General features: G+C 40.1%; 13 protein-coding genes across 21 annotated transcripts; 8 read left to right on the forward strand and 5 right to left on the reverse strand.

Annotated features, from left to right (window-relative positions):
- Positions 1-14,569: 14,569 nt before the first annotated feature.
- On the reverse strand, positions 14,570-33,033 carry cxxc5a (CXXC finger protein 5a). 3 transcript variants are annotated; one of them, XM_080508294.1, is made up of 4 exons: positions 32,734-33,033; positions 24,696-24,798; positions 23,789-24,601; positions 14,570-14,768 (listed from the first exon to the last, which is right to left on the reverse strand). In XM_080508294.1, the coding sequence occupies exons 3-4, from the start codon at positions 24,581-24,583 to the stop codon at positions 14,724-14,726; spliced, it is 840 nt and encodes a 279-aa protein (XP_080364420.1). In that variant the 5' UTR covers positions 24,584-24,601; positions 24,696-24,798; positions 32,734-33,033; the 3' UTR covers positions 14,570-14,723. The 3 variants fall into 3 exon arrangements, with proteins under 3 accessions (XP_080364420.1, XP_080364422.1, XP_080364421.1); XM_080508296.1 differs by having other exon boundaries at positions 14,570-14,765; positions 23,789-24,798; XM_080508295.1 differs by lacking the exon at positions 32,734-33,033 and adding an exon at positions 32,122-32,242 and having other exon boundaries at positions 23,789-24,798.
- Positions 33,034-42,789: 9,756 nt separating this feature from the next.
- Positions 42,790-69,449, forward strand: ppp3ca (protein phosphatase 3, catalytic subunit, alpha isozyme). Of its 2 annotated transcripts, XM_080509373.1 has the most exons (14): positions 42,790-42,927; positions 48,639-48,839; positions 53,971-54,095; positions 54,189-54,300; positions 54,696-54,841; positions 54,923-55,062; positions 62,476-62,553; positions 62,677-62,771; positions 64,335-64,460; positions 64,551-64,628; positions 65,749-65,833; positions 65,982-66,079; positions 66,740-66,790; positions 67,933-69,449. In XM_080509373.1, the coding sequence occupies exons 1-14, from the start codon at positions 42,873-42,875 to the stop codon at positions 68,109-68,111; spliced, it is 1,569 nt and encodes a 522-aa protein (XP_080365499.1). In that variant the 5' UTR covers positions 42,790-42,872; the 3' UTR covers positions 68,112-69,449. The 2 variants fall into 2 exon arrangements, with proteins under 2 accessions (XP_080365499.1, XP_080365498.1); XM_080509372.1 differs by having other exon boundaries at positions 53,971-54,300.
- Positions 69,450-72,006: 2,557 nt separating this feature from the next.
- Positions 72,007-80,914, forward strand: dnajc18 (DnaJ (Hsp40) homolog, subfamily C, member 18). The gene is made up of 8 exons (XM_080509231.1): positions 72,007-72,450; positions 73,705-73,873; positions 74,268-74,413; positions 76,329-76,538; positions 76,652-76,764; positions 77,073-77,182; positions 77,315-77,487; positions 78,445-80,914. Exons 1-8 carry the CDS (start codon positions 72,324-72,326, stop codon positions 78,567-78,569), a joined length of 1,173 nt encoding a protein of 390 aa, XP_080365357.1. The 5' UTR covers positions 72,007-72,323; the 3' UTR covers positions 78,570-80,914.
- A 1,259-nt stretch (positions 80,915-82,173) lies between these two features.
- brd8a (bromodomain containing 8a) lies at positions 82,174-92,544 on the reverse strand. 2 transcript variants are annotated; one of them, XM_080508246.1, is made up of 20 exons: positions 92,219-92,544; positions 91,709-91,805; positions 90,063-90,132; positions 89,894-89,943; positions 89,645-89,767; positions 89,434-89,514; positions 89,275-89,339; positions 88,537-88,679; positions 88,059-88,250; positions 87,846-87,927; positions 87,605-87,754; positions 87,189-87,349; positions 86,526-86,967; positions 86,359-86,402; positions 85,963-86,219; positions 85,713-85,805; positions 84,438-84,506; positions 84,042-84,324; positions 83,089-83,133; positions 82,174-82,844 (listed from the first exon to the last, which is right to left on the reverse strand). In XM_080508246.1, the coding sequence occupies exons 1-20, from the start codon at positions 92,235-92,237 to the stop codon at positions 82,785-82,787; spliced, it is 2,526 nt and encodes an 841-aa protein (XP_080364372.1). In that variant the 5' UTR covers positions 92,238-92,544; the 3' UTR covers positions 82,174-82,784. The 2 variants fall into 2 exon arrangements, with proteins under 2 accessions (XP_080364372.1, XP_080364373.1); XM_080508247.1 differs by lacking the exon at positions 83,089-83,133.
- A 3,803-nt stretch (positions 92,545-96,347) lies between these two features.
- gng8 (guanine nucleotide binding protein (G protein), gamma 8) lies at positions 96,348-96,923 on the forward strand (the record flags this gene model as incomplete). Its single annotated transcript, XM_080508946.1, has 2 exons — positions 96,348-96,431; positions 96,795-96,923. 2 exons carry the CDS (start codon positions 96,348-96,350, stop codon positions 96,921-96,923), a joined length of 213 nt encoding a protein of 70 aa, XP_080365072.1.
- Positions 96,924-97,492: 569 nt separating this feature from the next.
- Positions 97,493-100,972, forward strand: tmem45b (transmembrane protein 45B). Its single transcript, XM_080509460.1, has 6 exons — positions 97,493-97,598; positions 98,418-98,622; positions 98,704-98,910; positions 99,119-99,303; positions 99,739-99,881; positions 100,838-100,972. The coding sequence occupies exons 2-6, from the start codon at positions 98,433-98,435 to the stop codon at positions 100,947-100,949; spliced, it is 837 nt and encodes a 278-aa protein (XP_080365586.1). The 5' UTR covers positions 97,493-97,598; positions 98,418-98,432; the 3' UTR covers positions 100,950-100,972.
- Positions 100,973-101,379: 407 nt separating this feature from the next.
- Positions 101,380-108,727, reverse strand: nfrkb (nuclear factor related to kappaB binding protein; the record flags this gene model as incomplete). The annotated part of the gene is made up of 25 exons (XM_080509459.1): positions 108,291-108,727; positions 108,003-108,204; positions 107,797-107,924; positions 107,533-107,704; positions 107,247-107,351; positions 107,097-107,170; positions 106,931-107,012; positions 106,650-106,845; positions 106,432-106,543; positions 106,213-106,339; positions 106,054-106,131; positions 105,896-105,972; positions 105,766-105,812; positions 105,563-105,623; positions 105,289-105,463; positions 105,073-105,179; positions 104,835-104,958; positions 104,566-104,645; positions 104,267-104,460; positions 103,898-104,168; positions 103,623-103,802; positions 102,272-103,003; positions 101,841-101,947; positions 101,601-101,736; positions 101,380-101,520 (listed from the first exon to the last, which is right to left on the reverse strand). Exons 1-25 carry the CDS (start codon positions 108,414-108,416, stop codon positions 101,380-101,382), a joined length of 3,834 nt encoding a protein of 1,277 aa, XP_080365585.1. The 5' UTR covers positions 108,417-108,727.
- Positions 108,728-109,749: 1,022 nt separating this feature from the next.
- LOC308139434 (ryanodine receptor 1-like) lies at positions 109,750-154,316 on the forward strand (the record flags this gene model as incomplete). 5 transcript variants are annotated; one of them, XM_080508886.1, is made up of 107 exons in its annotated part: positions 109,750-109,947; positions 113,746-113,865; positions 113,952-114,050; positions 114,166-114,186; positions 114,282-114,356; positions 114,445-114,523; positions 114,595-114,707; positions 114,792-114,891; positions 114,973-115,069; positions 115,209-115,283; positions 115,361-115,517; positions 115,600-115,764; positions 115,909-116,030; positions 116,150-116,336; positions 116,451-116,586; positions 116,738-116,833; positions 117,020-117,138; positions 117,244-117,377; positions 117,461-117,702; positions 117,885-118,077; positions 118,151-118,367; positions 118,435-118,539; positions 118,636-118,739; positions 118,817-118,900; positions 118,996-119,155; positions 119,268-119,415; positions 119,573-119,778; positions 119,863-120,037; positions 120,136-120,344; positions 120,449-120,807; positions 120,907-121,036; positions 121,207-121,367; positions 121,473-121,635; positions 121,720-121,806; positions 121,925-122,151; positions 122,246-122,684; positions 122,868-123,452; positions 123,541-123,741; positions 123,883-123,994; positions 124,107-124,250; positions 124,445-124,718; positions 124,818-124,932; positions 125,091-125,223; positions 125,314-125,408; positions 125,492-125,627; positions 125,722-125,908; positions 125,989-126,100; positions 126,188-126,308; positions 126,478-126,647; positions 126,729-126,949; positions 127,033-127,123; positions 127,225-127,365; positions 127,452-127,615; positions 127,724-127,802; positions 127,885-127,974; positions 128,060-128,200; positions 128,283-128,360; positions 128,446-128,521; positions 128,610-128,733; positions 129,290-129,405; positions 129,515-129,582; positions 129,671-129,792; positions 129,929-129,978; positions 130,146-130,206; positions 130,290-130,416; positions 130,509-130,620; positions 130,717-130,798; positions 130,899-131,029; positions 131,116-131,436; positions 131,528-131,768; positions 131,840-131,927; positions 132,016-132,108; positions 132,656-132,670; positions 135,061-135,231; positions 135,334-135,393; positions 135,484-135,618; positions 136,347-136,459; positions 136,546-136,642; positions 136,725-136,837; positions 136,932-136,983; positions 137,089-137,163; positions 139,420-139,519; positions 139,613-139,692; positions 139,778-139,854; positions 139,931-140,004; positions 142,290-142,370; positions 142,471-142,559; positions 143,210-143,338; positions 143,419-143,523; positions 145,478-145,483; positions 148,295-148,376; positions 148,460-149,781; positions 149,943-150,025; positions 150,449-150,608; positions 150,717-150,803; positions 150,888-151,160; positions 151,270-151,400; positions 151,511-151,553; positions 151,629-151,762; positions 151,847-151,907; positions 151,994-152,140; positions 152,221-152,355; positions 152,449-152,605; positions 153,061-153,125; positions 153,232-153,332; positions 153,404-153,455; positions 153,545-154,316. In XM_080508886.1, exons 1-107 carry the CDS (start codon positions 109,900-109,902, stop codon positions 153,638-153,640), a joined length of 15,255 nt encoding a protein of 5,084 aa, XP_080365012.1. In that variant the 5' UTR covers positions 109,750-109,899. The 5 variants fall into 5 exon arrangements, with proteins under 5 accessions (XP_080365012.1, XP_080365009.1, XP_080365010.1 ...); XM_080508883.1 differs by lacking the exon at positions 132,656-132,670 and adding an exon at positions 140,679-140,696 and having other exon boundaries at positions 137,089-137,181; XM_080508884.1 differs by lacking the exon at positions 145,478-145,483 and having other exon boundaries at positions 137,089-137,181.
- A 520-nt stretch (positions 154,317-154,836) lies between these two features.
- LOC308139530 (uncharacterized protein) lies at positions 154,837-156,269 on the forward strand (the record flags this gene model as incomplete). Its single annotated transcript, XM_080508990.1, has 4 exons — positions 154,837-154,890; positions 155,497-155,755; positions 155,855-155,888; positions 156,261-156,269. Exons 1-4 carry the CDS (start codon positions 154,848-154,850, stop codon positions 156,267-156,269), a joined length of 345 nt encoding a protein of 114 aa, XP_080365116.1. The 5' UTR covers positions 154,837-154,847.
- Positions 156,270-156,711: 442 nt separating this feature from the next.
- On the forward strand, positions 156,712-170,070 carry gdpd4b (glycerophosphodiester phosphodiesterase domain containing 4b; the record flags this gene model as incomplete). Its single annotated transcript, XM_080508991.1, has 16 exons — positions 156,712-156,817; positions 160,417-160,628; positions 161,483-161,586; positions 162,670-162,763; positions 163,214-163,273; positions 163,620-163,718; positions 163,823-163,916; positions 164,123-164,268; positions 165,666-165,748; positions 166,194-166,344; positions 166,769-166,993; positions 167,698-167,855; positions 167,949-168,096; positions 168,391-168,473; positions 168,964-169,043; positions 169,933-170,070. 16 exons carry the CDS (start codon positions 156,712-156,714, stop codon positions 170,013-170,015), a joined length of 1,926 nt encoding a protein of 641 aa, XP_080365117.1. The 3' UTR covers positions 170,016-170,070.
- Positions 170,071-170,624: 554 nt separating this feature from the next.
- Positions 170,625-204,670, reverse strand: myo7ab (myosin VIIAb). Its single transcript, XM_080508780.1, has 49 exons — positions 204,603-204,670; positions 203,269-203,302; positions 202,218-202,286; positions 198,596-198,709; positions 197,749-197,901; positions 195,241-195,425; positions 194,983-195,104; positions 194,669-194,811; positions 194,347-194,460; positions 193,614-193,767; positions 193,459-193,535; positions 193,168-193,287; positions 192,525-192,667; positions 192,183-192,393; positions 191,374-191,509; positions 190,474-190,580; positions 189,010-189,147; positions 188,746-188,904; positions 188,107-188,199; positions 187,541-187,635; positions 187,356-187,440; positions 186,958-187,176; positions 184,837-185,154; positions 184,374-184,583; positions 183,627-183,803; positions 183,450-183,539; positions 183,090-183,217; positions 182,343-182,469; positions 181,587-181,706; positions 180,605-180,778; positions 180,212-180,439; positions 179,394-179,564; positions 179,189-179,306; positions 178,847-178,973; positions 177,707-177,876; positions 177,430-177,620; positions 176,837-176,961; positions 176,540-176,714; positions 175,756-175,898; positions 175,063-175,218; positions 174,877-174,982; positions 174,440-174,553; positions 173,971-174,058; positions 173,790-173,896; positions 173,432-173,617; positions 172,828-172,944; positions 172,137-172,220; positions 171,936-172,055; positions 170,625-171,413 (listed from the first exon to the last, which is right to left on the reverse strand). The coding sequence occupies exons 3-49, from the start codon at positions 202,233-202,235 to the stop codon at positions 171,321-171,323; spliced, it is 6,549 nt and encodes a 2,182-aa protein (XP_080364906.1). The 5' UTR covers positions 202,236-202,286; positions 203,269-203,302; positions 204,603-204,670; the 3' UTR covers positions 170,625-171,320.
- Positions 204,671-215,184: 10,514 nt separating this feature from the next.
- On the reverse strand, positions 215,185-250,355 carry capn5b (calpain 5b; the record flags this gene model as incomplete). The annotated part of the gene is made up of 13 exons (XM_080509561.1): positions 215,185-215,367; positions 219,729-219,865; positions 220,415-220,465; positions 220,561-220,682; positions 221,165-221,361; positions 221,455-221,577; positions 221,661-221,856; positions 222,112-222,189; positions 224,287-224,480; positions 229,840-230,032; positions 231,475-231,683; positions 239,426-239,557; positions 250,191-250,355. 13 exons carry the CDS (start codon positions 250,353-250,355, stop codon positions 215,185-215,187), a joined length of 1,980 nt encoding a protein of 659 aa, XP_080365687.1.
- On the forward strand, positions 234,288-234,770 carry ompb (olfactory marker protein b; the record flags this gene model as incomplete). The annotated part of the gene is made up of 1 exon (XM_080508915.1): positions 234,288-234,770. One exon carries the CDS (start codon positions 234,288-234,290, stop codon positions 234,768-234,770), a length of 483 nt encoding a protein of 160 aa, XP_080365041.1.
- Positions 250,356-262,785: the final 12,430 nt, after the last annotated feature.

Genomic DNA, 262,785 nt, shown 5'->3' on the forward strand with positions numbered 1-262,785 from the left:
ACACACACAGAGACACAGACACAGACACAGACACAGACACAGACACGCCATGTATTCATTACGTTCTGGAGACACAGCATTGGGTTACAATCAGTTTTTGCAGACTTACTCCAACCTTAACCATACCGACGATGTACAGGCCAGACCCTGGCAGAACCTCTACTCCGCACGTCTTCATCCAAGAAAGAATCATTCTACCTTGTGGAGACTTGATTTTTGCCTTCACAACATCCTCATAATCTAATTTACACAAATAGTATCAACTTAAGATTGAATGACTTCGATTTTTGTCCCATTATAGTTATGTGTTAACATTTTCAGGTACCCACAATGTTGGCAAAACACTCATACACATTGTGTTTTAATACCTGCATTGACTTACATTAGTTTCCTACACACCGACGCGCAGCTTGGAAGAAAGTAATACCTGATTAGCTCTAACCTGAACCCTCAATTTAATGTAATCATCAAATTCAGTGGTTTTTCAATTCAGGAATTGATCAATACACAATAAAGGTAAGCTCAGACACACACACACACACACACTATACGAAAGAAACAAATGAAAATGCACCCACAACATCAACTTCATCTGTCATCATTACACCAAACATTTTTGTCTTTCAATGGTTTGACTGTTTAATTTTCCATCAGACACCCAAATGACTTCCTTAGTTTTAGTCTTTGACGCTAAACTGACAGACGTTTAAACTTTGTGGGGTTTGGTATGTGTTGATGAGTCTTTAAGGTAAGATGAACATGAGATTGAGTGCTAAACAAATACAGACATTTTTATTCAGAAGCACATATGTAACATAATGGTCAGAAGATTATAATTCTAGTCCTCAAACTGTTAGAAATGCAACGTGATATGTACAATTTGAAGCTCTTTTATAAAGCTAGGGACTGAGCAGCTGCCGCTCTGACACCTGTATTCCAACACTATGGTGAGTTTACTCGGTGCATCAGAGACAAAGGTGAGGTCAGGAGAGGAGGAGAAGGCGGTGAGGTGCAGATAAGTAGGGGCAGTCTGATGTGATAATGACTGATTTCCTTTAATGGGTCACTATCTGCAGGCTATTCAGAATACAGAAAAGTGGAGGGCGGAAGATATGACCGACCGTAAAGCCTATTTATTTCTGTGCTGCTGGCTACGCTGCCTAAAGAACCTGAACTGTGACTATTCAAAAGAAATTGTGAGGATTTCTGATGTATGCTCGTGATTTTTCTAAAGCAAACCGGTCTTACTTTTCATGATGCTACTGGCTTTGTTTGTGTCAATACAAACTTCAGTGAGTGTTTTGTTTCATTTTTCGAGGGGAGCCAGTCAGAAAGCAGAAAGCAGAAAGGTTGAGAACTTTGCTCTGATCTTCACACCAGCCACCACGTCACATCATATTTGACTGCGAGTTATCAGCCTTCCAGCTTTCATACCTTATATAATAAAATATCACACTTTACTAAGAAGCCTGCAAACTTCATGTTTCGTTGGAACATTAACAAGTTCTCCACTGGGGGCCGTACATTGATGTCATGGTGAGCACCCTCACCACAGCAAGCAGATAAATGGCGTAAGTCCGAGTTTGAGGTCTTCCTGTGTGGAGTTTGCATATTATCCCTGTGTGTGTCTGTTTTCTCAGCGTTCTCCAGCGACCTCCCACTGTCCACAAATGTGTTAAGAGCTGATTAGTGACTTTAAATTTGCCTACAACTGTGAATGTACGTGACTGTCTGTCTCTTTGTATTTGGACATGGAAGATAGAATATGGATGGACTTCTGAATTAATAACATTGCATGGATGTAGATCTATTCTGTGTAGACCATCGCTTGATTATGATGTGCATTATTTGTCTTGTGTATGTAGCTTCAGCCTCGGTTGTTTCAAGGCAGTCAGAACTGCATGATGCTTGCCGAGTCCGAGCGTGAGCTATATGGATTTTTCCAACCATAAATATATCCATAGATCTAAAGGACACCATAGTGCCGGCGGCACACATACTAGACCTTTCTTGTCACAGTCTCAAGCACAAACATGCTAGTTGTGTTGATAATTGTTTGCACTTGGGTTAAATTTACCCAAAGACAATAAGCAACTGGACTTTGAGCCATCTTTATTTTTATATAGCGACGGTTATTTCGAGATGCAGTTAGCAATTGAAGTTTCAATAATCATGAGAAGATGCTTTTATATTTTCATCTTTCCATTTGAGAGACATCTGAGCTGCAACAAATCCACCCTCAGTGCCACGTTAATGGCCCGGCGTTCACATTTCATATAAAAACATAAAGATGGGCTGTTGCTGACAACAGCACATCAGTTTTTCCTGAACTGTGCAGATTGTATGACTGATATTGCAGACCATTAATGTTTTTACAGCAGCGTTTAGATATCTGCATGTGCCTGGAAGACAGGAAGGTGATTGGCATCAGATGCATTCAAGATTATGGAGTATAACTACATTTTCACACTCACCTGACAAAGCTCCCAGATTATTCCACACTGTTGTGTCGGGTCTCATGCTGTTTTTTAGTTATTTATTTATTGTTGTTGTTAATTACTCATCGGGCCTTCATGCCTAAAGCTGATCAATGTGTTTATGCATTTCGGAGCTTCAGATAGTTACTTTCAGGGGAGTTTATCATTGAAGGGTCAACATGTGGTCAAAATACAGTTTTTAATACAGTTTGTTTGTTTATTCCCACTTGGTATTTTGTTGGAGAATATTGGGTATCCGATAGAACATTGCCAAATGGCTCTGTGGGTGTTTTTAATAGCCTACTGAGTTTGGCTGTGGTGTTGCTGTTCAGTGTTGAAAAATCAATGTTTCCTCTTCGCTTTTTGTTAAATGAACTCCACTGCCCGTCTTTGTCATTCGGTTTGTTTTAATTAGGAATGTTAATTTTTTAAGAATAAAAAAAAACTAACTAAAACAATTTATTTACATCACTGCATTTGAAATGTGATGCTATTATTTGAGTTTTTATTCATTTTCATTTGAACCAAAGAGGTTGAGGTGGTCCGATCAGCCTGTCGTGTCTCACCAAAATTTTTCATTTCCGTCCTCTGGTGGTAAAAAGAGTTGTTATTTGGGGAGGAAAGAATGGTTGCCCATTTAATGGAATAACAACAGATGTCACACAATGATTTTAGTGAAGCCATTTTAATATAATAGCAGCTGCACCACTGGCGGTAACGTTTTTTTTTTTTTGAGAAATCCCTCAGACAAATTTCTTTAAATAACTTGCTAAAAGTATTATGACTGCAGCAAAGATGTCATAATAGCAGGACTGTTAAGTAAACACTTTGTATTTGTAAGTACTTCTGCTCACTCTTAGGAGAAATTAATCCTCTCTCAGATGCTGATAGACAACAATATTTAATAGTTATTGCAGTTACAGTTTTTCTACTGATGCAATAACTCACATTGTACATTTTTGTGGTTATTATGGCAGAGTAATTTACAACACCATGACTTTTTTTTTTTTTTTGTTAATTAAAAAATCTAATCTGGTTGTTTGCAAAAGCATCTTATACGTCTAACAGAGGACTCTGAAAGGTTAAAAAGTTTATCTAATGTTTGGAATAAATAGCACTCCTAATGAATAAAGAAAAAAGATATATAAAAGAAACAATTTTTAAAAAAAGGAAACTTTTTTAGCTTTCTAGGTTAAACACTTAAAATGTCTCAATAGACTTTATCACTATCATTTCATTCAATCTGTGTCTATAGATCTCTTTATTAGTCAATATCAATATTGCAAACTGTTCTAGTCTTATTCCATCTAATCAGGTAATTTTTGAGCAATCCCTTTAGAAACGGGAAGTTTAAACTAAGTATGGGGTGTTAATGAAAGGTCAGAAAGGTCACTGGATAACACAACTTGTTTGAATGCATGAAACTTGGGCAAGGGGAGGAATGGTTTACAACAAAAAACAACAATCATCATCAGCAGCAGAGTTAAGCTGAAGGACTGAGTGTGAGCCACTTGGGCTTAAACAGACCAACTTATTGTCAGTCTGATTGTAACTTGCCTTCTCATGGGTCAGCTGATACCATGCATGACTGCCTGTCTTGTATGAACTGCTGCAAGCTCCTTTTTGAAGATTTTCAGAGATTTGGACTCATGGAAATGTATTCTCGCCCCAACTACAGGTGATTCACACCGGTCCAAAATAGTTAATAATCACTCAGACATTTAGCACAATTAGTCTTTTAAACTGGCACGTATCACGTCTTTTTCAGTATTTTTCCTTCTGCTGATAGCAGACGTGTGTGCAGACAATACGCCACTACTGTCATGTGCATACCTAATGAAGGACTATGGTTTATGCCATTTGGCAGAAAAACCTGCTCGGTGCCCCTCAGATTTACCGCAGTGTCTCTCCAGTTTCAGGAGGTTCATGTATTTAAGTGAGAACTCGGGTCATAAAAAAACAGGGAGCGAGAAAGAAAAAGTAAAAGAAAAAAAAAAGAAAAGGGAAAAAAAGGCCTGGGTAGGTGGTAGCTAAATCAGTGAGAGCACAAAGAGGCAGGCGTCTGAGAGGTATTGACCCTCCATTGATCGTCAGAAGCTGCGTGGTGGTATTGACCAGATAGAGGAGAGACCCGGGGAGGCAGCACACAGCTCCACCGCTGAGAGAGAGGGAAAAAAAAAAAAAAAAACGGAGAAAAACAACCATATACACTGCCTACTCTGACCTTGTGGGCCGTCGCCGTCCTACAGCCCACACCACTCTACCCCCACCTCACTCTCGGAGATATATGTATGTGTTTGCGTGTGTGCGCGCAAGGCAGAGACCCCTGCAGAGAACCATGCAGAAAGCTCAGCTTTATCTTATTGAGGCCATTTCCTATCGTGTCTCTTACGCAGCTCCACTGTGGTAAACACTGCAGCAGTTAACCGTCCAGAGGGCCTCAATCTGCCTCTGCTATACTCGCACAGCCTCTAACTGCAGAGCTCAACCTCAAAAATCGTTACAATATGTTAATATATTTGTTATAATCTTGATGTGATGATTCATAAGTGAGTAGATGAGGGGAGGAAAAAAAAAAGAAAGAAACAGAATTTTCTAAGCTTTGATACTTCTGGTGCGTTACAGTCTAATGGAAGGGCTAATTTGAACATCCCTTGGCTTGACAACAGGTGTAGCAGCCATTTTCCCAGAAAAAAGGTGGTACTCACAGTAATTGGCAAGCAAACACAGGTAGCAGAAAGTTGACGCCAGCAGTGGTCGATTGTGGCGGCGGAGGAGGGTGTTGTTGTCTGGTGACAAAGAGGAAGCAACGAAATGAGACAAAAAGGTACATACTGTGTTTTGTCACCAACAGCCTTGATGTCAGTCAACAACTGCATTACTAATTTGAGGATATGCATGTAATAAGATGAGTCTCACTGTGCAGCCATATAGGACATGAAGCTTGCAGCTCCAAACCTAGGAAAGTCATGGGGTGAAAAACAAGAAGGGGGGGGGGGGGTCATTAAAGTGAAAACCAGGAGCCACATGGGAGGCAGAATTTTAAATGACTCCCCTTGTAGCAAGACCAGCCCAACAGAAGGACTAAACCTCTCTCCCTCGCTCTATCCATCTCACTCTCTCCCTCGCAGAGATGCAATTAATTCGGATAGAGCGTGCCAAGTGTGCAGAGATAGAGCGAGCAGGATGCGCCCTCGCACATGCCGGAGGGAGGACAGTTTCACATTCCCCAGAACAAATACAGATTTGGGGCTTTCGGTCCAGCACGTCGTGACCAAACTTCATCTCATCATTTCCACCTTGTCTCTCGGAGTTTTTCAGCGAGCACTCAATCCTTCAGCAGTCCTCACGGAGGAAAGGCAAGGGAAAAATAAATAAATAAATAAAAAAATAAATAAAAAAAATCTCCCTTCCTCTTTCCTGCTGCAGTAACACCACCCAAACTTTTTACACCTATCACACTCACAAGCCAGTCAGTTAAAAATACTGCATTAACCCAGATTTTAAAGCAACACCAAGAACACAGAGTGGAAACATTTGTGAATTTCAAACGCCTGTTTATATGCCTCCTCCGGAACACGGTTACCCAGCTGTTGATATTCCTCAAGGCCAGGATCGGAGGACTGCAGGTGGTGGAGCCGGGGGTTGGTGGAGGGAGATATGGTGGAGCGTGAGTCACGTCATGGTACACAAAGCACGTACCATGCAAAGTGCAGGAGGGAGTGTAGCTCAGGGCCAGGGAGGCCATCGATACCAGGGAAATTGATCGTAATCAACCAAGTTACAGAGACTGAGCACGGATTGGCCGACGACCATCTTTCTCTTCTTCTCCTCCTGGTCCCTCCTCCTCCTCCTCCTGCCTCTTCTTCCTCCATCTTACAACGGGTTTCCTAAATCTGCTTGTAACCAAACCGAATACGAAATGTTACTTTGCAGATTAAAACTGATCTTTGAGAATATAAATGTACTGATACGTCACTACCTTCTGTTTATCCAGCAAAACAATATATTTCAGAAATTGCTATTTCTTAGCTGTGTTACTGCAGTATTTTAACTTGTTTGGAGAAACGTGTATTTATCTGGACTACTCTCTGTGTTTAATCATACGAATTAAAAACCAAAAAGGACGAGCAAAAAAAAAAAAAAAAAGTACTTGTTGAAAATCAGTTACATCGTCTCCGCTGTGGCTCCACTATAATTTCTCGTTTGAAGACAGTGGCATACCTGGCAGTGCAGCTGCACTGTTAAAAACGCTGCCCCAATTATAGCATAACACCTAGCCTTATGGTTTCCATGGCTGCACGATGCATTTTCCCGCAGGACGCACCGTGGAGAAACGAGTGTCTTATCAACCATCACCCTGGTAATAACACTCCCCCGAGCCTTTGCCGCATGTGTCAGACCTTAACGAGAACCCTGGGTGAAATCTCTCTCCCAGTCCAGCCACAGCCATTGATTTGGACTTAATCTGTTCCTACGTGTCCTCGTGTGTGTGTGTGTGTGTGTGTGTGTGTGTGTGTGTGTGTGTGTTAGGAAGCAGTGGGCTTGCATGTGGGGTTGGGTGGGGGGGTGGGCAAGAGAAAGGAATAAAGAGTGTGTAAGTGTACATGTTTGTGTGTATATGTTAAGCTTCTATGTGATATAGATGGTTATTCTTTGAACTCATTTCTTTCTAACCCACAACCCATTCCACACATATATTAAAAAAATTAAAGATTAAAAACCTGGCCAAACTCCATCATGAAAACAAATGTATGAAACCAGTATATTGATTCTTTTATATTTTCCTGTCTCTTCATCTCTTACATCAGGTGTAAAACCTGAGTTCACCCCATTATCTCACTATGATGCTGGATTATTGCCATGTTGGGAGAATAAATGTGATTTGAACATACAAGTTGGAGTTTAACCCTAAAAATGCCAAGATACATCCTGTTTCTCATATTCCTGCTTCTTTAATGTGGCTCTTACACATCGTGGTATTTTTCAGTGATATCAGTGACATGTAACGAGTAAAGGGAAAATAGAGATTACCGTAATATAAAGAGGAAGCAAATTTATCAATGAACCGAACCAGTACAGTTTTGGGTTTTTTTTTCTTCCAGTGTGTGTGCACCACTCATCGGTGCGGTGGTAGCCTTTATTCTGAGTAATAATACCTGTCCTCCATCATTATGACATGTTGATATTATTTAAGAATGAATGGACTGGAGACCTGAGCAGTGTGTGAGGTGGATGGATGGATGGATGGATGGATGGATGGATGGATGGATTTACTAGAATATTCTACCACTGGATCCAGTTCTAAAGATTTATTTGTTAAAAAAAAAAAAAAAAAAAAAGGCCATTAATCTTTTTAATTGCACAAGCTGGTTATTTTTGTGGTCATTTTCAATGTTGATTACATTTTAAGAGTAAGTAATTTGTACAATCAGAACTTTAAATATAGTCTAAACGACCCTATTTTTTCTTAGATATATGACAAGTTTTAAAAACTTTAATTGGTTTTAGATTTTTCCTTGAAGCAAGGTCAGCTGTAAATTATGCTGCTCTTCTATAATTTTCTTTATGATGAACATGCCCTTAGACATCCCTGTGGTCATTAATAATGTATTTGGATACTCGAATCTGATGGGGAAAGTTTAATTTCATCCATGGACATTTGTCATGTCGGAAGCAACTCGTTCTGAATCATTTGGCTTCGCAACCGAACTTGTTAAGCTGTGTAATGCGGTTGTTTGTCCACAGACAAAGAGTCTGTGGATGAAGGGTGATTACAAATTATATCTAGGAATCAAGGATGAACGCAACCAGCTTTTATTGCCAGAATATCAATAGCACAGCCGGCATTCAGAGTTCAACACTTTGTTTTTTTTTTATATTTAATAGTCACCACTCAGAAATGGAAGTTAAAAATACTGAAAGTGAACAGCTCTCCACTAAATGCAGACCATCAGCAGCTCAAATCTGAACTGTATTTGAGCAAAAGAAAAAAAGAAAAAACACCCACAAACAGATTTTCCGTGATTCCATCTGTTTAGTGTTGCAGGTTAAAAGGATACAACAGATCTTCAAACAAGAGCTCAATCTGACTCCGACAACCGAGACACTTGAACCTCTGCCGTGGTTTTGAGTAGAATTTGTATTGTGAAAGCATTGTTCAGACACAATCGTTGGCTTTGGGATTATTTATTTACACTGTCGTAGAAAACACATTAATAATCTCCTGGAGCTTGGATTTCAATAAGAAGTGTCCATTTGGGTTATTGAGTAGATCTGAAATTACTTAAAAAGCGGGATAGTTTCAGAAACTATGAAACAATTTAGAGCTTGACAGAAACATTTGGTGACAATGCTACGTTTCCCTCCTGTATGACTGACTTGAGAACGCTGGTCGTGACGCACCAGAGGAACTTCGTCATAACCAAACATGCGCGGGGAGGTGTGTGGGTGGACCGTGGCAGCGGTTTAGAGAGTAAACAAACATTTCATTCAAATCATGCAAAAAGTGATCGTTTTTTTCCTTTGCTATTCGGCACGTTAACCTGGAAATGAGGACAGGCGTCAGTCTTTGTTGAAGTTGTTAAAACAAATTAAGTGTAAGTTATCCCACAACCGGGGCTCTGAGCTGAAACATCACAACGAACCATCGAATTGAACTTTCTATGAAGTCTCTTTAAGGTGAATTTTAAAGTGGTATACCGTTCATTTCATTGATCAGCGAGTTGATCATACTTATAATTTATCACTCAAAGATTAAATGTTAAGGTACCCCTGTAATTTGAGTCCCGCATTATGGATTAGTCTAACATGGGGGTTAAATCAGTGAAACTAAAGCTTGTAGTACTTTGGCTATCATAATGTTTTGTGACTCTAAATCCATTTATTATTAGACCCGATTAGTGAAAAGTACTTTAATCTCATGGATATAAAAATAGATTCATTTAATTATTGAGGCTTTTTCTTCCCATATGAGTGACAAGTCAAAAGATTTTCAAATACTTGATGGGTCTTACCGTTATTGACACGTTTAATCAGCTTGTTGTTGGCAGTATTGTACTGATCACCTATGACCATTATGAAACTACAAACATGGTGACGCTACTCTATTTTTGGTAAATGTGTTACTTGTGTTGTAAATTAAATAAAGCAGTGGAGCACTCGCACAATGCTGAAAGCTCAACATATCACTGCAGAATAACTATGACACAGATGTTTAAAAAAAAAACAATTAAAAGTCACACAAAAGTTGCTTTTCCAAGCCGCTTGTTACTTATATTTCCAATGACCATTAAAGTAACTCAACTACTTTTGAGAGTGGTAACTCTGATTAAGTATTCATTTTCAGTAACTTGTACAACACTCACCATACCAAATACCTTATCATTGTCAAACACGGAAGAAAAAAAAAAAACCTGTATTAGTTGAATACGTCTCTCAACAAACCGGGTGTCTCAAACTCCAACAGTGGGAGCTTTAGTAGATGTTTGGTGAGGATCAGCTCCGATCAGTGCAAGGCTGCAAAAATGAGCAAGTTGGTGGGGGGTGCAACAAAACCAAAAGATATAATATAAGTTTGGCTATCAGTAGCTACAGTTCCCTTTATTTCACTGGTGTCCAGCTGCTGTTTGACACACAAGAGGGATGTGACATAAACAACTCTTCAAACATCAGTCCGACATCAATCGTTATACTTACATGAGTGTGTTGACTGGATCACTTAAGCACAAACATTTAAGGTTTCCCAAGCTGAACTCTAAACCATGTTTTCATATCATGTTATCAAACAATGTGAATAAACATGTGCAAGGCAGCAGCAGTTTTAATACGGGCCTGCACACTGAAATATGACTGAAGTGAGGTTGTTTTAAAGACTTTTTGTTATTTCTGCGATTATGGAATCTTCCAAAACATCATTTGTAAACAGAAACGACCTTGTTTTCTCAACATTTTCACCTAAAAACACAACACACTCACCAGCGAGCAGAGTCACGTCCAAAGTCAAGCCAGCGAGCTGACGTTACTGTTTCCGGTATTTGCCATAATAAAAGATTGCACTACAAATTAAAAATCAATCTTATTTAAAATTCTCCTTTCTTTTCACATTTCAAAGTGGTGTGGGTCAGTATAGCTCGTCAAATCAATAAGGTGAAAAGTTTAACAAAGTACTTAAGAGACCATATGGCCGCCAGGTTTTGCTGTGTTCAGTTGTGCAGTTGAAAAAAAAATGAAACTACAATACATAGTAGTCTCAAAGTAATACAAAACTACACATGTATCTTTAGAGCTATACATTTTGTGATAAAAGTTAATTTTAGAAGTGATCATAGTCATCCATCAATCTTGTTCCTGTTCAGGGTTGCGGGTTGCTGAAGCCAATCCCTGCTGACTATGGACGAAGGCAGACTACACCCTGGACAGGTTGCCAGTCCATCGCAGAGCAAACAAACACAGAGACAGAGGGCAAACACAGAGACACACACAACCACACACACTCCTTACACACATGAATGTTTTTGGACTGTGGAAGGAAACTGGAGTGCACACGTGGGGAGAATATGCAAACTCCACACAGAAAGGCCCACTCAGTATTTAAACGTATGACCTTCTCAGTATTAGGTGACTGCACGGTACAAACCCTGAGGCATGGCCCCTGGCCATAATCATTAAACAAAAGGAAAGTGCGATACCTTTTTAAATTGCACCATACAGAATAGGCTTTTCACAACTATAGTTAATTATGAGGTGACTCATAATGCAGAAAAGGGAGAACAATATGTATTAATTGACAAGTCCATAATGAACCAAGAACTCACACAAAAACGTTTTTTTTACAACCTTTCTGTCGTATTCATCAGTATAGCAACAATTACACACTATCTTTTCCTTATAGCATCAAACAGTTGGTGTAAGCAAATGAAAATTCTCTTTGAAATTGTGAGTGATAATGAAAGCATAAATGGTCAAGTGGAAATAGATATTGCATATCTATTGATTCAGTTGCATAAAATCCAAACAGGGTTTTGATATGATGCAATCTAGAATTGAATTGGAAATCCATAATAGTTTAACATCGAGTAATATAAAGACTAATCCATACAGTCTATCCGATCTTTGGTCAAGCGGTTTGGATAAGGCAGACAAATAAGTGAGCCTAAATTTTTGTTGGATCCATCTGCAACTTCTACGATTAGATTGTGATGGAGTATTTCACCCAAAACAACTTTTTTTTTTTTTTTGGTCAATATGTGTCACTTTGTCGTTCACACATGATACACAATGTACTGGACTTGGCTCACATTACCCAGTGGATTCAGGGTTACTACTGATTCCTCAGGTCTCTGCGACGTTCTCAGTTTCAGAGCTTGTTTTTCTTCCTGTGAGTCGCATTTTACAAGCAACATTCCTCCCTCTCCTCAACAATTGGACTGCATCAGTTCCTGCTATCTCCCCGTTCGAAGAAGGTGGCGGCTGAGCTGAGAAGGGGCCAGCCTGTGCAGGGGCATTTGGATGGGGGGAAGGGCATGTCTGCTGGCAACAAGGGTGAGTAGATCAGTGCAGCTCAGTGTCTGTGAGGCGGTGATAAGATTCCAGGATTTTCCCAGTGTGACAGGCCTGCTCACCAGCCGTATACTCCTGTGCATGGAGACAACCACCACCACCACCACCACCACCACCACCACCACATGACCCTCCCTCCCCAACCCCCTGGGCTGCTACGCCTCAGCAGGCAGGAGCCACAGTCACCTGCAACCACACCCAACAGAAGAAAAAAAAACCCACACTCCAACCGGAGATCTTAATCTGAGAAATTCCACATGCAGGGGAGAAGTGCGTTAATGAATTTCCACATTAAAGTCACATGCTTTGACGCGACGCACGAGTCGTGCTGTCTCTTTCTTTTTCTCTGGCTCACTTCTCTTTCTTTATCTTTGCCTCCTCAGTCCCCCCCCCCCTCCCCACTCCCTCTCCCTTGGATGGCAGGTCAGGCAGTGAGCTGTGCGGGCTCAGAGGAGGTAAGGACGCCGCGGTGCACATTAATAATGAAAGGCCTCAGCCACCACCCCCAGACACACACATACACACACACTCCCCCCATCGCCATGGCGATGGCACTAGCCCAGCACTGTCTCCGAGGGGGGGTGCCGGGAATATAGCTCCGCTCTCCAACTCTCCGCTCACCAAGCTGATCACAAGCTCGTACACAAGCCCACCATACTGGGCCTTCCGCTGTGGATATTCGCTAATTAAAAACACCCCACACTTTGGCTGTGGCAGAAATCTACATCTCCTTCCCCACCTGGATATGAAAAAAGTGACTATGGAGCTGTGAAAAAAGAAAATCACCAAGAATCATCACTTAGCAGGAAATGGAAATTCACTCTAGTGTCACAGACCTGAGGCATTAGAATCGGTAATTACACTAAGACCCATGTGAAATTGACCACAGTTTGGAGAAGGTTTTTAAATATGCACCGCTACCACTTATCCATGTCTTTATCCAAACTTTTCTTCCTCCTATTCAGTATTACACATTCAGCCCTAAACACTTTATCCAGGCTTCCTCGGGATAGCTTTTATTGCTCTGGAGACAGATCTTTCCATCAGTAATCCATGACTATTGGTGATTTTGTGCCTGTCTGCTTGGGTTTTTAGACTATAAATGTCGGCAAATGGGGCAACTGTCACAAAGATCTCAGAGAGCAAAAAGTTTTTGACAATAAATGACTTTTAGGAGGGTTTTTTTTGTTGTTCCACGGGGTGTCATGCACTTTGAAGAAACACTGCAATTACAATTGTTCTTATTCAAACATTTTTAAATCATTTTGGTTACATTTTAGCATAACAAAGCTCCATCATTCCACTGTAGGGAGATATAACATAAACAGTGAGGGAGAGATCTCAGACAAACCAAAAGACATCATGGTGATCCATATCGCCACCTGGTTTACTTTTAATGAGCTCTGTGAGAGTCAGAATTTTCTCATACCATCCAATTGTAAAACAAAGAGGAACAATTTTCATAATATCTTGGGTAAACCCATACTTAATATTTGTGTTTGTCAGTCAAACCAGCTGTTTTGGAGAAAAAAACCAAAATACACATGCAAATAGACAAGTAGACAAACATCGGGATCGTAAAGTTTGACACAAATACATGCATTCCTTTTTATTCACAAAACCAGTCCAATTTTCTAAACAAATACAAAGATTGGTTATTTTTAAAAGCGGTAGCTACCCAGCAACATAACAAAAACATGAAAATATAACAAATAAACAAACAATTTCTTAAAAAAAAAAAAAATGCAATCTTGTCTCAGTGCGTTCAGTAGGGTAGACTCAGAGCAAGTGCTGTCTCTTAGTGCTATTGCCCTGAGCAGTATTGGCACATGCTCAGTAGGGCCACAGTAACATAAGGCTGCCAGTTTCGCTAAAAGAAAAGTTTGCAAATGCAGAGGAGGGCTGATTGAGGAAATTACAGTAGTGACGGCTCTGGCGAACAGCATCCGCAACCCTGTGAAGAGTCACTGGAGATCTGCCCGATAGCGAGACTTTTTCAGTTTCAATTCAATCCAAAATTGACAGCAACACAATTTGGAACATTTTTCTTGTCTTTCAAAAGACAACCGCCGATCTGCCTGGAAACTCTAGTCTTCCGCGAAATGAATCAGAAAATAGACAAGGGTTTAAGTAACATAATGGTGAAGAATTACAATAATGTTTGCCATTAGCCACTAGTTTTAAAATATAGCTGTAAATTTACATTCTCTACACGAGTACTGTATCTTTCCACACATGAACAACATTAACACCAAACACAGAAATTAGTTGATTGTCCACACTCAGTCCGTCATTTCTGTTTCTGGCAATGAACAGTTCCATGTTTAAGCGACAGAAAAAACCTGCTGGGAAAAAGGACAAAAGGTACCAAAATGGAAACATAGAAAAGGGAATGAAAGTTGCCATAGATGCTTTTCTTTACGCTTCATTTTTGGTTCAAGGAATAAGTAGGTGCATCCATTATCCGATTGATTTTCTCTCCCCCCCCCCCCCCCCCCTTTTTTTTTTTGTCATTTAGTTTTTTTTTCTGTTATTTGTTTTTTTTTTCTTTTTTCTATAATTTTATTTGTTGCGAGTTTGTTTATAAGCCAGTGTCTGTTCCGGAGACAATCCAGGAGTTGGCATTGCACTTGATGGCAGAGCTTTGGGTAGGGATGTGGAGGAGGAGGTGGAGGAGGAGGAGTCCTACTGGAACCACCGGAACGCTGCTCCTGTAGGAAGCATCACCTTCTTGGAGAAACAGAAGACAGGAAGGGAGGAGAAGGGAGGGCAGGGGAGAGGAGACGAGAAGGAGGGGGGGGGGGGGGGGGGGGTGGAGTTGTTAATGAAATGCAGCACATTTTTAGTGAAGCTACAAATTGTTCACAAGTTGACATGGGGGCATGCATAATGTTCAACCTGTCCTATTTTCTGCTGTTCATTTTGAAGGTACAACAAATAATTACTGACACGCAGTAATGACGTGAAGTGATTGCTTCATGTATTAAATGAGTTTGGGTTTTTTTTTTTTAAAGAAAAAGAAAACTATAAGAGCTCAAAGTTAAAAGTAAATTTGACCAAGATCCTATAGTGAAGTGTTTTTATCGATAAATGGTTTCAACAGCTGATCAGTCCAACGCTACTTCTGCTCCGCTCTGTCCCCAGGTGAGTAGCACGTGTGAAATCTGTACAAAGCACCACCACAGGATCAGGCTTCAGTCACACCAAACCCAATATGCCACATGTATTATTTAGCCACCACACGCGTTGCTCTCCCACACCATCATCAATGACGATGATGGTGTGGGAGAGCAACGCGTGTGACCCCCCCCACACCCCACACCACCCACCCCCCTCCCATACGCACACATACACACACCCCACCCCCACTGTGGTTATCTGTGTGTCTGATTGCACTGGGCAGGAGCGCCATACATGCATGCAGCTGCAGGGCTCAGCAGCAGCCTGCCAGTCAGGAGATAGAGAGCGGCTCGGGGTCCCTGGAGCCGCAGCACGGTTTGGCGTCCTGCAAAGTGCAACTCGATTCTGCAGCAACAGATTCTTCCGTCAGCCAGCTCTGCCTGGAGCGAGGCAGGAGGAGCTCGGCAAACATTTATGCACCCACACACACTCTCGCACCGAACCAATATGTATTCAAGTACAGTCACACACCTCCACACACAGTGGCACGTTAACCGACACTCGCAGTACACCCCCGAAATCGCACCAAACAGTGAGACAGTTAAACTAAAAAATCTCATGCAAGCCGGATTCAGATTCACTTTTCCCTCAGTGCTCAACGACTGAGAATTTAAAAAGGAACCAGACACACAAACCTGAAAACACACACCAATACAATGACACCGAAACAGAGACAGATTCACGTATTTGTCTGCTCCAGAAAACACAAAACATTTTAATTCTATTTTTACTAAAATTTAATTCTGATAACTTTTGTGCACCCTGGACATGATCCAATTTTTTGGAGGTATATTGTTGAACAGCTCCTTTGCACAGCTGCAGTGGAATTATGAGTTTTTCAACAAAGGCAGCTCGGAGGTAAATGGCCCATTAGTTCAGAGAAGTTTGTTCAAAACCAAAAACAATACAAGTCCTAATTGCTTTTTAGGGCCCACTTAAGCCATTCCTCTACATTTCAATCAGCGGCGCAGTGTTCTTTTGACTGCTATTGTTCAAATCGGGACATGAAACTGAGTGACAGCAGGGTTCGTGCTCCACAGGTTTCATTTACTTTCATTCTGAAAGTTAACTCCCGCTGACAAAAATAAAACATTTTTGCTTCTGTAAAAAGACTTCAAACAAGGTAATTATTCCCTGATCTCAACTAAATATAGCCCACACTGTGCTGTATTTGTGAATTTGACTTAATCAGGAATAATCTGACAGCTGAGGCACTGAATACCCACATACATATTGTAGTGTATGTTCACATCAACTGTTAAATGTATGATAATTCCCCCAAAGTTGTTTGATGGATGCAGGGTCAGCCTGAAATGTTAATTAATGCTAATTTATCTAATTCACCTAAATCTGGATTATACATGTATACACTGTTGTATAGCATTTGCCCTAATGCATATATTCAGAAAACTGCTGTAGGCAAAAGTAAATGTTGATAAACTCCACAAACCCAGAGGCTACAGCCAACATATTGCCAAGACGATTTGATGGTTCGTGTGTTAAGTATCAGTAGCCTCTCATCCATCTCCGGGATGACCTTTCTACAGCCGTGCTCAGCTACTAAGAAGACGGTCAGAGGACAGCAACATCTGGCGCTGCCACAGATGTCAAAAACCCGGTAAGAGCTGTGCTGACCATGACGTAATGTGTACGGGGAAGAAAAACAACACATCCCTCCACGGATCTGTAAATGCTACTTTTCCTCATTATCAAACATGTGCAATCAATGGAAGAAAAAAAAATGGCAGCATTTCAGGAATAGAAAAACCCTTTTTCCTTCACAACACTGATTGCAAAGGGTTCAAACAGATGGGATCTGTGGGTGTGAAGTGGCCAATCACTAAAATCGATGGATGTGAGTTTTTTTGTTTTTTTTCCCTCTCTTTTTTTAAAGGGGTGCGCATTTGTGTAAGCATAGCACAAACAATTTCCCCGGAATAGACCACGTAAGTCAAACAATTATTTTTATTTTTATTTTTTTTAAAGGCTTACTGCTTCTTAAATGGGCTCAATCCACCACAACTTAATATAATGGCCTTTCAGAGCACAGTGCATGTTGTTTGGTGTTGCTGATGCAAATTCCTGTAAGCCAGTTTAAGCCATCATGAATTCAGTTGTTGCCCCAGGGCACCACTGAGCGTTCTGCCTATTGTTGTCATTGCTTTGTCATCAACAATTGTCAGTATTCTCTTATGGAATCCCACAATAATAAAGAAAGAAAAATAAAACACACATAAACTGACACAATGAACTCAAAGCATCTCCACATACAGTAGTGTATGTGGGATGCAACACCGTCTGCTTTTCACAAGGAGGAGAGCAGAAAAGAAACCTTAAAAACAAGTGAATGAAAACACCGGTGACCTCCAGCTGGCATGAACACTCACGGTTTGTCTGGCTGAGGGGGTGACGCATTTTGCTTCACTTGCTCTCCTTTCCAACAGTCAATTGTCGTGGATATGTAAATACGCCGATGGGATTTATCTTACTTGACCAGTAAACACATCTTGAAGCCAGGGCAGGAGCAGCAACACTCAACACCTGAGTCATTAGTTTAACACAAACTTTCTGCAGTCAGTTAAACGAACACGTTCGGCTCAGAACAATCACTACCCATGCAACTACTTTTGGTTTCTCATTTTGATTACTTTGCTGATTGCACATTTAATCTGGAAAGTTTTAAAATGGTTGATTTCTTAAAGGGCATTATGGACAATGTCCTCAATCTCAAAAACAGGCGGAAGCAACATATTTCAAATACTCAAATTATTTCAGTTAAGTTGTTTGGGGTACTTGAGTACTTTTAAAAGTACATACATTTACACATACAGATACATACATATAAATACTACAATATCCATGTGATCCACTTTGTCTGCACAATTCAAAATAACATTCAAACTGTCTGATATGTATCTGGATTTCTGATCATTGTTTAAATTTGTTTAACTAAATAAACTGCCATTTTTAGATATCCTATTGTTTAACTTGGAAATGTGCTTTTTACATATTGGTATTTCACACAGGTAAAATACATCAAATGGCTGTTATTGACCAAAACTAGTTTTTGAGGAAATTCACTCCCAGTAAGCACAGGAAAAGAATGTGGACATAATTCAAAATAAAATCATTAAAGTTTTGTTGGACAAGCTGTTAAACGGAGAAGTGAAGGCCTTAAAAATCACATCTCAATATATCTAATTCACCTTTGAGCAGCAACTCCAAAAACGTGCCTTTTCTTTTCTGCCTTTGTGAATAATACCCCCGTCTCTCTAAGAGTTATGGACTGTTAGCTTAATACAGATGTCAGGCTACAGTATGACACCTCAACTGCCTCAGTTCTCTCTCTCTCTCTCTCTCTCTCTCTCTCTCTCTCTCTCTCTCTCTCTCGCTCTCTCTCTCTCTCTCTGCCTTCTCTGTCCACTCCAACTTGTCCCTCTGTCTGCCCAGCAACTTGCCCACACATCCATGTGTCTCGGTGTCAGTCTGCATGCCTGTCAGTTTGTATGAGTTTCCTCTGTCCTGACAGTCTGGCGTACGGCGTCTGGAAGGCAGAAAAGGCCGTGAGGGAATACGCTGCTCCCGTATCAACGTCTGATACCAACAAAGTCGAACCTGCTGGGAAGGGCTAGTATGTTCAGGTTTTAGCTGTGTTTGATAACTACAAAGCACTTTATCCGCACACAAATTCCTTTTCTCACGGAATACTGCGAGTTGGCAAAGACCAAAACACGCTTTTTGTCTCGTTTTATGAATTTTTCGAATGTTGCCCACCCACCGGCGCAGTACATCCTGAACGTATAGTGACATTCACGCAAAACAAGGTACACTACAACTTCCTAACCCTGACTTTCCTTCGTCTTCAGTGGCGAACAGCATCGCTGAGACCGACACCACTGGAGGGTATTCAGACATACAGCAGAAAGAAACTGCCTTCCCACTTATTTCTCTCAAATGTAGCATTCCCAGAATAAATCCAGACATCTTCAGCCAGTGAGCTATGAGGTGGCAAAGGCCTCAGCATGCTAACTCCCCCTCACTTGCCAATTTTACGCTCCTCTTTGAGCTGCCATGAGATTTCAATGGAAACCGTCAACACCCTTAAAATAAGCACACTGCTGCTGGACTGCACTTGTGTACACGCTCACAGGCTCGTACAAACACACGAGGAAAACCTCTCAATGCAAATGCAGTAAAAACAAAGGCCAGCTATTGCTCTCAGTCTTTATTCACTTGTGGTGCAGGAAGATGCAACGGGTCCGAAGTATCTGCCAAACTGACCACGAGACAAATGTAAAAAGAGACATTGTGCCCCCACGGAAACCGCACGCCGGGCATAATCGCCACGGCAGACGGGGATGTGCCACACTATCTTTGATTGGAGGGGAATGTGACACTCAAGGGTTGTCTGAGCTACAGCTGAGGCTCACTGCTGATCACTGAGGGAGGACTCTGAAAGCCAGGAGGATCTTCTGTTCTGGCACAGGTGCTGCTCAAGTCGCCCTGAATATGCATTAAGGTCATTGACAGATAGCAGAGATTTCCCTTCAGTGAAGTCTTGTGTAACGACATTAGAAAATACACATGGTAAAACTGACAATCTTGCAAGCATCTAGTCAGTATCGACAGTTCCAATATATACTGCTGACTCAATGCGCTCTGGTTTCTCTTCTGACACAGCGCGTTTTCCATGAATCTCCCCCTCTGACATTTAGCTTGTACTGATGACATCACGCACACTGACAGTGCGGCCCAGGCTGTATCCTCTGATCTAATCACCTGCTGAACAAGAGCTGTTGACTTAATAACAAAGCCTTTTGAGACAGCTACTAGACTGCTAATGGATAATGTATGAGTGCATGAGGACAATGGAATAAAAAACAGCCAAAATTGAAAATGTTGGTCTTCTGTCAAAGCACTTTGAGAGAATAAATAGTTGATGCAGCCGCCTCGTATTGAATATTTGAGGTGAAAAAAAAAGTAACAGGTTGCAGACCTCTTTAATGGAGTTCTGCCTGAAGGTGAACACTTGTCTCAGTTTGCGTTACTATACATGGGAGATTTTATATTCTCTGATTCATGTCACACTTGATTCACGAAGAGGTGCTTCACGTCCTTAAAATACCCACTTTGTAATGTTGAGATTGGGAGTATCAGATGACAAAAGATACCAAAAATACACGACAGGGAACATGAATAAGACTATTAAGTTATAAAGCAACATCAGAGGAAAAGTACAGGGACTCCCCGACCAGGAAGATTTCATTTTTAGCTGTGGGCTGTCAGGTGACTGAGGACGAGTGTGGTTCATGTTGCCGGTGTGGTAAGATGTGCAGAAGTTGTACACTTCGGTACGAATATACTTCTCACCTTTCCTGTGGTGAGCTCGTGGCAAAATCCTTCAGCGTATCTATATTGCACCGCAGAAGCATTCACACCCCGTACAATTCATCAGTTGCAAAACAGAGCACATATAGACACCTGGGACACATTAAACGCAGCACTAATCCAATATTTAACACTGAAATATGTTTGTTTACTCCACAGCTTTTTGTGCAGAACATATCATGGGAAGTAGTATTAGTACTGAAAAATACTGGTCCCCTTAAGCAGAAACCCACTACTCTAATATTTATATAGTTTACTTCTCATGTAAAATTAGCGTTCCGGTGGCTGTTCTGAAAAAGAGGAAATTACTTGACAGATCCATTAAATAAATTAGCAAGGAGTCCATATTCTTAGATGGCAAGACAAAAAGCTATGTCAGGTAACTCAATTCAATAATCACACCGCTATTATACTTGGACAACTGTCAAGTTTCTCCATTAGTTTCTGGCTACTTGTAACGGCGGCACTGCAAGCAGCCTGATGACCTGCATCAACATAGACTGCCATGAATATTTAAGACCCCATGGGTCTCTGCGACCGACTGGTATTAAGCTAACTGCCATGACAACATCAATTGCAAATCATAAATTAAAATTAAATCCCTTTCTGTTGCAGACGTTGAGTCGTACCACCTACATAGCAAGCTGACACATTTCACCATTTTGGTGATTCATCAACAGAGACAAATGAATCGTCTCATCAATTTGCAACTGAACAATGCAACACTGAAAAACAAAAACGCTAACATTCGTGCGAATTTGTCTGATGCTCCGCGTGTGAGAAATTTCAGCTTTTTCAGTCAAATTGCCCAAAGATGACCTCTTTATTGAATCCTCCGGTTTCACACATTTATTTTTCAACCTTTGACACCTTGAAATCCTGATTCATCTCACAGTGAAGTCTGTGTAAATCAAACACACCTCTGCTTTACAGATTTCCCCACTCGCTTTACATTTGGTGTGAATCCTGTTGCTGTCAAATTTGAAATGCTCGTTGTTTAATAATGAATTCAAAGTATTCACATCAGGAATCTTTACACTCACACTACAATAGGCAGAACTAAAGAGAAATAAATAAAACATATATCTGACAACAATCCAACAGCTCAAAATGTTTACTTAAAATGACTGAACCATTCAAACTGAACAAAACGTAATTATCATTGTCTGTGAAAACAACACAATGAAGCAACATCTATTGCCTGGAAACTATTAATACAATATATCATGACAACACAGCCTCAGGTTTGGAAAGTGAGCAGTTTTATGAAGGTATCACAGTCTGGCTTTCAAAATGGTTCAAAAAGGCCCAGACAGCTTCTTCATCACAGTTATACTTAAAAAAAAAAAAAAAAAACTGAAGTGAAAAAGTGTCTTTCCCTGGCTTTAGACTTACACGAGTTGATATTCTCACCACTGGTGTACTTTGTCACGTTCTTTTACAGCAACTGCTGAAGTGAACTCAAATGTCATTTATATCGACACTGCTGCCTCAACAAGTAAATTCCTCGCACAAAGAAACAAAATAGAATTCAAATCTAAGAGGTTTAGAAAAAAAAAAAAACAGCTTAGAAATTAGAAACCAACCACTTTATGAATAAGAAATTGGCTAAAAGGTTATTGACATACCCTAGTTGAGTAAAAAAAAAAAAAAAAAATGCTAGTATGAATAAACAGTTATGTGCGTTATATTCTGTGTTATGATGTTTTATCAGGTTGGTTATTTAACCAACTGCAAAATGAAATGCTCACCCTGCTTAACCGAAGGAAAACGCTTCATCCTATTAAAACTATGCTGCATTTCATGTCTTTAAAGCGTACAGAAAGGCTTGAAAATGAAAGCAATGGTCAAAATTATTCAGTCTATGCAGCTGATGAGTTCCTCGCTGAGGATGGCCAAAGTCAGCACATGGGGGTTGAACAACCAACCTTTCAGCCTGCAAACAAGAGGCCAAGCTGTCACCCACAATCAGTATCAGAGAGAGAAAGAAGTAAAGCCATTAGCAGTTTGAAGCGCAGATCCAGTTTGTGTCAATTAGACCAGCAGCCTCTGCACTGGTTCACGTTCACACTGCACTGCATATCTATCTGTTTATTACGTAATGGCACAGTGACACTATTATCCATTGATCGCAAAAGATTATTTCCTTTGAGATGGAACATCTGCCGAGATTGATTTCATGATTGGTCGTTCTGTCGCCACAGCCGGGTTAGTTAGGCCAGCGAGTGTGACTGAGGTAACAGACAGGAAGTTTGGAGGGCTATTTAGATGAGCTGGGGTGTCACGGGAGAGAAGGACAGCGGCAGCAAAAAAAAAAAAAAAAAAAAAGGGGGGGGGGGGGGGGGGGGCGCATGTGCCACACTGACACCTGGTGCTCCAGATGACAGCTCCGGAGCCAGATGGACCTTGTTACATGCACACACATACAGACATACCCACACATGTGTAACTTGCACACAAACACATACTGTACACATATTCACAATTACTGCCACTCTGCCCACACACACACACACACACACACACACACACACACACACACACACACACACACACACACACACACACACACACACACACACACACACACACACACACACACACACACACACCTACATGTGATTCCTTTACAAAAGCAAATTGTAAAAATTCTTCAAATTAGCTTGAATGGAAACAGAGCAGTGTACTGTGTCGCAGCTCATTTTGAGAAAAAAAAAAAAAAAAAAGCAATCTCGTGGGGTTTTTTTGTTTGTTTGTTTTTTTTCCCAAAGAATTTACCCTCAGGTTGAAAGATGTGGGTGTGGTACTGATGCGGTTATGGTGGAGAGATTAAAGAGACCCCATGGCGCAAGCTTACTCGTCACATAGCTGCCACACTTTTCACCACCTGTCACCCCCCCCCACCCCCCACCCCCCATTCCAATTAAAGGGGAAGAACATTCAGGTATTGACCAAAAGACAATCTGATCTTTCAGTAGTCTCCAATTCTAAAAGCGTCTTTCCCGTCCTTTCGTGTGGATCGCCTCCAAATATCAGATTCCATGACTGCAACTGCATGGCTCCCTTGACTGGTTTCTCACTCTGTGGTATTGGCGAATGCATGCAAAACCAAAGCTCACTCTCAATAAACTTCAATGAATTACCCATGAAACAGTGACACATCGTACCCCGCACCCTCTTACCTCCAAAGCAGCAGAGGGCTTCTTCTTCAGTTCCTCACATTTGCGAAACTTGCAGATCTGGTGGCCCGTTTTCCGATTTCGGCAGCTGCTGCACTGCTCGCAGTTAATCCGCCGTCGGCAAGGTGGGCACATGCCGCAACGTTTTCGCTTCTTTTTACCGGAGTTGATAGCGGAGGCCAGCTCGCTCTGCGCCGGGTACTCGGCCAGGCCGGCCATGTGTAGTGCGCTGTCCGCCAGAAACACTCCAGCCGGCGTCATGATGAAAAGCCCCGGGTTGAAGGGGAAGCCACCCCCTACTCCATATGGGAAGTCAACAGGACCACCTACGGCGTCCGTGACAGACGTACCCTCCAAGTCGCTAGCCCCCGAGCCCGCGTCGCCTCCGCCAACTCCAACTCCCATGCCCCCGGGCAGGAGCATGTGCTCCATACCGGCTCGCTTTAACAGTGCCGCTGCCTGGGCAAAGTGCAGCAGGCCATTCTGTCCCTCCAGAACCTGTTCTAGGGTCCGGTCCAACTTGGCGGCAGTCAGTGCAGAGACGGTGGGCTGGGGCTGCGGGGGCGGCTGAGGCTTGGCCGTGTGGCTCTTCGCCTCATTTTTGTCCGTGTGTCCATTGGTGGTGGCAGATGAGACGGCTGTATATTGAGAGAGGGTGCGGGAGTTCTTAAGGCTCTTACTGAGGGGCTCACTGATGATGCCACTGCGGTTCCTGCGCTCTATAACAGGAGAGTCCTGCTTGCAGCTACTCCGCTCCAGGTCCTCTGTCCGGCTCCCCCCCGACAGCCCGCTAGACATGGTCCAGAGCGTTCGTGCCTGGGTTGGGGGTGAGGGTGGAAAGGGGGCAGGGGTGAGCAAGGTGGGACCTTCTCTCGGTCCGTTCTGTGCCCCAGTGAGAGTGGCACCTCACCTCGATGAACCGATCAGACAGCCGACGACAGGCAGGCCCCAGAGCCTTCTGCCCCCACTACAGGTCAGCCCTCATCGACGTTCTTCCACGGGCCATCTGGAAACTTCACACAGGGAGAGACAGAAAGAGAAGTGTTTACATTATTTACCAATACATATACAGACTATAATAATCATTTCCCCCAACAAATACATTGTCTACGTTGTTGCATTTTGTATTTGGTTGACCAAATAAGCTATTACTACTGCATCTTATAATTTTCTGGTCTCTTTTTAACACAAATAATGTCATAGCATCATATTTTAAAGTTAATACGGTAAACTTGTTGATCGGCCACAGCACAAAGTGTGAATTTCATGATGTTTCTAGCTGCCTGCTGACCATTAGCAACTTTCATTTTAGCGTTTTTTTCATTGTTTCTATTATTTGTTCAACTTCAGCAGATGAATACCTCTTTGTCCACCAGGCAGTGAATTGATGGACTACAAAAAAAAACAAAAAAACTGTAAAATCCATTCATGATTCTCAAATCTTTTAAACCTCTTTACATTGTTACAATGTAGTTGTTTTATGTGATGTCCGAACTGAAAGAATAACAATAGAAAAATGTTTTCTTTAGATCAGCAAGTATTTAAAGTTACCTTCCTAACATTTTGATACAATCAGGGTTACTGACGCTCTCTAAATAAAAAATACTAATCATTAATAATACAAATAATGCTTGTATGAATGACTTTAAAGACTTAAACATAAGGTTCATCACACATCAAACACTTGGCAAGATAAGCAGTACTCATTGACGTCAGGCTTCAGAAGTGCTGCTTTAATTCTGCGTCTAATTCTTTAACACATCATTTTTGAAAGTGGAAAATCTGAAAAGGAAAAACAATCACAAGGTCCATAAGCCAAGTCTTTCACCTTAGAACTGACACAAACAAATTAATTAGAGTTGTAGTGAAAAAAAGAAACTCCTTTGGTCAACAAAATAGTTTACAAAATATACAGTGCTCGAACTTGAAAGTGGTTGCTTGATATTCTCTTTAGAAGTATTATTATGACTTTTGGCAGAGTGCAGCTACAGAGGTTTATTTTCCCACTTCAGGATAACCCACTCGCAATATTCAAATTTAAAGAAGAAAAGAAAAAAAAATTCAATTTTTCTGTTACCGCACGAGTGTAAAGATAAAAGTTGATTCAACACTAAAAGCAGACCTGGATATTAAACAGCTGTTCCTGACTGGCCTGTGAGAGGTGAGTAAGAAATTATGAATCAAATGAAATGTTGTATCCATGAAGCAAGTAATATCACACCGCCTTGCTTTTATTCTGAATGAGGCAGCTTTATTTTCCCTCAGTGTTTGCTGCTGTGGTCTTTGTTGTCACCTGTTGTCTTTACTGTGTAAGCTTGCACAGCTCACAAAGGGTAACCCACAGAAACGTAGGCTTACAGAAAAAGTTTAAAGATTTATGTGACGTTTGTAAAAAAGATAGCGACGTCTATAAACGTAGGGAAGTCAGGGACAGTTTTGTGTGTAGTTTGTGGAGAACTAACAGCTGTATTCATGGAGCTGAATGGCCCTAAATTGCCCCTTACTGACTTTATTAAACAAAATGTATCACATTTTCAGATCATAATAATAACCACTGTTAAATCTTACAACTATGTGATGGTCCATTGTTAGAGTTGCCCATGAAGCAATCTGTGAAGTAAATGGCAATCTCAACTAAAGATTGGACTTCAGATTTAATTTAATTCTTCACATTTGGCTACATCAATCAGTTGTTATCTGTCTTTATTCAGGTTTCAAAGAAAAAGACCTGTAATGTGAATTTGGCAGGGGCTCTGAGAAAGGGTCTCACTGGGCTAATAGTGGGACACTCCTGAGAGAACATGCATTTTCATGTTTTTAGCGTACAATTTGTGTGACTGCTGACTAAACAAAACAAACAAACAAAAAAAACTATGCTTCTATTCTCCTGACCTGTCCACGCTCACAAACAAGGACACTACCTTCCCCAGAAATGCCGAGGAAATGGCCGGGCAAGTCCTTATAAGGGAAACAAAGGGAAAGGGAGGGGAAGAGGATGGAAGAGGGGGGGTGGTGGGGGTGTCTGTGCAGTGTGTGGAAATTGGAAGGCCAGAATTAGTGGGAGGTAAAGCTTCAAAGGCAAGAGCACAGCCCCCACATTCTCACCAGCTCAGGGGGATGTGGCGCCAGCGAACCAGAGCCAGCTCCGCAGCCCCTGAGCCCCATAGTTTCAGTTTCTCCCACTACAGCACTGACCAGGGTCCGGTTTCCCAAAAGCATCTCGACTCTTAACGGCGTCTCGGCTCAGTTGTGGCTGAAAGGCACTGAAAATCATCAGAGTGATACATGGGGGAGGTTTGCGGGTTTTTATAGAGTATTGAACCCCAAAAAATTGGCTGTTTAGTGACACATTACGAAAACGGATTTTTCTGTGAAAATTTTATGTTTTGACATGATCTCACATGAACTCTCGGGCGCGCACAAAACGAAATCCGAGTGGCTGCTTGTGCAACTAAATAATTTCTCGGTTAATCACGGCCAGTGAGAATATCCAGCTGATCCAACTGTTCCTCAATGCTCTGAATGCAGTAAATACGCTGAAAGAGTCGAGTATCCCACACAATTAATGAACTGGCTCATTTTCAATAGTTTGAATAAATGAGGTCTCGAGTCAGCTACAAAGTGACAAAGTTGGCAATCACAGCCCATGAAAACTGTTTCAAAAATATGACTGATCAGCTGCGACATGACAATTCAGCCAGAACACCACCCGCCTCCAACAGCTGATGATGACACCAGTGGTTTCTAAAAAAAGGAAATATGTTTCGGATAAAAATGACGTGTGCTTCAAGGATGATCTTCATGACAGATGTTGGACTTTTCATGAATACCTCCGTCCCACAAAACCTCCAGAAACAGTAATACAATAACACTCTGCTTCCTCAGCAAAATACTGATGACTTGACAAGTGATTGGAACTCTTGAATCTGCATTATATGTGATAAACATCTTGTGTGCGGAACTTTCTTACTTTTAAAGTACACTTTGCAGTCTTATAAAAAGGATAAACCGGGATAATGGAAAAGCTAATGGCACAGTTGACATCAGCTATTGTTAATATAATAATAACTAATTTCATTGATTAATGCTGAGCAGAGTACCCTGAGTGATGTTCAACAAAAAATGTTCTTCCCCGAAATAAAACTAACGACGACGACAGGATGAGAAAATGACAAAGACTCACATTACCCTGATTCAGTAGTATTTTAGACAATGGAAAGTGTTTTTTTGTGACTGATTTCCCCAATACTTACGTACAAGTTACCCCATGTAATTCACTATTTTTAAAAACATGTTTTTATTGAATATGTCAAAAAATTTGAATTATTCTTTAAACCTTTTATTTTGCATTTTTGTAGCCAATAAGTTGTTTTTGGGTTTTTTACAGAGAAAGGTTATGATTTGCATTTACTTACTTACTTACAGTTATGATTGTATACTTTCTATAAATGTTACGGTTTTTCTGGGAAATGTGCTTTCAACTAGATAGTGCTCAATACAATAATTCATAGGTAAATTTAATCAGATGGCTGTAATTGACTATCAATAATTAACTGTTCAAGAAAGATATGATTAACTCTATTTAAAGCAACATTTCTTTTTGGAGTCGAGTGCAATGTACTCCATATCACAGTAGTTGCATTTGAGTACAAAATCTGAGAAATGTGTTACATGTGAACAGGTTGTGTTTAAACTGTGCACTACACCAGGTCTGTTGTGTTGTTCTGCACCACATTGTGCTAGAAACGGAAGCATGGCCCCCCGTATTGCAGCCTCCCGCTCATCCCTCCTGCTCTTTGCGTACATCTGCCTTCAATCTCGCCGCTCTGTCAGTCACACGCTTTCCATCATCATAAACCCTGAGTATGGCATATAGTCTCAGGCTAATCACCCTCCTCCACTTTCAGCGTAAGGGCTCCTCAGATCCCTTCACCACATCATTTACAGAAAACGTTTATGGCCTCATGTGAACTGTCTCCTAAACCACAACTGCCACTGAAACCAGTTAATTGGCATTGTTTTGTCCTTTAAGCATGCTCATTCAATTTCCTGGGATGTTATAGGCCTAATGCTGTGCTTCATATTAAAGCTACTCGCCATAGGCTTCTGTGAATTCAGCTGACAGAAATGCTGCAATTAGTGGACTCACATTAAAGCCGACAATAAGCGACATTTCTTGCACCTCAATCTGTTTTAGCATGAGCATAGGTGTAAATATCAGCTGTCCATTATGTTTTCTAGAGTTTTTCTGGGTCTCTGTGCACACAAAAGGATTGGTGATTAAAGATAAAGATCTGGAACTAAATGGTCAACATGAACCAACAACTATATGTGTGAGGTTTATTCCTGATTAACAAAAAAGCTTCACTGGAGATTGCAAAGCACCTTTTAACTTTGGCCGGAAAACTATTTAACTATGTATCTTGGAATCCTGTCATTAATCATTTTTAGGCGTTTTAGATAAAGTGAATCTGAGTGAAGGGCTGTGACTTTCAATGTTATAGTCATTAATAACGTTCAATTAATGATTTGGTGCCGCCAACAAAGAAGTACACACAAATGGTGAAACAAGTCATTTCTGCCAGCAAGTTAAATAGCACGTTTAAGTTTTGTGTGACCTCGAATAACCACAGCAAATTATGTCAGGCGTAATAATGTATTTTAACTATGTTAGGGAACATCACGTAGCAGTCATTTCAGCACAAACTACAACATTTTCTTTTGGTCAAGTAGTTTTGTGAGTAAAACTGTTTCACATAATGAGCTTATTAATATAAGGATTAAAAATCTGATACTTCTACAGGTACTTTTCAGGGCTCATTATGTTATTTTGGAGTATGACAAAAATATATTGACAACTCTTCCATGGTAATTATAAATGCTTCTGTTCATTCTGGAAAGACACCTGGAGAAATTCACGACATTAATTGGATGGGTGGAGTGATGTCAGCTCAGAAACCTTGCCACTTTGACAACAGCAGCAGCTGATCTGAAATCTGATCTGGAGGATTTCATATTGTGAAAAAGATGACATGATGTCACATAAGTGGATGATATGTGGGAATAATCTATGTGGGAAGCTTAATTTTTGATTAATTAATGGCTGTGTTTACAAGCGCTGGAGCTACTTTCAGTGAGGATGTATCCACATTTATTTGCTCACAGCCTCAGGAAAAGAGAATAGTGTCAAATAAGCATGAAATGTGTTGTTTTCTTCCAAATATTCCTGCTCCATAGAGTCCTGAAGGTGAATTATGATTTTGCCGTTTTTGCGATTTGCAACATTTTTCAGACAGTGCTGATGTAGATTTGTTTTTATCTGATAATTTACATAAACATGTCAAAATAAGTGAACTAGGAGAGAAAAAGTCAATCCTAAATGAGAAAAGTACATTTTCTGTTTGGCTTAAGGTTAAATTAGAATATGGATACCTTTGTTTTGTCTGCACAAGAGGAGACGGTGAGCAGTAAGTGTAGGAAAACTGCTGGCTGGTCTCTGCGTACAAAATAACATAATTTACCTACTGGCATTTGAAAATGACTAATTAAGAGAATACAGTCATCAGTTAATTTGGAGAAAAAAAATAAACATTACATCAAATATGATAAGTGCAAAACAACAAGCTGTGGGAAAATATGAAACAACTCCTTTTTGGTAATGACCAGTTGCCAGGCAGCAACATGAGAAACTTATGGGCGACTTAACTTTTTATCCAGACACTCATGCTAGCTTCATATACAGTTCATGGTCCTGTGAGTCATATTAATCTCCTGGGAAGAAAAAATGAGGACATTTCAAGAAATGGCTTTTTTTTTTTTTTTTTTTTTTAATCGGCTTGAGATATGTTCAGTATATTAGAGGTTTTCTGGAACCTGAGGCAAAGCATTGAAAAATCCTCAATAAAAAGGTGAATTATAGTCCAATGTGTGGCTAGGTGTTCTTATGGCCACAAACCACAAGTCCTCAGATTGATTGAAACATAAATCAACGTATTTTATCAAGTGTTATTAGTCAAAAGTGAACAATCAAATCACAAAAAATTTGAAAATTTCCTCACAGATACTACTACTGTTGAATAAATGCTTCATTAAATATTAAAATCCCTCCCTTGGGGTATCAAATCTTGAACCCTGATTGACTTGACAAATTTAATATAAACGTTGACGTGTGCTTTTTTTTCTGGTTGTGTGATTAAAAGGATATAAAGAAGTCAGTGTGTACAAATGAAGAGGACTCCACCATGTAGTGACAGCTGACTGATGGATGAATGTCTGCTTAGTCCAGCCATTGACTAGTGATGTGGGGAATGAGGAAGACATTTAGGAAATGTGTGTCCATCAACGTTTCTGTTTTCAAGACTATATTTCAAAGTTACAATCAACCAAACACATGAATGATTGACAAAAAAAAGTGAATCCTTTTATGTGGACTTTGGTCCCACATGGTGACTTTAAGTGACAGGGAATTCTTTTTGTTCCACAAGGAGCTGGGTGTAAAAGTGTCATAATCATCAGAGACTTCTTTTTCTTCTTCTTCAATGGGCCTGCACACAACTGTCACGTGCTTCTGTCCATGAGTGAATCACAAGAGCGCACTCAAGTAACTCCTGAATAAGTTTCACCGACTGACGTCACTGCATGCGCAGGTGCCAGGTAATCTCATGCAGTGCTATAACTGAGGAGGTGGTAGGGGGGGGGGGGGGGTTGTCTGATTTCCTGCATGGTTATGAATCACTTGGTCCAGAGCAGCTGACTACACCTCTGGAGACGCGAGAATACTTAATGCATTAGTTCAGGCGATGCACCATGCAAATGCAGCCCCCCCCTCCTTCCTCTTCTTCCTCCTCCTCCTCTTCCTCCTCCTTCAGACGCGCTGTCTGCGGACTGTGTGCTTGTCTACGGTGAGCTACACATTCCCTATTCCTCCCACCTCCTATCGACTGAAGCGCGCACACCGACGGACACGCACAAAACGCAGAGGAAGTTAAGAGAGCCTGGTGACAATAATTAGACTCAAGGCTTCATCCATTGTCCAGAACCTGCTGCGTCTTATTCTCCCTAATTAGGCTATGCACACAAGAAGTTCAGGGGGAGAAAAACAACCACACAGCGCACACCGTGACTTCAAATTATCCGCGAACATATGGAGGGAGCGCTTGGAGCGGTGTTACCGGTGGCGGATTGCACAGGGAGGGGGGGGGGGGGGGGGGTGACTGTAAATCTGCGGGTAGCGCAGACGAAACCTACCCAGGAACTTTCTAATGATGCTCAAAGAAAAAGCAAAGACAAATTGCAATGATAACCCATGTTGTAATGATAGAGAATGGAATCCTTACCTTTTCGCGCGCGTTAATGCTCGAGGATGACAGGTAGATAAAAGTTTCAACAATAAAGGGAGAAGAAAGAGGCTGTTGTCAGAAGAAAGCATGTCCCAACACCGACACGCGTCGATTACTGCCCTCATTAGTTTAGCGCGCATTATTAAGAGCTGATTCATAATAACCAGCGGACGTTCTGGTCCGCCGGCGTGCTGATCCGTATCTGAGCAGGCGACGACTTATTAAATCAAGACAAATGACGCTTCTTTAAAATAGTGGCAAAAGACCTTTTTCACCCCGCGACGCTGAATCGTCAACACCTGTCGGGTCAATAGCAAAATATAAATTTGTAGAATCAAAATAGCCGTCTTTTGTCTGGACTATCTAAGCGCACAGGAGCCTATCTGCGGTACCAGCGTCTCGTCTGCAGTCGCACATTTCAGAGGCACCTCGCTTCACCCGGCTATAACTTGATCCTATATGAAGATGACATCCCAACTTTCAGCAGACTTCAACAAAGTATGATCCCCCCTACACACACACATACACACATCCAACCCCTCCTCCCTCCTCGTCCATGTATCTGCATATTTGCAAACACGGACCCATTTTTTTTTTATTCGCACCTACCAAAGCAGATCGGAGTGGAGGGGAGGGCTCCCACAGTCCGAGCGGTCCGTCTCTCAGCCTGCCGTGCAGAATGGTGACAAAAAAGAAAAGGGCAAGGGGAGGGGGGGGGGGTAAAAAAAGCTTCTTTCCCGGGAACACAATCCCACAGAGTGCCCGTCTGTTAATGACAAATGTGAAAAGAAAAAAAAAAAAAATTCGCCGTCAGTTGTTTTGGAAAAGCGTACTTTCTCAGAGGCTTGAACGCGTGGGTTCCCCGAGCTTTCTCGGTCCTTGCAATCCCACCTCTACATCCCCGCTTGCAGAGAGGAACATGCAAACACATTTCATAGATTTTTGGAGCTTCGCGGAAAAACCGAAGTGGACTTCTTGTGCGGCGGGGTGCGCTCCAGCCGAGGCGACAACAAGCCGTCCAGCCAGCCAGCAGGGATCAGTCTGCTTTCAGGACAGCTGCTGCTTCAACATAAACATGTGGTCACAAAAAAGGAATAAATAATGTATCTACTTTTTGTTACATTGACTCTTGCGTTTGCTTTTTTTTTTTTTTTTTTTTACTATTTCAATGTACCTCAATAGGTTGTGTAATTTCAGTTTTGAAACTGGAGGTTTTATACTAGAATGAAAAAAAATATGTTGTTGCGCAATATGGGGTTTGTTGTTTTAGGTGGGAAGTGAACACGGGTGAACTCAGCTCACCCATCAGAGTATGAGTAGGGCACAAGTTGTATACCATGCTGACAAGAAATCAGCCTCATCCGTGGTCGCTCCTCCTCTCGCTCAGCACTGGAGTCCACTCCACCTCTTTCGACTGCCCTGTCTGCTGGCAGGCGGCCAACCCAAGTGTGTGGAAATGACACCGCCAGGGCGGCAGAGATTTTCCTTCATTTCTCTCCTTCCCGATCGCAGACTGGCTGACATTGGCTAGAAAGTGGAGCAGCTCGTCAGGGACAATCAATGCGAATCGATCGAGCTGTGCGGTTGAGGCTCCAGTGCTGGAAAATATCGCGGCAGCCGAAGAGAGAGAGAGAGAGAGAGAGAGAAGCAGGGGGAGAGAGAGGAATAGAGAGAGGAGGGGGTGTTCGACTAACTCTGCCCGTAGCCAACCAACCTCCCTGCAAACAAATACGCTCTGGCTCTCATAAACATGACACTCACTTCGTAAATGCTGAAATCAAAAAGCCACCCAATGCGTAATTACGCACGGGATATGTTTTCCAAATGCTCTGTCAAAAAGGTGTCCAGCCAGACAAGTTAGACCATATTTTATGTGAGCAAAAGCTTTCAAAAATAACAACTTAAATTGTAATTAAAGGTTGATACAACCTGTTTAACGTTTCCACGTTTGCGTGTTTGTTATAATGACACAGTTAAAAAAGAAAAGTATGTTTACAAATAGAAATATTATCAAGATCAAATAATGTTTCATGTTATTTCTGTTTTGGCCTAAAATGTATTTGTTTGTTGTTTTTGCTTGTTTTTTAACTGAAGGTATTAAACACTGTTTTAAAATGTGTGAAAATACAGTTCAGTTCTCACAGTGCACCAAAACACAATCAATTCAGTCATATAATGTTACAAAAATGTGTTCTGGTGATTTTAATTCTAAATTTCAACCAGTGCAAACTTTCAAAACCAATTGTCACTATAGCCACTTCAAACCTGGATGCCATTTAGCTTCGAAACTCCATTGTTTTGTTGTTATTCTTTAAGATTGTAATTAAAGCCTCACCATGATGTGTTAAGTGAAACACGCGTGGCTGTGGGGTACTTTGACATGAAAGGGTCCTCCACTTGAGCAAAGACAACCATTATATTCGCCAAGGGTTTAATCCTCCTCCATTAGCCTTTTCTGCTCTAGCTGTAAAACACATGTTGTGGTGCCTGAAATCACCACCCAACTATGGTGACATCATCACATGCAGGAAGTGACTGGCACAAGTTACCAGCAACAAGAATCTGGGCGGAATGGTTGCAGTGCTGAAAAATGTTTTAAAGAGGAAGAGAATATTTGAAAAATAAAAAGCATAGATGTCAGTGAAGGTCAAATTCTACTGACTTAAAGCTCAGAGCCAAAATATCATACTGTATTACATACTAAATTGTCAGTAGACACACTTGAATGAAAAAAATATTGTTTTTTACAGCATTGGTCACAAAAAAAAAAAAACCTTAATATAAAAACATCCATCCACCTTCTGCACTGTTTCATCCAATTCAATGTCGTGGGGTACTGCAGAGAATCACATGTACACCTGGACATATCACCTGGTTAGGATGTGATGGTCACCAGTTTCTCATAAGAAATAGGCTTTTCAGTAATGAGGACGTTTCAAGGTGATCAGATGGACTCTGACCTTGTAAACAAAAGCAGTAGATATTATGCAGCAACACCTTGAGCAGAGAAAAGACAACAACAAGGCAACAACATCACAACATCCTATAAAAAGGTGTATTTCTTCCAATTCATCAAAGCCATTACAAAAAAAACCTAGAGCTAATTCTAAGTTCAATTATCACGATGAAGATTCTAGATTAAGAATCAACTCCTCTTATACAAGCTAATGTTCTACTGACATGATACAATTGTACATCTGATAAAAATTACACTTATTTTTCACAAACATATATTTAATGTATAATATTTAAAAGAGGTTGACAAAATAACCCCAAAAAGTCTTGAATTTCTGTGTGTTCAGATGTCTTTGATTCATAATTATTCTCATTTGTAAACTTGAGTAATCTGACTTTATTTTTGGCATTTTGCACATGTTTCATGTCAATGTTTAGATATGGCTGTAATTATAATTCCATATGGTGCAAATTAAACTGACCACGCTCACAGCTCTCAGTAACAAGTAATGTATGTGTCCCCCCCCGCCTCCCCTTTAACCTTCTAAAGTCCTCTATCGCTTTCTGCTAAAGCGGGAATATTACATGGCAATCTGCAATCATACGTGCCTTTCATCGGTTGAAAAGAAGGTCAAAGAGGGAAAGCATGAGAGAGAAGGAGATTCATGCATGGATAGATGGGTAGGAGGGAGCAGCAAGCTGTGACTCTTGGACACGTTCTAGTGGGTGCACTGAACCCCGGAGGCTGCAGCCACACTCAGCTCTTTGTTGTTTTCGTTCTGCACAGGGAGGCAGGGTACTTTCCTGAGCTGGGGAGGAGGATTAGCGTTGCATGGCCTCCATCCCCAGCTGCACACATGACCAGTATCGAAGGAAAGCCCCTGAAGATGGCCCAAAAAAGAGGTACGTAAGGGATGAAATGTCCAGGGAGAGGCGTGAACATCAGTTCGCTTCTCTAACGAAGGGATGTTTCAAAAAGCCTTCAAATTCTCCAAATAATCCCTGCAACACATTTCCAGTGCTTGTTTCTTGGAGGCTGGCTTTCTTTCAAGAGTGTCTCTCAGGTTTTTCTTTACCATTTTTCTTTCTTTCTCATTGCTCAACAACAACAGCAACAACCCAGATGCTCATATTCTAAACTGAATCTCATACACATCCACAAAACTCAATGAGATGGTCAATCAGACCATCTCAACGGTTCGTGCAATCATACTTTTTTCTATGGACTTCATGGTATGTGTCAAACACATAGGAAAAATGATACCTCACGTTTGTTGCCCGGTGAGGTTTCTCTCTGTGAATTACTAAAGATCATCTGTCACCAGAACTAACAAGCTGCTGGAGTGTTTCAGCAACAATTTCTCCACGCAGCTTTTCCGGGAACTGCAAATGTTCCCTTCAAATGAGCAAGCCTTCATAAAACAAAGCCACTGAGTGAATATCTTGGATAAGAACGCTTATGCATACATCTCCTATTATGTAGGATCAATAATGTTTAACTGTTTCCCAAACTCTAATCAACTGGCTGACGGTGGTCGGCCTGAGCGGAAGGGAAGCCACTACAAGCCAGCGAGGATAAGCTAAACCGTTAAATAAAAACACAGTGTTTTCACCTTTCACTTTTGTGTTAGCAGTTTTAATTAGAGAGTCGTATTTGGTATGACTGGGCTTATTTTTGAGCTTCGGAGTAAGTCATGCTGGTGGTTTCCCTGTTTCGTATTTTTCGTTGGATCACCATTCCATGTCTATTGTCTCCGGGCTCTGGATCCATTTTTTTTTTTTTTTAATTCTTGTTCTTAAAGAAAGCTGTAAGTAACAAACACAAAGTGAGTAAGTATGTTCTCACAAATGGATTGTGTTTGCTTTCTAAAATCTTTACATTTAATTTAATTAATAACATTCAAATGAAGTCTTAAGAGATATGTTTTTATTATATGAATTATATTTCTTCATTGATATATATAAAGATAATAAGAAACCCCTCATTAGATAGAAAACATGGCAAATCATCACCTTTCAGTCAGTTTACCAAATATTATTTTAGTACGTAGCATTTTGTCGCAAAATTAGTCCCAAAACTCGTAAAGACTCATGATATATACCAGGAAGTGTTGTGGGTGGGAGGATGTGATGAGTCTCAGTGCAGATGTTACTGCCTGATCTTCTGCAACACATCAGCTGAGTTGTCTGACTTCAGCTAGTTCATCAAGGTCTTTGATTCAACCAGTGCCCCCAGTTTCACCATTAGCTGTTAGCCAGACAGCCAGACAGGCTCACTCTGATAAATAAATCAGATTTTATGGTGAATCCATTTTAATGTAAATTTCACTGTTAAAGTTCATGAAGACATACACATAGTGTGAAATTTCTTTTGAAGGATATGCAGTGTGAGCTTCTTCAATCAACGAACAGTGTGTGAATGTGGGAATTATTGTGTCTGCAAATGGGTGAATCATGCGACGGATCACTTAAAGCACATGGAAACTACCGAAGCAGCATTAGATAATAACATTTTATTCTTTAATAATGTTTCTTTTGTAACAACATTTTGAGGACTGTGTACTTGTGAGACAATACATATTGTTTGTGGTTCAAACTGATCTCATGAAATGTGCCTTTTTGCTTATTTAACTGTCTATTCTTGTGAGGTGCTCAAAGCTATAAAAAAAAAACCCAAAACAAAACAAACAAATCTTTGGGCCGCTAATATGTGGGAACTTATGGCTGGATAAGCTATATAACACTGAAGTCGGTCATTTAGTGGTACCGTTTTCTCCAACGCTTGTGCCAGGACAGCATGCCAGCAAAAACAGCTTTACGGGAGGGGTCAGCACATGTGACTACCAACAGGTCATTGCGCTCTGTTTAAAAAACTAATGTTCTTTCACATTTCTTTTCCACATTTTTTTTAATGAACCTGTGACTTCAAGCACCTCCAAGAACATGTAATTTTAGGGTACTGCTATGTTTTGCATGCACTAAATCACAGCAAGCACTTTTTGTGTTTAATACAGGACAGGATATGGTTTGTAAGCAGTCTTGATTTTGCCCTCCTCACTGAACAAAGGACAAAAGCATGAGTGAAAGCTCCTCCATAGTTTCGCTTGACCTTAAATACAGCTCTCTATCTGTCCAGGCAATATTGGCAGCTCCAAGGACACACGCACGCAGCACCGGTATTGGACTTTCTGTTATCAATTGACTGTGAGAAGTGTTATAGATTTTGCGTGTGTTTGTCTGTCCAGCGGAACAAGCCCAAGTCAGTCACATCTTGCCGCCTGATCACCAACAGTGCTATATTTCAGGAGATTCATCCCTCACACTGCCTTTTAATCACATGCTCAGCCTCAATGTTGGGGTGAAAGTAAAACTGACAGTTTGAAGACAAGAAAATAAATAAATACCCAAAACATTACAAAATCAACAACTCACTAGCTTGTGCTGCTAAATAGGTGGTGTCACTGCTTTCTCAGATCATCATGTCTCATGATGTAGAGGCAAACAGAGCTCCTCATGCAGCAGGCCAGCTGTTGCGGCCGGTGCAGCTAAAATCGAGGTTAGGGCTCCACCTAGTGGCAGAACTCAACAGAGGGCGCCTGGAATGATTTACCCTCCAGGGCAGGGACGGAAAACTTTGATCACTGAGGGCTGCAAAAAAAACAAAAAAACAAATTGTATGTGATTCTGTAGAAATACTACAAGGACTAAAGAGAATTGTCACATTTAATTTAATGCAACTGACTAATTGTATGGCTCAGATATTAACCAGCATGCATGTATTTGGTGTTTTTACTTTGATATAGACTTTGTAATATAGTAGTTTAGAGCAAATTTACACCATAATATTACACATAGATGAATACAAACGACCTTAAAATGAATTATTTCCTGCCTTGGATGCTTATTTACAGATTTTTTTTTAAATGCATGTTTTTGCATAATGCACTTTTTGGACTGTAGGCAGAAACTACACAGAGGAAGAACATGTAAATTCCATCCAACTGTGACTCAACCCAGGACCTTTCTGCTTTGAGACAGTTACTTACTTACTGTAATTGCTTCCCCTGAAAGTAAAGTGATGCAAAGTGAACAACCTCTCAGAGGTATTTCACTGAAATCAGACATACCATCTAAACCCAAATTTACAGTCGGTACTTTTGTTGCTCAAGCAGAACCAATGTATAGCTAAACATCTTCTGGCCATTACTGAGAGTTGAGTAAATATATTAACCACTGATTTGTTTTGAGTCCATGAGATCTACCTATGTTTGATGGGTGCATGTAAATACATGATGAAACACCACAATATGAGGATTTGGCCCAATTTATATTTGATCTCTGACTTGTTTTTCAAAAGGCAAGTATGAATGCCCACTCAGGATGGTTTAAAACCTTTTAACAAGACAATTAAATGATGACAAAAAGTTGCATAAATGTTGGACATTTTGTAAAAAGCCAAAGAGAAGACGTCACATAAGAACAACAAGCAATCAGTGTTACCAACTTTTTTTTCCTTTTTTCAAAGTTTCCAAACAAGAGCAGCAGTGTCACTGAGAGGGTTTTTTTTGTTTTGTTTTTTTTGCTGTTGTTGCCAGGAGCAGCTGAAGAAGAAAAAAGCCACAAAGCATCACAAGCTCTGAAATGAATCATTGTCATGTCATGTTGCTGATAGTAATGACGGGATAGATAAGACTTCTCACAAAGACTCAGTGAACACAATGGAAGAAATACCTTTAATCCACTTGTACAAAGAATATATAGTAAGATACTATTGGACGTTTATATAATGGAATAAAATGATAATCAAAGTGACACAATACCAACATAATTGAGACCACACACTTCCACTAAAGTGAAATTTATTGATTGTTTTCCACTTTCTTTGCGACTATGTTTAGAATAAAGTGGTTCCATAATAATTCTCCTATTACAGGGACTTATATACTTTAATGCTAAAATATCAATCTATGTTTCTTAATACATTTTGTTTCCAGAAATAAAAAAATAAACCTGAGTTATATTTTTCCCCCCAAAAACACATATATGATTATAAACACTGAATTTTTTATGGATGATTATAAATATAAGCAGATGGCTGTGACATGAATGTAATATTGGAAATGTCATGAAAGTACTACCGGTAATTAAATAATAGAATTGTTAAGGTAAAGATTTTTTTTAAATCACTGCAAAATGGTTTCACTTTATTAATCACAGCGATAAAGTGCAGGGTTTGATTCTGGACTTGTGGGCCTTTCTGTTTGGAGTTTTCATGTTCTCATTGTGTATTATGATTGACTGATGACCTCCCCAGCATGTATTCTACTTTAACCCCTACTTTAATCATGACCCAGGGGTGGATGGGATAGGAGGTCAGAGCAGATGAAAGGATGGACGGCTAAATCAGTGAAATTAAAGAAAAATTATTGATTGTGCGTGCGAAAGTAGCTAAAGAAGAGGATACGCAATAAACCTTTCCAGAAACTTCATATTTCAATCAAGATGTGATTTATTGGGATGGATGGATTTGATGAACCACCTTTGATCCATCCTGCAATATTAACAAACTCTTGAACATGTCAATTTTCCATTATCGATAGGTTGAGACATGATGGCCGCACAGGGGAACAATGGTTTGCGCTCTCGCCTCACAATGAGAAGGTTGTGCATTAAAATACTGGAGTTTTGCATGTTCCCCTGCATGTGAGGTGAGTTAAAGTGGTTCAGAAGATATTTGTACATAATTATGTTATAATGACTAATTTTGACAAGGCAACTTTTCATCACAGAACAACAGTTTCACATAGGTGTCAGAGGTCCAACATCACTGACTAAAGATCCCTTGAGTGAGCTATACTGAAAATCGTCTGTTTCTGTGTCTGTACCTTTAAATGCTGATGAGCCGTGTACTCCATGTCTGTTTTCTGGTCGCATTTGCAAAGAGAAAAGAATAACATCTGCTTATAATTCCAGGCCCCATTTCCACACCAACATTCCAAGTGAAAACACATTGTTTGTTAAATAAAGATGTTGTGTTTACGCGACAGCAGCACACCCTGACAACAATGTAGTCATTATACCAGGTCACGAGTGAGCGCTATATACGAATGAATTGGTAATGATAATGAATTGGATGCTATTAGGGGTGAATCTAAACTTTAAAACTACAAATCTGAGCTATAAAACTAGAATTAGAACTATTTACCACTGTGCTGATGTGCATGCTCAGTAAGAGCAGTCGGTAGTCTCTGACTGTCTCTGCTGAGGCAGATTGCAGGTGTGAAAGAAACCTTCCACCTTGGAGCCCGTACCAAAAAGTGATGGTTGCAGAAACTCCCGAGCACCACTATCGTGTAAATGGTTCCCCCCTCCCAAATTCATCAACATTTTGGGAGTAACACTTGTTTTCATATAAACAAGGCCTTAGAGGGGACAGATCATCTACCTGCAGGAGGGTCAAAGTCAACATCCCAGAGGGAGTGGTTATTTCCCCCGTTGATGAAATGTAGGGAAAATCTCTGATGATGCTTTCTTCACTTCTCGGCCTCATACACAGGATATAGGGATACATAAAAAAAACTGTTATAAAGTTAATTTTGCTTATTATAGGACCTATAATCTCTAATTGTGAAGGGAAATGTTGTTCATTTTGTACACACACACACACACACATATATATATAGGTGTGTGCGTGCGGACGCGCGTGTGTATGTATGTACATATGTATGTATGTATGTAAAGAGAGAGAAAGATAGGAACTGTACAAACGTAGTACATTCGAAACTACACTGTATTCCATAAATGATTTATATTTGTTAAACGCCACGATCATTAGGAAGAGAATTTCTTCGAGAATGTTTTATTACTTTTACATTATGCGGTTGAAATCTCTGGTTCCGACTGTATATTGCTTTCGCAAATTTGATTTCGAATAGCTAAATGAAAACGTTGCTTCTTAGAAAATGAAGATAAACTTGTTTCAGCAATTTTGCAGAAAGAAAAAAAAAAGAGAAAAAGAAAGAAAAAGATTTGTCGCCACCAAGTGAAATTTCCCTGCCAACATGGCCATAAGCGGCCCGGCCGCCTTCAGTGTTGGCGCGCACGTAGGCACCGGTGGGAGCTGAAAAGCTTGATCGCAGAGACCTGCAAACATGTCTCAAACAAACCCCACATGTGAGGAATTATACATATGCCGTGGCCACATTTTGTGGGGGAAAAAAAAAAAAAAATGGATCATGGCGCACCGTGCATGCGTCAGGCGGGTGGGGTGGGGGTGCGTGTGGGGGGGACCCCGTCCCAGCCTCCATCTGATAGCAGCATCAGGCAGGCAGTCCCTGCCGTGGAACATTTGCGTGGGAGTTCCCTCCACCGCCATGTCGGCGTAGTGCACCTCTCTCTCTCTCTCTCTCTCTCTCTCTCTCCTCTCTCTCTCTCTCTCTCTCTCTCTCTCTCTCTCTCTCTGTATCTCTCTCTCTCTCTCTCTCTCTGCTCGCATCCTCCCCCACATGAACAGCTTAGCACAGCAGAAGAAGCTCCTCCAGCATCCAGCAGCAGCATCCATCCATCCATCCACCCCTGCCTCTTCCTCTGCCTCTTCCTCTGCCTCTGCCTCTGCCCGCCCGCCTGCCTGGGGAGCAGCAGTCCGACCCGCCCGGCGCTGCAGCGACGCACGGAGGGGGCGCTCCATCTGAGTGATGCCACAGCACCAGACGCGTTCGGAGCAGAAACACTGAGATCAGAGATCCTGAAGGAGGGAGAGAAAACGCTTCAGGCTCGGAGACCGCAAACTGCCCATGAAGATGTCTAACGCTGACAACGTCTTAAACGCCACCGACCGGATGGTGAAATGTAAGTTCGCCTACATTTTTTCCTCCGTTTGGACGTATTACATAACAAAATGTTTTGTTTTGTGTGCTCTTTTTTTTTTGTGGCTCCGTATCGTCGCAGTGGCCTGTTATAATTGTCATTATTATTATTATCCTCATTTTATTTTCATTTGTCGTGCGTTTGTGGTGCATTCGTGGTTGTCAAGTTGCATTCATGGAGGCTTTGATGTTGATAAACAATCCGGTTTTCCTTTGCTGCACAGCCCCCACGATGAAGCAGCTGCAGCTGCAGCAGCACACAGGAGAACACCTAGTATATATTTATATACAGTATATGGGTGCAATTGTACCAATTTATTAATGTTTTGGTGGTTTCCGTCACGACTCTGGTGGGCATGAGAGAGAGAGAGAGAGAGAGAGAGAGAGAGAGAGAGAGAGGAGAGAGAGAGAGAGAGAGAGAGAGAGAGAGAGAGAGAGACATGGGGGAAACCGGGCTTTGTGGTGGGAGCAGGGGCAGTGATGCAGCAGGATTTCATGGGCTCTGACAGGGCCAGCAGAAGAGGAAGAGGGCATGAAATTGACATTTAATGGGGTATATTTTACCAGGAGTGAGTCATGTTTTCATTTGATTAGAAAAGAACTATAAGAAATCCCAAAAAGCTCAATCAATGGATGGATCGAAGTAGGATGATGAAGTGCTCACAGTTGCCATAACTCACTTACAGCCTTGCTTCATTGTGACTGTGGATCAGCTCACAGTCAGTCAGCACTGTGCCCGAAGACACACACACACACACACACACACACACACACACACACACACACACACACACACACACACACACACACACACACACACACACACACACACACACACACACAGACATTCAGTATATTACCATAATGGCCAAGCAGCTCAGTCAGCATGAACAATTCTGTCCTTTAGGCTCTGGAGTTGCAGAAACACAAAGTATTCTGCACTGTGAGATACAGTTATGTGACAATGACTGCATATATATATATATATATATGTGCTGTATTTATATATGTGAGCTGTTACAACTGAATAGGCTTTACCTAATCATTAGATGGACTGGTGAGAATATCATCCATCCATAATTGAACTGCACTGTGCAAATAGTTTGATGAAACATCCCAGGACATGTGAAAAGCTTCCTAATTTGTGCCTTTCAATAAATATTCCAAATTTTACTAAATGTATAAACATTTCATGATCTTGTTTCTACTCTTCAATGTATATGAATGCAATAGATGAATACAATAGTTTGTTTTTGATGCAAATAGTGCATCTAAGTGCAGCATAGTCTGCCATACATTTTCATTAATTTCATTATTTAAATCAATAAGAAAGGCAAAACTATTGTGGTTGTTTGTTGGCAAAGCTTTACACACATCCAGGGATTCAAAAATATGTCAAACAGAAGGTTTATATTAGCAGATGTGATGCAGCCAAGAATTCTGACTCAGTTTTTCTGCTTTTGTAACATGGTCACGTAACACTTTGGATTTAGGAGTTTCAAATGCTTAAACTATCATGTGTTTGTTTCATTTTTGTGCTTCGTTCTGCTAAAGAACTGCCAAATAACAAACCTTTGACTCCAAATAGCGAATAGTTGGACCTTTTAGAGTTATCCTCTGCTACAATTCCAATTTATTGTGTTTGTTAGATGCTCTTGCTTATGTTAAACAGAATATTGTTGCTTGACAGATGTATGAATATTCCTTTTGTTGGTCTCATCTGCTCTACTATTCCTGGATCTGACTTTGAAGAAATAGTAGAAACCAAGTTTTTTGTTTTTACAATCCCTAAAGACTGAAAGAAAGACGCTAAATCACACATCCAGCAGGTGATCAAAGAGAGCCATCAAGATGCCAGGACGGATATTTCCTACAGTTATTGTGTGTGGTGCATGTAGCAAAGTACCCAACAGTGACACTACAATCTACTACAAGTTATTTTTATCCCTGTGCACATAGTGCCAACTCAAACTACAGCAAGTTCCTCGCCGGTCCTCTTTTCTCTTACATGTTTTAACCTGACAGAGCATATCTAAAGAGATACAGTAACTGCTGGCCTGTGCAGTTTGTTTTTCCACTGCCCTGACACTACTACTCCTGTGAGGCAACCAGAGGCAAAATCTGATGAATTGTGTCAGAGTGAAACGCATTAATTCACCTGTAAACTTTCTAAATATGCCCTTAAATGTGATATGTCAGTGTAAAACTCAGCAGGTCTGTCAGTAGTAAACATGAAACTGCCTACAAATAACACTTAGGTCAACATTATTAATTCATTAATACTCGTGATGCAGCAGTAGTTACGTTTTACAGAATATATCTGCTTTAATCATTTATGTTGTCGGAGATGGAACACCCATTTCCACTCCAAATTTCATCCAAAGCAGGTCGGAAATGGAGGAAATCTTACTGTAAAACAAAAAGATTTGCATGGCATTATGTTGAAAGCCGAACACTCAGGTCCGTGTATGTTAATTGGGCCTCTTATAAATGCACACTGTCCAGTTAATCCATTTAGGTGAAGCCATCCAGCACTTTGTGAATGAGCCCATGGTTCCTCATTAGCAATAGAAAGAGAATTTTAATTTTTTTTTGATTCTGCAGGGTGGAAACTTTCCTTCACAAAATGTCTTTTGTAATAATAATAAAAAGCGAAACAGTCTGGAGCTCACACTCATTCTCCTTCTGTGATCTTAAAATTTGTGGTGTTTACCCTCTGAGTGTTTTCCCCCATGGTTCTATGTGAGGCTTCAATGCAAATTGCAGTTTTCCGTGGTGGTACTGGCTGTACTTCAACAGTCAGCTGCTGCTGCTGCGGCTGCTGTTGCCCGGCAACATACAGTATTTCATAGTTCAAGTCAGCTCGGCTGCTGAGCAGAAGTCAGCGTTTCATCTCCCCACCACACATCTTTATCGGCGTGCCTCTGTATCTGTGTCAACATATGTATGTTTCCTCCAAACATGTAGCTGGAGAAAATCTGTTAAGAATCTGTGCTGTTGCAAATGTATCTTTCTTCGTTTTGCAAAAGAAAATTACTGAGATTAATATCCTTTCCTGAGCATCATGCTGCTGAAACAACCACCATACGCATATACAACATAGGGTGGTTGCACCAGCATATGATATGTACTGCTGCTGGGATGCTGGTGTTGATCAGCGCTGAGGCGATGAAGGTTGAGATCAACAACAGAACAGCAGAAACCAATATGGAGCAGAAATATAGTTATGCCTGCCCACATGTGGCTCGTTTTAGTCTATTTACAGTGGAAATCATGCAGGCATTTTGAACCTCATCTGAAGGAGGGATATGAGCTCCTGCGTCGTACTCTATCTTTTAATGTTCTGTATAAAATCAATCTAACCCATGTAATGTTATTGAGGCACATGTGTTAATGCCCTTTTGTGTCGTCACGTTACGTTCGGTAATTGGAAGATCCCGAATACTTATCAGTACCTCATGGGCTCAATCATTTCCTCCTCTTCCTGACTGTGTGGAGTTTGTACTTGCTGCTAAAGTGTCAAAGCACACATCGCCATCACAGATACACACTGCACGCTGTGAAAATTTTTGTCCCAATAAATGCACTTGCCCAGGCTCGCCTCATTATCCCAGGAACACTGACTTTGAGACTTCTCTAGTCGAGCATTCATTATTAAAGTGCATGTTGATCATGTTCATGTTCAAGCTTCAGCGTTGAGACTCTTCCTTTGTCTTCTCTTCACTTGGCTCTGCCGAACGGCCTCTGTTTGCTTTGCACTGCACAAATCTGGCAGGCATACCCTTACTTCTGAATATAGCACTGCTCACGGCTTGTACTATGTGTACATATGCCAGTGTGCATTCGACTTGAGTTTTTATTTCACAAATTCTCTGACTGGACTTCATCAGACTTTTTTTTTTTTTTTTTCCCCCTCCTTCTTTCCATGTAAATTATTTACAGCCAAGACACTTAGAAAGAAGTTTTGATGTTAAGCCAGGTGATCTGTAGATTAACATCAATACACGGGCGCTGAAAGCTCGTCGGGGCAACGCACAGAGATCAGCACCAGATCTAATAAATAACCTTTCTCTGCTGCCGAAGTTATGATCTGCGGTTGGCTTTCACACTCTCACAGGCTGTCTGTCGGTTAGGTGACTGGTGCATTTTAATGGCCAAAGGCTTTAGCCGTCCAGGGAGAGTGCTGGATTGAACAACGTGCTCAGATATTTTATCCAGCTCTTTGATAATAATGCAAGTAACCATATGTCTGTACTGGAAGAAGTGTTGTTAAGTGACTGTGTTTTATAAGTGGCTGTGTGTGTGCCAATTTCTCCCGGCTTTACACATTCTCAAACTATAGAAAAGATCAACCGGGATGGGGACATTTACTTTTTGTATCGCTTTAACCTTTTATCTGGCAAGTAACCACTATTGATTACTTGTGCATGCCTGTAAGGTTTGTTTCTAAGCTAAAAGTGGCAAATTGAAAGAAATATTACAATCTAGAAAATACAAGTTTTGCTCCTTATTGAGACAAGTTCTATTTTTGTAGTATTTATTATATTTGTGTAAACATAATCGTGTTTGGCCCTTTTGCTTTAACAGTGCATCTCATGTTCCCAGTTATTTCACAAGACTGTGCTTGAACAAGACTACTGCGAGTGACAGTATATATTTAAAACAATACCCCAAAAGCCTAGTAAGTTATATTTAATGGACTTTTTTTTTTTACACATTGTAGGACAACACATTACATTGTAGGGTTATAGTATTCAATAATGTATAATTCCACTTATAGCTCTTTTAAAGACAACTACAAATGGAGAAACATGTTTTTCACCACATAGTAAAACATATCAAATAATTCTCAGAATTTTCATACTGACTTTAAAGTATAGGAATGTCCTTCAACAACACCTTAGGGGTGAAATATGACATTTACACACGTTGTGGTGACTGCTTTGAATAAGATGAATAAGTCACGCTATTGTTATATTATATATTATTAAAATAAAAAAAGAAGAACAGGTCTAACCGGCATTGGCAGTGGCATTGTTCCTTTCAGTTGCGTATAAATGAAACTCGGCCACCATTAATGTTCTACATTACATCTATGCTTTGTCTGCTGTGCTTTTTCCAGCATGTGATAATGGTGACATTCTGTTCATGCAAGCAACATCATGTTGCATTTAAATATTTTCCTCCAAACTTATCATTAATGGCATACTGCAGAATAAAAGCAGTGATATGCATACAAATTAAACAACTAAATGTAAATGTAAACTTCTGCATCAAATAATAATGTCCGGCGCATATTTTTGAATATTTTAATGTAATTGTAACTCTCGCTTAAATAAATAGCTCTTTGCGGTTCATTATTTCTGCATGGGAAACAAGACCATGTTTATAAGAATGTGTTGCATGCCAAACATGCACAGAGACTGTCACAACAGATGGATGCAGCGGCTTCATAATACAGCCTTCAGGCAAAACATAGATGGAGTTATCTCAAATCATATTTCTGCATGGCTTCCTTGATGATTTATCATCTGCAACATCTCTGCGTGCTGTCTGCCATAAGCTATCACCACAGAAGCAAAATATTAAAAAAGAAAAACAGTAAAATGATTCTTGTTGCCGTGAACAGTAACCATAGTAACTGTGATATCCCCTGTCTTTAAATGTCAGTAAGTGCCTGTTCTCTGTCCTCAGCTGTCCCCTTCCCCCTGAGCCACCGCCTTACGCTGAAGGAAGTGTTTGACTGTGAAGGGAAACCTCGCGTGGACCTCCTGAAGGCCCACCTCACCAAGGAGGGACGCGTGGAGGAAGCCGTGGCTCTTCGGATCGTCAACGAGGGGGCAGCAATCCTGCGTCAGGAGAAAACCATACTCGACATCGAGGCACCGGTCACAGGTATGAAAACTTTGACCCGCTATCTAACTTTAAACTGTGAACACCACGTACCTGAAATGATTCAGCCGGAACAATACAAGTTGTGTGCATTGGGTGTCCCAGTAAACCAAATGAAACCACTACAGCAGGGGTAGGGAACCCTGGTCCTCGAGGGCCACAGGCCTGCACGTTTTGCGTGTCTCCCTGCTTCGACACAGCTGATTGCAATGGGCAGCTCGTTATCTGGCTTTGTGCTGCAACGTGGTGATGAACCATCAGGACGTTCAGTGGAGGGAGACATGGAAAACGTGCAGGACTACGGCTCTCGGGGACCAGGGTTTCCTACCCCTGCACTACAGCAATTTAAAGATACAAGGGCCAAAGAGCCACATGTCATAACATGTGGCTCGTATTTGTCTAAATCAGGGGAGTCAAACATATGGTTCACAAGCCAAAACTATCCCAACCAGAGTGTTTTTTTTCCAGCTCACTGAGCCATATTGCAAGTACTGAAGATTGTTTGCTTATTTTTAATAAAAGCATGTTCTTTTTCAAAGTTTTCCACAACACAGACACCTGAAATTATGCGACTGATTGCAGCAGTGAAAGCTGATTTCCTAAGTTGCCAACATATCTATGGAGCGAATCAGTGTGGCAAATAAGATTTCAGATCCCTACTTTTTATTTATTTATATATATATATAAAAAGAAATCTCATCTCATTCATGATAACTTTTGTAAAACGTGTGATAAATGTGAATGCTTTCTGAATGTGCTTTCACCTCTTTTCACTTGGGGAGTTTATTGGACTTTATTCATGACTGGCCTAAATTAAAGAGATTTCACCATCAGGACTGTTGAACCTTGACAGTTTGTTTTTGTTTAGCTTTAAGATAATAATAAAAAAAAAAAAGCATTTATTAGAGAGTTCATATATGAGAGAAACAGAAGCTTCATTGGCTGGTTTGGTGTCTTTCAGGAGTTGAAGTAACCACTGATGTTCAACACTTTTGTTCAGATTTTTAGTGGCATGCTTCACTTTTAAGCAAGTTGCCTTTCTACTTTTATATGACTTAACATTTAAAGGTAATATATCATAAAATTATATTAAGTGGCCTTTGAAATTATGATTTCAATTGTGTTGTGGTATAAGAAATGTAACAGTGAGATGAACATTTAAAACACATTGACACATTGGCAGCCTGTAAGCAGTGTAAGCAACCACTCCAATGCAGAGGCAGCCTTCATCATATTGGAACAAATGTAGAAGCTATTGGTAGCTGTACTAAAAACATGGTCTAATCATGTGTGTTGTTGGCACAGTGGTGTTTTGTTTGGCACTGCTTTCTCACAGTCCAATGTCAGGAGTCTTACTTATGTTTTGCTTTGGCTCTCTCCGACAGTTCAAAGACATGAATATTTAGGAGTTATGTAAATGTATATGGTTTTTGTATGTACTGTATGTCATTTTTTTTTAGCTGCAATGTGATGGATTGGTACCTTTCTTGGATGGATAGATGGAGAATATATTGTACTGTCAACACAGTATCCGACTCTTAAAAGAACACTTCCCTCTCTGGCTGCGGATGTATTTAAATCTAAAATCCTGGTTTGAGCCTATCGAGCGCAACCAAAAGGAGAATTTACATTATTAAAACCTGAAACTTCTCCACTGTATTTCCATTAATACGCTCAAATTTGATTGCTCATCTTACTGCATAACTTATAAAATGGATGCAGCGTGGTGATCAGCCTGAGGTGTCGGTTGATTTCACAGACCTTCAGCTCATCTGTATTGTGCATCAGGTATTTCTCCTCTATCAGCAATACATTTCGCATCAATTCCCCACAGCTCCATCTCTGAAGGCATCCATTCAGGCCATTTGACATGACCCTTCGTCCTTACTCTAGGACGATATACAAGATTGTGATCTCGGTAGAGAAATACGAATGAGGCACTGAGTACCAATTTGTTTTTTCTCTTACGAAATCTCCCTGTGAACCTACTCGATGTTCTTCAATCAGCTTGTGGTTATTGCTTGTGCACCATTTCCTTCTGACACTGTGGCCCTCAAGTGAACCTTTCATCAGCCTTTCCAGAGAAAATATTCTGTGTGTCAACGACTGCCGCTGGACCACTGGCAAGTCAGCAGTCTTCCCCTGACTGCAGTTATTTGCACTGACCTGGATTTGGAATTTCATAGTGTTCATGATATGACATGAATATTCAGAGATGTTTGTCATTATAAAATATATCTTCACACACTTTACATGTAATTAGTCCAGAATAAACACGTTATTCACCTTCTGGACTGTCACAATTTAGAGAGATTGTCCATATCTAGATGTTTGGATATTTGGACAGATTTACTACCTCAGTTTTAATCTCATAGTACACTCATCTTCTGCATTTAATCAGTCATAAGTTAAAGGACTCGACAACAAAAATTGGATTTTATTAAAAAAACCAGCTCGGGTTTGTATTACGACCGTTTGAACGTGTACAACTTTCTACTGCTGACCAGGTTTGAGTCATGTGAACGGAACTAAATCGTTGTCTTGGTTGAAATCATGCAAACTTCCCATTTTGTTCAAAAGTCGTCACATCCTGGTAAACTCCTCCACCAACCACAACTAATGAATAAGTTTTGGTGTTGCTGTAATAAACCAGTCAGTGTAAATAAATGAAGTAACCTTAAAGTTTATATTGAATCAGATGGTCATCAGTGTCATAAACTATTAAGTGCTGTTAGCTGTTTCAAGTAAAATACTGTAATTACTTATTAGCAGTGCTTTTATGGAGATGGGAACTTGAAACATTACCAGTGAAGACATCACCGCTTATGATTTGGGAGCATTCGCATCGCAACAAAAAATAGCCAAGAATAGAGCCATGAACATCTGTAGATGAGTGACAAACGACATTTTCATCATCCACAAAAACCAACAAATAAAAGAAATTAAGCTTGTATAGTCAATGTTATCAATAGGCTTCACCTTGGCACTGACAGAAATACAGTTGTCACAAACAAAGTGGAATGAAAGCAGCCTTTTTCCCCCTACTCAAAATAATTGGTGTATCTGAGCGTGCATCATGAAGAAATACTACTTCTCATGTAGAAATGCCATAATGTGAAGTCACATCAAATTTGCTTCCAACTGAAATTCTCCACTTTGTCAGCATTCTGATTTTTACCACCCTGAAACTGGAATCGTCCTACTTCTCAGTTACTTTTAAACTCAGCATGAAATCAAACGACTTTCAATAATACTTCAAATGGACTTTTCCTCATTTTGTCAAAATAATGGAGGCACTACTCTGTGGCATCTGTGTGTTAAACATACTTAATATGAATTCTTACTCTGCTTTAAAGGTTTGTGTTAACCTCGCACGTTTTTTAATTTAGAAATTTGTTTGATTATTTTGGCAGTACAATTAAAAGGACTTAAGGCATATATTTTTTGATATATTTTTAATACATATTAAATACAGATGCAAGTAGGACCCCATCAGATGAACTGTCATAATCGAATGCAAGTATAGTGTGTTGAGCCAAAACAGAGATGACAAATGGATGAAATGCACGTTTGGCTTGAAGAGAAGTCCTCGGCTTCTCATCTTAACTGACATCATGGAAATGGAGGCTTTATGTATTGCCTATGAAATATTTATGATGAAGTGAGAATTGTGCACGGGTGTTGCTACATTTGTTTTAAGTGGCTGTGAGGTCCAGCTGTGTTCGGATGTACCCGCAGCTGTGTGTGTGTGCGTGTGTGTCTGTGTTACTTACATGCGTGTGCTTCATGGACTTGCACGCTTGTGCGCATGTGTGCGTTTGATTGCTTTAGTCACACAAGCAGTCTCCCACTCGCGTTGCTCTAAGCTTTGAGTGGGCGAAGGCCACTGTGGAGATGATAGGGGAGACGGAAAAGCGAGAGGAGATGGAGGATGAGCAGAAGAGAAGGAGACAGAGAAAGATGATAATGAAAAATTGAAGGCAGAGAGGAAATGAGATGTAGGGTTGCACTCCAGAGCTGTGGCGTTCACTATGAAGAAGTATATACCTCCCCGAGGCCTTCAGATTTTTCTGCATCTTTGCTTCTGTGGGCCCTTTCAACCAAAAAAAAGAAAAGAAATAACTTAATGCAATGACCCATCGTCCCAATTTAATTAATGTGTTCTGACTGTGTGAATGTAATTACAATCTCTGAAAAGAACATGTATGTGCAGGAGTATTAAAAACATCACTGTTCTGTTGACAGTTTTATATCAAGTTGTCACATATTAGACATTATTCAAATGTAAATGTTGATATGATAAAAACCAAGTGGCTCGTTTGTGGTTTTTGTTGAAGCGTAAGAGGAGAAAACTCTCATAAATACATTGTTATGACAGGAAAATATTTCAAAGCAAATAACTGAAGTCTGCTCAGCATTTTTGTGTTACTGCTACTTATACCATTGCTTATTGTTACATAACATCTACATTCCTTCGTACTCGATACGCCATTATTTATGACATCCCGTTTACTGCTTCTTCATCCTAATTGCACCAACAGATATTATCACAACAAACATCCTCATCAAATACTAATCATGAGGTGTGTCAAGCTAACACAAACTCAAGCATCTCTATGCAGTTGTGCTGCCTGTCTTGTCTGTTTACGATGCAAGCAACAAAAAAAACAAAAAAAAACAACAACTGGAAAAATGGCACAGAAAACAAAGACACACACCTCTGGTACAAAGTGTACTACTTGGTGCTGCCATGAGATCCTGTCAGCATATTCTCTGCACTTTCTCCTCTTTTGTCTTCAAGCGCTCAGAGCCAATAAAAAGCTGAAGTGAATTTCTTGCTCCTCTCTCAAATGCTCCGAATTTACATAAACTAACACATCATCATAGGCGTGTGAAAAAGGCAATACCTACAGATGGGTTAAAAAAAAAAAAAAGACACACACACACACACACACACACACCCACACACACACAATATTTTTTGCTTTTTTTCAGGCTGCAAAAGGACTGAGGTTTTATGTAAGAAAGTGACCGTGGCGTGCCAACACACACACAAAGTACAAAGATGCACATAAATATATTCAATGAGACTTTCTGATTCTGTAACATCTGCTGTCCTTTGGTTGTTTTGCAGTCTGTGGAGACATCCATGGGCAATTCTTTGATCTCATGAAGCTGTTTGAAGTGGGAGGATCACCAGCCACAACGCGGTACCTGTTCCTCGGGGACTACGTTGACCGTGGCTACTTCAGTATTGAGGTGAAAACCACCAGAATTGTATTAAGTTTGTCATGTGGAAAGCGCAACAGTACAAACAACATTCAAACTAACACTTTGTGTTTGTTCTCACAGTGTGTTTTATATCTTTGGTCGCTGAAAATCCTCTATCCAAAGACGCTATTTTTACTTCGTGGAAATCATGAATGTAGACATTTGACAGAATATTTCACCTTCAAACAAGAATGTGAGTACCTCGCTGTGTTTCGCACTGAAAATGCAGAGTTGATGGCAAAAGACATGCATACAGTACCTGCACACTAATGCATTAACATGCACATTGTGCCCAAACTCTGGGTAAATTCTTTGTAACCCTTCCCCCCAGAAAAATAGATATAACCACAGACATAAAACTGTGCTGACGAAATTAATAATTTAAGCATAATAACACTCATACAAACCTGTATTTATGTAAGCTTTCTGAATAATTAAATTTCCATTCCCTTTTTATGCATGCTTATTACAGCTTGCATAAGTCCTCTGAAAGAAAAAAAAAATCAGATGCTCACATGTAAATGTTGCTTTTCCAGTGAAATGAATTCTTAGCCTGACTCAGCTTCTCTCACATCTCTCTTGTGCTAGGTAAAATCAAGTACTCAGAACAGGTGTATGACTCATGTATGGATGCATTCGACTGCCTTCCCCTGGCTGCACTCATGAATCAACAGTTTCTGTGTGTTCACGGCGGACTCTCACCTGAAATACACACTTTAGATGACATTAAAAAGGTAAGAACCGCCTGCTTCACACACAACTCCAATCTGCCTTGTTTGTATGTTTACCTGACATAGACTTCTTGCATGTTGAAGTTGGATCGGTTCAAAGAACCACCAGCATTCGGGCCCATGTGTGATCTGCTGTGGGCTGATCCTCTGGAAGACTTTGGCAATGAAAAAACCCAGGAATATTTCAGCCACAACTCGGTGCGAGGCTGCTCCTACTTCTACAGGTGAGTTGCTTCTTTTCCTCTGTGGACCAGTCCATTACAGCTATCTATTCTAAGATTCTCATGTTATGGCACAGATTTTCTAAAGGATGTTATTATATAGCATTGGTATCCTGCAATTTTGTGCTTGTGGGCTTTGAAATGGGTGTTCAACAACATACATATCACATAAATGGTCATTAAAGCATCACTAATGTAACTTTCACTCTTAATACTTCATTTAGGCTGTAAATCATCCTCATCGAGGTTGAAAAAAAGAGTAGAAAGAACAGGAGTTAATGTAAAAATCCTTCAGAATTTCTCATGAAATGTACAGAAACCTGAAAAGTACAGGGACTTTGCTACTGTGCTAATTGCACTTCAGTTTGAAGAGAATGGAGGACATCAGTTCAAACTGTGAATGTCTCTACAATAAATCCTGTGTAGTAAAAATAGAGTAAACTAAAAGGGGAGACACAAGTTGGTTGACTTTGAACTGAATACTTTGTTCTCTGCATCACACATTTTCAAATTTGTGAAATAAAGAGCGCGAAGAAAAAAATATGTATGGCCGACTGACACAAAATCAAGACCGTCAATAATCAGTGGTGATGAGATTTCATGTCATCTTTCAAGAAATTTTCTTGAATATACCGGTAAGCTGAAAATGTATGTTGAACCGAAGATATGTAGATGAATCTAAAATAGATATTATGGAATAACACAGATAATAACTGATCAAATCTGAGAAGAGACAGGCCATCCAAAGAGGGGTGTCATCATCAAGAGACCTTCATTAAATGATCGGCACGGTTTTGAAGCTGAAATACAGTGTTTGCGACTATTTAGGTCGTATCACCTGGTGGGTAACATGATTGATAAGCGGTTGTCTTTTTGATTTGCAGAACAGATTGTTACGGAGAAGGAGGTGGCTGGATGATTGTGGAGTCAAACAAAAGCAGAGGCAGCGAGAGGATGGAGTCACATTTAAATCATAATAGTAAAGCAAATGGGGAATGAGCTTGTTTCACAATTATTCAACCACTGCGACAAAAGCATGCAAAGAAGCAGAGGGAGTGAACGCCGTACTAATGTCGCTGTGGGACGGGAGGGAGCTGTCGAGAAATAGGTGGCGGTGAGGAGAAGAGATTAGTTGGTAGTTATATGGTGAGAGTTTTTCTTAATGAATGATCAACACAGTTACAGGCCTGCGTGGGAGCAGTCGTCCGGTTCGAATCCCAGGGAGGCTTATCCCTGGACCGAGGAGTCGATGACATCCTGAACGCAGCATGCAGGATACCCCACTTCCAGAGTCCAATAATGTCCGCACTGCAAATCTCAGTAGCTCGTATGTGGGAGCACGTGTGCTATTTTGAAGGTGTGTCTGTTTCACGTGATCAATTTCAGGTGATATCAGTTGAAATAGTTCCACTGAAGCGTTGTGTGCAGGTGAGGCCCCACTGAAGCTTTCCTGAGAGATTGTCCACTCTGCATCTAGTATTGTGTTCATGCTGCTGACATTTGGTTTTAATTTTGTTTTGTATCTTAAGGTATCAATCAATTTTCATGATTCAGCTCAGTTTAAATTTTTTCTTTGTTATTAAAACAACCAAACACTGTAGGGCTCATTGGAAAACTCCTTTTTAAAGGCCATTTACACATTTATTTCAGACATCTTTGTTGCAATAAATGCAGCATAGATGTTTATGTTTTTACCAAATGGACGTGCCACATTATTTCCCAAACTAACAAACATAATTATGTGCATCACACATCAGGCATTTTTAGATCTGGGGGGGATTACACACATGCCCATTTTCCTTGCTACAGCATTTTTTAACCTACTTTAAGGAATTGGAAAATATTATATTTGACCACAAAGAATTTGATTGCATGCGCATTGCACATAAACACAGTACAAGATGTACAGTGTTTGTTTTGTATTGTGTGAATGGGTGTCTAGATGATACTTTTGTGGAAATTATAGTGTAATAAAAGGCTGCAGTAATGGTTTGCAATCTTGCCTCCGAGTGAGAAGGGCCTGGTTTGATTGTGGGTTGGTCTTGGCGGCTCCTGGGTGTTGAGTTTGCATGCTCTCTCTGTGCATTCATGGGTTTCCTCCTCGAGCCAAGTCCAAAAACATTTGAGATTAAGTTGTGACTCTTAAGTACGTATGAGTGTGAATGTGTGGTTGTTTGTCTTCTCTCTCGTGCCACTCAACCCTGAACATGTCTTAAATATGTCAAACCCCAGGATTGAGAGTTTCCATTTCCAAGTATGTCAATAACTCCCCGGTGGATTAGAACTAAGATCTATGGTATACCGTATGTACATGTGGTGCCTCGCATGCTTCGGGGTAATAACTTCCCTGTTCACTGCTGTAAAATGGTCTCCGTTATCTGTTTACGGTGAGGTAGGAGCTCTGTGAGGATTATTCTGTAGATGTGTGGAGGATGATGCTAAAATAGTCATCTATCTCTCCACGGCTTTGTTCTTCCTTCACTCTCAAACTTACCTCTCCATCATTATGACTCTTGCCAACCATACGGGATGTACAGTATGGAGCACCACATTCTCCTGGGAATCCTCTTGAAATGCAAGAAAATCCACATCTGAAATAGAAGTGGACACAGCCGGGCAGAGAAAGCCGTCGTTTTTATTAACAGTTCAATCAAACATATTGTAGTTATTTGACATTGAGCAACATGCTGACAATAATTCATGAACTGTTCATGCAAAAGCAGCACAATGTGTTATTTAGCTCCCCATGTGTGTTTCTTAAAATCAATACTGAGCATTTTTTAAAAGTGGCTGTAAAATTGCTTGTTTCTCAGAAGTGTGGAGCTCATTTAAAAGAAAAAAAGAAAAAGGTTTGAGTGGAAACAGGCAGTAAATGCAATGTGTTTATGTTCTCAGCTCTCCTGTGATTGGAGACAGTTTTTATGGAATAATGACCAAATTGATGCTTTGTAGTACAGCAAATTGTTTGTATGAAAAATATAACATTTCTCTGCACTTCCTTTGGTTGAATGATGTAATTACTACCCTTAAAAAATTCAAAGCAAATTCTCTGGGAAAGAAGTTTTTGCACATGGCTTTTATGCATTACATGTATTATTTATGTGGCAGCCCAGCGTAACTCCAGGGTTATCCTTTTCAATAATGTAATGTAATAATGTTGTACTACTTTTACCACACACGGGTCTCTTACCTACAAAGGTACAGGTTACTGTAATGATATTACTTCAAACAAAACAGATTAATATTATAGAGTAAATAATACATTGTGTGTTAGATTTATGCTGTGAGCTTCAGCTTTAGCCGAAGTTAACCTGTCTACACACAGCTGGAGATGTATTTGCTGCTCTTAAATAAACTTATGAAAGGTTTCTTTTGCTGTTCACACGTTTGTTGTTGTCGTCATTCATTCATTCATTCATTCATTCATCCATTCATCCGTAACATTAAGAACCGGTTTTATACTAATTTCTGCATGACTGCTGAAAATTTGATCCCTCTCGCAGAGGTGAATGCATGTTAAATATTGGCCTTTATTTCTGAATGATCCATTGAAACATCATTAGTCCAGTGAACCGATGCAACGACAGAAAAAGTTAATCAGTAATTCGACTGACTCACACAGCTTTCTGTTACTTGCACATTATTAAGACATCACAAAAAATAAAGAGTAATACAAGAAATACTACATATAACCAGCTAAATGCTATCTGTATTCAAGTACTCATTTTTGTAGCGTCTCCGTCGCTATTTAACTGAATTGCCACATAAAATTGAATGCACCTGTTCTTACTTACTTTTACCTCTTACATGACAAATTGAATTACTTATATAACACATTTTCAGTCTCAAAGCGCTTTATACTGTTCATGCACACACTCACACACCGATGGCCATGCAAAGTGCTTCTATACAATTGTGAGTAACCATGGAGTTCCATGTCCTGCCCAAGGATGTTTCTACACACGAATAAAGATCGAACCATGTAGCTCTTCCAAAACCTTCACGTATCATTGTCATATCTGCATCAAAGCACGGCTCAGTTATGTATCTGTTATGTGGTTGTATAGAATCCTATGGGGGAAATCAATGTGATGACCACCAGATGGATTTTTTTTTTCAGTAGAAAGAGGGAAAAAAACCTCACTTTCACACACTCGCAACACAGCACTTCCATCTCTGTGTCTCTTTCACTCATACTCACTTGTCAGATTCCTCGCTCACTCTCACTCACAGGCTCATCGACACATTGTTTGTGTGTGTGTGTGTGTGTGTGTGCGTGCGTGCGTGCGTGTGTGTGGTGTGAGCCACAGGCAGCATTGTGTATGTACCGTGCTCTCTTGTGATAATCAATAGGTACCATGTGAGTGGACTTAAAGACTTAAACCAGTGCATGATTGTAGATTGGAATGTTATTACTACGTTATTGACATAGATGAAATAACTACTCTCTGCAGCCGTCAAACATAATGGTATGTAAGAGTTGTGCAGAAATTGCCCTTATTCCTGTGGTAGAACTGCACGGTCGGTGTGTTTTTAATAGAAGCTGTTATATAACTTTTTGCAGTTCTATTAGGGTGCACTGTCAGCCATAGTGGTTAGTGTTTACAGCATATTCAGGCTAGTGTGTAATACACCTTATCCTGCAATTTATATATTGGTCAACCAGGGAATGTTAGCCATATGACCTACATAAGCTGGGAGGATGGCACATTTTTGCCAGGTGCTCGCGGCACAGCAGTTCTCCTTGTTTTTCTCCAGGCACAAACCTTTGAGCACACTTGAATATTTTACCAACTTTTAAATGTTTGATGGGCTCAAGGATAGCTGTGAATGTGAGGAAGTGCAGGAGGAGGGGATTGATGCTGGGGAGGATGTACAGTATATTGTTGTGCGAGTCTGGACAGAAATCGGAGTGATGAAGCAATTACATTTAACTGGTCAATAATTGCAGTCATTAATAGAGAAGAACATGGATTTGTGTACTTGAATCTCCATTTAAACTGTCAGTCAGACCAAACAAGCATGTTAAAGCCACACCTTAACCAATGTTCACTGTATTTTTTTGTGTAGTTTCTTCAAACTGTTAGTGTATATCTGTAAAATATCAAATGCCAAGAATGAATCGATTAAATAAAACCAGACAAACAAAAAAATGTCTTTGTAATTGAACATGAATACAGTGAACTATGACCGGCAGTGCCAATCATCATTAAAAATAAGTGTTTCAACAGATTGAAACTCAAAACAACTTTTCTACCATTAAACTTTCTGCTCAGAAACCCAAGCAAGGATAATTGTATCACCGAGTCCTGTGTAGTGGGATGAATTCCAAATGTTGGGGAATGTTTAAATTGTTACATACAAGTCTCATGAACCCATATTATGTGAAAAGGAAAGTTAGAACGTCAGTAATTGAACGCAAGATATTTAAAATATAATAAAAAATATTTGTTATTCATTGTTTATTTGATAGTGCCAACTTATCTGTTTTCAGTGAAGGTTAATTATGAATATTATGGGTTAGATTCAGAGGGATAATTATCCCCAAGGAACTTATTGAAGCTTCTAAAATTGAAACATCTCAATTGAGGACTCCGGCAAAAATATGCCACACTAATAAAAACAGCTCTTGAAAACAGCTCGAGAACACGTGGTCACCCCTCACATGTCCCCCCCATTTCTTCCCCTGGCTGTCATTGTTTTATTCACATATCAGTTAAAAATGTAATTGCAAAGATAAAGTTAAGATTTAAGTTGAATTTCACATTTTTAAATATAAATAACTAACCACTGACCTTAAAATTCCACTTAAATCAACATTCATACCTACACCAACCCAACCACCTTGTTTTTATTAGTTCTGCTTTTTCATATGTACGTACTTCTTGTACCTTGTCATTTCGTGGTTTGCGGTCTGGCCTCGAAATGTCACCTGATCGAGACTGCTTTTGCTGAGGGGCTCTTCTGTATGAAGCACCTTCTGTATACAGGTGTGGTTTCCGTTATGCACTGTGGTTTCGTTCCACAATCTAAAAACATACATTTGAAGCTGATTTGTGAGTCTAGTTTGCACGCATGTGTGAATGTAATTGTGTGAGACAATTTCTCTGTGTTTGAGCTATGATGGACTGGTGACCTGTCCAGGATTTACTCAGCCTTTCACCCCTTTCTCACTCCTCTTTTATAGATGGAAAAAAAAGGCTGTTTTGATTCTTGTTAATGATATCTGGTGTTTGTGAGAATTGTGCAGGATTTTTTTCTTTTTTAAAAAAAAATTTGAATCACAAAATATTAAATCTGCTCAATTTGTTGTTTACAACCACGCATCTCATGAGATGAATTGAACCATTTCATCATATATAAATGGCTTTTTATCATTATTGTCAATGGGACAACTCAGCAGCCATCTGGTGAGAGAAGCCTTGAGGACCATTGTGGCATGCAGCCAGTGCAGGAATGACAACAACACATTATAACCACCTTTGGGGAAATGTTTCAGTTAGGAGCAGCACAGGAGATGTTGTATTAAAGTTTTCCCTAAATGGATACAGTGACCGGTCAGCACACGACTTTATATTTTTGTGTCTGTATTTGTGGCTCTATTTGTTGCGATAAACATGCTGTAGCTGTTCACGGGTTCATGGATGTGGACATCAGTCAGCAGAAGCAGCTACTTATCTTGTTTAAGTGAATCACAGGTTGCCAGATCCACAATGTGTAGTGAATCCTTCCTGAGGAGAAGCCGTGTTTCGTACACTGTCAGCAGAAGAAGTGCACGTCCACAATGAGTCATTGAAGTTTATCAGCGGGGGAAAAAAAAGATCAAAATGATGCTCACAAATTTGTGCTGTAAAAAGCTAATCTTGCAGCAGCACAACTCGCAGCTTGCCCGTATTTACCAGGACTATAAAAAAAAGACCAGTGTATTAGTTTTACATGTGCAGCAGCTTTTTTTTAATGCCACATGGGACCTTGGCAGTGAGGTTGGTTGTATGCCTGAGCTCGTTTGCCAACTTCTTGCCTTTTCAGGCACATTTCCCATCAGGTTACAGCTGCGGGGCAGGAAGCTCTGGCTACCACTCGCTGGTTTAGCTTGTTTCTTACTGCAACAGGTAGCAGCTGGATTGGATTTTCACTCACTTGCATCACCCTCAGAAAGACTTTCATAAATAAATCCACGAGTGATTAATTTTTACTTTTAATTTCCTTGCGAGTGAAGCTGTGGATTAAATTAGTGACGAGCAGCTTAAGTAAAGTTATGTTTTGCAGTTATACAACAGTTTGAATATCTTGTTTGAATCATGCTGATTTGATAATGAACTGAATTTATGATGACTGTTGCATGTCTCCCACCAGCAGATTATTAAAACATTTACAAATCTTTTGTGAAATTACTTTCTATTCACTCTTTTTCAGCTACCCAGCTGTGTGTGAATTCCTACAGAGCAATAACCTATTATCAATTATCCGAGCGCACGAAGCACAGGATGCAGGGTACGTATCCCAAAACACCGACCCACTCTGACAAAAAACAGGCACACAATTACAGATGTAAAAATATTTTCTTCTTTTCTTTTACTGTTTTTCTCCTTTCACCCCTGCCTGATCACCTGGAAGCTATCGGATGTACCGTAAAAGTCAAACCACTGGATTCCCATCCCTCATTACCATCTTCTCAGCGCCAAACTACCTGGATGTTTACAACAACAAAGGTTGGAAAATCTTCACATTTCACCACTTTAAATACATCTTTCTTTCAATGTGTAGCTTTAGCTTTGTGGAAAAGTTTTTAGCTACTGTATATTTTGCTGCAATAAGAGGATAAAAAAACCTTTAAAAAGTGTCTCAAGCCCTAAAAATGCTTGCCATTACCTACCTTGACTCAGTTAAAGGGATCTTAACAGCACAAACAGAGTGTATGGGTTCATATAACAGTATTTAGTGGCAAACAGCTGTAAGAATGCATCAGGGAGCCCCCATTTGTTTGTGCTCCTGGATCTGTGTCTCGGTTGCTATAGGCTATGGGAGATGGGGAGCGTGGGAGGGACTGTCGGCATAGCTGACTGTCTCCATGCGGCTTTATCCCTCTTGATGTAACAGTGTCAGCAATATCTGGCCTCAGTCGGGCCATCTAGTGGCTTAATAGATAATAGTCTTTTTTTTTCTTTTGTAAACACAACACTGTAACTTTGCTGGATATGAGTAGCTTTATTAAGAGTTTCGATGAAACAGTACACATCGTGAAATTATGCATAGTGCCTGCTGATAGGTCAGTAAGTTTTAGTAGCAGAAGCGTTTATTTCATAACAAATACCAAGTTTTTATATAAACAATGAACAATTATTTAGGTACATAATATGTAAAATGCCGTTTGGAAGCTCATAAGGTCTGTTAACTGTGTTTTGAGCACAAGTCTATGCACCTATACTAATCGTCACTGATTACTTACAATGTATTTGGAAAGTATTTATAATATGTAAGAAATCACATGTACATTAATATTCACAGTCATTGCTCAATACTTTGTTGATGCACTTTTGGCAGCGATTACAGTATAATTTAATACGGTGCCACAAGCTTGGCACGCCTGTCTTTGGTCAATTTGGACCATTTCACTTTGCAGCACCTCCGAAGCTTCATCAGGTTGAGTCAGGTTTCTCTGTACATTGCTGCATCAATCTTTCTCTCTGTCCTAACTAGTCTCCCAGCTCCTGCCGCTAAAACATCACCACAGCATGATGCTGCCACCACCACGTTTCATTGTAGGGATGGTATTGGCCTGGCGATCAGTTACTTATAAACATTGAAAGACAACGTTTTCCACATTGTCATTATGAGTTACTGTGTGTAAAATTATGTGGTATAAGGCTGTAACAAGACAAAATGTGGAAAAAGGGAAGCACTGTGAATACTTTCAAGCTGCATTGTATCACTTTATAACTTGACGATAGATGAATTAGCATTTCCCGGTTCTAGTTTACCGACTCTACTGACGCATGTAAGCATGACAGATAATTACTCTTGGCAGTTGCAATCTCTTTATCGCGCCGATTTTTCATGCATCTCAGGATTATCTTTCGTTCTACAATGAGAGACTCATGTACTCATTTCAGCAGCTTCAGAGTACTTCTCTGAATTTTGAAATCTAATGTTACAACTATACTCAACATATTATAATAGCATTCAATGAGCTCTTTGTTAAGGTATTGGTCACTGTGAGAGTCAAATCAATGGGAATTATTTGCTAATGTTTTTCTTTACTGCTTCATCAACAGCTGCAGTACTGAAATATGAAAATAATGTCATGAACATCCGACAGTTCAACTGCTCACCTCATCCCTACTGGCTTCCCAACTTCATGGACGTCTTCACCTGGTCTCTGCCATTTGTTGGAGAAAAAGGTAACACGTGTTTTTTTTCCCCCTCCATAACAAAATAGTTTGTCAGTTGCTTCTAATACAACTTTTTCCTAAACATTGTTTTCTCTGCAGTCACAGAGATGCTGGTGAATGTGTTGAGCATCTGCTCTGATGATGAACTCATGAATGATGAAGATGAGATATTTGATGGTAAAAATTATTTTTGTTCGTATCATTGGCCCATTGTGGGTCCGCATCTCGCTTCATACACTTAACTCAACCAGTCAATGGAATCTGTCAGGCCATCTGCCCACATATTACGTGTTCTGGAAACAAATACTCAGCAACACTATTTGACAACATGAAAGCTTTTATTTAATCGGTAGTTTTTGACAAAGGGCTTTCAGAGGGATTATTTTTTATTATGTTGAGCTGTCTTTACGTACTTTATCGGGCAGTTCGCTGCTTGGCTGAAATCTCACCTGTTACTTATTCAAACGCAGCACTTGCGGTTTCCTTTTCCTCTGGCTCATTACTTGTTAAAAGTTTTAAAAAATGCACTCACTGACAGGATTTGTTAGAAATACACTGCCTCTGATGATTCTCATTTCCATGTCCTTTCATTGTTTCAACGCTGGCTTCAAGTGAACCATAACCGTATAGTAGTATAGTAAGTAGGACAGCAACTGAGTCCAACATTTCTATTAATATTTCATTTTCAAAGTATAAAGCACAGTAAGACAGCATGTATTACATGCTAGAGTTCTATATAAAAAAAAGAACTCTAACATGGTGTATTTTAAACAGTTTTAAATACACCAGAGATAAAGCTATCTACAGCATGGTTGTCAAACACATTTCAGTTCAGGATCTACATGAAGAGTCCAATTAGACTTTGAGTAAGTTGGACCAGTGAAATGGTAGGATAATAAACTTTGACTATACATTTTTGAACAACTACAAATTTTACTGCATTTGTACAATTGGAAAAGGTTTGTCAATAACAATCAAATAATTTGATGAAAAACTGCACAACCTTCTCCAGCTGTGCTACCTGGTGCAAAATCCAGTAAAATAGCTGAAAAACAAAAATTTCTGATCTATAGTATACACTTGCATTGTATACTATTGATAGTATTTTATTATTTGTATACCAATCTATCATAAAACAATACATTACTTGTGCATTACTATTATACACATACTCTATAAATACAGGTATAGTTGCTATGTTTTTTTGTATAAATATACAGACGGTGACTCAGTTGGTTATGACTGCACCTGTTACATGTGACAAGATGACAATGACACAGCTCGTATTTGTTCGCAGCAAATGCAGCTGCAGCACGTAAGGAGGTGATCAAAAACAAGATCCGAGCCATTGGGAAAATGGCCAAAATGTTCTCCGTTCTCAGGTTAGAGTTGCTGTGTGCGTGCGTGTGTGTTCATATATGCATGCACTTGCTGCACGCCAGCTGTTCTCAGAGATTATACGTTAAGTTTCATCAAGGTTCAGCAAAAAATGTCCTGGCCTGTTTGGATGTCTTCGTTTTCTTCCTACAGAGAGGAGAGTGAAAATGTGTTGACGCTTAAAGGCCTGACGCCCACTGGTATGCTGCCAAGCGGGGTTCTCTCCGGAGGCAGGCAGACTCTGCAGAGTGGTGAGTATACGAGGCTCAGCCTGAGCCTCTCCTTCATACATTACCTTTTGCATTTCCTCTCCCCATCATCATTCCCAGTCCCAACATTGCTCTCCCATCTCTCTCTCTCTCTCTCTCTCTAGATGAGCCACTAAACATTGTTTTAGCTTTCTGGTAATGTGCTCATCATATCTACGTAGGAGAACCTGATGTCGCACACCAAAATCCTTTTCAGGGTTTCTGTTTACAGCAGCAGGTTTCAGCAGTCACATGATGTTTACGCATCACAGTAGCTATTAAGACTCGGGATCAGATAATGCTAGAAAATAGGTTGCTTTGCACTTATTTATTGAAGGCAGAAAAAGAAATTGGAAAAAGTCACCACCTCTGTCTTCTTACCTGAAATCTGTTTCTCATGTCAGCATACAACTCAATCCACTTCGGTATCTCTGTGACTCAAGGATTTTTTTGTTTGTTTGTTTTTCATCTGAATTTTCTCTCTCCAATTTGACACTAACTCTCTCATTATTACCGCATGGCACTCCTCTGAGTTCAGCTGCATTGCCACTGGACATGTAAATCTTGTTTGGCCTAACACGGGCCACCTTCTCGCTGGGGCTGCATTTTTACATTTGCATGGCTTTATCAGGAGTAACCTGCTCCCCTCCTCCCCCCCTTCAGCCACCATCGAAGCCATTGAAGCCATCGAGACGCATGATGAGGACGGAGAAGGTAATGCGGTGCTCCCCCATCCCACCTCCTCTCAGTACATTAGCAGGTTCGCCTGCGTCGCAGATCACCTACCTCCGACATGCTCATGCTCACAAAGGATCCTACACCGCACTCACAACTCTTGGCTGGGTGTATAAGTGGCACTTCACTTTGGTGGAGATCAGGATCTTAAAACTTTAACTATGAATTTATTTAAAATTTTATACAGATGACATTTCATGTCTTTATTTGTAATGTAGGTCACCTCATGCACGGTGACATTTTCAGTTGGGTTTTTTGTTTGTTTGTTTTTTGTTTGTTTTCTTCTTCTTGCAAGCGTCTGAGTAGCGAACAGTAAAATACATATCACAACTGGCAGTACTCGCAGGGTGGGGAGCTGGTGAGTGACTGTGCTCATGTGGTGACACATGCACTGAAGGTAGTGGAACCTAAGAAAACACCATGTACACTGAAAGAAGAAACTCACAATCCACCAAAATACTGATTTTTCCACACGTACATGGACTGTTGTATGCATTTGTACTGAGGGAAACTGAGAAAGGGGGAAAAGGTTAGAGGAAATATAAGTAGCTTTTTAAAGTATCAAGTGTAGCTCATAAGAAATTAAAACACCGCAAAGACGTGCTGCGAAGAGATGCATGGCTGAAGCTCATTGTTTTTAGTTTGGCTTGTAAAAAGCCTCCATCTGGTTTCTAAAAGTGTTGCATGCACATGAACAAGGAACAGCCTGGGACATTGACATGAAATATGCATCATTTAGCCAGGGATCCAGAGGTAATTTTTACTTTTACTTACTCACTAACAATGAAGCTGCAGTTTGAAACAACAGAAAACACAGTTCCCACTGATTCATACATCTCATTCAAAAAAGGAAGCAAGGTAACGACATGTTAAGTAGATTGTTAAGAAATGGGTTCGCATTTCTTTTTCACGTAGAGGGTATGTTCAGGTTGGTAATATTTTCCTTCTATTTTTTTTAAACTTTCCTCCTTATTTACAGTGTCTCTTTATTTGAATGATTATATGGCCTGTGGCATTTGATATCTTGAGGCTAAACACAGCACAAGATGATATTAGGGAATGCTCTGTGACCATGGCATCACATTATGATGCTGATCTCTTCGTGTGTTTTCTCTTTCCAGCTATCCGCGGTTTCTCCCCGCAGCACAAGATCAGCAGCTTTGCGGAGGCCAAGGGCCTGGATCGCATCAATGAGCGCATGCCCCCTCGTAAGGACGGAGTGAACCATGTGGGTCACTCCATGGGGAAGATGAATATGTCGGAAGCGAACGGCACAGAAGACAGCAGCAACATCCAGTGATGTGTTGTCTGAGCCTCAGAAATCATGCCGCTATTGCGCTGTGCAGCAAGACTTTGCTAAATCGGAATTCAGGCCTCTGAACATAGAAATAAAACTGGCCCACAGATAGAACATGAAATCTGCCGCAAATCTTAAACGGGCGAAAAAGGTCATTTAATTCATGACAGTATGTCATCGCACAGTTGGGGGAGGGGGGAGCAGGGGTTTTCAGAAAAAAAAAAAAGGCAGGGATGAGGAAAGGCCAGCAGGCTGCTGCTTGACTGGAAAAAGTGTTGTTGAGGGTTGTGTCTGCCTGTTGTTTCCCTCTCTCAATTCAATTATCAATTGAGTTGTTGGGAGTTGTGTTGTTTTTGGGGGCCGACACAAGTTTGCCCCTTTATTACAGGGCCTGACAGAAGACATAACTGCAGTATCCATGCCACAAAAATAATTTTACTGTTTTATAAAGTGTTTATGATGAATCACTCACCAGTTCACTTCACAAGGACAATACTCTTGTTTACCTACATGTTTTGCTAGTATTAGGTCACTCCACTTTGTGGGACTGAAATGCAAAAAGGAAGAAAGCAAAAAAAAAAAAAGACAAATGCATACCTCTTTAAACTTGCAGTGCAATCTTACCAGTGGACTTAAATTTATTGATTTACCTTGTAGTAAGATGCTGTCATCCTGCAAGGGAGAGAGGACAGGGTGCTCATGTGTGCTCACAACCCTGGTCTGACATCAAACTCCACCTCACAAGTTCCCACCACTGCTTCTTTTCTAATCTTCCTCATTATCAGTCATCCCCGAGCATGACTTAAAAGGAGGACGGGATGAGAGAAGAAAGAGAGGGGGATGAAAAGAACGCGTGGAAGATCTGGTTCCACTGCTTACTGTAGATACCTCAGCAACACATTTTAATTACCCAGATTTAACAATGACAAATGCCACTCCAGCCCATACAAAGATGCAAGTAAATCTCAACGGGTTTGCATTTGTAACCGGATCATCTTTAAAGAAATGTGCTTTCTCTTCATGACGCATTTCACAATAAAAAAAAAAAAGAAAATGCGTGTTTGATCATGTTTTACCTCACACGTGCAAACATGGCCTTTTCCTGAAGGTATACACACCTGAGCAGATTCGGCTGAGTGAGGCTCGGCGTCTGGCTTTTCTCAACTTGTCTGCATCTTTCTGCCTGGCAACAGAGTGGCATTAACAACCATTTCTGGATCCCAAAGGAAAAAAAAGGAGGAAGTGAGTTTATATTCTTGGAATAGCTTATGACTACCAGTCATGATGTGTCAATTAACACCCTTTGAGTTCTTATAATATGTGCTGCTCAGAAAATGAAAGGTTAAATGCCAAATGAACACTAAATCACATCCAAAGGATAGTTAGATTTTAAATATTTCTGAATTAATATATTTGACAGAGAATTTAACTCATATTCATCTTGGAATTTTATTTGAAATTACTTATAACTTGTAATCATGCTACCTTTCAGAATACATATGTTTAATTTAAAAATTTTTTTTTTATCTGTCTCAGATGTACCTTAGATATTTCAAAAATGCAGTGTGAATCAATCATCCCTTCTTATAAAAAAGCATAAGTTAAATTTTCCAGAAGAACAGAATCCAGAGACGAGCTGAGAAAAACCTTCGCTGCAGGTGCACCCACACTGTGAACTAAACGAAATCAAATCCTTTGTCCTAATTTTGTGTTAAACTGTCACAACACCCACTTCACCAGGATAGTATACTGTCATTTTGCATTTCAGGACTCTTTTTAAAATCGAAACAAATGAAGAAAAAAAAAATCATATTCGTTATTTTATTTCAAAAACATATAATTTGGGATGGTGGATATCAGTGAAGCCCAACCACAAGTGACACATACTATAAATTTCTAGAATTTTCTTTCATACATGGATATTTTTTCTACTTTATAATCCATCTTTCTAATAAATGATAAAGGTATCTGAATTAAGAATGGACAAAAAGTGATTTTTAACACAGCATCTATGGTATGGAACGCATCAATGCATGCAGTCAAGTTCCTAATTGTTATGTGAGATTATAATTGTGATAGTTGTGTTTCAAATAGTAAACTTAAATTAATTTATTTTTTAATTCAATTTGTAGTTTGATTTGTCTTGTTTTTTAAATTTTTATAAATAGGCTTCCTTTGACTGTTTCAGTCCTTTTTTTTCATTCTGTTATTTATTACCACTGCTTTTAATTTTATATTTATTTATTGTATGCAGAGATTCCCATTGAGGTGTGAAGCCTTGTGTTAACTTTTTTTCTGTTGTACTGATGTACAGAAAAATGTTCAATAGTGTGAATGAATATAATCTCAGTGAAAAGCAACTTTCAGGCTGCCAAAGCATGATAGCATGGTTTTCAGATGTAAATGAAATTGGACACAAAGAAAATCATGTGTCACACATTTAACAGGAAACATTGTACTCTGGTTATATTTACTGCTGATATTATTATTGTTACAGTTTAGCTTATGGTTATTTTCCTTCCTTTGTTTCTGGTTCTTGTATGGTCTACATGCATATTTCAACAACTATAATGGATTCTATCTTGCAACAATTTTTTTTTATTATCGATGGAAATATGTTTTTGGCATTTGACTTCCTGAATAATACACACATTGTAAGCATGCCCTATGGGACAAATCACATTTTTTTACTCTTGAATAAAATATGCATGAACAAATGTGTGAGGCACAGTTCCTATCTGAGTGGTTATTAACAAATAAATATCCAGCATATACACTGTGAACTTTGGTTGATTTAAAAAACAAAACTCATTGCTTGGCTGGATCCGACTGAAAATCTTGAGGCTGAAGCAAAGAAAAGTAAACAGCTTAAAAAATATGTGAGTTTCTTAGCATCAGGATGGGGAGAAATGTGTGGATGATGAACTCAGCTTGAACTTCAATTAACTTTATATTTGGGCTGCAAACAAGAATTCCTTTTGAAGTTGTAAAAGGAAGACTTTGCAGCAATATAATATTAATTTCTGCAATTCGGATAAGGAAAAAATTATTATTTGGAAACTGTAAGCCATTAACGTCCCAGAATCTAATCATTTGGTCCTCAGATGATCAAAAATCATCTGTGAAAATTTCATGCAATTTGGGAGAGTAGTTCTTGCGAAAATGGAAAAACACATACACACAAATCAAGAAATAAATAAATACACGCAGAGGAATGGCTCAGCTACCAGGTTATGGAGAGGTTGCAAGGCTTTCTGGGAGATGTATTAGTGCTATTATTACTAGAAAATTTCAGAGGAAGTTTAGTTTGATTAGATAAAAAGAGATGAATGGGCATTTTTGTTCTCAGTTTATTGGGGGATTTATTCAGAAAGGGCTAGCTGTTAACGGTCCATCAATTGGTCCTTGGATGATGACAAATCATCTCTGAAAATTTCATGCAAATCGGGTGAATAGTTTTTGGGGGAAAAGTTGGTAAAACACATACATACGTACACGTACATACATACATACATACATGCATACATACATACATACAAACCAATAAATAAATACACGCAGATGAAAACATAACCTTCTCGGCCAACTTCGTTGTTCACTGTCACTCAATTTCGTTGGTCACGCAATTTTTGGTGACGAAAAGTACGAAAGTAACCATAAACCAGTCTATGTACTTTATTTTTTCCCCAAACAGGCTGTAACTGCATCGCAATCAGATGCACCTGTTGAAAGGGTAAATACCTAAATTGACAAATATTCAGCCAAATAAACTGATGGTTTTTTTATAGTCCAGGTTTTTTTTTTTTTTTAGTTGCCTGACGAGATTTAATCGCTGATAAAACCGGATGTGACGTCAGTGGACTCGTCTCAAGCTCCTGTCCATTACAGGAATGAAAGAAATACCACTTTAACTCAACACGGTTGCCCTTTAAACTTTGAATCAAATGATCTGCTTCACGTTAAATAATGTTCCGGGCCTGCCTGCAGCTTGACAGCCGCCGCCGCCGCCATCGCCCGCTGACCGGACAGCGCCGCGGACTCTGAGTGAACTGCGGGCTTGCGCCCAGCTAACGTTACGCACACAGCTGTCGGTAACCGAAGCTAATCTCGGTGGCTACCTGACGTTAGGTCGCTCTTTTTTTTTTTTGGACACATGATATTGAATCACGGTGCACAGGGACAGACCTCCAGAGACCCCGACACCACATCGCCGAAATGGACAAAGACGAGGCAGACCGGCTGATAGAGAAGGCCAAGCTGTGTTTACGGTCAGGACGGAAAGATCGGGCGCTGCAGCTGCTGTATGAGGCGCAGAATATTTACCCCAGCACCCGGGCCAGAGGTAAAATTAGCTGACGCACATTCTGCAGTGACAGTACGACGAGCTAACTCAGGTCGACTGGCTAACTTGTGCCAACTTATTGAAACGTGTTTTCAGCCCGCTGGACTGATGCAGGGAATCGCTCTGATATACGGATACTGAATTAGCCATTTAGCTGTTTTACTCTTATATCTGGTCTGACCGTTACAATTTGGGGCTCCATTTCCCCTTGCAGTTCACTGTCGGAACCACAGACTGCCAGGCAGCGCTGTGCTAAAATCTGGCTGTTTCTCTTGCATTCTTTCCTCCCTTTGTACGTTGTGTGTTTATTTTCCGACAGAGTAATTAAGCTGTCAGCTGTTTCCCACCTCGTTTATGACATGCATGAAGCACCTGAACGCACCATGGACCATCTTAATGCATATTATTCTGTATTATGTTCTGCACATTAGCAACGATGAGTAAATGCAGTACTGTGTAAAAGTTTCAGGCAGGTTTAATACAATGCTTCTTATCAATCATGTATTAACAGGCAGGCAGGTAACTGATTGAGTCCATATTTATTTTTCAGCAGAACAAAACACAAACATACAGCCAGAAAAATGTCCCTTTACAGAACACAGAGCATGGCTCATCTATGACTCAGACAATGATTGTCCAAGTTACTTATCTACAAACCTGCCACAAACTAATCATAAACCTATATAAACAGTCCTCACAGTTGTTCTGTCCATCTATCTATCATTTCTACACCACTTTATCTATTTTATCTTGCAATGGGCATAATAATCCTGGAAATATCACCAGTCCAAAACAAGATAAACACAGATGAAAGACGACTACACACATTCACACATGTAGGCAGTTTTAGCATCATTTTTGACTGCAAATGCATGTTTTTGTACTATGGGAGGAAAATCACACACACACAAATATCTAAAATACAGGGAAACATCCATTTACATACAGATAGTGTTCAAGAACTGCATCCAGCTTGAAGATAATGTTCCCACAGAGTCCCGATCTCAACATAAACATGTTTGTTGTGAGTTTGCAGAATGAGACGGGAGGATTTAAACCAGACTTTAGCCCCTGAAGTCACTGCTCATACATACTGTATAGATAATATAAAACAATCATCGTTTTAGCATAAGCTGCTTAATGAAAAGCATTCAAAAGACAAACTATCCATATTTTTGTCACATTTTATTCTATGAAATTGTTTTTTTTGGAGGGTTCTGCTATTGTCAGCTGAGTGGACGCTGTTGTTTATAGTTCTGATAGATGCTATCCTACGAAATGGAGGGAATGCTGCTCCGGAAACGAACCACGTCCAACCACCAGCAGGATGGAGGGATGAGGACATTAGACACCAAGAAACAAGCAATGCAAGTGGCGATGAGAAGAAGAGCTACACTGAGGACCAGCGGCAGGGTGTCCTCAGGTGCACAGCAACTCTGTCGTCCCAAACCACATTTTGAAAATGCGTTGTAGTAAAACATCCACTCTTGTTTTTCTTTATCATGCAATTGCAGCAGTTTCACCTGTTTTAGAGTGGAAAGTTAATTTGTTATTGATACACTATCAAATCTGAGATGCATTACAGTTCTATATTCTATTTCATATTTTAAACAGTCAAAACAAGAACAAGTTTAACCAATCTGCATTTTAAGTTGTAGATGTACTTAAAGAGGCCTTAAAGGTTACTCGATATACAATTGAATGGCTGAAGAAACTAAAGTTTTGTTCAGTACATAGTTTTGCTTTGAAAGAAACAGGAACGGGAAAGAACCTCTCTGAAATGTATGCTTGTAGGTAAACATTCTTTGTTCTTGCAGGATAAAGAATTGCAAGGACTTCTATGAAATTCTTGGTGTTCAGAAAAATGCCACCGATGAAGATTTGAAGAAGGCATATAGGAAGTTGGCCCTGAAGTTTCACCCTGATAAAAACTTTGCTCCAGGAGCCACAGATGCTTTCAAAGGTAGGATATTTGTAGAGAAGGGGTGGGTGTTACACTTGATGTAACAATAACGTCTTGTATATTTGACATCTACTATTGCATTATGACAAGCAAGCAAAGTTTTGCTCAAGGCAAAGTCAGAGGTCAAAGTCACTTCAAGAACAGCAACCTCCTACTGGTTTTATCTCGTGTAAACAATCTTCTGCAGCTTTGAGCTTGGTCAGCTCGTTGATGCAGTTTTAAACAAGTTTGGAAAGTCTGTTGGGCTATTTGTATTAATTTATGGCAGGATTTTGCAGACTGAGCTCCCTCAGGAGGGGAGCAGTAAGTGACAAAAGTACCCTGTGAAGTGAAAAGGAGAGGTGCGTGAAAACACTGGAAAGTCAGCCGACGTAACCCGGCTCATTTACCAACACAGTCAGCAGATACATGCAGCTGCAGTAACCCAGAGAAGGCCGACTAAATACACTCAGCACCTGCTTATAGTATGGACACGCATAAAATATATTGCTGATTTTCATGCCGCTCATTTTACAAGGGAATCATCCCAGTTTCAAATGTTTATCTGCCGATCAAAGAAGTCAAAGATCCACTGTAGATAACAGATGCGAGTGGCATGTCAGGGCGAAATCAGAGCCTGTGTTTACAGACCTTAATGCATTGTGATCAGCAATAGAAATACTTTATTAATTCCAGAGGGAAATTCCTTGAAGCAATGTTCTACATAGAATAAATAGAAATAAAATAAGACAATTCTTACAGTTTTGTTCTTAGATAATCCGTAATTTGAATGTTGGAGACTCAAGTGCCGTCTTCTTTTGGTTTCTAACTAAGCCGTAGTGAACAGATTACAGAAATCAGTCTCCATTAAACAAATAAATCAACTATGATGCCACATGTTTGGATGGGAAACTCATCACAAGATTAAATTTATTACAGTTGATGAAAGGCGAGATCACAAGAGACAGTACTGTTCAGTTCTAAACTGAGAGGAACAGGACACATAGCTCTTCGTGCTGTGGTGTATATAGGTTCAAATGAGAGGGTAAAAAAACCCAACACAGTATGCAAGTTAAAATTTCCAATATTATAAACTAGTGTTTAAACCACCTCTTCTCATGTTTTAACACTGTTTAACGTGTTCATTCTCTTTGTGTGCTGCATATTTGAATTAATATTGTTGTTATTTATTTTGTATATGGCACTTTGGCCCCTTGGGTATATTAAAGCAACCATATAAAGCAATGTTCTCATTGTCAACTCTAATATTCCCAGTGTTATTCTTCTTTTTCCTTATAATCTTAGTTTGTAAGCCATGGAAATAAGAAAGATCAGATCGATTTATTAACTGGTATCCATATCTATCAGCATCAATGTTTAATAAGTACCTAAAAGCTTTGTGGATTATAAGTTGTGTATGAGTGTAGACATTAATACAAAAAACAACCCATTCTCTTTCAATGTTTTTGTAATACTTTTTATACACATATTGGTATCCCACAGCTGACAGGTCACCACTGTGGGACCCTTGACCAGTGAACCGAGTCAGTCGACTCCTCCCAGTGTGTGACGTTAAAGTTCACCGTGGATATGATGGAATGAACGCAGAGAAAGAAATCCTCAAGAGGGCCAATATAGGAAACCTCAAAGTAGAACTGATCCTCTTTAATATCGGTATTTTCAAAGACATGTCCATGCATATTCTCTTTCTTGTAAACTAAATGGTAGGGAGCTCAGATCGGACAAAAGAAAAAGAAGGGAAGCACCTGAGCCAGCCTGGTGTATTGAGCAGCATGAACTGATGAAGCCAATTGGATAACAGATGAGACCTCTTCCGACGCATACGATGTGGCCCAGTTGGCCTGATTCAATCGCCGTGCGATATTTGCAAAAGAAATATTCCAGACGCTAAATTCCTTTCCCTCTCTGCCAACAGCAATAGGCAATGCATACGCGGTGCTGAGCAACCCAGAGAAGAGACAGCAGTACGACCAATATGGAGATCAGTCTGCAACTCTTAATGCACCGCAGCACTCCGCCCACAGTCGCCACCATGGACACTATCGAAGTTTCCATAGAGACTTTGAGGCTGACATTTCCCCCGAGGAACTCTTTAACATTTTCTTCGGAGGAAGGTTTCCCACAGGTAGGATGACGCGTCGCTGCACGTTTACCATTTAATGTTAGATTGACGAGCGGTGGTGTTAGATTTAGGGCCTGCTCTTCATTTGGACTGATTTGATTTGTGATTCTCTACAGGAAATATTCACGTGTACACCAACCAAGGAGCCTCCTACTCTCAGTTCTATCAGCCTCGCCGCCGACGTGCATATGAAAGGCGTGAAGAGGTGGTGGAGGAAAACCAGAGTCAGGTCAGTGACTCACTGGAGGAAAAAGCCCTGTTAACAATCCCAGAAATAGGTGTTCCTCTTCTTGTAGAGCTGAAGCTTCACTTGCATCATTAACATGAAGCGAAGAGCCACACTGAAGAGCAGACATGCGGTTTTAATACAGACGCAGCAGCTCTCAGCTAGATGCTTCTGCTCATACACTGCATATCCCTTCCTTTTGAAGATGGTGGTTAACATCAAAGACTCTACAGTGCGATGCTGTGTGATGACTGCAGCCTGCATACAGTGCTGCGCGCTTTGTAATCTGTGCCGATTTCATCTTCCCACAGAACACCTTCACAGCGCTTCTGCAGCTTCTCCCAGTGCTGGTGCTAATCCTCATATCAGTGTTTACTCAGATGATGGCCACTAACCCGCCCTACAGTCTCTTCTATAAGCCGTGAGTCCTCAAAACCATCAACTTCACCACCGTGACATTTGAACAGATCCCAGAGCCCCCATCGTGTTACACACACACACACATACACACCCCGCTTCTGAATGCATTGGGTGTTTTCTCTATCGGTTTCAGGGCCATGGGGCTGGTGGTGTCCAGGGAAACGCAACACATGGGCGTCCCGTACTATGTCGACAAAAGTTTTGAGAAAGAGTACCACGGAGCTGCTCTGGACGAGCTGGAGAAAACCATCGAAAGTGACTACATCGAACACCTGCAGGGCAGCTGCTGGAAGGAGAAGCAGCAAAGTAAGAGGACGACTTGTTTCAAATGGATGACGAGTGTTTCAGTATAGCGAATTTAATTGAAATTAGATTTATGTGAAAGCTTTCACATTGTATTCACTTGATCACTTGGAGAATTGGAAACATTTCCAGGAAATAACTTAATTCACCCTCCAGCAGAGTGATTCCCAGCAAGTTATCCCGACCTTCAAGATGTTTTGTAAACCACTTTACATTGAGACTTTTTTCTTTTGTCTGTATTGTTAAAACTTTATTGAATAACGTTCTTTTATGTTTTTTGTTTCCCTCTTACCACTCTGTTCCAACACTTACTGATGCAATGTTTTAGAGTCACTCGTCTGACTCACAATCCATCTTAATGTTTACACTTACAAGCAACATTATTTGGCTATCAGTTTGCCTTTATTATTTGTTGCAGAGGTTTACTAAACATTTCTGAGAGAATTAGTTGAAATTGTCTGGCACATTTATCTGCTGTACCGTCATGATGCTAAACTTTTTTTCCACGTTAGCCCAGAGCTGCTCTATTGGTTCAGGATGTGGTGATTGAATACACACAATATCATTTTAATGTTTCACCTCATTTATCTTCATGAAGGTATTTTTAAAAATTGTCTCTCAGTTTCAATACTTATATTAGGACACCTGTTGTGCGTTTTTGTTACTATTGTAGTTATTGTTTGCTTATGATTCCTTGTTTTGTCTAATTATTACAGTCAATCCTCTGGTAAGTATTTCATATTTTATCAACCTATGAGAAGGGCTGCATGGATGAATTGGAATTCATGAAAGAGCCAGTGTGTGTGTTATCAATGTGAGGACAAGACTAATCATCTCAGCTGGAAACAAGTGGCTAAAAGTCTTTCCTCAATGTCCAGCTTTTTCTCCACAAGGCGAAGCCTTTCAAAAACACTTAACATGTGACATATATCCTTTTTTCTGTCCTTTCGTCATTTGCAGAGTCGGATTTGGCGAACCTTGGCCAACTGTACCGAGACGAGCGGCTGAAGCAGAAGGCCGAGTCGATGAGGCTGGACAACTGCGAGAAACTGCACCGATTGGTCGGGCGCCAGAGAGTCAAGTGAGGACAGACGTGGAAGAGGAGGAAGAGGGGTTTCTTTACAGACTTTTCCAGTGACGCATTATAGTGAAGTGTGTAATTTATCCAATCCGGCCACTTTGTTAAAGAAATGTGTTTGGGTACAGTGCAGTCTGTGGGAGCTCGTTCCACTGGAAACAATGTGCCTTCTCTCCTCTTTGATGGTAGACGCGGGAGTTGCACGTTAGCTGCCGACGCTGGCTGAGGTGGCAGCAACTTTAAGTGCAAACTCACTGTGGCAGTGCATATGATGTCTCCGAGCCTTTAAACTTTCTTATAGAAATGGCGCGACATATAGGGTCTCCCTTTGGGGTTAACAAGGCTGTTGTATGTTCACACATACATGTTTTATCTGTTGAAGATTTGTAGTTCATCTGGTTTTTTTTTTTTGTTCAGACTCCCTGCTGACATTTCAAGTGTATTTATTAAGTAATCGATAATCATTCATTTTCTTTAGAAAGTAATGAGGTACAGTGACCTGATTAATACTGTAGTCGTTGGACAAATCTGACAGAATAATACTGTGAATTGATTCAAATAGACAAATCAGGCAATCTGCCCTCTGACACTCCGGCTATGAAAGGGAAACGCAATTGTCTGAGTTTTGCTCTTAAAATAAGTGGTTATACTTGCCAGAATTAAGTAAATTGTCTCTCACATGCGAGCCTCCAGCTCGCTGCACTGCTGCTCGCTTCAGTCGTTTAGCTTCTGCCATTCAGGAACAAGTGTTTCAGTGGCAGAACAATGTGACGGTTAAAAGAAGAACTCATTCGCACAAACTAAATGTTTTATTTACTTGTTTTGTTGTCATTAGACAACTGTCAACTGAATGGATGCTTCGTTACCTTCAAATGAAACCTCCACCTATGTAGTAAAATGTTTAACTGTTAGAGGACTTTAAAGGTTTCGGTGGAGTTTCAAGTTGTGAGTGATTTTGAGTTGGTCTGCAACCTTTGCGACATAGGTCATTCGTTCTTACACCCTAAACCCTATAATGTAGTGTTGTTGCCATTTTTCTTTAACTAGAATTGTATTTATTACGAACAAGGTCGATTCAACCTAAAACCACCTTCCACAATGTTCCCTCAAATACAGGAAGCTCAACAGTGAGCGGGTATGTTTTCGGTTGTGGTGGCATGCAATATTGTCTTTAATAATTTAACTCATTGACTATTAATGCACAACCTTATTATTTTCTTCTTCCACAAAGTTGATTTCTACTTCTGATCTATCCTGCTTTGTAAATCTTGGGACTACTAATTTCTATTGGTCTTTTATTAAAAAAAAAAGAAGAAGAAAAAAAAAAAGGAACATGTTTTGAAAATCTAAACTTACCTGTAACTATCTGTTAACTACCTGTGGGTGTAAACGTCGTTCTTCCACAGCTTGGAGCCACAGTCGTGGCTTCGTGGAGAAAGGTTAGGTCATGGCAAACCCATACTGACACGAGTACCTGTTGCTGTGCACTAAGACTGCCAAACTGCCTTAGCTGTTCTCTTTATTTGTGAAATATTCAGGTTCATCTCAAGCACTTTTAAGTTCTCATTTACTCCCGTGTTCCATGTTGTCACTGTTGCATGCGTCCTAGTGAGAGTATGTTTTCTTAGTTCTTTTGTTGTTTGCATTCTCATGGCTACTGACACTATAAAATGTTAATCGATGAAAATATTCAGGTCCACACTGGTTCAGTCACAAACGTGTAAATCCTCTACTGTGACGCACAGAAGTCAGGTTTTGGTATCAAGTCGGTGTGGAAGTACATGAGTAACACTGCAGAATTAAGCTTTCAGCCAAATAATACAAAAAACAAACAAATTAAAGGCGTAACAAGAGTACGTACTTCGTCTGTGTGGTTCGTTCAGCTGTGGTGTTTATGTTGGATTGACTGAAGGCTGGGTGTGCTCACGGAAAGGTCCAGGTCACACTCGCATGGCTCTATGTGAGACTGATAGGAGGGTCAGAAAACTGCGTCTTTCTGTTGAAGCAAGCAGTTCTTAGAACTTTGTCTCTCTCAACTTAAAACAGAATATGACACACGTCAAAAATGGTAAACGTGTTTTTACATGCACCGTATGGTACTTCCCTTGAATTCACTTGGACTCTCAATTTGAACACACACAACTGTCGTTTCTCCTCCTCATGTCCTTCAAACTGGTTGGTTCCCTGTTTCAACTTCAGTTACAGTGAAAAGATTAGAGCAGCTGAGGGTTAATTACACTGAAGCTGTTGAAAGTGACAAATTTAATTTAGATCAAGTTATATCAATAATGACTAAACAGCTCGTCACCTTGCGCCCGTTTTGAAAACGGAAGTCCTTCCCAAAAAGTTACCTCAAATTCATAGTGTTACATCAGCAGTCCTTTTCAATGGACAATGAATGAATAATTATTCTATGTCATTGCTGTGTATGAGAGCTGACTGATGATTTACAGTAACTATCGTATGTACATATCCTAAATTCACAGAAAACTTTCAAAGAAAGGTGTTGTAAATTAATAAAGTGAAAAATACAATTTTCACCTCTTGTTTCTGTACTTTAAACTTTGGAAAAGAAGTTCAATCAATGTTTTCACAAAAGTATTTGTACGCTGTTTCACAATTCCAACTTCTGTAAGGATAAAAAGGAAGGAAAGTCAAGAATTGCTTGAAACTGGAGCTTTGAGATGTAACTTTGATGATGAGGACATTAAACTGAAGCTGACCTTAAACTTGAAACAAAGCTTGATGCTAAAGACCAGACTTTAAAGTCTATTCAACATCGATGTGGGAGATCTGGAGGAAACAGATGTTTTCTACATAACCCGAGTTTGTGAGAGTCTGGCACGAACTGCACAAAGCTGGAGTTTCTCACAAACACTTATTCGAAAACCAAGTGTCGTCTACTTTTCTTTTCTTATATATATTTCGTAATTTATTGAGCAGTTTTGCAGCCCTAGTTTTTATCATATGTGAACTAATGATTGTTAGAGGGACGTCAATTCATGTAAAAGCTTTATGACAGTAAAGATAGAACATTGAAGGAATTAAACTAGGGCCTTTATGAAAGTGTGCGGGATTTCTTTGTCTGAAATCTACAGAAAATCCTCTCAGTTAGTCTTGGGCCTTTTTTATTTTACATTTGTCAGCGTCTGAGATGTCAACATGTTTTTTTTTGTTTGTTTTTTTACAAAACAAAAACTTATTTGAACAGAAATGCAACATATAAGCATGTTCGGCAGGAACAAGTCTAAACGATAGAATTAAATAAAAGTGGTTGTACACAAGCAAACTCCTTCATTGTTCCAGGTGGGACACATTAATGAAAGATGGTGTGGTACTTTGTTATTGGAGAAGACCGACGTATGCGCCCTCCTTTAACTCACTCAGGAGACAAATAAGAGATTTATACTTAAAGGACATTAAAGGACTGGTTCACCTCCCCACTGGAAGTTCTGTCCTGTTGTCTCAACATTCTGAGCAAAGTCAAATATACCATAGAAGGATTTGAACAGTTTTTTTTTTTATTCTTTTTTTTTTTTGACACTTTAGAGTCCACAAAACAATTTAAAATATGATGTATTTCCTCAAAAGCACAGCAAATGAAGGGGGATATGCATATACCGTTTCACAGGAAGTGGAGTGGAGAGGAAAACAATCCATCACAAACAATGCAATCAAATCCAGAAAATGGTCTGAATAGATCGGAAATTAAGTTTCAAAATGGGGAATTTCATATCAGCACTGGAAATGTTACTACTTGAAGTCAGTATGGTTTTCTTTGACAAGTCACACTTTGTATCTTTCACAAATAGCCACCGTAGGTTCACCAAACTCTTTGGCCTCTGATTTTATATATGTACTGTATATATCACAAATTTAAGCAACACAACTCTGCAGTTCAACCAGATGCTCATTGAAATTAGCAGCAGCTTGCTTGTTGGCCAGAAGTCACTCCAATACTTGTTTATGCATTCTGATGAACTTCACCGTGAGTGACATCTGAGTGATCTGCAGTTACATTTATGAGAGGTTTGACCTAGTCTTTCAAAATGCCCCTTTGTAATCTGGGATTATGTGGTATGTCATCCACATCTTTGAAGGAACCAGCATCTCTACATCCAAGTCTACCCATTTAATCTAGAGTGCAAGTAAAGGTAACACTGCACATAATTCAGATTGAGAAAGACTGAAATCAGTCTTTTCGCTTTATCTTGGCTAGACATCACTTCTTCATCTTGAGGTCAGCTTCTATGGCACTACGGCGCCCCCTGGTGCCTCCATCCTACAGTCAAAGCAGAGGAAAACAACTGATTACTTTAATCCCCCCCCACAAAAAGTGTGACTGAGCCAACAACTTTTTACTTAGCAAGTCAATTGTGCTCATTAATCATAAAATGTACTTTCAAATTCAAGTACCATCTAAAATGAGCTTCTTTGTTTAAATAGGTTAAACTGCAGGTTTTGGTATTGAATTCAGGAGAAAGAGATGACAGGAAAGTTTCCAATGTTATATAAAGGGTACTCACAAAAAGTGAAAGGAGGAAAGCAGGAGAAGACATGGACACAGTATCCTGGAAGAGGAAATTGATGCACATCAGAGCTCGGACTCAAAAGTGAATAGAAATTTAACAGTGGAAAACAAAGACACAATAAGTTCAACAGAAGGAAAGATTGAAACAAGCTTTAAAATAAACACTGCTCATACACATAAAACTAGAGACATTGCAATAATATTGACTTTTACCTCTTGGTTGCCCTCTTTGTCCACATCAGACATTTTGTAAGGAACATTACGATCATGTTTACCTTAGAAACCTGCATACAGTACTACAGCCAGATAATCTCTAATTAATCATTCCCAAGGCACCTTCCAAAATTTAAACACTCGCCTCCTCCCATCCACTCCAGTCCTGGTTTCAGTTGATTTTTTTGGTGTGCTATGAAATATCACTAGTAAACGCTCCAAACTTTCTACAACTGAGAATCTTTTGTCATTAAGGGCACTTAGGTGACATAAAAAGGCAACAAACATGAAAAAACAACTCTGTAACACTAGCTGGCTCACTGCAGTTGTCTTTATTCACCAAAGAGTTTACACACCGAGTACAAAAATCAGATTGAATCAGGTTTATTTTGTTTTGTCAAAGTTAAATCATCAGCGTAAAGTAGCTGTTGAGAAAATGCGTTTTCATTCCTGTATTTGAGGACATTACATCAACATCAAAAGCTTGTTTGTTTTCGTACTGAGATTGAGTGACTATGGTCGAAATCTACATGGAGATTTGATGGTAATTTTTTTTTTAATACGAGTGGCCCACTAAAAATAAATCAATATGAGATCAAGTCTTTGGAAAAATGACCAGCACATATACTTGATTCATCAGGGTTTTTTTTTTTTCTACCTCTGTCAGCCTGTTTTCTCCTCAACTTGTCCCTTCTTCTGTACTCCCTGCTTTTGTCAAACACTCTAGTAAAGCACCTTATCAGTAGAGTCCTGTTTGCGCGTGCTCTCTCGGCCCCTCAGGCTCTTGGCGCTGATGCCAGATTCTGATGTCTCCATGATAAGCTGGGTGGCAAGAAACTGCTGGAGCTGCTCCAGAACGTCACGCTGCATCTCCAGAGCCATGTGGTACACGTCATGATCCAGGCTGTTGTACATGACGGCGTTCTGAAACATCAGCATGATGTCCCTCTGGAACTCAGCGGTGGTCCGTATCAAACCGGTCTCAATGTTCTTTTTTATAGTGGCGAGGTCCATGGGCCTGTGGGAGTGGAGGACATAAAGAGGCCCTTGTTATCTCAAGTTGTTCCTGTAAAACTTACGAAGCACAATCGGTATATAGAACCATGGCATATGATCGGTGTACTTGGATACCTGTGCACAATACTGTGGTATCCTGGTGCGATTTCTTCTGTAACTGGCTGAAGGAATACATTTGCATACCTGCAACAAGTCCACATAAAAGCTGTTATGGTAATAATTCTTTAGAACATAGTAAACAAAAAAAAAAAAGAAACATAGGTGGACAGAAGAGTGTCGGGTCAAATTTATGAATTAACCTTTATGCATGTTGAATGTGATCTGATGGTGCTGGATTAGTTTTGAATTTTTGAGGTTTTAATCAACTGGGTTGAGGCAGCAAATTCTGATGTCTCCTGAGCCAATTTCAGTCGGGGACAAAGCTCAAATGTCACAAAAGTAACATTTTATTTTATTATAGCTTGTTTGGTTAATCATTGGAAAACAGTTCATGTCTGGATGCAACAGTTGATAATGCATCTTAGTTTACTCAAAGGCAATTATGGACTTAATCACTGTGAGAATTTTTGGCATGCACAAAAATGGAAGGCTTTCATTAGAATCTAAGTTCTGGTCTAGACTCCTTAGTGTCCACATTTTCCATCTCAGTTTTAACTCATGTACATATAACCCATTTAGCTCCCCTACTTGAGAGTTGGTGTCATGTCCTCATGTTGTTTTTGTTGTTGCTTTGGTATTTTTTGCTGTATTTGTATAAAACATTTTTTTAAAAAGTCAAAAAATTTGAATGGCGCACACACAAAAAAAGAAATGCAGCCATATCATCAAGTGATTTACACACCAGCAAGTTCACAAATAAATTAAGCAACTTTTGCGAACGATTATTTTGATTTTGAATTTATAACAAATTCATAGCAGCTCCTTTGCTGGAAAAATAAATAAGTAAAATAGTATTATAGTAATTAATATAATAAAACTTATTAAAAACTACCTGATGTGGTCTTCCTCCTTACGAGGATATATACGTTGATTTATGAGTATATTTGAGGCTCTTTATTGGCAAGTTCTTAGTTTAAAACTTCCTTGGAGCCATTAGTTTTTATGTTTTTGAAAATGTGTGTGTGTGGCAGATGGAGAATATTCTACTTAATGTTGCATCTCAGGAAACCGAATCTTAAACCTGTAAGAGGTTGACCTCTCGCTATTCTTCCTCATGCATGGCGAGTTCATTTAATGTGTGAAGGCTCAGAGAAATGATGGGACCAAGAAAACTATTTACATATAAAAACACCTGTGAGTGCAATATGTTGAGAAACGGGTTGGCTTGCACGCGCACAGGCACGCTTGAATGTGTGAAGCAGTCCATACTGTTATTAGTCATGACCTGACCTGTGATTGGCTGCTGCACGCCACACGAGCATAATGGCTTTCTTCCAGATCTTCTGAGCCTGAAGGGCTTCCAGGTCCTCACTGCAAACCGAACTGCACAGAGACGGTGATTAAGCAGGAAACCACAGGCAATGCAATCACTGTGCATATAAGCAGAACCTGCAGCACTGCACTGAAAAATTCAATATAATTACACATTGGCAGCCATCTCCATCTCGTACATCTGAGGGCCAGAATGTGCTCTACTCACAACTGTGATGAAGCCGGGCTGCTGGCAATGGAGTCTGCTGTAGTGTGGAGCTGCAGTGAAGAGGAGGCCGTGTGGAGGCTGTATCCATCTTCACTCTCGCTGGCTGCAGGTTCGAGCTCCCCATCCGGCTCCGATAGGAACTCCTCTACCCCGTCGCCGTCTTCTTCTCCTTCTGGCCCGTTAACCCCATGGCCCACTTTAGTCCCCGAGGCATTCTCTCTGTCCTCGTCACCATTTCGACCCTCTGCTTTTGTTTTCTGCAACGACGGAGAACGCAAACGCGGAGGGATTCAAACAAAGCAGAGAGTGCAGGGACACGGTGCGAGCTACGCACTCTGCATTTCAGTACAGCAATCACGAGCATTATGTTCGCTTTGACCTCGTTGGGTGCTATACCTTGGGATGCCTTTCTGTCAGTGGGCTATCTTCTAATACTGAGTCTGCCAAGATAGTAAAGATGAATAGTAAGAATGAAATGGTTATGCAAAATGCATACTTGTGTGGCAACTGCATGTAATGTATGAAGCAAGTTATTACCAAGATTCAAGCATGCATGTGCATACCTTTGTGGGGTTTTTCAGGTTTTTCCCGTCCCCACTTTTCGTTTTCACACTTTATGGAGACATCCATTGAAAGGCGCGATTTCGGGTGCATCGCCCCTCCAGTCTCTTTCATTGCCTGTGACTGTGAAGGCGCTTCAGTGTCACACTGCTTCAAACCCTTTGAGTTGCATGAGGGTGAGGAAGTGGAAGGGAGCCTCCTCAGTCCAATGGGAAATGTTGCAAGACAGTTATCTTGAGTGTTGCAGAGGGAGGAGAGGGAAGCCTCTGTCCTCCCCTCCAGGGCTGAGGACTGTGGAGCCCCTGTGGGCACTGTGGAGTGAGACTCGTGAGGCCGGAAAGGCCCGGCATCCCAGGCACCAGACAGAGCATGGCCATTCTCTTCACAAAGGGACAGAGCAGCCTCAACTGCAGCTGCATCCAAAGCCTCTGCAGCCTCATCTGCCTGCACAAACAGAAAAAAAAAAACAACACTCTATATCTTCAGGCAAACTCGTGATAGCCCAGAATCTCCATAATGATGTTGACATGTAAACTGACTGATCTCACCCAACAACCATTATGAAAATGCTGTCATTTTCAAAGAACCACAAGGGGTTTCAGTTTGCACATATTTGCTCTCAGGAAATTAGCATAAATCTAGAACGCTATTTTGGTCATTTGAACCTTGTCTTCAATAATGGCGATAATGTCCCCCACTGTCTTCAGATCCAGCTCATCTCCCATGTAGGACACAGTCACATCATCCTCCATGAGCTCAGAGACTTTATCTTGCGTGGAAACAGGCAGACTTCCAGCGGCCACAGACGGCCCCATCCCATCCACCCCTGCACAACAGAGCAACAACAGCTGTAAACTTATTTAATGCCATTTGTTTGAAGGCGAAAACATTTCAGAGTTCGGCTTCCCTCTTCAGGCCTACTCGTATCATTTCGCATCACAAAAAATGGAATGAGGAATTTGTGTGAAATCGGTGCAGATTACAGTCTGAGCTCAAATCGATAAGAAGACACACAAACTGAGGGAATGACGTGGAATTCCTATGCTGCCAAGTGTGCTATGAGGAGACTGGAAGTACAGACCTGTATGTGCTGAGACAGCAGAGTCACCTGGGCCAGGAGTGGTGGCAGAAAGGGGAACGGTGGAGGCAGAGTCTGCACTGACCATGAAGCCCAGCGGTGATGAAAACTGGCTGGGACCCGCCTCCAGGAGACGGGACAGCATGGGGGCACCTGTGTCGCGGCGCACATGTCGCAGAGTGAACTACCAGCTCACAGATTCAAAGTTGCTCAAAGTGTTATTTTTCATTAACAATGCACGTACCTGATGCCTGAGAGTGAGGCTGGACAGGTGGAGCCAGCTGCTCAAGTGCTCCTGCACTAATGGACAACTCACCATCTCCTATCTGACGAACAGATTCATCAACACGTGTCACATCTTCAATGTCAGCATTTTTGCAATTCAATCGTTTTGCAAGCCGGGCTCAAAAAAAAGTCTGAAATAACTGATCACGGCACAATGATCGGCTCCACGTACCAGTCTGGAATTTGTGGCCAAGATGTTGCCCTTCTTCAGCAGCTCTGAGAGGAGTGGAGAGGGCGGTGGTGTGGCTTTCTGACTGAGGAGCTTCTTCTGAGTGGGGTCGTCCAGAAGTGAGCCGAGCCCGACATCTTCCCCGCCAGATGCGGCGGGCTCTGCAAATGTCATTAACCTGGTTGTCCCTGAAGCCTGGAGCCAGACAGAGGGAAGCACACAATGCTACAGCCGGAACGTGTTGACGCTTTCATTGATCTGTTAGCAACTGAAAATCGTCACAAATCATACGCTACTCTTTCATAATCTTCAAAATAGCATAGCACATGCTTGCTACTTTAGTAAATCTAAACTCTTATGATGCTTAAAGAAAGAAAATAAATCATGACTGTACTGTAGTTCTCTTGAGGGACATGTTATAAGTGTCACACCATTTTTAATGTCCCATGAAAAGTAGACGTTTGAAGCTTCGGTAACTTACATTTTTTGCGGACGCAGGATCCTGTGTCAAGCACTCGAGTGGGTCACCTGGCGAGAAGTCCTGACTCGGGGAGCTGCAGCCTGAGGGCGAATGCAAGGAGACACTGGGCATCCGTTTAGGTGTGTTCTTTGCTACCTGTCTGGCTGAAGAAGGGAGGAGCGGCACAGGGTGGAGTTTCTTATCAGTCACACAAAAGCAGGTGGCTTACTTCCTTTTTGCTCGAATCTATTGATGGGACAGATGGTCTATGATGGATGTGACTCATTCTGGTGATTCCCTGCTGCCTATCACGAACCAACGCTGGGTCAAATCCTCCAATTGTCTGCTCACTTCATGGCAGACTCAGTGTTTCTATCTGCAGTGAAGTGAGTGTACAGTTTGATTTGCACATGTATCACAACTGGAAGGATAAAGTGACCATCTTGATTCCAACAGTGACAATAAACCAATGTTGAAGCATGAAATGGTCCATTTCCGAGTGAATATTCATCAAGTTTACAGTTAGAATATTCAATTTTCCTTGATTTCAAGTAAAGGAAACTGAGATTTGAATCCTGGTTGAAGCAGGGATGGCATACAGTGTGAAAACTAGTGGATTGATGAAAACCTTTAACACCTGCAAAACTTCAGGTTGAAAAATTACGTCAACAGCAGGCTAGAAAAAGATCATGATCACACAATTTATTAATTCAAACAGCATTTTATATTACCAAAAGCACATAATTTGTAAGGAGATACCCTGATAAGCAGCATCTGTGTTTTTTCTCCTCAACTCTGCTTCCTCCTCTTCATTTTTCTTCTTCCTTATAAACACAGAAAACATATGTATTCTTTTAATTTTGAGGGGGCCAGAAGCAGGAAATCTAGAAACAGGCATAAAGTATTTTGCATTCTTACTGCAAAATTTCATCCCACAACTCTTCCAGTTTAGAGTCCCGATGTCCTGCTTGAATGAGTGTTGCCTCTTTCTTCAACTTCCTATAAAACCATAATCACATCGGAGGATCTCTCAGATTAAAAGACACTAATTATTTTTGTTTGTTTGTTTTTTTAAAGGTCATGTGATGTTGTTTTAATGCTTTTGCATTTTAATGTTATACTGCAGCACCTGTGGTTCTCCTGTGTTTCCTTAATCAACTTCTTAAGTTGTTCGATTCTCTCCGCCGTCAGCCTGCGCACTATCACGTCCTCCACTGTCTCCACCACTTCACCTTTCTCACCGCGCTTCCGTCTGAGGGTAAAGAGATCACCACATTATTCTCCTGACACCTGCCACTGACTGACATCAACAGTGGAGAAGGGATACAAGCTGCTCAATAACTAAAACAGCAGGTTAAAAAGTCACTCGCGTGCTCACTTTGGAGCTTCTGTTGTTTCCAGGAGCTCTGAGTACTTGGAGGCACAGTGCTGTGAAAATGCAAACAAGGAGCCAGAGCAAGTGAGTTGACAAAAGAAAAAAGAAAGCGTTGTCAAACTTGCATTCAAACGACATAACATGTGACTTGTGGTCTCAGACTTGTTCATACCTTTTGAGAGAACCAGTCAGGTGGTCGTCCAGGTTCTGCAAAGGGTTTGATGGCTCGACTGACAGAAACCCTGATGGGATGAAGACATTTGGAGGCATTAGAAAAGGGGCAGTGGTGTTTTTGGGGTTAATGGAGTAAGCCTGACTCGAACCCCACTGATGACAGGTTCAACACCGTTACTCCAAGTCTATGGTCCTTCAGCTTAAATTTCAAATTCACTTTACTTTGTCGTTGAGTCACTAATCACAGTAAAAAATACGCCAAAACAGAAAATTTAAAACAGTATATCGATATATTTCCGGTTTAAAAAAAGGACAATGGCACCTTTGCTTTAAAAGGTACAAAGCTGTAAAACCCAAAATGCGTGGAAAAGGTTACTCCAGCATGGCTGGGCCTCTGCCCTTTGCAGAGGAGGACATGTTTTGTTGATAGTTTCAGCTTCAGACGAAGAGTTGACAGATCTGTCCTACATTGCTGCAGCTTGATGCGTTGGTTCGGTTGTTAAATACACAAACTGGTGTGAAGAGGTTTTTTTGTTACAAAAAGATGAACAACCAGAAGGTTACTGTGTAACTACAGCTTACTCTGACATGCAGGCATTTGTGAGAGGAAACTACAGCAGCCAGGCGTTCAACTTCTCTGAGGTACACTACAAACAAAGCAGTGGCTTTCACTTACAAGAGGAAGAATGCATTTATCAAAATCTCTTCCTGTGCTTCAACAGACTACGTTCACCACATTGGTCAGAGACAAAGCAGGAAGGTAATATTTATTTGCTAACTTGTTCATAGGTATAGTTTGGGTTTCTGTTCACATTGGCTTTTTTGGTAATTTGAAATCTCATTCATGTTATACTATTTAAGCAAAAGGTGAATATGAATATTCATGAAATGTCAAACATACAGAAAGCAAAAACACTTTGAGGTATGATAATAACATGTTTATGAAATTGGTTGTGCATGTGTTTAAGCCTCATTTTCTACAGAACTACTCTCAATAAAAAGGAGCGTTGGATGGATAAAAAATTTTTTTTTATCCATGTGCCTTCTGTGTTACTTTTTATTCAAAATCACAAAATGTCAACTGAAATGTCGTCCAACCAAAATGGAGCATTTAAAACTGGAATGTACTGGTACGTATCTTCACTTGGCTCGTTTTAAACTACAAATAAACTGTTGTATGCCAGAGATGGGCAACTGCCACCATCAAATTTCCACTACTATGGCGCCAAATTGTGACTGAGAGTATACAATATTTCTTGGAACTAACTCACAGCATGTCTGTACTTAAGCTTTTTAACTCAGCATGCATATATGTGATGATTTTTCTCTGAGAGAATTATTTTAGTTATACAGAAATTGCAGAGCAATTACAAGTATAATCCTCTACTTACTGTAAAATCACCTGTAAAACCAAGACTTTACTGAATTTTGAAAGCATGTGCATGGTGTATATCTGTGGGATTTTCATGCTGTTCATCACGCTTATTCACACACTAACACCTCAATGATGACAACAATATGGAAGGGGCTTGACCTCCAATGGGAGCAACTTGAGGTTTAGTGTCTCTCTCCAGGGAGATTGGATTGGATGTCTACCAAGTGAACCACAGGGAAGATCGGATCTAGTTTTAGAGAGTACATTACCAGTTCTGGTCTCCACTCTTCATGACAGATGTGGCCAAACACAGCTTCTCCTTCACTGACCATGGCTCTGTTGGTCCAATGACAAGCAGCTTGTGCTCTGCAGATGTGAACAAAGCATGATGCACACATACAACCACGTTTAAAAACAAAGCAATTTGCATGCATTTTCTGCAAGCACGAGACAATACAGCAACATTTTAACTGTGGATCTTGTGGAGGGGGGGTGCAATTCAATGCCATGTTATGCCCGGGTTGCCCACCATGCCAGCAGCAGTATGCATGCACACTGTGCAGCAGCAGCAGCACGCACACAAAGAGCACATCCTTTATTATCGTCTTGAGTGTAAATAAACCCGTCAACCGGCGATGGCAGTCATTAACCCTCGCGGGCTGAACCCTGCGGGGAGCTGGGGGAAGTTCGCGGGCGGCAGCATCCACGGTACGCCACAGACAGGCTCCGCTAGCGGGTAGCATGGCATGACACCTCGCCGCGAGCCGACGGTTACTCACTTCCAACCCCGTTTGCCATCTTCCTGTCATCCCGACATCCCAGACATCTCGGCGGGCAGAAACACGGCGATCAACGGCGGCGGCGACGTCCGGGAACGCTGCCCCATACGGTTATGGACATAAATGGGTGTTATGGAGGTGGAGGCTGAGGTTTTTTCCTTCTTCTTCTTCTTCTTGTTCTTCTTCTTCTCTTCTTGTTCTTCTTCTTCTTCTTCTTCTTCACATGAGCTAGCACGCTGGAGTCACACACACTGGGCTGATTTACAGGATTAACTAGCTAGCTCAGACTTGTGTTTTAACACACACACACATGCAAAACTATTTAATTCCGCCCGGCAACCCAGATGAGGGATTTTTTTTTTTTTTTTTTGCAGCTTTCTCTAGTCACAAGCAGTATTTGTTAGAGCAGCTAGCAGCGGACTGATGGTACACGCCCACCACAGTGGTGTTGATGATGATGATGATGATGATGATGATGATGATGATGATGATGATGATGATGATGATGATGATACGACCCTAGAGGCTGCTCAGTCTCCACAACGTGGCTAACTGACTGTCTTTTGTCTCATACAAACTGAACTCCTCTTTTCATCTGGATGTCACATAGTTTACAGATAAAACGCTCAAAAACAAAAACAAATATTTTTTTTGCTTTCATCGATTACATGACATAGTTTGGATATACTAAGAATAAAAAGCCCATGCCCACTAAAAGAGTCAAAAAATACACTCTATCTGTATTTGTTTCGTTTGTTGCATCTCATGCAGATATTTCTGTGACTATTACATTATTGTTTGTATTTGCAGATACATACGGTCCCACAAAAGGTCCCACAGAGAAATCCAGCTGGCGGCATGGTGGTGCAGTGGCTTACACTGGTGTCCACAACAAGATTGATCATCATTCCTGGCTCTAACATGCACAGGATTGCAATCCCAAGTCCCAGAAAAGGGCCACAGTGCATGTTTTGAATGTTTTTCCTGCTTTAAAGAATGTGTCATGAAGCTTTCCAGAAACATTGGAACCGTGCAGGGCTGTGGCCCTCCTAACATCCCTGATACGAGTCTGAGCTTGAGGTACTTTCTGTGTGGTGTTTGCATGTTCTCTTTCCTTATTTGCCCCCCAAGGTACCTGTTTTTTCTTCTCACTGTTCAAAAACATGAATTTGAGGTATGAATTTTTGGTAAATTCGGATCGTCCATAGATGTGTGTGACTGTCTGTCTCTCTGTGTGTTTGCACTGCACAACTTGTATAGAAAACCAGCATCTGAATGCAAAGGCCCACAATATAAAAACAAAAGCTGCAGTAATGCTGTAAAAGTACACGGCATGAAATCAAAGCCAGAACAAAGCTCCACAAACAAGTCCAAGTGAAGTAAAGCTCAGTGCAGTAATGTACAGTAGTTAATAACTATGTCCCCAGATGAGGCTGTTTGGGTGTAACCATAGTAACCATTTGAAGAGCCGATTACCTTGAACCTGAGGCGTTTATTACCAAAAGTCAAGTTTATAATTATTGAGTGATTAAGTAAACGCAATTCAAGCCTTTATGTCTAAATACCTTAAACTGATTTTGAAAACATAATACTATGAGGTGAGTGAATTGATGGGCCCAATATGAATTCAACTCTTGTTCTTCTGAAACAGTGAAGCAAAATGAACAATTGAGAGGAAACCAAAGTAAATTTAGCTAAAGTTTCAGCAACTCCTTTAAATGGTGGTTTTCTCATATCAAGTGGTTTTAATGTGTTGCGATATGGCGCATTGCACCGTCACATGAGGCAGCAACAAACAAACGAGAAAAACTGGTTTGTGCTCAGTGTGAGGTGGCTGAATATAAACCATGCAGGTCGTCCAGGAGAAGTGGTCTTGCCATGTACAGCTTTTTGTTCTTCATATCCATATTATACCAATGAAAGACAACAATCGTTGGATATTAAATAGATAAGTAAAGAAAATATAAGCAGAAAGAAAAGGGAACATTTAGTTCTCTCTTTTTTTAATCATAAAGATCTTAATTCAAATAGTCATTTCCTTTTTTTTTTCAGGGGAACATTTTTGAAAGTATGTAAGGCTCTTTCGGGTGCTTTATTTGAGATTATCATTAAAATTTAAAAGTATTTGTGTGTAATTCAGTGAAATATGATTATAGGTGCAGGTCTGTAAATATTTAAATCCGTGATAAAACACACTGTGATTCAAGTATGCGAGGGTTTCATACTTTCTGACATAACGATGTCCTAAGGGGGAAGTATGATTGTCCCCCGACTAGATGAAGGACTGCAGTTTATAAATGAAGTCAAACATATCAAGGTATTGAGGAAATTATACCTTCTTTGTTTGAATCACATAACAGAATTGTGCAATATTAATGTATAAATTGGTGACAGAGGTTGGTTTGTTACCACACATATTATCCTGTGTCCTCCATAAAGAGATACCAGTTACCACAGGAAAACAAATGTTAATGAGGCACTTGACATTTAACTCCATAACGCTGCCACTTTGCCTCCTGCTGCTCTGTGGAATACCTGTCTGCTCCACTGGAATGACTGATAGCCATGAGGTGGATGTGCAAAATTAGTCAGTCTGAAGAAAAAAGCTGTCACCTGGACAAAAACTAAATTTTTCCCCATGATTTAGTCCAAACTGAAATTCTAATTCAAACTAAAGTACACAAATTTTGTGTTTTTGTTATCAACACACATTTTCACGCATAAGTCTTTAAAAGCAATAAGACAGTTTCTTAATATATTAGACGATTTAATAACATCAGCTACTAAAATTAACTAAATCAGACTGTAGAATGTACACATTTTCCATAATGTTTGGATTTCTTTTTAACCCATTGTTCTCTGTTTATGCTGCATGCACTGAAAACACGTGGGCATGTTGCCTGTGTGTGCATCCAATGTAATTTCCAGCTGCTTTTGGACTTCTGTGCAATTCCCCATTGAGGTCAATTAAAGATTTTATACATTTTATTGCAATGCATCGCTTTAATGATAAAAATCCACAAAATCTGTAGTGTCTATGTTTCATCTATCAATTTCTTTCACATGAAACATTTTTGTTCTTCCAGTAATACTCTTAAACAAACACTGAAGTATTTTTCTCTCAGATTTTAATTACTGAAATGTACAATTAATTAATATCATGGGGGAACATTGGCGATTCTCTTGAGAGTTTCTCATTAAGTGTCTTGCAATAACATCTTCATGTATCCTGTATTATTTTAATCTGTTTTCATTCTAAATGAGTATGTCAGATCGTGAGCTCAGGTGAGCGAGTGATAGAGACTCAGGAGCTGAAGGTCACGCCACATGTTGCCTTGAACTGCTGCACGGAGCCCATCCTGGAGTCTGAACGGCTGCTAATTATTTGAAGGAGGGGACCTACTGAAGCCTCCCTCCTCATCTTTGCCATTAGTCTCATTTCCGTTGGTACTGTAGGTTAGTGTGCTGGACCCTACTGAAGGCAAGTGTGCTCAAGATTTGCCATTATTGGTGAGTAGAAAATCCTTACTAAATCTAGTCGCTTCTGTAAATATGTGTGGAAATACATCACATTACTCTAATGTTTTGTATTGATTCTTAGAGACATATAAATATTCTATTGTTTCCTTTTCGGTTCGGTGCACTTTCGGCTCAGTTTTCTACATGTGAGCCAAATAATAGCAGCCAGGTAAAAATAAATATAAGCAAAAACAAAACAAAACTGTTAACAGTAAGTTTAAAGGCGCAGTTAATGTCAGACATTTTCTGCAGGAGCAACATGTTAATGTTAGGTGTATTTACACTCTCAGCTGGCGGATGCCCCCCTTAGGGAGGGCTGCTCTGCCTCCGCTTCCCCGTCCTCCTCCTTGGAGACCCTCCTCGCACCACTCACAGCTGAGACCCACTGAGCAGTATTAACAAGCAAATTGAAACAGTCTCTAACCACTGGCACATAATTAGTCGCTCACTGTGTGTGTGTGGTGCTGTGTGCACTGTAGCAGCATGTTTGTGTTTTTTTTTTTTTTTTTTTATTTCACTGCGACTTAATTTCTTTATCAGTGATGTGTTATGTTATGTCATGTCTGTTGTATTGCAGCAGAGTGAATGACTGTAGAGGAAAGGGGGCAGGATGTCGAACAACATGGCCAAGATTGCAGATGCTCGAAAGACAGTGGAGCAGCTGAAGCTTGAGGTCAACATAGAGAGGATGATGGTGAGTCTGCACAATGTGGAGACACTAAAGAGTTTAGCTGGACTCGTTTGGAAATGGAAATTTTGTTGTTGTTATATCTTATGAGAATTATACATTATCATTTGGTAATTTTTCTTATATGGCTCAAACTGCAGACATTGCACTGCTGCAAATGTAAATGCTTTCTTTCTTAACAAATATACTTTATCTATGATGTGTATGTATCAAAACCTGCATCTGTCAAGCAGAAATGCATATTGATGCGAAACCTGTGAGGGGAGAGTAGTGAATTTGGGAGAACATTGGCTGTGAGTTGTTGTTTTTTTTAATCCTTAATAACTATAATGTAAATTTTTGTTTGCTGACATGAATGTGTTTGTGCAGGTATCTAAAGCAGCGGCGGATCTGATGTCCTACTGTGAATCCAATGCCAAAGAGGACCCCCTGGTGACACCGATCCCTTCATCAGAGAATCCTTTCAGAGAGAAGAAATTATTCTGCGAAATACTATAATTCCCACCTGAACATGACAAATGTTTACATGTTATGCTATTTTAATGTGAAATGTGAAAGAGCTTTGATAACACAATTCTGTGGTGTTTCTTTATGATGTTCCATTTCAAATAAAACTCATTTTAATGGTAAACGTGACCTGAAAATCACCTTTTGATAATGATAATGACGGTAATAAAGGTTTATTAAAAATGGGTACAAAGGTCATTTCTATGGGCGAGGACTATGGCTTTCCTTTGTGCAAACAGCTTAAATATTAACCAAACAATATTGACATTCCTCTTAAGAGTTAGTTTTTTTTTGTTGGAAGTTTTGGGGCTGCCTTTAATCAACTAATTCTATGATATTAAAATAAAGGGAGAAAAAGCTGCTTTGGAGAAGATAATATGAACACCTGAAAATGAAGCCGAGCAGGCCTTTAAATGAGGTAGTGGTTTCCACTTGTTTCCAAAGAGGAGTGTCTTGTCCACTGAAACCAATGCAAATGCTGGGCGGGGCTTTGAGATATGCTGTGCAGGTTAGGAGTGCAGGCAACAGGTGTGTGTGTATGTGTGTGTGAGAGGTGCTGACAGCAGGTGTGTGTGTGTTCAGTTTACACACATCACAAGGCTCTCACTTCAACAGGTGCCAAGATTCACAAATACTATTTTTGGGGGATTACTACAGAAAAATAAGGTATGTGCTTTTTTGTCAGTGACAACCTTTTGATTAGTTCTTTAATCACCTTTGGCTTTTTCTTTCTACCCAGACAGTCTGCTTTACATAGTTCAACAGTCGAGTCTTGAAATGTTACACGTAGGTCCTATTCAAATGTGTTTTTTAACTCTGTGAAAACATTTTGGCCCAATGTGTGGATGTGCAAGAGCACATGAAATGTTAACGAACAAATGTTTACTCTCGCTAACTGAAACAGGGCCATTCAAGAAAAACTTGTCTGACCAAACAGGTGCATCTCAAACACACCCGGACCTCGTCCACATGCTCTCTGCAACAGATAGGAGAGACAATCCACACATTTAGAACAGTTTTATTACTGATCACCACAAAAATGATAAATATGTGGGGGTTTTCTTACTTTTACCGGATTAGGCGAGTGACATAATTTCCCTGAGAGCATTGGTGAGCTATACAAGATGTTGTTTAACCAAACTGTTAGATTTGAATTGTACTTTGCTAAGCAAATGAGGGACTGCCTTTTAGATTAAGGGACATAGACCTTTGCTGTGATCAGATAAAATGCATAACGTACTGTCAGGTATTTATTATTTCCTCGTTGCAGCTGTTTTACATAAAGGCAAGCACAGATTAGACTATAATCATGACTCGGTTATGTGACTAGATAATGACATTCCCTTTGAAATAACCCTTCTCTAATATTAGATTATTTCTAATCAACACCATGTGAGGCTGAACTTCAATCCCAATGGCTTTTCACTCTCGGAATAATAACCTTAAGTTTCCATTCAAACTGTTTCCCCCCCCCCCCCCCGATAGTTTTCAGGCCTAACGATGGCCAACTTCGGAGGACATGCCATTCCAGGCTCTTTTTTCCTGCTCTTCGGCTTCTGGCTAACAGTGAAATACATTCTCCAACACTACTGGAGGACAAGTCAGCCCAAAGGAAGACGGAGGATGCCACCTTTCTTTAAAAGAATGGATTATGTCGAAGGAGGATTCCAAATCTTTGCTTCATTCGTAGGTCAGTTCTCCTTCAGGCTCCCAAGAGCACCTAAAACCTGTTCTCGCCTCGGCTCACGCCTCTGTCGTCGTTTTTCTGTAGGCATCATGGTGGAGCAGTTTGTAGTGGACGGGCCACATGCTCGCCTCACCAACGGTGACTCATGGGTCAAGCTGATGAACTGGCAGCACAGCACAATGTATCTGTTCTTTGGGATTTCTGGATTAGCGCTGGTTTGCAGCACGAGATTCAAAGGGCTTCCCATTGGTGTGGACCGCTTCGCTCTCTCCATGGCTCTTTTTGTTGAAGGTGAGGGGATTTTGGAAGGTAAAATGATGAAATTGCTTGTTATAAGACACGTATTTAGAATTGAATGTGTTGCCAGTGTAATGGAGATGAATTAAAATCATACACAATGCTTCAAAAATTCTGAGGTTGGTTATCATCCTCCCAAACTCAACTCAAATACATGCATCTATAGGCTGTGTGCCGTTTTATGACTTTCTTTATCACGCAGGCTTTCTGTTCTACTACCACGTGCACAGCCGGCCGCCTCTCGATGCCCACATCCACTCCCTGCTGCTCGTGGCTGTGTTCGTGGGGTCAGCCAGCACCATGCTGGAGGTGTTCATACGAGACAACATCATGCTGGAACTGCTCAGGGCATGCATGTTCATCCTGCAGGGCTCCTGGTTTTACCAGGTAAGATCAAAAGAAAAAGTTTGCATTTGATGTACAAATGATGGGAACACAAAGGAGAACATTGCTTTTAACATTTGTCAATTAGATTTAAGATTTGCACATGAATTGGAATATTTCAACCATCTTGTTAAAATATGATTTAGATTGATACGACAGTATCTCAATAGTATGCCAAAATTACAATTACAGATTTTCAAAAGGCTTGATAGTGACAAAACAAGTTGCTGTTGAATTATATTCAATACTTTTGAGTTGCACTTTCACACAAATTCCTACCAAACCAAAACAACATATGTATTTTCCTTTAAGTAGATTTTATGTGTACTTCTCACAATGAACATGATGTATTTGGGCTGGAAATTTTCAGTCATTCCCGTAATTGTCAAGAAATGTATGAAACGCATCTAACGTGTTGCTCCTTCTGTGTCTTTTCAGATTGGATTTGTTCTGTTCCCTTTAAGCGGCCCACAGTGGGATTTGACACTCCATGACAACGTCATGTTTGTCACAATGTGCTTCTGCTGGCATTTAGCTACAGCCCTGCTTTTGGTCACAAGCACCTCTTGTCTCATCTGGATGTAAGTATCACATCATTTGTATCTACATCAGTTTGGACGATCAGTCGTTTAATTGTGGTTCCTGCAGGCTCGTGTCAACAAGGAAATACTCAAAACAAAGGAATGTTCTCTACTTCTGCATGCGACATGAAATACATTCTGCAACACTTGGACAGGAGAAATGATAGGTTATCAGAACGGATTGCGCAGTAACCCCCCCCCCCCCCCCACACACACACACACACACTTTTACAAGAGTACTTATTAAAAACAGCGTCAGTCCTTCACTCCAAGAGGTTTCCAGGGTGAATGAACAATGCCTTGTTGTGTCACCGTCAGAGTGCAGCAACGTGATGAGCACGATTGCCTTGTGACAATGCAGAGTTTGCTATGAGAATGTAAGGCACAGTCATTAGAGGGCGAGTTACAGCTGCTGCTCGTCATTTATTACAAAAAAATGGAGAAAGAATCCGAGTTATCGATCAAAATGTACATTTTTAGCATATTAACCTTTAACCTAACACAAAGGTTCTATTTTCATAACATAAGAGAAGGTGGTGTGCAGCCAACGTGTTTGTTTACAGTCTCCTCGCAGAGGATATTAATTCATGATCATTAGCACTTAAGATTAAGAGCTTTTAAAAATGAGTATTTAGGCTCAGTTGAGGTTTCTAGTGTTTATATTTACTCCCGGATCAGTAGTTTTTGCAGACTTTTGTACTTTGTTGCGTGCTCTTGCATTATAGTGAATTAATGGAAACAAGCAGGATGTTGTTTCGTTTTTAAGTAATAAAGTAAATTCAATCAAGTCGCTGCTTTTCTACTCAACTATCACCTACTTATTCAAACCCATTTAGTCTTGTCACAGATGACAGCGCCACACAATGTATTGAGTCACGAAAAGTAGTAGCAGTATTGAAGAGCATTCGTGCAGCAAACCTTTTTCCATAATATTTTTCTTGCTTTTGTTTCTTTAGCATTGTGACCCGATTCTCAGCAAAGGGACGGGACATTGAGATTGGTATGAGAAAAACATCCTCCAATTCAACCTCACAGAAAGCTTTGCTTGAAGAGTCTGATGAAGAATGAAGGCGTCGTTACAATCTGGCTGAAAGTGAAAGGCGAAAGCGTGCATGCAAAACTGTTGACCATAACGTGTTTGTGTTTATTCACAAAAGAAATTAACTATTATACCAATTTCCACGATGTGCTTTACTGGATTGTTGTAAAATAAATGTACATATGCTAACAAAGTTGTTTTTTTTAAGTGTGTATTGCTTCTAAATTAAATACAAGACTGATGGGAGAGGACATATATTAAGAAGTCAAAACATTTACAGCAATGAATCATGCTTCAGTCACAGCATGCTAGCAAACCTATGAAAACTCTTTAACCACAAAAAAAAAAGATGCGTAGATATCTTCCATTTAACTGCAATCTATTGAAGGTCCTCGGGTTTGGGTTTGAAGCCTAAAAACTCATCAAAAGCTGGAGGATTAAAGTCTGAACGCAAGGTCGTCACTGCTGAGGAGCCGGGGGAGGATCAGGTGGACATTTCGGTGAAGGCGCTGTGGTGACGACGACTGTTGAAACGGATTTCTGGGAGCTTGTTGCTATGTGCTGCTGGAGCTGCTGCGCTTGGACTGTTTGAATCCGAACCTGAAGGATGAGAGAAACGCAGCTTGTGGACCAAAAAGCTTGTCGGGGTTAATTTCTCAACAAATAGGCAGTGTATTTACCTGTGTGGCCTGCCCTTGCTGCTGAAGCTGCTGGAACTGTTGTGCTGTGACGAAGCTGACCGGTTTGTTCCCTGCAATCAGCTTGGTGCCAGCCGGCATCGTGGTCAGGATGATGTTCCTGCCCAGGCTGCTGATGCTGCTCAGAGAGAACGTTAACGGATAAAAATTCATCAGTCTGCAGAGGGCAAAGGAGAGCTTGACGTCACAAAATCAGCTTCTCTATACGTTCAACGGACTTACTTTGTGTTGAGACTTCCTTTAACGATTGGCGTGGTCACAACACTCTTGCTTTTCAGGGGTTGGTTGAGAACAGACAGAGGCACAGTGATCCGTGCAGGTAACTTTCCCTACGATGTTAACAAAAGCAGAGGCTCAATCCCAAGTCACCCGACTTCCAGAAGATATTGTTCAGCATTAATAAATAGCGTAGTATGAAAGAATACAAACGATAACACTGAATAAATTAACTGCATGGGATAGTTGCCACCTCACCTACCAGGCTATAATCATACAATCAGGGATCCGTTTTTTCAATGATAACTACAGATTTTAAACAGATTTTTTTATGTAAATGCAGAAACTTGCCTGAGCCAACACATTAAAGTCAACACTACAAAAATAGGCCGCGATGCAAATGAAAATCCAGAGCAGCAAGTGAATGTGTTTCTTACGGTTGGTGTAGTGACGACGGTGGCAGGAACCTGTCGCACTGTCGCCGTGGCCGTTCCCAGAGTGAGAGGAGAGCCTGATGCTCCGGGAGCCACGGTGATGCCTTTGGCGCCAGCTACGACACTGGCAGCCATGGTCACTACAGTGGCACACGTAGAAGCTGTGAGGGGTTTACCGCCCGTGGTGGTGGTCATTGTGATGGTCTGACCCGGTTTCTGTGGAATGACACCGAGACCCGGCATTATCCGGATGGTGGCGGCGCTTTTGTCGGGGGAGGACACGGTGGTGAAGGTCCTCGTTTTTTGGTCTGCCACGGTTACGGCCAGCGTGGGCATCAGACGTATTGCCGTGTCTCCGGCAGCCTTCAGAAGAGTGGAGGTGACGGGGCCCGCTTTTGTGGTCTGCGCGTCCCCCGTGCAGGCTGCGGCGCCGGAGGCGGAGGAAGCTGAGGGGTGGGGCGGCGTCACGTGGAGGGTGGCGGAAATGCTCTTGCTGCCCGTGGTGGCAGTGCCCAAAAAGTCAGAGGTGAGCTTCACTGTCGCCACCGGTGATTTGGCGAGAGTGGCCATCATGTCCGGGGTGATCCGCAGCACGGTCTGACCTTTGGCGTCTGTGGTGATGGAGGACGGGGGGAGGCGGAGGACATCTTTACCCTGGATACGCAGGTTTGTTGCCGTTATTGGAATTCCTGCTCCTCCTGCGGTCTTCATTCCCAACTGTCCAGTGATAGAAACCTGTGAAGAACGCACAAGCGAGAAACCAACTGAAGAATCATGATGACACCCAGTGTTGAAAATAGGTACTACAATTCACATTTCAAACATTAAGGACATCTGTTGTATTACTTGTATTAAATTTGTTCGGTGCAGATATTATTCAATAGCAATGACTTAAATATTAACATTTCTCCTTAAATATTGAAGCTCATTCACATTTGGACTTGGAATTGATCAATTTCATTTGGATTAAATTTATGAAAGCTTGGCTTTGAGCTTAACACCTCATATACAGTTAAAGCACAAAAACTAAATGCATAAATAATATAATATTCAGCTGAGCGAACACATTTTGATAACATCTTGCTAAAGAATCTATGAAACCTCATTTCGACAGTTTAAATACTGAGTCATATATAAACAGAGAGGTTGTTGGAACAGATTCAGTTTAACTTTCTCCAGCAATCTGTCTTATAAACTGTTTGTGCCCCTTGCTCTCTTTATTTATCAAATAGATCTTTTATGTCTTCATTTCAGGACACAGCATCCGCACACAATATACATTAAAATCATTATAGACACATTCTTGTATTTTAAGGCGGGCAAATATCCCAAAGTTGCCCTCCGACTGCTTCACCTGTTTGATGTTTGAGCTGGCGACTCCTTGCAGCACCGCCGGGGAAGCAGGATTGTTGGCCGGGCTCCCGGGGGATCCAGTCTGAGGTTTGGCCATATTGACAGCTGACATGGACAAAGTGGTGGGAACCTGCACAGGACTACTCGCTGACTGACTTCTCAGAGGCACAGAAACCACGGCCTGTTCAAATCCACAAACAGAAACGAACTGTGACGTTGCTGCGTCTAAAAAAAAACAAAAAACCTGGACGTTGGGTCGTTTGTTGTCACCGTTACCTGTGAAATGCCCTTGGTGGCCACCGACACTGGCATCCTGATCTGGTGTGGGGTCTGATGCACCAGCGTGGCCTGTTGACCCCCTGCAGAAGACGCCAGACCAGGCTGTGCTGAAACAACTCGAACATGAGGCAGGGAGCCTGTCGCCAGGTGACTGACTATCCGAGCCGCGTGTTGGGATGTGACCGTCTGTGAAACGGCCGGGCAAGCCTGACTGGTGGGCAAGAGGGTTCCCAGCTGGGGCAAGGTGGGAGGGGACACAAGAAGAACGCTGGGAACGTGCAGAGGACAGGAGAAGAGCCGTTTTCAAATTGGACTACATATTAAACATCACAAATCAAAGGCCAATAAAAGATATGCGACACTGACCCTGGGCTAGTTTTGATGGCATCCGGGATAACGGGCTTTGTGGGTGTGGTGGCTGTACAGGGCAAAGGTGACTTAGGGGTTCCAGGTGTGTTCGGGGTGGGTGTTGAAGGGGTTGGTGACATGGGATTAGAGCCGATATCCTGTCCTGACTCCAAACATCCGGGAGTTTTGCCTCCATCTTTACTTCCGGTCTTCTAAAACATAAAAATTAATAGATTTGCATTGACATTTTTTTTCCCCTTCAAAATCTCAGTGGTAAATGGATGATTTTACTATGTAGTAAAAGGCAATGCACTCACAGGCTTAGACGCCGGTTTTGGTTTCTGCTGGAGAGCTTTTCTTGCTTTTGCAGCTGCAGCTTGAGCCTGGTGGATCCGCTCTGGATTGAACAAAGAGAAAACAACTATTTCTCTCAACAGTGGTGGAAAAAACAAAAACAAAATAAAAATCACTCTTTATTGGGTGTCTTGTCTCAAAATTAAAAGGAAAAAAAAATGTACAATTAAAGGCATGTTGTAGCTTCAAAAAAACAACGTGGTTTGTACTCAAGTACATAGTTGCTGCTTACCAAATTCCTCCTGACTGCGAAGGCGGTGAAGGTAAATCCACAGTTTACGGCCGATGTCGTACTTCACACAGGGGTCTTTCTCATAGTGAAGTCTATCCAGAGCGCCACTGACAACCGTATTAACCTAGAGAGAGAGACAATACCGCACCTTGTTCACTGGAAATGCCACCTCAGGCTAAATACGTTGAAACGCCTAATGAAATGCTGAGAGATTAGTTAAATTAGGAGCTACTCATACTTGTGCACTTGTGACGTCTGGGGCAAGAAACTGTGAGTCTTTCAGCAACTCGCAGATCTCTGCCCTCGTTCCTTCTCCATTCGGTAACCTGGCTGCCGCATCCCGCACTACACACACACACACACAAAAAAAGAAGGTACGAGGAGAGAGGTGGCAATTGTAAGGTTTATTTCCTGCTTGCAACCACTAATAGTGGATCAAAACAGGAGTTCTAACCCAGAGAGAGGATGGTGACATATGGTGGCCGGTCTGAGCGGAGCAGCGTGTGCTCCCTGGCTTTGTTGAGGGACATTTCCTTGTCAAACACGCCTTTGACAGGTCCAACCACAGATTCAAAGCCGTGCATCCTAAAAGTGAAGGCCTTGTGCGGTTGGTTGTATCGCTGCTGCTCCTAATAAAGAAACAGAAAAAAAAAATGTAAGCTTCGAAAATTCTGTGTCGGGCAAAAAGATGTTTAAAAAAAAAAAAAAAAGCAGTGTTTTTAACAGACCTGTACTTGAAACACTTGTCTCTCATCTCCAGTGCTGGGACGCACCACATAATCAGTTGATCTGCATCAAAAGGAATGGTTACTTCTGCAAGAGAACCTTTTTTTCTTTCAAAGTGGCTTTATTTTATTCATACTTTAGCTAAAAAACAACTCATGAAATGAAATACTAAATTAACAGTTCCTCATACTACACTGATACTTACAGCCTTGGTGTGGGAGAAGCCATCTCTATCAAATCTTCATTTTCTGTCTGAGTATGAAAAAAAATAAAGATGCATTAGAAACATAAAGACAACCTTTAAAACTGTACCAATTATAAAACTGCCGTATTACCTTCACGACAAAGTCTTTGGAGTCCAGCCACAGCTGACAAAGTGCACTGAGATCTTTCTCCGTGTCGTGTGTGGGACCTGAGAGAAATCATTGACACATTAATCCTGAACATCTAGTTATCTGCGAGTGTTTTCCCCCCCAGAGATGGACTCTCTTACCAATCCACCTCCACTGCTGCGATTCATCAACAAATTCCACAAATGGAGAAAAGCCACTGGGTAGAGCCATCCTGCCATCTAATCAACAGAAATAATGGACATTTACATTAACCCCACAGAGTAGAAAAGATTTCACTTCACGCAGTGACTGCTGGTTACCTTTCGTCTCTCCTGCGAGAAACTGCAGTGCTTGAAGTACCAATTCAGACCAACATGAGGCTGAAGAGAACCAGGCATTGAGAGGACTTGCTGGAGAGGACTGCCACATCTGAACTTTGTCCTCCAACTGAAGGAATTAAATATGTACATCTCATAATGTGCAGTCAGAAGCAAGACTAATCTTTAGAATGTTTGTGAGACGAGTAAACAAGGGCTTACCATGGTAGTACTGGCAAAACATTCGGTCCGTAAGATAGTTTCCAACAAGCTGAAGAAACTGATGGCGATTTCCTCGACTGTAACCGGGCTGCTCTGACACTCCTCCACGACTCTGGAATAAAATGTATTTATAGCACATTGTCGCACAACAGAGGGTTCTTTAACAAATAAAGATCCGACTGTGAACACAACTGAGGAAAGAACGGCTCAAAACGTACTCCTCCTTAATGTTAGCAAGTGGAGTCGACGGTGTGTCTGGCAGGGAGTTGATGATGTTCACTGGTGGAGCCGACGAAGCATCGGAAGGTGCAAGAGCCTCACAAGGATCCTCCGACTCCACTTTTATCGTCTTCAGTTTCTTTTTTCGTCTCTCTTCCTTTATCTTTTTCTTAGGCAGGGAAAGTTCAAAGAGGGCTGGAAGATTAAAAGAAAGAAGTGATGGAGTTGAAAGCAGAAATCTACATAAATGACAAATTAAGTGACCATTCATTTCACTTACGCATAGTCCCCTTACGACTAATATTTGCTCTAGAAAGTATGTCTGCCAGGTGGATATCAGAGGTGATCAGGTCTGGATGGTCCTGAAGGAAGCAATTAAGAGTAATTATCAAAGAAATTGTTTCGCTCATGTGTTTTATTTTCCTCATGCCTACATGATAACTTACCGGTTGTCGCTTCCGTTTCTCCCGATGGTTTTGCAACATGACTCTTAAGTCCTGCTCCCCCAGTTCTATTTTCTCTGTCAAGGAATAAGACAAACTTACATTTTCTGCCCTCCATCATCAGAGGAACATAACTTTTCCGAAATCACTAACCAGTGGTTTTCATGTCTTGGGTGAAGAGGCTGGGAAGAACCCTGAGTGAGACCGTGGGTGTTGGAGAGGAGGGGGACTGAGGCGCTGGAGTCCATAATGATATGTCTACATGCATAAAGTACATAAAAGCTAAATTGCCTTCATACATTCCTATATTTTACGGTTATTGTTTCAAATTTATCAAATAGTTACAACAGTCCAACATAGAATGAAAATATTATATCCATATGAATAAGACTACAAATCATCATGATCAGCTATGATAGAAATTAAGGAAAGTACTAACCGTCATCATCAGATGAGGCATTGCTGTCTCCACACTCAGTTTTGACCTCTTTTAATATGCGACTCAGTCTCCTTCTCACTTTTGGCTCCCGCATTTCGGCTTGAGTCTTGTTCGGCAGCCGTCTTTTTGGTGGAAAGTCCAAACCATTGTGCACCGCAAAGTCCAGAATCTCCTATAACAAGGACAACCCACATTCAGACTGATTGCAAAAGGCAGTGTGGGTTGTAGATCAAATTTAAGGAGGGAAGAAACAAAAGGAAAAACCTTTCTGGAGACGAGGATTTGCTTCAACAGTCGGTGGTAGTATTGCTGAAGGGAGTGTAACTGTCGTTTCCTCTGGGATTTTGCACACAGTTGTCTGTAATTCACCACCTCAGGATGGAAGTAGCCATCTGGATTCATTTAACAAAATATATCAGATATATATTCGGGTGGGATACACTTATGTAATTGTGAGTAACAGTGAGCACCTCTGAAGAGTTTCTGAGCAAGATGAAGGGGGTTTCCAAAGTTAAAATTCCTGTTGTTGAATAGGTCATTGATGGCGCTGTCCTGCTCCCCAGTGTTGTTTTCAGGAAACTTAGGCAGGAACTGACGAAGATGCTGCTTTTGGGAATCTGACAGCACATCACTCCAGGTACTTTCACTCATCACAGAGAAGAAGACTTCAGGCTGTTACAAACACAAGCAAACTTACATGTATGATCTGCAGAGTGCCACACTTCAAACTGATGTGTGCAGGCGGTCAAATTACTCACGTCTTCAAGCAGGTCTTCTGGCAGACTTACTCTACAATTACCCAGCATACATTCCTCTGTGATTTGTCCGCTGTTTTCTTCTTTTGGCTCAAGAGGGTCTGTCAGCATGTGTGCCAGTGCATCCATGTTGGTCCCCCGTGCGAGGACTTTAATTACCCAGCGAAGAAGAACGTGACTATAAAGTCCTAAAAGTTCGTAAAACTAGCAAACTCAATGCAGTATGTTTGTTTTGAAGTTTAAGAACCAAAGTCAAACCATTAAACAGCTAAGCTAACGATGCTGCTAGCTGTGTGGCTACCGTAGCGGGCAGATTAATGTCACACTAATATTACGTTTCTATGCAGTATTTTGGTGAACAATTAACAAGCAGCCGTGCAAACAATGCATGGCTGGTTAAACCCGATGACTGTTAACTAGTCTTACCTCACTGCTTTTTGTTTTTAAGGTAAGAGGGGATTATTTTAGTGACGCACAATATTCTTCTTCTTGCGATAATATGGTGAGAACCGGAAGTCGTGCTGCCTCCAGCGGACATTCGTGACATAATCTCATTTAATTAGCATTTCATGAAAAACATCCTTAGTTTAACCACGTTGAAATTTGTTGCACTTCAGATGAAGTTGGTATGATTACGATTTTTTATTGAAATTGTTTGCCTTTTCGGCACATTTTTTCATTGTTAAATAGAGATATATTAACTGACATATTGAGACTGTTTTTTCTATTTTACCTCGTGGTTATAAAGCTATGTCCTTTTTAAAAATGTCAACAAAATCCATTAATTCAAACCGAGGATTAAAGTAAACGGTAAGTTTATTTGTGGAAATAATAATGTTCAAAGTTAGATTTAGCTAAATTACTCTGCCTGCTTTTGTTGTATAGTTCGATGCATTTTATGACTGAAAAAACACAACAAACACAACTTATTTTGTACAGACAAGACTAACAAGCGGGCAGATTAATATGACACTAATATTACGTTTCTATGCAGTATTTTGGTGAAGAAGGTAAAGACTAAGAAGTTAGTCTTGTCTGTATAAAGTTGTTTTTTCACTGAATTTCAGTCATAAAATGCATGTGTTGAATTTTAAAACAAACGCAGGCAGAGTAATTTAGCTAAATCTTCCTGTGAACATCATTATTATTAGTACAAAGTACAAATTATATTTGAATACGTATCAATGCAAAGTGTGGAATATTTTTTACTTTTAACTTGTTTAGTCATTTAAATGTGACTACCTTTATAGGATATGATATATATCTCTACACAATGCGAGCTGAAAACCTGGCCAAGTGACAGCACTATGGTCTTGCTTCACAAATCAGTGTCCCAGACACCATGTGAAGAGTTGACATGCTGCCTCATTTCTGTCATGTTGCTCCACCTCTTCATGATGCTGTATTGAGCAGCTGTAATGAACAGTCAATCCCTTGGCCTCATAACTCAGCCTGGCAGAGGCAAGGGGGGGCACACACTGCCCTTCAGAAGTCTTCACCCAGCACCGTCCCACCCTGTGTGGTGGGCATACAGACATCAGACGTCACCCAGCCGTCAAAGCAAAGACTTTCCCATTTCTGTCGAGGTTTTGAATTTTAATGCCTTGGGAGGATGGCAGAGGGTGCAGACGGAGAGGAAGAGATCCAGTTCCTGCGGACAGTAAGTGATGCTGTTTACCTCTTCTCAAATTGTACTTGTTGAAAGTTTGCTCAGCCAACATGAGGACGTGGATGATAACGTGTCTCGAATGTGAAATGATCTCTTCATAAATGGCAAAAGACAAATATTGAAAGAGTTTCGTGACTTTGTTTAACTGAGTGCCGATTGACATGGACAGGTGGCTGGTTTTGTCTGCATTGTTACCTATTTATATCCCAATGGGTACTTGTTATACTACTGTTGTCACAGACAAGAAACCCCCCAGTGCCAGGTGGCACTTTTCACACTGACATGTACCAGATTCTTTAAAACAATCGGAGGTGGTTACTTAGCTATATGAAAGTTTGACACAGGGAGCACGTTTACCGTGATGGACATTGTTTACTTGGAGGAATAAAACTCAAATTTGTATTTTACTGTTTGTTTACTTTCAGGTTTCATTTCACTGAAAGCATGCCACATATGGTTGGAGCAGAACATTTGTCACACTAACTTAACATAAAGGAGATTCTTCGGATTTGGTTAAAGATGAGGCCACTTAATCAAGTATTTGTAAATCATGTGAACATATATCCGCTGTGGCGTCTTTGACTCACTCATATCCATCGAGACTTTTAATTTCACTGTATTTTGATGACGGATGATCATGGATGACGTAGTTTTAAGTTTAAGCAGAAACCTTAGGAGACCCCTTCCCCCTCCTGTCATCATTATATCATCATATTTGTTTGTGTATTTGTTTTTACAGTGAATATTTTTAGAGCCCAGCTCCTTGGTGTGATGATCCTAGTAGCTTTTTGCCAAAGAAGGGCAGTTTTCAACACACTGTGGTATTTTACTTCAGACCCAATGCTATACGATCGTCTGAATCATTTTATTTTCGCGGCAATAAACACATCTAGGTTTCAGGTTTCGTCTTTAGATCTCTCTGCCATGGCCTGCCGAAGGGCATTGTGGCCTTGCAAGATGACTGCTGTAATGTAACGCTCTTTATTTGGATGGTCAGTGTTGATATTTTGCTCATCTCCAACATAGTGCTACTTGAATTTCTGAGCCCTGGTAACTGAAGCCGTGGTGGTAGTGCAAACCAGGTTCAAATAATATATGGACAGGGCTTCATTCCCACTTTATTAGTATTGGTCATAGAGTATCTGCTTTTTAATATTTTTCTTTAAGAAACAGACACTCTGTATGTATATGAACTTCAAGAAAATATAAAAACTCAATGTTTTCTTTCACATTAGTCTTCAAACCTCATACTTCTGAACAACATTTCTGAAGAGAAGCCTGAAGTATTTAGGTGACATTGTCTCTCCGCCTGAAACTCAGCACTAAGTAAAATATGTTGACAATGTGTCATTAGGTTACTGACAGTCTGCCGCTGTTCGCTCCGAACTCAGCTGAGTTCTATATTTACTGTGTGAGCATTAGCAAGTTCAAAGCTCGGCCTATTTCAGCACCTGCTTACTTCAGTCCATGTGGGAGCTTTACGGTTAATGTTGTGGCTGCAATGTTTTTTATCAGATGCTATTTTCAAAGCATTTGTCAAAGATGTTTTCCCTTTAAAAAAAAAAAAATTCTCACATGGGAAAACCCCAGAGCACTGAATGGGACCAGAATTAGAGGCCATCCACTTTCCCTATTGAGTTGTCACCAGGACTATGCTTCGGCTGTTAAAATTATGGCTGCAACACATAAGTAAATAGATCTGACACTTCACTCCATCTAGCCGTGGATGGAGCGCAGTGAACTTCCTGTGCTGTCTGTATTCCCAATGTGGATTGGGAATACACGTGGAGTGGATAGAGCTGTAGGGGTGTATTGTTACTTTTCATATTGCACAGAAGCACTGCGGCCTAAGATGTTTTGAATAAACAATGGCAGCATAGATCCAACAACATAAACATCAAAGCCAAAAGATATAATCATACGCATTCTTTAAAAAAATGAGATATCAATGAAAGCACGGTATATAAAGAAGTTACGCTTCCTTCTTTCCCTACCTCTAAGTATAATAATACACCTAAATGAATGAACTGTTGATGTAGGTCATAATGGGGGGAAAAAAAATACAGGTTACGCAACAGAAGAAACCCTCTTTTGAGACTCTTAAGTGCAGAGGTGTCAAACCTGTGGCCCGCAGGTCAAAACCGGCCCATCAGAGAGTTGAGTGCTCCCTGCACAATGACCTTTATATGACATAGCATTGAAAAGTGATGGAGAATCATGGTTGCGTTCAGCCTGATGTCAGCTGGTTACTACTTACTTTGCTGTAGCCAGCAGTTTACCTAGCTGTGCCCAAGGCTGTTAGGCAGAGAGAGAGAGGCAATGACACACACACACACACACACACACACATCCATGCATGGGGTGAACATGCAAACACCACACAGAAAAACTTTGGCCCAGATTTGCACCAGTGATGTTGCTGCTTGCTGGTGCTCTGGGAGTCACACTGCTTAGAAAGACGAGGGTCCATAATGCAGCAACATTACCAGTGATACTCTAAAAGATTGTTTATTTGGTTATAACGAAATGTCAAATTATTTTTATTAGACATTTCACTGTATTTTGACTTGTGTTTAACCCCCAAAATTATTTTTTAAATTCTTTTTGCTTCAATTTGTTATGAGTAACAAAATTAAATTAAAGGTAAAAGAAAATCTTAGCCTCATAATTCATTGTTTGATTTGTGTGTTCACTGAAAAGATAACACACCATAACATCTCAACTGGGCTATACACTTACATATGATTTATCAGGCATTATATTATTTACATGAATTCATGGTGAAGCTCATTAGCACTGCCATTAAATCTGGTTGTTGCTACTTTCTAACATGTACTTTATTGAAGTTATGAATTAATTAAATTATTCAGTTACACAGTAAAAAAAACATTAAACGTTTCAAACATGCCTCTACTTAGAAACTTTACGAATTGCACATCAATGCAATGTGGGGCAATTATTTTTTTCCTGACTGTCAAATCCCAAATATCTGCAGCTTTCCAGAAAGGGATGTGTGACCAGCAGGTGCAGCGGCCTGAAATAGAGAGCTGAGGAGGGGCCTTGGAGCCAGAAATGGGGTGGGGGGTGGGGGTGGGGGGGGGGGGGGGGGGGATTAGATCTGGACCAGTGACAGACAGAGTAACAGGACACATGGAGACGAAGGTTAGGGAGTTGTGTGAAGAAGGAAAAGTTTTAAATGAAAGAAAAAAATATATTTGCAACAAGATTCTGTTTAGGTTGTTTTCCCCATTAAAACTAGTTTCCCAAATCCCTCTTTATGTTTGTGGTGAGATAGTCGACACATCTACATTTGGTGTGTTCCTTTGTCACTTCTTGGTATGTTGACACCTCTAAAATAGTTTTGGTCGTAATGCACTCCTCACAAATATAGCAGAGTCAATGCAGATTGGACCCACAGTCATGGATTGCAAGTTTATTTGGCTTGTCTATAAAATTGGAAGAGATTTTGTGAGTCTATCAGCATGTGATACAGGCCTGGTATGTGGCTAAAGGCTACATTCGCTGCCCATCGCATACAAGAGATGAATTGAATTTAATATCATGACAGAGATCATGATAGAAAAAATAAACAAAACAATATATGAATTTATAAAAAAATTACAAATCATTGGATTCTGATAAACGCACATCTTCACACGGTCCCAACCATTACTTGACATTGCAATCAAAATGTCAGGTTTCATTCAGGATGTTCAGGATTTTAGATTTTTTTTTTGTTAGACGTCATGCTCCTTGCAGAAACACCATCTGACCATCTCATCATTGCAGGATGATCAAGTTGTGCTTCAGTGCACCGCGTCTATTCTCAAGGAGCAGATCAAGCTATGTCTGTCATGTGAAGGCTTCGGGAACCGGCTGTGTTTCCTTGAGACCACCTCAAATGCTCAGGTAGTGAGAGAGAATAGTGTTCAATGCTTTGCCAAGTCAGTATTGCCGCTTTCTCACCATGTCCAGTGGCTGCTTTGTTTTTCCAGAATGTCCCACCAGATCTCGCTATCTGCTGCTTCATTCTGGAGCAGTCTCTCTCTGTGCGAGCGCTGCAGGAGATGTTGTCCAACACGTCTGTGGATGAAGTAAGGATAGGAGTACAGCTGTAATGTACACATTAAGTATTATTCATTCAAAAGGTACAAATGTGTCATCTTTATGATTTGATGTTCTCTCCACTTTCACAACTCTCTACTGTAGGCGGTTGACCTGGATAAATGGGTATGTGTGCTTGTTACTCCAGCTATACTGTCCCATAGAATGTCTTCCTCAACTCTCGTGGATTATTATGTTAAATCTTTTGCTTTATCTTCTAGTCGTCACAAGGTGGAGGTCACCGAACGCTGCTCTATGGACATGCCATCCTACTGAAGCATACTCACTCCAGCATGGTGGGCACATTCACAGTCAACGTGGTCTTTACAATAGTGTCTTGTCAAGCAGCACTTCTCACACATCTTGCTGGCCTCCACCCTGCAGTACCTGAGCTGTTTGACGACTTCGCGCTCACTCACAGACAAGCTGGCGTTTGATGTGGGCTTGCAGGAAGACTCCACAGGTGCGTCTGAATTTCAATTTGTGCCACATACACCAAGGTATAGCTGTGTCCTCATAATGTGTTGGTCACAGGGGAGGCCTGCTGGTGGACCATCCATCCAGCCTCTAAGCAGAGGTCTGAAGGTGAGAAGGTCAGAGTGGGAGACGACCTCATTCTCGTCAGTGTTTCTTCAGAGCGATACCTGGTAATGATGACTGTTTTCACTTGTCTTTCCAGTGAGTATTCGCTTTGCGGTTCTCTCTTACATTGCTCGCTGCACTTCTTTCAGCACCTGTCCTACGCCAGTGGTGACTTGATGGTGGACGCGTCCTTCATGCAAACACTGTGGACGATGACCCCTGTGATGTCGGGCTGTGAGCTGGCTGAAGGTCTGTAATTTTATTGTCACTAAATAGTCTCTTTGTTCATAATTACTTTCTGTGTGTATTAACAGTATGCATCTTATCTAGGTTTTTTGACGGGAGGGTACGTGCTCAGGCTGTTCCACGGTCACATGGACGAGTGTTTAGCAATCCCAGGTGCTGAACAGGGCGACGACCAGCGCAGGTAATCCACACGGTTCAGTGGACTTTAGTCATGTTCTTTTAATTTGAAATCAGTGAGACGATGAGCCAAAATGTTTGACCAACTTTGACCATACAATGTGTAAGTAGGCCACATGGCTCATTGTTGTTGTTTTTTCCAGAGTTGCTCATTATGAGGGAGGAGCTGTATGCAGTCACGCACGATCCTTATGGAGACTTGAGCCACTAAGAATTGGGTAAGTATCTCCGTTGCTTTTTCACTATTAATGATTTTATATCGTGCTGATGCTCATTCATTTCTGCCTGTCGGTAGCTGGAGTGGCAGTCACATTAAGTGGGGCCAGTCTTTCCGAATACGCCACATTACAACAGGCAGATACCTTTATCTTGATGAGGAGAAAGGACTTCTACTGGTGGATCCGGAAAAAGCCATTTCCAAGATGACAGCCTTCTGCTTCAGAATTTCAAAGGTTTGCAAAATATAAAGAGAACTGTTTTACTTTCTGAATGCAGAAATGTATTTCTTTTCAACATTTCTTATTTGACCTGCAGGAAAAAATTGAAGTGACGCAGAAGCGAGATGTGGAGGGCATGGGTATTCCTGAGATCAAGTATGGAGAGTCCATGTGCTTTGTGCAGCACGTTTCAACCGGGCTCTGGCTCACATATGCTGCTGTTGATGCTAAATCTGCACGTCTGGGTCCTCTAAAGAGAAAGGTACAAGCAGTATTATATTTTCAGAGGACATAAAATGGCAAATGCCCAGTCAGTGGTTCAAAAACAACAACACGTCGTTGAGCCCTTACTTCATATGTATGTATTAAGTACGTGTGTTTTAACGAGTGTGTTTTAAATTTGAAGGCCATACTCCATAAAGAAGGTCACATGGATGATGCGCTCACAGTTGCTCGATCTCAGACTGAAGAGTCTCAGGCTGCCAGGATGATTTTCAGCACAACAGGACTCTTCAACCAATTCATCAAGTACTCACATTTCCAATACATTTCACATAAATTTGACACTAATAGTAGTGTTTTTGTTGACTATGCATAACATTCATCGTGATATTTCAACATCTCCTGTGTTCTTTTCATCACTCCAGGGGTCTGGATGCCCTGAGTGGGAAAAACAAATCTGCCAATCCCCCATCTCTGCCTATGGACACAGTGGTGCTCTCCCTGCAGGACCTTATTTTCTACTTCCGCCCCCCTGAGGAGGAACTGGAGCACGAGGACAAACAGTTCAAGCTTCGATCCCTGAAGAACAGACAGAACCTCTTTCAGGAGGAGGTTTGTCTGAATAGTGGACATCCATAAAAACAACCTGTCTGAGAATCATTATTTCATCCTTTCTTTCAGCACTTTTAAAAGTATTTTATTGTTTATTTCTCCTGTGTTTATTAGGGAATGATAACTCTTGTTTTGGACTGTGTCGATCGACTCAATGTGTACAATACAGCAGCTCACTTCTCAGAGTACGCCGGGGAAGAAGCTGCAGAGTCATGGAAGGAGATAGTAAATCTACTGTATGAGTTACTAGGTATGTTCATTTTTTGATGTCTTGTTTAAATGTGATGCCAATGTTTGACAGTGCTGTACCCTATATGTTGTATATACGCAGCTGCTTTTTGTTTGTCTATTTGTGTATATAGCAGCTTACAGATACTACTTTCTCGACTACTTTTTTGTAGCTTCTTTGATCAGAGGCAACCGTGCAAACTGTGCCCTCTTCTGTGACAACCTGGACTGGCTGGTCAGCAAACTGGATCGTTTGGAAGCATCTTCGGGTACCTCAAACACCTCAAAAGATGACATGAAGTTAAATTTTACATTTAGTGTTTTCATTTACCACTGTTAAAATTAACTATGACATCTGATGATGTAGTGAAATTAAATCTTCACTGCAATTTTTTTTTCAAGCACTTATAATAAGTGCTGTCAATGCTTATGTATATGCATGACGTTTTTGACAGGAATCCTGGAGGTTTTATATTGTGTCCTTATTGAGAGTCCAGAGGTGCTGAATATCATCCAGGAGAATCACATCAAGTCGATCATCTCTCTGCTTGATAAGCATGGACGGAATCATAAGGTCAAAAACCCCAAACATCATTTTCTGACCCCGCGAAAACATTTCAATAGATTAACGGCTGTTTTCATTGATTCCTTTTCATCATTTTTTTCATTTTTGGGTCAGGTCTTGGACGTGCTCTGTTCTCTGTGTGTGTGTAATGGCGTGGCTGTGAGGTCAAATCAGAATCTGATCACAGAGAATCTACTTCCAGGTCGTGACCTCTTACTTCAAACCAACATCATCAACTATGTAACCAGGTGGGTCTTTTAGTGTAAGTATAGGCCTTCACTTCTGAGCTAAATGACCCAAACTGAGTATATATTTTGTGATCCTTGTTTAGCATGAGACCCAACATTTTCCTTGGAACTTGTGAAGGATCCACTCAGTATAAGAAGTGGTATTTTGAGGTGATGGTGGACTATGTGGAGCCGTTTCTTACAGCCCAGCCATATCACCTGCGTGTGGGTTGGGCTCTGACAGAAGGGTTCAGTCCTTACCCCGGAGGAGGGGAAGGCTGGGGAGGTAATGGAGTTGGAGATGATCTTTACTCCTACGGATTCGACGGAATTCATCTCTGGTCAGGTAATGGAAACATGCATCGACTACTTTTAAAAGTAGTCTCTTGCCTTCACTGAGATCACTGCATCTTCTACATAAATCATTTCCTTCTTATTAATAACCTTCTACAATATGATTTTGATCTCAAATAATTGAGATTTCACATGTTGACAGAGTCTTGTTTCACTTCATCGTTGTGTTTGCAGGTCGTGTTCCACGTCACGTTGCGATGCCCAATCAGCACCTGTTGGCTGCAGAGGATGTGGTCAGCTGCTGTTTGGACCTGAGTGTGCCCAGTATCTCCTTCCGCATCAATGGCCATCCTGTCCAAGGAATGTTTGAGAACTTCAACCTGGATGGGCTGTTCTTTCCTGTCGTCAGCTTCTCTGCAGGCGTCAAGTATGACATTGGGAATTGTGAAACAACGATATGCTTTCAAAACTTGATGATTGTTTTCTGCTCCAAATTCAAGGCTGCGATTTCTTCTTGGAGGGCGTCATGGGGATTTCAAGTTCCTCCCACCTCCCGGCTACGCTCCATGCTATGAAGCGGTACTGCCGAGGGACCGCTTGCGAATTGAACCCATCAAGCAGTATAAACATGACTTTGAAGGCGTTCGTAACCTGCTTGGTCCAACTCAGTCTCTTTCACATACATCCTTCACTCCATGCCCCGTGGACACGATTCAGGTATAATTCCACTTCATCTGCTTTCATATTGATAATTTATGTTGCGCTAATGTTGTTACTCTTTCAGATTGTGCTTCCTCCTCATTTGGAGCGCATTCGAGAGAAGCTGGCAGAAAACAGCCATGAGCTCTGGGCTGTTACTCGCATCGAACAAGGGTGGACTTATGGACCTGTGAGTATTTTTAGTGGGTCCTGATTTTTCTGAATATATTGTTTTGAGCAGTAATGATTTTCTAAAACACATTTCTGCCACCTTCATCTATTTAAGTTTCGTGATGACAACAAGAAGCTGCACCCTTGCCTGGTAGATTTCCAGAGCCTGCCTGAACCAGAGAAGAACTACAATTTAGCAATGTCCGGAGAAACTCTGAAGTAAGTCACAGTCTTCACTTCAGTGACGACACTGGAGAATTTGCCTGTTTCTGATTTCTCATTGATTCATTTCAAAGAACGCTGCTGGCACTAGGCTGTCATGTCGGGATGGGGGATGAAAAGGCTGAGGAGAATCTCAAAAAGATCAAACTCGCGAAAACGTGAGTAGCAAAACATTCACACGTTCAGATACTTTTTTGATTGCATTGTAAATATCCTTCTGGACTCTTTCTGACCAGCAAACATTGTCTCTCAGTTACATGCAGACTAACGGATACAAACCAGCCCCTTTGGACCTCAACCATGTAAAGCTGACTCCTAATCAAAACACTCTTGTGGAGAGACTGGCTGAAAATGGGCATAATGTGTGGGCAAGAGACAGAGTTCGCCAGGGCTGGACATACAGTATTGTGCAGGTACTCTTGGTTATAGAAGTCACTATTGCCAACAGTAATATGCTTGTGTGTGCACTTTCATGAATGGAGATTGCATTTTTTTTGCTATATTTAATACTGTTTGTTTGAATAGGATATAATGAACAAACGCAACCCCCGTCTGGTTCCTTACAACCTACTGGATGAAAAGACCAAAAAGACCAACAGAGATACAGTTTGTGCAGCTGTTCGCACACTAATTGGATATGGCTACAACATAGAACCACCTGATCAGGAGAGCAGTAAGTTTCTACTTTTGGTTTGTTCTTTGTGTTTTCATAAACTATTTGTTTAAAAAAGAACTCCCCCCCCCAAAAAAAACCCCAAAAACAACAACCCCAAAACAAAACAATTTTATCAAATCAAAATGTTATTACATTATTTGTTGTATTTCTGTAGGTGACCAGGGACCAGGAGGCTTACGTGGAGATAAAATCAGAGTGTTCAGAGCTGAGAAATCTTATGCTGTCACACAGGGGAAGTGGTACTTTGAGTTTGAGGCTTCCACAGTTGGAGAGATGAGAGTTGGTTGGGCAAGGCCAAGTGTTCGTGCAGACACTGAACTTGGTGCTGATGAGTTGGCTTATGTCTTCAATGGTTTTAAGGTGGGAGAGACAACTAATTCATGGCCCTGTGAGCGATGACAAACCCTCTGTGATCCCATAATATAATTATGTATTTGTTTTCAGGCTCAACGTTGGCACATTGGCAGTGAGCCATTCGGTCGTCAGTGGCAATCTGGTGATGTGGTGGGTTGTATGATTGACCTGACAGAGATGAACATCATGTTTACACTCAATGGAGAAATGTTGATCAGTGACTCGGGCTCGGAGATGGCCTTTAAGGACATTGAGATAGGAGAAGGTAAGTAGATGAACAAGTGACAGCTGGGGAAGTTCAATACATTTGGATATGCGTTTCTGATGCACTTTCACATGCCTGCATTTATTGAACATCTCCAGGCTTCATACCTGTGTGCAGTCTGGGCCTGTCGCAAGTTGGCAGGATCAACCTGGGTCAGAATGTGAGCAGTCTTCGTTACTTCACCATCTGTGGCCTGCAGGAGGGATTTGAACCCTTCGCCATTAACATGAAGAGAGACATTACAATGTGGTTCAGCAAGAGCCTTCCACAGTACATAGCTGCACCTACTGATCATCCTCACATTGAGGTATTGTGTATTATATTTTACAAAGTCATGTCCAGTTATTTCTCTGTCACGAATGATGATTGATTTACTAGATCAGCATCTGATCCCTTTTGTTTCTGGTCTAGATTTCTCGTGTTGACGGTACAGTGGAAACGGCACCCTGCCTTAAAGTGACCCACAAGACCTTTGGATCCCAGAACGCCAACACAGATCTGCTGTTCTTCAGACTCAGCATGCCTGTCGAGTTTCATGAGACGTTCAAGGTCCCAGCGGGGACCACACTACTCACTCGTGCTCTGACCATTCCTGAGGATGAGGTAGTGGAGGTGGACCCAGACTCTGACTTTGAAATACTGAAAAAATCAGCAACTCGTAAAGAGCAGGAGGAGGAGAAGAAAGAACCTTCTGTACCAAAGGAGACTCCTGCCATTAAAAATGGAGAGAATGAGAAGGACGCTTCAACTGAGAAAAGCAAGAAGAAAGGGTATGGGAATGAAGTGACTTGGAGGGAGGTTGTCTGGATTTTAAGACAACATATGTATTGTCACTTTTCAGATGTAATGATTTATGTGTTTGTTTGTAGTTTTCTTTTTAAGGCAAAGAAGGCAGCATTAATCACTCCTCCACCAGTCGTTCCAACTCTGCCTCGACTTGTGGAAGATGTGGTACCAGATGACAGGGATGATGTCGACATTATCCTCAATACTACGACAGTAAGACTAAAATTAATGATATGGTTATCATGTTGATGATGAAAAATACCTATTCAATTCCAACCAATTTTGTAAGTTTAGACTTTAACAGTATTATTTGGGGTTTCAGATTCATCTGGGCCTGACGCCACACTAATGCTTAATTCTCACCTTCCTCTTTCGTTTGCCAGTACTATTACTCAGTGCGAGTGTTTGCGGGACAGGAGCCAGGCGGCGTGTGGGTGGGATGGATCACGCCAGACTACCACCAGTACGACCCTCACTTTGATCTCAGCAAAGTGAGAAATGTAACAGTCACGGTTGGTGATGATAAAGGCAACATTCATGACAGGTAGGTAACCTTTGTTGTGAGAGCGCAAGCAGCTGTGCTTCTCATTTATCCAAATCCATTATTATGCATAGCAACTCGGACTCCTCGCTTTTTTGTCTCCTCTAGCATAAAACGCAGCAACTGCTACATGGTATGTGGAGGAGAGTTCAGCAGCTCTCAGCAAACCCGAGTCAGCCAGGAGGACTTTGTGATTGGCTGTCTTATTGATTTGGACACCGGCCTCATGACATTCACTGCAAATGGAAAAGAAATTAACACATTTTATCAGGTGAGACAGGCTTCAGTCTGTCATCCATGTTCTTCAGAAAGCGCTGATCATTTACTGCATTTGTGTTACGTTGTACTCTTATAGGTGGAGCCAAACACAAAACTGTTCCCAGCTGTCTTTGTCCTGCCGTCCAGTCAGAACATGATCCAGTTTGAACTTGGAAAACTAAAGGTCAGTTACCAAGAATGACTCTGTTTATTCTCCACCAATTTATACAGACTGAGACTGGTTATTAGCAAGTATGTTAAGTATCTTGACTAATACATTTGTCATGCACTCCTCCTGCTAGAACATCATGCCTATCTCAGCTGCCATGTTCCGCAGCGAACGGAAAAACCCTGTCCCGCAGTGCCCTCCACGACTAGACATCCAGATGTTAACCCCGGTCATCTGGAGCCGAATGCCCAACAACTTCTTGGCTCCAGAGACGAAACGCATCAGTGAGAGACTGGGCTGGATGGTGCAGTGTCAGGAGCCACTGACCATGATGGCCCTTCACATATCAGAGGAGAACAGGTTGGCGCTGAATTGCACCACATTTGTTCAGCATGTTGTTGGGAAGTACACCGTTTTAGCTTTCTTCACCAAAAATGTACCCATTGATTTTCAGGTGCATTGACATCCTGGAACTGTCTGAACGAATGGACCTGCTGAAGTTCCACTACCATACTCTTAAGCTGTATGGTTCAGTCTGCGCTCTTGGAAACAACCGTGTGGCGCATGCATTATGTAGCCATGTAGACGAGTCCCAGCTTTTCTACGCCATAGAGAACACTTACTTACCTGGACCGATGAGAAGTGGCTTCTACGACCTGCTCATCAGCATGCACCTGGAGTCGGCTAAAAGAAATCGCCTGGGAACCAACAAGGAATTCATCGTCCCAATGACAGACGAAACGCGCAGCATCACTCTGTACACTGAAAGATCCCACGCTTTACCTGGAGTTGGCCTCACTACTTGTCTGCGTCCCAAACTTCATTTCTCCTCTGTAGGGTTTGTGGGAACAGATCAAGATATTTATACGCTGAGTCCAGTCATTCCCTTACAGGTGAGAAGATTTGGAATTCTGAAGACTTTTTACACATTCATTTGGTTCGGTACACTTTAGCTCTGTGCATTTAAAGGCAGAAAAAAAATATGACAAGTCATATAGTTACAACAGCTGCTCATATGACTCCACTCATTGAATCCACTGATAGTCACTTATTTGCGCATTTTCTTGTATTTCCAGGTGCTGAAGACCAAGGCCCTAAACATGCTGATTGAAGCAGTGCAAGATGGTGGCCAAGCCATGAGAGATCCTGTAGGAGGCAGTGTTGAATTTCATTTTGTTCCAATCCTAAAGCTCATCAGTACACTTCTAATAATGGGTGTGTTTGATGACGAAGATGTCACACACATCCTGAAGATGATCGAGCCCACAGTATTTAGTGTCAAGAAACCAGAGGAGCCGGATGAGGAGAGCGAACAAGCAATCGAAGAGAAGGACCCTAAAGCACCTCAAAAAGAAGCTGTGGTCGAAGGAGAAGAGCTAGAAGATGCCGGGGAGGAAGAAGAGGAGTTTGAGGATGACGGGTTAGGTGAGGAGGAGGAGGAAGAGGAGGTGGAGGAGGAAATGGAACCAGAAGAGGCAATAGAGACAGCTCTACTTGTGCCTCAAGAGGTAACTGCGGAGGAGAAAGACCCAGTAAATGGTGAAAAAGGAGCCGAGGAAACAGAGAAAGAGTTAAAGCATGTAGATTCATGTGGAGAAGCTAAAGAACATGTAGAGCAAGGGCTTTTCCAAATGAAGCTGCCAGAGTCTGTAAAGCTACAGGTATGAGTATTGAAAAAGGCCATTTATCAGTGATGCAACTGGTGTCCAATGTATATGGTTAATGGTTGAGTTTGTTTTTGTCCTACAGATGTGTACTTTGCTGCAGTACTTCTGTGACTGTGAGCTACGTCACAGAGTGGAAGCCATCACTGCCTTTTCAGATCAGTTTGTCAGCCAGATACAGTCCAACCAGAGGCAACGCTACAATGAACTCATGCTGGCTTTCACCATGAGCGCTGCCGAGACTGCCCGGAAGACCCGGGAATTTCGCTCTCCACCACAGGAGCAGGTATACATGCAGAAAAATGTGCATGGAGGGAGTGGTGCAACTTTTCTAAACATGGTTTTGTATCTTGAAATTAAATTGCTATAAAGAACATTTTCATAAACAAAACCCAGTCTTGCTTTAATGTATCTTACTGTTGTGTAGGTCAACATGCTCATGAACTTCAAGAACTGTATAGAGGATGAGGAGTGCCCCATTCCTGATGAAGTCCGTGAATCTCTGCTGGCTTTTCACAATGCTTTGTTAGCACACTGTGGTTAGTTTTCACCAACAGTATCAAGCTTGTGGTTATTAGGATTTTAAATTTACGGTTCACATGAGAAGCATACCTGGAAGTAGCAATGATTTAATTTAAAGTTCATTCTCAGGTGTTCATATTGAAGAGGAAGAACAAGAAGAAGAGGTGGATAATTCTCTCCGTGGACGACTGGTTCGTTTGCTGGAAAAAGTAAAAACATTCCGTGAGAAGAAGGTTGAAGTGGAAGTTGAACCACAGGAAGACAAAAAACCAAGTGAGCGCCTACATAATACATTGTAAAATCAGTTTGGCCATATTGGATGAGGAAGTGATGTTCTCTAGGTCCTCGTTGAAGCAGAATCTCCTCAGCTAAATGTCGTTCTAGTCATTTCTTCAGTTTACAAACGTGGCTTCATTGTTATACAGTTCTCTTTGCTGTCTCACTCAGTGTTATTCTTCATGCAAAAGGTACATTGCAGGAGCTGATTTCACACTCTACAATCCACTGGGCCCAGGAATCCTTTATCCAGAACCCTGAGCTAGTGCGCATGATGTTCAGCCTCCTTCACAGACAGTATGACGGGCTGGGAGAGCTCATGCGTGCGCTTCCCAAGGCCTACACCATCAATGCAGTGTCGATTCAGGATACCATGGACCTACTGGAGTGTTTGGGCCAAATCCGCTCACTCCTCATTGTACAGATGGGTCCTGAAGAGGAGAGACTTATGATTCAAAGCATTGGGTTAATATTCTATTTACAGTATCTTCACTTCCTTGTTTTGAAGTGATTTCTTTCATGATTTCATGGGGTAGAAACTAACGTGACATTTTTCTTTATTAGGAACATCATGAGTAACAAAGTTTTTTATCAGCATCCCAACTTGATGCGAGCCCTGGGCATGCATGAAACTGTCATGGAGGTCATGGTTAATGTGTTGGGAGGAGGAGACTCAAAGGTACATTTATTCCAATACAATTAGCAGTATTGTAAGTTTCAATCTACAAATTGAAATTTTTTTTTTCATGTTGCCATTAATAAGCAGACACAATCAAAGAGCAGGATGAATCTGTAACTCCAGTTTGATATCTGAAATGTGTTTTTTTTTTTCAACAGGAGATTAGATTCCCTCGAGTGGTGACAAACTGTTGTCGTTTCCTCTGCTATTTCTGCCGCATCAGTCGTCAAAATCAGCGATCGATGTTTGACCACCTCAGTTACCTGCTTCAGAACAGTGGAATCGGCCTTGGTGATTAAGTGTTGATTATCACCTTGAACTTGACATAATTCTTGATCTCTTTCCATGTTATAAAGCTGGATGTAATGTGCTACTCCTCAGGCATGCGTGGCTCCACCCCCTTGGATGTGGCTGCAGCATCTTGTATCGACAATAATGAGCTTGCACTCGCTCTCCAAGAACAGGATCTGGAAATGGTATAATACAACTAAAAAAAAGAAGATCAAAACATATATTGTACATATTCTTTCATCACTTCTGTACATTCTCATATTCCCAGGTGGTGAAGTATTTAGCAGGATGTGGACTTCAGAGCTGCCCAATGCTCCTTGCTAAAGGCTACCCCGACATTGGCTGGAATCCATGTGGTGGAGAGAAATACCTTGATTTCCTTCGTTTTGCTGTGTTTGTTAATGGTCAGTTGCTTCACAATTTGAATTTTTGTTTTTGTGCACGCACCGTTTCTGTCTACTGATATTCGACTTGGTTTTTTTTTAAATTGTTGTATAGGAGAAAGCGTAGAAGAGAATGCCAATGTGGTGGTACGTCTTCTCATCCGGAGACCTGAGTGCTTCGGTCCAGCCCTGAGAGGGGAAGGTGGTAATGGTCTGCTGGCTGCAATAGAAGAGGCCATCAAGATATCAGAGGATCCTGCAAGGGATGGTCCTAGCGTGAAAAAAGACAGACGTTTTCCCATGTAAGCGATGTTGACTGTTTTTCATAGTTCTTCCTTCTCTGACTTCCTGCTTGAAATCCTGCAACATTCTTCACTGACAGGTTTGGAGGAGAGGAGCAGCATGAGGAGAACAGGGTGCACCTGGGAAACGCCATCATGTCCTTTTATTCTGCTCTCATTGACCTGCTGGGACGCTGCGCTCCAGAGATGCATGTACGTGAGCTGATGACGAGTTATTTCACAGGGATTTGTCCAACAATTGTGGTCACATGAAACTAAACTAAGTTTTTGGCTCTACAGTTGATCCAGGCTGGTAAGGGTGAGGCTCTGAGGATCAGGGCCATCTTGAGGTCTCTGGTCCCAATTGAGGATCTGGTGGGAGTCATCAGTCTTCCTGTTCAGATTCCTGCATTTGGAAAAGGTAAATACTTGAAGGTCATACTGAATTTGTTTTGGTAGTTTTAGTGAGTGTTTGTTTATTGAATCAATAAAATATTTTATCAGTGTCTGGACCTGTGTGCAGGTCACTTAATCATTATTTGCATCATGTTACTCATTGTTTCTAAATGTTTCCTCCATGTTGCTTTCAGACAACAGCATCATAGAACCAAAGATGTCGGCCAGTTTCGTACCAGATCACAAGGCTCCCATGGTGCTGTTCCTGGACAGAGTGTATGGCATTGACAACCAGGATTTCTTGCTTCATGTGCTGGAAGTTGGCTTTTTGCCTGACATGAGGGCTGCTGCCTCCCTGGACACGGTGGGCTTAACATATTTTGTCTATAGTCTTTTGACAGAAGTGCAAAGAAAGTATTTAATTGTTGTGATCTCTCATCAACAGGCTGCTTTCAGCACCACAGAGATGGCCCTTGCTTTGAATCGCTACTTGTGTTCTGCTGTGTTGCCGCTCATCACAAAGTGTGCCCCACTGTTTGCTGGCAGTGACCACCGAGCCATAATGATTGACTCCATGTTGCACACGATCTACCGGCTGTCTCGTGGACGAGCCTTCACGAAGGCCCAAAGAGACATTATTGAAGAGTGCCTCATGGCTTTGTGCAAGTGAGGTTATCACCATCAACAACCCCTTTATGTCTTTTGATATTGGAAGATCAATTGTAAAAAAAATGTCATTTTCTTTTCAGACATCTTCGTCCATCTATGCTTCAGCACCTGTTACGACGGCTGGTGTTTGATGTGCCAATTTTGAATGAGTATGCGAAAATGCCACTGAAGGTATGATGACTTTGAAACAGAATTTAAATGAGAACCAGTTTTGCGCAACAAGTGTTCAATAATATTCAGTTTTCTTGTTAAACTTTGATTTTCTTGTGCAGCTTTTGACCAATCACTATGAGCGGTGTTGGAAATATTACTGCCTCCCAAATGGCTGGGCCAACTTTGGCGTCGCCTCAGAAGAGGAACTGCATCTGACTCGGAAACTATTCTGGGGGATCTTTGAATCACTCGCACACAAGGTGGAGTGCCTGCACTGTGACATATTCTTTTCAAGTTCATCAGATGAGCACTGTTGCCATGGTTTTCTTTTTTGTTCGGCTTCCAGAAATTCGATCCAGAAATCTTCAAGATTTCAATGCCATGTATCTGTGCCATTGCTGGAGCCATTCCTCCTGACTATGTGGATGCCAGCTACTCCTCCAAAACAGAGAAAAAAGCATCAGTGGATGCAGAGGGAAACTTTGATCCTAAGCCGGTAGAGACCACAAAGTAAGAGTTTTATTTTCTCATATTTCAAGTTAATATAAATGTATCTTGAAAAAAGTTTGGTCAATGTTTAGATTTGTAATCTGACTTTGATCCTTCGTCCACCCATAGCACCATCATCCCTGAAAGGTTGGATCCCTTCATGAACAGATATGCTGAATATACTCATGATAAATGGGCCTTTGAGAAGGTAGAACTTAATCTTTATGCTCATTGTACTCACCCAGAATTGTATAATATGTAGAGTTAATTTATATTGTTGTATGTTTCAGATTCAGAATAACTGGTCATATGGTGAGGTGCTGGATGAAAATGCAAAAACCCATCCAATGCTCAGGCCCTACAAAACCTTTTCAGAGAAGGTCGGTACAAGTACATGCTCTCATGAAACTCTTAACTTCCACTTCATTTTTTTTCTGCTTCTGATCACACTCACCTTTTCTCAAGGACAAAGAAATCTACCGTTGGCCAATCAAAGAGTCCATCAAGGCCATGCTTGCCTGGGAATGGAACATTGAAAAAGCCAGAGAGGAAGAGGAGTCAGAGAAGAAGAAAGCCGCATCACGAAAGATCTCCCAGACTGCTCAGGTTTGAGCTGTTGAATATCATTATTATTATTATTATTACGGTCATATTTATGGTTCAAAATATGAAAATGTCTTTGTTTTAGGCAACCTACGACCCAAGCCATGGCTACAGTCCGCAGCCCATTGATATCGCACACATGGCTCTTTCAAGAGACCTGCATGTATGGCAACAAAATCAGAATTTCTACAATAATATTTTTAAAGCTGAGTGTGTGATCCGAATTTATAGCCACTATCTGTCCATAGTCCATGGCTGAGCAATTGGCAGAGAATTACCACAACACCTGGGGACGGAAGAAGAAGATGGAGCTGCAAGCCAAAGGTTGGATATGAGTTGTCGAGATGAAAATAATAGAGGATGAGAACTTTGGCCTTTTCCCACCATTTTGATTGTTCTTCTGTTTGTGTAGGAGGTGGGACTCATCCTCTGCTGGTGCCCTATGACACCCTGACTGCAAAAGAAAAGGCACGAGACAGAGAGAAGGCTTACGAGCTGCTCAAGTTCCTGCAGCTTAATGGCTATGCAGTCACAAGGTAAGTTCTAAAGAAGATTTCGCTGATCTTTTTACATTTAATTTGCAGGTTTTCACTTGATTTATATTAAATATGCTCATTTCAGGTGTGTGTATATTATATTGTATCTGTTTGGATCTCTTACTGTATATTTTTAGCAGGCACAAAGCTCAAGGCAGTCAAAACAGAGGGACCGGTAAAAAGCTGAGTTTTAAAAATTTAGTTAAAAACAAAATGGTAACGAAAAATAATCTGGGTTGGATTTGGGGGCCTTTCTATATGGAGTAGCCACGTTTACACTGCGTTTTAGGAAGGATTTTCTCCTGGTGCTCCATTTCACTCTCATATTACCAAGTCATGCATTTGATTTGATTTAATGGACTATTTTGCCTGAATGTAACTGTCTGTCACTTTGCCTTTGCCCTGTGATGGACGAGCAACCTGTAGAGGATATACCTTGACTTTCCCAGAGTCTGCTGTCAGATGTTAGATGATGCAGTATATGAGATGGATGGAAGGATGGATGTCACCAAAGTATAATCCACAGATAACAAGCTAACCATCTGGTTGACTTTAGGGGCCTTAAAGACATGGAGTCTGACATATCGTCCATCGAGAAGAGATTCGCTTACGGTTTCCTTCAGAAGCTGCTGAAGTGGATGGAAATCGCGCAGGAGTTCATTGCTCATCTTGGTATTGCAGAGCGCAGATGGAAAAACAGATGTCTTAACATTGTGTCACATTATGTGTTTCCCATCTCATTGTGATATTGTTCTAAAGCATTTCACAATATATTTTACAGAGGCTGTGGTAAGCAGCGGGCGAGTGGAAAAGTCTCCGCATGAGCAGGAAATCAAATTCTTTGCAAAGGTGAGGCTGGGATGGTAACAATATTGAATACCAAATCTATTATTTTAGTTACTCTAACTTCAAAAACCTCTGACATGCTCCTTCATAGATCCTGATGCCTCTGATCAACCAGTACTTCAAAAATCACTGCCTGTACTTCTTATCGACTCCTGCAAAAGTTCTGGGTAGTGGTGGTCATTCTTCTAATAAGGAGAAGGAGATGATTGCAAGGTGATCTCTCACTTCTGGACACACAAGATCTTATAACATATTTAACTGTGTGCACTTTTTATACATCATGTTTTCCTTCCTTTTAAGTGTTTTTTTCTTCTTGCTTTGCCCTTCACACCTTTCTTTCTCACTCTAGTATCTTCTGTAAAATGTCTGCTTTGGTGAGGCACAGAGTTTCTCTCTTTGGTAAGATGCTCTTTTCACTCTTTTCTTTGTTTCTATACTACATTCTCTCTTATGTGCTTTCACCTTTCAGGTTGAAGCTACTTTCTCTGGTTTATAGCCATACACTCTGCAGGGATTTTCAATTTTGAGAAACTCACATTATAGCAAATCTGTTCTTACTCATGCAGGAACTGATGCTTCGGCGATCGTTAACTGCCTTCACATCTTGGCACGGTCACTGGATGCAAGGTTGAACACTCTTGATAACACTTGAAAACCTTTATTTTTTTTAAAGTATGAGAGCTTGTAAACTTTCTAATTTACCTTTCTAGAACAGTGATGAAGTCAGGCCCAGAGATTGTGAAAGCAGGGCTGCGCTCGTTCTTTGAAAGTGCTGCTGACGACATCGAGAAGATGGTGGAAAATCTCAAACTGGGGAAAGTATCTAAAGGCAATCAGGTGCATAGTGTTGGAAATGGCCTTCATTATTATGATGCCACCACACTGGATCTGGAATATCTCTAATCACTTGCCGTATCTTTCGTTTTAAGCAAGTGAAAGGTGTCTCTCAGAACATTAACTACACCACCATCGCCCTTCTCCCCGTGCTCACCTCCCTCTTCGATCACATCGCTCAGCACCAGTTTGGAGACGACGTCATGCGTAAGTTCCTCCTCATGAATTTAATTTCTGCTGCTCATTTGGTATCAGACTGACAATATTGTACCTTCCTATGTTTGCTCTGTTGGTTGCACGCAGTGGACGATCTACAGATGTCATGCTATCGCATCATGTGCAGCATTTACTCCCTCGGCACAGTCAAAAATCCACATGTGGAGAGGTAGCTCCACATTGACACACCTCAGAAACTTCACATTTCCGAAGAAGTGGATTATTTGGAATTTGTTGAGTTTTAAATGTACTTTTCTTTAAATTTACAGACAGAGACCCGCTCTTGGAGAGTGTTTGGCTCATCTTGCTGCAGCTATGCCAGTAGCTTACTTAGAGCCTCATTTGAATGAATTCAATGCCTTTTCCGTCTACACCACGAAGACACCCAGGGAGCGAGCCAGTGAGTACAGCACATTTCTTCATATTTGTCAAAAAACAAATCTTGTTTGGATCTTCTCTGACATTTTTTCTTGTGAATCTTTTAAGTCTTGGGCCTTCCTAATGAGGTCCAGGAGTTATGTCCAGATATTCCTGAGCTGGATATTCTGCTGAAGGAGATCGGAGACTTGGCAGAGTCAGGGGCTCGTTACACTGAAATGCCCCATGTGATTGAAATCACCCTGCCCATGCTGTGTAACTATCTGCCACGCTGGTGGGAGAGGGGACCTGAAAACTTCCCTGAAATGGAAGGCCGAGTCTGCACCGACGTTACATCTGAACACCTCAATCAGCTCCTGGGCAGCATCATGAAAATTGTAGTGAACAACCTGGGCATTGATGAGGCCTCCTGGATGAAGAGGCTGGCTGGTGAGCTCTGTTTTGTACTCGTGTTATTCACGGGTCACCTTGTATTCTTCAGGAACCTTATATGCGAGTGATCATTTTATTTTTCTGCCAGTGTTTTCACAACCGATCGTCAGCAGAGCGAAGCCAGAAATGCTGAAGTCGCACTTCATCCCAACAATGGAGAAGCTGAAGAAACGCACTTCGAAGGTGGTTGCTGAGGAAGACCATTTGCGGATGGAGGGGAAATCAGAGGGAGATGAGGAAGATGGGACTATACGTGATGAGTTTGCTGTCCTCTGCCGAGACCTATATGCCCTCTACCCTCTACTCATCCGCTATGTGGACAACAACAGGTACACTAAATTAACTTCATCATGTTTAAAGTGTGTACCTCAGAGCCTCAAGGTCAACTGTTTTGCTCTAGGGCGCGTTGGCTGACCTGTCCTGACCCAGATGCAGAAGAGCTTTTCCGAATGGTTGGAGAGGTCTTTATTTTCTGGTCCAAATCTCATGTGAGTTTCATCTATTTGGCATTTAAATGCAACAGTTTACAAAGTTTCACACTGCTTACTTTGCGTTTCTTCTTTCTTTGTCTTTCAGAATTTCAAGCGAGAGGAGCAGAACTTCGTGGTGATGAATGAGATCAATAACATGTCGTTCCTCACTGCTGACAGCAAGAGTAAAATGAGCAAGGTGAGTGAGTGGCTGGCAGAGCCAATGATGCTGGTATAGTGTCAAAACTCAAATCAGGCTGTTTTAGGATTCTTGCAGGTGTGTGTTTACCACCTGCACCTGTTTGTAGGCCTTTTTTTCCCAGTTTTTTGGTATGATTTCAGCGCGAGTTTTTTTTTTTTTTTTTTACATTTTACATTGCCTCTCGCTTCAACTACTCCAAAATAGTGTTTTATAAATGCTACATCATGCCGAGGTGACTGGTTCTTGGAAATAAAAAGGGTAATTGATGCTCTCATGAAGCAGTTAAGACATAATGGCACTTGCCCACAACTTTCAACAGGAACTGCATTTACAAATATATTTTTCACTACCTCAGTGTGTATTTATTTTTGATTTTGTACATCTTTTACAAAATATTTGCCCGTTTAAGCACAGTGAATTCAGCAGTCACATTCTCAGGTGTAATTTTGAATCACACATTTGAGAACAACAGCAGTTCTGTTAACGTTATTCTCTCTTTGGTTGTCCGTTGTCCTCTTCTTTTGGTTTGCGGCTGGGTTTCCAGGGCGGGGACACAGAGGTTAGACTTTGTTTCTGCACGACCGCTGTGCTGACCGCATGGCACCTCACTGTGGGGGGAGCTTTTCATCAACCTCTCCAACACACTGGCACATCTGATCCACACACTAGTAGCACATCAACAAAAACACATTTACACACGAGGACACTCGCAGACGTAAAGACCCAAACATGACTTTCAATGAGTGACACAAGAAAATGTATTTACGTACACTTTCTGAACTTAGACATGCTTATGCTTGGACATAAATACTTTGAAGTCTATTACAAGTGAAACACAACGAGGCTGAGAATTTGGGATTGTTATAATTTTGCAAAAATATAAAAAAAATACCAGAAGCTTCCTCACAGGAACAAAGCAATTATGCAAGAGTCTCTTTACCAACATGCAGCCACTGACTTAATCAGTGTTTAAACAAAACTATTGATTTATCCTTAATTCTTACTAAAGTATACATAAAGAAATACAGTAATAAAAGTGCTTTGGGGAAAGACACATCATTCTCACATAGAATCACCGGACGAATGGGAAAGCCCTGGCTGGGGGAGGGGGGGCATCCTCAGTCCTGCCAGTGTGTGAGGGGGGGAGTCTGGAGGCGCTTGATGAAAGTACTCAGCTGTAGAGTTGGGCTCATGGCACTGGGCTTTACACAATACCCAAGGTGATGGTGAGAGCGCAGTGCCATCATCCTGTCACTGAGTTTGCTCTTCTTTGATCATAGCTGAGTTGGAGACTTTTAGTTTGCCTTTTGTCTCTTTTCATGGAAAGACTGTTGACTTGTAGGTTTCTGTGATGTAGCTTTTTGCCACTAGGTGATGATGTTAGTCTTCTCTGTGCTCTTTCTTCTCTCCTCCCTTAAAAAAAAAAAATTCTTCATGGTACTTCAAGGTGCACCTCTCTTTATACTTCCTAGTATCCACACTAACACATGGCTTGATGCTTAATGTCACTGAAGCAGACCTCCTAAATCACTTGTTGGGTTCTTTCTTAAGAAGTGTTCAAAAGGGACCACGAACCTAACCGCCACATTAATTCACACTTAATGTCTAAAATATTTCCCAGAAATGCTTTGCACCCTCTAAACTTCCTTTCCATAACAAACAGACATTTAAGATTCAGGTTGTTTTATTTTTTGGTCAGTGAGGGCTTCTGGGAGTGACTTGCTGAGAATTGTTTATCAGTGATACCCTGACAAATATATTTATCATTGAGTTACTGCTGCCAGAAACTAGCCTCGTTTACTCAGCTTTCTTTACATTCTGGCCATAATGCAGGGCCTGGGATATTGTAGTTTTAAGACAACAAATAAACAGGCCTAAAAATATAGCCATTATATTTACAGTGCGAAACAAAGGTGTAAACACTCTAAGCCACTGTAAACAACATCATAATAACTGTTTGTTAAAGTAATTATGGCACATTAGCATTGTCTAGTTCCTTTAAGTAGTAATACACTTGTCTGTTGCTGAACATAATTTCTCTAGAAGGTACAGGTGTATTTTTAGATGCATTCACTGTAGGAGCTGTATTCTTCCACACTGACATGAACAATTTGGAGGACTCTAGAAAGAGCAGATAACAGAAGGACTGAACTCTGATAGCAACAGGAGTTCAGGAGGCGAGTGCAGGGATGTTTTTACTGGAGATGTGTGAGTTTAACAGCTTGCAACTAAAAAACTTAACTCTAAACTGAGCAGTTTCATTCTTTAACATCATCTAACATGCCAGAATGTCAGTTGTTATGAAAATTGATTCACAATTAAGTAGACAAAAGGCTTGTTTTAGGTGACTTTCATGTTCATGGAATGCTCGATGCTCACGAGAATGAAATATTTCCCATTGCATGTTTGTAAAAAGCAATTTCACTGATTCACTTTCTTTTAAAATCCGCTCCTTTTACCCAAGGCAGCTATATCCCCACTTTGCTCTCACATTTCCACTGGACCCTGTACTGACCAGTCTGAGCTCAGAGAAACAGTGATTTTATGTTTTTGGAAATAACCAGAAGTTGCAGGCACTTCTCTTTGAGTTACAAATTGCTAACAGTAACATATTTAACAAGAATCAGCAGTAAAGGTAGAAAGTAGAGCTTTACTCTCTTTAGTGTATAGAAGAAAGTTGCAGCTCTGTGTAATGCTTGGCTGTTAATACAGTACAATGATATTCAGGAGTTAGCAATGCACCAATCAGATCCTGAATTTATTGAATACTGGCTGTGGTGATATATTTAGATACAATTTTGTCATGTTTGGTAGTAGTATAGATAAAATGACCTTGTCTTTCTAGTTTCTTTTCTCGCACAATGGGATAAAGAGAATATTACTAATGGTGCCTGTGTTTCTCTTATGGGATGCTGTGAATGCTTTTTGGTTTACTGTTACTTTTCACAGGGTGGAGGTTCAGACACTGAGCGTACCAAGAAGAAGAAACGGGGAGATCGTTATTCGGTCCAGACTTCACTCATTGTGGCGGCCTTGAAAAAGATGCTTCCCATTGGCCTGAACATGTGTTCTCCTGCGGATCAGGAGCTCATCAACTTGGCCAAGATCAGATACTCTTTGGTAGTTGTTTTTTCTAGTTTCTACACCTTCAATATGATTTGGAACACGCTAAAAAGAAAACTGCGTTAAGGAGAACAATGATTGAACTCATCTGATTTACAGAGAGACACTGATGAAGAAGTTAGAGAGTTCCTGCAAAATAACCTGCATCTTCAGGGCAAGGTATAGTTCAAGGACTGTTCCAGCACCTGATTATAGTGAATATTGAAACTCAGTCAGGACATGTTTCAGAAGTGTTTGCATCCTTCAAAGGTGGACAATCCATCCATGCGCTGGCAGATGGCTCTGTACAAGGAGATGGCGGGGAAGGCAGAAGATGCTGACGCTCCTGTGAAAGTTGTCAAGAGAGTGCAGGAGGTTTCTGCCGTCCTCTATCACCTGGAAGTGGTGAGCAATGCTGATGGCTCTTGTAGGTCTGTTGATTCCTGAGCTCAACTGAGGAGAAATGAAATCGAGCAGAGATGACTGACTCTGGATGTAATATATCAAGACAAAATGCTAAGATTTAATTATTTTTTTCTTCTTCAATTTTCCAACACACAATACATGGTTTGTAGTAGGACAAATAAATTACAACATGCTGATCTGCACTAATTAGTTTAATATGAATGTGAAGATTCCTTAAAATAAGCCTTAATACTATTAAACTCACTTGAAATTTTTTTTTTAAAACATGTCAGGTATCACTAGAATAAGCCTGTGAGTTTTTCCAAGAAATCAAGCTCTTGTCCTTTTGTCTTTCTTAACGACATCTTTTTCTGTGTATTCTAATATATTCTCTCTTTAGGTCTAAATTGCCATTTTAGACTTGAAATAAGTTCTCAATCCAGTGTAAAGATTTCGTCTCTCATGAAGTTAAAGGAGCTGCCAACGTCTATAAAGTGGTGCCTTTGGTGACCAATTCTAATAGTTGAAGGGACTTCAAGTGGAAGATATATTATATCGAAGCAGATGGTGAAGTTAGAATTATATATCAAAAGTAGAAAAATCTTAACAAAAAACAAAACAAAAATTACAGTTTGAAAATCCATCACAACTTCAGGCTTTTCTTGATCTGTGTAATATTACTAACAATGGAGCGCTCTCATTTTGGGTTTGTACATGTCGCCTCCTAGACTGAGCATCCATTCAAGTCGAAGAAGATGGTCTGGCACAAACTGTTGTCCAAACAGAGACGCAGGGCCGTGGTCGCCTGCTTCAGGATGACGCCACTGTACAATATTCCAAGGTTAGACAGCAACAGATTTGGCCGAAAGAGTACCTAAAAAAGGAAAAATGACTTTATTCAATAAGTATTTGTGTTTGGTTTTGTAGGCACAGAGCTTCAAACATGTTCCTTGAAGGATACAAACGCAACTGGCTTCACACTGAGGGTTACTCATTTGAAGATCGGATGATAGACGACCTGTCTGTGAGTGACCTGTGAAGTCTGTTCCATTTAAATCTGCTCCGCTATTACAATGACTCACTGTTTTTATTCCTCTTCATCCCAGAAAGCAATGGAGCAAGAGGAAGGAGACGAAGAAGAGGAGAAGAAGGAAACAAAGCCGGATCCCCTTCACCAGCTAATTCTGCATTTCAGTCGCACTGCTCTAACAGAAAAGAGGTCAGATAGATACACACAAAATGCAGGAATGTGCCTTCAAAATTCAGGCATTCTCATTCACCACCTGCCTTTTTTCCCCCCCTCTGCATTTCAGTAAACTTGATACAGATCACCTTTATATGGCATATGCCGATATTATGGCAAAGGTGAGTTATTTTCATTTATTTCATTTCATTCTTTTATCTGTCTTTGGAGGTTTGAGAGGCTCTTTGACAAACACTCATACTACTTTTTTCTTCCGTCTGTTTTAGAGTTGCCATATTGGTGAGGAAGAAGAAGGGGGAGAGGAAATGATGGAAAATGCTGAGGATGAGATGTCCTTTGAGGTGCGACAGTCAGAACTGGTAATGGGCGGCCAGGGGCTAGGGACCAGGAACACAGTGGAGCGGTAGCTCTCGACGCATTGAGTGACCTCATCATCAGAGCATCACGTCACATCCACGCCTCTCTCTCTCTCTCTCTCTCTCTCTCTCTCTCTCTCTCTCTCTCTCTCTCTCTCTCTCTCTCTCTCTCTCTCTCTCTCTCTCTCTCTCTCTCTCTCTCTCTCTCTCTCTCTCTCTCTCTCTCTCTCTCTCTCTCTCTTTGTGTCTTTGTTCTGTCTTCACTGTTTGTACGTTGTGCTTTATTCATTGTGACGTCATTTAGAAACTCAAAGCTCCAATCCAGATTTTCTAAACTGTCCAGTCATTATAAAACATGACTGCTTTTCAGTGTTGTGATTTGTGATTTGTGATTTGTTCTTATGATATTTTACCTTTTCACTAGGAGTCTGGATTGGGTCTTTCTAGATGAAATTAACCTAGAATTAACATCAATTATAAGAATAATATTAATAATCCAAATAATCGTCATGACACTAACAAAATACAGCTTTTTGGAATTTATTATAATCTCAGTTTTTAGGATAATGCAAATTAATTTGATAATATACAATGTGCAAGCAATGTGTTACAGTCCAAAGTTTTTCATGTTGTTACCATGAAGTTTATTGAAGTTTACTCCTTCCTACTCTTTGCAGAAAATACATTAACACTGGACTGGCAGGGCTTTATTTTTTACTTTACAAGTTTACTTTATGGCTGTGCCTGTATCCAACATGCGAGTCCTAGAATCTGCACTTGCTATACCCACAGCTGAGTTTCAAGCAACTGGGACTGAACTATTATATCACAGAGTCCCAGTAAGATATATGTTTGTTTGACCATAAGCGATTTATGTCCTGTGTCAACATGTATCATTGCTTCAATAAACCACTAAAAAAATACATTTAAATGAATCAAATTGCCTTCAAACATGTGTGAGGGCTCATATCAAACTGGGGAGTTGGACATACCAAAAAGATACATTTAATGTCTTAAAATTCCAATCTCCTCTAAAATTACGCTGTGTGATGGCCGGTGACTAAAAGTGCTCAATGACAAGACATGTCATTCCTCCCAGTTTATATAGCTGTCCTGTTTGTCTCGTCACAATCTCTCTCCTCATCACCCCATGTAATTTCTCTCACCCTCATAACACGTCTTTAGTAACTGCATCTATACTTATCAATGTTCCCCTCCCCCACTCACGTAGCGTACTGACAGACTACAGCGAAAGCCAGTGTAGAAGAAGCTTCCCATGCGCACACATAATGATGATTTCAGCAGTGAGTCCACACATCACAGTGCGTCAGCGACCCGTCAGGTCAGATTCAATGGTTTTCAGCTGCAGAGTGAGGCTGAGGTCCTGTTGCACCACACATAGTGGGTAGAAACATTGTCAGGCATATGTGGGTGGGCAGGGAGGGTGTGTGCGGGGAGGGAGGGTGGGAGAAATGGGAGGAGGGTGGTCGGGTTGTGGGGTTATTTTTTTTTTTTTTTTGGGGGGGGGGCGGGACTCTACAAGTTAATTTGTGATGTGGCTGAACAGACCAATGTTAATATTACAAATACTGATTGTATCTTAGAAGAATAAATTTAAAGCATTTCTAACAGCAAAGACAGGTTGTTCTAAATGTCCTTCCCTGAGAGGGAAGAATCGCAGCTTTTGTCTCAAAGTATCTCTAGTCCAACAATAACTGCTGCAGTAAAGGCACTTTGACCAGCCGAGCGGCTGACAGGTGGACAGGTGAGGCCAATTGGACTGTTTCCTGTAGTCTAACGCTTGCTCCAGCTGGCAAACGTGAGGAAGTAGTATAACAACCCTACAACTAATAAAAGTGAGATGACGGAATGTGTGGATTGAAATTGACAAACAGTTGATAAAAGATCAAATAAGTATTACAGCAAGAAAATGCATCAAGTTTGAATGACAGTCAACTTGTCACTTAATAGATAGCGAATGTTCTTCCTTTAATCTAATCTTTATGTGTATAAGTGTAAGGCTACGGTTATGAATCATTCGAGCAAAACGGTGCTCGGTAATGATTTAGAGACTTGTGTGGAAGGTGTGTGAAAGATGATTAAAACTGAGAATATACGTACTTGATAGAATGGATCAGTCCAGTGTTTTTCTCACCTGCTGGAGTCCATCCTATCTGTTTATATTCTCTCTATGTGTGAGGCAAGAGTACCAGATGCTTATGATGTTTGTGTTTGTCACAGGAAAAAGAAATGGAGAAGCAAAGGCTCCTTTACCAGCAGTCGAGACTTCACAATCGTGGTGCTGCCGAGATGGTTCTCCAGATGATCAGTGCCTGTAAAGGTATTTTTGCTTTCTCATTTGTTTAACTCCACTTTTTTTTTTAACCAGCAAACACAATAATACTATGTTTATGGTTTTCTGATTTATTTACAGGTGAAACAGGTCCAATGGTATCTACAACCCTGAAGCTGGGCATCTCGATCCTTAACGGTGGAAACAGTGAGGTCCAACGGGTGCGTGTTTTAAAAACACACCTTCTCAACTCTGATTTGAATTGAAACAAAACTTTTAATGGCTCAATCGCTTTTTATTTGTCAGAAAATGCTGGAATACCTAAGAGACAAGAAGGACGTCGGCTTTTTTTTGAGCGTCCAAGCTTTGATGCAAACATGCTGGTCAGTTATTGATCACTGGATGGTGGAGTCAATTATATTGGAGTGTGTTGCTCAAACAAACGTGTGTTTTCACTAGTGTCCTGGATCTCAATGCCTTTGAGAGGCAGAACAAGGCGGAGGGGCTGGGCATGGTTTCAGAGGAAGGCACCAGTAAGTCTCCTTTCAAGTGTCACCTTTTCATGAGCGAAACTTCTGCAGATGTTTACGGTGATCATCCAACAGATTATCTGCATCATTTAAAGTCACACAGTAGAGACTGTTGAAAAATCTCACATGAATTATTTTCTGAACCGATTTTGTACATAATCAGTAGGGATGTGACATGAATGAAAATTATTGACATCTGAATACATTTATTCATTGTAGATTTGCTTGCACCATTTCTTACAAGCCATAGCAGCAACGTAAAAAGAAATACATAAAAGAGTGGGAAAAAAACACACTTAATATATATTGAGCATTCATTAATTCATCTTCCATCTGTGACATGAGTTGACCATTTGTTAAATGACTGAATGATTAGTTTCCTAACATAAAATATCATTAACACTTGTATAAACTAGAGTTAGATTGAAGGAGTTAAATGGAGTTATGATTTTTTCCCCCCCTTTGAATGTCCAGTAGTTTGACGTGCAAATCAGACTTCACCGACTTCTAATTCTGGAGGTTAATTTGAATTTCTTCCTGAATTACGTTGTCATGGAATGTTGTTAATCTCCCCCTCCTCATCTCTTAGTCATCTACTGTTGTCAACACACTGATCCTCTCTCCCTTCCCCACGATCACTGCCACCTCTCCCTTGTCCCTCCTTTCATGGTCCTCAGACTTGAACCGAGAGCGGGGTAAATCATGTTTCTGTCCATCTGCCTCTCTGCTCTATTATTCCTCTCTCTCTCTTTCTCTCCTGTCCCTCTTGCTTCATCACCTCCTTTTTTTTTTTTTTTTTTTTAACACTGAGATTATACAGAGAGAGGATTGGACGCCCTCTGTCCATCTTTTGTCGTCATCGCTTCTGCCTTTGTCCACGTGTCCTTTTTCATTTTGGAAAAAAAAAACAAAAAACTGTGACGAATGGAATCTAGTCCTTCCTGCTGGTGAAAGACTACTAAAACGGAGTGAGATGGTCATGAAAAGTGTTCACCGTCCACTGTGATAGAGCTCCTCATTTCCCCACCCTAACAACTCCTTGCACATTTTTTAGTCAAAGTTGAACCATGTTGTCTGTCTGTAATTCTAACTATAGTCAGAATTACTCGTCATCTATTTTCTTTTTCTTATGATTCTGAGAATGTTGATGGAAACACAATGCTGCCTTGGCAGGAAGGTGGATCGGTGTAAAATAATACTGTGGCAAATAAAGATCATTGAAAATTATCATACTATAGTATAGAAATCAATCATGCTATAATATAAAAGGTTTCACTTTGTATTGAGGAATTTGATCACATTATGACATTCAATGTGGTAATTGCTGCTTGCAAATCTTACCAAATGTTTTAATTGATATTAAAGTGATATTGATCAGTTAGTTTTTCTGCGTGGCAGCAATAGTCTGACACAATATTGAACGTTTATGTTATATTATGCATTTTATATTTAATAATTTGTGCAGAACACTTTGAAGATCTGCACATATTATTAAATATAGGTCCGTTTCACCAGTGTTTATATGTTAAAATGATGTTGTGATTGAAAAATTGGTTAAAGCAACTTCTGCCTCAAACAATGATCTCACTTGACTAAAAGATGTGTGAACCCTTTTCCCAGATGTACTCTATCATGCACTGGATTCCCTTCTGTGTTGATGGACAACACCCCAACCTCTCTGATATTTAACCCTTCTTTAACTAGGCTGCTTTGTGCCGCATGATCCATTGTGTTCATTGGTGGACTGCGAACTGGAAATCAAATCATGCATTTTATAAGTGACAAAATATACGTTGTAGCCTCGTGTACATTGTTCTGATGTATAAACTGTAACTATACCGTCAGTAAAAGTCAGTTCACCTCTGAATACAGCAGCGCTTTAACTTTATTGCTGTCCTTCTGTCTGTAAAGCAGTGCCTTATTTTATCTGTTGTCAATATGTCTGCACGTCTGTTCCTGTGTCTGTTTTCACTACTCTCACAAAAAGTGCACGCATGTATGCTGTTTCGCATGTGACCACAGTGTCTTGTAATGCTCGTATTATTAAGACTCATTCTTTAATTCACTGGAACAAGAAGCATTCGATCGGAGGTGGTTATAGCAGTGTCTGATACTAAATTCAATTTAAAACAGATGGTATGTTGTACAATTTTTTTGTTATCCTTACACCCTTTTTATTCAGACAATATTGATCAGTCAAACCTTTTTGCCTTCCTGTGTCGTTTGAACCGGCTAATACAGGCCATATTGAATCGTAAAATTAAATGTGTTTGTTTTTTTTTTTTTAGATGAGAAAGTGATGGCTGATGACGAGTTCACATGTGACCTCTTCCGCTTCCTGCAGCTTCTTTGTGAAGGTCACAATAACGGTGAGAAATACTCAAGCACAATCTCACAGATAATTTCTTGTTGAATGCTGTTAATTTAAAAAAATGTCTTAAATAATATATTTTTTTTGCTTTGCTGCAGATTTTCAGAACTACTTGCGGACACAGACAGGCAGTACAACTACCATCAACGTCATCATCTGTACTGTAGATTATCTCCTTCGGCTCCAGGTGCTCTTTGAAAGGGATTTTACCTGCAGATGATTCACTTATAATATATACTGTCACAAAACTGAACATAGCGTATAATTGGATGTCTGTGGATCAAAGTAATAAGAAGTAATAAGAAGAGAGATCAAGTGAAGAAACAAATAATACAGAATTTGGAATTTAGCCATCAGACTATAGCAACATCTGCAGCATTCTGGAGGCGACCCTGACAATATGTGAGCCTGATACAAACCCCCAGCGTCTGGTTTTTAGAGTGGTGGGTGTGTGAAGGAGGGATTACCGTAAGTGCCTCTTCGCTGGGCTGTAGAGGGAGTGTTTGGTAGAGGAGGTGTGTTGCACATCAGAGGATCGAGAAGATGGAATGAAAAGTGATTTTACAGGACATGGATCAAAGCTGGTTGTTTATGGATGAAAATCCAGATAGCTCATTGGGTTTTCACAGCATGGTCAAGTTGACTTGGAAGACAGAGTAGAAGGAAAATGCACGACGTCTTAACGTGTGCAGAAAGATCTTCCATTTTGAGCTTATGCTTCAAGTATTGTACAAAGTAATCTATTTCTATTTGACATTGGGCAACTTTCATAGCAGTGTTTGCATTGTGATTGTTTTTTTGTGTTTTTTTAAATTACCTCCTGTTTTTCTAATCCAGGAGTCTATCAGTGATTTCTACTGGTATTACTCTGGCAAGGATGTCATCGATGAGCCAGGCAAAAAGAATTTCTCCAAAGCCATGACAGTAGCAAAACAGATTTTTAACAGTCTGACTGAATATATTCAGGTAAAAATCAAAACAGACCAGATGACTATGTTGGCTTGTTGTTTATTTCATCACGTGACACCCCCAGTCTCTGCCCTCAGGGTCCGTGCACTGGAAACCAGCAGTCCCTGGCTCACAGCAGGCTGTGGGACGCTATTGTCGGCTTTCTTCATGTCTTTGCTCACATGATGATGAAGTTGGCGCAGGTATGATCATAACATATATTTTATGAATCAGACTAAAATGAAACATGTACGTATAGGTTCTGTGTTGTTTTGGTTCTGCACGTTCATCCGATCCACACTCTTCTAATCAATATTGACAAATCTGATCCCGTTCCACATTTTATCTTTAGTCACCACAGCAGAAGTCAGTCTTAACCATCAAAGTGTGATTATATATATCTATATATATTATATATATTCTGAAGACTTCATCCACCGTGCTTTGCTGTCTATGTCATGTTCTTCATGTTTATCATTTAAGAGACGTCCTATGTTAGTTTGTCTTTACAAAACCACCCCATCATTAGAAATCCTTTAGGATTGTTTCCTTGCAGATGTTCGGTGGCATTTACCTCCACTGCATACTTGCCATACAATTATATGTCTCAAGTGCACGTAAATAAACATGTTTTCATAAGCCTGGTGGTGGTAGCCATGCTCCTATAGTTTGCCTGCACAATATTTGAAGTGCAAAGTCATTTGGGGTTTCTTGGTTCTAAAAGTATTTTTTTACCAATTATTTGCAACTTTTGCACAGGCTACAGTGCTTAGACCTATATTATATCTGCATGTCCACTTTCCCAATGGGACATTCACAATTGGATTGAGTACCAGTGATGAAATTACATGTGTGCACAAGGAAGTTTAATATATATAAAGTTAAATAAACAGATTTGTAGTTTAGCATTGTTTGCTTACTTTGCATTGAACACAGTTTTACATGATTAATGATTTTTGATTTAAAGGTCAGATAAATATAAAACAAATGTATAATGAATATTTGACGTGTTGCAGCTTGTGTATAAATGCCCCAAATAATTGGTCGAAATACTTCCTGAGAAACCACATCAATCAATCATCCAATCTGGATGGCTGAGGCTAATAACACACCATCTTTATTAGCAATAAGCCTGCATGCATAACCCACATGGTCATATGTTCCAGTTAGGAGAGAAAACATACCTCATCCATCAACCTCCTGCTCAACATGTTTAACAAAAATTATGTATTTAGTTACTTTCCTATGATCTGGCCCCTTTACTCCCTATCAGGGTTTTTTTTCTGAACTTATTTTTAAACAACTGTGGACCAACAACAAATGAGGGAAAATTTTATTGAGTAATTTAAAGAAGCAAATCTCTAACTGTTGTATAGTATGTCAGATGAAAAATTCATGGATGTACGGAAATGCGTTTTTTGTTGTTGTTTTGGACAGTGTTGTTTGATCTGTGAAATGCAAGCAAGCAATCCTAAAATATTACAACATTAAAGACACATTATATTATGCAACCGGAAGATGTTTGAGTTGCATAATGTTGATATTCCAGATCATGTCATAAACATGTTTTGGCCTTCATTGCAGAAATTGAATAATTAATTGCCTTGATATCATCTAGAAATAGTTTGAGTATTATTGAAAAGTTTTTTTCATTTGATTCTACACTCATTACTAAAAAGGTTCAAGCATTTTGATTATGGCCTCTGGACCACTTATGGCAAGCTATTGGCTAAAATGATGAAGTATAAAATGGAAACTTGAAATATTAAAGTTTATGTGTAAGAAATATGAAATAAATGGAAATTTCACATTTTTATATGAATAATATTCACATTGTATTGTATATTTTTGGAATGCAGCAGCATGTTTACAGAAAGAATCAGACACAAAGGTTGATAGGTTACGAACAAACAAGGAGGCGCTTCAATAACTCAGATACTAAGTAGTGAACAACTTTGTCAATGCAAAAAAAGAGGTATTTGTTCATGTCTGTGAATTTTCCAGCGGATGTTTTGTGTACAGTAAATTTATACATGGTTTTATAACAAAGTCTAAGAAAATATCTGTCGAGTAATAGAAAATGTAATAATGTTCTATTTGCTTAATAACTGAATAATTAATTCATTATTTAAACTGTCTCCCACATGTTCAATGCAGGGTAAAGTATGTATCTGTTTTGTTTATTCATTGATGTGATATTGTGTTTTACTAGTTTTTGATGGGTTTCTCTTATCAGGATGTTTTATAGTCACCTGCTTTTGAAAGAAAGACCTGAATATGAATATGAATATGAATGGAGCTGTCACATTAAACAGGATTCATTATTTCAGCATCTCTCTCAACACTGCATGAAGTAAAATCATTTATATTAGTGACTACAATGAGATACCAGTTAAGATAAAGAAACTAGACATATTTAAAGCAATTTCTTAAAATACAAACATGGGTTATGTGCAGCTTTTTTGGTTTTAGAGTTGCTACATGTAAACATTCTATACAATTCGTTGCATTTGCAACAATCTCTCGTGGTTTGTGAGGGTAAAAGACAATGTGTCAAATGATTTTCAGATGCAAACTTTGATAATAATACAAATATATTGTTTACTGTTTCTCTACAAAATTATTATCACATTTTTCTACTCCTGCACTTTGCTGAATTAGAAATGTTTTGCATTTTAGAAACAATATTATAATATTAAGTATTTGGTGGTTCTGTATAGGGAAACAGCTGTTTATTAACTGATTACTTTAATTTAAAAACTCCTATTTTCCTCTCAATTCCTTAATTGTTTACAGAGAAGCACGTGACTACAAAACTTCCTGCGTGAGAGAGACCGGCTTTTAACCTCCACTATTGGAGTATACACTTTAATATGAAATTATTGGGTGTTGGAATATACATTTTAATGTGACATCTACTTTGTGTGAACAATTTTAACAGAGACTTTGTTTCTGTTTCCATTCTTCATTCATTTGTGGTGTGTTGCTTTGAGGCTTTTGAGTTGCTTTGGAAAATTAACAACAATAACACATATAAATGCAGGTTTAGGATCTGCTGATATCTATTGTATGCAGGATATCTACAATATCTACACTGTATGCATATATCATACTTTATCAATATATGCATATTTTATATATACACTAGAAATATATACAGATGTGTATATATATGTATATTGTGCATATTGTGTATGCATAAGCTTTAGCTCATAATTCTAGTTCCAATTATTATGACAATTTAATCATTTATTCTCACATTGAAAACTGAGACATTTGTAGTGTTTTTTGTTCCTTTTGTTGTTGTTTTTTCAAATAATGAAATAACAAATATGGTATAATATATTCAAAGCTGGAAAAGATTTAGTTTACACCATGAAATTCACATTTGTTTTTAAACCAAATAATTAATATTGATGAATTTGCTCAGCATGAGGGTTTGGCTTATTAATATCTTTGTTTTGAATGTGACTGTATGTAGAATGTACACCTCAAACCATAACACATATTTGGGTTGTTATTTGTTGAAATATGTAGTAGCGTGCGGTGGTGTTTCAGTCAAGGCCAGCAGTAACAAAAAACAACCCCCCCCCCCCAAAAAAAAAAAAGTATTGTTGCCTGTGTTGATACAACCAATGCGGTAGCTGCACATTATGTCCTACAGTAAATACACTATCCGAATCCAATGTAAGGCCCCTGTTGTGCATCAGTACTTAATCCACACCAACATGACAGCTAATCAAGACACCACTGTGCAGCATTGCCAAGACGGGGCACGATTGTTGCATCCGCTGGGGGGTTCGGACCCTGCGAGTCTCGCGCACTACTGTCATTGCATGTGCGCTCATCTGTCTGTGTGATGGCCAACAATGGAGAAAGAGATGCGGAGATGAATGAACAGAGCAATATTGCGTTGGTCAAACCAAAACCTGACGTAATCTAATCGTGGCGGGCCGCCATGATTGTATGGGAAACACCACTTTACTGTCAAAAACAGCACCAAATGTCAACAGCAGCGCCAATCTAATCCCTAGAAAGTTTTAAAAAAAAACCAAAAAACTAGCACTCACCCATCACTTGTAGATGGAATCCTTCCTGCTGTAAAATGCTGCACAAATCCTTTGTTGGTCTGAGTTAACTCATCCATTTTTGGTGTCGGTCTTCCTCGAAATCACATTTTCCATTTTTTCTGCAAACGGGCGCCTTGAAAAAGGTCCCCATACCAGATCCACCACCGTATCATCCGATCTTGTTGTTAAATTAGCTGCCATCTCCTCCAGATTAGCAGATAATAGCAGTGCGTCATCACGCACCCGCCTGTTGGCCAATCATTCAAGCTCATTTCAATGATGACACCCAGACTAGAAACTCCACTTGCCCTAGGGCGTTCTGTCAATAACACATCAAAATTTGATTGGCTGATGATACGGTCACTCAACATTTCCACATAATCCAATAGCAGTGTCCAGCTTCGATCAGAGGTTGGCGATGTTACTGCTGGCCCCCAGCAGAGGTAAGGAGCTGTGATGTATTTAGAGGACATAGGAGATTTGAGCTCCACAAAATATAACCATTCGTTTTCTGGATAAAGTTGCATACTGAACAAGCAGCCTAAATGATTTTAAACACAGATTTCAGAATCTCTTTTTAATGATTAAAAAAAAGAAAAATTATTTTGACAGAGCTAGCAGTGCTAGCCTTGCTGCCCCTGACTGCACACCACTGGAAATATGTGTGTGTGTTTGTGTGTGTGTGTGTGTGTGTGTGTGTGTGTGTGTGGGTGTGGGTGTGGGTGTGGGTGTGCGTGTGCGTGTGCGTGCGTGTGTGTGTGTGTGAGATTCTTGACACTTTCCTCTTGTGTTCCCAAATTCACTGAGAATTGTTGCACCTCCACATTTCCCTGTGAATCCCCCTAAAAAAGAGAGAAATGTGGTGTCATTACTGTGAGATCTTGTGCGTCTTTTATGCTCACAGGACTCAAGTCAGATCGGCTTGCTGAAGGAGCTTCTTGACCTACAGAAAGACATGGTGGTTATGTTGCTCTCGCTCTTGGAGGGTAAAATCTTGACTTTAATTTAATTTGTTTAATGTTCATCATCTTTTCTGCGTTTAACTTTTCCTTCTTTACACTTCATTCAGGAAACGTGGTGAATGGTACCATTGCCCGGCAGATGGTAGACATGTTGGTGGAGTCCTCCAGCAATGTGGAGATGATACTCAAATTCTTTGACATGTTTCTCAAACTGAAAGACATTGTGGCCTCAGATGCTTTCCGTGATTATGTCACAGACCCCCGAGGGCTTATCTCCAAGAAGGACTTCCAGAAAGCCATGGACAGTCAAAAACAGTACTCTCCGTCTGAGATTCAGTTCCTTCTGTCCTGCTCGGAAGCAGATGAGAACGACATGATCCACTATGAGGAGTTTGCCAATCGCTTCCAGGAACCTGCCAAGGACATCGGCTTCAACATTGCGGTGCTGCTCACGAACCTGTCCGAACACGTCCCCCATGACACCAGGCTGCAGAACTTCCTGGGGCAAGCGGATAGCGTGCTGAACTACTTCCGCCCATTCCTGGGACGCATTGAAATCATGGGCGCCAGCAGGAAGATTGAGCGCATCTACTTTGAAATCAGCGAGGTGAACCGCAGACAGTGGGAGATGCCTCAAGTCAGAGAGTCCAAGCGGCAGTTCATCTTCGACGTCGTCAATGAGGGCGGAGAATCGGAGAAGATGGAGATGTTTGTTAACTTCTGTGAGGACACCATCTTTGAAATGAACATCGCCTCACAGATTTCAGAGCAAGAGGAGGAGGAGAAGGGGGAAGAAGATGATGAAATAGAGGAAGCCGGGGGCGAGGGAGCACAAGGCGGGGGTGCGGGTGGAGGAGGCGATGAGGAGGCCAACGGAGAGGAAGGGCAACCTGAATCGACCTCTGCCTTTGCAGACTTTATAAACAGCATGTTCAGCTTCTTCAGTATCTTCACCTTCCGTAACCTCCGCAGGCAATATCGCAGAGTCAGGAAAATGACACTCAAGGAAATCATTGTGGCACTGTGGACTTTTTTCTGGACCATCCTGATGAGTATATTGCACTTCATTTACAATGTGTGCAAGGGCTTCTTCATGATCATCTGGCACACGTTGTTTGGAGGTGGTTTGGTGGAGGGAGCTAAAAATATCACTGTGACTGAGATTCTCGCCAGCATGCCAGATCCCACGCAGGATGATGTGCATGGAGAGGGACCAGGGGAGCCAAGGACAGGGGAGGAACAAGACACTGGAGGGGTAATGGACACCGGTGAGACTGGGAGTGGGGAGGAGGAAGAGGAAGACACTCAGGAAAAAGAGGGTGGAAGAATACCAGGTGTTGATGCCCCAGGTGGGCTTGGTGACATGGGTGTTGAGGCACCGGTTGAACCTCCAACCCCTGAAGGGACCCCCATAACAAAGCGAAAAATGGCAAGTTTTATACATTTTATCTTTGTAAAATATATCCAAATATCACCCCATTTAACAAGTCTTCATGGTTTGTTCCATTATAAATCTGAGGTCCAAAATTAAATTAAAAACACAATTTAAAAATCACTGATTGAACTGATTTAGTATTTCTTCTGTTGCAGCCTCCAGAAGAGGTTGATGCGAGCCAGAAACCACCAGAACCTGTTCCTGTGGAGGAACCTCCCCCAGAACCTGAGAAAGCAGAGTAAGATTCCAAAAACCAAACCAAAATCCTTTGTTCGAAGTTACAGGTGTGAATATGTTGTTGTCAGGCTCCCTGTGCTTTTCTAATGATGGAACCTATCCAGCCTGTCTTCACCCACAGCGACTGATCTACTATAGGTCACACGTATAAAAACGTGATTAACTTGATATTGCGCACACACAAACTGGATGCTGATCTGCTAACATGACGCAATGAGGTTTGCATCTGACAGGCAGCACAAAAATATAACTGTGCACATTTTTACAGTGACAATAATTTTAGTTCCCAAACAGATGTTCATTTATTTGTGAAAAGATTGTGAAATCTACATTATGCAAGTCTGCTGCAGCAGCATCCATAAATGTAGCCCGATTTTGAAGTTGATGAAATAGACAAACAATAACCAGACATTTTGATTTTCAGCGTTGAAAATGGAGAGAAAGCAGAGAAAGAAGAAGAGGTCAAGGAACAAAAAGAGCCAGAAAAGCCAAAGAAATCAGCGGCAGTAAAAGAAAAGAAGCCGAAGAAGGAAGGTGGCTTTCAAATCTGGACTGAACTGGAAACCCAAAGAAATAAATTCATGGTGACATATTTGGTCCTGTTCATTTGAAAACTGCTTTGCCAGAATATGTTTTACGTCGCTGTTCACTTCACAAATGAGCTACTAAATTGATTCAATCTTGTTTTCTAGAATTACCTCTCAAGGAACTTCTACAACCTACGTTTCCTGGCTCTGTTTCTTGCATTTGCCCTGAACTTTATTCTGCTGTTCTACAAGGTGAACATTAAAGAAACATGACTTTAGTATTGAAGTTCTAATGTTCTTGGACAAGATCTCACGTTCGTGCATCGCTCTGTTTAGGTGTCTGACACGCCTCCTGAGGGCGATGAGTTCGAAGGATCTGGAATGTCGGAGGGAAGTGGGCTGTTCGAAGGCTCTGGGTTGTTCGAAGGCTCGGCTGAAGATGCTGAGGGATCTGGAATGGATGAGGGAGGAGATGAAGACGAGGAAGATGTCCCACTTTATTTCTATCTAGAGGAAAGCACTGGCTATATGCAGCCGACGTTGTCCTTCCTCGCCATCCTGCATACAGTCATTTCATTCATCTGTATCATCGGCTACAACTGCCTCAAGGTATGATGGCCACACAGCAGAGAAAATGGATTTCGTGTGTAATATATATTTATTGCAACATCAAGAGAATCTGATGTGCAAAACCTAATATAACACCTTTGTTTGTCAGATTCCACTGGTGATCTTTAAAAGGGAGAAGGAACTTGCGAGAAAACTGGAGTTTGATGGCCTTTACATCACTGAACAGCCTGAGGATGACGACATTAAGGGCCAGTGGGACCGACTTGTCCTCAACACACCGTATGTTAAAAAACAATGTGTGGAAAATGTTTCCCTTTTGAGAGGCTTTTTAGTGTATAATATGCTTTTTTTGTGATGTAATCAGTAAAATGACTTTTGACCCTTTGCAGTTCTTTCCCCAACAACTACTGGGATAAATTTGTCAAACGGAAGGTGAGTGTTGTCCAATTCCGATGGTTGGTGTGATGAGCGCAGTAGTGTCTGTGAATGTGTAATATCTGTGTCCAGGTCCTCGATAAGTATGGAGACATATATGGACGAGAAAGGATTGCTGAGCTCCTGGGGGTTGATTTAGCCTCCCTGGATGTGAGTCAGCAACATGAGAAGAAACAAGAGGAGCCAGACAACTCTGTGTTCGCTTGGTAAGATGTTAATTCAACCATCGAGGCTGTACCGTAAAGCTTCTTATGAATAACTTTTTAATTGACAACAACTGCGTTTTTCAGGGCGACATCCATTGACATCAAGTACCAGATCTGGAAATTTGGTGTTGTATTCACAGACGGTGTAAGCAATCCCATGTTTACCTAAATGATTTCACACTGAATGATACTCCATGTCATGACATTAATGAAAATATTGATTCTTTGTAGACTTTCCTTTACCTCTGTTGGTACCTGGTGATGTCTTTGCTTGGGCATTACAACAACTTCTTCTTCGCCTGCCACCTGCTGGATATTGCCATGGGTGTCAAGACTCTCCGCACTATCTTGTCTTCAGTCACACACAATGGCAAACAGGTAAAACAAGAGAGCACAGCAGCTCACCTGTCTTCAGTCCAAATGTGCTAACTCCATGTCTTTGTTCTTGTCTTCGGTAGCTGATGATGACAGTGGGCTTATTAGCCGTGGTGGTGTACCTTTACACTGTTGTCGCCTTCAACTTTTTCCGCAAGTTTTATAACAAGAGCGAGGATGAAGATGAGCCAGACATGAAATGTGATGATATGATGACTGTACGTCACTACGGGTCAAGAAGAACATACACTTGTTTTTGTTAGTTTTTTTTCGTGGAAAAACATCCTTTCAAAATATGTTTTATCCTGCAGTGTTACCTCTTCCACATGTATGTGGGAGTGCGTGCTGGTGGAGGCATTGGAGATGAGATCGAGGATCCTGCTGGAGATGAATATGAGCTTTATCGAGTGGTGTTTGATATCACCTTCTTCTTCTTCGTCATCGTCATTCTGCTGGCCATTATTCAGGGTAAAACATTGTCCTGGACAATCCTCTTTAAATGTCAAGTTCTCTGTGTAATACAGTATAATCAATAATAAATTAATTCACTGTAGGACATTAAAGTGAAATTGAAATATGCATGACTTTCTTTTGTGACTCACAAGCATGTAAGATTAATTCATATTAAAGGCATTGTGGGTGTCGTAAAATCAGTGAGGGAGAAACCTGTTCTAAAAAACAGAAAATGTCAAGCTAAGAGCTTACCAACAATCAAAATGGGATACATTTTTTGCTGGATTTCTGTTAAAAGTATTAACATTTTTTGATCACTGATTAAGAGTCTACAAAAATCCAGCAAAAGAAACTTCCTCCTCTATGTTGACCGCAGCTCTTTCATCATTTTTTCTGTGGCTGCCATTTACTTGTGGAACAAGACAAACTTTATAAACATCTGTTTTAACGTTGTCGTACAAACACTATAGGTCTGATCATTGATGCCTTTGGAGAACTCAGGGACCAACAAGAGCAGGTCAAAGAAGACATGGAGGTATGACGCCCATACTTTAGCATTTATGCTATTTGAAGAGGAAACAAAAACACTAATGTAATGTGTATGTAATACCATATTATGGCTTTAATCCTCATTCATGCAGACAAAATGCTTCATATGTGGCATCGGAAGTGACTACTTTGATACGACGCCACATGGCTTTGAGACCCACACATTAGATGAACACAATCTGGCCAACTACATGTAAGTGCATCTACTCTGTATTACAGTGCATATACAATTCAAGAGAGTACTAACATTATAATCCTTTCCAGGTTCTTCCTGATGTATCTCATCAATAAAGATGAAACGGAGCACACAGGGCAGGTCAGTATGAATGTTTTAAAAAAAATAGATTTTCCTACATTTTCCCACATAGTTTTGTTGAATCGTTGTCTTCTTGTCCTTCATTTCAGGAGTCGTATGTTTGGAAGATGTACCAGGAGCGAAGCTGGGACTTCTTCCCTGCTGGAGACTGTTTCAGAAAGCAATATGAAGATCAGCTTTCTTAGCCAACGAATGCTACAGAAATTCAAATCTTCTCAATTTTCTCATGAAGAGTGAAATGTCGGCTGAATGAATAACCGCCATCCTTTTTTTTTCCGGACAGTGAGGGATTTATTGTTTGTTTAGGAGGGGAGGAAATCACTGATTTTTGCGTGAGAATGTAAACAAAGGTTTACCAGGTGAAGTGCCTACTCACCAAAAAAAGCACAGAACTAGCAAGTTGACTTTCTACAATGTCTTTGAATGGTTTTGTTCAGGTTTATACTACATTTTTCTAACACGTCATTTTAGTTTAAGCACATTTATTTGTCAGTATAAGTGTTTCATTTCCTTCAGATACTCCAGTGCACAGTGTTTGATTTTAAATTATTTTATTTATTGTTTTTCAAGGCACCTCGTTGTCTGTGGTGGCAGGGGGCAAAAAATCAGTACAACTATGGACCTGACTGTAAAATGACTATGAGCTTCTCTTGTCCTCAGCATTGTGGTGTATGCGTGAGGCCTGTATGTGACAAGCAGTGATGTTTTTGGATAAATAGTCTCTTCAAACATAATTGACAGCAAGAACACTGCGAACTGAACGCATGCAATCAAAAAACAGCAAGCATTAAAAAAAAAGTGGTTTGAAAGAAAAGCTTGAGGTAAAAATTTTTTGAACAAGTTGAGATAATAAATGCCACATTTTTACCATATCTGGTCATGATTTTTTTGTTGGGCTTTTTTGTTTTGTTTTATGGTGCTGACACAGATAGAAGGTATTTTCAGTTCGAGTATTCCCATATCTGTTAAATTTGCAATTCTCCAAAAGGAAATAACAGTTTGGAGCTGTTAAATAAAAGGACTGTGGTGGATTTCTGGCATCTGTACAGATGTCCTGACAGAGGAAAAGGAGCACGTTTGGTAAAACCGATTGCCAAATGCTTTGCGTGAGTAAAACTGACATAATGTTAAAGATGAAAAAAAAACAAAAACAAATTAAAACAACAAGCCCTGTTGCATCACACACATAAGTCTTTTTTACTGCACACACAGCGGTTTGTGTGTAACATCTCATCACAACCCATTTTCATAGCAAACTGATGACCTGTGGCTCTGGAGCATCCCAGCTGACTGCGGATTAGGGCAGAGCATTAAAGCTCACATTGAGCCTCATGTGCTCTTCACTCAGACATCTCTCTCTGAGCGCGGCGGTCTGGGATACAATACAACGACATGAACGTCTCAGACATTCACCACGGCACGCTCAGGATGTACGGTGAGTTGGATCATACAGGTATAGGTTGCACCTAGATAACGTTCTGTGACTTCTAGAGTTCACAGTAGATTTTGTTGACAAAATGATATGTTTGAATGATGAGACATTTTTGAAAACTGATCCTGCATGAATACATCTGTATTTTGTTAAAATGTTTGTCAAAAGGTTAAAAAAATGTTTTATCAATGATTAAGGTCGATGATACAAGTTAGTGATCCTCCAGTGTGTTTTAGTTTAAACTATCTTGATAGTTTCCTGCTCTATAGCATCTTCTTTTCCTCTCCCTATTGTGTCAGTACTGGTAATTCTGTTAAATGTGTTGCTGACATATGCGTGAATGTGCAGAGTGAGTGAATCCAGATGTGTACACGGCATTATGGCGAGGATGCAACACTCTCTTGTCAACATGGTCTGATTGGTGCAGCGTCCTGATCCTCCAACCATCTGACCGCCTCTAATCTGTTGGATGATGGAATGACAGCGTTCATGCTTTAATCCACATGTACACTGCTTCCGCTGTCATGATCGCAGAGACCATGCCTGATGCTGTCGGCACGCTCTGACCGGTTGCTGCTGTGTTTCTCGTCATGTGCTCCCACGGTGCAGGTGGATTTCTTTTCAAACAGTGGAAGAAAAGGTTTCTGCTCCTGACAGCCGAAGGGTGTCTCCTGGTGTGCCATGATGCGTCGTCTCCCCCGGACCAGCTGGTGCAGCTGCCCAGCGGTTGCGAGGCGATAGTGGAGGGCAAAGAGATCCTGGACCTGCCTCGGTTGCCCTCAGGTGGATGCAGGGACTGCTGCTTCGCTCTGATCCTGCCGCAGAATAAATACCTACTGCTGCTGGCTGAAACCACGGCAGACTGCAGGTCGAATCACTTCCCCAGCTGCAAACACACTGTTGAGTTCAGTTTCTTAACAAATATATGAGTTAACACATATTTCCTACTACTCTCATTGTTTTGCAGTCAGTGGCTGAATGTGTTGAAAAAAGTCAAAAAGGTAAGTTATAATGACGGCGGTCAGATTTCACTGGAATCATATGATTGCTATTTATATTTTGCATTATTTATTGGTGAAGTATTAAGAAAGTTAAGCTATTCATCCATCCAACCATCCATTAATCTATTTCCAATACAGGCTGGCAGGAAGTTGACGCAGTTGACATTGGTGGAAACCAACACGCACACACTCTTTTGGGCATTTTGGAGCTACTTATGTACCAAACAAACATCAGTTGATATTGTGGCACTTTGGCAGAGGGAGATCAAGCACTTTTCTATACAGAAAGGAATCAAACTTGAAATATTTTCCTATTTGATCAATAAATGTGTTCTTGTTTCATGACACACAGAGTCTATCGTCTCCGCTCAGCCCATGTAAGCGTCATCACGTGCCGCCGCACATCGCCCTGCGTGATTTGGTGCCTGAGCAAATCCTGGACAAAGAACCGACAACTCCACCTGTCAGTGACACAGAGTCTTCCTCCCCAGGGCCCAGGACCTGCGCCTCCCCAAGGGAGAAAGGTCAGCTCCAGTGGTTACTTTCTTTGAATGCAAAATACTTTAGAAGCACATAGACAAGACCATTCTTTTTTCACCCAACAGGCAGGAGTTCTCCTCGTTCAAAGTATTACCCCGGGGCTGCGCCCTCGGTGGGATGTCTGCGTCACGGCACAATCAGCAACAGCCAGGCGATGAAGGCGGTTTATCTCTTGATGGGAGGGGCAGCAGCTTCCTCGGCTATGGGTTATCTGGGCGCATGCTCGCCCTCTAATCTGGAGGCCAAAGCCCCCGACATGCCAATCAACACAGATTTTTCCGGCATGGGGTCGGCGGGAGCCTACCACACCGGCGGGCCATCGCTCGACTCCCCACACTTCAACAGTTTTGACTTTGAGGTGGCAGACTCTGACTTTGATGCTTTTGATTGTGGCGGATTTACTTTCTAATGCTGTGTGGTTATTGATGTTGACCTGTTGCTTGCCTGTGTTTTGTGAAACCAGCACCGCGTCAACCCTTTCAACCTGAGATACTTTTGCTTGTGAATATATTTTTTTGGTTCTACTGTGTTTTATTGTTCATTTATTGTTGGTCCTTTGCTGATTATCAAGCTTTTAAAGTAATCTAGAGACTCTTCCTTGTAAATATAGACATTGCAGCATATACAACAGTGTTTTTATGAAATGACATACAATAACAAATTTAAAATTCCTTCATGTGTTTCAAATAAAACTGTTACCCTTTTAATGTCTGGCATTTGTTTTTAATACAACTTTCCTTTTAAATGGTAATGAAGTTCTCAGCAGTGAACATATTGTTTTTGGCTGATTTTAGCATCACTTACAGGGGGATTTGGGGTGTTCCTGCCTTTGGATGGTCGTGGAGGTGTGTGCTCCCTGGACTCTGATGCTACTGCTGTGTTTGTGTCTGTATTTGTAACCACAACAATTATTTACTTGGACGACATACCTTTTGTATATAGGAACTTAAATATGAACTCATTATCAATCAGAACTCTCTGCATGCTCCAGATGATACATCTAAGTATGATTAAGTATGATCTTAGCATTCAGATCATACTTAATGTAACTGACTTTCATAGCATTTCTTTGCTGTTATTGTAAATAATAAATAAGCGTAACCACATTTGCCTTTCATACTAATAGTGTAACAAATCACACAAGACATCATGAACTGAAAATATCCTGAAATCTGTTCAATAAGTATCTGAGGTTGTTTTATCTAAAATCTTTGGGGAGGAGGGTTCCTCACTCACCGGCTCCATCCATTAATATGGCGCCCTCTTCTGTCCTCTTGGCTGAACTTCACTGAGAACCGTTGCTTTCTTTGTCCATGACAGGTTGTGTTACCTTTCAGGTGAAGGTGAAGTTGTGGTCCTTTGTATCATAGTAGAGATTTTTGCTTTGCTTTTTATTTCTTTTTAACCTTCTGAACTTGTCTCGATCCTCTGATTTCTAAGATCTCAAATGTGCATCCAGAAAAATATAGAAATGTAGATACAAATCACAAAAAAAATCATGAATATACACACAAGGAGAACAAATATAAAAATTTTGATACATATACAAAACAAGCTTGAACCATAAAAGCCTTTAAAAGTCACTGTACATTTTTATACTTTCTGAAGTCACAGTTTATTCTCATTGAACTTCAAACATTTAAATGTTTAAATATCAAATAATAATAAAACATATACCATCAAATATCAAAAATATTTGTTGTGTTTAAACTGTTTAAATCCAAATACCTGTTCCCTATTCTTAGATTATCACTATTCTATATGATTTTTTAAACCTTTATATCAGCACATACATGCCACTAAAATAATGGCAGATTTCCATAAGAAAGTTAATATTAAATCACCTCGAAAACCATTGCCTCATTGTACATGTGTTTATGTGAATGGATGAATGGGATTATTTCATTCTTTCCTTCACATGTCTTGTTGTGGATGTTTAAAATATTGATCGCAACCTAGATCAGCCGAATGATGGAAAGATGCACCTGATGCTTTCGCTGTGTTTGCATCACTGTGGCAACAGGTGGCAGTGGCTCATACGCAACATCCACAGCACAGTATGCGTCCACAACACATCCAGGAATGAACAGTACGTTCACTTCCGGCATACTTTTAAAATAAAACTCTCCAGTTCACTTTTACTTTACAATTTCAGTTATTTAAAAAAACTAAATATAAAAAAAAACCATTTTATTTCTCCTTTTAGTATACCTCATATATGAAAATGTTTTAACCTCAATCTCAAAGTATTGAGGATGTTCTTTAAGGTCTCGTAGGACACACCATTTTATAATCAAATCTCACAAAGGGGGTGTAAAACTGAGCAAAATCACATATATTTCACCATTTATTGGAGTTAAAACACTCAGTAAATTTGACTTTAGCTTTTAAATAAACATTTCTTTTAGATCAATGCACATTGCTGCTATATAACTGTGTATTCTTGGGGGGGGGGGGGGGGGGGGTAAAAATCAAAATGAAATAAAATGAATAAAAATGCGAGATGCTATCTTGATCATGCGCACAAATGTTTTTTCAATTAACTTTCTTGTGCATTCTTTCATGTGCGCAACAAAAAGAGACGCGCAAATGACCGAATATGGCCACTAGAGAGATAAATGTATTAAAACGCATTAAAAGCACATGCATTGTTCCAGTGCACGCTCTCGTAGTCTTTCGTGCGTCTGTTCATTCTACCCAGAGGCCAAGAACAAATATCCGCGTTGAATTATTTGGAGGAAACGTGTTTTCTTACCGGTGTTTGTGTAACTAACCACGTCTGGCTTCACACCGCCGGAGGCCACCTGCTCTGGAAGATAACCGACGACGAGCTGCGCACTGCGGCTCCTGCTGCGCCGTCCGTCGGTAGAGAGAGAACCGGCCTGGAGGTAGGATGTCCCCGGCTACATGATAATCGTAACATGATAATGATAATTATCAAAAAAATAGGATGTGACAAAAGCTGCTCTTCGATCGATGCCTCGTGAGCGAACATCAGCTGCACGAAGCAGCTCGATCCAGGTTCTTTGTTGCGCGTGAACACCGTTGTACCAGACTGCGTTAAAATAACAGTCAATTTAAGATATTCTTTATTCACGATCAGAGCTTTGTATTGATGTTAAACAATAACGTAGTAAATAATAAAATACTTTAATTCGGCATTGTTACAATGTTACGATGAGCGCGCAAACTGGAGATACATAGTACGATTATAATTAAAAGTTTATCATCATATTTGGTGGGTGCAACTTCATGCCAATAAGAACATGATTATTTGGCTGAATGAATGCTGACTCCAGATGTCTCTGTTTGATATTTAGAATTCAAAGTCGAAATACATTTTTACAATCATTCAGTTAGTGTGTTTATTTCTATATCTCACTTCTGTTGGCTGAGTTAATGATTGCTTTTTATATTGAAGGTGCACATTTGCATTTCCCACTGTCACAATGAATACTACGATGGGCTTGTCCCCCTGGTCTTGCTGTTATTTTTGCCTCAAGTGTGAAGGTTGTGGGTTTGAGTCCGGGCCAGTGTGGAAACTCCATGCCTGGATTTTCTTCCCGATTTCCTCCATTCTAACACATATGCATGAGGCCAAATTATGATTGTACATTATGAATGTGAATGTGTGCCTGGTTAGGAAAATCCTAACCATGAAAGGAAAGGACATAATTCAATGGACAATGGATAATAAACAAAACTAATTTAGTATAGACCCACTGATCCACTCTGGGATACCCCATAATGTGATATTGTGCATATATAGACTGTGTATTTTGTAATGTATGTGGCCGGTGGCTTACGCTTACTGCCTATGTATTATATGCATTTGTGATTTAATTAGTGTTTCTCTGTAATCAGCTATGATTGATGACACTAAAGTCATGAAACATTAAAATTGGTCTTATTTGATCTGATGTAAAATTGTGTCTGAAGTTATAAAGAGTTAAAGCTATTCCCTTCCTCCATGCTGGTTCTGTTTCAGGTGTACAGGAGCAGGATGGAGGCTGTGTTGGAGTCTGCATGAATCACATGGCGTCCAGACTTTCCCAGCAGGTGCAGAGGTTTCGTGCTCAACTGCTGCGGCGGTATGAGCACCAGCCTCTGGTGTGGTGTCTGCTCGGCCTGTACGGCTGCAGGTGGAGACGTCAGGAGAGGAGCGGCGGCTCTCAGCCGGGAGATTGCTGCTGCAACAAGGTCACAAACTACCCAAACTACATGTACATCTTCAACTGCAAGGACATATCAGACATATCATGAGATTGACTATAGTTTTAGATTAACTATTATACTATTATATTGGATGGACATTTAATTTAGAAAGCATTCTATCCGGTCTATATATATATATATATATTTAAACTTCTTTGTGCAATTTCTGTATGACTTCTAAACATTTAACTGATAGCACAGCTGCTTTCCAGAATGTAAAACAAAATCAACAATAAAATAATGATATATTCTTATAAAACTATTTATTCCGGTCGGTCTATGAATACTTTAATACTTTAGTAAGTACAAGGTGCTCATTTGAAAAGCTATTGAAAAGCTCATGTTTTTAGAAATGATGACCTGATCTTGATTGTTCTGAAAGTTTTGAACACTTATTTCACTATTGCAAGACCTGCAATTTAAATCCACGTTTTAAACAACATATAATCACTTTTCATTATGGAACCAAACCTAATGAGCCCACGTGGGAGAATTGAAATCAATAGAGCTGGGTTGACGAAGACAAGTAAATCAATAGAAATGTAGACCATGGTGGAAAACTCAATACCCTGTTTCTGTTGATTTCACTTTTTTTCACCTCAATCATCAAGAATTAACTTTTGTACGAGATTATTTCTCTCACATAACCTAAATGGTTAAGTAGTTGCAAAGTTTGCATCAAAGTTTTTCATTTACAGCCACAATTAAGCTTTTCTGTTTGAGCCCATTTCACAACACAGATCAATGATAAACCTCTTTTCTTTGCAAAAAAATTACAATCTGCTGACTGTGCTCAAAGAAAAACATGTGTGTCACTGTCTCCTCTCTGCTTCCTGCAGTCGGAGGGCGTCAGCTTTGCTGTGCTTGTGGCGGCTTTCTGCTTAACGCTGCTGTTTCTTTACTTCTGGGGACAAGCCAAGAACGACTACAATGACTTTGATTGGTGGGTCGAATGCAAACACAGGGAACGTGTAAACGTGTCACACATTAACCTTCTATGGGGAGAAGAAAAGAAAAACCAAGCAGATTAGTGTGTTTTAATGCTCTCTCTTGTCCACTCTGCACTATGGACTTTATCCTTTTATGTAACTTCAGTGGAGATCTGCTTATAACATTTTTATTATTAAGCTTTTTAGCAGTTTGGCGCCATTAACATAAAACAATCAATATGTAATTCAGGTGCACAGTGTTATCGATTCCATTAAGCAATATGATTGAGGGGATATTACATGGTGGGAATATTCCTGGTTTGGAGGCTCTGCTGTGTGGTTTACATTTTCCCAGTGCATGCAAAGGTCTCTTCCAGTTTCAATGCAATATGAAAGATGGATGGATGAACCAAAGCTAGTATCATTTATTGTGCTGCAGAGATAGATTTAGTATAAAATGTCACCCTCGTTGGAATACTACTTTGTACCAAAACGTGCTTTATTGAGCCACAGAGTTTAAGTATCAACTTGCTTATTAAATGGAATCATTGAATATGAAATGCCACACAATAATACATTTGACTGTTGTAAATATTTACTATAGCCTATACTTTAAAATTCAATATTCTAACTATTATTAACGGTCATCTGAAGTCATTCAATGGATAAACCGTGGCCTACAATGTATTTTATTTTGAAAGTACATTTAAAGTACAAGAAACTCAAAATTCAACCAAAATATACTTTTTGTTGTAAATAAAATATTACTCAGTGTTGAGCATTAATTAAACCTGTGTTTAGTTACATTTAATTAAAGTATTTCAGTGAAGTTACTGTAATTACTATGCAGGTAAGATGCATTTTATTCCCCTTGAGTAAGACAATAAAGTAGAAGCGTGATATTTAGAAATGAAAAAGGGAGGATATTGGTTAATTTGATTAAAATCCCATTGAGGAATTATGTTTGAGCTAATATAATATGTGATCATTTCAATGCAAATATAAACCTCCCCTCCTTTGTTATTGTCTCTGCAGTCGATCACTAACACTGTGTCTTCTCCTTGCTCGTGTCCCTGACCTCCACTCCGGGTGGAAAGGTTTAACTTTGGGAATCTGGGCTTCTGGTTCCCGTGGTCTGTGGTGCTGCTGGTCATCGCTGCAGCCTTCTTCACCTACGTCACTGTGCTCATGGTGAGCCCCCAAAAACACAACACCGGTGGAATTCTTTTCATTTCACAAAACAAACAGGGGAAAGTCAGAGCAGTGGTTTTTCTTTGATTCTTTACACTTGTGTGTTAATAATGGAATGTAATCAAATTGAATTTCTTATTGTATTTGACACAACGACCTCTTAAACTCACGTGCATCTTATCTGCAACAGTGTGCAAATTGTAAACCATGTGAAATCCTGGAAGAGGCTTGTCTGAGGGTTCAGGGGATTTTTTTAACATAAGTGAATGCCAGTGCATACTTGCATAATGCATAATTAAACAGTTCGTAATGTTGAAACTATTTGTTTGTTTATATAAATGACACTTTCATGTAATCAGATTTCTTGGTTTTAGCACTTCTTTTTATTATCATGGTTTTTTTTTTTTGTAGTTTTATCAGATTTAACTCAGGTTTCTTATGTCTTTGCAGCTACTAGCTGTGTGTTTGTTGTCTGAGGGCCAGAAGCTTTATTTACACTGGAGTCACAAGGTAATGCAACACTAAATCTTCAAATCGGCACAATTGTTTAAAACCTTGCTTGCTGTTGTCAGCTGCGCTTCGATGATTTGCATGTTGACGGATGAATTCACTGAAATTCTATCTGTGTAGGAAATGATTACTCTGCACACAAAATGAGCTTCATGGTAGTGAGAAATGATCTTTGATTGATGATCCGTCTCATCCACACAGCTTTGTTTGATTTTCTTTCATTTTATGTTCAAAACAGTCCTGAGGTAAATAAATCCTTGCAAATATATACAGTTGCGCCACTTAAATGTGTCTCCTTATATAGAGTGATCTTGAATAGAGCGTGATTTGTTCCTCTTCTCGTCAGATTGGGATCCTAGTTAGCTTGGCATTCGCCGTCGTGGCCACCGCCGTCTTGTCAGACCTGTGGAGTAAAGAGTGGACCACCGTGTTGCTCTCCTTCCAGGTGAAGCTTCTCCTCCGATCCACAGGCTCTCCTCCTGGCCTCTGCGTTTGCTTTCCTCTTCTGACATCAGATTTCACCGGTTTTTTATTTTGTGCCCCGACCAGGTGACCGCTCCATATTTGCACGTGGGTGGAGTCTTACTGATGACTTTGCTGTCTTGGCCCATAGCTTTGCATTTCTTCCGCTTGAGAAGCAAAGGTGAAAAGCATTTTGAAGTCTTAGGAACATGTCCTGTTCAAATTACACCAATACTTAGAGTTAGATTACATTAAATTACATTTGTTGGAAAATTCAGCGAACATAAAATCAAATAAATTCAAGTCAGTTTAGTGACAAAAGTTCCAGTTGAGCTTCTTCTACTGTTTCTCGTCTTTGATGGATAGCTGCCCGTGTTTCTATTTCAGTAAGGCGTGGCCTAATCATCGGGGTTTACCTGGTCATCCTGTTTGCTCTCTACATGGTGCCCCTTGGCTTGTATTCCCCGTGTATAATAGAAGAGGGCAGCCTGGGCCCTGCGCCAGGTCTCATTGGACACAGAGGAGCGCCCATGGTGAGTACAGTCTCAATCTAATCAAACATCTGTTGTTGTTTTCATAATAATTTAATAATGTCATATCATTTATATCGTGGCATTACAACCTGCGTATCTTTAAAACACTTTATTTTGAGTCATACCTTTGATTAAATTTGCTTTTTATTATTATTTTTTTTTACTTTGGATTATTTGTACAACATTCATCATTTTTGCATGAATCAGCCAACAAATTTACTTGATTGAAAACTTGCAGGCCAACAAGGTACTCCATGTAAACATTAGTGCATTAGAATGACTAAACTGGAGTCATTATATGTTATTTTTTAACTAGGTCTAGCTAGACCCTGTTGAAAAATAACTTTGAGCTTCAATCCTCTTACTAAGTTCATCTACTGAGATTTGATTTGATTTGAAAAGATTATTTTGGACATGTGGGAACAACAACAAACACAAAAATTAATTTAAAACATTAATTACACAGAAAAATTCAGTTGGATTCAAGATCTCAGGTATTTTAACTGGATGACAAATGAATTTGCTTTCTCAGTGTGACTTCTATTCTCTATTAGTGAACACTTATGATGTTTCTTATTATGTAATCGAGGTTTTCTTTCTTATATTAAACTGGTGAATTTAATTTTAAAAAATTACATAGGAACGGAAGATGAAAACAGCAAAAATCACTCATTACTCGGATAAAAAAAACAGGAAAGAGACTGAGAGCGATTGAAAAGTTTAAGAGAAAGTTTATTAGATTATTCTTGCAAGAAGAGACAAAGTCACAGTACAACCTCTCCATGGTTGTCCAGGAGTTTGCCGAACTCTGAAGTCAGACAGTGCCTTCTTAAAGGCTGGATTGTTTTGAGTCTGCATTGAAGGACACCAAAAAGCAGCACAGAGGTTTCAACAGTGCTGACACAGGTCATCCTTGAACTCAGACTGCAAAATTACACATCATTTTTTATGAGACAAAACAAGATTTCCATAACAACCTACAGTCCTTACAAAAAGTACATTGTCATATCTGAGAAACCAGAATAACATTAAATTGGACATCTTTTAAAAAATTTTTTAATCATGCTAAAGCTGAATCTCCCATTTTGTTTTCAGGATTTATTTTGCTCCATGTCCAAGACAAAGTCTCACAATCTGATTTGTTTTTCATCGAGACAGTGCAAACTTGAACTACATTCTGGGTTGCTCCTGAATGACCTCTGCCAACACCCTTCCTGTCAGTTATATTTGGAGCCACAAGACAATACCCTCTGTTCTCGGCAGTGTTTGGCTGTCTTCAAAATATTTCCATGTATTTTCCCTAAAAGGAGACCATGCCCCGTGCATGAACCGGCTGCAACTTCATTCGCTGCATGTACAGTAAATGTGTTGATGGTGTGTTTGTCGTTCCACTGCAGCTTGCTCCAGAAAACACTCTGATGTCTTTTGAGAGGGCGGCGGAAGCTGGAAGTGGCGGCCTGGAGACGGACGTCACCATCAGGTCAGTCAGCAAGAAAACAAATGAAACAGAAGAAGTGAAAGAATACCCCCTACAGTACTAACATGATATGGGATTACATTTTTGGAACACCTCTTTCACTGCTGAATGTATGAATCCAATCATGGGAGTGCAGGAGAGTTTAAATGTAAAACACGGTGAATGGATTTAATTTTTAAAGCACTTTTTGACTGCTTTAGGAGGTCCCAAGGCACTTTACACTATTAATCCCATTCACACTAATGGAGCCATGTGGAATTGAACCTGCAATATTGCAGATGAGCGTCTCTACCGAGTTTCTTTATTTTATTACTTAAAGCTTTTACTTATTATTTGCTTTGTTTTAAATTCCTCCTGTTCTCTCCTTTTGCTTCTCCTTTTTGTGCAAACAAAACATATGTGGCACTATGTCACCTCCTTTTGTTTGGTTTCTCTGTCCTGGCTGTAGTTTGGATGGAGTCCCCTTCCTAATGCACGACAACACTCTGCGTCGCACCACCAATGTCGGCGACATTTTCCCAAACCGCAGCGAAACCCCGGCAGCCATGTTCACCTGGACCGAGCTGGAGAGCCTGAACGCCGGCTCCTGGTTCCTCGCTGTGAGTCTTCTCATTACAGCGTGACACAAGTTCAGTTAACGAGGAGGGAGGAGACAAAGAAAAAGGGTCTTCTTATAAAAATGACCACAGTTGAACTGCTCTCAAAAAACTAGACGAAATGCTTTTCAGGGATTTTTCTGGAAGATTTCTCATAAATATCAAACAATTTGATGGTATCTCGGGGAACCCTCACAAAAGCTGCGTATGTACGAGTGTATGAATTAAAAAATATAGAAGGTCAATAATCTAAGAGAATGAAAATGATAACTGTAGCAGCTGAAGTTAATATTTAATCTGCGATGCTAAGTTAATTTCCCTTCACAGCAGTGCATTAGTGCATTACATTCAGCATGAGCTGAATGTAATAGCGAGTCTGCAGGTTACATCACAGCATCAATGAGGTATTGATGTTTTCCTCTTCCAGCACAATCCGTTCGGTACGGCCGGCTCTCTGAGCGAGGAGGACAAACAGCGCGCCGGAAACCAGTCGGTCTGCAGCCTGCAGGAATTCCTGCAGCTGGCGGCTCACACAGGAAAGCTGGTGATCTTTGACCTCTACCGGCCGCCCAGAGGTCACCCGTACAGAGACACCTGGATCCACCGCACGCTGGAGGTCATCCAGAACGAGTCGGCCATTCACTCCTCACAGGTGAGGAAGGAATCGGAGTCTGATTGCGACAGCACGGATTTATCTTATCGGAGGATTTGGCTTCAGGTTAACTTCCACTTGTGCCTCATGCTTTCCACAGACAAATACAAATGTTTGTAATAATTGTCTTTTTTTTATTGCTGCTGTAAAGTTTTGTTTTAATTTATTTATTCTTTATGATTAATAAATGCATAATTCTTTTAATCAAAAAACCCCTGTATTCATTTTAATTGGTACATTTTCCCTTGATTGGGATTGGTTAAACCCCTGATGACACTTTATAGGGGTTGATTTCTGATTGGCTCATTGGAGTGACACACTTTTTAAAAATCAAAACAAACCATAGAGAGAGAGGACAGTATTTTCCACTGCTGGAGCATCATACCCAGGCATGGGGACACAAATTACTGTTGGAAAATAATTAGAAATGGAATTCTGCACAATATGACCCCTTGAAAAACTTTAATTCATTTTAACATCATTGCTAAATTATTTCTTTCTTTTCTTTATTTTTGGTAAAAAAAAATTATCAAAAATTATAGCAAAGTACAAATGGATAACAACTGAATAACTAAAAGTTCTTCACTCTGATGCTTTCTTTTCCCAATTCCCAAAACTGTCACTGTGGAACATACAGAAATGTATTGGAATCGTCAGTGCTATTTATTTTTAGATTTGTTAAATTGTTTGTATGTTCTCATCAGGTGTTGTGGCTGCCTCCAGATCTCCGAGGTCTGGTCCAGGAACTGGACCCTGACCTCCAGCAGACTTCAGGCAGCCGGCTCCCCCTAGAGGAGCTCCAGAGTAACCACATCGTCAGGCTGAACCTGCACTACAGCTCCATGTCCGTAGAGCTTGTCAGGTGTGGGACTTTGACATTATCACATGAAGCAGTAAATGTCAGCCAATGTGTTGCTGTTGCATCATGACTCCTTGTTTCTGCTCGTGTGTGCAGTGAGTATGCTGCTGTCAACATCACCACCAACCTGTACGTGATCAGCCAGCCGTGGCTGTACTCACTGGCCTGGTGCGCTGGCGTTCACTCCGTCACCACCAACGCACCCCAGCTCTTCACCACCATGAGCTCTCCTCACTTTCTCATGGTAACATCAAGACGAAAAGCTCTTTTAACATCCGATTTATGGAAATAAGCAAGCTTGGCAGATGGAGATTAAAGGTGCTGCTTGGCAGTAGGATTTGAACCAGTAAACTTCAGGTTTCAAATCCACCACTTCCCATATATACCGTAAATACTGTTTAAGCAATTTTGATTTATGTTTGTTGCAATGACAAATGAACTAGTTCAATAAAAAAATGCACTTTTTTGGTCAGATATTTATTAGTTTAAAAAAAAACAACCCAAAAATTCCCTTTTGCTTCTGTCTTTTTTTTCTCAGAGTCCAGATGAATATAAGCTGATTTGGATTCTCACCGATGCATTGTCATTTGTGGCGATCTTCACCATCTTCTTCTTTCACTGGTAAGTTACACGCAGCATCACTATAGAAGCATTTTACAAACCAAACCAACTCCAGTTTAAGACTGTAGGAATCCCAATACATATAAATATTTGCACTCAAATAAAAAGAGAGGAACATTCACTCTGAGAGAAGAAATCATTTCATATTTAGAAAAAAAATAAGAAACCTTGTAGAAAATTAAGTTATATATTGGGATATATTAATGTAATCTACATGCATTTATGTATGTAAATTGCCAGATATATTGTGGAAATGTATTATTAATGGTAATGAACTGTATGTGGTGTAATAAGTATTATTGTAATTAATGAAAATAAGTTCAGAGAATGTTTTTTGAATATTTCACAGTTCAATTTTTAAAGTTTGTAAGCACTGACTCACAATTATAAATAAAACAAATGTTAATGAATAAATGATGGTCACTTCAGTCAGGGCAGGACCTTATCACCACTGGTGTATTACATATATTTGAATCTGTGTGCTGTTCAGGTGGCGAGAGCAAGAAATGGCCTTCTGCTCGGGGAGAGAACTCCACCTGGATAACGGCACTTACAGTCAATTCAAAACAGGTAATTTGTGCAATGCATGTGTATCTGACCAAAGCTCTGACAATTTGTCGATATATTAATCATTCTTCAATTATTTATAAATTTAAATGAATGAATCAAGGCTTGGGATCGCTTTATGTGCTGCACATAAATGAAAAATAAGGGAATTATACTATGAAAATGTGAATAGAAGAGATTTTTTTTTATCAAGACAGAAACATTTCCATTAATAATTATTGTGTTACAATAAATATTTGTTATGGGAGCATTTGCTATTGCAGCTGTAAAACATATGTTGATAATCGTTATCATTAATAATGATTTACTGATCATACAAATACATATATTCATCAAATTATTAATGCAACCAGGTAGCCAAAAATAAAGTTATGTTACCCTTTAAACCTTATTACGTAAGGGTGTGGTATGAAATATTTAAGTAATGCCACAACTGGGCATTTGGTGGCAGTAACGAGTCACTGCAGCCCAGCTTCAGTATTGTTTATTGTTTATTACTATTTAGCCTTGGAACTTTCTAATAAAATAATTTGACATACTGCTGCACGTTTACACCCTTTATTTATTGAAATAGCACATTCCAGGTGTTATCTAAGGACATTTCAATATTTTTAAAGACAACATTAAAAAAAACCCTGACAGAAAATATACAAATAAAGTATAATAACGACTATAATTAAACATTTTTCACCATTCCTAGCTTAGAAAACTTACTGAATTGGATGCATTTTTCACAGGATTTCTTAAAAAGAGCAATTGTTTTACAATGAACAGTTTAAGTTTGAGTCAGACTAACTGATGATTTAAAATTTGCTAGTTTTTTAATTGAAGCTTGATGGCATATTAAATCCATGACATTTACATGTTTTATCCTCCATTGCATCTCTCACAGAGATGGGTGACATCTGGTCCATCTCCAGCGCCAACTCCCCCACGGAGAAGGTGCCCAACATGGCAACCGTAACAGAGCACTGACAACCAACCTGGCAACACAAAACCTACTGCCTCCTCCCAACACTGCCAACCTGTGAGACCTCAGTGAAACATTTTGTGCACCTTGTCTTAATAAAGTGAATCAAACAGCTGCTTGCTTGTTTTATCTGAATGCTGCACAGAGATCTGAGTTTGACAAAGAACTGAGGGACTTGTTTATGAGATGGTTTATGACTGTAACACAAGATCTTCTGTTGACCTTCTCTATTGAAATGCTTAGGTAGCTGTTTACATAACAGCCTTCATTTTTCTTTACACATAAACATGGCACAAAGGAAAGACACACAAAGACATTTGTTGCGTATGAATCATCAAAACTGATGACAAACTGTATGGAAGTGATTCATGGTAACAAAAAGCATGAATTATGTGCAGGTATAATATATGATTACAATACAGAATTATTCCATAAGTTGTTTGTTTTTTGTGTTGACCTAAAAGGTTTTGATGTGAAAAACGAACCTCAAAGTATTCTTTGCAAAATATCATTTATTCATCTCTACATTGACGATACGTGTTCACATCATAGATGAAACAATTCTTCATAACCATTGCCAAAGCAGTATGATGATTATGATTTGATGCTGAAAAATTAATACTAACTGTTTGTATGTTTAGAAAAGAAAAACCCAACTACAAACGAGGGGGATCAAGTGATTCACCGTCTAGGTCACATAAACAGAACTACAACTGAAATAAATGCAATGTTTGAACGTTGTGGCACACATATGGGCTGTTCACGCACACGTGCATGACTCACAATGCAACAGTAGAAAAAGAGAAATGCATTATTTGCATTTCAAATCCAGATTTTCTCCGTCAGCACCGGAGAGTCCTTGTAATGAGTCCAAGTATCACTGGATAAATTGGCAAATGTTAAAACACTGATAAAACCAAAGAAAACCAGGATGAGCTGAAGAGTTATTCCACATTTGTTGTGATTAAAACAAAAAGGTAATGGTGCTTGGGCAAACTTGGAGAGAGAGAGAGAGAGAGTTTAAATAAGGAGGCATCAGCTACTTACAAATGAGAACAAAGACACAAAGAAACATGTTTTTGGGGATGAAGGTTGTGAGTTCGGTGCCAGCGTTTGGTCTTAAAGCCCGTATTGACCAGTCAGAAACTACAGGGAAGATCCATTTAACATGTCTTGATTTTTGGGGGAGAAAAGAGGTGACTTAAAGGCAAAAGGTGAGTTTTAAGACAGGCTCACAAACAGTAACACGGAAATGAGTGCGCGTGAGTTCAGGATCGATCCAGCGCGGTTCATGAGCTTCCAATCGGCGGTCACTTGCTGTTCCCCCGGGAGCTTCGCTGTTTGGTCATTGTGGTCAGCATCTGGCTGATGTAAGAGGTCAGGAGGTCGTCCATTTTATAGCCCTGAGGGACGAGCACAGTGCTGATGTTTGATTGTTTTCCGATGTTTTTCCTGGTCAATTTTTTAATGATACACTGTGCATCATGGAAATGTATTTGAAAGGTTTCCTGTGACTAGAAAACTCATATGTGAATCCCTCAAATTTGCCAAACTGTTGACATGTCTCTCTTAGTGGGATATTAATAAACAGAATAAAGACTATTTATTACTAAATGTGTGAGACTGAAAAAATAATACCCTTCACCCGTTGGTGATTACTAGTAGTTGATATACTGAGAACACATTACCTATGAACACATAAAACAAGGATAAAAGCCTCATTACATTAGACACAATGGCACAAAACACTGCAGTAATCAGACATTGTACAAATTATCTAACCACCCTTTAATTTTATGCCTGATGTGTCTGATAAAATACCTTGCCAGTGTGGAATTAAACCTGCTGCTGTGTAAATGTGCCATTTTTACGGCTGCAATTGTATCTTGATGTATCTAAACTGTGTTGACACTTCTATGACTCACCAGTGCGGTTTCGCAGAGCAGCTTGCTGCCTCGCACCAAGTTTCCGATGGTGATATGGAAGTAGGTGTTGCCACTGCTCCAGTTGGAGATTTTGGTGAATGGGTGAGTGGTGAGGATATCCTGCAGAGAGTTTCACAATAAACAAGGACGCTAATTTACTTCTTGGTGAAACCAGTGTTTTAACAGTGGCCATAAACCCACCTTGGACTTGGGATCAATCAGGCTGACTCCATGTTTGTTGATTGCTATAAGAAGGGTTTCTGGGTAATTTGGATCGGTCGTTTGCTGGAAACAGAAACAAACCAGAATATTAGTAGATTTTTTTTAACTGCTTTCTTGAAATCCGAGTAGACGTTTGAACAGTAAATGGACTTTATTCATAAACTACATTTTGACCGTTTCTGCCGCTTCAAGGTGTCTGTTCCATGACCAGTCTCACTCACTTATTCACACACTGTCACACACCAGTGGTGTCTTTCCCAAGAACACACAGTCAGAGTGATGTCGGGTATCCAAATGTCTCATACTTACCCTCAGAAATTAATCGCTAAACTATGTACCTCGCTCCAAAAATACAAAGCCCGATTTACTGAATTGCATGCTCACGCAGTCGATTATGATTTCAGGTCGTGTGTGTTTTGTGGATGATTTATTATGTGTAAATCATCCATTACACATTAAAATCATATCCAAACAAGATAATTTAGATTAGGGTTTTGTGTGCTTACTTGACATTTAAGACATACAGAAATACAGTTTCTCTGCCTGTTGTAGTTTCACATTTTCATCCTATTCTTTAATTATTGTGTTTGCAGGTAAAATAGAAAGACATAAGATATATCCAATTATTGCAGGATTTTATAAACACATTAATATATTATAAAGGCCTCACCTTGACTTCAAAGAAGGCCGAACCAAACGTTTGCCATTTGTAAATGATTTTCAGGAAGGAGAGTTTGGCTTCTTCACGAGACTTCCCTGAGTGCTTGTTGAACAACGTCATGATGGACTGAGAGGGAAAAGCATCTTTTATATAACTCATAACATATTTTACATTACTCCAACTTGTAGTAGAATATCTGATATAGTAATGAATGTCTTATTTCAAGTTTATGACATTTTTAACCGGAAAGCTTTGCTGATTTTAAAAGATCTAACCTTTGCAAAATAAATGTTACCATTATAAAGACATCTCTCACTTAGTTCTAGTAAACAAGGTAAAGCATACAGTTAAAGAAAAAACAGAAGCCAAGATGTAGCCGAAATTCTATTAAAATTTTTACATTTATGTGGTAGACAATTTCAATTCAATTCAATTCAACTTTATTTATATAGCACCAAATACAACACAGTCATTCCTAGGTGCTTTTAACAGAGAAAATAGAAAAGCCCAACATAACTCTAAGCTTTTTGATTGGAATTAAATCCACAATAATTATTCTTTTTTGAGCAGCTGAGGCTTTTTTTCATGCACATGTTCAAAAAAGAACGCTCACCCTCTTCCAGTCGTCGGGTGACAGATGTCTGATCTGATCCTGAGGAACGAGCTCCTTCAGGACCTTTGAAATATTGGGGAAGTGGGATTTGTCCTCCTCAAACTTCACCCTGTAGATCAGCGCTGCCAACTGGTGCACCTCCTCCTTCGGACACTTGTGGTAGCCACGCAGATATTTAGGCAGCTCCTGCAGGGAGATCATCACAAACCTGAGTGTTTCCTTCAGTTTGAAGTTGCTCAGTGAAATGAAATTTAAAACTCACAAATGGAAATCTGGAGGACTACATTGGCAGCTGATCTAAGTAAACCAACAATCCTACAACAGTAAACGTGTAGTACAAAAATGTTGGTACACTCACTTGGTAGTAGTGAAAAATGGAGTCGGCCATGGTGTCCTTTCCTGGCACAGTATTTGTCCATAGTTTCTTCATGAAGAACACCTGGTAAGTCAGCGAAGGCACTACTCCTACGCACAAACACATAGTAAGAAGAGACAAAAAAAACAAACAAACAAAAAAAAACCGCCTGAACTTTGCTCACCGTCTTTTACATGTCTGGCTTTCTTAATCCAATCGGTCAGGTGCCTCACAAAGTCAAAGAAGAAGTCACCATCAGGCACGCTGATGACCTGAAAACCAGGAAACCAGAGACTGAAATTAACTATGAATCATGTAATGTTGAAGTAAAGGAATGACTGCAGTCAGGAATACATTTCTAAATAGATAATCACAAAAAGATACTAACAGAGACAGACGCAGACCAGAAACAGTACAAAACAAACATAAATACATGCAAAATAACTGTAAATACACAAAAGGCTACAATTATGTGTAAATTAACCACAGACAGTAGTAAAATTAAACAGACTACAACACTAAAAGAAACAGGAGCAGGCCAGTTTAAAACTGCACATAATCAACATATATGGATGCAAAATGAGTGTAAAGAGAAAAAAAAAAAATTATATAAAATGTAATTCTAATCAGGCAGTGATTCCACTTATCATCACCTTATCTGTGATCTTGACAAAGAGGCTGAAACCCTCGGAGGATTTCAGCATGAGACGTCCGGAGATGTTGTGGCAGAAGTCTTTGGCCTTTGTGCTCGACTCCACCTCGAAAACCTGAGAGGCGAAGTACAGCAAAATAAATCAAACACATTGTGGTCAAAATAACAGACACGAGAAAACGTGAAGAGGAAAAACAGGCACTTTTTAACAAGTATGTTCACTGTAGCAGGTTTATAGAGACTCTTGTATGAAAGAAAATGTAATTTATACCATATTGTACCAAAGTGGACATTTATTTTGGGCTGGTGTATGTACATAAATCTGCTCATATGTTTCAGTCAACTGCAGCTAACCAGAATGATGCTTTCAAAAAAAACGGTATGCACTGTACAAATATTACACTATAATGTACATTCGGGACCTCTGCTGTCACTGACCTCATCAGAATCATCGGGGAAATACACTTTATGGAAGATCTGAGTGGTTTTGTGCTGGATGGCCTCCACCTCCACCAGGTGAGGAGGATACTTTCTCGACCCGTTTCTACCACAAATAACAGAGAAGAGGGATGAATAGAGTGGATTGCGACGAGAATGACTGAGTGAAAAGTGGCCGTGTTTTACCGTAAGGCTTTCTGCAGCCGCTGCATGCAGTCCGGAGCCAGCGGGTAGTGTTTCTTGGCCTGGAGGAACTTCTGAACGTGAGGCAGCAGGATGTTACTTGGAGGGAACAAACCGGTGCAGAGCCACAGCAGCTCCCAGCCTTTCTCCTCGCTGTACCTGCACAATTTATTACTTCTGTGAGGGAATACATCTATTGACTCATTCCCATGGTGACATGTCATTTTATGGGGCTAGAAAACATGTCCAATTGTGAGAAATCAATGCATTTTCAATATGACTAAATGTCTTAGTTTGACTGTAGTAAGGTACATGTGATTCAGCTTAGACTAAGTCTGCAGGAAATGAGAACTTATGTTAATATGGGAATGAAAATGTTAGGTTCCCAAATGGAAAAGTTACATTTGTTTGGAGGTGAAATGATGTTGTAAGGTCAGATCATGATTAGTGTTACGTTAACTTTAAGAATTGAGTTCAACTTTATGACCTCTCCTCGCTCAGATGTAGACGTTTTTTTGTATGTTCTCATAATAAAATACCTCGCGTTACACAGAGTTAAACATTAAGGATAAGGGTCCGGACAAGGTTCAAGCAATTGGTTACAGTAGTTACAGTTTGGCTGTAAAATTCATTGCGTCGATGTGAGAGTCACACAGAGATAGAGCCAGTGTGTGTGTGTGTGTGTTTGGGGCTTACTTGATGTGATTATCTGTGAGCTGCTTAAGAATCTGACAGAAGATTTCGTCTTTGAGTGGCTCAGCCTTCAGCGCTCCTTCAAATATCTGATCGGTGAGCTCATTGACAGAACGAACCCGTTTGGACGGATAGTCGCCCATGTACTTCATCACAGGTAGACGGACAAGGTTAAGCAAAACAACCAAAGACAACAGAAGTGTTCAGCGCAACAGGATCAGTCAGATCCAATTCAGTGCAATGACTCAAACAAACTCTTCATATGAAGTGAAATAAACTGGATCGTATCTGTTTAATATGTATTGGGGCTGTTGTGATTAATAACATCTTGACGATAGACATCTTTCCTGTTGTTAAGAAGGCTGAGTCATCTCATATTTGCTGAAGAGCCCCTCCTCCAGTAAACAGGAGTTTAGTGAAAAGATAACATAGATTAGACAACAACTTATTCTGATATAAATTCTATTATCTTGGAATAATATTTACATAGTACACCCATTGCTGTCTAAAGCAATTGAAGTACAGTTATGAATTACTTTCTAATGTCTGATTTATAAATAAAGTAATTATTTGATAAATAATTCTGAAAATACTGTTCACAAACAAAAGTGACCAGCCTGAAATAGTTTCTCGATACCAAGAGTATAAACTTTAGATTCTCAAGTAATTTTGTGCAAAGTCCTGCTGTAATTGGCTCAAGAAGGACACTATTAGTACATATTTATTTTGATGAATTTAAGTGGCCCATCAAACTGAATGTCTAAAGCACAGTTCATCGTCGTTACATCTTCCAGTAAAGGATATCTATGAAGGCCAGGCACGCCTCCTGGGAGAGCTCCTCATGAGCCAGCACTTTCTTCAGCAGCGGCTGTTTGAGAGGCTCCCTGGTGCAGCTCCACGGACGCTCCTTCCCTCTGGATTTAGGGATCATCACCCGGCTCAGAGTGCTCTTAGGAGGAGGTCTGTGAACATATATTACATATATTTACGTGACATAATTCAGCCTTAAATCACTGTTAATGGGTCCAGGATTACATTAAAACCCACGTCTTTTTGTTTTCCACTAAATTACTGTCGGACAAACCTGAAGTAGTCGTAAGAGAATTCCTCCAGCGTGTAGGCTTTAGATTTGTCTTCCTGGTCGGCGGCGTTCATGTGGGACAAACCGATGGACTCGCGCCTCTGATCAGGAGTCATCGTGACGAGAGCCTGAGAGAAGAGCGGTGACACAGCATTAAGTCTTAATGATTGTCATGTTTTTCATTCAGACCTTCCTTTTTAATAAAACTTTAAACTAATATCTGCTTTTACGTGTTGTAGGGGATATTAGAATTTATTTAATTATTGATAAGATATTCAGCCTGGTTATTAATTCATACTGTGTTCCAGTTAGCTTTTAGTTTTTAATTTAGTTTTTAGCCTGTAAAGCTCTTTGTTCTGCATTTTATCATACAAAAAAACCTTCTATTAATAAAGTTTGACTGATTGATCGACTGATTCATTTTTACTTTGCATTTGTAAAGAGTCACAATGACGTATGAGGTGTCAGCAACTGCTGCCAGTAACTTGTACGTGTCTGACCAGCTACATAAACCACGCTAGAGATACACAAAAGTAAAAGTATACCTATAAATTGAAAGAATGAACAAGCATGCGTATTGCTTTGCTATCACTCACCACAATGTCGTATTGTGGCCTGGTGATAGTGGGCAAAACGTAGACGCAGTCCGCGGGGAAATCCCCTCTCTGTTTGGTCCTGTCGTTAATGCCATGAGCCCAGCCAGAGTTCATCACGTGCTCGCCGTTGTGCTCATCCAGGATGATCAGATCTCCTTTGGAGAAACTCAGGAATGTGGAATCAACCCCCGCTGAATGGTTAAAAAAAAAAAGAAAAAAAGTTGTGGATTTGGTTCATGAATGCAAAATTTCTATTCAAAATTTTACTGAATCTTACCAGGCGTCGAACAGTCCAGCAGTCCCACCACATACTTGGACCTCTTCCTCAGACCCTCGAGGAAAGAGATGACCAGGTCACGAATGTCCTCGGCGTTGTTGGAAGTAAACGTGTATTCGTCTCCTTTCATAGTGGCCAGGGTGAAGCTCTGACCTTGGAGTTTCCCCCCTCTAGAACATACACCGGTATTTCAAACACATGCACTTTCAAAACACGAATATAATGGAGAAAACATGACTGAAGGAAGACATGCTTTGTATTAGTACAAATATTTTTTTAGCCCAACCCCATTTCCAAAGAAGTTGGAACAATGTGTAAAATATCAACAAAAACACAATTAGATAATTTGTAACAGAATGTTCAAAATTCTAAAGTATAGATATCATAATAGATTCAAAAGCAGAAACACTTTTCACAATGGAAAAGAGCAACATTTTGCTTCGAAGGAAAGTTGTACTAAACAACTAGAGTATGTATCAGGTCAGTTAACCGGGCAGATAAAGAACATTCTAGAGGATCTGCAAAAACGATATCAGAAAATGGTATAACAAATTGAAAAAAAAGGGTCCCTAATGTAAAGTTGCACAAACTTTGAAGATCCCATCATCTATTGTTTAGAAAATCATCAAATAAAGAAGCCGAAAAAGTGGACTGAGGAAAAACGTCTTACTGTCAACTTTTGATATTTTATTCATGTCCTATTGTGAATAAATCATACGTTTCTGCATGCTTCTTTATAGAACATATTTTAATTAACATTTTTGAAGACAGATTAATCAAATTTTGACATCTCTTTTTGAAAGCACAGGCTAAAAATGAGAGAGAACATCTGGCTTTTCATCAATGCACAGTTAGAGAGAGAGTATGCTACGAAAGGCAGTTTCTTTAGTGCTTATTCCATATGCACCTTACGCATCTGCAAAACCTCTATCGATGTTTTCAAAGAACTTTTTTTTATCAGTCCTTGCAAATCCCCCTAAAGTCCAGTGAGTGCCATAGTGCAGCACACAGCTACATTGTGGAACCCAGGCGGGTTCCTCACGGAACTTAGATCACCAAACTACATGCAATCTTACGGTATTTCTACCAGCAGGACCTGCTGAATCTGTGGCCTTTTTTTTGGTTGGACCGTTGACGTACCTGCTACTGGACACCGCTGTGATCTCTGGGAATGAAAGCTCGAGAAGAACCTGCTCCTGTTCGTCCACAAAGTAGACGCCTGTCCAGTTCACCGCAACGATCACATCGTTCTTGGGGAGACTTGGCCCTACAAATATGTCAGATCCATACAGAAAAAACCCTCATGTTGTGACTCAAAGAAAACAGTGGTTCCTAAAGCCCAGATTGCTTTTCTGAAAGGATGCAACACACACACACACACACACACACACACTCACACAAAAACCCCAACACATTTTCACCAGGTTGGAAACTACTGTAGTAGAACATATGAAGATAGTTTTGCCTGTTTGTGTTGCCCACCTGAGAATTTGAAGGCCTCGTAGAAGCGCGAGAAGAGTAAAGGCCACTTTAAACGAGCAAAATCCACCACGTCCTCCTTCACCCTCTGAGTGTTCAGCCTCCTTTTGGTTTGTAATCCCTGCATGGGGGGGGCGGGTCACAGTTAGTTTATGTTGAACAAAACCAAAATAGGTTGTAATTCGGTTGTTCCAGCGGCCGCAGAAACCTTTTTATGGGCGTTGACAATGAGCTGAAGCCACTTCTCTGCCGTCTTCGTGGAGGTGATTTCTCGGTCGGGAATGTAAGATGGGATGAGGCTGAGCAGACGCTCCTGGAGGATCTCAGAGCCGTAATCCACGAAGTACTGCTGAGAGGCCAGCTCTGCAAGATCCTCCTCCTTCAACACAAACACAAGAAAACTACATGGCTGACAAAAAAAAAAAACATGAACTCAAGTAAGATGATCAGCACTGTATCCTGGAGCTGGTGTGACAACTGGAATGGAAACAGTCTGATTTTAGCCTCTGATTGTTCACTGCATCATACAGACTTGGCTGTACAATCTGCAGACATGGGAACACCCTTTGCCTTCAGTGTTACTTTTATAAAGAAAACAATCCTGCTTGTATTAGCTTTGAAATATCGCCTCCATCTCATCCAAAATGAGATGAATGTCAGATCTTTTTTATGCTTTTATGATTAAATTGTGGCAAGACGAAGGATGAGTCAGAGCTGAAGGTAGGAACTCGTCTTTATTTAGCAACCGCCAAAACTCGCCTAAACAGTACGGCAACATCCCAGACGCAGACATAACAGAAGAGAATAAATATTTATGGTGATTGGTTAGTAGATTTATGTAGGTTCCTATGGCAATCATTGTCTAGACCAGTTTCTTATTGTGTTTTCCATGATGGTTATAAAACATTTTCTGACACGGGTCTTGATGAGTGCTTTAAAAAACTGCCTACTTATTACTGTAAATATTACCATTATAATAAAGAGATCCCAGATAGTTTTATCAATATAAAAATCTAAGATGCTCACCCTCTCACATCTGTACTCTCCGAATTTCACCCCTCGTACGATCTGCTGATAGATGAGGTTTGTAGCCGCGTAGTCCTCGGCGGGGTTGTGCCAAGGGTGGAAGATCTCCTTCCTGAAGAACAGTCTCCAGGGGGCGTTCCTCTCTTGAGCGCCCTGCTCTTTTGCGTACTGCTCACACTGCGAGACGGCATCCATGACGTGGTCGCTGCCGCTGCCCAACGACGACACCTGACCAAACCAGTCACACGATTACACACAACCTACAAGGCATACCTTTATTCACTGAGGAGTGAAGTATTGTCAGATGTAACAACACAGGGCTTCGACATATTTTCTGTCCGGGCCTACCCTGTGTTCACCCTGGATGAATAGATAGATGGTGGGAGATTTTACCTTGTCAAACAGAGCAATGTACAGTGAGAAGCCGAAGCGATCTCTCAGGTTGATCTTGTCTGCGAGTGCGTTGCAGAGCTCGCTGGCTGTGGTGGCTGAGTCCGCAAGGAGGGTCTTTGTGGTGCCGTCCATGAATGTGACCGGAAGCATGATGGGCTTCTTGGATTTTGTAGCCTAACAGAAAAACAAACCTTAATCTTAATCGAGCCGTCTCCTATTGAAATGATCTCTAACTTTGGTCTTGGGTAGCACATCATATTAACAATATTTAAACAATGTACCTATCACATCTTTAAATAACACAAACACAATAAAAAGTCCAGGTAATCGTTGTGTGAAAATTCTTTGTCCTAAAACTACCTTAAGTAGTGGAAAAGGCTATAAAAATACCATTTACACAAATTAGTAAAAATGTGATGTTGTCGCTACTAATATGGTAATAGGTAATATCTCATACATATACAATAAGACAAAATTCAACCTCAATGTCAAGATTGAGCCAAACATTTACGTAACAATCAGAAAAAGTTTTGGAAAATGTAACTTTTCTTTTGAGTTATTTTGATCCCTTTATGTTGTATATTTGAATAAATCGTATATTATTAAGTCTTCAAATATAGTCTTGTTTGTCAATTTGTCAAAATTATTTGTTACATTTTTCCATTGAAAATGTGCTTTAAAAAATGTTTTTTAATAAATTATTTTACCCTTTCCAGAAAATACATATATATTGGGAAAAGACATCTCTGAGATCTCTGGATTTTTTCCCTGCTGCTGTTGTATCCTCATTTTAAGGCTTCCGTTGCACACTATTGAAATGTTTAGAAATGACTATGACAGTGACATCTTCAGTGTTCTCTCATTATATATATTCAGTGTACAAATAATATTTTTACACTAAAACACATTTCTCTGACTGTTGGATTTTTACACTTCAGAGGAGCTAAAGTGAGCAAATGACATAATACATTAGATAATGTACCTGCAGTTCCAGCCAAGAGGGCGGCTGCGTTCGTGTGCGGTTAACAAACGTCCTGCGTAAACGTTCCTCACAATACGGAGCATAACCAGGAGGGCCGTTGTTCAAGAACGTCCGCAAATACTGAAATTAGAGTGGATTACAGAAAAGTTGCATCAAATCAGGACAAAAACAAAGAAAAACAAAGCCACTGAATTCTCAGAAAAACCATGTTCAAGAAAAACATCTGGCCTCAGCCTCATAAGATTGACATTCATTGAGTTCTTCTTATTGAATGACATATACATTTTTTTTTTTTTTTTTATATTTAGATATTTATTAAGAGAAATGAACTACCGGTACATTAAAAAAAACAAACTTGTCAACTTGATATGTAAAATAATTTCATCTGTTTCATCTGTTTCATAGAAACACTATGAAACGTGGACCTGATGTAATAACTCGACTACTAAACTGGTAGTGAAACATTTAAAAACAAAAACAAAAAACAAACAAACAAGGAAGCAGTCAAAAAAATGTGATGCTAATAATAAAAAAGTACATCACAGCTTTAAAATTAATTGGTATCTATAGTTATTATAAATATATATTTTTCATCACATATTCTTTTAAGAAAAAAATAATTTTAATCAGCAAAACCATTGACATTTCTTAACATTTTTCTCAATAGAAGTTAAAAAATGTTTAATATAAATGTTGCAGGTGTAGTTTCAAGCTGATGCAATTGTATAGAAGATGGATAGCTTTAAGTTTTCTTACCTTGACAAACTTTTCAGATGGGGCAAAGCAGCCAAGGCAGAGAGACAGCAGGATCCACCCTCGGGCATGGCTGCTTTTCGACGGGTTCTGTGTGAGCTGTTTGCAGATCTGGCAGTAGATCTCATCCCTAAGAGAGAGAGAGAGAGAGAGAGAGAGAGAGAGAGAGAGAGAGAGAGAGAGAGAGAGAGAGAGAGAGAGAGAGAGAGAGAGCGAGAGAGAGAGAGAGAGAGAGAGAGCGAGAGACGAGAGAGAGAGAGAGAGAGAGAGAGAGAGAGAGAGAGAAAACAAAGCTCATACTTCTAACGAACAACACACATCTTTCTTTATTGATATAATCGATAGATTCAGGGTACAATATGTCATATTCTTGCTTTGTGCAAATCAACAGAACCTTAGTCAGTCATGATGTCATCTGAACAACTATTTGTGCTGTGCTAATAGTACACCTGCTGGAGTTGTCCAATACGCCCCAGTCTGTTTAGACTTGTGTTCCCCTTCTGTATTGTGTTACTCAAAAAGCAGCTGGAGGAATCATTTCCAAAACAATGGCTGAAGTTGTGGCTGCTTGTAAAATAAGACAAAGAGGTTTTTGCTACAGACCTCATTAAAAATATGCACTGTATATGCTTTGCAGTGTCATTTAATAAATCCCTCACATTCCCGAGTGGATAAGACCACCTGATTTCAACCAATGTATGCATTTTTCTTACGGCAAATTCTATTAATAATAATCTACACGTGGGTCACCTGAGGGCGGGCCGTAAGATGCCGTTGCCAATGATGAAGTGAAGCTTCTCCAGATTTGAGGTGGGCCGGTCCTCCAGCATACTGTTACCCTGAAGACTGTAGTCCACCTCCGTCAGCCGTCTGGTGACCTGCAGCAGACATTGAACGAATGTGATTACATTTTGATTCAAAAATAAAACAGATTACAATTGTTTGAGATATTCTGAGTGGCATGCATGGAATTGCAAAGCAATGGTGATGAAAAAACCTCCAATATATCACAACAACCACATGATAAAAAAAAAGAATATTCAATTGATTTGATATAAAAGTTGTGGCTGCAGCTATAAATGGAAATAAACTGCTGATTTTAGCCTTTACCTCCTCTGTGATCTTGGATTTCCGCTTCAATGTGAGTGACACCAGTTTATGCCGGACACTGTTCCTCTTCTGGCTGTCTATGGAGCTGTTCTGTAAACATGAGCACACACCATGACATGTTATTTGGAAATCATCTCACAGACAAATCTGCTGAGACAAACGCCAAGACAATCTCACCTCTCCTTCCACTTGCAGCTCCTGAAGCTCTCTCTTGTACGTTCTCTTGCCAAGGGTTTCGTAGATCTTGGTCATCACGGGGATCTTTTCACTGCCGTCATTGATCACCATCTGACATTTTGGCTCTGGGAGATCCCCCATAAACCTCAGCACAGTTATCCACACCGCTAACGCCGCCTGCAGGACAGGATGAGGTCATTCATACGGCTATGATCCAGGTGACACAGGTTCCATTTTCATCAAACACATGTTTACACATCCAGAGTAGGGTTGTTGGTAAACAGTTGTTTAGCACGAGGGTGGAATTTACTACCAGAACATGCCAACCATGCAACCACGTTTATAAACCAACCAACCAACCTGAGCAATGAAACATTATAAATACTGTACTCCACCAGACAATACTGCTGGGAGAGCAAATGTCAAATCCTACTATAATGTACTTTTTGTCTATAGTTCTTCTACCATAACCAACATGGATCATACGGTAGTTTGTATTTATTAGAAACAGGGCTTTCCCTGCTAAGGATGGAAGCTGAATGATACAAACAGAACCAAAAGTAACTAAAGGTAACTTCCGGTAAAGTTTGCCTATTTACAAAAAGGTCAAAGCGCACTGACTCTGCCTGCAACAGACTTCAGCTTCTGACACAAATCATACTGATAATGGGCTATAGAGTCATTATGTGTTTAAATCCGTCGAGTCCATTAACACATTGTGGTTTTATGATGAAAGGTCAGACTCACCAGCTGGTCTCCCTCGTCCTCGTGAAAAAGCAGCGGCTGCTTCAGTGGCCGTCTGATGTAGGTGTGAGTGGAAACGCCCTGAAAGTAGGTGGCCGCGAACTTGGAGAATTTGTAGTCAGATAAATCCTCCTCATCCTCCTCTGGCAAGGGCAGAGCTTCATTCACCAGCTCTGCTTCAACGTCCTCCCCCTGAGGTTTATTTTCCAAGTCCTGGAGAAACACAACACCCGAGATTACTTTCAGCACAGTTGGTGGAAAGAAAAGTAAAGCATACAGGAACTTGTTCGTGTATGTCTACGATCTTTCAGGGCTTTGTCTCAATTTGTTTTGATGACCAACGTTAACTATATTATTGATGGCTAAAACATCACGATTTACTCCACCATCAAATGAAAGGCTTTTCCTTGGTTGGAAATTTGGTCATAGATCATCCCTGGACTAAAAAAAAAACATGACTTCTCACCTCAAAACCAGCTGGTCCTTGTCCGTCCTGGTTGGGCAGTGGCCCGGTGTTCCCCAAGAACCCGAACATGCGGTCAACCATGTCAGAGTGGTCGACTGGCTGCTCCTTCTCCCTCTCCATCTGCTCCAGCATCTCCTTCTTCCTCCTGGCCTCCTCCTTCTCCTCCCGGTCCCTCTCCTCCTGCTGCTGGACCAGCTGGACGAGCCGTTCCTGGTGTTTCCTCTCGGCCTCTGCCTTGGCCCGCCGAGCCGTCATCTGGTTTCGCAGCTGCTCCTCTTCGGCCAGGCGCTGGCGCTCGGCTTCCAGGCGGTGCTGCAGCTGTGAGTGGAGGAGAGAGGGAGGAAACAGCGGCTTTACAGAGGCAGGCAGAGTGTTACCACAGCTCGCGCTGAACTCAATACCTTACTGCCTTTCTCTGGCTAAGTTGGACCTACTGATCTGCTAAAACTAGAGGAGAGGAGCTGAAGGCAATCTTTTTCTTTCCTGTTCACATGTAAATGCTACAGAAGCATAAATCTCTGACTGGCACATACACGTGTATGACAATGACAACACATAACAGATGTCTTACTGGATATTTTCCCCCCAAAACTCCATGAAACTCCAAGACAAACTGACATTAAGCAACCATTTAAAAAGCAATATGATTTATTCAGCAGCCTTTAAGAACAAGCAAAATGAAAAGTTTACAATCACACATGCAAACAAGAGTAAACAGAGTGAGGTAAAACCGTATCATATAAGGTTTTCTGTGGTGACATTTCAGGCCCAAAGTGTTCAAAATTAAATAAATAACACGAATGAAACAAATTGCAAAATGACTAACGATTCAGACAATGTGGCTTTAGAAAAGAGTGGCATTCAAAACTTTTTTTTTAAAAGCAATTCCATTCATATGTCTGAATATTTTAAAAGATATATTTCATAGCAAGGTATTGATTCAATTCTGGAGTGAGATTCTGGAGCGAAAACCTTTTATTGGTTTTTAATTGATTAATCCTAAAAATGCATGTGGGTTAAGGGAGGGTGGCATGAGGGTCTTTATTACTTCAGAAATGTACCGTTCTATTTGTATTGGATTGAAAAATGTCAATAAAAAGAGTTGGAATAAAAATGAATGAGAAGATTTTATTAGCTGTTTACGTGTGGTTATATATGACTAATTTTCTAACATTGATTCAATATAAATGGAATAATATATTAAGGTGATTCCTGTTATGAGATAATGACTATGGACAGCAGAAAGCGGAAGACTTTTTTTTTTTTTATACTCAATATGTTACTAAGGCATCTAATTGATTTATCTACTGAAGATTATCTGTGAGGCTGATCGCTTGTTGCAATTAAAAACACTTTGAAAATAATGCTGCTTGCATGGAAAGGCCAGCCTAACTTTGCTTTAAGTTTAATGACACATGAACATTGGCAAAAACACAACATATAAGACAAAGTAACTTACTTAATGTGGCTTATAGAAACAGGTAAACTAGACAATGCAAGCAAAGCTAGCAGTTCCCCCCCATTTCAAGTTATTATGATATACCAGAGTTCTACAACCCACTACTCTGTCTCTTAAGCCCCTCCATAGTGGCTCGCTAAAGCACTCAGAAATTAGGAGTAAATAAACAGTTTTAGCTTATTTTTTGCATACCAGACTCAAGTTCAACAAGTTGCTTCTTAATATAAGTAGTATGATCATCTAAACAAATAAAAGAAAAACATACGTGAAAATACATATACAGCTGTAGAAACTTAAGAAGGATAACACAGCTTTAGAAGCTGTGTAAAGTGGCAAACAAACGGGTGTTTTGATCCAAAGGTATGTCAGGCTAAGCTCGTTTGGATGTCCATGAGTGTTTGAACTTGTATTTTATACATTTCCTTGTAAAATCAAACAAACTTCAACTAACTGGTGTCGATAGACAGCTATGAGGTTACATTTAATCAAGGCATCAGAAACACAAATAATGCAAGGCGTTACAGTTTCCTCTAAATAAATCAAACACATGTCATGTCTTCTCCTGCTCAGTCACTGGTGCTCTGCTCTCAGCACCACTTGCCCTCTCTCTCCGGCACGACAACGTGATAGAAGTAGCAGTAGTAAATACAATGGCTCTTTACCTCTGCCCTGAGCCTCTGGCAGAGGCGTTTGGCTATCATGCCTCTGGTGTAGGCCTGGATGGTCAACACGGCCCGAAGACGTCGCCCAAATGTCTGCCGGATGAGGAAACCACGGCAACGGGCTTGGATGAGAGTGATGCGAAGGCGAGTGAGTCGGTAGCTTCTGTAGTGCTTCCTGGACCTGTAGACCGCCTGAAGACGCAGGAATCCCGACTGCATCTGGAGGAGGGAAACATACTCCACAGGTCACACAATTACTATTTCACTTGATTGATTTGTGTCGCTGATAGAAGACTCAAGTAATGGAAAGTAGAAAACATATAGTTATTAGTGTTTTAAAGAATGTTTTAATGCACGAAATGCGGTAAAACTTCATGCTGACGGAATAAAAGACTCACAATTTGGTAATTCTTCTTGCATCGATAACCCCTCCAGACCCTCTGAAGAAATATCACAGCACTTCTCAGCCTGAGGAAGTTTGTCCTGCAAAGAGTGATGGAAGAAGTTAGATTTGAGTCCAGAGCGAAGGTGTTTTGAGTCTTTAAATGATGTTATTAGAGGTGTCCTGTAGGAAGATGCTCACCTCTCTTTAAGTCCTCGCACAGCTTTCTGTATGAGGATGACCTTGTCGGTGATGCCTTTGTCTCTCTCGATCTCCAGCTGCATGTCGTGGTGGTCCTGATGGAGAATAACATAATGTGACCAAGAAGAGATAATTAATTAAAACGTCATGCTTTGATTCTGAGCAATCCAATATAGTGAATGCTGAAGTCTAACTTGATGACCAATTGATGTTTTACAATCGCAGTTTTACAATCATGTTTTTTTTGGGATAATTTCTTCTATTTCAATTTCAATTATCTATTTCAATTGTCTCTTCTACTGGTTTATCCAGTTCAGCTGATCCTATGCTATAGGCAAAGGCAGGGTTCACCCTGGACAGGTTTCCAGTCCATCACAGGACAAACACAGAGAACAGGCAGTCACACAAACTCACATTCACACCTTGGGTCAATTTATGGTCACCAAATAGCCCTAAATGCATGATTTTGGACTGTGGAAGACCCAGAGAAAACACACACACGGGGAGAGCATGCAGGCTTCACGCAGACAGGCCTTGTTGCTAGGATACGACCGAGGCAAACTAACCTTCAGGAATATCTTGGTCTTTCCAATCTGCCAGTCGTCGTGTTTCCCGAGTCGGGCCAGGACTATCCGCTGGCATGTCCCTCGCAAGTCCTCCTGATTAATTGAAAAATGACTTATTTCAATTGTGGATTGTCCTCAGATTTCAGCAGTGAACATTTCTTAGTGTATGTGAGAAAGTTCCTTTCAGTTCCTGATATACTGTTCATATCGATGCACCAGAGTAATAATGCAAAACGATGCTACAGATATAAATCTTTTCATTAAAAAAAACCTAACTTCCCTAAGACTCAGAACTTCAATTAATGTAGTCATTGAAAATGTGAGAAATGTGTAGGAATGCGTAAGTCTTAAAAATATCTGTTTTCTTTCGGAGACTTCGAGACACATGGCAATGCGATATGAAACAAATAATATGTTTCTAATCTAAACAAAGAAGTTGCAATAGTTTCTATGTTTCATTTCAACTTTCTCATTAAGCAGATCATCTTCTTCCAATAACCTGTCTCCTTTTTCCTCACGCCGACCTCCTCCTTGTCCTCCCTCATTGCATCCATTTACCTCCTCACTTTGCAATATGACCAAACCACAGTTTGACCAGGATCTGAGAGTTGAACGAGACAACAATGGTTGTGCTTTCACCTGTATGTGAGCAGGTTTGACTCCCGGCATTAGGACTCGGTAACGATCGACAAATTCACCAAAGGTGTATCTGATGGGATAACCCGCTCGCCTGATCCGGATTGTCTCCATCATGCCGGAGTATCGCAGCTGACGGATACACAGCTCTCTGTCAAATAACTGAAAAACAATACAACGCACAAACAGACATGCAACAGATTAATCCAATGGTGCTCTGCAGAAATGAATTCCCCGCTACCACAACCTCCAACAAGCTGCACTCACCATGGGCCTTTTAAGCTCATTAGGTTTAATGCATCGAACGAAGAACGGCTGACACACGCTGAGCGTCCTCATCAGCATCTCGAGGGAGCGTTTGAACTGGCTGCTCAGAGTCGGGGAGCGTTTTCTTGTCTCAACGCCCTGAAAACACACACACTTACACTGTTTCACACACACTCGCAGACAAACTGTCCATATATAGCCATACATTTCATTTTTCCTAATAGTTCCTAATACTGTGAAGCTTCAGGTAGCCCAGGCTTTTATCTGATAACCTCAAGTGGTAAAGGATTTTAATGGTTTTTTTTAAATAGTCAAGCTCCCAAAAGTAGAAATCTTTGAAACCAGAATGAAACACAATTCTGAAACGATTAACTTCCTAACGGGGGCTGGTGGGATGCACCACCACTGTGGTCTACTTCAGTGAAAACAAATAAAAAAAAACATCAGAGGTCAGGAGGAGAGTATATGTTTCTTTTTTGTTTGCTTTTTTAGCAATCAGACGGTATTTATATATCAAAATGTGCTGCTACATCCAACTTGCAGAATTGACTGAATATTTCACACTTTATAATTTAATTTCCCCTGTATGCGTGAATGAAATGGGCAAAATATTAGGAACACCAGGGTTCATTAGAAAACTCCATACATTTGATCTCACAGCTTCAGGACGACAAAAAAAATACTCTGAAATCACACATTTATATATTGCAATTACAATGACATCACATGACACATGACACATTTCAGGCAACTCATTTTTCTAACACAACATACACAATGCAAAGAGAGAATGCACACACATTATAGCTCTCGCACATCATATACAAGTGAAACAGTTCCAAGTCTCTGACAGCTCTCCTCACAGTGATCCTCAGAGAAAAACCGAAGCTCAAATTGTTCTGCTAAAAAGCAATTATCTCTTCCTTTCGTCAAACCACATGAGCGTTTCCCTGCACGGAGGAGGACTGCGGGAACGTGTCAGAGATTTGCAGATTCGCTTTTCATTAACTCCATGCTAAAAATCCTAAATGCTCCCTCTTCCCTCTGCTTTTCGGATACAACAACCTGTGGAGTGAAAAGAATGGCTTGAGGAGGTAGAGGGCTGCTGCTATGGACATCTGGATTCAGCTTTTGAGGAAACAAAACACACACAAACACGTACATTCACAGAGGCGCAGTGACCACGTGTTGCTGAAGGCTGTTGATTACCTTAGGAGCTGGGGTGCTGGGCTGCTGATAGCCACACAGAAACTGATGTGAGAAAAAAATAGGGAGGAAAGAGAGAAGAGAGAGCAGAGCGAGAGGAGGAGTGTGCCATTAGCAACATTGTGAGGAGAAAAGCTGATGGGAGGCAAAAAGTCGCCACTGATGTTATCACTCAGAGACAGCAGCACCTTAAACGGCATAAGACGAGAGCAACATGACAATCATCTCTCAAGGTATTAACAGATCTGTTGGGCTCACCATGGCCACATCAGCCTGGAAGATCTGCTTGATGAACTTGTTTTTGGACGAGTGGACAAGCTGGATGATGTCGGTGTGGAGGCTGTCTCGGTTTTTCTCCAGAAAGCCTGGAGGAACAACGTGGGAGTAAATACCACGAGGGCGTAGTTGGTCCTTTTTAGTTGAGAACGATGCCAGAATGATTTGAGAAAAATCTGTGTTATGTGATAACTAGTAAAGCCTGAAGTTACAAAAAAAATACTTCACTGTCCTCTATCTCACTGTGTTCTATGTCAAAATGTCACAGAGGTGCTAGAACTGCGGAAACAGTGAAAATGTGTTCCATGAATGAAGTCTGGCTTGTGAATAATGAAAGGGTGTATCATAATTATCTTGTTTAGGTTGAACTCTAAATATATGTTAAAATGTATTCAAATAACTTAAAAGAAGAAAAGCATAAAAGTGAGCGACAATATAGACTTCATTTCCACCTACTGATTTGTACATTTCTGTCATTGTTTTTTTACTTTAGTACTCGTTAAATGTCTTTTTCATTTGTTGGTATCGAGTTAACAATTAAATAAAACAAAATCTAATGTAATAATGCTTGTTATGACAATGGAGCATATCTTATTTTCAAATTCCAAATTTGTTCATGAATTTAGCTTGCAAAAGTTTAGTTTTGCAAATCTTTTACTTAAAAATGTACATGTGGTCACAACTTCTATGTTTCTAGTTGCAATATTTAAGAATAACACAATATTACAGCTATTGTTCAGGTGAGAAAAAAATGTATTTGATTTAACTGATTTAATTACTAAAGCAATATAGAAAGAATCATAAATCACACAAACTACAAAATAATAGACAAGTTGAAAGAGGTGAATTTACATCATAAATTATCAATAAAAGAGAATGTACCTTTGGTTTCATAATGCACCACTCCAGCAAAGTGCTGTATGCCAAACTGGGTTTCGTACATGTTCTTAGGAGGGATGTAGTTGGAGTTGAGCTTGTGCTGCGAGTTGAGCTTGTAAAGCATCGTCGCGTCTGTTCCCTGGCAAAAGATAAAGAACCACACATCAAACCTTGTCATGGTAGTAAAAGCTAAAACACAGTTAACAACAATTAAAATAGATTAGGATAGAAATACTATAGTAATGCCAGAATGAAATTATTTTACCGCATTGCATCTAAACAGAAAGGAACACACAGAAGAAATAGAACATAAAGGTAAAATATGAAATAAGACAGGATAAAGCCAAAATAAATAGTATTAAATAATAATATGTACAACAATTGAATGTTAATATGTACAGTAGCACATCAAAATAGCTCTATTTTACGCATTTCCATGCAATATGCAGGAAACATATTCAAAAATTGAACTGAGTCTTGTCCTCAACAATGTCTGGAGCAGGTATATTGTAAGCATGGAGTTAACATCTCAATTATGAGCTGAATGTATTTTATACTGAATGTGCATTACCAAAAACATTTTATGCCGATTTAAGAACTTCAATTTCCATTCATCTATCCAACTTCTAACCCACTTGTCCTAAAACTTGAATTTATATGTTAGAAATAACAAAACACATGGCGCCAAATATGGAGACCTCTTTTGTTTCACCTACTTCCACCTCCATATAGACATGTATGTTTAGGTATTTGTTTATTTGCTAATAAAAAGTGATCTCCATATTTCTTGTGATGATTGCACACTTTCATACCTTTGGGAATTTGCTCTCCTCATCAATAAGGGAGATGATGTTCATGGGTTTGTTTGCAATCATATCCAGGGCGTCCTGGTTGTCAGTGAACTCGATGTGTTGCCAGCTGATGTCCTCCAGGTTGTACTCCTCCTGCTCCAGCTTGAAGACGTGTCGCACAAAGAACTGCTGCAGGTTTTCATTGGCAAAGTTGATGCACAGCTGCTCGAAACTGCAGCAAAACAAAGGAGGGAGGAAAAGGATTGAAACAGGAGAATTATTGGAAATGACCATTTTTCAATGAGAAGATGTTGATACTTTATGAAAACAGACTTTAAGAAGCTTCGCTCCAAGATTAATTACCTGTTGACAATGAAGTTTTCAAAGCCGAAGATGTCCAGGAGCCCGATCGACCTTCGCAGGATGTTACTCTCACAGAAAGGAGGGCGGTATATGGCAGCATTGATCTTGTCCACTATCCAGACAAACAGCCTCCCATAAATCCCCTGAATTAAAAAAAACAAACAAACACAAAATACATATCAAAGTCTCCAGAACAAGAAGATATCCTGTATCTATTGGAGCAGTTTAAAAAATCATATTGATTTATTCGTTTTTTTCAGCCTTTTTAAACTGAACCTATCATGGCTGACAGGATCTGACATATGATAATCTCATAGCCATAACTCAAAGCCTGTTTTTGTTACCTGCATATATGTAAAAAATAAACAACCTAATTCACTCATTGCACATTTTATGACAATTTTCCCATCATAAAATGAAAATATATGTAAAGGGAACAAAGTTATCAGACTATTAAAATACCAATAAGTCCAGTTTAAGTACACAAGTGAAGGTGAAACTGTATTTATGAGCTGTAATTGTTGGATTCAAAAACACTAATCTATTATATGTGTGAGTTTATTTGAGGTTTTGGAATAGCAACATTCAAAGCGCAACAACTTCTACATTCTCTGTGCTCAGACAGTTTTTCAAAGATTTGTACCTTGACAAAAGCGTCCCTGACATCCAGGCCTTGTTCTACACTGAGAGGTGTGGCAACGGTTTCACCGCGTGTGATCAAGGTCCGAGTGGTCAAACACACCATGACGTCTTTGGGCTCCACCTGAAGTGCAGTTTGCAACAAGGACATCAGTGGCTGATTGGGATCGAGTGGAAACGTCAACAGAGAGACTTGTGTCGAGAATGGAAGTACTTCATTATTCATCATTGTAAAAGACTTTTTTTTTTAATCTATCACATCAATGTGGAAGTCCATGTACGCTGCGTCGCACACCTCCATTAGTGCAGCGGCCGTCACCAGGTCAGGAGATCTCACCACCACGCAGGCATCTAGGTTGTCATAGGTTCGAGCTGAAGGACACAAGAAGAATTGTTCTACCTCTGTGATTAACGTCCCTTTGACCGTCTTTCCTGTGTGTGCTGACTCACCCTCGAATCGCAGGTTGCCCATGTGCAGGATGGCAGCCAGCAGCTTGGAAATCTCCCAGTTCTCTGTCTCGGTGAACATGAGGACCTTCATGGCTGACAGGATGCTGGAGTAATCATTCAGGTCGTCCCGACCGTCACACTCGGTGCAGTTACCCTGGAAAGTGTGAAAGACAGATGATTGCACTTATCTTTTTCTATTAAGAGAGATAAGCCAAGGTATCTGCCCATCTCAGGAACTTCTTAAAACCACTGAAAGCGAAACTAAAATCAAAGCTTCCACAAAGCAGTAGAGGTGGCTGAGTACAATGTCATTCACGTCACGTTTAAATGTTTTCCATCAATGTGCACATTTTCTGAGAATACCATCAAAAACACAGTAAAATAAAAATAATTTTTTTATGGATATTGGAAAAAAAAGGCTGATGCTCCTACTGTCTGCATTTTAAAAAAAAATCTCCAGATATCAAAAAAGATTAAAGTAGCCATAAAGAAATATCATGAGATGGTTAACTAACAGGCAGATTTAATAATACTTCACTACAAATTAGTGCTAACTGACAAATTAACACTCATCTCTCGCTACAATTGAAAAAACAAAAAAATAAACAAAAACAGAATTGCATTATATTTTACATTAATGAAAAAAAAAAATGCATTTGGATACATAAAGATCAGCTTTCACAAAGTATTCAAGTACCTATGAGCAAACTTTGTTTGAGCGCTATGGACTCACCATGGTGAGGTAGCAGTAGTCTGTGGCACGTCCCAGGCCCAGCTTTGCTTTCATCTCAGGAGCCATGCCCTTCAACATACAGTAGAAAACATGGTAGTTCCTCTCATCCGGAGCCTGCAGGGAGAAAAACAACAAAAGATATGTCAAAGGACAATAAAGCTGAAGCAACTTAATGATAATTTGTGTCAAAACCACTCAGAAATAATATATAAAATGTAGAAGATATCTGTGTGGCAATTTAACAAATCAAGAACTGATCTCACAGTGTTTACAACTGATGTGAAGATGAGTTCAATGTGGACGAAGGCGTCTGAAGTCTCACCTGTCGACACACACGGGACTTCTCCAGCAGGTACTGCTCTATTTTGGCCCCTTCGATGGCCCCTCGTTTGTTAAAGTGGATGTCAATATACTTTCCAAAGCGACTGGAGTTGTCATTACGAATGGTCTTGGCATTCCCGAAGGCTGAGAGAAGTGCGAACAAAATAAAACACTGAGGTTCTGGAGAAAAGCCCAAACTCAGACACAGATCAGCAAAGAAAGTGATCCATGATTGTGACTCAATACATCTGACAAGTATATGAAAGCATAAGAAAGGTTTTGATGTTTTGGGTTTTTTTTCCGATAAATTCTGACCTTCGAGGATAGGCGTGGCTTCGATGACCTGCTGCTCTATCCAGGAGTGCTGACCACTGATTGCTGCCAGGAACTGCAGAATCAGCTTTGTGCTCTCAGTCTTTCCAGCTCCAGACTCACCGCTGGCACAAAGAAAGAATGGTCACGCGCTCATACAAGATACAATTTTCACGCTGCAGGTTAATGGGGCAATAAATGCTCAGATCCGCGATGTGCAATGTCACTTTGAGCCCACATGAACACCGGTGATGAACTCACCTGATGATGCAGCATTGGTCCTTGTTGTTCCGCTGCATGTTGAAGTAACAGTTGTCTGCTATGGCAAATATGTGTGGCGGCATCTCACCAATCTTCTTGTTGGTGTAGAGGCGGATGTGGTCTGCGGTGTAGATTGGGAGCAACTGGTAGGGATTTACCGCAACCAGAATGGAACCTGTGTACGTCTGCATGAAACCAAATGCAGATAGAAAGATTAACACAAGGACAAGACTAATAATGTATGTTTATTCACAATCTTTCAGAATATAGATGTTGAAAGTCTTCGGGAAATGTTATCGTGCTACCTTAGAGTGCTAGGGTATTATGGTATAAGTATGATCTGACAGCATAAAGTGAAGAGCTCAGGAAGTAACTTTATATGAGTAAAAATTTATAAATATGCCGGGGAGATATAAGGAAATAAATAAGTGATTTCCATGTGTTACTAATAAGTCTTGGCAATACAATGTTTACCACTGCAAAGTCTGTTAAATGGTCTTTGAAATGGTGCCACATTTTTAGGGGACATTAACCTGTGGGACGAATTCAACAAATGTTCTCTGCCAGTGCCAAATATGAAATTAATTCATTTAACAAAGAGGAACAAGTCATGTGAAGTTATTCCATATTGGGAGAAAAGATTTGGAAACTTCCTTAGGTGCTCGTCACGCAACTGCATGTTTCTTACAAACGTTGAGTCAAGCTCAACCAGTGAAAAAAAACGGTTCCTCAAGATGTATTGCAAAGAAGCATTGTTTCAACAAAGAAATAATCGACCATTCATTACTAAAGTAAAGTTTAATTGTTCTAATGATGTACTGAGCTCAGGAGTTTTGATGGTGCTCACTGAGAAACGACGTTTTAGTGGATTGGCAACGAAAGTGCTCAAATCAATTCTGTAGCTCTGTTACTGTATTTATATAAAGCAAAAGTGACTTTAGGTCATTACTAAAAAGAAACTCCCAAAACGTGGTTTAAAGTGCAGAGCCGACTTCACCCAGGGGGCACCAGAGAGCTTCTGAAAATGCATAAGATCAAAATAAATCTGAGGGTCAGATTGATGCAAAATTACTTTGAGCAAAAATCATGGAAAAAATTTTGATTAAAACTACTAATTGTTCGATTAAAACACATTGTTAAAAGTGTGATTGACAAATTAAAATGAGGAAAATAAGCAAAACATGTACAAAGATTAAAAATAAAGACTGGTCAGACATTTCAAACTGAAAGCATCTAACGAGCACAACAGGTTTAATATTTTCTCTGGATACCAACAGTCATTATGATATATTAAAATCAGAGATAGTGATCACATGAACTTATTTGAGTTTCCTGAAGTTATAAGATTTGAAACTGTGAACACTAAGCCATTATTGATGTCAAGAGTATCCATGAATTTCAATAAACCTCAATGACAGGTGATATATTTGTTTTTTTCTTGTGATTGTGCTGAAGTAAAAAATTGATGTTGATTTAATCGTGTGGTTTGAATTCAAAAGTGCCAAAAACATTATCTGACTACCAAAGAATACCACTGGGAAGTATTTTAAAGGACTGTAAGACAGGCATGGGGGTCTCTGTTTTACCATAGGGAACCTCTTGACTGGCATTTACTTACAGCCCAAACTAAAAGAAGTAACATGCAGGACAGGGCTTAAATGTGCCACCTCTGACTGGATCTGATCAAGATGGCTTTACCTTGCTTCTGTCATGTTCATGTACAACTGTCAACTTGTTCCATGTACTGTTTTATTGGACGCACACATGCACGTGTACGTATTCACCTGTTTTATATCTTGCTCTATTTGAAAACGTAAAATGACATTCATGGCTACTATCAACAGTTGCTGTTAAAGATTTGTTAGGAGAATGCCAGGTCAACATACATAACTTTATCAAATACTCACCCGTCCACCACAATTAGTCTACAAGGAGAGAGAATAAACAGCCAAATGGCTCAAGTTAATAAACACAGTTATGTTTAAGCATGTTCCTCTAAATGAGCTGTATTTAGTTTGGTTTAATTTGCTTTACAGTGAAGGTAAAAATGTTTAAAAATATCTCATGATAAAAATGAGAATGGTTTACAAAAGTGATTTAGTTAATTACAAAATCACACTAAATCATTATTACAGATTCGAATTTGACTGATTTGTAGTTTAGCTTTTAATCCTGCATGCATTTTTAGCATGAACATAAATCAGCAAGGCTACTTAACTGACTCAAATTTGATGAAGAAGTTGAAATGGAAATGAAAACGTTATGTGGTCAGTTTTCTGTCTTTGTCTGTTCTATGTCTGTTTACTATCAGTCACTAGTCAAAAGAGCGAGGAGCAAACATACTGGTTTATTTATAGCAACAACTAAACTCCGCTGCTGAAAGTACAAGTAAACAGCTTAACCTGAGTAAGACCTTCACTGGCAACCGCCAGCTCTTAAAAAAGCCCGTAAATCACAAATAATTATGCTGCAGGTGAGTCTTAGAGGGGAATCTGAGGGGTTACTAACGTAGATGACACATTCGTTGTAGCGAATGAGCAGATTGCGGAGGATGCCGGCTTCGTTGAGGTCACCCAGGCGGATCATGTCCTCCACCCCATGGATGGAGGTTGGGTGCATGGGTTTGATGTGGGTGGCATTTTGGGGTGAGATCCAGTGTTCCTGTGAGAGAGAGGAACAGAAACAAGAAGATAGTTCATTCGAATCTTCTATTGAAAGCTTTGTACTGAATACTTCAATTTCTACTAGATGTATTATTTTTGTGACACTGTCCCCTCTGTGCTTGTAATATTTCACATATTTGTCTCTCTTTTGCTTAAAATAAAAACACCAAAGATCTGTTTCTTTTAGGCTGGAAATGGTTCACACAATGACATCTGATGTATCCAATTACTTTAAGCTTGATTTGATCAATTTGTAGAAAAGAATCTACAGATAGTAAATTCAATATGGCTGATTTTGCACAAAACTATATGTGTTAATTTAAATAAATTCTATGTTTGGATGGACATGACAAGAATATCCCAGGTTCAGACCCAGAAGGCCTTTCTATGTAGAGTTTGCATGTTCTCTTTGTACATGCTTGGGTTTTCTCTGGTTTCCTCTCACAGTGCAAAAAAAGTGCTGATAACTCGTTGTCTTTCTTTCTTTGTCTTGTGGTGGACTGGTTATATTGTCCAAGGCGTATCATGCTTACAGTTGGTTAGCTGAACTCCAACATTGCATGAGCCACACTTGGTTAATGTGTGATTGATCAAGATGAGGATGGACAGAATCCCACATTTATATAACAATGAACCTCATATGTTTTTCAGTTCCAGCACATCGAGCCAAACACAAAATGCTGTGAACTCACCCGTCCTTCATCATCCAGGACGTGGATCTGTCCCGAGTCACAAAGTTTGACCACAGCTCCGACAGGGACGTCGAACTCTCGGCCCGTTTTAAGGTCCAACCACACATAGTCCCCCTGAGTCAGGAATCACAGGTCCACTTAGACACAACAACAGTTCACAATGATGGTATGATTCAGAAATATATGGAGAAAGTAATGAGGGATGAGGAATTCAAATCATGAAACAATGCTTGAAGGTAATACAAACTGCAATGTTGAGTAATAAGTCAAAACATTTCTGCAGATTTTATCTTCCAAACTGAAGCAGGACAAAGATTTCAAGGGTCAACTTTGACTTACAACTTTTTCACAACACAATACATTACAAAGAAAAAACTGTGAAATATTAAAGGGGTGAAAATGAAAGTTTTGAATGACATAAATAGTGATGAATAGCAAAATTATTAACATTGTTTTTCTTTCAGAATTAAAATGTTAAGGCACATTTTTTAACTGGTAGATCTATGCAGACCAACATTGGTACAAACAATATTTATAGTTGGGAGTACAGATTCATCTTCTGTACTGAAGTACATCAGTACCTCTTTTCAGAAATACTAGTGTGTGTGTTAAGTAAAGGTGTTGAATAAAAACTTTTATTCCGAATAATGCCAGTTCTTTTGCCAATTCTATGAGCAAGCATTATGTTCAGGGTAACCCTAAATGTGCAGTAAAAGCAGCATGTGTGAGAGAAGCGGTTGCTCTGCTGTCACTTTAATTGTGTCATTTGTTCCCAGAAAAACTGTTTTGTTCTGATAATTTATTGTGTAAGCTGGAATACTCCCACATTTTTAGCTCACTGAACAGGGGGATTTAGTTTGGGAAAAGCTCAACTGTGACTCCCTTCAGCCCTCAAATGCCATGGTGTACTGCCAGGGAGGGTAATTTTAGTGATTTCATTTAATCTACATTGAGATTAAAAGCAAGCTTTAATTGTTTGCTGCAACTGAACTGATTAATTTGAAATGATTCTCACACACACACACACACACACACACACACACACACACACACACACACACACACACACACACACACACACACACACACACACACACACACACACACACACACACACACACACACACACACAAAGCGTAACAAATTGCTTCAAAGTAGTGAGAATTATATTTATATAATTCAAAAGTATTGGTACATACAAAAAAAACAACACAAGAAAAACCTAATACTACATCAACTGATATTTAAATAAAGAAACATTTGGAGGGTCAAACTTTAAGGTAACATTTTAAAAAGATATTGTCATTCAAATTCAACAAACCAAGACTTCCAGTTCTGACTGAACTGCGTCACTCCCTCGAGTGCCACCATGAAAACGAGAGGATTCTTGGAAAAACCAAATCTGGCTTTCAAAGAAAAATATTTGGCTCTGACATAAACTGAGCTGCGACAAAACCGAAGAAGCTTTTCAGTTTCTTTTCAGATAGTGATAATAGCACCTGACAACTCTGAAAAAAAAACGTGTACAGCTCCTTTATTGACGGAACTTGTCATTTATCCATAAATGTATCCGGGGGGTGGATAGAGTTGGTATTTTCTCCATGTCAACTGCTCATTTTGACATTGCTAACAGAATCTGAGTTTGTGTGACCGTCTCTACTCGCCTTTCATTCATCATTTAGACGAAGCTGAATAGAAATAGATGAAGGATGTATCCTAACCTGTCTTTTCCAACTTTTCCACTGACACTGCTACATGACTATCGTTACTACTACAGAAAACAACTTAACACATGAAGAAAACCAAAAAACCAAATAAGAGGACTTCCACATCTTCATCTTCTCATCAGATCAATGATGTGGTTATAAACCAAACTATTATGTGAAAAAGTAACCCTATAGTTATAACACAAACATGTGTACATTTCATCCATCCGTCCATCCATCCATCTACATTTCAGCAGATCTATTTTTGAACAGTTTAGTATACAAATACAGAAATAATTTGCACAATAGATGATATAATGCGTTCTGATAGTAAAAGCAAACCTATTGTGTATAATTTCCACGAAGATTACACTGATTCAAAAGTTCCCAAAGCACTTCACAATGTTAGTCACATTCTCACTCACACACCAATGTTGACACCTGCCACGCTCAATCCATCCATTCATAGCAGTTCAGGGTTCAGTCAAGGTGGGGATTGAACCTGCAACCTATTCTGAGATGCCCCAGAAAAAAAAAGCTCTTAACAAATTATAGCAGAGTCACTTTATCATGGCAAGAAAAACTTCCAAAACTTCATGTAAACTTTGTCACGATCTTGGCATTTAATAGGAAATATGAGCTCTCAGCTGCTGTACTGACGGCTTGATCTTTTTCTAGTTAATGAAACCATTTCAGAAGTCGTATGCTGTGCCTCATACTTTCCTAAAATAGCTGCAGACTTCAGATCCTGTTTGTTTAGACACGAAGCATAAAGGAAAAGCCTCTGGCAAATCCTCATGACAGAAAACACCACAACAGAAACCTCAAGTGCCCTCCCCCCTGAACATAAAAAACAGTGCAGACCTCGACCTTAAGGATGCTATTTTCTGCCTCCATTTAACAACATCCAGACGTCTCTCTTCCAATGAGATTCATAGCCGAGGCTCTGAGCCCAGATTGAGAGTCTGAGCGTGCCCTGCAGGAGTCTGGAGGGGGAAAAAGGACCTGAGATCTGCTTACTGAAGAGAATCTATTGATGGCCTGATATGTGGTGACTGCGGCTGACTGAGTGAGGAGACACGCCGGCTTCTGTCTTGACTCAGGAACACAGAAGCATAAATCTTTCTGGTTTCCACTCGATTTTTATTGCATGTGTTTTATTTCTCCTCCTGGTTATTACAGGCCATCAATCCTCCCTTTTGTTTCAATTTGTCTCCTTTAAACTGAATTTCAACACAATAAATCCACTGACTGGTCTCTCATGACCAAAACGAGGGAGGCATTTTGTATGAAGTGATGCAAACAGAATGAACAGCATTTAACAGCTTAAGAAGGGTAAACGGTTCATGAACTCACTTATTTTTCCTCGATTTATATTTCCTTCACTAAGCTGCAGCAATCGCAACATCACCCTTGCAGGACGCACTGTTTTTATAAACGCTGGTTTACGATGCAGATAAGCAGACAGCAATTAAAATATCAGTGAAAGATAAGATAAAGGAATCAGACTAAGAAGCAGTTGAATTCGAAGATGTTTAAAGTTGAAGTAATTTTGAGGGAAAAAAGACTGAAATACAATCATTCGGACAATCATTTTGACAATTCTACAGATAATCTCAAATAAGTTGAGGCAGACGCATGACGTTATAATAAAACATGTGACTTCCATTTAGAGCTTTTTATAATCAAAGCAAAAACAGGAAGTCTTGGCATTGTACTAATATTGATGGAACTCTTCTCTTTTGAAATTGTCATTTTCTGAAGCATCCTTGTAGAGTTTAAATCAAAGAATGAGGCAGCATGAAGAATGTGCGGAGTGCAAATATTTAACTTCAAAGGTAGGGAATACAAGTAAAGATTCACCACAAAAGTAATTGTTTCGATAAACTGAGTTTCATCTAATGAAGATCACTGACCTGTTGTAGAATGACCATGATTCAGCCTCGGGTTGGTTCAAGGACATCAGAAGTCACCATGTGTGGGCTCTGCGAAGAAACAAATATCATGTCACCAAGAGAGAAAAAAATAACTCCTCAGTAATAGAACATTTGAAAACATGAAAACTAAACATTTATGATAAAAGTGAACGTTATACAAGCAAATTAAACCATTACAAGTACAAAATAGAAAAAAAACAACAACTGAAAATACAAGGTTTTCAAGCCTGAAGCCCCAGTAGATCCTGAACGAACTTTAAGATGATTAACAGGACAGAAAACGAGAAAATTCTTTCTATTTAGGTTTTCTTTTCCCTTAAATGTTCACTTTAAGATCTTATCAATTAGAATAAAGATCTCACTTGTAAATTTCGGCCCTGCAAAACCGGCTTTCAAGTTCAGATTACCGACATTACCATTGGTGTCAAAGCAGGGACAATCAGTGGCGTGGTTATGCTGTATATGGGAGGGCAGGAAGGGAAAAGGGGGTGAGAAGAAGGGCGGGCTGCAGAGTTAAAGGGTCTGGTGGGGGTTGTTAAAAGCTTACTTGGATTCCTGGGGCTAATCCGATGCTTTAAGTATGAGGCAGAGTTGTTGAACTTACAACTGCTGAATCATTTTCTCCCCCACTGATCCGTCTTTCCTTTGTTCCCCTCATTCAAAATGACAGTGATGCAGCACCGTGCACAGCAGACTAGGCAGGTTTATTCATATGGCACCGTTCAGACACAAAGGCAGTCACTGTGCTTTACAAGAGGTTTGAAATACATTGAAATAAAACACTGAAGAGCACTAAAAACAAACTACAAGTTGCATTTAAAAGCCAACACAGAATGAACTCCAAAAGGTAAAAGCAAAACAATAAACTGTGAGAAATCACATACATGAGGAAATGCTTGTGCGCTAAAAAGACAAAATGTAGACTGGTTGAGCGGTGGGGATAAAGCATGTCACATGGGAGGGGCTAAATGTATTAATGACCCATTAGTGGTTCAATAAGTGGATTAACATTTAGTTGGATGTGACTCACCGCAGGCCAAAGAAGTCTGTATTAAAGATCCGTCCTGAAAACAGGCACGTACACAATTCAGAGAGCAGCTGAGCTGCAGATATACATTTCAATTCAAGCCGTCTGTATGAACTGTAGCTCGCTGCAACGGAGCATATGCCAGGACAGAGCCTCTTAGTCTGGACCGCAGGGGGTCGGTCTGGCCAAACACAGACATATAGATTTGCACTCAACTTTACAGTGAATTTCACTTCACTTACAGCCTTGTTTAATGAACTGACCCACACAGATCTGCTGTACGTGGGATTACTGATCAATTATTATGTCAATTTTGATTAAACATTTTAATGCTTAATATTTTTGCTTCTGTTATGTAAAAATATGCTTTCGAGGGGTTTTGCAGTCTGATTGAGTTTTGTGTGAGATTTACAGCAGATCTTTGCAATTCCACAGCTTCTGATTCATGTCAAAATCTGTCTGAAGTTAAAATATGTCCAGATATCAACCGGGACATTTTAACGCATCCATCCCTTTCATCACTTTTTCCCAAGTTACTAAGTTCTAATTGACTGATAAATCTACCTCAGATGTTAGAAGCTGGACTGGTTGCCAGTTTATTACCAATGCAGTTGACTTGGTAACTAATGGATTTCACAGCCCTGTCAAAGGAGGACAAAAAAAAAAAAAAAAAAAAAACCTAAACTAAAACGGAATGTCTTGGAAAACAATGTAATAGTTGGCTGAGATATTTTACTCAAAGCCAATAACATCAGGAAACCAAAAGCTGTGGACATATTTCAATCAGGATGGATTGATGGATGGATGGATGGATGGATGGATGGATGGATTGATGGATGGATGGATGGATATTCCCTCTCGTACATTGAGTGTCAGGGTTGCCCCACTTTTCATCACTCTATCCAAAGACACTGTTGTTAACCAAGCAAACCGAGGACGGTTAAAAGTTTTCTTACATGGCTAAAAATTAAATGGCCCATGTCTTTTAAGTAATAGAGGGAAAGTGGGTTTTGGAAATAACTTTGTATTTCATTTTCACTTCCCTGAACCATTCCGTGATTATAATCTCTTCCCTGCTTGTCGTCTTCATGATCATTTATGCAACGAACATTGTTAGAAAATCTCCTTCGACATGACGGCAAGTCAAAGAGGCGCTTTGTTGCACCTCAGTGCTCAAAACGTTTACGTTCCATCATCGCAGCTCACCAGACCTCGACTCGACCTGGTCACGTAAAGGCCCACAACAGTCCTGCTAAAGCCTCGCTCGCTAATCTGTATGTGTGGTCCATAATGCCGTTCGGACAAGTATGTGTGCTGCACGTGTATGTGTCACTCACATGGCAGGGGCTCAGAGTCGTGGGCTCAGAGCGGCGTGAAACTCTCATCATCGGTCATGGAAGGTAAAGAGACATGCTTCCCTGAGCTCTGCAGTTCTTCATCTGCTGGAAATGAAAGTAGAATATAGAAGTTTAATTGTGACCATCGTTATTACACGTGAAAAGTAAACCTGCACAAATTGTTAATTAAACACATTAAAGTAATTTAATGCATCTGATAACTATATTCATATATATTTTCTTCATGATTGCAACAAAAAATGAACTAAAATTGTAGCATTGCATGAAATACAGTAAAACAGCTTAGCTCTGCATTGGCCAACTGTAATCAAATTGTTCTCTGGGCTAAGGGGCTTTACTCCCTGATCCTCCAAAAGGCTTATATGCCGTATATCTGATGGTAAAATTTATGTAGTAATGTAAGCTTTTACTTATAGTTGGCAGAAATCTCCATCCAGACGTGAAAGATATACACACACATTAGCCAAAGTGTGACCACAAGTTGTGAAACTTAGGTTCTTTTAATTCAATAAAACCAAGCATGAAAAGTAAGGACATTGGCAAAGCTTGTTTATTTCCTGTTTGTTGCTGTCACATTCAGAATTAATATGCATTTGTGGGATGAGCGGGGGAAGATGAATCTCTTCTGCCAATGCCAGAACAGCTTCCATACATACATACACACCTCATCCCACAAATGCATGGTAATTTTATATATATGCAAGATAATTTAAAAAAGGTAATAAGCAGACTGTCCTATGGAAACAGAGTTAATTAAAAACAAAACAAAACACATTAACAGAAACACAAATGTCCTTACTTTTTAAGGTGTTAATATTGATATTACCCAACAGAATGATGTCCGAGTAAAAATTAGTCAGGTGGTTTATGGGTTATCTTTAGTGTTAGATGTTTCAGTTATATGTTTTATAACACAAAAATCTCCCTTCACACCAAGCTGGATGGTGTGTAGTTATGAACAGTTAAATCATCAATACATGGTTCTTTCTGCACATATTTCATCCAGATTTGTGGATGTAAAAGTTAATTCTTGAGCTTGGAAGCAGCTGTTGAGCCACATTGGAGGAAACTCTACCAAGGGACTATTTACTGCTTCCAGGTGGAAATCAGAGTGACAAAGATGTGATGTAAAAGGTCCCGTAAAAGGTTAGTAACTCGATTTTGAATTTAGAGGTGAAATATATTCAGACAAAAAAAACTCCTTCAGCTAGGAGTCCTTACTTTTTATATCATGTAGTTTAAGAACCTTTGAGGAGTTTAGAATGTATTTTATGGTTATAATTTCATATTTCATGTCTTGTATATATTTATACTTTAACTGTTGTTGTATGTGTGTGAGAAGAGGTGGTTTCTAATGGGACAATATGACACAAATAAACAAGGCAGACAACTGCATCTACTTGTAGGGTATATAATGGCTGCTTTAAGTGCTGGCACAAGTTGCAGCAAGCAGTAAGAGGCTTTGGCCTAAAGCTACAGTAGAGCAGGAGCACTGTGGCCTGGCCATGGGGTAATAAGCCCTCAGTTTCAGCCTCTGTTCACCTGCCCCACTTACCCCTCAGCACAGGTCCTTTCTTCCTACTCCTGCTTTGTTTCCCTTCTTTGAATTCTTGTATCGGGAAGCACAGACTTGACAAAAAAAACGAGGATGAAAAACAGAAGAGGATGAAGTGCTCTGTTTCTGTCGTTTCTCTGTTACTCCACTTCTCTTTCTTAAAATCATCCCCTCAGGCTTCACCTGCTCAGGTGTGCTGTGGTCCCGGTGTCCCTGCAGGTGCTTCAGTGTGGACGGCCTAGTCACAGTTTGATGTCTGGGTCATTCCCGGTGCTCTCTCTTGCTGCGTCTCATTCATGGCTGCTGATCCTGATTAGCTGGGAGGTGGAGCCTGTTGGTGGCAGATACAGAGACCAGCTGGGGGGTGGAGAGGGAGGGGTGATCCAGGTCATGGTTTCCAAGTTGTTGCTCTGGTGCAAATTTGAAAGAGAGAGTAAAAACACAAAACCAAAATCATCTAGACAATTAACCAGGAGATGTTCAGACCCCCCCCCCCCCCCCCCCCCCCCCCACAGAGTCTGCACATATGGAGAGAAAGAAGGCTGTGAGAAACTATGGCATTCTTTCAACGATGCTGCTATAAACTATCTTCGGATTGTCATAAAGCAAATATGCTTGCAGTTTCTTATAGAATGCAGTACAAACTACTATAAAACATACACAAGGCTGTATTATTGTAGTGTTGCTGTGACACATCTTATTGAGTGATTCACTCATTAAGTGTAGTTGAAGCTGAATGCAGTTGGTAGGAGGAAGATGTTCTATCATCTGAATGTTAGTGGCCATTGAACCAAACTGATTTATGAACTAATTAAAAGCAAATTACAACCATGTATAGTAGCATTAAAGCAAATGAGCTGAAGATGGCGTGAAGGGGGAAAACATGCTTTATTATAACTATCTCAGCCATCAAAATTAATGCTTTGGGAGCTTTTACATGAGTTTATTATGAGTATGTAATGCTGCAAATGTACACACCAGTGGCTGATATCATGCAATATCATTTATATGATGTAAAATGTGTCTAAATCCTGTTTGATGTCCGGGATTCCCATTAAATATGTAAATTATGTACCAAATTTAAGGTGTTTTTGTCCGCCTTTCATACAAGATCATAGATGTGTTGTTTGTACAATTATGACAAACTCGGAGTTAAGTATTTTCTCTTTTATTTCAAAGTCATGCCACAAGTTGACATTAAATACAAAAGAAAAAAAAACCCAAACTATAACTTCAGACCGTAGCTATAAAATAACCACAGTGTAACCGAGAACCGAATCTGATGAACGACGCCTCGAAAGAGACAAAGAAAAGTAAGGTAAAGCTCACGCTGAAAAGAACACACGGACTAGCACACAGTACAGAACATACAGCACTGCTCTCTGATACCTAGCTATCAGTAAACATATCGGTCAGGAACGCAAAGTAGAGTGGATATATAAAATTAACAAGGTTATAAAATACTGATAAAAGATACTTGTTATAAAGACGGTAGCATCTTCTCGAAGAGTCACCATGCAGTAGGTATTCCAGTCTCCAGTTAATAAACATCAGCAGAAAAATACAAGAAGAATCACAAGCTCATTCCTAGAGAGGACAAGATTCGATCCAGGGTAAAAATGTCAAGAAATTCCCTTCAGTCTGCATGATGCTGTCATTGAAATGAACCTGGTGTAGCTCCCATCTAGATAGACACACGCAGCCGTGTGCAAGTTGACGAGGCTAAGTCGCGCGAGCAGCCGCTTTATCTGCAGGTGATTCATGAAAACCCACCAACAACAGAAACACTTTGCAACTATCACCACACCTTCAGTTTCATCTGCCCACTTTATTCTGAAGCCCATTAGACCATGTTAGAACCGCGAGAGTGACTGTTCAGAGTTGAGCTGTCTTCAGTTTGATCGAAAATTGGAAAACTTGAAGAGGTGGCTTTAGATGACACACAGGTCATGCTACTCATTCGTGTCTGTGGGACTCGCATTAAATAGAGCTTTGCCTTTATCTAAAATTTTAAGGTATTCTTTCACTTCTCTGTGCTGGTCTATTTGTTTATAACAACACCTAGATTTGTTTAAAATCTAAATAATTGTGTCATCCTGAAGTCTATGTTGCATTTCCATGCAAAAGCTCTGTTTATTCAACAGTCTCAACTAATGCTACAGACTGTTTCAATCTCACCAAACAAGAGTTCTCAGTAGGGCTTGATATTTTGATCAAATATTTGTTTTTGAACTGTGGACAACATGTACACGCAGAGCTCTATAAGAGAGGTAAGCTCCAGAGAGTTTAATCCTGAGGTGTTTACTCGTCTCGGGTTGACTCAGGTCAAAAGTTACCCAATAGAGAAAGTGTGAATGATTTGTTGCACATCAGAACCAGGAGATGACCTCAGTTTCACAAAGATGTATTTTTACAAAATTCTCAAGAAGTTTAGTTATAGCCTAAAAGCAGTTTCAGAAAACTTGCATCGTCCAAGCAGATCGTAAATAATATGCACAAAAGAGTAGTCACTACTTCTGTTTGGATGTTTTATAAGATGTTGTTCCAGGCTTTTGGCCGGGAGAAATACCGCCGGAATTATCCAGAATGCGTTGCGTTGCGCGCAGCCCAGCACACATTGCTGTTGTGGACGTTATCTTGCAGAATAGAGCTGTCCACCCATCGGCTGTCCTGTTTGCATCTTTTGTTCTGGTGCTAAAAATGCCAATGTGCCATCCCAAACTGGAAGGCAAACTTTAGTTTCAAACTTTGATCAGGAAACTGAACCACAAGCATGAAAACTGCTTTAAATTGTGAACCATCTTCAGTACAGATCAGAAGACTTGATCTACAAACTAAAAATGAACAAACATGAAAATCAGAGTGCAATAACTATATAACATGAAACCTAAAAACGTTCATATTATAATAGAGTTGTTAATTGCAGAAGCTTGCTAACAGCCTCTAATGTGCAATCGTGTTCATCTCTTCTGTAACATCACTTTATCAACAATAAACGGGTCCAGTGACTGTTACCAAAAGCCACTTCTTTCATTTCTTTCCTTTTACCCAGTAGAGGAGGGCAGAAGTGAAATCATATTTTACTATCTGAAGAAATATTTTGGTATGGTAACACCATTTTAAGATTTAAAGACAGTTTCTAGATATTTTCAGAATCACTTGCTGTCATTGTTACTTGATAAAATGATGACACAAAAAGAAATATGCATCTCGCAACATTGACATGTTACAAAATCCACCTTTTAACACCTGAAACCACCTGAAATGACAAGATCCTACCATATATATCATATGAAACACAACAATTACTTGTGAAACTAGTGGAAAATAATGAGTAGCATTGGCCTCAAAGTCATGAAATTCAATTCATCAGAATCAACTTTTTCTAATTCTCGCCATTGATTTGAATTCATGCTCCTCATAATTCACACAAGGTCTAATGGGAATCGAAATAAGGTGACTTGATTCCTCTCAATACTCCTGCTGATCCTTCTAGAGGTGGTGGGCATGAACTGCTTCCTCTCTGATTTTAACACCCATCAAAACATGGATCCTATAATATTAATAATAACAACTGATAAAGTCAGAGTTGCTGCTACTTTTATATACATACTGTTTACTGCAGTATACTGAATACAAAATATTAGAAAAACTGGATACGGTTTCAATGCATGCAAGTGTGCAACATAAGCCTTGCTTTTTTTTCTCAACTTCACACAGTATGTTTATCAAAGTAGCAACAAGCGGATTATGTTTCTGCGGCACTCCGAGAACTGAAAATATATTTACTCTGTTATCCATGATGGCGCGAGCAGATCTGAAGCTTCTTTTTTTTTTTTTTTTTTTTATTTTGCTACATGCACTGGCATTTTTGGATTCGTACAAAAGTAGTCACCACCGTTGTGAGCAGTTCAGCGTTGTTTGAATGGTCTTTGTCAAGCCTGCTTTGTTTGACGTCGCGGCCATGCAGAAAGTATAGACACAGACAACGGAGAAGCTTTTGTAGCAACTATCAAAATAAACCAGCCAAGATCCAGATGGTCCAACCAAGCCTGGCTGGTATAAAGGCTGTGTGCATGTGTGTGTGTGTGTGTGTGTGTGTGTGTGTGTGTATGTGTGTGTGTGTGTGTGTGTGTGTGTGTGTGTGTGTGTGTGTGTGTGTGTGTGTGTGTGTGTGTGTGTGTGTGTGTGTGTGTGTGTGTGTTTAACAGTGAACGCCTTAACACTTTTGGAAACATGTGCAACATTTACCAATGAGCTGAAAGAAAAGTAAGCAGAGATGGACTCAAAAGAGCCCAAAAAGATAACTTCCCTCACCAAACATGTCATCAGCTCCCACTTCCTTTACCCACAATGCATCCCTTCACAATGGACCTTTTTTGTCTTTTTGGCACGGCTGTGGCACTTGAGAGCTCCAGGAGGAATGCCTCGATGGGATTTTCAGGCCGAGCTTTGACACGCTGTCATTTCAGCTGAGTGAAGCCCGAATAATGCTGCGTGTCAGTGCTGTTGTATTTCTGTCTCACATCCATACAAATTTTGAAAATAGAGTTTAAAAAAAAAAAAAAAAAAGAACACAGAGGGAGCCGTATAAGAAACCAAGTGGTGGTTTGATGACGTAAAATTTCACCATAAAGTCAAAAACAAACCTGAAATATCACAAGAAAGCGGATATTGTCAAATACGCAACAAAACCATGAAGACACTCCTCATCTGATTTAACCAGCAAAGCATCCCATTTACTACTATTATTTAGTTTTATAAAACACATATATTATTATATAAGTATAAATTTTCCTTTCAAGTTTGGGTGTATAAATTAATCAAATCTTTGACTTAAGGGACTGAAATTACTGTCATTCTTCCTGCACAATTGTACACATATACAGTGTATTCAAAACTTCTTTGTATAACTTTGTCCTATTAGTGTAAATGTACATTTAGGTGTGAGCTAAATAATGCATATTTGTTTTTATTAAAGCCCTGAGCGTTTCAGGATTGCATTGGTCTCACAGGTTTTTTTTTTGAGACTTATTTAACTTCTTCTATTAAAGAAGTGGAAATTAAAATCCTGCACAAGTTCACTTGATATTATAATTACATTCGTTTGAATTTAGTTTCAGATGAGATGTTATTAATGCATATTAATTTCTAACTGAAGCTCAGCTGAAATTTACAACTTGACATTAATTTTGCAGGAGAGCAACTGAATTAAACTTTAAATTTTTCTTTCACATATACGGTTTTCAGAAATGTATACAATTTTTACTTTATTATGCCTTTTTGAATGTAATTTCAGGTATTGCAGATATCAAATCAGTACTATGTCAATATTATTGATTAACCATTTTACTACCCAATACAATCTTGATGTATCTAATGTGTGGGAATATGTAAAAAAAAATAGCACAATGAGTGACAATTTTATCCAAGATAACCCGATTCTTCTTTTAAAGTTGCATTAATATTGTATCGGAACCAAAATCTAAAGTTATATGTAAATGTACATGTTGAATACCAAACAGTTTGCACTTTAAAACACTGTTGGAACAGAGAATCATAATATATAAATACAAAAGGATATAAAAATTAATTAGATTTTGAATTCACAAATTCACCAATAACCTAAAGTGTCATTTATTAATATAATATTAATAAGCTATTAATAATTGTGTAATTTGTGGTTATATACAGAGACAAGAGATTACACGCTCTGATACAGTCAAATGTGTCAACAATAAACTGGATGTTTTAAAAGTGATATTAATCTTTTTGTATGTTTTATTTGAATGAATTAAAAGGTTGTCTTGAACAGTGTTCAGAGAAATTTGCTCCCACTTTTGACTATGAGCTGATGTACAGCTAGATAAATACTGGACAACGTGCTGTTTATTTTCATGTAATATTTATATTAAACTCTGTGAGAATTAGGGTGTCGACCGACAGTGAGAGACCATGTGGACAGAATGTGGTTCATCTGTTTGTTAGCACAGGAGCCAAATTGAGTTTACCGAGAATAATCCGCCAGAACTATAAATGAGGGATCGTATTCGTTGTTACACAGATGATAAGATGTTTAACTCTGCAACTTATAGCAACACTGAAACTCAGCAACCTCCACCTTTGGCACTAATAACTTCTTCTATAATAAACCCTTCAGTTTGCTAATTGAAGCAAAATGTTGAACATATTCACAGTATTTAAGGATCAACACCATTTTATAGGCAAAGTTACACAGAAAGGACTTCAGTGTCTTGCAAAAGGACACTTTAAACTATACGGGAAGGAGACAGGCTGTTTTTATTTTTTTCCTGCGAGCGGGTCTGTAAATTAAATCTAACCTTACTTCACTTGGCACTACAGTTTCCTATCCTGGCTGCTTGTCTCAAATTCAGCCTCATCCTATTTAACGTTCCCCATCTGCCGAACCGAAAACAACAAAAAGAGCACTAAGAGGATAAATAGCACCTAAATAGTAGTCGACAACTGCTGCTAATGTTCACAGATGCTAGAGGCATTATGAATGCATAACTGTAGTACAAGACATAACTGTTTCAAACCGATTGATATGATCAGGCCGACATGAGGTGCATTAGTGCAGACATGCTGACTGCTGAAAACTAGCATTTCCTAGACTTTTGAGATAGAAAGAATAAATATATATAGTAACAATTGATCAGTACAATACAAGGCCATGAACATCGTGAAAAATAACCCATGCAAGACACAGTTAGAAAGATGCTGTACACAAAGATGAGTGACCGATTAAATGCCATGTGTGACAGTTCAAGTAATGGGAAAAAGAAAAGGCGCTTAAAAAAAAATCAGGAGAACAGACTCAATAATTTGAGAGATTAGTCCATGAATGGTTGTTGTCTTACATTCAAAGGAAATGTCTCAATAATGACAGAAAATTTAATTTCTACTCATCATAAAACTCGAGGAAAAAGAAGACAAAAGTCACAACTGAATGTCTAGAAAACTTGGATTGCACTTTCGAAGAAACAAAAAATAAATAAATAAATCACAGGTTGTGATTTTATGTTCGGGCCTCTGTCATGAAAAGCCTGCTAACGATTTGATTGGACGGTCACATGGTCAACGCAGAAAAAGAGTCATGGTTCGTCAGAGATGGATTACATTGTACCAGTGTTGGTTCAATATGCAAAACCCCTTCGCATTTCAACAGTTCATCCATGTTGTTCTCCTGCTGTGGAGGCAAAGCCAGGACCAAGGCGATGGCACAGGTTATTTGGCAGGACGTCTCCTCTGCTCGCTCTGCTCCTAATAACGTCCTCCAGGGTCTTTTTCTTCGGACCCCATAAAGTGCAAGGTGTGTGTTTATCCCGTAAAGGGCTCGGTTCTGTTCGGCTCACACCTTTCTTTAGAAATCTTTTTTTCTTTGTTTTCCTTCCAGGTTCGACGAGGATTGCGTGACACACACGCACACGCACACGCACACGCACGCACACACACACACACACACACACACACACACACACACACACACACACACACACACACACACACACACACACACACGCACACGCCTGTTCTGTGCCAACAGCAGAAACACGGCTGCTGTTTTAGGGGATCACGTGGCGCGAGTCATTGGCCTCGGCCAGCAGACTCAAGTCAGAGGAAGCGTCAGGCAGTGGTGTTGCCGATTAAGAGATGATGTGGCACAGGGGGTGGTGGTTTTGTAGCTAGGCCTGGGCCGGGACGGGCCAGGCCGGTCCGAAAGGGACGAAAAGAGAGCGGAGGGCCTAGCTCGTCCTTGGTCCCATAAAGCACTTGATTTATGTCAGGGAGAATATCTTTGCACTCCTCTGGACTGGGGGTCGGTGCACGCATGGAAGAGGGAGCACTATCGGAAACACCGGCTGCTGAGCTACGACCGGACACATGTGCACGACAGGCAGAGAGGTTGTTTTTTTTGTTCTTTTTCTTTCTTTCTATTTTTAAGCCATGCAGTTTAGAGATCGTCCAAAGCAACCGGCGGGAAGCGTCTCGGGGAGTTTCTGTGGGTCTACTGATGGAAGACGGGAGGCAAGACTTTTCACACAGGAGCGCGCTCACAGGACAACACAGGAAAGCTCTCAGTAGAGGGAGAGAAATAGCTGCTGTTGGCTTTCTGTTTGTAAATTCCACAGTAAAAAGTGACAGACAGTGCTGCATGCTCTCTGAAGCACCGGCACACTGCTTGAAGACTTGAGGTGTGAGAGTGGGCCGACTGGGTGGGAGGATTATCCACAGATAGAAAAAGGGAATACATCATGTCCACACACAGGAGATAGAAGGCGACACGGAAAGAAAAAAAGAGAAGAAGAAGCTGTGATGCAGGCGTTGAGAAACAGAAATGGAGGGTGTGCTAACACAGAGAACGGCTGATTAAGATGATAAACCCAAGTATTGATTAGTATAACCCCCCCGTCTCCTCAAGGTGGAGAGACAGACTCAGCCTTAAGGCAATGCATAGCCCTTGGAAACATTGGCACATGCATGGAGTGCAGAAATATCTGCATATGTATCATATGTGCATGTATACATTGGTGTGCATGTGTCCGATTAGAACAATATACAGAAAAAAAAAGAGAAGTCTACAGATTGTAGAGCAAGAAACAACAACTATCGGGACAAATGGTCATTTTCTGGCTACAAAACCTGCAATCATACCTAATTTAGGAGAAATTTTCCGATGCAAACAGAAACTACAAAACTAACTAAATGATTTTAAGTAGGAATGTGCTCAAAGAGTTTCAAAACCCCCCTCCATATCGTTACTAGACACCTTGCACGTGGAAATATCTGCAAACCTCAAATCCGAATTGACTGCTGAAGCAAATAATTAGAAACTCATAAGAGACGCAGAGAGTGCAAGCGGCAGAGAAAGACAGTGAGATTCTGCATCGGCTGGGGGAAAAAATGGACGGTGACAGAGAGCGGTGGCTGCAATCGGAAAGCCGCCTTCGAGTGTGAACGGTTACGACGGTACAAATGATCCGGTCAGATGTTGGTGAGTGTGGTGGAGGTGATGAGGCGCACAGTGAGAGTGCCCGGCAGGTCGTTGTCCTGGCGGCTGCCTTTGTCGCGGAGGTGGAGCGTGTGCTGCTCCTGCCGCTCGTTGGGGTCGCTGAACAAAATCACCTGACCCAGAAAGGTGTCCACGATCATGTTCTTGTTGTAGATCTGTTGGCCGCTCGTGGGGGGTAAGGAGGCGGTCCGAAAGCCAGCGAGTAAAGCAAGGAAAAGAAAGGAGAGAAAAGACAAAAGGCAATAAGCACAAAAGAGGAGCCTCAGCAGGGAAATACAGCAGTGAGTGAAAATCGAAGGTGACAGGAAGAAGATAAGCGAAACATAAAGTATGAAATAAAGTGTCGACGTACATGAGTCAAATAGCAGGAAGAAGAATAGATCTCAAAACTAAACCTGCTCGACCACTTTTCCTATTTAAAGATACTTTTGGCTTGAGGGACGTGACCCTGTGTAAAGTTTGCAGGTAAAGGTAGTTTCACTGTGTGATTTTTTTTAATTAAAATTAGTCATCGTCAAAATATCTTTGATCTCAGATTTTATGTTGTACAGAGGGAGGGTTTGACGGACCTTTGGCTTTGTCAAGATGGAATAGCCACAGTTAGCTTACCAAATACTTTAAAGTGTGAGAAATTCACCACTTCACTACAGTGAACAGTTTGACTTTTATGAGCCGAAGTTTCTACAAACTGATAGAAAAGGAGCAGAAAAGGAACCCCAGTGCTGCATTAGAATGATAGTTTGCTGATTCAAGAAGAAGTAAAATAATGGACCATGTCCATAATTTGCACCCATTTCCCCCAAAAACTTTGTTTCTGCACATAAGAACAGACATGCCAAATGTTCACGGTCTCATTTTCTATGACAAACACCCTTTGTCCTAAAATGTAGTGTTTTTAGTTAACAAGAGAATGAACAATTGAAATACCCACCATTGTGCAATGTACTTGCAAATTCTGTGACTAATGACAACCTTTAAATTTCCACCACTGAGTCTTATTTTAGGCGAGCCCTAAATAAACATATTATTCACCATTTATGTACAATAACACTTGTTTAAAAGAGTTAAACAAAGATCAACATTACATGTTTCACTAATCTTTCACTAGATTTTTGTATCTTATATCATTTTTTATTCATCTTTCCATTTAACAGCCTATGCATGATGAATATGTACAGAAAGGAACTATTGCTTAGTTTTAGGATTTGTAAAGTTTTTATAAGAAAAAGTTTCAACAACATTCAGTTGAAGAACTAAGAAATGCTTTGCTGAAGCAGAAATAGGATAATGTACATGCTGGTACAGATAGTATGAAGAAATACTTTTGTGCATTGCTTATAAAATACTGACACAATATAAAAAGCAGCCCCTCTTAAAATGTATTGCACATATATTTGATTCTATATTGTTTAACTGACATTAATAGGTTATTTTTAGTATAACATTCCAGGAGAGACAGTACATTTAGAAGTTGCTGATGAAATTACAACCCAGTGGAGATTGAAAATTTCAATAAACACTAAACCAGGAACTACAAAAAAACCCCAACAGAAATGTCTCTTTCGCTCTCTCTCTCTGAGATACGCAGTCTTTTTCCATTGTTTTTTTTTTTTTTATTTTCACTTCACTGCTTTAAACCTAAGTTTGTCATGTAGAACACGTTGAATTGCGCCGGTACAGAACGAGCCATACAAATCAATGTCTCCCACCGTTTTGCACAAACAGAAGGAGAAGAATACAGCAATTACTTCTACAATGTCAGTTCCTGCTGACAATAACTTAAGCTGTCTATCAATTTTTAAGTTATTGAATTGTCCCAACACAATTTTTTTTAGGGCGTTTGTAACAACCGAGTGAAAATGATTTCTTACTCACTCCGCCCGCCCACAGTGCCCACGCCATTTGTTTTAAATAAAACAATTTCACAGCTCTTATACAGTAAACGTAGCATCAATATTACCACAGAAATTTCCTCTAACAAGTACAAGGGCTTACAAATATTGGCTGATATTGGGCTTGTAAGTGATTGGTCATGGACTTTCTGCAAAATTAGCACTAAATGAGAAAAGGGTTTGTTACACTGTTGGAAGCAGATTCAAGCCACCTGGGAGAGAAACTGTGAGCTGGGAAGTTTGCTAGTTTAAGCACCATGCCTTGGCCTTACAGACTGTATAAAATGGCTAAGATTTTCTTTTTTAATCCATATTTGCATTTGTCCATGGAGAAAGCATCTCAAAGCAACTGATTCATCGACCTGGGTTTGATTTTTTCGTTTGTTTCAGCTTCATTAAAAGTCAAAATCGTATCAATTTCATGCATGAATGGACGTCTACATTGTGACAACTTGTTTCCAAACGTAAAGAGAAAAAAGGGGAGAAGAATGGCTGTTTTTGCACTCTGATAGCTCATGGCTGGATTGTGCCTTCTTCAAATGTCAACATCAAGAGCTACTGAGAGATATTAGTTAAAAAAAAAAACCTTTTGAGAATAGCATGAGACATGATCCCAATGTCAATACAAAGCTAAAAAGAGTCAATTTTTCCCAAATATTCCTACAGGTATTACTTTTTTTAAGTTCTTAAAAGTCCATAATCAAATATCTCCAACACTGGTTAATAATTTTGCCTTTGCTTGGTTGAATTCCCACTTCGCGCATCGAAAAATGTTTATCATCCCGGCTCCGTTAAACATCAGTGGTGTCAAACATTTGTACACAGTTCAGTTAAGAAGGCAGCCTGTTCACACAGAACACAGAAGAAGAAGGTAACTGGTGCCTAGTTCAGATTTAGTTTAATCATTCACTGCATCTTTCATCCAGTGTGTGATTAACAAGTCCCCGCACCCTCTGTGTGCATCATTACTTAATTATCCAGCTCTGCACTGTAAACAGTGACTCAGCGAAAAGAAGAAAAAAACACTCTTCTCAGTTGATATGAATCAACTTGACATCGCCTGAGGGAATAAAAAGAAAAACGTACTTCTGCTTCATCTTCTCAAAGATATTTCAAAGTGCCCTTGAAATGAAAAAATTGTTTCTTCTTGTCTGTTATACATTTTGTCTGTGAACCAACATTTATCTTGTGATGTGCACTCTTGAAGATAATGATATTTGAATATTTTCCCACATCAAACATCTGACGACTCATCCTGCACTTGAGGGTGTTTTCTAAGCCCCGCCCCCTCTATTGTGATGCAAATGTATCTTCATGGAGTCTGTCCTCTGTACCACCAGCAGCTATTGGGGCTTATTGACCATGACTGGTTACTGGAGATGTCAATAAAATGTAGAATGTGGCAATTTTACAAGTGTTTTGACCAAAATATCTAAATACATGGAAATACAGTCTTTAGTTAATAGAAAAATACTATTTGTTTTAATGCATATCTTGTATTTTGGCATCATCATCATTCTGTCTGTCATCTTTGAAGCTTTTAGAATTGTACACACTGATCAACCATAACATTATGGGCACTGACAGGTAAAGTGAATAATACTGATCATCTCTTTATTAAGGCTTCTCTTATTTGACAGGGTATATATAGATCAGCATGTAAACATTTTGTCTTTGGAATTGATGTGTTCAAAGCAATACAAATGTCGCGTGTCAAGCCTTAATACAAACTGAGAGTAAACACGGGCCTCGCCAATAGAAAAACTACTGTAACTCAATCTGTAGGAGTTGATGCTGGTTGTGAAAGAAAGGTTTGATCATATTAAAAGGGTCATATTATGCAAAATTCTCTTTCTAATGGTTTTCCAACAGCAATATGGGTCCCCATACCTGGGAATGTCACCCCACAAGTGAAGCAAAATCTGTCATCTGTCTCCCTGGGTTGTATCGGTTTTTAAAAAGTGTGTTGCTCCAACGAGCAAATCAGAAATCAAACCCTATTTAGTGTCATCAGGGAGTTAACCAATCCCAATTAAGGTAGGCCCTTAATTAGTATTCATTGGGGCAATGAACTTTGAACATAATGTGTTTGGACCAACAAGACCATGTGAAAGTGTTGTAAAAGTTTACAATATGACCCCTTTAAATACGTGATCATGATGTCATGGTTAATGTTAATGAAGTTTGTTCTTAGATTGATTTAGTGAAATGTAGTGTTAATCACTCAACATTCAGAAATATTGTAGCTGCTACCCATGAGAAAAAATCAAAAATTAATGTATCTGGTTCACGCTTTTTAGCATATATTCAGAAAGATTGAAGTCGTCTAGTTATAAAAAACTTTAAGTTTGCGATGGTCTAAACATCAACATCAACATAATATGTCAATGTGAAATGTGAAATCAGGCAAAATACAGTGAGGATCTTGTGTTGATAGATTCATATAAAACGGGAATCTGATGTCACTCATAGTGGTATTTTTAGTAAATCATCTGCAAACTGAACATGCAATCAATTTGCATGAACATGCAATTAAATGCCCTTTATGCAGGATATTAGTAATTCAGACCCATAGTGACGAAGTGGCATAGCAGCTGTATGGATGCTGCATAGCGACAGCTCACCTCGATGTGGATGCCGTCCTTGGGTTTCTTTCGGTAGAACAGGCCTTTGATGTCAAAGTTTGGGCACCGTGTGTCCTTGTGAACTGGCGAACGAACCCTCTCTCCTTCACAGGTGATAATTACATAGGGATCCACAGCTAAACCAAGAACGAATAGAAAAAAAAAAAGGTAATTTAATTAACATTGTGCAAAGTGGACTCAAGGCTTTAGTGAAATCTGATTATCTTCTTGATATATCGCATCGGCTACATGTTGGAAAATGGCAAGAAATGTTGGCCACGCACTCCCACAGCTCAAAGTGATAGTACGCTGATATTCAGTGTACTATAATGTGTGAAGCAGGAAAGCAGAAAATCCACACAGCAAACTGCTCTCTCAATGAAAACTAAACATTTTTAAAGCCACTGTGTGAAAGGCATGCACATATTCAACTTTACTGCCATCTTGTGGAGGAAAACATTAAGAAAGTTATTCTCTAGATGACTGATTTCAGTAGGAGTGTTTATTTTTTACACAAGTTCCTAAACTTCCTAAACATAAATGCTATAATTCCTATAAATCTTTGCACAAAGTGGCTTTAAAGGTGAGTGACTGGTAAAAGTTACAGCAGTTAGTGCACACACAGTGACTACAGTGTACTGCAGGCTGGTGCTAAAACATTAATTCAACAGGTGGTGCTGTGGTACCTCTTGCTTTGCGCAGAAGTCTTTTCTTTTCGGGATAGAGGCAGTGCAGCTCTGTGGGTTTTTACAGGAGTTTATAGAATGTTTTGTAAACACATGAATCACACATGATCTTTAACATGCAGGCTGTGTCACGGCCATACTCCCACCTCCATTGGAGTCCTGTCCCTGCAGACCCTCAGCGTTCAGTACATGGACCTGAGTGACCAGCTGAGGGTAGCCACACATCCCCGTCCAGCACGTCTGAGGAGGATCGTCCAGAGTCAGTTCTCTGGAGATGAGACGGATAAACATTAACACAGCTGTCCTCTGTTTTTCTCACTTTACACTCAACTAACATCTAACCTGTTGAGGAGATGCACCTGGATGGCACATTAGAAAGGCTTCTAATCAAATCTACCTGAAGAGGTGAGGTCAACCGAGTGAGAGAGTTCCTTTAAATCTCTTCAGGAAACATATTTTGACATATATATGAACTGTTTTGTACTGTCTTTTTAACTTCTTTTTTTTATCTGCCCATTGATTTTAACTGTTTTATGTTGCATATTCGGCACTTATTCATATTCAAAAAAGGGCTCTACAAATTAATAGCATTTATTTTTTTGTTGCAAGTGCCTTACATTAACAAACAAGAAAGGTAATAACAACAAAGTAACCACCCAGAAAAAGGTTATTTTGAATTGTCACGACATAAAAGCAGAAATATTTGGATTCCAATTTTTTGAGATCCTCTTGTATATCACACATATTTACTTGCAGTCAGAAGGCACATCAGTGAAGACTCGGAGCAGAAAGTCACCCTGCTGCCCCGGGTCGAAGGTCGTGGGAATGATGACGTATCTGCCTTCCTTCAGCTCTTTCCTGAGGAAGACGCAGCGCGAGTTGATGTAGATGGAGCCCGCTACTTTCTGCTGGGCTGAGTGCATACGGTACTTCCGATTTAGCTCCACCTACAGCACGAGGAGACGTGACAGCTGAGATTTGTCAGGCTGGGAACATGCACAAGTCTGTGCACACGTTTGTGCTTGTGCGCACGCTCCTACCCGGTGTATGTCGAAGCCTATAGCCAGGTTCTCCCCTTTGCCTTCTTTGGGTGTAGCTCTCTTCTCCTTTTGCTGTAAGCAGATCAGCACCTCGTCCTCCACCTTCTTCACGTCAAACACATACTGCGACGAGACACCGAGGACGTCAGGTCACGCACCTCACACTGCTCCTCTTCCCTGATAACAACAGAAGCATGCGGACTCACCTGAGGGTTCTGCAGGAAGGTCGCCTTGTGATTGATGCAGCCACCCGACCGGTTGCGGAGGGGATCCTGGCGGTGGATCCAGGAGCCCCTCATCACCTCCTCCTCCCAGGTCTTGTGGATGCTCAGGTAGGAGGTGTTGATGAGGCGGCACAGGATCAGGTCAGTGAAGTACTGGCAGAAGTCGTCGAACGTCATCCTGCACGAGGGCGGGAAAAGAGGAGAAGAGAGACCGGAAAGAGTGGATACCAACTAGAGGGAAGAAGCTTAAAGAAGAAGAAGAAAAGAAACAAAAACCTTGAACAGGTGCAAACATATAGGACATAAGACATATAGGAAATAAGACCAGGAACAGCACAAACAGGTAGATTTTAACTGGAGACGAGGCGACGTGGGGCTGATGAGCTCAAACTTAAAATTATGAATTTTGTGTCAGCATGTTTATGGAGCCTACCAGAACTCGCCGTCATCCTGCACAGTGACGCCCAGCTTCTCTCTCTCACTCTTGCTCACCTTGTTCCACTCCTCCGAACTGAAATGGACAAAATAAAGCAAAATAAACACAACTTATCACCATTGGCAGGTGAAGTGAATATAACGATTTATCACGGTATCATGGCACCTGTTAATAGGCAGGTTTTATCAGGCAGCAAGTGAACATTTTCTCCTCAAAGTTGATAGAAGAAAAGAAAAATGCAAGAATAATAGGCGAGTGTAAGGATTTGAGCGATTTTGACAAGTGATCAAAATGTGATGGCAAAGTCAAAGTATCTTCAAAACTGCAGTTGTTTGTGTTTGTTTGAGTCTTTTTAGTCAGGTTTTTAGATCTGGTCAAAGATACTTATGATCTTCCCATGGTTTCAGACAAAGGACTGGTCTCTGTTCTTGTCCTGTTAGATCTCAGTGCCGCATCTGATACTAATGATCATAACATCCGACTTCAGAGACTAGATCATAATAGGATGAAAGGTACAGCACTAAACTGGTTTTGATCATATTAATCAGATAGGTTCCACTGTGTTCATGTTAATGATGACTTCTCAGCTCAAACTAAAGTTAAACACAGGGTTCTACAGGGCTCTATGTTAGGATCCATTGTCTTCACATTATACATGCTCACTGATGGGAATATTGTCGGGAAACACAACATTAACTTCAACTGTTATACAGACAACACGCAGACATATTTATTTATGAAACCAAATTATACTGATCAATTTGTTGGGGTTTTGTCTGTAGAAGTACATGGCAATGACCATGTAGTATTTGGTGCTACTGTATATGAATAAATAAATTGAAATTGAATTGTTCCTGATCCTGCAGTGGTCAGAATCGAAAATCTATCTGCAAGCTGTTCTTAAAACATGTTTTTGCTCCTCGTGTTTGATTCAGCAGAAGACTCTGCTCTTGTTTATATTGTTGTTTTTTTTTTATTTGCTGTCTTTTACTGTTTGTGTCTTTGTGGTTCTATGAATATTTGTGTGCAGCAATTTGTTCCAGCTGTGGTTGTTTTTAAAGTAAATTGAGAAAGGAGCTGGTCCACTCTGATGATTTCATTGACATCATGTGGTTACCTGAGGAACGCCTGGAACCAAGATGCATTATGGGAAAAAAATCCTAACCAGTTGAGGCCCTGCTGGGAAACCTTCAGAGGTCTAGTAGAGTCCCAACCTCAAAAGATCAGGACTGTCATCAATATGAATGTAAAATTGACTTCTAACAAACTGTATCAGATCATGGATGGCTATATCCCTCAAGGGCACCATTCAGTTTATGCCTCAGCTGGAAAATAAACAGTATGTAGTATTTGACGTGAATCATACCTAAACATCGAGGTCCATTCTGTATTCACTGCTCCGGGGAGGCTCTGACATTTACAGGCTGCATTAGCTCTGTGTTTATATCTCTCTGTTTATGATTCACTGACAAATGTCCACATCTCAACAGTCTGTCGGCCCCCATTTACAGTAACGGGTTTTATCAAACCATGAATAAATTATTCAGTGACAGTGAGTGAATGATGGCAAAAGGAGAGAGATGACTCACGTCTTTTTAATAACATCTGTCTGTCTTTGAGCCTCATCAATAATTCAGACTCCATTATTATCCGGCTTTACCACCTCCGTGTTTGTTTCACGGAGTCTGCCAGCCAACAACTCAGAGACGGAGACGTGGAGGGAGCGGCTCAATCCCAGTTTTTGTTTTTCTATTGCTGTGAGAAGTGTGCGGAGGCATAATGGAGGAGGAAAGCAGGAACTACTCTTCTCTACAAAGAGCTGAATTTGGTTATCCTTGTTTGCTCTGTGGCCCATTAGCTTGATTGCATTTCCATTTTTCATGACATTTCTCTTTGTGCTGCTTTCTTTGTTTACATCATGAAGCCCATCCACAGATCAGTCTTTGTCAGGCTTCTGCTTGCTCATTCATCACATGAAGCCTTTTAGAAATGAGTGTTTTTATAGGCCAAGGGGAATTGGTTATATTGGTGTAGGTCAAAGCAAGGTAACATATTACAGGATGAATTTATTGTTTGTGTCTCTGATTCATAGACGTATTTGTGGATTGACGGATGAGCTGAAACTCGAGGGGCTTCAGGCGTCTGGCCTGTAGGTGGCAGCGCTGTGGTTACCTGTCGCTCCAGGGGCCACTCCACTCCTTCTCTCCCCAAGGATTCCTCATGCGGATCATGTGTAGCTTCTCTGACTTGAAGAAGGCGAGCAGTCCGTGACCCAGTCGTACTTTCCGAACGTCCGTCACGGCATAGGCATGGCCTTTGACCAAACCGCAGTCCAGTCGCGCCTCCATGTCCTCCACCGTGGTTGCCTATTACACAGCAGGAGTGTAAAGAAATGTAACAACCAATAGTGTAATACCTGACAATAATGTAATAACTTGTCAATAGCGTGATAGGATGTTTCAACCAACTGCAGTCAATATTGTAATACATAATTAGGACTGTATTTTTTACACGGTTTTGTGAGGTTTTTACTATTATCTTACATTATAGATGTGTTATTAGGTTATTAGACTTTATTACATTCAAAATGGCCAAAATTAGAACATTACTAGCAGTTATTATGTTACTGGCCTTTGTTAGATCATCAGTTGTGATAAGGAGATTGAAATAAATAGACTGCTTCAATCTTCTGAAAATCACATCCACAAATGTTACCATGAATATCTATGAGTTTTGCACAAGTCAAATCTACATTTCAGGTCATATTTGAAGGTTAAAATAAACTAAAGATGCCATTGAATATACTCATACTATACACACTTAAATATTGTATGCTGATACATTAAACTAAATGTCTATGTATCTCCTAAGTATTTACATGGTGAATGGCAAATAGATTTCTTTCCCAAAGTGATTACTGCTTTTTCACAAGCTGACCTGAATAAAAGTCACGTATGTTTTGTTAAATGCATATGCTGTACATGCTTATAGTGTATTCTATAATATGACATGTGACTCCATTACATTTCTACTTATATTATTTGTTCAACATTCAGTTCTAAAATCCAATTTTTTAAATATTTCTGATGATTTCATCTCAGAAATTCAATAAAGTGTCCACTGACATGCCACACATATAGTTCTGCAGTTTTGTGTTTTCTTGAAAGAGAAAGAAAAATACAGCAGCAGAGGAGTAAAACACAATAGATTGTGGTTGCTCTTTGAAGAAACAGTAACTAAATCCATAATCTTTTCTCTCTGTGAAACTGTTATGTTATGTAATATCCCTGAAACAGATATTTCCTTCAAACTAGCTTCAAACAAAGGAATTCATGTTGGATTCTTTTTCACTGTTATTCTTAAGATGCCTTGCATGAGAGTTACCAGATTTTACTTTTTAACAAGCAGCCATGTTAAAATTGTTGCATGAAAACTGGCAATATCAATGGAAGCAAAGTCCCAGAAACACACGGGTATTACATATTCTTGCAGTTTCCATCAGCATCATATAATAATAACCAGTTCAAAACGTTTTTTTCCCTTCTCGTTGGAAGAGCTATAAACTCAAATAGTTGCCCTGATTTCAAGATGAAGAGATTCATATAGTCATTGATGGAATGCATTTGCTGCATGAAATATTACTGAATACATAGAATGTAGACTATGAGATTGTTGACATGTAAATTGAGCTTCTCCATGAAATGTAATTAAAAAAAATTAAGAAATGCCCTGCTACTGTCTAGGCTCTCCTGTTGTGGATGTTACTAAATGAGAATCTCTGGACTGGACTGGAAAGTCCATCTCCTCCTAAAACTCACTTTGATCAAATTTTTATCTATTTATTGATGAATTGTAATATTTCTGATATCATATTCTGTGTTTATATATTATTATTATTATTATTATTATTATTATCATCTTACAATGTTTTTACAACAATTATGTTTATACAATTGCTTTTTTAACCTATGAAATGCAACAAAAACCCCTAATTGACAAATTTTATTTTAATTACTAAATCTTAAACTTGTTTCTTCTTAAAAGGGTGCCAGTATCAGAGCAGTTGTTCTCCTCAGGTACAAATTGGTCAATAAAAGAAACTACCTGAAATTAATAATATAGCTATTTTAAAACCTAATTCCATTTCATAAGCAGGACTGCAAACACATAAATCAACAGCCTTAGTCGCAAGAGTGTAAGTGTCTCTTACACTCCGATCTGTAATAATCAAGGGGAACTACACTCGTGCAGTAACATAACAGGATCGCTTTCTCTGGCAAACGCACAGAAATGTCAAGGAGCTCCTCACCATCTCTAACGCGAGTGAAGAAGACTCACCAGTCCCTTAGTAACTGGTAATACTACAACCAATCCGACTGCAGGAGGCAGAGCCAATCTGAATTCAACGGCTGTGGTTTGTGATTGGCTGGTGGAGAGACAGGCTGTGCTAAAGCTGAGAGAGCGTGCAGAGAGGAACCAGCTAACACAGGGCAGACTGAGGCAGCAGAGGGGAAACCAGGAAACCTGAGGGAAACTGAGGCCAAGGCACTTTGTTGTGCACCGAGTTACAGCTTGATAAGATAAGATAAGAATCAGCAATTCTTGCAAAATCCAATCTTTATGCAAGAAAAGGAAAATGAGCATTCAGAACTAATAAAATTCCCTTTAATCTTTAATTAGTAGTGGAGCTGCTTGTGTCACATACATCTTTGTTTTCCTTTAATGTTATTTAATGCGATGCATGAATTCTGGTTTCTGTGTTTTGAGCTAATGTTGAGAAGCACTTCAATTGTTTTGATGGATATTTCATTAATCTACAGTGACATTTTAAAAGTGTCCCTTAAGAGACAAATTAGCTGCTTTAGCTAGAAATGAGAGTTTCCTGACATTGGCTCAAATCTCAATAATAAATATGAGGCTATGCAGGCCACATGAGGCCGTGACATTTTCCACAGATCAATGAATTATGGGTTTCACAGGTTGTGGCGAGGACAGTCATTTAAACCATGTTAAAGTGAAAAGAATCAATTGCATGCTTGCTCATAAGTCAGCTAATGAAGAAATAAATCAATCAATCAAAGCAATCCCACCACGTTTTTCATGCAGGTTCATACAATTCAAAGTGATTCAATGTGGTGGACAACAAATACATTTACCGTCCTGGTTGACGTGTGCAGTAATAAAGCATGATCACTGAGTCTTTTAGTTCTTCTTTTTGTCAGTTGATGGCTCTATAGCAGACAGACATTTCCAGTCGTTCAATAAATTATTGGTTTCGCGTGTTCTAAGTGATGGGAGGAGAATTAGAATACATTTAAACCGAAGATCAGTTGTAATTACTTGGTAAATCCTGTGTAGTTAAAAGGTTTTAAAGTTTTTTAAAAAAGTACTGAACGCATGCATGACGAGTTCATATTTCTTATAATCCTTCTGTTAGAAGTGTTCGGTCACAGTTCCTCATCCAGAGGAGAAAGGATTAAAGCATGATCACTGACTCCTTCAAGGCAGTTCATAACAACATCATTTTGTTTCAGAAGTGGTCTCATTTCAATAAAATGTCATTCTGAACTGGAACAACATGTGTCGCTCTTCGAAGTAACTGTAACAACATCTACGGCTCATCAATTACTACAAAAAAAAAATCTATTTATTTCACGTTAGATGACTTCCTCCTTTGCTGTACAGTGTTTCCAGAAAATGTTTCATTCCTGGATTTTCAATCAGACAGAAAAAACTCCAATTATTAAAACTTCCTCTGGGGCACTAAAGGTCAGCTTTGGTCGATTACACAATTTTCAAGGTTTTTTTCTTCTTTTTTTTTTAAAGGAACCAATATGGTGAGCGGAAGGAACATTGTGTCTCTGTCACTAAAATAAGAGGCAGGAATATGACTTTAAACCAGAGGTGGCAAGAGATCTCACTTTTTATTTCCCTAAAGTAGAAGTGGTCGAGAAAAAAACTGATTATGGTAAATATAATTGTGTCTGTATGTCGTTCAACATGCGTGAAGACACAGTGAAGTTGGGTCCAAAGGATTTCACGTCAGGCATTCTTCAACAAAAATGTTTAATATGTTGGTCAAAAGTCAATCAGCTGCTCTGCTGGAGATTGAAGTATCCTTAAAAAAATTTAAGATAATTGTCATTACTAGATGCTGCTGCAGGCTAAGTTTTCTCATCCGAGACAGTGAAGACTGATTCTCATTGTGAGCACGTCACCGCGCAGGAATTAGCATTTAGCCTGAAGCAACACTCTGCCTAATTACAGCCTCTCAAAGCAGTTAACACGGCTGTGGACATTTGGATTTGTTTTTGTTGAGTGTGACCAAGAAGCTTCTGGTCACCTGAATAAAAATTTCCCATCTGAAAGTCACTTGAAAAGAGGATTTTTGAAGGGAAACATAAGTCGTTAAGATCTATGGTTGTTATTCTTTATTAAATGAAGAATTTAGAGGTCAATGCAACATTTTGTGGTGCTGTCTTTGAAAACAAATCTACAGGGAAAAGAAGACAGACAAAAAACATGAAGGTGAAACAGCAAAATGCTTTGGTGAGGAGTATAATTAACGATTTATTGAGCAGGAGATCACATTTGAATACTCATATTCCCTCCAAACCATCAGCCAACATGTGATTAAACCCATTGGATCTCGAAATCTGTTCAGTTAAGTTTTGAAAATGTATGACTACTTATAGCACAAACTTCCCATGTGAATATCAATTCTCTCAATTTTAGAGGATTTCTTTTCTTACTGGATTGTTTTTTTTTTGTTTTTTTTTTACTTATTCTATTTTTTGTACTCTTTTTGCTCTTGTTTAGATATTTACATATGTTTACATATTTTAATTCTTTAATTTGATAATTTCTGCACCTTTTTACCTTGAGCTGTTGTAAGTTTGTGTTTACTTAGGAGGAATAAAGTTCTATTCTATTCTATTCTATTCTATAATCACACAAATACTGATGCATTTTGCACTAATTATCTCATTATTTCTTTAGAATATTGGCAAATGTTTAATATTGTAAATATTTGATTTGCTAAAGATATTAAATTGTGCACTTTTATCCAGTTTAACACTTTAAATCTGCTTTCATGATATATTAATGTAATTTTTATCAAATTGAAATAAATCACTATAAATCATCAAAGGTCTACTGATTGTAGTTCTCTGATTCATAAATTTGTGTTATACGATTGGACACGGATTAGGATCAACATTTTATTAGAGCTGAATCATGGCATTTGAAAAAGTAATCCAATCGTTTCCTCTTTTAAGTCTCAAGACTTCTTTAGCTTCACCACAGCCTTTTCTCATCTTACACTAAAGCTTTCTGCAAAAATACAATTTTTGAAGCAGAATATCGAAATTAAACCTTTGATATCAGGTTTGGTCAGAGGATGAACTTCTCATCATAAAGCACAAAATACTGTACGCCCAATGTTCGGGACACACATGCCTTGCAATAATACAATTTGAATGAATGCTGGACTTAAAAAATATATATTATTGTTAATGGCTGTTTGGGCCTGTCACAACTTCTGTGCACCTCTCGCAACTTTTTACACTTTGCACTAAAGTTTATTTCATGATTTTTTAAAATTCAGATCAATTTCCACTGATAATGATTTGTGTTGAAATATGCATACTGTAGAAGAAGGGACGTCATGCTGGGAAAAGGCCTCCCGCTGACCCTCTCGGGTCGGAGCGTGGTGTCTGAGCTCACCCTGATGGAGCAGCTGATCAGACCGTCTCTGTTGTGGACTTTCAGGACTCGTTCGAACAGCTGGTTACGAGCCACCTCGTCTGTTGCCATTTGACCCTCCAGCAGGTCCACGGGCTCAGATACCCCGCCCGTGAAGTCCACCAGAGCATCAGCCGTGTTTCCGCCATCCAGCGCCTCGTAGCAGCCATAAACTCTGCAGGACAAGACGATCTGGTCATGCATCGTAGTGAGGTGTCCATCAATACGGAGCTATAGATACTTCTGAGACTGTGTGTTCCATATCCTCCTGCACTGTGGGATATTTTGTTACATGAAGATATCATTGCTGCAAATTGTAAATATTTGAGTTACTTTTATGTTTTACATTTTTGAGTGCACTTTATCGTTTCAATATAACGATCAGAGGCAACATTGTATTTGTCAGTCTCGTGCATATGGTTAAATAGCTAATAAAGCTGGGCTGAGGGAGCAGAAAGTACACTTGTTAATTGTTGATGTTGGCTATATTGTCTAGGCTTTGGCAGCTGTGTGGTGATTTCAATATTGTGATTTGGCATGTAGCATTTGGATAGCTAATTTAGCACCCTTTTAGTTGAGCAGTTTTGGTTGCAGTGTAGGAGCAGAGACCACTGGTGTTAATAAAGACACGCTGGGACAACAGAGATCCTCAAGATGAAACAGTGGTCAAAGAAGCGATGACCCCAGACGTGTGTCATTTATGAATTTATAAGTTTTATACTTCCTAATTGTCATTTTTATTAAAGAGCACAGGGATCGTGTGCCTATTCAATTTAAGTATTAAGTATATGTATTTTTTCATCACACAAGGAAATTATTTCAATATTCATGTTACTTTTAAACTTCTTCCACTTAACATTATTCATGCATTTGCTCTAAAATCATCCAATTAGATGCTAAGATGTATGTTTACAGATAGCAAAAACAGTTAAAGAAACCACATAAAGGCTATTTCTGAAATGGTAAAATAGAAAATATTTCACAGTGTTAAGACAGACAAAACCCTGTATGATGAGACTTGAACAGACAGACTAAGACATGTCAAACTCAAAGACCACAAACAGGACATCGAAGTGTAATAATCAGACATGACAAATGCATAAAAGACAGACAAACTGTTGGACAGCAGGAACCTCGAGGGAATCACAAATACACTGTTGTGAATGACCTCAAACCACTTTTGGTCTTGAGTTAGCCAAGCTGGTGTATGTGTTTCACTAATCCTGCATAATCGACAAACACCAATTGTACTGGAAACACTTTACCACCACGTAGCAGTTTAATGTTGATAATTTGCATCATATATGCTACATTCTCCTCTTGATTTTGTATCAACTTTGAAAACACAAATAATTTGTTTTTACATGATTGTTAAAAAAAATCAGATAGTGAAGGGTTTAATTGTTATCATGGTCATGGATTATAAAGAACACCAGCATTGATAATTGATACATTGATAAAACAACTGCCAAATTAGTCCAAGAACAATATATGCAACAAAAGGAACTGTTAGTTCATGTTGTCAAACACTGGAAGGAGTGAGGAGTCACTGGATTCATCAGCCAGTTTGAGTTTTTGTAAGCAGGAAACTGTGCATGTGTTGGCAGTAACACTGACTTGGCGTAGGCCTTCTCCACCAGGGCGCTCCAGAACTCATTGCTGTCATTGGAGTGACAATAGACCAGCTGGTTGTCCACCGTCGGTAGCCGGTCGTCGATCACCACGTCCACCCACTCCCCAAAGCGCCAGAAGCGGAAGTGGAAAATACCAGCATAGGAGTCAGGCTTTTCCGTATCCCACTCCTGCTCCTTCCAGTCGGGAATCACCTCGAGGAGGAAGGGGAGGAGGAGGAAGAGGAGGAGGAGGAAGAAGGGGTGGAAGAGGAGGAGGAGGAGGTAAGCCAAAACAAACAGCCGCTGGTCCATAGGGCGTAAATAATATCAAGGTGGAATGGGCAGCCAGGGCGAGTCCCCCACATCCCCTCGTGTCTACTGATGCATTTAGGATTAGGGGACAAATTTATAACCTTGGCTCCCTCAGTCATAAATCCAGCTGTAATAGGACATGGGTGAGGGGTAATAACTTTTTGACTGCAGTGTGTGTGTGTGTGTGTGTGTGTGTGTGTGTGTGTGTGTGTGTGTGTGTGTGTGTGTGTGTGTGTGTGTGTGTGTGTGTGTGTGTGTGTGTGTGTGTGTGTGTGTGCACATGAGCATGTTTCACCTGTTTGCGCTTGCTGTGGTCCAGTGAAACTCCTAAAACCCAGCCTCCATTTTGTGCAATGTAGTTATTATTATTTTAACAAGAGAGACGAGGAAAAAAACTCCTAACATGTTCACATGTAAAAAACCCAGAGCAAGCACAGGCTGAAGAAATTATTGAGTTACTGTGAATTCAGTGCACTACACTGAAATAAGTAATTGTTTAAAAAGTATTGGAGTCATTTTACTAGTTACTACAAATAAAGTGTAAAATAAAAAGTACCTATTTTTGACACACTAGCTGAGCTGTCAGCACTGTGTCTGGTTCACTGCTTAAATTAAGTTGGGGAAGATGCTCGATAATCTGAATATTTGCACTTCTTAAGAATCTGAGTTTACAAAGTAATGGCATCCGATGCAGCTACAAACTAACTAGACAACATGCACAAATGTGTAGACAGGTGTTACAAAGAAAAGCTAACATCTATCCACATAATTTATAGAACGTGATTCACATAAACATGTTCAAAACATGTATTCCAGTCTTGTCTTCTTCCCCCTGGATACACTGTATATAAAATCGTGAACTCATTTAATCACAAGTTTCTGGCAACTATGCCGGCTATACTGAATTATGTGAACCAAGGGTAAAAGACAGAAGAGGTACCTGACCTTCAGAGTAAAAATAACAGGTTAAAGTCTCACCGTGACCCCATGTGGATTAAACCAGGGAAGAGATGGATGAATGGAGGTTGCAGCCTTGACTGGTGGTGTTATATTTCTGGACTGTACTGCACTGTATCTGCTGTCTCTCCTACTCCTGTAATGGATGCAGGGCTGCCAAACAGATCTGCCAGGTTTGCTCACTGCCCCCTCTCCACGATTTAATTGATACAAAACACATCCACTCGGGCGAGTGATCAACGGTAACAAGAACAATGAGCACAGAGAGAAAGTGCAGATATCAATACATGCATCTGTCTTCAAAGCTATATTCAATGTCTATATCTATATTTGTCCATAATATCTATGGCATCAATCGGTGGTATCCTATGGTATATATTCATCTATCCATGTATGCTTGCTATGCTATCCATCTATCTATCTATCTATCTATCTATGAAGGCACAACAAAGGTGTCCAGTACTTCCTGAAACACTGCCATCGAGAGCTTGAGTTTACATTTCCTGGAGTGTTATTCTCTCATGATCCCATCGTGCCTCAGCATGAATAACAGGGCATGCAATAGATGCAGAAGCAGCCTGTCAAGGGGCACCTGTAAAACCTTTATTTGTGTATATATGGCACCCAATAAAACCTGCAAACGATGCGATGAGCGACACCACTAACTGACAGTGTTCCCGTGGGCGTCCTTGCAAGATGTCAAGGTGCGCTAGCTGAACAGCAGTTCCTGTCAAACCTCTCTGCAGGAGGTGACACTTTGCTGATGGGAGAGAATCTGGCCTCCCCAGAGGAACTCTGCCAGGCAGCTCCTTAAAAAAAAAAAAAAAGAAAAGAAAAAGGGTGAGGGGAGTGGAAAAAAAACCCAAAACAAAGCACTGCACCACAGAGTCATTTTGTAATCCCCTGGGAGACAATCTCTGGTGCACTCCACCTCGCTCTTGCTTACTCTCTCTCGGTCTCTACGCTCTGAGGATTGCAAGGGAGGCTCCATCGATCTCAGCTTTTATCTGGGCTCAGCGTCACTATGCAGCAACTGGACTCTGGTAGGCTGACGACCTGACGACTGACCAGGAACACAAGCAGAAGGCGCCATGGCTTTCGCTGCTACCCGTCAGCGTTCACCCCGTTCATGCACCAATCTCACGCGATCCGAGTCCCACATCAACAAACAAGAGACTAGTGCAGAGAACCACTCTGGTACGTTTGCAGGCTTCACTGAATGCAAGAATTGTATTAAATGCCAGGATCAGTCGCCAAGTAAACACAAAGAGAGAGGAGAAAAACATTACCAAGCACAACTCCCACTGGACAAACCGCGCACCATGTTCGCAAATATTATTCGAGCATCTTTTCTCCCTGATCATCTGTGCTTCCATGTAAGACCCGCCCTCTCCAATGGATGCTTTACAGAAATGCTCACAAGCAAAACAGCAGGTCTGAAGAAAGGAGCGGAGATTTGCAGGACAGAGAGAGCACGGCTGCTGATCTAATTCGACCCTGCAGTCGGTATCGACCGGTCAGTCCGCTGAGGCGCGCCGCCGTCCGAGCATGTCTACAGAGTTGGAGCTGGCCTTCCGGCTGGACACCCAGCTGACAGAGGTGATGCGCCTGCGGGTTCAGTCTCTGCAGCAGCGAGGCCAGAAGAGGCAGGAAGGCGAGCGCCTGCTGCAGGCCAACGAGGTCGTGTACCGGCTCGACTTTGTCAAACAATCCCTCCAGTTCTCGCACTGGACGGTGCAGCTCGCTCAGCCAGGACGCCTCGTGATCACCGCCACTTCGCAACTGTGGACCCCCGACCTCACCAACCTGATGACGCGCCAGCTGCTGGAGCCCGCCGGAGTTTTCTGGAGGGAGCCGCCCAACGCCCCCAATGCTCCCATCCAGTGCTACGATGCGGACGCCACCGAGTTCGGTGAGAGGATCGCCGAGCTGGCGATGGTGAGAAAGGTAATGTACTTTCTGTTCGAGTTCGCAGAAGGCTGCAGTCCCGAGACTATTGACTGCTCCATCAACTTCCATGTGGACAAGTGAGATTTTCAAATGAAATAAATTCTGCAAACTCTTATTTTGTGATTATGTGCTATTAGCTGAGAAAGCAATATTAGTTATATTTCTCCTGACGACAACCAAGAAGTTGAGACCACCTGTTGTTCACACAAAAGGTGGTATTTATCTTTGCACTCTGATGTAGGAAAAAACAAACAAAATCATAATAAACCTCAGGAATATATCAACATTCTTTTCAAATGAACATAGCTTTGTGTTTGGACTGTTGTACAAAAACCTCCTGCCTGACAAACAGCCAACCCTGAAGGGTTTTGTGTTGTGGAGTCCCATGAGACAATGCATAGAGACGGAGTGTATTTGTGTATGTGGGAGCTGACAATTCCCAAGTGCACGAGCGAACAGTTTCCTGCTGCCTCATCTATCTCTGTCTTGCAAACAAGATGAGAGGGGGGGGGGGTGTGGATATCATTTCTCCTCCTCCTGCTCCTCTTTGCTCTCTTGCATGCTCTCCGTCACTGCTTTGCCACAGGGGACCCAACACCAAGTGTAACTGTGAATGAAAACTCGACGATCTGATAAAGTGTGAAAGAAAAGAAAATGACTTCAGGAGAAATCACAGGTAGTCCTTATTGGTACAAAGAGGTACAAGTGATCAAAGGCTCAATCTCTGTATTCCCTGTTCAATAAAGTTTAACTCTGCACATTCTCTGGATTCTTAATGAAGTAGATCTCACCCTCAGTCCCAAACACACAAATACAAATTTGCATTTGTGTCTTGACTTCTTGTCCTCTGACTCACATTTCCACGGCCTATCCATGATCAAAAGATTTTATAAATTTGATTTGGTTGTAAGAGGCCAATTTAAAAAAAGAATATCTCTACAGCTTAAACAATGTAGTTTAAACTTTTTTGCGGTAGTTAGCTCATCTAAAAGCGGCATACCGTAAAATGTTTTCAAGTACCAGCACACAGTTCACTGGGGAAAAGTATCTCTTGTGAGACTGGAGGGGAGCATTACTTGTTTTGCTTTCATAAGAAATGAAGCTAATGGCTAATGGGACTCTGAAAAGACAATCATCTTGGTGAAAAAGCTGTTTAAACCACCAGACATCGACATTCCTGCTTCACAAAGGTAGACAGCTCTCCGAAAGACAGGCAAGACGGTCTAAAGCTACTTGGCAAGATGGATAAAAGTTCTAAAGCCCATTTTTAGTATTCAATGCACAAAAAAAGGAAAAACGCTAATGTCAGACAAAATTAGAAAGTGTGATTTATGCCCGTGTTTCCACTTGAAAGTATCACAATGTCAGTGTGACACACTCGCACATGCACACACACACACACACACACACACACACACACACACACACACACACACACACACACACACACACACACACACACACACACACACACACACACACACACACACACACACACACAGACACACACACACACACAAACACAAAAGAACAATTAAGGACAGTCAAAGGATGCTGGTCCTCATGTGTGATATGTGGTTGAAGGCAACCTTTATTGCTGTGTGTTTTCTGTTTTGTGCATATTAGTGAAAAATTTGATCGCAGCTACTGGATACAAATGTAGTAGATAAAATGTGGTGTAGTTACTTTACAAGATACTGCAAATAAAAAGTAACAAGTATGAGGATGAATAACGCTTACGTTTCTTCTTCTTTTTGGCTTGTCTTATTAATGTGTAAAGAATACCATACAATACAATACAATACAATACAATACAATACAATACAATTATTTCAGAGGGAAATACTTTAAAACGGCATGTATGAAAGAAATAATTACAAGGAAATAGTAGCAATAAAATAGCAAGAGATGAATTACCAACATGCACAATGGTGGAGAGATATGTTATAAATTAAAGGTAACTAAAATGTATTTAATGCTACTGATACAAAATATACTAAAAACTTGATGTAAATAGTTTTCCCATACTGCACTAAAGTCATGAGTCAATCAAAAATCGAGTATTTTATCTCCCCGAGCAAAATCAAAACTTTATTTTAACTAACATTAATAGAAGAGTGTAAATGCTTTTCTTAAAAAGTATTTAATGATTGTATGTTCTCTTAATTTTATGTAAGGTTTACTTATTGCATTAGTTTAATGGGAGAAAGATCCTTTATGTCTGAATTGATGCTTCTTCAAAAAAAATAAAGAACGTTGATCAATTCACTAAAATATGCTTAAGTGAGAATCCGAGCTTCAAGTCAGTGAATCCGTATAGGACTAAACCATTATAGAAAATATGCATGAAACACTCCCTTAACTGTAGATGGTTGAACATGAGAGAATGAGTGTGGAATGAAACAAATGGGGAGTAAATAGAGGGAGGAACACTATGTAAACGGGGCCATATGAAAACTGGCTCTTTGAGCAGTCTGCCACAATCCGACGCCTCGCTACAACAGGCCGAGGCATCTTCTTTCAAATCCCATTAAACCTCAGTAATCACTTTGTTTCCTCTGTCAAAATAGATGCCAGAGAACATTTGACAATAATCCTGACAGCTGAAGCTCCACCACCAGCTGAAGCACGGTTCAAACACAGAAATTTCTTTTCTACTTTTAGTGAAATAACGTTGCAGATTTTGGGCTGACGCTGGCTGACAAGTGTGTATCTGAGTTGACAATCTGGATCGCACAAGTATTTACTCACATCTTACAAGGGTTTAAACAGAATTTTTATTGCACAGTCTTACAAGTCAGGGCAGAGTCTCTAATTTACCTGCGTCCACGCGGCAGATGTGATTGGTAAAACTAGGTTTACTCACATCTTACACGGGTTTAAACTGTTGCATCTTCCTGTTGCATCTTCCTACAAAAAACCTGAAATCAATACTGCACATCTGACTTTAATTACTGCCTTTGCATGCTCAAAATGGCATTTTGAGGAAAGCTCAGACAGTTTTGATGCCGTGCTGTACATATTTACTACTGAGACGAAACAACCATTGGCGAGAATCAATGTGGTCACATTACAGTGGAAAAATGGTCTAATTGTATCTGTGGAAGATTATTATTCCTGAAAATGAGAGATATCACGTGCTCGCAGGAGTATTTTATGCTAGGATTTTGCATGTATTAGGCGGCTTGAGCTCCTTTTTTGTGTAATCTATTAGATGATGGTCAAAATTTGAGGGACACCACAGAAAATATATCTACTGTAATAATGAAGTCCGCAAAGAAAAAAAAATCATGGCGATCCAGCTGGGGAAACACTCATTTCATTAAAAAAGGATTTCTACTGAAAGCTGGTCTGGTTTGCATCTCTTTTTCAAACATGATAAAGACAGAGGCAATAATAAACTACACTAGCATTTACTACACAGAGGTAGGAAATCCCATTGTGCATCACTACATTCATCTATTTGCTAAACTCATCCGATATTGTATTTCACATGATTTGGGAAACATACCTGAAATTCCATATTCATGAAGGCAATTGGGATAAATAGTGTGCATGACTTTAAATGAGCTTCCAGATGCTATAGTATACCCATATCGAACATGAGGGAGCTTCTGTTAATCCCTGTGGATGAGGAAATCTTCATATAGCAGCATCGCCAGATGGAAGAGGGAGCGAGGTGATCATAACGTGAGGAGATCAGAAATTGTGCACAAGGAGGACGGTGAGGAAATGCTGCTCTTTGCATGTGATTTGAACCTGGGTCAGCCACCAATATGAAACACGTCAAATGTGGCGCAGTACAGATCAGAACCACTTAAAATATGAGCTTAGTGGGTCAGTTAAATGTGAAATCGGTGCATATGAAGGCTTCTGGTGTTGTATGTGTCGAGAGGGTGAGTCCACCAGCTTCAAGTTACCAAACGATAGATTGGAGACCATTTTTTCAGCCTGCTGGGCTGAAGAGAAAAACACTGCTCTACCTTATCCCCTATTCCTGCATGAATTATAAGAATTAGCCCTCCCTTTCTGGTTATCTATGTATAATAATAATAATAATAATAATAATAATAATAATAATAATAATAATAATAATAATAATAATAATAATAATAATAATAATAATAAAAACACATTGGGAGGATGTCATGCAGTCTTAGTGCTCTCCACAATGGTCCTCAGAGACTCATCATTAGTCTCCACCAATCAAACCTCCTCTAGCTGAGGGAGCCTGCTGAGAGCGGGGAGGTGCCGCACTCTGCTAATGAGCACTTTGGTGTTTACTTCTCATCATGATGGCTCCTAATGGACACTTAAACTCAAAATATGGAATAATTACAATTGCGCACATGCAGCGCCCCTTTTTCAAAATGTATTATTCCTAATTTTGTGCAGAGATCCTTTTATCTTCAATTATCTCTCAATTAGGTCACCATTACTTGGCTGACCCTGATCCAAACTTTTTGTTCTATTATTTTTTGGTGAGTGTGTGTTTAACGCTGCTGAAAGTTATTTGTTCTCAAGACCACTCAGCCAACTGGGCTTGTTGAAACAAGTGGTTATCACTATTTAATGATCTTTCTTATTTTTCATCTTTTCTTTGTTGTTTTCTTGTCATTTGTTTGGTTATTCATTGTATTCACTCATTTGTGAATAAATGAAAAATAAGAGGTAAAATAATTCAAAAGTGGTGTTAGTTAAAAAAAAAAAAAAACATTCATTCATAGACTACTTACTTTCTGCCACAAAGACTCCCTGGAGGCGAGGCTGGAGCATGCCGCCACAAACCAGCAGTTACCCAGCTGCCCCTGGTGCAAGTCGTGTGCACTGATGCCATCTACAAACAGGTGAGGGTCCTCACACAGCTCCTACACACAGAGGCAAACAAAATGTTACTGAACACAGACAGCTGACGTTTGGTACATGGATGGATAAATGAACATGATGGGTCAAATCGAGAGGACTAATTACGGTACCTCAATGGGATCAATGAGGTAACTGATCTATTGAGGTGTGTATTCATGGAACCAAGCCAGAAGCACGGTTGAAAATTATTTCATAACTTAAATAAGCATTATATCTCACTTTCCCTGCCTATTATAATACAAGAAAGTGTAAATTGACTGAGGCTAGCATCATAATTTATACAGACTTTAAAAGATTCCCTAAAGCTAACACTATCCTACCAATATGACGTGTCAGTCGCAGTAAAATATAAATATACTGAACGTGCTGAGCATGGAAACTGACATACATTGACAGGAAAGGAAAGGTATTGTGCATCGTTCTAATTTTACCAGTCCCAGAAATACTATAAAAGAAAAAAAAACTATTACCTTTTTTTATATGACTGTTTTGGTATATAGACATTAGCACAGGCTAAAGGGAATCTTTAGAATTTCAGGTTTAGAATTTCAGCCAATATCTGTATTCTTTATTCTTTTGTTGGAGGGAAAAAAAAAATAATAAATAAAAAAAAAAAAATATATATATATATATACATATATATAATTGTAATGTATTCTTAAGAGTTTACTACAATAGACACAAATAGGTTGCTTGGGCCGCTTCATGACTCAGGAGGAGACCATCTGTCCTGGAGCACCTACGTATCATATTCATGATCCTTTACTCAGGAGTGGGAGCGCTAAGTACATTTGTGAAAACACATTTCCAGAGTGCTACGTGTCGAGGTGCATTTTCCGCCACAATGTGGACAGACAGACCTCCATTACTGCGAAACAGTCCGTTCAATGAGCCGATCCTGCTTTCTCTCTCCTGCACAGATACCAGACTGTCACGCCCACCAACCGGCACGCGTGTGAAATACACGCACACAAAATGAGATGTCCTGTGGTTTCTGTCATAATGCATGGGATGATTACTACTGGCTGTGAACCGACAGCCACTTACGGAGAGACACACTGGCCTTCACTCTTTTGTCGACACACAATGGGGACACTGCAATACAGATGTGTTAAAAATGAGGGGAGGTGTGTCGAGAAACTCCGAATATTACCACATGTTAAAAATGAGTTAAAACAAAACGCAAAATATAAACATTATGATCAATATTGTAAAGTAAAATCTAGTTTGTTGACATGAAATGTCCATCAACACCTGAATCGAAAGGATGTTTACTCAAAAATGAAGTAATTGAAGTACCTCTTGGTAGTCTTACAGTTTATTCCCTACTGGGCTTAAAACAACCTTGGAGGAATAGGTTAAAAAGATAATATCAATATTTGCCATGATACCATCACAAAGTTGCTGCAGGTTCATATCCATGATGAGCACCAGTATGTGCGGGTGCTGTATTCATGTTGTGGTTTTCCTCACATGCAAAGCGGCTTTCAAATTGCAGCTTTTGTGTTTGTGTTGTGGCTTTTTTATTTGTGTTGCAACTTTTTGATTGTTGTCACTTTTCTAGAATATCACACATGTGCACATAAGCAAAACAAACATCCAGCTACACAATTCATAACAACTCCCATGCTTGAGGCCTCATTCTCCCCAAATGACTTGTACATTCAGCACAAAAGTAAAGCATCCGAAATACTTTTTATATCAAGACTCATTGCTGTATTAGCTGCATATATCAAAGCACGCTTACATACTTTATATTCTCAGCCTGGTGTCACATTGATTATACAGTATGAGGTAAGATAACTAATTGCATCACATCCATCTTCTTGGAGACTTTCAAAGGTTAACAACGGACCAGAATAAAAACACTCTCGACAACTTAATATTTTACTACATCCTGCAGAGCTCCACTCACAGTGATCTGGGTGTGAACGGTCTGTCTGTTTTCTGCTCTCTGCTTTATGGGCCCGGCGGGTCGATGGGCACCTTGGCCATTACTCAACAGCCAACGGAAAGCACAGTGTCGCTTAACAGCTCTTTATCTTTACACACTCGCACCACTCAACTAGGGTTAGAAAAGTAAAAGAGGGGCGATACCATGTGGGCATTAACTCATGTTAGCTACACACGGGATGGCAACCAGCCTTTTATTGTGACGTGCAGCCTCAGTCTATATGATGCCCGCAGATTATGAATGTGTGAGACCTTGTTTACTCGTCCATATACGCTCACAATTGTGTTTCTGGAAGCCAGGTCTGATAGTGATCAATGTTTGCCTCACGAGTTGGATGTGGTGATGATACACATTAAATCCAACTTGATAAAATACAGAAACAAAACAAAATTTAATTACCTTCCACACAGCGGTGAGTGGTTAGTACACACACCACACGCCAGGAATATCCCTGGTTTGATTTCAGGCATGGGGGCTTTCATTTGTAAAGTTTGCATGCGTGGGTTTTGAATGTGCGTGTGGGTGTCCATGCTGTACCTGGCCGTCTCTCTTTATGAACAGGTTCAACCACCCTGAAATCTATTTTACATTTCTTGTTTGTATAAAGCAACAGAGCATTTTGGCTCATTTTATTCTAACAAATACAAATATCATGCAACATATTGAACACTGCGCAGTGAAGGGTTTTAAATGTTATATACCAGGTCATTCTTGCAATTTTCATTTTATAAGACATGATTTAAAAAAAAAACTTTTCATCATTTCTAAAGCAGGATAATGGTATTTTAATACAAAGCACTCTCCCTTCACTGTGACTTGAAGCTCAATCAAGGGAATGATTCACAATTGATGTTTTTTGATGTTTGCTCATTTTTACACAAAGGTTATTCACACTGGTTTAAATCAAATTTTTATTACTTTCTCTTCTTTATCGAAGCAAGTATTTCAGACGGGAAGACTTAAAGCAACCCGTTCCTCAATGACATCAATGAATTAAAGTTTCACAGTGATCAGTTACCGTAGCACCACTAGAATTATCAATATTTATTAAGTTCTTTATGCCTGTCCATGGGTGCATCTCCAAAAATGTTAAATATCTTGAAAAACTGTTTTACGTTTTTATTTTTACTTACTTCATACAGCAAAACTTACATCTAATTTATGGTTATTTAATTTAAAGGTAAATATTTAAAGCAGTATTTGGTTTTGATCATAGTAATTATGGATAATAAAGTCAGAAATTACAAAAACTTACAAGTGCTTCCCTGTACCATCAAAAACATAAAGTAATATTGAAAATTAATGAATACTGAAATTTGACAATGTGTTGGATAAATGACCAGAAGCTCCCACATCGTCTTTAGAAACTCTACAGCCATAAAATGTCATTTAACTCAAGCGGAATGAATATAATAATAGTTACAATTGGGTTATTAGTACATACAGGTGCCTCTCAAAAAGTTTAGACAGTGTAGGTTGGCCCTGTTCCCCTATTGAACAGCATGGTATAGAAGATGGATGCATGTATAAAACAATTATACAATAATAGAGAACAATTAATGATTATATACTGTTTCTTTATGATAAGTTTTGAATCTGCATGTTGATACCCCATATCAGACATTTTAATTGACAAGTCCTAAAAATAGATTAGCAGAAAATAAATGTTTGCCTTTTTGGACAGATTTTATTACATTGGATCGATACATTCAAACTGGTTGAACCTGCTGGCTGGAGCTGTAGCACTTCAATGTAAAGTCTGCATATTGTTTTGGCTCAGAGAGCTCTGGTCTCTTTCCACGAGAAGAAAACGCTGCAGCAGACGAGAACTGGAGAAGAAGGTTTGCGATAGGCGTGGATGTATTTGCCGACATGCGAGCTAGCCCCGTGATAACCTGGATTTCTTCTCAGCGTGGGTTGCTATTGGCTAAAGCTGGCTAAACCACGTCACTTTAATTAATATAACTATCACTGCTTGTATCGGCCTTTACAAATTATGTGTATGGACATGACGTAAGATCATAGCATAAACACACAGGGTGGCCCACACACGCACACACGCACACACACGCGCGCACACACACACACACACACACACACACACACACACACACACACACACACACACACACACACACACACACACACACACACACACACACACACACACACACGCACACGCACACACACAGGACGCCACCAAGGTCAGTCATTTGCTGACTCTGCAATGCTCAATGCTGCAAAAGCAAACTTTTAATCAGAAGCAAAGGCCACTGCAGCGCTCGCTGGAGACCTGTCCCCTCCACCACCAGCAGCACACTCATCTTTGCCCTACAATGACCATCTCAAACATGCAAGCGAGTCGGCACGCCTGCGTGAAGCAATGTTTGGATGTGGCTCTGTGAGACTGTGTCTGAGTTAAGATATCTAATCACGTTCCTTCTCCTCATCCACAGCTGCATTGATTGGTGGAGCCTGAGCAGCGGCGGGGGCTCCCAGTGGTGGCCCGCCATCCAGGGATCGGCTCAGGTGGAAGAGTAATAGAGTATCGATCACCGCCGGGCCCTGCAGACACTGAAGTAATGTGAATATTGTGGCTGAGCACAGACTAATCATTTACCCTGCTACTGAGAACCTTTCAACCAGCTTCATAGCCCTGCTCAGCACCATTCATCAAGTTTGCGAGGGGAACTGTCACACACACACACACACACACACACACACACACACACACACACACACACACACACACATACACACACACACACACACACACACACACACACACACACACACACACACACACACACACACACACACACACACACACACACACACACACACACACACACACACACACACACACACAAAGCCAGCCACATGTCCAACACACTGGAGATTAAAGATGGAAATCTCAGCTATAAACCAAAATATATTACAACTTTTAGGTTTTCTTGAAACTATAGGTCTTCTTTCCCGCCTGTTTTTATGCATAGGTTAGATAGAAAAAAAATCTAAATTATCAAAAATAATGTCATAGCAAAACAGGCATTTGAAATAATGCACTATGATAGACTCAAAAAAGGACTTTTTTTAATGATAAATGAAAGTGTTAATGATCCATTCTGGTGGAAATGATCAGTCTTCCTAATTAAAAGTTTGCCTGAATTGTTCTCAAAGTATTATTATTGCATAATAATTAATAATTATTCCATAACCAGTATTTGTGCATTGGCTGGCAGTCGTGAGTCACTGTATGGAAGACTAAATGTGCCAAAACTAAATAAATACACCATTAAATAGTTAATTAAATGTGTCATTAATTCATTGAAATTCATTGGATTGTTCATACAATAATAGGGCACGTGAACTGGGTTTAGACCATCGTGAGACAGGTTAGTTTTACCCTACTGATGATGTATTGTTGCAATAGTACTATTTGAATTGACACTAACACTATTTGATTAATTAATTCATGGTCCGGGGTTGCACTGCTTCATGAATTAATTTTATCTGTTACACTCACCCGTCGAATGAAGTTAACACTAATCTAGTCAAACCCACTGCTTTGGTAAGAAGTATTTCAAAACATGATGGCTGCATACCAAAGGACCTGCATGAACTTTAAAAGTTTTTTTCCTGAGATGAGCTACCACAACAGCCTGTAACCAAGTATCAAATGTCACCAAGTGAACCACGAGAATGGATTCTACAGTTTCAAAACACGGCGGTTCCATCTGCGGGATTTTAGTCCTTTTATCTTGCTCTGAATATAAGTTTTGTTTCTTACAATTTCTTTTTTTTTTTTTTTTAAATCATTTCACTTGTTTAATTTATTTGGCTGTGTCAGCATTTACTGAGTAAAAGCATGAACTGTGTGAGTCAGAAGCTTCATCTTTGTTCATCTCGACAGTTTCTGAAGTTTTACCATTGAATAAAGAGGCATCCATTAATCTGATCATTCAATAATTTTTTTTTATATCATGACGACAGTTAATTTGCAATATATTGTGCAGCCTTCCTGGAATCGAAAGCAAACCTTGTGAACTGACCAAATGCTTAAATTTTTAAGCCTTCTGATCGTGTAAGGGATTCAAGAACAGACCACAAAGAACACCTATGCAGACACATGTAGCACATGCAAACTACACAAGTGTACAGCACAGAATTGATCCCGACTTCATCTTAATGTGAGAAGACAGTGGTAGAATTTTAAACACCAATCAAGCAGGGGTCTTGAGGAGCCTTCAGGGGCCACAACGACTAGAGGAAGTAAAAAAACAACAACCTGCTGCTTGTGTTTCGACAGCAAAGACATTAAACTATAATAATGGTCAATGCAATGCCTACTCAAATTTAGATAAAAGAAGATCATAAATTCTTAGGAATAGTTACAGCTGGGAGGTCATGTTAGGCCCGGCAGCCCACTGGCAGAACATTAAACCAAGTAAAACTGTGAAAAAAATGGAAATGTCATATTAATTAATGCTCAAAGACACCCAAATTAGATTCATGATAAATGTACTCCCATTTCTTTTTAACAGGAAATGAGCAAAATATGTCAAATAACACTGGATCTGTCAAAATCCTTTAAGATTTGCAGCAGTCAAAACACCGACATGTTTAACCTGGACTGTGTAAAAGAAATGCCCTGTTGAAATGAGAGTATGCATGTTAAGCGTGACGCACCATTTAAAATGAGCTTTTGTCAGGAACGTCATTAAAATTTGATTGTTCAGAACATTTCATTCTCTCAAAGCCACTTTGCCCCTAAGTAGTTTGATGCTTAACTTCATTATCGTGCACTCTGCCCTGAATGAAATAATGCATAGGGAATGAGCTTTCAAACAGACTGTTGCACAAAAAAAAGACAGAACAAATGTGGGAACAATAATAAAGCTATTGAATAATAGAACCGTTGGCCAGTTTGAACTCGGCAACTCCTTCACTCAGTTTGAGTTCAATGCACTTAAAACATAACTGAATTTTACTGGATCCTTTAAGACAAAATCTATAATTGCAACAATTCTACAAGGAACCTATTATTTCATTGGAGTTTTAACCATTTGTCCACAGTGTTGAATACAATCAGGGTTGTTCAATAATAGTAAACTAATAATCTAAAATTATAAAAACATGTTGAATTGCCTGTTTAGTTATTGTATTCGATTATTATTATTTTTTTTTTGTCAATTGTGTAGAATGGGGGTAGGACTTGATAATCCTAGGCTTCTTCCTATCTTCCTATCTTTTCAAACAGTTAAACGTGTATTATATTGAAATTGGATTCATCATTTTTTTTCCCCTTTCCCATTATTTCACCTCATTTTAATTGTTCGTTTGAAATGAATAAATAAATCAAATAAACGCTACAAAGGTTAATTTATAACTGTGCTGAGCTTATGGTGCATTTCCAAAAATAATCCAATCCAATTGTAGCACTTCTACTGGAAGGAGCCTGTTTTTGCATGAAAGTGTCTGTTTGCACACAAACTTAAAAATATTTAGATGGTTTTCTAACAGTGAAAGCTGAAAAAGTAAATAAACATTTTCCCAAGTTGAGTTTAATGCCCTATAAAATTAATTCATTGACTGATATTTGGTGAAAAAACCAACTAATTTCTGCAACTCTACAGGAAATAACCTATTTTTTCATATACTCTCACTTTGAAAAGTAAATTCAGCAAAAATGTGCATAAGAATATGTCAAGTCTTGCCAAAGTTGTGTTCACAACATAAATGCAATCGTTTAAGCTATTAACTGAAATATATTTTTCGATAAAATACGTTTCAAAACAAAGTTCAGCAAAATCTGGGTTATTCGCTATCAGTGGGTACATTTGCAGAAGTTGAGTTAAACACGTTTTCTTTTTTTAATCTACTAATTGCAGCAATTCGAATGTTCGGAACTTCTTTTTGCATAAAAGCTTATCATCAGTGTGAACATGAAATTTCACCTCATTGTGATGTTTGCTATTATTATAAGTCATACAGGTAAATGCAATGCATAGACATTGATCCATCCTTACGAATCCCTGCAATTCTACTTTAAAGATTTTCACTATTCAAACACAGACTTCGGAATACTTTGATTGTTTGCCACCAGTGGAACCCAGAACTGTACATTCCAAAGTTAACTTCCACGTCCTGAGAGAAGTGAATGACACCTTTATTTCCACTAATTGCAGCAATTCTTCAGCAAAGAACCTATTATTTCATGATTTTTCTCTATCTTACCACAAACATGTTTACTGTAAGTAGAAGCTGTAAAACTACACATGGCTTTCTACTCACCTTTGCATAGTATTTTTGTATTTGTCAGACTTAAAACTACAAATGCTAACATAGCATTGCACTATAAGCCTCACCTGAATTTTTAATTTAGACATATCTACTCACGTATGTCACCATTTATAAAATGTGGCCATCCAACTGCAACAAAATGCAAATTAAATTTGCTATTTCATAAAATAAATGTGAAACAACCAATAATTTAAGGCCATATTAACATTCATTTACACGTGATAAGAATAAATAATGAAAAAAGTATGGAGATACTTGCTGAAAGCAAAGTGGTTGTGAGATAAATGCCAATGAAAGTAAGGTTCAATTTCTACCCAAGCAGATATTTACTTAGTCTTACTTACTAGCTATTGCCCTGCATTTCCCATCCATCCCCACACCAGCAAAATAGAAAAAAAGAAAAAAAAAAGCTGTCCTGAAATCTGCCCGTTTAGGATTCCCAGCCTTCTGACATAAATCACTGCCAGTGACGACACAAATCGAGTCCCACTGAAAATTAAAAGGATGCTCCTCCTGTATTTCCTCCTCCTCCTCTTCTTCCTCCAGTTTTCAGTCTGCATGACTGACATCACAGACCAAAACATATAATCTGCGTGACCCAGTTTCCATGGCGATGCACGCTGGCTGTCGCTGCAGTGGCATACAGGCAGAAGGAGGTTACACCATCCAGAACCACAGCCTGCTGTGTGTGTGTGTGTGTGTGTGTGTGTGTGTGTGTGTGTGTGTGTGTGTGTGTGTGTGTGTGTGTGTGTGTGTGTGTGTGTGTGTGTGTGTGTGTGTGTGTGTGTGTGTGTGCGCGTCGCTAAATCCTGAGGCCTGCATCTGATACTATCCCGCAATCAAAACATGCGTACATCACCGGCTTACACGAGGAGACTGAGGAATGCAGGTGAGAAATGACTCACTACTACTGATGTTTGTGGTAAATTATAGATGATTAGTTCTACTGTACATCATCAAACTCTTATCCTGCCAGGACCTTTGGTACAGACAGTCCACTCATGTGAATCTTTCCGAGGTGCGACAACTGCTCAGCGTTCATGCTCAGCTTCATAAAATGACATATTTCCACACTGAGGCCCCTTCGCCAGTTCACCAGGGGAAGAAGAATCTGTTTCCGGGTGCATGATCAGGATCAAATGATCCCGCAGACCTAAATATAAACTTGTGCAGTCAGTGGTACAAAGTCTGATATCAAGATAAAATCCACAACAAACAGCAGTCTGTTCACACACTGACATCACTACTTCAATCACAATCTGTCTAGTTTTTAGAGAGTATGTGGAAAAAAGAAATAATCTATGCGCTCCACAGACTGTATGACAAATTCCTCAAATCAAGTTCAAGATCTCTGAAAATAAGACTCATCTATAAGCAAACAACTCTTTCCATGGACTGCAACCCTACATTATTTACAAGCATCAAGATGCATTTACACTCAGTCGGTCCATCCAACTTAAAAAGTGTAAAACAGACTTTGATTTATTGTTGTTTGGGTGTGTTACAAATCTGACTCAACTCTGCACCGAGCACAGACAACAATGTGACTGCAACCAAAGCTGCCAAAAACAGCCTGAGAACAATAACATCAGCCATTAGAAACAATTCCACTTTAATGATGTAGCTAATGACGTCTAAACACACATCGAATAGCAACGCTGGAGGTTTTCCTGTTCCACACACTTTAAGCAATGCTTACTGTGGGTTAATGCAACAAAGCAGATGAAGAAGCTGGTCTGCAACACGTGTGTATTTATTCATTTATCGTTATCGCAATATCAACTCACTGAAACTGCAATAAATTGTGTTTCCATGCACAGAGCATTTACTATGAACAAAATATGAAGGAGTGAGATGAATAATTACTAGTTAAAAGATGTAAATCAGCTAATCATAGATCACGCAAATGTACTGATTTTGGCGTTCATAGATATGAGGGGCAGAAAAAGAAGTGAAACTTTGTTAGTTTCTACCACAGTGTTTGTCCAATTTATTGGTTTGTTGAAAAGCCACTCACTCTTATTTATCTCTGATCGGATGAGTTTAGGCAGAGGTGTCCAACTCCAGTTCTCGAGAGCCCCTGTCCTGCATGTTTTAGTTCTCTCCCTGCTTCAGCATACCTGAATGGAATGATGATGTCATCACCAAGGTTGTGAAAAAGCCCAATAACGAGCTCCTCATTGCAATCAGGTGTGTTGCAACTGGGAGAGACCTAAACGCTGCAGGACAGGGGTTCTCGAGGACCAGGGTTGGAGACCCCTGATTTAGAGGTTTAGTGACCTACAGCCCAATCATCTTAGCAAGAATTCGATTTGAAATGTAAAAAAAAAAAAAAAAAACCCACATACTTGTATTATCCTTATTACAAAGCAACTTACCCGAGGCCTCTTCCAGACGACACGTCCAATCCTATTGCCCTGATAGAAGAGCGAGTCGTCGATGGCGGGGAAACGGGGGTCCTCGAAGAGCAGGCCACTCTGCAAGCACTGCCTCTTCAGGGTGGAGTACTGCTGCCCCTCGAAGGCCTTCACTGAAGTGAACATACTGCAGCCCTGGAGGAGACAAGCCACATATCATCCGGGGACACCAGTCAGACCACAGAGCATTGGAGTACATATCCTCAACACGCATCGATTCACATCATATCTCACTGATCCTCTTGGTTTCTCACCAAAACGTTCCCCTTTTCCCTCTCGCGCATCTACTCATCCCCCCCCAATGCACACTTGCCGGTGACTGACAGCAGAATCCAGCAGACCGTAATACCTGAACAGTGAAAGCTCTCGGTGGAAACAGAAAGTCGATGTGTTCTGCTGCCTCCAGCGCAGCCTTGATTCACTGGGTCAAAATGATTAATCTGTCAATTCACTGATATCCTCCAGGGTCTAATTATCACTGCTATGTGTTGAAGGAGCAATGCACACATTGATCAGCTCTGGGCATGCGGAGGTACTGGTGAGTCGGGGCGGAGGCAAACTAAGATGGAGCAATTGAAGGGATAATCAATGCTGAGGCAGTGGATAAATGACAAAGCCATCAACATTTCACTGAGTGCCTCCCACCTCTTACATGATAGTTATTTTAATGACTGAAATTACACTGTGATAACGACACTAATGGGACAACATGACTGTATGTATATGAAACATGACATTATAGAGAGTAATCATACAGGTTTTGGCCTCTCAAGCTTATAGTTGATTAATTGCACAGTGATTAAATATAAATTAATGTTTGCGTTCATTACTGTGTTTCAAACTAAGACGCGGTGTTGTAGTGGTTACATTAGCAGCCTCACATTGAAAATATACCTTGTTCCATTTAAGGCTCGAAACCCAACTTTACATGTTCTCCCTGTGCATGTGTGGTTTTTCTCCAGTTTCCACCCACTGTACAAACACATGACTTTATGTTAGTTGGTTTCTCTAAATTGCCCGTTTTCCTCTCTCAGTTTTTGTATTGTGAAGGACTGGCAACCTGTCTGGGCTGTTAGAAAATGAATGGCTGTGGCTCTAGGTGAGGAGAAGGCCAGAAATTACTCAATTCAATTCAATTTCCTTTGTATAGCGCCAAATACAACAGTCATTTCAAAGACCCTTTAATGGACCAACCCCAACCATTAGTAGTGATGGAAAAACTCCCTTTTAACAGGAGAAACCTGCAAAACCAGGCTCAGGGGTGGCGACTTTCTGCTGTTCCATTTTGGGTTAGGTGGTACAAGGTGAGATAAATACCTAGGACAGACAGGTATATTATGGAGAGGGATTCAAACCATATTTCAGGCAGGGGGTAGGAGTTCTGATTTTGATCTTTTGGCTAAAATAAACAGAAGTAATTGCCTCATTTGGCCACTAGGTGTCAGTGCTGTGATCTATCCTTCGCCATTACATCCAAAGAAGAACATACCATGGAATCATTTAACATCGATTTTCTTGTAAAAGTCATTTTGAGAATATCTTGATTGATGACAGCGGTCTCTCTTTTTCTGATCAGTTGGGGGGGAAAAAACACTAGCACAATCTATTGCTGTTTATCGGTCACTATCTACCAAATCTACCAAATAAAAACCAACGGGCCAAAGTTATTTGTTTGAAACACTGCAATGACTTTTGAAAATTAGTTAATTTCAACAATAAAGCCTCATGAGTGTGAAGAGATTTATCTCCATAGTGAGCGTCATCATCAACAAACTGAAAATGTCATTAGAAAACTCAATACGCAGACGATCAATATGAAGACTTATTCATGCCTAACCCTCTCATGGTCATCTATTTACATATTTTCTATTCAATTAGTGACACTTAATTCATCTGGCTGCAGAACTATTGACAATTTGACAGAGATTTATTACAGGAAATCCAAGTTTCTCAGGTCAGTGAACGTCTCATTAAATTTTAAATATGGACACACACTTAATGTAGACTGAATTTAATGATTTGACATTAAATGGGGTATTTTATTCTCAATTCTTCTATTTATTGTTGAATTTACCGTCTGGGTTTTCCACCAAAAACTGTAGCTCAAATCCAATTTTCTTCTAAAACGCATTTTTCATTTATTTCTTTTTACCCATAAACACAGGCTTTTTCCCAGCCTTTTAACCTTGAAGCGTTAGTCACTCACTTTTCCAAAACACACAGGCAGAAAGAGCCATGAACCTCTCTGGCTCGCACCATGCTGTTTTAAAGTTAACACACCCTGAATGCTAAAAAGACACCAAAGTATAATCCAGCTGCTTGAGGCGCTCGCATCTTTGTAGGACTCAGCTTCGAACTGACGCCAGGGAGCTATGAGAGCCGTGCTCAGATGATGTGGGAGCGATCGCTCCTCCACAGCTTTTCGAACTCATCTTAAAGTCGGAGATGAAATGATCCTGTGATGTTGTTTGTGTCACCCGTGCTCAGAACAGAAGTGTGTCGGGTAGAAGTGGCGCACAGATGGACCCGTGCAGATGCATCCCATTTACACCTGCATTCCACCTGCATTTGAGTATTTCATCTGGATGCAGAAAAAAAAGATAATGCAGGCTTAGATGCACGCGGACTGCAGTGCAGGCAGATCGACCGGGCCACATCTGTAAGATGATCTGACTCGCACTGTGACCGGACTCCAGCCAAGTGTAAAGGACGTCTGCACGCAGTGGTGTCATCTTTAAAATAAAGATTCAGCATTGCGTTTGGCAAAAAAGTCAGTGGCTGCAGCAGCAGTATCAAACACATGCTTGTCTCAATGTTCGGAGGACTTAAATCGACAGAATAAAAGATGATAAAGAGGAAGAGTTGGCCTTCCTGCACTGGATGAAAGAGCGGATCAACTATATTAATTTAGACCAAGGAAACCATTGCTATATTTCAATATGTACAAACACTGCATGGAAGACATCATTACTGAAGCAAATGTAAGAAAGCTATAGCTTAATCAATAATGAAAATAATCATTAGGGACCAGCATATTAAGAAGTTTGAGTCTAAGTTGAACTCATTAGAGAGAAAGTCCACCCTGAGCTAATTAGCTGGCAATTAAACAAAGAGTGAAATGAAGTCATAAAGCATTCAACAACATGAAGGGGATGAAAAATGCTCCCGTTTATGTGGAGGTTATTCATGGTGTTACTGTATGCTATCGTTCCTCATTAATGTGCACACCAAATTAAAACAGGGCAAGAAAACTAAGCTATCGTCAAGTCTTTTCATGTCACATAATGACCAAGCAGCATATTAAATGAAGTTTCTTTTTGTAAATGGGCTGAACTGACCTTCAATGGCAGTTCATACCTCAGGAAAAGTGAACAGAAAATGGTGAGAAGCCACATCAAAAGGATGTCAGAAGCAACATGAAACCTGACAACTGCACCTTTCAAACACCATTAACCTGAAGGGTGCAACAGACTAACTTTTTCTGACATTCAGAGAAATCCAATACTTTCGGGAGAGCTGTGATGTGCAGTTCCCAAACAGGTACAGAAACAGGCTTTGAAGCAGCACCTCACTCAAGTCAGATCACTTTAACAATCCTGGAAAACGTTTGTTCCTCTTTGTGCTTGTTAGTGTCAGAATTACTCTGTGATAAGTGATAGTCAATACCTTGTTTGTACAGGACTGTAAATAATGCAACGTCGCCTGATGAGGTGACCCTTGGTTTTGTTTTTTTCCTTTTAATTTGTGGCCATCTTTTGTAGTTATGATTGCTCAAAATCAAAATTTTGTTAAGGACACACTACTGAACACATCAACATGGCAAACATGGAGAGACAGACAAACACTCAAACTCCTATTAACACATATTAACTAACCCTAACAACTACTGAAAAAGTTAGAAACACCAATTACTAATTAATGTTTTTGGACTGTGGGGACTCAAACCAAAGAAAACCCTTAGAACAAGAATAGCATGCCATTTGTTTTAAGTAAATTACTTTTTTTACTCTTTAACTTGATGGATCATAATAAATATAAACACTGCTGCAGTAGGTCCATATTCAAACATAAATAGACTATATCCAATAAATCACATTGGGTATCCCTTTGCAAATGGTACATTATATATATCATTATAGGATAGTAGTAGTTTTGAGGTATAGGCAATGTTTCTTTAAGTGTAGAAATTGTAAAACATATGCAATTTAAATTAGTTTTAAACCAATTGCACATTAAAGGAGAAACAATGGTAGATGGTACTCTCACCCTAAAAATGGTGAAACCTTTAGAGGTTCAAGTACCGTGAGTCTTATTAAAGAGATGATGTCTTCTTGTGTTAAGTCTGGGAGCAGCTTGAGGTTCCCGTTGCAGAACAAGAGGAAGTTGCGAGATGCCACGGGGGTCTGGGCTGCTTTACTGTCCTTACAGCCACCGTGATGCCATATGGACTAAGCCGGAATGAAAATGGACGAACTGGATATAGTGGCATCAATTTATACTGACTTTGAAGTCTTGAAAATATTCTTCAACAATGCTCCAGGGTTGAAGAGTGCAACATTAAGGGTTGAAAAGTACCAGTTTGTGTTCTACCATTAACTGCGGTCTTTTCTCGGCTCAGTTTTTGACCCTAATTAAAGAAAAAAACCCAGTAAATTGAACTGAGAGAAATTAACAAGCTAGCTGACTCTTGAGCGAGTGATAAAGCGAATTCCTCGGGGAACGAGGAGGTCGCAGTTGGAAAGCTAAATCTGACAGATGGCTTGGTGTCTTGGCTCGTGACTGCGATGGGGAAAACCATGCTGTCATCTGGCCTCTGTGGACTGCCAACAGCACTACCTGCAGAGAGTGAATCCTGAGAAGCTGCTGGGCGCTGCGCCGCTACTACTGTTTCCACCACTTCAAATTAAAGCAGAAAGGTTATGATCAACTGTCAATTAAGGCTCAGTTCTCTTTAAATTTGCGTTGAATTCCTTCCACAAGCCAAGGCAAGACACAAATGCCATGTCCAACACATTATATATACATGTATCACTTTCTCCAAATACAGCTTCAACGGCAACCAGACCAATTACCAAATACCAATATCCATGGACCGTCATTTCTTTGACCCACTTGCATTCCAGATGCTGGCACTCTGCCATTGTATGCCTCGCACAAACTATGCAACAAATGAAAGCAGAGACTCTGTAGATCAAGGGAATTTAAGCCATATTACTCTACCTCAAAGCATCGGTGCAATATCAGAGAGGAGCAGCAACAGAAGTGGCATCAGAGAACAGAGTTGCAGTAGCAGAGATGTACTATTTTCATTTTGAGTTTATGCTTGAGAAGCTTAAAAAAATAGGCTTGGTTTCAAAGGGTGAAGACGTGTACAAGTCACCTGAGAAGTACAGGTTATTGTCAGTAAGAAACGAAGGAGAAACCGAATGGAGAAACTACAGAGACTTGTATTTTTGATGACATTATTAAAATATCCAATGACCATGTCTTGAGCATTGCATTTCATAAAAAGCAAAACAACAAAACTTCAGAATAGTGCATTCAGCTTTAATGTGGAAGAAATGATGTCGGACTACAGACAGATGTTTGCGAATATGCGATCTATGATGATTTAGGACTGCGGCTCTGCTAAAAGTGGGGAAACAAAACAGATGGGTGAATATTTAATGGAAACTCAATAAAAAAAAAAAACTGGCCACATTACAGGACTAATGGTGCTGCAGCAAACCAATGGAGAGAGGAGGAATTCAATTAGTCAGAAAGTGGCTGAAAGTGTTTTTTTGTCTTTTCTGAAATTATAAATATAGAAGGGAAACACGGTGGCTTGGAACGTGTGTATGTCGGCAAAGTGGCTTTCCCGTCATTCAGTGTAAACTGTACGTCGGAAGAATGACAGCACTACATTTAGGATGTCAGAAGCCGATTGTAACCCACTACAGCAGGCTGCGTTTCAATAAAAGGAAGATTGGACGAGTGAGGAACCAAGCTGAAACACCAGGAGAAATATGGAGGGAGGAGGAGGAGGAGGAGGAGGAGGAAGACCTCTGCTGAGGACATAATGACAGTTTAGGAATTCATGGCAGACAGATGATGCCAACCCCTCCAAAAACAATGGAGTCATGATTCAGAAAAGACGCCTCCTGCACTAGATTGAGGTGAAAACCCGGAGGCAAAAGTCTCCTAATCAATGATCGATGCTCTTAGGAGGGAGCAGCAGGAAACGGATTGCCCCTTCCAACTGATGGGAACACTGTGGGTACAATATTACAGCCTCTAATGCAGTGTTTCAGGCCGAGTATATTAATCACCAGTGACACTGCGACTCCAAAGTGTTGATCTAGGACGACAAATAATTCATAATGCTTGCTTTCTCCTTGTTTCTGACTGTGAGCAAAGCGCGTCTACTCACGCTGGCTGGCTTGTTTACTCTACAGTATTAGAAGCCTGTCATCTTGTGAGGTTGGAGACTTCGGAGGACCGGCCGTGATGGTGCTAATAAACCAATCGCGGACGGGTCTGCCATCTTTTTTCGCTGTAGCTGAAAAGCACATCGGCAGGATGCGATTATCAGTCCAAGCCTGCAAATTGCACTCGCCTCACCCAGCTATGGCTGCCTTGCCGAGCCAGGAGTAGCTGCTGGTCAGCACATGTCAACATTCATCTCATTCAACCGGTGTGGCCTGGTACCGGTGGATGTATCAGCGAGTATTGAAAATAGCACACTGGCATAATTTTGTAATACACGGCTGCTAAACTAATCCAGCACTGACAGTTTTGTTTTTGAGATGAATCCATTCAGGACTAATAAGATAGACATGTCTGTGTGCCTGCAACAAGCAGATGGAGCAACACAAAAAGCAACCTCAAAAAATAAGACAGACAGGTGTGGTGGCAAAAACAAATATTTCAAAGTGTTGTGGCTTGAATAGAGCTACACATCACAGTGATTAGCACTCTTGACCTCATGTGAGAGAATCTCTAGTTTGATTTGAGGATTGAGAGCCTTCATATTTGATTTTCTCACTGCCTGTGACCAATACAAACAAACCAAAAAACACAACTGACAGAATGGAATGGGAGTGTAACCTAAACAAAAATCCTCAACAGGCTGAATGACTAATTTGTGGATTACTTATCTGGACTGTTCATATTTGGACTTCCACTTTCAAAGGAAAAGCTTGTAACTAGCGTGACTCCAAAAATGACTTTTATCATCTGACGAATCCCAAAAGCTGTTCACAAGAATGTATTCTCACATGGAAAGAACCTATATAAACATATATGCTTTAATATAGGTTTTGATATAGGTTTTTAATATATGTGACATATATAAAATTGGCTTTTTTCCTATATTATATGTGCATATATGTGTACACATATACGTGCATACAGGTACCTCTATAGGTACATATATGCACGTATATATGTGTGCATATATGCACCTATACGTTCTTCTTGCATGATTGTTTTTTAGTTAGTTCTTAAGTTATTGCCTTGATAATGTATGACAGTTGCCAAAGTGAGATATATAGGCTATATATATATATATATGCATATGTGCATATATGTGAATATACTGGCCATATAGGTCTCCTATACTGCTTCTTTATATACATATATATATATATATATATATATATATATATATATATATATATATATATATATATATATATATATATATATATATATATATATATATATATATATATATATATATATATATATATGTATATAAAGAAGCAGTATAGGAGACCTATATGGCCAGTATATTCACATATATGCACCTAAATTTTGCCTATATGTGGCATATATGCAGTATATATGTGCATATAAACTGCTTATATGTTCCATATATGCGCATATCCTCATATAGGTTCTTTCCATGTGGGTTTTCCTACTGAGCACAAGACTGTACATGTCGGCGTGTGATCTTAAGTTAATAGAGTGCCTTCTCCTATCAATGTGTGAGAGTTGGCAGCTTTGCTTCACTTGTTAATCTCAGGTGTTTTGTCTGGTCTGCAGGGGAAGTTCCCTGATGGACAAGAGATATGTGAGGGGATCGGGAGGAAGTGGTTCAAAGTACCAAACACACAGTGGTGTGCTCTGCCAATTATCTTCTTAATCATGTAACTGATTTCTCAGAAAAAGAAAAAAAACTAAAGAAATAAAAGATTAAAAATTGTTTGCATTTTTATCTAAATCTCAAGTGGCAAATGCACGCATTGGATAACCATCAAATTGCATTTTTTTTTTTTTTTTTGTCAACTCTGGCTTGAAACTTGCAATGGAAGATTGAAACAAATTCATCTTCTTTCAGTTTCTTCTCCACAAACCCACACAACTCTGTGTTGCGGGTGTGTTGTCCAAAGATGCCGCCTACTAGAGTTGCTTGAAACTGCAGCAGATTTGTTTGCATTCCGAAGATTTCTCCATTAAATCCTTTCTGCTCGTTCACTGTGCTTTGTCCTCATTTTAACTGAAGCTCAGATTTTCTCATTTTCTCTTTTTTAACCACACTAGCCTCTTCTTCCCATCTGGCTTACATCATGAAATAAAAAAAAAAAAAACAACATATCTATTGACTGTGGACTTCATGTTAGCTGGCTTAAAGGTGCAGGAAAAGCTGTTCTCATAACACTATCAAACAAGAGAGCATTTACAGATTGCTGATAGTGTTCTGCCTATTAGTGATTCAGTAACACCCCAAATACACATGAGAAAGATTGGGCACCTCCAGTACAGCTGATACTTTTATCAAGGCAAATTTGAAAGTAGCCGAACATGTAACCACTTCACACAAGAAAATAACCAGAGCAGCAATTTTGAAAAGTGAGTCGCCAGATGGTCACTAAAACTAGCAACATGGGAGTGGGCCATCAAAGCTTTGAAGAAGAAATTATTTCACTAACAACTACAGTAACTGTTGCAGCTTTGATCAGGTTGTTTTCCGAGACTATAAACACAATTTTAAAACTTATCGCTGTTGAGGGAAAAATTACTAGACATTAAGACCTTAGTTAGCTACAAAACAATAACAACAAAAACTGTATTTTTAAACGTGTATCAGTAGAGTCTAAAAAGAAGACTGGGCCTATACAACTTCCTCTGTCTTGTTCAGGTGATGTCAACGTTTTCTGAGGCTTACTTTTGGCTGTTCCCAAACTCGTAAATTGGATTTTCCCTAATTGGTAACTTTATAAATGACATGCTGCATGAACACATCATATATTATCAAGTACCCTGCTGGTCAGTCACTGTTACAATGGAAAAATGTCTCTTAAAGCATATTCACAAGTAATTGGGGAGTGGGAAAGTTTTGGCTTAACATACTTCAATCAGAACTTTCTTGTTGTTTGGGGTCTCTAACTGTTACATGATGAGATGTCTCTTAGAGTATGTTCATGAGTATCTGAGGAAAGTTGTGACTTTTTTTGTGGATAAAACATACATGAGGTCATCAAACGGGGAGAGTGGGATGTATCTGTTGCGTCATATCATTATAAATGTCAATAATTTTGTTCATAACAATCCTGAAATTAAATTTGCATACAGTTAAAAATCAAATTTGAAACAATGGAAAAGGCGAGCCGGAGGCTTCCGGGATCACGACAGAGCCACTTTGTTAGTATCATGGACGGCATTAATCCTCATGCCACAGACAGCTCCCATGGTACCACACTAAATGAGACCCTGAGTGGTTAGCCTTGAGTTGCCACATTTCTTTTAGAGCAATAAACTGATTTAAACACAGGGAAAAAAAAACCACTATGTGCTTACAAACAAGACGAGGTACCACTGGATTTATGTGCGTGTCTACACTTAATGCAATTTTCTCCACACACACACACACACACTCGGGCCATTACCGCGACAGCCTGTTACTTTAACTGGTTTATTCTTGGTATATGAGGGCTGTGTTGTTGCTGGTGACTCCTGGCAACTTTATAGATTAACTATTTCCATTCTGATGTACCATGTGGATGCAGCATTGGAGGAGAAAGACACTTCAATGTAAAACCTGGTGAAATTCTGCGGGTGCATCTTTATGCATCACAGCTAAATAGTGCCGTCAGAAAGCTGTATATTAAAAAATGGTGATGTGGAGGCAAGTGTCTGACTAATAAATACTATAATGATGCTGGTAAAATATATTGGCTCTTCAGACTGACTTACCCAAAATAATATTTTTGTCATTTTGTGATCAAACTGCACATTTTTCATGTCTGAAAAGCATTCAGACGACTGATGCACCCGGTAGGGAGCACCCGGTCGTGGTGGTGTTCTGGTAAGAGATCAGGGGCGAGTGTGTTGGGGCATGGGTGGTGTTGGTGGTGCTCGGGGAGTGACTGATTGAGTCTGCTTCTGCTGACAGACTCATTACCCTGAAGTGAACAGGGAGCGGTAATGCACCAGTATACCAGAGAGATAGAGATGGAGTGGGAGAAAGAGAAGAGAAAAAGAGAGAAAGAAGGAGGGAGGGAGGGGTGCACCAGACCATACTTCATCCACCCCCCACCCCCCCTCTCTCTCTCACTCCTGCATCAGGGAGGAGGGCTATCCCAGCTTCCCATCCTCCCAGCATCGTGATCTCCTCTCTGCAGTATCTCCTCCTGACGCCAGCTACTATAGGCTTGGTCATGACAAACACTTGCTGCCAAAGTCCAGTCAGGTTGACTCGCCCTTTAACTCCAAAACAATCCATACATGCATTTAAATAGTATAAAACGTCCTTTGAGATGGAAAAATGTACATTAATACACAGTTTGCTTGCTTCATAATCCATCATCTTGCTTTGGTAACATTTGAAATAATCAACAGATATATTGAAGCTGTTGTTCACTCATGCAACACATTATTATGTCTGGCAAATGAACAATGAAGCCAATTAGGCAGACATCAAGTCCTGGATAATAGCTTCAAACAATCTACGAAATAAAGCAGACTTAAGCTTGACTGATCTGTGCATTTATGCAGAAAAGAGGCTTTTCTTCAAAGTTTATGAGGAAATATAGTCATTTCAGCCCAAATGCAAGTCCGCAGTTTTGGAATCTTATCAAACTGGGGAGTATCGCCAAAACCCGTGCAGGCATAAACTATTAATGTCCATTCATTTCCCCCTTGGTACTCTGCAGAACAATATACCTCTGAAATTATTAATTTATTGCTCCCCTTGCAGAAGAAAACAGGCTCTACAGCATCACGCAGAAAGTCCCTGCTTGATAACAACTGAGAGGCGAAACTTGCAAAGTATTTAATTTCTGAAAAATGAAACAATATTGATGACCGATAGTGGATTTTGTGAGTGCTCTTCTTGCTTTAGTTGAAGATTTGGCTCACTCACAGACTCAAAGCAAATGTGTTTTTTGTCTCAGCAGTGCACTTTTATTTATTTTTTTATTTTTTTATTGAAATATTTAAAGTTTCTGTTGTTGTTGTTGTTGTTTTTAAGCTCCACCTTGCCATTCCCAATTAACGTCCATGCATTGAGGCGAAAACAAATCCAGCTGCATGCAAACACAAAGAGTGAAGCGTGGCGTCCGGAGATGTGCGGCTATTTTTTGCGCAAAGTAAAACGCACCGCTCGGATGTTGCACCGGTGCAGTAGTATACGGCGGTGTGGTGGAATATTTCCTACCACTTCCACAGCCGGCTCATGCAGAGGCCGAATAAACCGCAACCGCCACGGTAAGTAAGTAACTAAGAGGATCTCCGATCTGCTGAGATTTAACGAGCGCCTCCGTTTCGTGCGTCTGTGCGCCGCCGCCGCCGCTCCATCTCCATCTCCGGCGAAAAAACGGCACCTGCCCGCCCGGAGGACGCGGCGTGAACCGGATTCACGGCACGGTTACCTGAACCGAGGCCTCTCCCGTGGCAACGTGGGTCTCTCTCGGGTCCTCCTCCTGGGGTGGTGGGGGTGGGGGGGCTCCAGCCGGTCCGGCTCTGGATCTCCGGGGGGAGGGGAGGGAGGGAGGGGGGGCTGCTGGGATTCCTCACCACGCTGTCCCTGGTCCGCTGGTGGAGCTCCTCTCTCCTCCTCTCTCCTCCTCTCCTCCTCTCTCTCCTCTCCTCCTCTCCTCCGCTCCACCACAGCAGCGTCAAGCTGCACAGAGAGAGAGAGAGAGAGAGAGAGAGAGACACACACACACAAACACACACAGACATACAGCAGCCTGCAGGCTTCACAGTAAAACCACATCTCACGCGCAACATCTCAGAAGGAGAATTAACATCGACGCAAAATTTACTCAGAATACAGGATGTGCAAAGCAAGTCAATCCAAATGCAACCAACAGAAAGAAAATGACCAAAAATTAAGGAAACAAAAGAAGAAAATACCCAGAGCATTTGATAATCACTGCAGATGAAAAACAACTCGAAATGAGACATACAACAATTGCAACAAAATTTAAGTCAAACAGGCAGTTGTCATAAATGAATGGGACATTTACAATGTTTGGAAAGGAAATCCAATTTAAGTAAATGAACATTGATTGTTTTAGACTGTAGCTCCATAGAGATATATCATCGTGAAGAGAAATTAGATATTTCTACC

The sequence above is a fragment of the Blennius ocellaris genome, assembly GCF_963422515.1.
Source record: "Blennius ocellaris genome assembly, chromosome: 14".
Classification (NCBI taxonomy): Eukaryota; Metazoa; Chordata; class Actinopteri; order Blenniiformes; family Blenniidae; genus Blennius; species Blennius ocellaris.

What these genes read in the sequence shown, in the direction of transcription:
- cxxc5a (XM_080508294.1), bottom strand. Translation starts at nt 24,583, where the DNA reads ATGTCTAGCGGGCTGTCGGGGGGGAGCCGGACAGAGGACCTGGAGCGG. An exon ending in AGCCCTCTGCTGCTTTGGAG is followed by an intron (nt 14,769 to 23,788) that starts GTAAGAGGGTGC and finishes TGTTTCTCCAAG; the next exon opens with AAGGTGATGCTTCCTACAGG.
- ppp3ca (XM_080509372.1), top strand. Translation starts at nt 42,873, where the DNA reads ATGAAGATGTCTAACGCTGACAACGTCTTAAACGCCACCGACCGGATG. An exon ending in CACGAAGCACAGGATGCAGG is followed by an intron (nt 62,554 to 62,676) that starts GTACGTATCCCA and finishes ATCACCTGGAAG; the next exon opens with CTATCGGATGTACCGTAAAA. An exon ending in CAGGCAGACTCTGCAGAGTG is followed by an intron (nt 66,080 to 66,739) that starts GTGAGTATACGA and finishes CCCCCCCTTCAG; the next exon opens with CCACCATCGAAGCCATTGAA.
- dnajc18 (XM_080509231.1), top strand. Translation starts at nt 72,324, where the DNA reads ATGGACAAAGACGAGGCAGACCGGCTGATAGAGAAGGCCAAGCTGTGT. An exon ending in CAGCGGCAGGGTGTCCTCAG is followed by an intron (nt 73,874 to 74,267) that starts GTGCACAGCAAC and finishes TTGTTCTTGCAG; the next exon opens with GATAAAGAATTGCAAGGACT. An exon ending in TACAGTCTCTTCTATAAGCC is followed by an intron (nt 77,183 to 77,314) that starts GTGAGTCCTCAA and finishes TATCGGTTTCAG; the next exon opens with GGCCATGGGGCTGGTGGTGT.
- brd8a (XM_080508246.1), bottom strand. An exon ending in GAAACAACAGAAGCTCCAAA is followed by an intron (nt 89,768 to 89,893) that starts GTGAGCACGCGA and finishes CTTTACCCTCAG; the next exon opens with ACGGAAGCGCGGTGAGAAAG. An exon ending in CACAGATGCTGCTTATCAGG is followed by an intron (nt 88,680 to 89,274) that starts GTATCTCCTTAC and finishes TCCCTTCTTCAG; the next exon opens with CCAGACAGGTAGCAAAGAAC.
- tmem45b (XM_080509460.1), top strand. Translation starts at nt 98,433, where the DNA reads ATGGCCAACTTCGGAGGACATGCCATTCCAGGCTCTTTTTTCCTGCTC. An exon ending in AATCTTTGCTTCATTCGTAG is followed by an intron (nt 98,623 to 98,703) that starts GTCAGTTCTCCT and finishes GTTTTTCTGTAG; the next exon opens with GCATCATGGTGGAGCAGTTT. An exon ending in ACCTCTTGTCTCATCTGGAT is followed by an intron (nt 99,882 to 100,837) that starts GTAAGTATCACA and finishes TTGTTTCTTTAG; the next exon opens with CATTGTGACCCGATTCTCAG.
- myo7ab (XM_080508780.1), bottom strand. An exon ending in GGGCAACCTGCGATTCGAGG is followed by an intron (nt 193,536 to 193,613) that starts GTGAGTCAGCAC and finishes TGTGTCCTTCAG; the next exon opens with CTCGAACCTATGACAACCTA. An exon ending in GGTGCATTATGAAACCAAAG is followed by an intron (nt 190,581 to 191,373) that starts GTACATTCTCTT and finishes TTGTTCCTCCAG; the next exon opens with GCTTTCTGGAGAAAAACCGA.